Source organism: Anomaloglossus baeobatrachus, chromosome 8 (genome assembly GCF_048569485.1).
Source record: "Anomaloglossus baeobatrachus isolate aAnoBae1 chromosome 8, aAnoBae1.hap1, whole genome shotgun sequence".
Lineage (NCBI taxonomy): Eukaryota > Metazoa > Chordata > Amphibia > Anura > Aromobatidae > Anomaloglossus > Anomaloglossus baeobatrachus.
Genome location: NC_134360.1, coordinates 139,516,835 through 139,805,192, shown reverse-complemented (window position 1 = coordinate 139,805,192; position 288,358 = coordinate 139,516,835).

Here is a 288,358-nt window from a genome sequence, read left to right as displayed (position 1 = left end):
GGGGCCATTCAGTACGCTGACCGTGTGCATTGGGGCCACACCTGTGGACAGCAGGCGCATCAGCAGCAGCAGGGCTGTTAATGCCACTGGGCTGCACAAGCAGGACTTGAAGGACAGGAGCTGGTCTTAACCATTCTGCGTTACCAACTGTGGTGGCAGCCTGCATCGACGCCCTATCCCTGCCTACCTCTGGCCTAAAGCCGCAATGGGTTCAACACATGGAGGTGTGCTCTTTCGGAGCATAATAGAAGACTGCGCACCTCCTTGTTGGCTCAAGCCCGTTTTATAACCTGGGTCCGCCCGAAACCAGGGTGGACCACAATGCACCTCCTGGAGACAAAAGCAGAGTGACACGTCATGAGTGGCATAACTAGCGTCCTATTTGGAACCGCAACTTCAATAATGACCTCATGGCTGCCACGACAAAAAAAACCTCACCAGTCATCGTCTGATCATCAATAATGAGGTGACAAGTCATAGGGGCGGGCCTCTGCAAGCCATTTGGGAGTGGCCTGGCCACATCGTCTGGACACCTGATGCCCTGTGGTCTATATGGGCCCCCCCACATCAGGGGCAGGGCCAAAGAGTTCATTACCGGACCTAGTTTCTGATGCAGTAAGTGCCTGAGCATGGTCAGTTGCATGAAATAGAGTCTCTGAAAAAAGACTATCAGCTTTAGCATGGTGTCTCGGCACAAAACAGGACTTAGACCCGGCACGGAATGCAAGTACCTGTGCAAAGAGACTTTTCACACTAAGTGTGGGAGCATGCGCTGTATCCCGAAATGAAGACTTAGCCTCAGGAATGGCACAGTCAGGCTGAGCATACTCACTAGGCGAAACACTGTAGTTAGGCTGCAGCTGGGGTAAATTGGCGCACGCATGCGCTCTAGCTGCCTCTCCACACTTACACGTGGAGGAGAAATTGCTCTTTGGGTGTGGACTTGGAGATGCTGTCTATGAACAGAAGGAAAAACTAAAGGAAGCCTCCCTTTCTATCCCTCCGAATGATCAAATGCAGCAAAGATTTCTCTGAGTTTGCTATAAAATTAGCGTAGCAAAATGTGCATGAGGGTGTCATGCAGAGGTGCTGCAAATAGATTTGCAACAGTGGGGCACTAATGGAGTCCAACAGCCACTTCTTGTATGCCACTAAATGGCAGCATTTTTTGCTATCATTATAGCTTATTAAAAACAGAGCAGGAGGTGTCATGCAGAGGTGCTGCACATAGATTTGCACCAGTGGGGCACTAATGGAGTACAACAGCCACTTCTTGTATGCCACTGAGTTTACTCAATTTTTGGTATTCTAATGTCTTAGTAAGTAACAATGAGTTTGAGTGTGCAATGCAGGCAGACGTGCTGCAAATATCTTTGCACTAGTGGGACTATACAGAAGTCCAAAAGCCACGTTTAGGATGCCGCTAGATTCACTGAGTGTTTGCTAGTATAATGGCTTAGTAACTATGAGTTTGAGTGTGCAATGCAGGCAGACGTGCTGCAAATATCTTTGCACTAGTGGGACTATACAGAAGTCCAATAGCCACGTTTAGGATGCCACTAGGTTCACTGAGTGTTTGCTAGTATAATAGCTTAGTAACAATGAGTTTGAGTGTGCACTGCAGGCACAGGTGCTGCAAATATCTTTGCACTTGTGGGACGATACAGAAGTCCAACAGCCACGTTTAGGATGCCACTAGGTTCACTGAGTGTTTGCTAGTATAATGGCTTAGTAACTATGAGTTTGAGTGTGCAATGCAGGCAGACGTGCTGCAAATATCTTTGCACTAGTGGGACTATACAGAAATCCAATAGCCACGTTTAGGATGCCACTAGGTTCACTGAGTGTTTGCTAGTATAATAGCTTAGTAACAATGAGTTTGAGTGTGCAATGCAGAGGTGCTGCAAATATCTTTGCACTTGTGGGACGATCCAGAAGTCCAACAGCCATGTTTAGGATGCCACTAGGTTCACTGACTGTTTGCTAGTATAATGGCTTAGTAACTATGAGTTTGAGTGTGCAATGCAGGCAGATGTGCTGCAAATATCTTTGCACTAGTGGGACTATACAGAAGTCCAATAGCCATGTTAAGGATGCCACTAGGTTCACTGAGTGTTTGCTAGTATAATTGCTTAGTAAGAATGAGTTTGAGTGTGCAATGCAGGCAGACATGCTGCAAATATCTGTGCACTAGTGGGACTATACAGAAGTCCAATAGCCACGTTTAGGATGCCACTAGGTTCACTGAGTGTTTGATAGTATAATAGCTTAGTAACAATGAGTTTGAGTGTGCAATGCAGGCAGAGGTGCTGCAAATATCTTTGCACTTGTGGGACGATACAGAAGTCCAACAGCCATGTTTAGGATGCCACTAGGTTCATTGAGTGTTTGCTAGTATAATGGCTTAGTAACTATGAGTTTGAGTGTGCAATGCAGGCAGACGTGCTGCAAATATCTGTGCACTAGTGGGACTATACAGAAGTCCAATAGCCACGTTTAGGATGCCACTAGGTTCACTGAGTGTTTGCTAGTATAGTAGCTTAGTAACAATGAGTTTGAGTGTGCAATGCAGGCAAAGGTGCTGCAAATATCTTTGCACTTGTGGGACGATACAGAAGTCCAACAGCCATGTTTAGGATGCCACTAGGTACACTGAGTGTTTGCTAGTATAATGGCTTAGTTATAATGAGTTGGAGTGTGCAATGCAGGCAGACGTGCTGCAAATATCTTTGCACTACTGGGACTATACAGAAGTCCAATAGCCACGTTTAGGATGCCACTAGGTTCACTGAGTGTTTGCTAGTATAATGGCTTAGTAACAATGATTTTGAGTTTGCAATGCAGACAGACGTGCTGCAAATATCTGTGCACTAGTGGGACTATACAGAAGTCCAATAGCCACGTTTAGGATGCCACTAGGTTCACTGAGTGTTTGCTAGTATAGTAGCTTAGTAACAATGAGTTTGAGTGTGCAATGCAGGCAGAGGTGCTGCAAATATCTTTGCACTTGTGGGACGATACAGAAGTCCAACAGCCATGTTTAGGATGCCACTAGGTACACTGAGTGTTTGCTAGTATAATGGCTTAGTTATAATGAGTTGGAGTGTGCAATGCAGGCAGACGTGCTGCAAATATCTTTGCACTACTGGGACTATACAGAAGTCCAATAGCCACGTTTAGGATGCCACTAGGTTCACTGAGTGTTTGCTAGTATAATGGCTTAGTAACAATGATTTTGAGTTTGCAATGCAGACAGACGTGCTGCAAATATCTTTGCACTAGTGGGACTATACAGAAGTCCAACAGCCACGTATAGGATGCCACTAAGTTTCCTCAGTGTTTGCTAGTATAATGGCTTAGTAAAAATGAGTTTGAGTGTGCAATGCAGGCAGACGTGCTGCAAATATCTTTTCACTAGTGGGACTATACAGAAGTCCAATAGCCACGTTTAGGATGACACTAAGTTCACTCAGTGTTTGCTAGTGTCGCGGGCGGAGGAGGGGACGCCGCGCTCTCCCTTCTGCTCGGGTCCGGCGGGCACTGCGGCCTGCTGCTGCCACTGCTCGGTGGCTCGAGCGATGGGCCGGATCCCGGGGACTCGAGCGGCGCTCCTCGCCCGTGAGTGAAAAGGGGTTGTTGTTGGGTGTGGGGGTTGTTTATTGTCCGTGACGCCACCCACGGTTGTGGTGATTTGTTAGCACCACCGCTGCTCTGTATGGGGATCCCGGGAAGGATGGTATGGAGCAGCCAGTTGTTGTGTTGCCCCTCCGTGGGTAGGGGTTGGTGATCCCGGGGCCCAGTGATTAGGTGGGAGATGCAGGGCTTGGTGGGCGCAGGGACGCGGGGGCAGCGCTGTGCCTTGCGGCACTGTGGTACTCACTCAGCCTGAGACGATGACACAGTTCTCGGTAAAACACACGGCTGGAAAGACGGTTCCCACGGACGGCTGCATTTGCTTTCCCCAATAGGTGACGGTGACAGTCCCTCTGTCCTGCACCTAAGTTTACAATGGTTGCGATGGGTTCCCACCGGTAACCCGCTCCCCGGCTTCAAGCTGGACCGAAGGAGCCCTACTTTGCCCGCAGGCGCTGGCCCTGAGAAACTGGTGCCCTGGCGGTGGCGGTGTCTCTCCTCAATGGTTGGACTGTTGCCTTCAATCGGGACTTGGTTGTTTGGAGACAGACGTCCCCTTCACTGACGGATTTGGCAAATTTACGGCGACTCCTAGCCTTGCCGGGGTCCGAGAGGCCCCTGCCCTGGTGCTGACTATTCTTCGTATACTGCTCCAGACCGCCGGGCCACTACCCGTCCGCGGTCCTTCCAGCAACCTCCGAGCAGTCCCCCTCCGGACTGTCACTGCCGTTGCTGACCTTGCTGACACTGTCCAGGCACACAGCCGGACCAACTTCAGGCTTTCTTACTGAACTTTTACTCTTTTCTTCTGTTTCTCTACTACTTCACTTCCACTTCACTTAGCTCCTCTACCACTATCTTGCTTCCTCTCACTTCCACTTCCCTGACTTGACTGCCTGATTCTTCCCGCCTCCAGGGCTGTGTACTCCTCGGTGGGCGGAGCCAACCGCCTGGCCCACCCCCTGGTGTGAACATCAGCCCCTGGAGGAAGGAAACAAGGATTTCGGTAGCTTTGGTGTTCCTACTGGGGTGTAGGGTGTGGTGGTGTGATGACCTGTGACCCCTGGCTTGCCCAGGGCGTCACATTCCCCCTTAGCAAAATGCAGACCGTCCGCGGGCTGCCCGTCCAACACCGGTTTTATTTTCTGGAAAAAGGTAAAAAAAAGGTAAACATAACAATTTATGGCATCATCCCACAGCGGGAGGTTCATTGCTTAAACGTTACTAACGGTTTACGGTTACGGTTTCCGCTCTCTCCCACCCAAGCAACCTGGCCCTGATGCTGCCCCTAAAACCCAGGCAGCACCCCTTGACCCAAGTCCAGCACCAGTTACCCGAGCGGGATCTGTCCTTCCCATCCAGAGGGTAGCCACTGGTTCCTGTGGTGGCTGGGCCCCAGCCTGCTCTGCTGAGGGCCCTCCCTTTAACCTGCCTCTCCGGATGCGGCAACTTCGGAAACGGTAACGGTAAAACAACTTATTTACATGCCACTAACGTTTGTAGTTTCCCTGCAAGTTCATGGGCTTGTCCATGAGCAGTTCCTCATGCAAAACTTTTTAAACGGTCCCCACGGGGACAACGGTGCCGGCAACGGCCGGTTTTCACTCAATCACGGTTGTAGACAATCTGATGAAACTTCGGTTTTTATTTTCATTTCAAACTTTTCAAACTTTTAAAAATAAACACAGGTGGTCCCAACGGGGACTGGACAACGGTGCTCCGCTGCCCTACTCCGGACTTTCAGCTTCATCCGAGGGAGGGGGTGTAGGACTCACTCGGCTCTCCTGGCTGCCCCGCAGTTTGGCATCTAGGGCGAACCACCCCCTCTCTCCACAGTGCCGGGTATACTGCACTATGTCACCCGGCATCAGGTTACGGCCGGGGTGCTCCTCGGGCAGGTGGGCATTCACATCCCGCCGGGCTATAAACACTTCGGCCTCCAGGCCCGGTTCGTATATAAACCCATAGCCCCGGCGGACATCAAACCGCCTCACCTGTCCTTCATACAGGGGTCCCCGAACACGGAATGTTGCTTGCCGGAGGTTCTCCTTTTCTCTAATTGCTCGGGCCACCAGCTCCGCCTTTTTCCTCTCTCTCTCACCGATCTCCAGGCCCAGCGGTACCGGCTCCCTGTCCCAATACGGCGCTGCTGCGAGCTCCGGCGCACGGGTCGGGCCCCTCGGGACATTCTGGTTGTTGCCCACTGTCAGGGATCTGGGCGACAAGTCCCGCGGTGTCTTGGCCTTGGGCGCCACCTTGCAGCGACAACCCGGTGCTACCTCAGCCGAGGTGTGGGGGATGGGCACAGGGGCTTTCCGCAGCTGGGCCTCCGGCTTGGAGTGGGTCATCGGCTCCGGCTCGGGGACTTTCTCTGGAGACGCCTCCGGTGCGGTTTTCGGAGCCTTCCAAGGCAGCATCTCCGGTCGACTACGGGCTCCGGCTGCAGGTCGGCCCGCCTGGGCGGGCATGCTGGGTAGTGCTACCGGTTGCGGTGGTAGCTGGCCTAGTGGCGGGGTCACGGCCTCCGAGACGGGTGGCGAGGGAGGCAGCGGGGGGAGAAGGCTTGGACCGGGTCCCGCAGCCGCGATGACCGGCCCTTCCAGGGAATCGGGGCGTGGGTCACTCACCCTCCCTTCCTCCGCTTCCTCCTCGCGTCTCCGCACGGCTGCTATAACGTCCGCCATGTCGGTCTCCCACTCCTCCATGAGGAGTTGCATCTTAACCTGCAGCCGTTGGTAGAGCTGCGCGGTCCGGATCTCCACCCACGCCGCGGTTCCAGGCGCGGGGGCTATGGTGTTGCGGGACGGCATCCACATGCTGCTGGCGGCTTCTCCCAGGAACAAGATGTCCGCAGAGTCCTGGCGTCCCTGCTTTTATAGCTGCTCTCACATGCAGCCAGCCGCCATCGCGTCCCCCTTAGCTTCTTTCCGGCCCCTCCTCTCTTGGGGCGGAGTTTTGGCCTTCGCGCCTCCGCTGCTCGAGCGTCTTCTCGAGTGGGAACTTTTCGCACCAAAGATGGCGACTTCCGAAATTTTTCAGCCGGACACCTCCGGCGGTCACAAGGCGCACCTCTACCCAACGGCAGAGCGGTAAGATCCTGTTCGTGAAGCCAAGTTGTCGCGGGCGGAGGAGGGGACGCCGCGCTCTCCCTTCTGCTCGGGTCCGGCGGGCACTGCGGCCTGCTGCTGCCGCTGCTCGGTGGCTCGAGCGATGGGCCGGATCCCGGGGACTCGAGCGGCGCTCCTCGCCCGTGAGTGAAAAGGGGTTGTTGTTGGGTGTGGGGGTTGTTTATTGTCCGTGACGCCACCCACGGTTGTGGTGATTTGTTAGCACCACCGCTGCTCTGTATGGGGATCCCGGGAAGGATGGTATGGAGCAGCCAGTTGTTGTGTTGCCCCTCCGTGGGTAGGGGTTGGTGATCCCGGGGCCCAGTGATGAGGTGGGAGATGCAGGGCTTGGTGGGCGCAGGGACGCGGGGGCAGCGCTGTGCCTTGCAGCACTGTGGTACTCACTCAGCCTGAGACGATGACACAGTTCTCGGTAAAACACACGGCTGGAAAGACGGTTCCCACGGACGGCTGCACTTGCTTTCCCCAATAGGTGACGGTGACAGTCCCTCTGTCCTGCACCTAAGTTTACAATGGTTGCGATGGGTTCCCACCGGTAACCCGCTCCCCGGCTTCAAGCTGGACCGAAGGAGCCCTACTTTGCCCGCAGGCGCTGGCCCTGAGAAACTGGTGCCCTGGCGGTGGCGGTGTCTCTCCTCAATGGTTGGACTGTTGCCTTCAATCGGGACTTGGTTGTTTGGAGACAGACGTCCCCTTCACTGATGGATTTGGCAAATTTACGGCGACTCCTAGCCTTGCCGGGATCCGAGAGGCCCCTGTCCTGGTTCTGACTGTTCTTCGTATACTGCTCCAGACCGCCGGGCCACTACCCGTCCGCGGTCCTTCCAGCAACCTCCGAGCAGTCCCCCTCCGAACTGTCACTGCCGTTGCTGACCTTGCTGACACTGTCCAGGCACACAGCCGGACCAACTTCAGGCTTTCTTACTGAACTTTTACTCTTTTCTTCTGTTTCTCTACTACTTCACTTCCACTTCACTTAGCTCCTCTACCACTATCTTGCTTCCTCTCACTTCCACTTCCCTGACTTGACTGCCTGATTCTTCCCACCTCCAGGGCTGTGTACTCCTCGGTGGGCGGAGCCAACCGCCTGGCCCACCCCCTGGTGTGAACATCAGCCCCTGGAGGAAGGCAACAAGGATTTCGGTAGCTTTGGTGTTCCTACTGGGGTGTAGGGTGTGGTGGTGTGATGACCTGTGACCCCTGGCTTGCCCAGGGCGTCACACTAGTATAATGGCTTAGTTATAATGAGTTGGAGTGTGCAATGCAGGCAGACGTGCTGCAAATATCTTTGCACTAGTGGGACTATACAGAAGTCCAACAGCCACGTTTAGGATGCCACTATGTTTCCTCAGTGTTTGCTAGTATAATGGCTTAGTTATAATGAGTTGGAGTGTGCAATGCAGGCAGACGTGCTGCAAATATCTTTGCACTAGTGGGACTATACAGAAGTCCAATAGCCACGTTTAGGATGACACTAAGTTCACTCAGTGTTTGCTAGTATAATGGCTTAGTTATAATAAATTGGAGTGTGCAATGCAGGCAGACGTGCTGCAAATATCTGTGCACTACTGGGACTATACAGAAGTCCAATAGCCACGTTTAGGATGACACTAGGTACACTCAGTGTTTGCTTGTATAATGGCTTAGTTATAATAAGTTGGAGTGTGCAATGCAGGCAGACGTGCTGCAAATATCTTTGCACTAGTGGGACTATACAGAAGTCCAATAGCCACGTTTAGGATGACACTAAGTTCACTCAGTGTTTGCTAGTATAATGGCTTAGTTATAATGAGTTGGAGTGTGCAATGCAGGCAGACGTGCTGCAAATATCTGTGCACTACTGGGACTATACAGAAGTCCAATAGCCACGTTTAGGATGACACTAGGTACACTCAGTGTTTGCTAGTATAATGGCTTAGTTATAATGAGTTGGAGTGTGCAATGCAGGCAGACGTGCTGCAAATATATTTGCACTAGTGGGACTATACAGAAGTCCAATAGCCACGTTTAGGATGCCACTAGGTTCACTCAGTGTTTGCTAGTATAATGGCTTAGTTATAATGAGTTGGAGTGTGCAATGCAGGCAGACGTGCTGCAAATATCTTTGCACTAGTGGGACTATACAGAAGTCCAATAGCCACGTTTAGGATGACACTAAGTTCACTCAGTGTTTGCTAGTATAATGGCTTAGTTATAATGAGTTGGAGTGTGCAATGCAGGCAGACGTGCTGCAAATATCTGTGCACTACTGGGACTATACAGAAGTCCAATAGTCACGTTTAGGATGCCACTAAGTTCACTCAGTGTTTGCTAGTATAATGGCTTAGTTATAATGAGTTGGAGTGTGCAGAGGACAGGAGGGTACAGTGCCAGGGTTGTGGGTCTCTGGGTAGAGGAATGGAAGCCTGCCTTTCTATCCCTCCTAATGGGGAAATGCAGTGAGGAAGTCCCTGACTTTAGCTACACAGACGCTGTCATCTTGTGCAGCTGTTAAACTCTGTTTTCAGGACCTGTCACCTATGGCTCTGGCCCTGCCCGTATGAGCCCTTAAAAGGACTGATAGAAAGTGCTATCCCTAAGCTGTCCAGCGCTGTGTATGGAGCGCATACAGCAGTATCAGCGATAGGACTCAGGACGGAGCTGCGCCAGTGATGTCTGACACCAAGGACACAGAAGAGATAATGGCGTCCGGACGGGCAGATACTCGTTTTTATAATGCAGGGACATGTGACATGGACATCCTATCACACATGCCGTTGCTTCTCTGGCTAAAAGTCCACTTAGCTGTGTGTGTGTCTGGGATTGGCTGACATGCTGGCCCTCCCCACTACACGCGCGCTTAGGGAAGGAAGACAAGGAAAAAAAAAAAATGGCGATCGCCATTATCCAAACAGCAGTGATCTGAATGCGCTGTTCCCGCACACTATACACTGAAATTTCATAATAGTGTGAGTCACAGAGTGACTTACACTATTACAGCGGAAAGCCAGCTACGAATTAGCTGGGTCTTTTGCTGCTAGAACCGTTCTCGAACGTATCTAGAACTATCGAGCTTTTGCAAAAAAGCTCAAGTTCTAGTTCGATCTAGAACAGCCCCCAAAATCACTCGAGCCGCGAACTGGAGAACCACGAACCTAGAACCGCGCTCAACTCTAGTCACAACCCCTGAGTGCGCTTTAGAAATGGCGGCTACCGCAGCCCCACATGTGCTGAAATCAGTATCAAAGTAGAGAAACAGGGTGAATGCCATGCCGTTGGCAGAATAATCAAATGTTGATTGTATTAGTAATTTTCTTTTATTGAGGTCTACGCATTTCAGAGAGCTCAGGCTCCTTCATCACAACAATACAGAAAAAAAAATCAAGATTTTGGAGGAGACTGAGCTCCTTGAAACGTGAAGACCTAAATAAAAGAAAATTAATAATATAATCAACATTTGATCATTCTGGCAACAGCACGGCATACACCTCATTTCTTTACTTTGATACTAATAAGACAACATTGGGAGAGAGACAAACAAGAAGGAATAAAACAACAAATGGAACACTACAGCCTGCACAAGGACAACTTCATCTGGGAAATCTCATAGAAGTACTATAACTGGCACATGGGAGAGTAAGTAGTGAGCTTTAATAATGAAAGGGAATGGCCGCAAGGTGCAGCAACTGAGGTTAGAGCAATATGGAATCTCAGCAGGGCCAAAAAGGAACTCTTAACTAGAGTTGAGCGCGGTTCGTGGTTCGTGGTTCTCCAGTTCTAGGCTCGAGTGATTTTGGGGCCTGTTCTAGATCGAACTAGAACTCGAGCTTTTTGCAAAAGCTCGATAGTTCTAGAAACGTTCGAGAATGGTTCTAGCAGCAAAAAAACAGCTAATTCCTAGCTGGCTTTCCGCTGTAATAGTGTAAGTCACTCTGTGACTCACACTATTATGACATTTCAGTGTATAGTGTGCGTGAACAGCGCCTTCAGATCACTCCTGTTTGTATAATGGCGATCGCCATATTTTTTTTTTTTTCCTTGTCTTCCTTCCCTAAGCGTGCGCGTCTTGTGGGGCGGGCCAGCATGTCAGCCAATCCCAGACACACACACAGCTAATTGGACTTTTAGCCAGAGAAGCAACGGCATGTGTGATAGGATGTCCATGTCACATGTCCCTGCATTATAAAACCGGACATTTTCCTCCAGCACGCCATTATCTCTTCTGCGTCCTTGGTGTCAGACATCACTGGGGCAGCTCCGTGTGAGTCCTATCGCCGATATTGGATACGCTGGACAGCATAGGGATAGCACTATCTATCAGTCCTTTTAAGGGCTCGTACCGGCAGGGTCAGAGTTAAGGTGACAGGTCCTGAAAACAGCGACAGCGTCTGTGTAGCAAAGGTCAGGGATTTCGTCGCTGCATTTCCCCATTAGGAGGGAATAGAAAGGCAGGCTTCCATTCCTCTACCCAGACCCACAATCCTGGCACTGTACCCTCCTGTCCTCTGCACACTCCAACTCATTATAACTAAGCCATTATACTAGCAAACACTCAGTGTACCTAGTGGCATCTTAAACGTGGCTATTGGACTGTTGTCTAGTCACACTAGTGCAAAGACATTTGCAGCACCTCTACCTGCATTGCACACTCAAACTCTTTTTAACTAAGCCATTATACTAGCAAACAGTCAGTGTACCTAGTGGCATCCTAAACGTGGCTATTGGACTTTGCTATAGTCCCACTAGTGCAAAGACATTTGCAGCACCTCTACCTGCATTGCACACTCAAACTTTTTTTAACTAAGCCATTATACTAGCAAACAGTCAGTGTACCTAGTGGCATCCTAAACGTGGCTATTGTACTTTTGTCTAGTCACACTAGTGCAAAGATATTTGCAGCACCTCTACCTGCATTGCACACTCAAACTCTTTTTAACTAAGCCATTATACTAGCAAACAGTCAGTGTACCTAGTGGCATCCTAAACGTGGCTATTGTACTTTTGTCTAGTCACACTAGTGCAAAGATATTTGCAGCACCTCTACCTGCATTGCACACTCAAACTCTTTTTAACTAAGCCATTATACTAGCAAACAGTCAGTGTACTTAGTGGCATCCTAAACGTGGCTATTGTACTTTTGTCTAGTCACACTAGTGCAAAGACATTTGCAGCACCTCTACCTGCATTGCACACTCAAACTCTTTTTAACTAAGCCATTATACTAGCAAACAGTCAGTGTACCTAGTGGCATCCTAAACGTGGCTATTGGACTTTGCTATAGTCCCACTAGTGCAAAGACATTTGCAGCACCTCTACCTGCATTGCACACTCAAACACTTTTTAACTAAGCCATTATACTAGCAAACAGTCAGTGTACCTAGTGGCATCCTAAACGTGGCTATTGGACTTTGCTATAGTCCCACTAGTGCAAAGATATTTGCAGCACGTCTGCCTGCATTGCACACTCAAACTCATTGTTACTAATACATTATAATACCAAAAATTGAGTAAACTTAGTGTCATACAAGAAGTGGCTGTTGTACTCCATTAATGCCCCACTGGTGCAAATCTATGTGCAGCACCTCTGCAGGACACCCTCCTGCTCTATTTTTAATAAGCTATAATGATAGCAAAAAATACTGCCATTTAGTGGCATCATAGAACTGGATGTTGTATTTCATTATTGTCCCACTGGTGCCAAGCTATTTCTAGCACCTGTGCAGGACACCCTCCTGCTCTGTTTTTAATAAGCTATAATGATAGCAAAAAATACTGCCATTTAGTGGCATCATAGAACTGGATGTTGTATTTCATTATTGTCCCACTGGTGCCAAGCTATTTCTAGCACCTGTGCAGGACACCCTCCTGCTCTGTTTTTAATAAGCTGTAATGATAGCAAAAAATACTGCCATTTAGTGGCATCATAGAACTGGATGTTGTATTTCATTATTGTCCCACTGGTGCCAAGCGATTTCTAGCACCTGTGCAGGACACCCTCCTGCTCTGTTTTTAATAAGCTATAATGATAGCAAAAAATACTGCCATTTAGTGGCATCATAGAACTGGATGTTGTATTTCATTATTGTCCCACTGGTGCCAAGCGATTTCTAGCACCTGTGCAGGACACCCTCCTGCTCTGTTTTTAATAAGCTATAATGATAGCAAAAAATACTGCCATTTAGTGGCATCATAGAACTGGATGTTGTATTTCATTATTGTCCCACTGGTGCCAAGCTATTTCTAGCACCTGTGCAGGACACCCTCCTGCTCTGTTTTTAATAAGCTATAATGATAGCAAAAAATACTGCCATTTAGTGGCATCATAGAACTGGATGTTGTATTTCATTATTGTCCCACTGGTGCCAAGCGATTTCTAGCACCTGTGCAGGACACCCTCCTGCTCTGTTTTTAATAAGCTGTAATGATAGCAAAAAATACTGCCATTTAGTGGCATCATAGAACTGGATGTTGTATTTCATTATTGTCCCACTGGTGCCAAGCGATTTCTAGCACCTGTGCATGACACCCTCCTGCTCTGTTTTTAATAAGCTATAATGATAGCAAAAAATACTGCCATTTAGTGGCATCATAGAACTGGATGTTGTATTTCATTATTGTCCCACTGGTGCCAAGCGATTTCTAGCACCTGTGCAGGACACCCTCCTGCTCTGTTTTTAATAAGCTATAATGATAGCAAAAAATACTGCCATTTAGTGGCATCATAGAACTGGATGTTGTATTTCATTATTGTCCCACTGGTGCCAAGCGATTTCTAGCACCTGTGCAGGACACCCTCCTGCTCTGTTTTTAATAAGCTATAATGATAGCAAAAAATACTGCCATTTAGTGGCATCATAGAACTGGATGTTGTATTTCATTATTGTCCCACTGGTGCCAAGCTATTTCTAGCACCTGTGCAGGACACCCTCCTGCTCTGTTTTTAATAAGCTATAATGATAGCAAAAAATACTGCCATTTAGTGGCATCATAGAACTGGATGTTGTATTTCATTATTGTCCCACTGGTGCCAAGCTATTTCTAGCACCTGTGCAGGACACCCTCCTGCTCTGTTTTTAATAAGCTATAATGATAGCAAAAAATACTGCCATTTAGTGGCATCATAGAACTGGATGTTGTATTTCATTATTGTCCCACTGGTGCCAAGCGATTTCTAGCACCTGTGCAGGACACCCTCCTGCTCTGTTTTAATAAGCTGTAATGATAGCAAAAAATACTGCCATTTAGTGGCATCATAGAACTGGATGTTGTATTTCATTATTGTCCCACTGGTGCCAAGCTATTTCTAGCACCTGTGCAGGACACCCTCCTGCTCTGTTTTTAATAAGCTATAATGATAGCAAAAAATACTGCCATTTAGTGGCATCATAGAACTGGATGTTGTATTTCATTATTGTCCCACTGGTGCCAAGCTATTTCTAGCACCTGTGAAGGACACCCTCCTGCTCTGTTTTTAATAAGCTATAATGATAGCAAAAAATACTGCCATTTAGTGGCATCATAGAACTGGATGTTGTATTTCATTATTGTCCCACTAGTGCCAAGCGATTTCTAGCACCTGTGCAGGACACCCTCCTGCTCTGTTTTTAATAAGCTATAATGATAGCAAAAAATACTGCCATTTAGTGGCATCATAGAACTGGATGTTGTATTTCATTATTGTCCCACTGGTGCCAAGCGATTTCTAGCACCTGTGCAGGACACCCTCCTGCTCTGTTTTTAATAAGCTATAATGATAGCAAAAAATACTGCCATTTAGTGGCATCATAGAACTGGATGTTGTATTTCATTATTGTCCCACTGGTGCCAAGCTATTTCTAGCACCTGTGCAGGACACCCTCCTGCTCTGTTTTTAATAAGCTATAATGATAGCAAAAAATACTGCCATTTAGTGGCATCATAGAACTGGATGTTGTATTTCATTATTGTCCCACTGGTGCCAAGCTATTTCTAGCACCAGTGCAGGACACCCTCCTGCTCTGTTTTTAATAAGCTATAATGATAGCAAAAAATACTGCCATTTAGTGGCATCATAGAACTGGATGTTGTATTTCATTATTGTCCCACTGGTGCCAAGCTATTTCTAGCACCTGTGCAGGACACCCTCCTGCTCTGTTTTTAATAAGCTATAATGATAGCAAAAAATACTGCCATTTAGTGGCATCATAGAACTGGATGTTGTATTTCATTATTGTCCCTCTGGTGCCAAGCGATTTCTAGCACCTGTGCAGGACACCCTCCTGCTCTGTTTTTAATAAGCTATAATGATAGCAAAAAATACTGCCACTTAGTGGCATCATAGAACTGGATGTTGTATTTCATTATTGTCCCACTGGTGCCAAGCTATTTCTAGCACCTGTGCAGGACACCCTCCTGCTCTGTTTTTAATAAGCTATAATGATAGCAAAAAATACTGCCATTTAGTGGCATCATAGAACTGGATGTTGTATTTCATTATTGTCCCACTGGTGCCAAGCGATTTCTAGCACCTGTGCAGGACACCCTCCTGCTCTGTTTTTAATAAGCTATAATGATAGCAAAAAATACTGCCATTTAGTGGCATCATAGAACTGGATGTTGTATTTCATTATTGTCCCACTGGTGCCAAGCTATTTCTACCACCTGTGCAGGACACCCTCCTGCTCTGTTTTTAATAAGCTATAACGATAGCAAAAAATACTGCCATTTAGTGGCATCATAGAACTGGATGTTGTATTTCATTATTGTCCCACTGGTGCCAAGCGATTTCTAGCACCTGTGCAGGACACCCTCCTGCTCTGTTTTTAATAAGCTATAATGATAGCAAAAAATACTGCCATTTAGTGGCATCATAGAACTGGATGTTGTATTTCATTATTGTCCCACTGGTGCCAAGCTATTTCTAGCACCTGTGCAGGACATCCTCCTGCTCTGTTTTTAATAAGCTATAATGATAGCAAAAAATACTGCCATTTAGTGGCATCATAGAACTGGATGTTGTATTTCATTATTGTCCCACTGGTGCCAAGCTATTTCTAGCACCTGTGCAGGACACCCTCCTGCTCTGTTTTTAATAAGCTATAATGATAGCAAAAAATACTGCCATTTAGTGGCATCATAGAACTGGATGTTGTATTTCATTATTGTCCCACTGGTGCCAAGCGATTTCTAGCACCTGTGCAGGACACCCTCCTGCTCTGTTTTTAATAAGCTATAATGATAGCAAAAAATACTGCCATTTAGTGGCATCATAGAACTGGATGTTGTATTTCATTATTGTCCCACTGGTGCCAAGCTATTTCTACCACCTGTGCAGGACACCCTCCTGCTCTGTTTTTAATAAGCTATAATGATAGCAAAAAATACTGCCATTTAGTGGCATCATAGAACTGGATGTTGTATTTCATTATTGTTCCACTGGTGCCAAGCGATTTCTAGCACCTGTGCAGGACACCCTCCTGCTCTGTTTTTAATAAGCTATAATGATAGCAAAAAATACTGCCATTTAGTGGCATCATAGAACTGGATGTTGTATTTCATTATTGTTCCACTGGTGCCAAGCGATTTCTAGCACCTGTGCAGGACACCCTCCTGCTCTGTTTTTAATAAGCTATAATGATAGCAAAAAATACTGCCATTTAGTGGCATCATTGAACTGGATGTTGTATTTCATTATTGTCCCACTGGTGCCAAGCTATTTCTAGCACCTGTGCAGGACACCCTCCTGCTCTGTTTTTAATAAGCTATAATGATAGCAAAAAATACTGCCATTTAGTGGCATCATAGAACTGGATGTTGTATTTCATTATTGTCCCACTGGTGCCAAGCGATTTCTAGCACCTGTGCAGGACACCCTCCTGCTCTGTTTTTAATAAGCTATAATGATAGCAAAAAATACTGCCATTTAGTGGCATCATAGAACTGGATGTTGTATTTCATTATTGTCCCACTGGTGCCAAGCTATTTCTAGCACCTGTGCAGGACACCCTCCTGCTCTGTTTTTAATAAGCTATAATGATAGCAAAAAATACTGCCATTTAGTGGAATCATAGAACTGGATGTTGTATTTCATTATTGTCCCACTGGTGCCAAGCTATTTCTAGCACCTGTGCAGGACACCCTCCTGCTCTGTTTTTAATAAGCTAGAATGATAGCAAAAAATACTGCCATTTAGTGGCATCATAGAACTGGATGTTGTATTTCATTATTGTCCCACTGGTGCCAAGCTATTTCTAGCACCTGTGCAGGACACCCTCCTGCTCTGTTTTTAATAAGCTATAATGATAGCAAAAAATACTGCCATTTAGTGGCATTATAGAACTGGATGTTGTATTTCATTATTGTCCCACTGGTGCCAAGCGATTTCTAGCACCTGTGCAGGACACCCTCCTGCTCTGTTTTTAATAAGCTATAATGATAGCAAAAAATACTGCCATTTAGTGGCATCATAGAACTGGATGTTGTATTTCATTATTGTCCCACTGGTGCCAAGCGATTTCTAGCACCTGTGCAGGACACCCTCCTGCTCTGTTTTTAATAAGCTATAATGATAGCAAAAAATACTGCCATTTAGTGGCATCATAGAACTGGATGTTGTATTTCATTATTGTCCCACTGGTGCCAAGCTATTTCTAGCACCTGTGCAGGACACCCTCCTGCTCTGTTTTTAATAAGCTATAATGATAGCAAAAAATACTCCCATTTAGTGGCATCATAGAACTGGATGTTGTATTTCATTATTGTCCCACTGGTGCCAAGCGATTTCTAGCACCTGTGCAGGACACCCTCCTGCTCTGTTTTTAATAAGCTATAATGATAGCAAAAAATACTGCCATTTAGTGGCATCATAGAACTGGATGTTGTATTTCATTATTGTCCCACTGGTGCCAAGCTATTTCTAGCACCTGTGCAGGACACCCTCCTGCTCTGTTTTTAATAAGCTATAATGATAGCAAAAAATACTGCCATTTAGTGGCATCATAGAACTGGATGTTGTATTTCATTATTGTTCCACTGGTGCCAAGCGATTTCTAGCACCTGTGCAGGACACCCTCCTGCTCTGTTTTTAATAAGCTATAATGATAGCAAAAAATACTGCCATTTAGTGGCATCATAGAACTGGATGTTGTATTTCATTATTGTCCCACTGGTGCCAAGCTATTTCTAGCACCTGTGCAGGACACCCTCCTGCTCTGTTTTTAATAAGCTATAATGATAGCAAAAAATACTGCCATTTAGTGGCATCATAGAACTGGATGTTGTATTTCATTATTGTCCCACTGGTGCCAAGCGATTTCTAGCACCTGTGCAGGACACCCTCATGCAGATTTTGCTACGCTAATGTTATAGCAAACTCAGGGAATTCATTGCTGCATTTGATAATTCGGAGGGATATAAAGTGAGGCTTTCTTTAGCTTTTCCTTCTGTTCATAGACAGCATCTCCAAGTCCACACCCGAAGAGCAATTTCTCCTCCACGTTTAAGTGTGGAGAGGCAGCTAGTGCGCATGCGTGTGCCGATTTACCCCAGCTGCAGCCTAACTACAGTGTTTCGCCTAGTGAGTATGCTCAGCCTGACTGTGCCATTCCTGACGCTAAGTCTTCATTTCGGGATACAGCGCATGCTCCCACACTTAGTGTGAAAACCCTCTTTGCACAGGTACTTGCATTCCGTGCCGGGTCTAAGTCCTGTTTTGTGCCTAGACACCATGCTAAAGCTGATAGTCTTTTTTCAGAGACTCTATTTCATGCAACTGACCATGCTCAGGCACTTACTGCATCAGAGACTAGGTCCGGTAATGAACTCTTTGGCCCTGCCCCTGATGTGGGGGGGCCTATATAGACCACAGGGCATCATGTGTCCTGACGATGTGGCCAGGCCACTCCCAAATGGCTTGCAGAGGCCCGCCCCTATGACTTGTCACCTCATTATTGATGGTCAGACGATGACTGGTGAGGTGTTTGGGTCATGACAGCCATGAGGTCATCATTGAAGTTGCGGTTCCAAATAGGACGCTAGTTATGCCACTCATGACGTGTCACTCTGCTTTTGTCTCCAGGAGGTGCATTGTGGTCCACCCTGGTTTGGGGCGGACCCAGGTTATAGAAGGTGCTGGAGACAACAAGGAGGTGCGCAGTCTTCTATTATGCTCCGAAAGAGCACACCTCCATGTGTTGAACCCATTGTGGCTTTAGGCCAGAGGTAGGCAGGGATAGGGCGTTGATGCAGGCCGCCACCACAGTTGGTAACGCAGAACGGTTAAGACCAGCTCCTGTCCTACAAGTCCTGCTTGTGCAGCCCAGTGGCATTAACAGGCCTGCTGCTGCTGATGCGCCTGCTGTTCACAGGTGTGGCCCCAATGCACACGGTCAGCGTACTGAATGGCCCCTGTGATGTTAACAGGGAGTTCCTGGGCTGGGTGGGCGTGTGGACCCTGTTACGCTAACAGGGCTCCCAGTCTCAAGATCCGAGTGGCGTCTAACTTGGTTCAGGCTACTATTAGTTTCATAGCCACACAGCTCTGTATCCTCCACCGAACCTTCCAGTTGCCAACCTCTCCTTTTCCATCTGGGAGCACGGTGGACACTGACTGCTGATGGGGATATATACCTTTATCTTTCTTTTCTTATTAATTTTCGTTATATAGCGGTAACATAGTATATACCACCTTATCCAAATCTGCCAGTCCCACCGTAACAGATGGTGTTTCTTCATCAAATGTTACTTTTGCTTAACCACCAAACCCACGGACCAAAACTTTTTTCCCCTTTCCAACACACCTGTTCCCCTTTTCACCCACATCTGTCCTTTTTCAACTCATTTTGTATATGACCAAAAGTGCAACTCTGCAGGGACACCGTACTCAATGCCATCTCAGCACAACAGCCACCCCTCGGTCCCTCCGATGTGGACAAGTAAGACCATTTCCTCCTATCCATGACAAACCGTTGAGATTCGCTCTGTGCAGCAGTGGTGTTTAGTGGAAAAGCAGATCTAAGATTGCGTACCACATTCTGCAGATACTCCTGTATACGTGCGTCCATTTCTATGGCAGGAATTATTTCGCCAAATTTTGTCATGTACCGGGGATCTAACAGTGTGGCAACCCAGTAGTCAGGATTACTTTGAATTCGTACAATCCGAGGGTCATGTTGTAGGTAGTGCAGCAAGAAGGCGCTCATGTGTCTTGTGCATCCAGGAGGACCAAGTCCTTGGTGTGTTGGTGGCAGAGAGGTGAGAATCGTGCCTCCTTCCTCGGCCCTCTCCCCACAACCTCGCACAAACGAAATGTGAGCAAGCTCTCACTCATCTGCTGAGTCTTCCATGCCCATCGCCAGTTCGTCCTCCATTTCTTCATGGGCTCCTGCACCTTTCTCAACACTTTTTGCTGATACTATGCGCCCTTGTTAATCCCTCTCCCTCACCATGACTGCCGCATAGGTGCCGCTGACCATCTGGACCTCGTAGATCTTGTTATCCCTTCCGCATATGACTCCTCCTGTACTTCCTCCCCTTCCTCTTGTCCCAACACCTGACTCCGAATAATAATTACAGTGTGCTCCATCATGTAGATGACCAGAATTGTCACGCTGAGAATGACGTTGCCAGTGCTAAACATCTTCGTCGACATTTGTAAACTGTGTAGCAGGGTGCATAGGTCCTTGATCTGACACCACTCCAGCAGCGTGATCTGCACCACCTCTGGATCAAGTTATCCCAGGCTATATGTCATAACGTATTGCAGCAGGGTTCGGCGGTGCTGCCACAAACGCTGCAACATGTGCAGATTCAAATTCCTGCGTGTGGGCACATCGCATTTCAGGCGTTTAACCGCCAGACCTAAAGACTTCTGTAGCGACGAAAGTTGTTGAGCTGCTGTGTGCGCACGATGGAAGTGAGCACATAGCGAGCGTGCCCGCTGCACAAGGCCATGTAGGCCGTGATGGTGTTTTAAAAATTGCTGGAGAATTAGGTTCAACACGTGAGCCATACAAGGCACGTGTGTCACATTGCCCTGACGATGGCCCGCAGCCAGGTTTGCATCATTGCCGCACACGGCTGTTAAGTCACCAACGGAGTACGCTCCGTCAATTTGTACTCCGGTCGCCAGGTGACAACGTGTTCCTTTCATGCATAGTGCTGATGATGGGAGAGGAGTCGATGCCAGCGGCGCAGGTGGACGCAGGTTATGCTCACCCACTGGGCTGCATTACATTGACAGATGCAGAATCTCTGGCTGAATGTAGCTGGTGGGTATCTCACAGATGAAATACCATCATTCAGCTACAACCAATGGGAAGACACCACACCCTTTTTTATGCCCATCCTGTCTGCAGACCACTGCCAGACATAGCTCTGCTTTTACCCCCAGTTCAGTTTTATGATTTTGTGTGCTTGTTACCTGACTACTTTTCCTGCTTGCTGTTTATGTACCTTGTTGGCCGATACGCATTTCACCTCTGCTTGTTTTCTGATTAAGTCCTGGCCGTCCCATTCTGTTCCTGTTCCTCAATTAATGTTTTGACCCTGCCTGACTACTATTCTCTGGAACTGCAGCCTTCCACAGGTATTAATCACCTTGGGCCCTGTGTAATTCCTAATCCCTGTATAGGGGTTAAAGGGTTTCAGGGTTCATGGGGTCCTGCTTGGTGAGTGGCTTCCCTCTAGCCTATCATTTACAGCCCATCTGAGTGTGTGGATCAAGGAAGGCGTTACACCGTGCTCTCTGCAGAAGGCCATGTGGGCCAGGATAGTGCTTTAAAAATTGCTGGACAACCAGGTTCAACACGTGAACCACACAAGGCACGTGTGTCACATTGTCACAGCGACCCATGTTTGCATCATTGTCGCACCCGGCCTTCCCTGGCTGCTGGTTGAGTGGAGACAACCATTGATGAAACTCGGTCTCCAGAGCTAACCGTGCACAACTTCTCAGCGGTGTGACTCACATTTCCCATACATTTCAAAGTAAACCTTTGACCGCCTGATGGCATTGAGCTCTGCTGCCAGCATAGTAAGGAGGTGTGTGGTATTCCTTGTGCGCAGTTACAAGGAAGGGTGGCCTGACCACACAGGGTTTGCGCCAAGGTGGAGGACCCACACGAGGTTGAAGAGGCAGAAGCAGTGTATTAACTTCTACATACAGAAGAAGGATTGAAACAACTGGTGGGGACGGCAAGACTTGTACAGCAGACCCTTCTCCATCTCTCCCCACAGTAACCCATTGCACAGTCAGCGACATGTAACGCCCCTGTCCATGCTTACTGGGCCAATTATCTGTGGTGAAATGCACCCTGTCACACAGAGTTTCTCAAGGAATCAGTGATGTTTAGTGCGACATTCTGGTGTAGCGCGTGCACGCCTTTGTTGGAGAAGGAGTGGTGCCTGGGCATCGGCTCTTGGGGCACTGCGATGGGCATAAGGTCTCGTAAATCCTCGGTTAAAAAGGTTGGAAAGGCAGCATTTTGGTAGCCAACAGTTTCCAGATGCTGAAAGTCAACCTCTAAGCCATGTCATGCCCTTCTAAAAGCATGTAAAACATAGCGAGGGGACTCCAACCAAAGTCTCCCTCGTTGCCACTAACTGGGCCACACACACCCCACTTGACTGGCATGGTTTGACCCCCCTTTTGAATAAGAAACAGATGCTTTGCATGAAGCACTCTCAAAAATACGCGTGCCTTTCCTGTCCCCTGGCTGACCCAGGGGAAGAAAAGTCCTCTGAGAGCCATGACTTGTTCATCTTGGTTCTTTTAGAAACACAGCGAGGGGACTCCAACCACAGTCTCCCTCGTTGCCACTAACTGGGCCACACACACCCCACTTGACTGGCATGGGTTGACCCCCTTTTGAATAAGAAACAGATGCTTTGCATGAAGCACTCTCAAAAATACGCGTGCCTTTCCCATCCCCTGGCTGACCCAGGGGAAGAAAAGTCCTCTGAGAGCCATGACTTGTTCATCTTGGTTCTTTTAGAAACACAGCGAGGGGACTCCAACCACAGTCTCACTCGTTGCCACTAACTGGGCCACACACACCCCACTTGACTGGCATGGGTTGACCCCCCTTTTGAATAAGAAATAGATGCTTTGCATGAAGCACTCTCAAAAATACGCGTGCCTTTGCCGTCCCCTGGCTGACCCAGGGGAAGAAAAGTCCTCTGAGAGCCATGACTTGTTCATCTTGGTTCTTTTAGAAACACAGCGAGGGGACTCCAACCACAGTCTCCCTCATTGCCACTAACTGGGCCACACACACCCCACTTGACTGGCATGGGTTGACCCCCCTTTTGAATAAGAAACAGATGCTTTGCATGAAGCACTCTCAAAAATACGCGTGCCTTTCCCGTCCCCTGGCTGACCCAGGGGAAGAAAAGTCCTCTGAGAGCCATGACTTGTTCATCTTGGTTCTTTTAGAAACACAGCGAGGGGACTCCAACCACAGTCTCCCTCGTTGCCACTAACTGGGCCACACACACCCCACTTGACTGGCATGGGTTGACCCCCCTTTTGAATAAGAAACAGATGCTTTGCATGAAGCACTCTCAAAAATACGCGTGCCTTTCCCGTCCCCTGGCTGACCCAGGGGAAGAAAAGTCCTCTGAGAGCCATGACTTGTTCATCTTGGTTCTTTTAGAAACACAGCGAGGGGACTCCAACCACAGTCTCCCTCGTTTCCACTAATTGGGCCACACACACCCCACTTGACTGGCATCAGTTGACCCCCATTTTCAAGATGCAAAAGATGCTTTGCATGAAGCACTCTCAAAAATATGCGTGCCTTTCGCCTCCCCTGGCTGACCCAGGGGAAGAAAAGTCCTCTGAGAGCCATGTCCACATTGTCAGTGGACAGACGCGTGTGCTTATCTGCCAGCAGACCCCCAGCAGCACTGAAGACAGGTTCCGAGAGAACGCTGGCTGCAGGACACGACAAGATCCCCAAGGCGTACGTGGCGAGCTCAGGCAATTTATCCAGATTGGAAGCCTAAAATGAGCAGGGCTCAAGTTGCACAATAATGGAATCGATGTTTCCTTGCATATACTCATATATCTGTGTGTCCTCCTCTTTTTCCTTGTCCAGCTGTTTTGTTTTCGCATGAGTATATGTCCTTGTCACTTTCCCATGTGTTTGAGTTGTTTGTCACCTTTTGGACACCTTTGAGGGTGTTTTCTAGGTGTTTTTATGTGTTTGTGATTGCCTGCCATTGTTTCCTATGCAGTTCGAGTTCGGTTCGTCGAACGTTCGACGAGCCGAACTCGAACGGGACCTCCGTTCGACGAACCGACCTCAAGCCGAACCGTGACCGGTTCGCTCATCTCTACTTTTAACTCCTTCAACACCAAATGAAAATAAAACCACAGAACTCATGTTAAAGAGCATCTACAATCTACTAATCACCATGACCTTCTAATACCATATACCACAAAGGTCTCAGCTGGAAGCAACACACTTGTTACATATAGAGACTGCAACTAATTCTTTGTCTAGATCACCCCAAATGCCTGTGCTTGTGAGGATTGTTTGTATAATGCAAAATGATATCAAGTGCTTTCTATTTTGTTGTGGAAATTATTTCCAACTTTGGACCAATTAAACATAAAACTGTTTTACTGATATATAAAAAATAAAAGTGCAGAATATAAAACATCACAACGTGTCTCAAACACGTTCACCTTTACGATCCTGCATTAGGATCTTTATAATTTTCATTCACCCTAAAGGGAACCTGTCACATAGAAAAATGTTTTTAACCTGCTGATATAGGGATAACCTGCAGATTATTAGCATTCTAAACCTGCCCAGCGCTTCCACATTAAACCTTGCTGCGTTGCGATTTCAGTCATGGGACAGTGCCGGCATGAATTCAGTGACCCTGCATTAGAGAAAACTGTCACTGTAAGGGGCATGGTACAGCCGCTGCTTTTTATACATAAAGTGGTGACTGAGCCCGCACCGGTGCTGCCTCCATAGCTGAAACCAGAATGCTGCCAGAAGGATTAATGTTCATTACCTCCCGGCAGTGGTATTTTATGTGTAGGTACTGGGCAGGTTTAGAATGCTATTAATCTGCAGTAGAGATGAGCGAACCGGTCGCGGTTCAGCTCGAGGTCGGTTCCCCGAACCGAGGTCTGGTTCAAGTTTGGTTCGGTGAACCGGTTCGGCCAACCACTCGAACCTATAGGAAACAATAGGAGACAATCACAAACACATAAAAACACCTAGAAAACACCCTCAAAAGGTGTCCAAAAGGTGACAAACAACTCACAACACAACACAAACACATGGGAAAGTGACAAGGACAAATACTCATGCGAAAACAGAAGAGCTGGACAAGGAAAAAGAGGAGGAGACACAGATATAGGCATGGCGTGCCCTTCTAAAATGATGTAAAACACTGCAAGGTGACTCAAAGCGGAGTCTCCCTTTTTCCAAAAATTGGGCCACACAGACACCCCTTCAGTGGCAGCACTTGTGCCCCAGTTATACACTTCAGAGGTAGATTTGCATCAAGCACATTCAAAAATACGCCATCCTTAACCGTCCCCAGGATGGCACCGGGGTAGGTAGCAAAGTCTTTGCTGATCCCAAATCTATTCATCTTGAATCATTTTTAGAAACACTGCAAGCAAGGGTTACTCCAAGCGGAGTCTCCCTTTTTTTCCCAAAAATTGTGCTACACAGACACCCCTTCAGTGGCAGCACTTGTGCCCCAGTTGTACACTTCACAGTTAGATTTGCATCAAGCACATTCAAAAATACGCCATCCTTAACCGTCCCCAGGATGACACCGGGGTAGGTAGCAAAGTCTTTGCTGAACCATGACTTTTTCATCTTGGCTCATTTTTAAAAACACCGCAAGGGTTACTCCAAGTGGAGTCTCCCCTTTTTCCCAAAAATTGGGCCACACAGACACCCACCCCTTCAGTGGCAGCACTTGTGCCCCAGTTGTACACTTCACAGGTAGATTTTCATCAAGCACATTCAAAAATACGCCATCCTTAACTGTCCCCAGGATGGCACCGGGGTAGTTAGCAAAGTCTTTGCTGAACCATGACTTGTTCATCTTGGCTCCTTTTTAAAAACACAGCAAGAGTTACTCCAAGCGGAGTCTCCCTTTTTTCCAAAAATTGGGTCACACAGACACCCACCCCTTCAGTGGCAACACTTGTGCCCCAGTTGTACACTTCACAGATAGATTTGCATCAAGCAAATTCAAAATCTACAAGCCTTTACTCTCCCCAGGATGACACAGGGGTAGTAAATTCCTTGTGGATCCATGACTTGTTCACTTTGATAAACGTTAGTCTGTCCACATTGTCACTGGACAGACGCGTGCGCTTATTGTTACAAGAGGGACCCGGGGAAGCGTGCCAAGATGGGAAATGGACTGCTTTCGCCGGTCAAGGTCCACTGTGCGGTGTAAGGGACCGCCGCTATGGTGGGTGAAGAGTGAGCGGGTTGCTGCTAGCGATCGTCTGGAATGTCACAGACGATCTATGTACACCGATCTGCCCTAACCCCTGAGGGTTGTATGGCACAGATCTCACGGCTCGGTGTACCTGTTGCACGGGGAAGCACAGAGGTGCCCACGCACGTGTGCCAGTGGAAGTCACGAGAATATGGCACGAGGGTAGCACAGAGGTGCCCACGCACGTGTGCTTTCAATAACCAGGTGAGTCCAATGGAGACTTGAGGAGCTCACCTGGGACAGGAACACGGCCTGTTGACGGGGGTACTGCCGGAGCAGCAAGGCAGGAACACGGCCTGCAAACGAGGTACTGCCGGAGCAGCAAGGGCCAAGCCCACAAGAGACAGTAATGCCTGAGCAGTGGCGTGGCAGCACGCTGCCAGACATCCAAACATAGAAGGACGGTCGCGCGCCGCCATGATGGCAGGGGGAGCTTTTAAGGAGGTGCAGCTCCACCCGAGGGCGGGCGCGAGGCGGAGATGACGGACTTGACCCAATCAGGGTCCACGACGTCCCAGCCTGGCCAGTCAGGATTCACCACGTCACCAGCCTTGTCATCAAGCCGTGTGACGTCAGTGAGCGAATCAGGACCCACCACGCATTGCACATGCTCACCCTCCTGCCTCTGGGAAATAGAGGTGGGATCCTCGGTCTCACAATGTGCAGAGATAACGGGAATCTCACTGCTTCCCTGAGCAGTAAACCTCTGCACATTGCGCAGCCTCGCAGACCTTCGGGACCGCTGAGCAGGAGAGTCTGCGGCAGGCCAGGAATGGGAGACCGCTTCACTCCTTGTAACCGGAGAACCACTAGGTGTCACCCTTCTGCTGCCTCTCTGAGAAGGCATCTCCTGCACACTGCGCAGTCTGGCAGACCTTTGGCGCTGCTGAGCAGGAGTGCTCGTGGCAGGCAAGGAATGGGAGACTGCCTCAGTCCTTGCCTCAGGAGAGCCACGAGATGTAACACTTATCTGTCAGCACACACCCAGCAGCACTGAAGAACACGTTCAGAGACAACGCTGGCAGCTGGACACGACAAGATCTCCAAGGCGTCAGTGGAGAGCTCCGGCCATTTTTCAAGTTTGAAGCCCAAAATGAGCAAGGCTCCATTTGCAAAGTCATGGCATCGATGTTCATTTGGAGATACTCCTGTATCATCCTCTCCAGCCATTGACTATGTGTCAGACTTGTTGTCTCTGGTGGCCTTGCAAAGGATGGTCTAAAAAAATTATGAAAAGATTCAATAAAATTGCTGTTACCAGCACCAGATACAGTGCTGCTGGTACGGGTAGACTGTTGAAGATGACGAGACCGTCCCATATTTGTCAAGTTACAACTGGGAGATTCACTCCGTGCACCATGGGTGTTTGGTGGAAAAGCCGAGTTAAGATCGAGTAACAGCTTTTGCTGATACTCCTGCATACGTGCGTCCCTTTCTATGGCTGGAATTATGTCACAAAATTTGGACTTGTACCGGGGATCTAATAGTGTGGCAAGCCAGTACTCATCATCACTTCTAATTTTGACAATACGTGGGTCTTGTTGGAGGTAGTGCAGCAAGAAGGCGCTCATGTGTCTTGCGCAGCCATGCGGACCAAGTCCACGCTGTGTTTGTGGCATAGAGGTGCTAACCGTTCTTTCTTCCTCTGACATCTCCCCCCAACCTCTTTCAACTGAAATTTGATCAAGGTCTCCCTCATCCGCTGAGTCTTCCATGTCCATGGACAGTTCGTCCTCCATTTCTTAATGTTCTCCTGCACCTTCCTCAACATTTCGCCTGCTACCTGCCCTTGTTGATCCCTGTCCCCCATGGTCCCATGCCTGCCGCTTTGGTGATGATGAACGTCTGGACCTTGGTGATGTTGTTGTCTCTTGCGCATATGAATCCTCCTGTAGTTCCTCCCCTTCCTGTTGTCCCAGCCCCTGACTCCGAATAGTGTTTAGTGTGTGCTCCAGCATGTAAATGACTGGAATTGTCATGCTGATAATGGCATTGTCAGCGCTAAACATATTCGTCGGCATGTCGAAACTGTGCAGAAGGGTGCATAGGTCCTTGATCTGAGACCACTCCATCAGGGTCATCTGCCCCACCTCTGCATCTCGTTGGCCCAGGCAATACGTCATGACGTATTGCACCAGGACTCGGCGGTGCTGCCACAGTCGCTGTAACATGTGGAGAGTCGAATTCCAGCGTGTCGGCACATCGCATTTCAGGGGATGAACCGGCAGGCCGAAAGACTTCTAGAGCGATGCAAGTCGCTCGGCTGCGGCGGTTGAACGTCGGAAATGAGCAGACAGTTTTCGTGCCCCGTTCAGAAGGCCATCTAGGCCGGGATAGTGTGTTAAAAATTGCTGGACAACAAGGTTCAACACGTATGCCATACAAGGCACGTGTGTCACCTTGCCCAGGCGAAGGGCCGCACCCAGGTTTGCAGCATTGTCGCACACGGCCTTACCAGGCTGCAGGTTGAGTGGAGACAACCATTTACCAAACTCAGTCTCCAGAGCTGCCCACAACTCAGCCGCTGAGTGAATCTTTTTTCCAAGACATTTCAAGATAAAGACCGCCTGATGCCGTTGCGCTCGGCTGCCAGCATAGTAATGAGGGGTATGTGATTCCTTCTGCGCAGTTACAACGCTGGTGGCCTGACCAGGCAGGCTTGAGGTGGAGGTGGAGGACCCAGACGAGGTTGAGGGGGCAGAAGCAGTGGAGGAACTTGGACAGACAGAGGATTGACACACAAGTCGTGGGGACAGGAAGACTTGTGCAGCAGACCCTTCACCATCTATCACCATAGTTACCCAGTGCCCAGTCAGCGACATGTAACGTCCCTGTCCATGCTTACTGGTCCAAGTATCGGTGGTGAAATGCACCTGTTCACACACAGAGTTTCTCAAGAAGCGGTGATGTTGTGTGCGATATGCTGGTGTAGCGCAGGCACACCTTTCTTAGAGAAGTAGTGGTGACTGGGCATCTGGTACTGGGGCACAGCGACAGACATAAGGTCTCAAAAATCCTGTGTGTCCACCAGGAAGAAAGGCAGCATTTTGGTAGCCAAAAGCTTACAGAGGGATAAAGTCAACCTCTTAGCTTTGTCATGGGTCGCAGGAAATGACCTTTTATTTGTCCACATCTGAGGGACAGAGATCTGGCTGCAGTGTGTAGACGATGGGGAGTAGGGTGTCCCTGCAAAAATACAGGTTTGTGAGGAAAGTGCAGGCGTAGACATGATGTTGTCTTCATCCAACGTTGGTGCTATCGATGTTTGAGAGAGCTGTACACACACACTTGTTTCCCCTTCCAAACAAACTGACGACCTACCATGAGAACTGCCTGTTGCGGTTACAGTGGTTGAAGTTGTGCGTGGAGAACCAGGTGTGACAGCTGTCCCCACTGTCCTAGAAGAGGATGAGCATGCGGATGCACTGAAAGGGGCAGGCGGTGGATGGTCCGCTCTGCTAGGCCGCATTGCAGCACGGTGAGCTTCCCACTGGGAAATATGATATTTAGTCATGTGACGATTCATGGAAGAAGTTGTCAAACTGCTGAGGCTTTTGCCTCTACTAACAGATTCCCGACAAATTTTACAGATCACATGATTTGGGCGATCCTTTGCAAGGTCAAAAAAGGACCAGGCTAGGCAAGGCTTAGAGGGCATGCAACCTGCTGAGCCACCCCGACTAGTGCTCAGAGGCAGAGTGGTGGCTGAGGATGCAGTTGTAGACGTGCTACCAGTACTCCCCCTTTGTTAAGAAAGATGCAAGGTATCTTCGTCGTCAGTTGCATCCTCCTCCACCACCTCTGTTGACCTCCTCGAGTGCCTGACTGTGGGTTGACAGTAGGTGAGATAAAGAACTTCCTCATTAAGCGTTCTGTTTGCACTCCCCTCACCCTCAGACCGAGCCTCTTCCTGCCCTGAACGAATATTTAAGTTGTCATCCCAATCTGGTATCTGCGTCTCGTCGTCATCAGTATGTTCCTCATTGTCTATAACAACAGGTGTTACAGTTTGTGAATAAGAGTCAACATTATGCTCAGAAACTTGTTCCTCACGGCCTGAATCTGGGAGCTTGGGAGAAGACCTCTGATTCCTAGTCTATAGTGTGACTGAACAGCTCTGCAGACTCAGCCATCTCTGTTCGACCATACTGTGCAGTGCGGATGGAGACTTGAGAGCTGGGAGAAAGCAAGTGTGATTGGGATGACAACTCCGAGAACTGGTGTTTTTTGGATGCGGTAGTTGAGGTGGCGGAGAAGGCACTTGTTGGACCACTTGAGATCCATTCAAGCATTTTCTTTTTTTGGCCATCATCTACCTTTGTTCCAGTTGTATGTGTCCGTAAAAAAGGGAGCACATTGGATTGTCCACGGTAAGTAGTAGACATCTTACTTTTGCTGGAAGATGGCCTATCTTCAGCAGATGTTAATGGAGCTTTGCCACCTTCCCCACGGACAAACGCTTTTTTTCCTTTTCCAATACTCCTGTTCCCCTTTCCAGCATCTGTCATTTTGCCACTCATTTTGATTGTGACAAGATTGTGCACTTAAAATGTGATAGTAAAAATTGAGAGGTGGTGTAGATTGCAGCGGTGGTCTAACTTTATTGACAGCAGAATAAACATAAATAACTATCCCTGACAATGCAACCATGGCCCTTAAACTGGCAGCACAGTTTGCTATTATAATAGCTTAGCAAAAATGAGCTTGAGGGTGCAAGGCAGAGGTGCGTGAAATTGTTTGGCACCAGTGGGACACCAATGGAATCCAACAGCCACTTTTTGTATGCCACTAAGTTTCCTCAGTGTTTGCTATTATAATGGCTTAGTAACAATGAGCTTGAGGGTGCCATGCAGAGGTGCTTGAAATAGCTTGGCACCAGTGGGACACTAATGAAGTCCAACAGCCACTTTTTGGATGCCACTAAGTTTCCTCAGTGTTTGGTTTTATAATCGCTTAGTAACAATGAGCTTGAGGGTGCAATGCAGAGGTGCTGTAAATTGCTTGGCACCGGTGGGACACTAATCAAGTCCAACAGCCACTTTTTGGATGCCACTAAGTTTCCTCATTGTTTGCTATTATAATGGCTTAGTAACAATGAGCTTGAGGGTGCAATGCAGAGGTGCTGTAAATTGCTTGACACCAGTGGGACACTAATTAAGTCCAACAGTCACTTTTTGGATGCCACTAAGTTTCCTCAGTGTTTGCTATTATAATGGCTTAGTAACAATGAGCTTGAGGGTGCAATGCAGAGGTGCTGTAAATTGCTTGGCACCAGTGGGACACTAATGAAGTCCAACAGCCACTTTTTGGATGCCAATAATTTTCCTCAGTGTTTGCTATAATAATAGCTTAGTAAAAATGAGCTTGAGGGTGCAATGCAGAGGTGCTTGAAATAGCTTTGCACCAGTGGGACACTAATGAAGTCCAACAGCCACTTTTTGGATGCCACTACGTTTCCTCAGTGTTTGCTATTATAATGGCTTAGTAAAAATGTGTTTGAGGGTGCAATGCAGAGGTGCTTGAAATAGCTTGGCACCAGTGGGACACTAATGACGTCCAATAGCCACTTTTTGGATGCCACTAACTGGCAGCACTATTTTCAATTAAAATGGCTTTGCAAAAATGTGCAGGAGGGGAGAATGCAGAGGTGGTGGGACTTGCTTGGCACAAGTGCCACAATAATGGAGGACAGCAGCCACTCTTTGGATGGCACTAACTGGCAGCACTCTGCAATTAAAATGGCTTTGCTAAAAAGGGCATGAGGGTACAGTGGCCGGGTTGTGAGTCAGTGTAGAGGAAAGAAAGCCTCACTTTTTATCCCTCCTAATGGTGAAATGCAGCAAGGATGTCCCTGAGCTTAGCTGCACAGACACTGTTATCTGTAGCTGTTAAAAACTTTTTCCACTGACCTGACTGTCACCTATGGCTCTGAGCTTGCTGTAATTAGCCCTTAAAAGGGCTGAAAGAAACTTCTATCCCTATTCTGTATAGCGCTGTGTGTAGAGCGTACACAGCAGGATCGGCGGCAGGAGCTGTGTCTGCGGCGACTGTCACCCAGAAGCAGAAGGCAGATAATGGCGTCCAGACAAGCAGATGCCCGTTTTTATAATGCAGGGACATGTGACATGGACATCCTATGACCCATGCCCTTGCTTGTCTGGCAAAAAGTCCACTTAGCTGTGTGTGTGTCTGGGATTGGATGACATGCTGGCTCGCCCCACTACACACGCGCTTAGGGAAGGAAGAAAAGAAAAAAAAAAGAAAAAATGGCGATCGGCATTATCCCAGCAGCAGTGATCTGAACGCGCATTCCCCGCACATTATACACTGAAATTTCATAATAGTGTGATTCACAGAGTGACTTACACTATTACAGCAAAAAGCCAGCTAGTAATTAGCTTGGCTTTTTGCTGATAGAACCGTTCTCGAATGTAACTCGAGCTAACGAACCTTTAGCAAAATGCTCGAGTTCTAGTTCGATCTAGAACACCCCAAAATCACTCGAACCGCAAACTGGAGAACCTCGAACCACGAACTCTAATCTGCAGATTAACCATGAATAGCATTTTTCCACCTGACAGGTTCCCTTTAACCCCTTCACGACCGCGGGCAGTAAAATTACGTCCTATTTTAACGTGACTTAACGACCAGGGACGTAATTTTACTGCCTAAACTTCATTTGATTGCCGTGGCCATAGCAACGGCTTTCAAATGATGTCCCCTGCTGTTTTTTACAGCAGGGGACCTTTGCTTGACCCCAGGGGGGTGGCATCGCCACCCCCCATCGACGATCGTTGTGATTGGCTGTTCAAATCTGAACCGCCAACCACAACATTCGCACTGATTTCGGCAAAAATAATGCCCGAATTAGTGCGATACTATGAGATCCTGCTATGATCTATTGTAGCAGCTACAGCAGATCATAGGTGGATCTCAAACATGTTGCCCCCAGCCCCTGCAGCACTGATTGGAGCGATCGTGCTATGACGCGCAATCGCTCCAATCAGTGTGCAGTGGGGCGGTCTGATCTGCAGGTGACCGCCCTCCCCAGGCCTGTGCTGGTCTGGGGAGACTCCCCCAGCATGTCTGCAGCGTGGAGTGGCTGGTACTTGTGGTACCACGCCACCGCTGCCGCCGCTAATGTCACCGTCTTCTTTCCTGCTCCACGTGAGTATTGCACTCTTCTTCCAGCCCATGCGCGCTCCCGTTATGGCCCCTGCGCGCTCCCGTTATGGCCCCTGCGCGCTCCCGTTATGGCCCCTGTCCGTGCCCCCCCCCCCCGATCTGCCCCCCCACGCCCCGATCTGCCCCCCGACATCCCGATCTGCTCCCCCTGTGATCTGCCTGCCACCTCGTTCATCTCTATTCTGCTTCCTTCCTTCCTTCTTTCCTTGCTTCTCCGGTATCCCCCTCTGCTCTCCTGCCCCCCCCTCTGCTCTCCCCCTCCCCTCTGCTCTCCCCCTCCCCTCTCCCCTTGACGTCCTCTTACCTGCCTTCACCGGGTCGTCCGATTTCTTCACTGGCCCAATCACATCTGCCTCCATCTCTGGGTCCTTCTTCCTGGGTCTTCTGCTGATCTGTCCAACGTCATGCCTGCGGCTCCTGTATAGCTGTCTCTCACTTGCCTTCTGTACCTCCTGCTACTCCTCTGGGTACTGTGAGTATAACTTTTTTTTTTTCCCTGTATCCTGTCCATTTTTACACCTCATCTGTCCGTGCATCCCGCCGAGCACTGATCACGGATGCAGATAACGGATCTGCATCCGTGGTCTATTTTTGGCGTGACTTTTTTTTTTCTGTATACCCAACGCGTTTTGTATCGCATCTGTCCGTGCGTCCCGCCAATTGCTGATCAGGGATGCAGATAACGTATCTGCATCCCTGCTCAATTTTTGGCGTAACTTTTTTTCCGTATCCCCGACGCTTTTTGTATCTCATCTGTCCGTGCGTCCCGCCGAGCGCTGATCAGGGATGCAGATAACGGATCTGCATCCCTGCTCAATTTTTGGCGTGACTTTTTTTTTTTCCGTATCCCCAACGCGTTTTGTATCGCATCTGTCCATGCGTCCCGAGAATTGATGATCAGGGATGCAGATAACGTATCTGCATCCCTGCTCAATTTTTGGCGTGACTTTTTTTCCGTATCCCCGACGCTTTTTGTATCTCATCTGTCCGTGCGTCCCGCCGAGCGCTGATCAGGGATGCAGATAACGGATCTGCATCCCTGCTCAATTTTTGGCGTGACTTTTTTTCGTATCCCCGACGCTTTTTGTATCGCATCCGTCCGTGCGTCCCGCCAAGCGCTGATCAGGGATGCAGATAACGGATCTGCATCCCTGTTCAATTTTTGGCATGACTCTTTTCCATATCCCCGACGCTTTTTGTATCGCATCCATCTGTGCGTCTCGCCAAACGCTGATCAGGGATGCACATAACAAATCTGCATCCCTGCTCAATTTTTGGCGTGACTTTTTTCCATATCTGCGACGCTTTTTGTATCTCATCCGTCCGTGCGTCCCACCGAGCGCTGATCAGGGTTGCACATAACGGATCGGCATCCCTGCTCAATTTTTGGCGTGACCTTTTTTCCGTATCCGCGACGCTTTTTGTATCGCATCCGTCCATGCGTCCCGCCGAGCGCTGATCAGGGATGCACATAACAAATCTGCATCCCTGCTCAATTTTTGGCGTGACTTTTTCTTTTTTTCCGTATCACTGACGCTTTTTGTATCTCATCCGAATGTGCGTCCTGCAGCGGTCGATCAGTGCACCGCGTCTGTGCGTTTGAAAAGTCAAATGGCGTTCCTTCTCTTCTGAGCCCCACCATACGCCCAAACAATTTATTTCCACCACATATGAGGTATCTGCGTACTCAGGAAAAATTGCACAACACGTTTTATGGTGCAGTTTTTCCTGATACCGTTGTAAAAAAAAAAAAAAGCTACCTGGTTGATGCAAAAATTTTGTGGTAAAAAAAAAATAAAATTTCACGGTTCAATGTTATCAACTTCTGTGGAGCCCCTGGGGGTGCAAGGGGCTCACAAAACATCTAGATAATTTCCTTGAGGGGATGGGGTCACTTGTGAGTGAGCTCCACTGTTTAGGCACCATAGGGGGTCTCCAAACATGACATGGCGTCCGCTAATGATTCCAACCAATTTTGCTGTCAAATGGTACGCTTTCTCTTCTGAGCCCTGCCATTCGCCCAAACAATTACTTTCGTACTCAAGAGAAATTGCACAATACGTTTTATGGTACATTTTTTCCTGATACCCTTGTGAAAAAAAAAGCTACGTGGTTCAATTAACAGTTTTGTGGTGAAAAAAAAAATTGTATTCATGGCTCAACATTATCAACTTGTGTGGAGCCCCTTGAGGCTCGTTAAACATCTAGATAAATTCCTTGAGGGGTCTAGTTTCCAAAATGGGGTCACTTGTGGGGGAGCTCTATTGTTTAGGCACCTCAGGGGGGTCTCCAACTGCAACATTACGTCAGCTAATGATTCCAACCAATTTTGCTGTCAAATGGTGCTCTTTCTCTTCTGAGCCCCGCCATGCACCCAAACAATTACTTTCCACCACATATGAGGTATCGTCGTACTCAGGAAAAAATGCACTATAAATTTCATGGTGCATTTTTTACTGATACCCTTGTGAAAAAAAAGCTACCTAGTTGAAGCAACAGTTTACTGATAACAATTTTATTTTTTTCTTTTCACGGCTCAACGTTATAAACTTCTGTGAAGCCCCCAGGTGTTCAAAGTGCACACTAAACATCTAGAAAAATTATTTGAGGGCTCTAGTTTCCAAAATGCGGTCACTTTTGGGGGAGCTCCATTGTTTAGGTACCTCATGGGGTCTTCAAACCCGACATGGCGTCCGCTAATGAGTGCAGCTTATTTTGCACTCAAAAATTCAAATAGCGCTCTTTGCCTTCTGAGTCCTCCCGTGTGCCCAAACATTTGATTTCCACCACATATGAGGTATCTGCGTACTCAGGAGAAAATGCACAATACATTTTACGGTGCATTTTTTACTGATACCCTTGTGAAAAAAAACCTACCTAGTTGAAGCAACAGTTTTGTGGTTAAAAAATTTTTTTTTCTTTTCACGGCTCAACGTTGTAAACTTCTGTGAAGCCCCCAGGGGTTCAAAGTGCTCACCAAACATCTAGAAAAATTATTTGAGGGCTCTAGTTTCCAAAATGGGGTCACTTGTGGGGTAGATCCATTGTTTAGGCACCTCAGGGGGTCTTCAAACCCGACATGGCGTCCGCTAATGAGTGCAGCTAATTTTGCAGTCAAAAATTTAAATGGCGCTCCATGCCTTCCGAGCCCTGCCGTGTGCCCAAACATTTGATTTCCACCACATATGGGGTATCTGCGTACTCAGGAGAAAATGCACAATACATTTTATGGTGCATTTTTTCCTGATACCCTTGTGAAAAAAAAGCTACCTAGTTGAAGCAACAGTTTTGTGGTTAAAAAAAATGTTTTTTCTTTTCACGGCTCAACGTTATAAACTTCTGTGAAGCCCCCAGAGGTTCAAAGTGCTCACCAAACATCTAGAAAAATTATTTGAGGGCTCTAGTTTCCAAAATGGGGTCACTTGTGGGGTAGCTCAATTGTTTAGGCACCTCAGGGGGTCTTCAAACCCGACATGGCGTCTGCTAATGAGTGCAGCTAATTTTGTGTTCAAAAATTCAAATGGCGCTCCTTCCCTTTCGAACTCTGCCGTACGCCCAAACAATTGATTTTTACCACATATGGGGTATCAGCGTACTCAGGAGAAAATGCACAATAAATTTTATGGTGCACTTTCTCTTTTCTCCCTTGTGAAAATTTAAAATTTTATGGCTAAAGTAACATTTTTGTGTTAAAAAGTAAAATTTTCATTTTTTCCTTCCACATTGCTTTGGTTGCTGTGAAGCACCTAAAGGGTTAATAAACTTTTTGGATGTGGTTTTGAGCAGAGTGAGGGGTGCAGATTTTAGAATGGGGTCACTTTTGGGTATTTTCAGTCACCTCGGCCTCTCAAAGTCACCTCAAATGTGATGTGGTCCCTAAAAAAAATTCGTTTGTAAATTTTGTTGGAAAAATGAGAAATTGCTGATGAACTTTGACCCCTTCTAACTTTCTAACGGAAAAAAATTTTATTTCGAAAATTGCGCTGATGTAAAGTAGACATGTGGGAAATGTTATTTAGTAACTATTTTGTGTGACATATTTCTCAGATTTATAGGCATAAATTTTCAAAATTTGAAAATTGCGAAATTTTAAAATTTTTTGCAAAATTTCCTAAATTTTCACAAATAAACGCAAAAAATATCGGCCTAAATTTACCACTGACATAAAGTATAATATGTCACGAAAAAACAATCTCAGAATCGCCAGGATCCGTTGAAGCGTTCCAGAGTTATAACCTGTCAAAGTGACACTGGTCAGAATTGCAAAAAATGGCCCGGTCATTAGGATGTTTTAGTGGCCGGGGGTGAAGGGGTTAAGAAGATCCTAGTCTACTCAAGGATTGGAAATGTGTTCTTATTGAAGACACTAGGTACATTTTTATACCTTTTACTGCTATTTTTTATATACAATATCAATAAAATAGTTATATTTTCTCCAAATTTGGAAACAATGTCCACAATCAAAGAGATAGCACCTGATCGTCTCCTGCTTTCTACAAACACAGATATAAGACTAGGTGTAGTCTCTGTGTCTGAGGGTAAAAAGCTGCAAACTTTACAGGATGCATTCTTTACCATTTGCAACAGCTTTGAACAGGAGGTGCTCATGGCAGGAACCAAATTTGTTTTTTAAAAGGACATAGAGGGTTTTTAAGAAGAAAATAAAATCAATTCTTATGTCAATGTGTAAAAAGTTTCAAATTGTGATCCATTCAATTAACACTCGGGGTCAGTAGGGAAAAATTTGCTCTTTACCACTCCCATTCTTACATTTAACACTAGAAGTCCCAGAGAGGGGTCATTTAATATTTTTACCTTTGGAACCCAGAGACGGGTCGAATGACCTGAAGGATTTTAGCTAGCATCCTATAATCACCGTCTTTTGTTCTGTAATTAAGGCCATTACTGTCACACCACATGAGGTTTTTGTTTTCCATTGAGTTTAGCTATTTAGTGTCTAGTTAGTTCTATTCAGTTTATTGTATGTCATTTGAACCTCTTTCGGGACTTCACGGGGGAGCTCGAAATTTCGGGGACTTCTAGTGTTAATATGATAAATGTGTGTCTTTTCCCTGAACCATGTGAACAAAAAAATACGTCCCTCAGCAATGAACTGAATTGAGAAGAAAAATTCAATGCACAATGGAAAAAACATAGAAAATCTTTAGTATTAAATTAATATGCAGGTGCCCAAATATGCTGTGACCAATATTTAAATACACACTCCTCAGCAGTGAAATTGAAACACCAAGAAAGAAAGGTTTTGAAATGTTTTAAATCTTATCATATATAGTCATGTAAGTGATATGCAAATAGTAAAAAAATGGTAAGACTTAAGGCTACTTTACACACTGCGATATCGGTCCCGATATCGCTAGTGTGGGTACCCGCCCCCATCTGTTGCGCGACATGGGCAAATCGCTGCCCGTGCCGCACAACATCGTCCAGACCCGTCACACATACTTACCTGCCCGGCGACGTCGCTGTGACCGGCGAACCGCCTCCTTTCTAAGGGGGCGGTCCGTGCGGCGTCACAGCTGCGTCACTGAACTTCCGCCCAATAGCAGCGGAGGGGCGGAGATGAGCGGGACGTAACATCCCGCCCACCTCCTTCCTTCCGCATAGCGGCCGGGAGGCAGGTAAGGAGAGCTTCCTCGTTCCTGCGCCGTCACACGGAGCGATGTGTGCTGCCACAGGAACGAGGAACAACCTTGTTACTGCTGCAGTAACGATTTTTGAGAATGAACCCCCATGTCACCGATGAGCGATTTTGCACATATTTGCAATGATGCAAAATCGCTCATCGGTGTCACACGCAACGGCATTGCTAACGCGGCCGGATGTGCATCACCAACTCCGTGACCCCAACGAGTTCGCATTAGCGATGTCGTAGCGTGTAAAGCCCCCTTTAGGGTTACTTTGCACGTTGCGACATCGCTAGCATCGGCTAGCAATGCCGAGCGCGATAGTACCCGCCCCCGTCGCACATGCGATATGTGGGGATTGCTGCCGTAGCGAACATTATCGCTACGGCAGCTTCACACGCACATACCTGCTCGGCGACGTCGCTGTGACTGCCGAAAAATCCCTCCTTCAAGGGGGAGGTGCGTTCGGCGTCACAGCGACGTCACTGCGACGTCACTAAGCGGCCGGCCAATAAAAGCAGAGGGGCGGAGATGAGCAGGCATAACATCCCGCCCACCTTCTCCCTTCCGCATTGCCGTCAGGACGCAGGTAAGGAGATGTTTGTCGCTCCTGCGGGTTTACATGCAGCGATGTATGCTGCCGCAGGAGCGACAAACAACATCGTACCTGCGGTCGACCCGACATTATGAAAATGACCGATGTTACACAGATCACCGATTTTCGACGCTTTTGCGATCGTTTATCGGTGCATGTAGGATTTACACGTTGCGATGTTGTTACCGGCGCCGAATGTGCGTCACTAACGCCGTGACCCCAACGATATTTCGGATGCGATGTCGCAACATGTAAAGTACCCCTTAAGGCCCCGTCACATACAGAGATAAATCTTTGGCAGATCTGTGGTTGCAGTGAAATCATGGACATATTGTTCCATCTGCACACAGCCACAAACCTGGCACTGATTGTCCACACTTTCACTGCAACCACAGATCTGCAGCAGATTTATCTCTGTGTGTGACAGGGCCTTAAGTATTCAAAACACCTCAATTTATTCAGTATTGGGTATGTGTTCTATACACAGAAATACAAACACTTACATGCCTTACCATATGTTAGATTTTTTTCTGGCTGTCTGAGGAATGTTCTGTCACACTAAATTCACTTGGGTATGTGTACCGCCCCCGTGTCAGCAGCCGGGCTGCTCGGATCCGGATCCGCGGTGGCTCGAGGGGCGTCTGGACCCGGGGGTCTCGCGGCCACTCGAATAGAAAAAGGGGTTATTTACAGGGGAGAATGTGACGCACTGGCACACCAGGTAGTCACAGAAAGAGTTAATCCTTCTTGGTACCACCTGATCCCACATCAGTACAGTGATGCAGCCGCACCGTCTCCCCAGTGTAGCAACTGAAAAGAGCAGGAGGGGAGGAGTTGGGAGTCAGTCGTAGAAGGGAGTGAGAGGAAAGCAGACAGGGGTTGTAGCTCTTGGGTTGCTGGGGAAGTGAAGAAAATCGAAAGCCGAGTCCTAGGAGTTGAAGGGGAGAGTAGGTTCAGGGGAACCCGTGGTGGACCGGGGCCGGGTAGTGGCCCACTGGTAGTGTGCACGGGAACCCGGACTTGTGCAGAGAAAAGACTTCCCCCGTTCAAAACCGAGGAAGAAAAGGTGACTGTCAGCTGGAGTGCAGGAGAGAGAGGCCTCTGCTTCTTGTACCGGGTGTGGGATCCGAACACCCCCGCACCAAAGGCCTACGGACACCGGCAATTTCTGGTTAAATACTGGACTCTGAGTATTTCTTCCATCTGTGTTTACTGAACCTCCATATCAAAACAGCCTCATCCAGTACCACGACTTCCAACTGTAAGTGTCCTATTTCCTGCCTCCTAGAGACTGCTCCCTGCAACCCTTCACAATACCCTGGGCCTCGGGACTACACCTCCCCTACCCATGGAGGGGATCCCACCTTGCTGCCCCGCTCCATCAGCCCCGGTGTTACGGGGAGCTGTCTGATAATTACCTAAAGGAGTATCAGACAGTCAGGGTCCACCGTGCAAAGACTCTGCTGCAGACTATGGCAGAGTGCAATACCTCTGTTAACTCACAGAAGGATATAATAAGTAAGTAAAGCAATTCCTCCCTTACTTGGAGGGTGTGTGGAATGATCTCTGTTAATAATCACAGAGACAAAGGCAATGTGTGCAAAATGCCACCTACCTAGGTCCGCTCTTCTAGTGGTGCAAAAGAGACGAACAGCAGCGTAAGCTGCACAAAGCTCCTACCTCTGTTCGCTCCCCTAGTGTGCGAGGATACGAATAACTGCCAGACGCAGTATAAGGAACGTTACCCTAGCGGCAACGTCCACCTACGAGTCGAACCACAAGGCCCAGCCAGACCATGTGCCTCAGGCACCTGCCTATGTCCGCTCCCCTAAGAGGTAAGGATACGGACAGCAGCCGAAGCTGTAAGGTATAAGAACGCTACCCTGCCAGTAGCGCTCACCTAGCATAGACAGAGGAATGCCTAGAGGAACGCGCACAGAGCGTCTATACTTATGCATGAACCAAGAGGACTGAGCACCATGCGGTGTGTGTCAGGGTCTTATATAGATTCTGTGCCTCATCCAAGATGGAGGACACCAGAGCCAATCCGCTGCCAGAACGACAGGAGTGACGTCATGCTGGCCTATCACCGAGCAAGGCGTCACAAGCACATGACCAGCGACCAATCGGCATAGAAGGTGTCAGAGACATGTGACCTCGTGTCAGCGATGATGTCACCCGCACATGTGTAATGGCTCCAAGATAGGACTTAGTCTCCAGTGCTCGCACATGTGCAGTAGCAAGAAATCTGGACTTAGTCTCCAGCGCTCGCACATGTGCAGTAGCAAGAAATCTGGACTTAGTCTCCAGCGCTCGCACATGTGCAGTAGGAAGAAATCTGGACATAGTCTCCAGTGCTCGCAGCAACCGTAACACCCGGGCACCCCATCATCAGGCAGCGGCGGTGCCACCATCATCCCTCACTGCAACCCATGGGTGGCATTACAGACAATTTCCCTTGTAAATAAACCCCTTTTCACCCGTGGGCGACGGACGGCTGCTCGAGCCCCGGATCCGGCTGCCACTCGAGCCACAGCCACCGCCCGGATCTGAGTGCCTCAAGCGGCCCCCCAGTTGTGATTTGTCCCCCGCCCGCGACAAGTATTGTATGGAATAGTTCATGACGCCACCTGTGGTGTGTGGTAAGGTGGAGTACCACTGCTGCGGCTGGGAGTACCCGGTGGCGATGTAGCAGGCAGCCAAGTGTTTAACCCCTCCATGGGTAGGGAGAATGCCCCGGGACTCGGTGATGTTGATGGGGATGTGCCATTGGAAAGGTAAGGGTCACTTGCGTACTCACTCAGTCCAATAACGCTGACACCGACAACTATAGTAACCAAAGTTCTAGACACCGCTGCCGCTGACGGGGAGCATGCCTGGGTCCCTTTGCCGTTGGTGTTGCATGTTGATCTGTGACCTTTCCCTTGGCACCTCGTTTCTCTCTGGTTGGTGCCTGTAGCCTGAAACTAGTCGGGTCCCGCTTCCCAGTATGGTTAACTGGGGAAGCTTGCTCTCAGGGTTCACGCTTGGGATTTCTTGGACCGTATTTGTGGAAAGTCCTATCCCTCTCGTTGCGCTAGTACCCCGATTTTGGAGTGGGTGGAGAGCGGATCTTGAAGGCTCCATTCTCGACGGGTAAATTGTCAGGTTGCCTGAATCTACTCCCTGACCTAGGGTCCACATACCCGGTCGTGTCCTGGTCCCAGCCCGGTGATAGTACAAGGCCGCCGGCTGTCATCCATGACAATGCTGTGCCCCTTGTCACAATCCCCTGGGGGTCCAGATCCTACCAGGCCCAGACCAACGTCTGCTACCTAGTACTTCACGGAGCCCAGCTCCTGACCTCCTCTCACTTTCACTGACTGACTCCTGACACTCCTGACCCCCCCTTAACCAATCCCCACTCAGGCAGTCCACTGGTGTGTCTGGTGGGTGTGGTGCAGAGTGTTCCTAGGATTTTGATTAGCTGGTCTTTGGCAACACCGTTTGGTTAGGGACCCGTAACCAAGGAGGAGGTGGATATTGCACAGAAGGGCAGATTGCACAATACCCTGTGAAAACCTGATAGGCCAGGACGCCACACATGCAAGTCATCAAAACCCACTGTTGGCACCTGACTTGGCAGTTGCAAACTAATCACATCCCAGGTGCTTAAAAGGGGAAAGTCTGCAGATGCTGCAGACCATGGTAGCACTTTTAGGCCACACAGGCTGCTCAGAATAACACAAGCAACATGTAGCCTTATGTTATGTTAAAAAACAGCTTCAGGGACCTGATGGGAATATATATCACATTACTAGTCTCAATCACAGCCGAATGATGCTATCTCTTACAGTTGCGTTGTCAGCCTCAGTAAGGGTTCTGCGCAGTCCACAGCACCCCAGGGATAAAGTGACTAAAGAATAAACTTCACCTGAAAAAATGTTTTCCAGTGGATTAGTTGAAACAGATAAACAGTCTTTGTGCTCAAATAACATGGCTTTGGATGAGATGGAGGACATGTTTCAAATGCCTAATTGTGTTGATGGGGCACTGAAAGCACTAGTACAACTTGGAGCCAGGACAAATAAATCTTACGGTGGGAATCAGATGTTAGTGCAAGAAGTTTGGGTCATTTTCTATATAGAGACAACTGTGAGCACAGTCAGGGATAATTGTAATAATTCTGTGGTTGACAAAACATTGAAACTATATAAAGGTGCCTTGGAGGTGATGTCACTTGAGGCCGAGGGTGTTGACCTCGGCAAAACACAGCAGAAGTAAAGTGTAGCTAAATGATCCATTGAGGAAGAATGAAAACATTAACTAAATTAAAGAGATTGTCTCAAATTAAGAAATAAGTAAAATTTCAAAATAGCTGTATAAACAAGCAATTTTGTAATTTACCCCTAAAAATATTCTCCCTTCTCAAGAATGGAGAAATTTAAAATTTTTAGCATACAGTTCATTTCCTAAGTTTATGGCCACCCTGAAGAGTGACTGATTAGCCAAGCAAAGAGTGCATGGCTCAAGTAATCTCTATGCCTAAGGTCCACTTCACACGTCCGTGTCTCCAATATGTGCTAGGTCCGTGCCCGTATGTACCAGAGACACGGGCACACGTATACCCATTAAAATCAATGGGTATATGTGCACGCACGTGTTCTGCCAGTGGCCCGTGCCTCCGTGTGGAGCAGAAGTGTTCCGTGTGCTCCACACGGATGCATGTCCGTGTTTTTTCAGCAGCATGGGCCCGCACACGTACCACATGGATGTAGTGTGGATGCGGGTGCACGTGACACGCGCCGGAGAAACACACGTGTCATTGTAAAAAATAAAAAAACCACATACCACCATACCTGCAGTCTCTGCCGCGACTGTCCCCTGCATCCGTCCTCCAGTGAATTTGAACAACGCATCTTCTTCACTGGGGGTCGGAAGCAGCATCAGCGGGGCATGGCCTGTGCCGGACGCTGTCAGTCAGCACCACAGACAGCTCCGGAAGAAACAGGTAAGGCGGGGCATTCCGTTCTCCGTATGTTATTACGTATAACACACGGTGAACAGGAATGTGCCACAAACACGGCACACGGAGAGCAAAACACCCCTTTATCACGTATGTGAAAAAATGGATTGATTTTTTCACGAACGTGTGAAGGGGCCTGTTCCAGGCCGGCCGCAGATTCCAGACAGATAAAGAAGTGAAAACAGTGGACCATGGATTGCACCATGCCCTCCCCAACTCCCGGCAGCTACCGCTGCTGCCCGCTGCCCAATATAACCTTTATTTGCATCCAAATAATGCAGACAGGGGTGAAGACATTAGTGAAGGGGGGGCCTCTGGCTGTGTGAGAGCTCATCTTTATGTCGGGTGCTATGTGTGGGCTTATACTGTATATAGACGGCTGTGTGAGGGCTCATTCTGTATGTAGGGACTTAAAGTTTGTGAGGGCTCCTGCTGTATGTAGAGACTAGTGATGAGCGAGTACCAAAAAGCTCGGGTGCTGTCTGTGGATGGATACCATGTTTTGGTATAGGAGGTTTCCTTGACTGGAGACTGCCCTTCCCGTGGTTGTTCCTTCCCGGTGAAAGACCTGGCTAGTTTCCTGCCAGCGTTGAGACATGTGATGGTGTTTCCGCGGCAGTTCTGTTTTACATATTTTCCCAGGGGGCCTTGTTCTAGAATCACTGCGTTGAGAAACACGTGATGGTGTCTCCGTGGTGCTGGATGTTGATCTCCCTAAGGTCAATCATCCTTGCTTATGTAGTCGTTTACTAGGCATTGCTCCCACTAGCCAGTTTCCTACTCCACACTGATGAGGGGCAAATACCCCGAAACAGCTGTCTGTGGATGGATACCATGTTTTGGTATAGGCGGTTTCCTTGACTGGAGACTGCCCTTCCCGTGGTTGTTTCTTCCCGGTGAAAGACCTGGCTAGTTTCCTGCCAGCGTTGAGACATGTGATGGTGTTTCCGCGGCAGTCCTGTTTTGCATGTATTTTGCTGCAGACCAAGCAAAGCTCTGTAACACAGCTTACCAGGTAACTTATTGTCTCATCAAATACAAAGTCATGATAATTTGTCTGCAATCTTTGATGCATCCTTTAAATCTGAAACAGCTCACAGCACAATAAGGATGAATTAAGGACAATTTAATATACATGGAGAGACATCAAAACAAAGTCTGCACTTGTTAAACCAATGGATGATTCTGCTGGCTTCTGCTATTTACTGTAGGCAATGATGAGTAACCTCATTTTTTTGTTGGAAAATTAACTTAGCAGCTGCAGGGAAAAATAAATTAAAAAATCTGTGCTTTTAAAGTCTGCCTTGTGGCTGAATACATATCACACAATATCAAACCTTTATTTAAAACCTTCCTCAGCTAGTGTCTGCACATTACGCCTGCATTTTCATGCACTATAAAGGCACGTTATGGATGTAATGTGAGCCATTTATAAACTGAAAAACATTGCATTCTGTTTTCAGCTAATGTGTTAGACAATGGGAGGAATCTTGATTGCGAGATTTTTCTATTTTGTACCTAACACGAGCAATTCTCGATGCAACGTCGTAATGATCAGACTTGTCTTTTCTATGTCTATTATAAATTCCAGCAGGCACAAATGGCCATTGTTAGGCACGGTTTGTAAGTACACCTCAGTACGGAGCAAACCCAAATATATCTCACCTGTCATGTCCACTGTAGAGTGCCCACATAAAGATGCCATAGCGTTCAAAGACTGAGATTAAAAATACATAAGGTTACAGTCCATGACAATACTATTCACCTGTTGGAAAAACTTGTTGGATATTTTTCGGTGGTGGAAATATGCAACAGGTTTTTCAAGACAAATCCATTTCAGTATTTTTTTTTCCTGAAGAGGGTTTTTAAAGTGAACCTGTCAGGTGTAATATACAGTGAGAACCACGAGTAGTTCTGGGTGCATATTGCTAATCCCTGCCTAACCGTCCCTGTATACACTAGCATAGATAAAGAGATCTTTAGAAAAAGTATTTCTAAAGATCTTTTACTGTATGCTAATGAGCGTGGGGACTAGTCCCCTGGGCGTTAGTTCCCATGGCTAGACGGGTCTATTAGAATGAACGCCTCTGTGGGTTTGCTGACATGCTAATGAATATGCAGCATCACAGGATGATCTCACTCACCTCTCCGCCGCCATCATGTCCGACGCTGGATTTCGGCTCAGTGCGCATGACCCCGGAGTTTGGGTCATGCGGATTACTTCAGTTTGAAGTCAGGATGCGTACACCTGGCTTCATAGTGCGCATGACTCAAACTCCGGGGTCATGCGCACTGAGCCGAAATCCAGCGTCGGATGCTCTAGCAGCGGAGAGGTGAGTGAGATCATCCTGTGAAGCTGTGCATTCATTACCATGTCAGCATACCCACAGGAGTGTACTAACATGCTAATGGAGCCGACTGGCAAGAGGAACTAACACCCAGGGGACTAGTCCCCTCGCTCATTAGCATACAAAAAAAGATCTTTAGAAATACTTTTTCTATAGCTCTCTTTATTTATGCTAGTGTATACAGGGACGGTTAGACAAAGATAAGCAATATGCACCCAGAACTGCTCGTGGTTCTCACTGCATATTACACCTGACAGGTTCCCTTTAAGCTTTTTTTTCATAGTTACATAGTTACATACTTACATAGTTACTTAGATTGAAAAAAGACCTAGGTCCATCTAGTTCAACCTTCCTCCACCAGTTCTACATTTTGTCCCTAAGTCACTTATAACCAACAATGTTGTGTGTACTGAGGAAATCATCCAGCACTTTTTTAAAAGCCGTTATAGTATCTGCCATTACTACCTCTTGTGGTAGGGCATTCCACAGTCTGACTGCTCTAACTGTAAAGAACCCCTTCCTATTTAGCTGCCAGAATCGCTTTGCTTCCACTCTCAGGGAATGTCTCCTGGTCCTTAGTATTGTCTTTGGAAGGAATAAGTCATGTGCCAGTCCTTTATATTGACCACACATGTATTTACACATATAAATGAGATCTCCTCTGAGATGTCTTTTTTCTAAGCTAAACATATATAACTTTTTCAACATCTCATCATATGGAAGATCTTCCATTCCTTGTAGTAGTCTAGTTGCCCGCCTTTGAACTGTCTCTAACTTCTGAATGTCCTTTATAAAATGTGGAGCCCAAAACTGGATCCCATATTCTAGATGTGGCCTTACAAGTGATTTATAGAGGGGTAACAATATGTTGGGATCACGGGATCTAATTTCTCTTTTTATACACCCTAAAATCTTGTTTGCTTTAGCAGCTGCTGCCTGACATTGAATACTGCTGCTCAGCCTATTTGTAATGAGAATACCCAAGTCCTTCTCCTGTTCTGTAGTCCCGAGTTTACTTCCATTTAATATATACACAGTTATAGGATTACTCCGTCCTAGGTGCAATAATTTACATTTATCAGCATTAAATCTCATTTGCCAAGTATCTGCCCATTCTGACATCTTATCCAGATTGTTTTTTAATATTGTACTATCAAGGTCAGTTTTTAATATCCTACATAGTTTGGTGTCATCAGTAAAGACTGACACTTTGCTATCTATCCCACCCACTAGGTCATTAATAAAGAGATTAAAAAGAATCGGTCCTAGCACAGATCCCTGCGTCACCCCACTGCTTACTATAGCCCATTTAGAGAATGTACCATTTATGACTGCTCTTTATTTCCTTTCTTTTAGCCAATTCCTTACCCAGTTGCACATACTTTCCCCTAGTCCTTGCTTCTGGAGCTTTAGTATAAGGCTATTTTGTGGTACAGTATCAAATGCCTTTGCAAAATCCAAATAAATCACATCAGCTGCATTACCAATATCCAGATTTGCACTTACCCCTCATAGAACCCCAACAAGTTGGTTAGACACGACTTATCTTTCATGAATCCATGCTGTCTGTCAGTTATTATATTATTTTCTGCAATATATTTTTGCATGTCATGCCTTAAAATGCTCTCAAAAGCTTTGCATACTACTGATGTCAGGCTTACTGGATGGTAGTTGCCTGGATCCACCTTTTTACCTTTCTTAAATATCGATACCACATCAGCAATCCTCCAATCCTGAGGCACCAACCCTGTCACAAGCGAGTCTAAGAAGATGAGATACAGCGGTTTGTCGATTACTGAGCTCAATTCCCTCAATATTCGTGGATAAATGCCATCAGGCCTAAGGGATTTGTCAGTGTTTAATTTAGTCAGACGTAGGCGTACTTCTTCTTGTGCTAAATTAATTATATCAGGTGGTGAACTTTGATTTTTCACTTGTTGAATGATGCCTGGAACAGTCAGTTCCTTGGTGAACACGGATGAGAAGTGCCTGTTTAATATCTCAGTCTTTGTTTGTCCTCTATAACTAACTTGTTATTGTATTTTAAGGGACCGATACTATCCTTTGTTTTCCTTTTGGCATTAATGTATTTATAAAAGATTTTGGGATTTATTTTAATGTCCTTGGCGATTTTTATTTCAGTAGCTAATTTTGCTTGCTTGATTTCTTTTTTACATTTCTATTAATTTCTTTATACTTCTGAAATGCTATTTCTGTATTCTTAACCTCAAAGATTTTAAACGCCCTTTGGTTTTTTTTTTAATATACTTTTTACAGTCTTATTTATCCATAGTGGTTTCTTTTTATTCCTGGACATTTTATTACCAGAGGGTATAAGTTTTTTACAGGACTCTAGTAGTATATCTTTAAACTTACCCCATTTATGTTCAGTATCCCCAGTTACCATGATATTGTTCCAATCTACACATTTAAGCTCTTCCCTTGATTTGTTGAAATCAGCTTTCCTAAAATTCCAGGTTTTAGCATTCCCCTTTTAAATGTTCAATTGAATATTACGTTGAAGCTTACCATATTATGATCGCTATTGCCCAAGTCCCGGACCTGTAGATCTGAAATTGTATCTGGTCTATTTGACAGGATCAGATCTAGCAAATTCTCCCCTAGTCGGTTCATTTACCATCTGAGAGAGGAAATTGTCTTGAATAGTAGATAAGAACTTGCAGCTTTTAGCATAACCAGAAGATTCTTTCCTACTGAATGTCTAGATAGTTGAAATCCCCCATAATAGGCACCCGATTATTATTAGCTGCCTTTTCAATTTGTTTCAGCATTTCACCCTCTACTTGTTTAGGTATGTTAGGAAGCTTATAGCAAACTCCGATTAGCATTTTTTCCATTTTTCCCCTCCCCATGTACATTTACCCATGTTGATTCTACATTGTTTTAGTTCCCCCCAATGTCATCATACAACACAGGCTTTAGATTAGATTTGACAAATATACACACCCCACTACCTTTGTTGTCTTTCCTGTCCTTCCTAAATGTAATGTAACCCTCTACGTTTGTCACCCAGTCATGGCTTTCATCCAGCCAGGTTTCCGTAATGCCCACCATATTATAATCCATGGTTGACATAAGAGTCTGCAATTCATTCATTTTCTTTGCAAGACTTCTTGCATTTGCTAGTAGACATTTAATACTATTAACGCATTCCTTACTCCTAACCTTCCTATGTTCCTTGCATGTCCCAGCCCCCCTAATCCTTTATTGACCAGTAGCATCTCACTGTCTCTATCTCCTCTATCTATCTCCTTATTTGCTCCACTACCCTCCCTCCCCCCAGATCTTAGTTTAAAAGCTCCTCCATCCGTCTGACCATTTTCTCACCCAGCACAGCTGCACCCTCCCCATTGAGGTGCAGGTCGTCCTTACCATAGAGCCTGTAGCCGACTGAGAAGTCGGCCCAGTTCTCTATGAACCCGAACCCTTCCTTCCTGTACCAATTTTGAAGCCACGTATTTATGTCCCTAAGCTCCCGCTCTCTTTCTAGTGACGCTCGTGGCACCGGTAGTATTTCTGAAAACACCACCTTGGAAGTCCAGGACTTCAGCTTCTCTCCTAATTCCCTGTAATCATTTTTAAGGATCTTCCACCTGCCTCCAACTTTGTCATTAGTACCAATGTGCACACGACCACTGAGTTTTCCCCAGCCCCACCAAGCAATCTGTCTATCCGATCCACAATATGTCAAACCTGAGCACCCGGCAGACAACACACTGTTCGGCATTCACGGTCTCGGTGACAGATGACCCTGTCTGTCCGTCTAATTATAGAGTCCCCTACCACCAACATCTATCTGGGCTTTGCTGCACTCCTATTTCCCTCCTTCATATAGCAGTCATTTTCCTGGTTGCTAGGAGCCACATCCTGCTGTAGTGATCCTAGTCCTGGCCCTTCATTCCTAATATAAGCCAAACAGGCATATTTACTAGGTTATGCAAGATCAGGGCTAGGCTCCCTGATACTTTTCCCCCTACCTCTTCTTCTAACGGTTACCTAGCTACCTACCTCTGGGTCCTGACCTTCCCCACCCCCCCTTTCCTCCATAACACTGGCCCCAGCCAGAGAAAGCTCAGTGAGCTCTAAACTCCTCTCCAGGTTTGCAATGCTCCTGAGTGTTGCAAGCTGAATATTTAGATCAGTTACCTGCGCTTCCAAATATGTAACATGCTTGCATCAAGTGCAGACATATTAAACCTTGAACGGCTGCTCAAGGCATGCATACATCTGACAAGATTCACACCTGGTAGAATTTTCCAAGGAGTACCTATTAAATGTGGATAAACAGTACAGATAAAACAAGAAAAACAAAGAAAAAAACAATGGGAAACTTATATGGATAGCTTCAAACTATGCTCTTGTGTCAAACTATCAAGAATGAAACACTGCACTCTCAAGAGTAGAAAAAAGGAAAACTGAACAAGGTTCGTTCTTTGCAAAATTCGTGTAGTTTTATTTTTATTATTAATAACGTGACAGGGGAGGGACGTTTCGGCCCATTTATAGGCCTTTCTCACGCCTAGTCACTTCACACAGGAGATGGACTTTTTTTTAGGAGGTTCTGCAAGTGCAGGGATAAATATATGAGGAAATCCATCCAGAATATAATCGATTTGAGCTCACAGGGAACAATTTTTGTTTTGTAGGTATTGCACAGTTTAAAGGGGAACATACGTCGTTGGAGGTGAGTATAATAGCTAAGGAGATAATTCCTAATACGCTGCACCTTATATTTGTAGAAGGTGGAGGAGCTTGTTTGAAATATAGCATTAACTATAATATGGTGAGGAGAATTTCCATCTGTGAGTTGCTCATTAGTAGAGTTGAGCGCGGTTCGTGGTTCGTGGTTCTCCAGTTCTAGGCTCGAGTGATTTTGGGGCATGTTCTAGATCGAACTAGAACTCGAGCTTTTTGCAAAAGCTCGATAGTTCTAGAAACGTTCGAGAACGGTTCTAGCAGCCAAAAAACAGCTAAATCATAGCTTGGTTTCTGCTGTAATAGTGTAAGTCACTCTGTGAATCAAACTATTATCACATTTCAGTGTATAGTGTGCGTGAACAGCGCCTTCAGATCACTGCTGTTTCTATAATGGCGATCGCCATTTTTTTTTTTTTTTCTTGTCTTCCTTCCCTAAGCGCGCGCGTCTTGTGGGGCGGGCCAGCATGTCAGCCAATCACAGACACACACACAGCTAAGTGGACTTTGAGCCAGAGAAGCAACGGCATGTGTGATAGGATCTGCATGTCACATGTCCCTGCATTATAAAACCGGACATTTTCTTCACGGACGCCATTATCTGCCTTCTGCGTCTTTGGTGTCAGACATCACTGTCGCAGCTCCGTCTTGAGTCCTATCGCTGATACAGCTGTATGCGCTGCATACACAGCGTTAGACAGCATAGGGAGAGCACTTTATAGCAGTCCTTTTAAGGGCTCAAACCGGCAGGGTCAGAGTTAAGGTGACAGGTCCTGAAAACAGCGCCAGCGTCTGTGCAGCCAAGGTCAGGGATTTCCTCCCTGCATTTCACCATTAGGAGGGAATAGAAAGGCAGGCTTCCATTCCTCTACCCAGAGCACCACAATCCTGCCACTGTACCCTCTTGTCCTCTGCACACTCCAACTCATAACTAAGCCATTATACTAGCAAACACTCAGTGTACCTAGTGGCATCCTATCTGTGGCTATTGGACTTTGCTATAGTCCCACTAGTGCAAAGACATTTGCAGAGCACGTCTGCCTGCATTGCACACTACAACTAATTATAACTAAGCCATTATACTAGCAAACACTCAGTGTACCTAGTGGCATCCTATACGTGGCTATTGGACTTTGCTATAGTCCCACTAGTGCCAAGACATTTGCAAAGCGCATCTGCCTGCGTTGCACACTCCAACTAATTATAACTAAGCCATTATACTAGCAAACACTCAGTGTACCTAGTGGCATCCTATACGTGGCTATTGGACTTTGCTATAGTCCCACTAGTGCCAAGACATTTGCAGAGCGCATCTGCCTGCGTTGCACACTCCAACTAATTATAACTAAGCCATTATACTAGCAAACACTCAGTGTACCTAGTGGCATCCTATATGTGGCTATTGGACTTTGCTATAGTCCCACTAGTGCCAAGACATTTGCAGAGCGCATCTGCCTGCGTTGCAAACTCCAACTAATTATAACTAAGCCATTATACTAGCAAACACTCAGTGTACCTAGTGGCATCCTATACGTGGCTATTGGACTTTGCTATAGTCCCACTAGTGCCAAGACATTTGCAGAGCGCATCTGCCTGCGTTGCACACTCCAACTAATTATAACTAAGCCATTATACTAGCAAACACTCAGTGTACCTAGTGGCATCCTATACGTGGCTATTGGACTTTGCTATAGTCCCACTAGTGCCAAGACATTTGCAGAGCGCATCTGCCTGCGTTGCACACTCCAACTAATTATAACTAAGCCAATATACTAGCAAACACTTAGTGTACCTAGTGGCATCCTATACGTGGCTATTGGACTTTGCTTTAGTCCCACTAGTGCCAAGACATTTGCAGAACGCATCTGCCTGCGTTGCACACTCCAACTAATTATAACTAAGCCATTATACTAGCACACACTCAGTGTACCTAGTGGCATCCTATACGTGGCTATTGGACTTTGCTATAGTCCCACTAGTGCCAAGACATTTGCAGAGCGCATCTGCCTGCGTTGCACACTCCAACTAATTATAACTAAGCCATTATACTAGCACACACTCAGTGTACCTAGTGGCATCCTATACGTGGCTATTGGACTTTGCTATAGTCCCACTAGTGCCAAGACATTTGCAGAGCGCATCTGCCTGCGTTGCACACTCCAACTAATTATAACTAAGCCATTATACTAGCACACACTCAATGTACCTAGTGGCATCCTATACGTGGCTATTGGACTTTGCTATAGTCCCACTAGTGCCTAGACATTTGCAGAGCGCATCTGCCTGCGTTGCACACTCCAACTAATTATAACTAAGCCATTATACTAGCAAACACTTAGTGTACCTAGTGGCATCCTATACGTGGCTATTGGACTTTGCTATAGTCCCACTAGTGCCAAGTCATTTGCAGAGCGCATCTGCCTGCGTTGCACACTCCAACTAATTATAACTAAGCCATTATACTAGCACACACTCAGTGTACCTAGTGGCATCCTATACGTGGCTATTGGACTTTGCAATAGTCCCACTAGTGCCAAGACATTTGCAGAGCGCATCTGCCTGCGTTGCACACTCCAACTAATTATAACTAAGCCATTATACTAGCAAACACTTAGTGTACCTAGTGGCATCCTATACGTGGCTATTGGACTTTGCTATAGTCCCACTAGTGCCAAGACATTTGCAGAGTGCATCTGCCTGCGTTGCACACTCCAACTAATTATAACTAAGCCATTATACTAGCACACACTCAGTGTACCTAGTGGCATCCTATACGTGGCTATTGGACTTTGCTATAGTCCCACTAGTGCCAAGACATTTGCAGAGCGCATCTGCCTGCGTTGCACACTCCAACTAATTATAACTAAGCCATTATACTAGCACACACTCAGTGTACCTAGTGGCATCCTATACGTGGCTATTGGACTTTGCTATAGTCCCACTAGTGCCAAGACATTTGCAGAGCGCATCTGCCTGCGTTGCACACTCCAACTAATTATAACTAAGCCATTATACTAGCACACACTCAGTGTACCTAGTGGCATCCTATACGTGGCTATTGGACTTTGCTATAGTCCCACTAGTGCCAAGACATTTGCAGAGCGCATCTGCCTGCGTTGCACACTCCAACTAATTATAACTAAGCCATTATACTAGCAAACACTTAGTGTACCTAGTGGCATCCTATACGTGGCTATTGGACTTTGCTATAGTCCCACTAGTGCCAAGACATTTGCAGAGCGCATCTGCCTGCGTTGCACACTCCAACTAATTATAACTAAGCCATTATACTAGCACACACTCAGTGTACCTAGTGGCATCCTATACGTGGCTATTGGACTTTGCTATAGTCCCACTAGTGCCAAGACATTTGCAGAGCGCATCTGCCTGCGTTGCACACTCCAACTAATTATAACTAAGCCATTATACTAGCACACACTCAGTGTACCTAGTGGCATCCTATACGTGGCTATTGGACTTTGCTATAGTCCCACTAGTGCCAAGACATTTGCAGAGCGCATCTGCCTGCGTTGCACACTCCAACTAATTATAACTAAGCCATTATACTAGCACACACTCAGTGTACCTAGTGGCATCCTATACGTGGCTATTGGACTTTGCTATAGTCCCACTAGTGCCAAGACATTTGCAGAGCGCATCTGCCTGCGTTGCACACTCCAACTAATTATAACTAAGCCATTATACTAGCACACACTCAGTGTACCTAGTGGCATCCTATACGTGGCTATTGGACTTTGCTATAGTCCCACTAGTGCCAAGACATTTGCAGAGCGCATCTGCCTGCGTTGCACACTCCAACTAATTATAACTAAGCCATTATACTAGCACACACTCAATGTACCTAGTGGCATCCTATACGTGGCTATTGGACTTTGCTATAGTCCCACTAGTGCCTAGACATTTGCAGAGCGCATCTGCCTGCGTTGCACACTCCAACTAATTATAACTAAGCCATTATACTAGCAAACACTTAGTGTACCTAGTGGCATCCTATACGTGGCTATTGGACTTTGCTATAGTCCCACTAGTGCCAAGTCATTTGCAGAGCGCATCTGCCTGCGTTGCACACTCCAACTAATTATAACTAAGCCATTATACTAGCACACACTCAGTGTACCTAGTGGCATCCTATACGTGGCTATTGGACTTTGCTATAGTCCCACTAGTGCCAAGACATTTGCAGAGCGCATCTGCCTGCGTTGCACACTCCAACTAATTATAACTAAGCCATTATACTAGCAAACACTTAGTGTACCTAGTGGCATCCTATACGTGGCTATTGGACTTTGCTATAGTCCCACTAGTGCCAAGACATTTGCAGAGTGCATCTGCCTGCGTTGCACACTCCAACTAATTATAACTAAGCCATTATACTAGCACACACTCAGTGTACCTAGTGGCATCCTATACGTGGCTATTGGACTTTGCTATAGTCCCACTAGTGCCAAGACATTTGCAGAGCGCATCTGCCTGCGTTGCACACTCCAACTAATTATAACTAAGCCATTATACTAGCACACACTCAGTGTACCTAGTGGCATCCTATACGTGGCTATTGGACTTTGCTATAGTCCCACTAGTGCCAAGACATTTGCAGAGCGCATCTGCCTGCGTTGCACACTCCAACTAATTATAACTAAGCCATTATACTAGCACACACTCAGTGTACCTAGTGGCATCCTATACGTGGCTATTGGACTTTGCTATAGTCCCACTAGTGCCAAGACATTTGCAGAGCGCATCTGCCTGCGTTGCACACTCCAACTAATTATAACTAAGCCATTATACTAGCAAACACTTAGTGTACCTAGTGGCATCCTATACGTGGCTATTGGACTTTGCTATAGTCCCACTAGTGCCAAGACATTTGCAGAGCGCATCTGCCTGCGTTGCACACTCCAACTAATTATAACTAAGCCATTATACTAGCACACACTCAGTGTACCTAGTGGCATCCTATACGTGGCTATTGGACTTTGCTATAGTCCCACTAGTGCCAAGACATTTGCAGAGCGCATCTGCCTGCGTTGCACACTCCAACTAATTATAACTAAGCCATTATACTAGCACACACTCAGTGTACCTAGTGGCATCCTATACGTGGCTATTGGACTTTGCTATAGTCCCACTAGTGCCAAGACATTTGCAGAGCGCATCTGCCTGCGTTGCACACTCCAACTAATTATAACTAAGCCATTATACTAGCACACACTCAGTGTACCTAGTGGCATCCTATACGTGGCTATTGGACTTTGCTATAGTCCCACTAGTGCCAAGGCATTTGCAGAGCGCATCTGCCTGCGTTGCACACTCCAACTAATTATAATCAAGCCATTATACTAGCAAACACTTAGTGTACCTAGTGGCATCCTATACGTGGCTATTGGACTTTGCTATAGTCCCACTAGTGCCAAGACATTTGCAGAGCGCATCTGCCTGCGTTGCACACTCCAACTAATTATAACTAAGCCATTATACTAGCAAACACTCAGTGTACCTAGTGGCATCCTATACGTGGCTATTGGACTTTGCTTTAGTCCCACTAGTGCCAAGACATTTGCAGCACGTCTGCCTGCGTTGCACACTCCAACTAATTATAACTAAGTTACATTGTCAGGGATATTTATTCTTTATTATTCTGCTGTTAATAAAGCTAGACCACCACTGCAATCTTCACCACCTCTCAATTTTTACTACCACATTTTCAGTCCACAATCTTGTCGCAATCAACATGAGTGGCAAAATGACAGATGCTGGTGGAAAGGGGAAGAGGCGTGGTGGAAAAGGCAAAAAAGGTTTTGTCAGTGGGGAAGGTGGCAAAGCTCCATTATCATCTGCTGCAGATAGACCATCTACTAGCAAAAGTAAGATGTCTACTACTTATTGTGGACAATCCGATGTGCTCCCTTTTTTACGGACACGAACAAGAGGAACAAAGGTAGATGATGGGCAAAAAAGGAAAATGCTTGAATGGATCTCAAGTGGTCCAACAAGTGCCCTCTCAGCCACTTCAAGTACCGCATCCAAAAAACACCAGTCCTCTGAGTTGTCATCCCAATCACACTTAATTTCTCCCAGCTCTGAAGTCTCCATCAGCCCTGCACAGTATGGTGGAACTGAGATGGCTGAGTCTGCAGAGCTGTTCAGTCACACTATAGCCTGGGAATCAGAGGTCTGCTCCCAAGCTACAGTGAGTACAGAACAGGAAATGGTCTGCAGTGATGCCCAGAACCTTTGTGACTCTGATTCAGGCCGTGAGGACCAAGTTTCTGAGCATAATGTTGACCCTTTGTCACAAACTGTAACACCTGTGGTTATAGACAATGAGGAACATACTGATGAAGATGAGACGCAGATACCCGATTGGGATGACAACTTAAATATTCGGTCAGGGCAAGAAGAGGCTCGGTCTGAGGGGGAGGGGAGTGCAAACACAACAATTGATGATGACGTTCTAGATCCCACCTACTGTCAACCCCCAGTCAGGCACTCGAGGAGGTCAACAGAGGCGGTGGAGGAGGATGCAACCGACGACGAAGTTACCTTGCGCCTTCCTGGACAGAGTCGGAGCACTGGTAGCACGTCTACAACTGCATCCTCAGCCACCACTCTGCCTATGAGCATTATTCGGGGTGGATCAACAGGTCGCATGGCCTCTAAGCCTTGCCTAGCCTGGTCCTTTTTTCACATCGAAAAAGATCGCCCAACTCATGTGATATGTAACATTTGTCATGATTCTGTTAGTAGAGGTCAAAACCTCAGCAGTTTGACAACTTCTTCCATGAATCGTCACATGACTAAATATCATAAGTCCCGGTGGGAAGCTCACCGTGCTGCAATGCGGCCTAGCGGAGCGAACCATCCACCGCCCGCCCCTTCCAGTGCATCCGCGCGCTCTTCATCTTCTAGGACTGTGGGGACAGCTGTCACACCTGTTTTTCCACGCAAAACTTCCACCACTGTAACCGCAACAGGCAGTTTGCTTGTAAGGTCGTCAGTTGGTTTGGAAGGGGAAACAAGTGAGTGTGTACAGCTCTCTCAGACATCGATAGCACCAACGTTGGATGAAGGCAACATCATGTCTCCGCCTGCACTTTCCTCACAAACCTGCATTTTTCCAGGGACACCCTACTCAACACCGTCTACACACAGCAGCCAGATCTCTGTCCCTCAGATGTGGTCAAATAAAAGGCCACTTCCTCCGACCCATGACAAAGCTAAGAGGTTGACTCTATCCCTCTGTAAGCTGTTGGCTACCGAAATGCTGCCTTTCCGCCTAGTGGACACACAGGATTTTAGAGACCTTATGTCTGTCGCTGTGCCCCAGTACCAGATGCCTAGTCGCCACTACTTCTCTAAGAAAGGTGTGCCCGCGCTACACCAGCATGTCGCACACAACATCACCGCTTCCTTGAGAAACTCTGTGTGTGAACGGGTGCATTTCACCACCGATACTTGGACCAGTAAGCATGGACAGGGACGTTACATGTCGCTGACTGGGCACTGGGTAACTATGGTGATAGATGGTGAAGGGTCTGCTGCACAAGTCTTGCCGTCCCCACGACTTGTGTGTCAATCCTCTGTCTGTCCAAGTTCCGACACTGCTTCTGCATCCTCCACCTCATCTGGGTCCTCCACCTCCGCCCCAAGCCTGCCTGGTCAGGCCACCAGCGTTCTCACTGAAGGAATCACGCACCCCTCATTACTATGCTGGCAGCAGAGCGCAACGGCATCAGGCGGTCTTTAGCTTGACATGTCTTGGTAATAAGAGTCACACAGCTGAGGAGTTGTGGTCAGCTCTGCGGTCCGAGTTTAATAAATGGTTGTCTCCACTCAACCTGCAGCCTGGTAAGGCCGTGTGCGACAATGCTGCAAACCTGGGTGCGGCCCTTCGCCTGGGCAAGGTGACACACGTACCTTGTATGGCTCACGTGTTGAACCTTGTCGTGCAGCAATTTTTAACACACTATCCCGGCCTAGATGGCCTTCTGAACAGGGCACGAAAACTGTCTGCTCACTTCCGCCGTTCAAGCGCCGCAGCTGAGCGACTTGCATCGCTCCAGAAGTCTTTCTGCCTGCCGGTTCATCGCCTGAAATGCGATGTGGCGACACGCTGGAATTCAACTCTCCACATGTTACAGCGACTGTGGCAGCACCGCAGAGCCCTGGTGCAATACGTCATGACGTATAGCCTGGGCCAACGAGATGCAGAGGTGGGGCAGATCACCCTGATGGAGTGGTCTCAGATCAAGGACCTATGCACCCTTCTGCACAGTTTCGACATGGCGACGAATATGTTTAGCGCTGACAATGCCATTATCAGCATGACGATTCCAGTCATTTACATGCTGGAGCACACGCTAAACACTATTCGGAGTCAGGGGGTGGGACAACATGAAGGGGAGGAACTACAGGAGGATTCATATGCGCAAGGGACAACAACATCACCAAGGTCCAGACGTTCATCATCACCAACGCAGCAGGCATGGGACCAAGGGGGACAGGGATCGACAAGGGCGCATAGTAGCAGGCGAAATGTTGAGCAAGGTGCAGGAGAACATGAAGAAATGGAGGACGAACTGTCCATGGACATGGAAGACTCAGCGGATGAGGGAGACCTTGGTCAAATTTCAGTTGAAAGAGGTTGGGGTCAGATGTCAGAGGAAGAAAGAACGGGTAGCACCTCTATGCCACAAACACAGCGTGGACTTGGTCCGCATGGCTGCGCAAGACACATGAGTGCCTTTTTGTTGCACTACCTCCAACATGACAGTCGTATTGTCAAAATTAGAAGTGATGATGACTACTGGATTGCCACACTATTAGATCCCCGGTACAAGTCCAAATTTTGTGACATAATTCCAGCCATAGAAAGGGACGCACGTATGCAGGAGTATCAGCAGAAGCTGTTACTAGATCTTAGCTCGGCTTTTCCACCAAACAACCGTGCAGGTGCAGGGAGTGAATCTCCCAGTTGTAACTTGACAAACATGGGACGGTCTCGTCATCTTCAACAGTCTACCCGTACCAGTAGGACCGTATCTGGTGCCGGTAACAGCAATTTTATGGAATCTTTTCATAATTTTTTTAGACCCTCTTTTGCAAGGCCACCAGAGACAACAAGTCTGACACATAGTCAACGGCTGGAGAGGATGATACAGGAGTATCTCCAAATGAACATCGATGCCATGACTTTGCAAATGGAGCCTTGCTCCTTTTGGGCTTCAAACCTAGAAAAATGGCCAGAGCTCGCAACTTACGCCTTGGAGATTTTGTCGTGTCCAGCTGCCAGCGTTGTCTCTGAACGTGTATTCAGTGCTGCTGGGTGTGTGCTGACAGATAAGCGCACGCGTCTGTCCAGTGACAATGTGGACAGACTGACGTTCATCAAAATGAACAAGTCATGGATCCAGAAGGAATTTACTACCCCTGTGTCATCCTGGGGAGAGTAAATGCTTGTTGATTTGGAATGTGCTTGATGCAAATCAAAACATCCTGTTTGCAACTAGGGCACAAGTGCTGCCACTGAATGGGTGGGTGTGTGGGGCCCAATTTTTGGAAAAAAAGGGAGACTCCGCTTGGAGTAACCCTTGCTTACATTGTTTTTAAAAGAAGCCAAGATGAACAGAGCTGGGATCAGGAAAGACTTTGCTACCTACCCTGGTGTCATCCTGGGGACGGTTAATTATGGCGTATTTTTGAATGTGCTTGATGCAAATCTAGCTGTGAAGTGTAAAACTGGGGCACAACTGCTGCCACTGAATGGGTGGGTGTGTGGGGCCCAATTTTTGGAAAAAAAGGGAGACTCCGCTTGGAGTAACCCTTGCTTGCTGTGTTTTTAAAAGAAGCCAAGATGAACAGAGCTGGGATCAGGAAAGACTTTGCTACCTACCCCGGTGTCATCCTGGGGACGGATAAGAATGACGTATTTTTGAATGTGCTTGATGCAAATCTAGCTGTGAAGTGTACAACTGGGGCACAACTGCTGCCACTGAATGGGTGGGTGTGTGGGGCCCAATTTTTGGAAAAAAAGGGAGACTCCGCTTGGAGTAACCCTTGCTTGCTGTGTTTTTAAAAGAAGCCAAGATGAACAGAGCTGGGATCAGGAAAGACTTTGCTACCTACCCCGGTGTCATCCTGGGGACGGATAAGAATGACGTATTTTTGAATGTGCTTGATGCAAATCTAGCTGTGAAGTGTACAACTGGGGCACAAATGCTGCCACTGAATGGGTGGGTGTGTGGGGCCCAATTTTTGGAAAAAAAGGGAGACTCCGCTTGGAGTAACCCTTGCTTGCTGTGTTTTTAAAAGAAGCCAAGATGAACAGAGCTGGGATCAGGAAAGACTTTGCTACCTACCCCGGTGTCATCCTGGGGACGGATAAGAATGGCGTATTTTTGAATGTGCTTGATGCAAATGTAGCTGTGAAGTGTACAACTAGGGCACAACTGCTGCCACTGAAGGGGTGGGTGTGTGTGGGGCCCAATTTTTGGAAAAAAGGGAGACTCCGCTTGGAGTAACCCTTGCTTGATGTGTTTTTAAAAGAAGCCAAGATGAACAGAGCTGGGATCAGGAAAGACTTTGCTACCTACCCCGGTGTCATCCTGGGGACGGATAAGAATGGCGTATTTTTGAATGTGCTTGATGCAAATGTAGCTGTGAAGTGTACAACTAGGGCACAACTGCTGCCACTGAAGGGGTGGGTGTGTGTGGGGCCCAATTTTTGGAAAAAAGGGAGACTCCGCTTGGAGTAACCCTTGCTTACATTGTTTTTAAAAGAAGCCAAGATGAACAAGTCATGGGTCAGCAAAGACTTTGCTACCTACCCCGGTGTCATCCTGGGGATGGATAAGAATGGCGTATTTTTGAATGTGCTTGATGCAAATGTAGCTGTGAAGTGTACAACTAGGGCACAACTGCTGCCACTGAAGGGGTGGGTGTGTGTGGGGCCCAATTTTTGGAAAAAAGGGAGACTCCGCTTGGAGTAACCCTTGCTTGATGTGTTTTTAAAAGAAGCCAAGATGAACAGAGCTGGGATCAGGAAAGACTTTGCTACCTACCCCGGTGTCATCCTGGGGACGGATAAGAATGACGTATTTTTGAATGTGCTTGATGCAAATCTAGCTGTGAAGTGTACAACTGGGGCACAACTGCTGCCACTGAATGGGTGGGTGTGTGGGGCCCAATTTTTGGAAAAAAAGGGAGACTCCGCTTGGAGTAACCCTTGCTTGCTGTGTTTTTAAAAGAAGCCAAGATGAACAGAGCTGGGATCAGGAAAGACTTTGCTACCTACCCCGGTGTCATCCTGGGGACGGATAAGAATGGCGTATTTTTGAATGTGCTTGATGCAAATGTAGCTGTGAAGTGTACAACTAGGGCACAACTGCTGCCACTGAAGGGGTGGGTGTGTGTGGGGCCCAATTTTTGGAAAAAAGGGAGACTCCGCTTGGAGTAACCCTTGCTTACATTGTTTTTAAAAGAAGCCAAGATGAACAAGTCATGGGTCAGCAAAGACTTTGCTACCTACCCCGGTGTCATCCTGGGGATGGATAAGAATGGCGTATTTTTGAATGTGCTTGATGCAAATGTAGCTGTGAAGTGTACAACTAGGGCACAACTGCTGCCACTGAAGGGGTGGGTGTGTGTGGGGCCCAATTTTTGGAAAAAAGGGAGACTCCGCTTGGAGTAACCCTTGCTTGATGTGTTTTTAAAAGAAGCCAAGATGAACAGAGCTGGGATCAGGAAAGACTTTGCTACCTACCCCGGTGTCATCCTGGGGACGGATAAGAATGACGTATTTTTGAATGTGCTTGATGCAAATCTAGCTGTGAAGTGTACAACTAGGGCACAACTGCTGCCACTGAAGGGGTGGGTGTGTGTGGGGCCCAATTTTTGGAAAAAAGGGAGACTCCGCTTGGAGTAACCCTTGCTTACATTGTTTTTAAAAGAAGCCAAGATGAACAGAGCTGGGATCAGGAAAGACTTTGCTACCTACCCCGGTGTCATCCTGGGGACGGATAAGAATGGCGTATTTTTGAATGTGCTTGATGCAAATGTAGCTGTGAAGTGTACAACTAGGGCACAACTGCTGCCACTGAAGGGGTGGGTGTGTGTGGGGCCCAATTTTTGGAAAAAAGGGAGACTCCGCTTGGAGTAACCCTTGCTTACATTGTTTTTAAAAGAAGCCAAGATGAACAAGTCATGGGTCAGCAAAGACTTTGCTACCTACCCCGGTGTCATCCTGGGGATGGATAAGAATGGCGTATTTTTGAATGTGCTTGATGCAAATGTAGCTGTGAAGTGTACAACTAGGGCACAACTGCTGCCACTGAAGGGGTGGGTGTGTGTGGGGCCCAATTTTTGGAAAAAAGGGAGACTCCGCTTGGAGTAACCCTTGCTTGATGTGTTTTTAAAAGAAGCCAAGATGAACAGAGCTGGGATCAGGAAAGACTTTGCTACCTACCCCGGTGTCATCCTGGGGACGGATAAGAATGACGTATTTTTGAATGTGCTTGATGCAAATCTAGCTGTGAAGTGTACAACTGGGGCACAACTGCTGCCACTGAATGGGTGGGTGTGTGGGGCCCAACTTTTGGAAAAAAAGGGAGACTCCGCTTGGAGTAACCCTTGCTTGATGTGTTTTTAAAAGAAGCCAAGATGAACAGAGCTGGGATCAGGAAAGACTTTGCTACCTACCCCGGTGTCATCCTGGGGACGGATAAGAATGGCGTATTTTTGAATGTGCTTGATGCAAATGTAGCTGTGAAGTGTACAACTAGGGCACAACTGCTGCCACTGAAGGGGTGGGTGTGTGTGGGGCCCAATTTTTGGAAAAAAGGGAGACTCCGCTTGGAGTAACCCTTGATTGCTGTGTTTTTTATAAATGATCCAAGCTGCACAGAGCTGGGATCAGGAAAGACTTAGCTACCTACCCTGGTGTCATCCTGGGGACGGTTAATTATGGCGTATTTTTGAATGTGCTTGATGCAAATCTAGCTGTGAAGTGTGCAACTGGGGCACAAGTGCTACCACTGAAGGGGTGGGTGTGTGTGTGGCCCAATTTTTGGAAAAAAGGGAGACTCCGCTTGGAGTCACCTTGCGGTGTTTTACATGATTTTAGAAGGGCGTGCCATGCCTATATCTGTGTGTCCTCCTCTTTTTCCTTGTCCAGCTGTTTTGTTTTCGCATGAGTATATGTCCTTTTCACTTTCCAATGTGTTTGAGTTGTTTGTCACCTTTAGGACACCTTTGAGGGTGTTTTCTAGGTGTTTTTCTGTGTTTGTGATTGCCTGCCATTGTTTCCTATGCAGTTCGAGTTCGGTTCGTCGAACGTTCGACGAACCGAACTCGAACGGGAGGTCCGTTCGGCGAACCAACCTCGAGCCGAACCGCGACCGGTTCGCTCATCTCTACTCATTAGAGGTTTGTGTAGATTAGTGGACAAATTCCTCTTAAGCGGGCTTTACACGCTACGACATCGCTAATGCGGAGTCGTTGGGGTCACGGAATTCGTGACGCACATCCGGCCGCATTAGCGATGCCGTTGCGTGTGACATCGATAAGCGATTTTGCATCGTTGCAAAAACGTGCAAAATCGCTAATCGGCGACACGGGGGTCCATTCTCAAATCTCGTTACTGTAGCAGTAACGAGGTTGTCCCTCGTTCCTGCGGCAGCACACATCGCTGCATGTGACGCCGCAGGAACGAGGAAGCTCCCCTTACCTGCCTCCCGGCCGCTATGCGGAAGGAAGGAGGTGGGCGGGATGTTACGTCCCGCTCATCTCCGCCCCTCCGCTGCTATTGGGCGGCGGTTCAGTGACGTTTCAGTGACGTCGCTGTGACGCCGCACGGACCGCCCCCTTAGAAAGGAGGCGGTTCGCCGGTCACAGTGACGTCGCTGGACAGGTAAGTATGTGTGACGGCTGTGGGCGATGTTGTGCGGCACGGGCAGCGATATGCCCGTGTCGCGCAACAGATGAGGGCGGGTACCCACACTAGCGATATCAGGACCGATATCGCAGTGTGTAAAGTAGCCTTTACTCCCACCTTCCCAGGAGGTGGCTGTACCTGGTACAATTTTCCATGGAGTACCTATTAAATGTGGATAAACAGTACAGATAAAACTAGAAAAACAAAGAAAAAAAAAACAATGGGAAACTTATATGGATAACTTCAAACTATGCTCTTGTGTCAAACTATGATATTGTGCTTAAACTATGCACTTACCTGCACCCCTGCACTTCACTACTGGACCCCCGCAAACTCAGTGACCCTCGTTTGCTGGCTGGGATATGTAGTTCTACAAGAACTACCAGTAGTTTCCAGAAGATTCTAGAAACAGCTGTGACTGCTACTATTATAAAATCACAAGACAGGCCTTTTTTGTTTGTTTTTTTCAAAGTATCACAGACAAAACAGACACAAATCCCTGATGAAATTTGAACAATTACACAATTATCACAACTATGATATTGTGCTTAAACTATGCACTTACCTGCACCCACGCACTTTACTGGTCCATCGCAAGCTCAGTGACCCTCGCTTTCTGGCTGCGATATTTTCAATGTTGTGTTTTGCAGCATTTTGATATGACACTTCACTTTATTTCTACATGGCGATGTTTTAAAAAAATTGTAGGAAAGAAAAGCTCAAAAGAATTGTCGTATGAACGGCAAAGTGGATTTTTCATTAAATCAAATATGAAGAGAATTCAAAGATTAAGCATGCTCTTAGAAGGATTTTGGAACAAATCAGCTCGAAATTCCTAGAAAAAAAATGCCAAATGAACTTAGCATAAGGGCAGTTATACATGGCAGATGTATTACAGAAACTCAAATGATTGTGGTATTTTTGCAGATCAGATTGTGGGTCTCCACCATTTTCATTTTCAGAGTGCTCGGCAGCTGCTTAGAAGAACCCATGGCTGCTCTTTTTTGACACAAGGTTAAAGGAGGATGGGTTTTATAAAGCTGTGAAATTTGCTTCACATGACCTTTCCTAACATTTATAGTGAACAATCCATAACCCTAAAGGCCACTTTACATGCTGCGATCTCACTAGCAAAATCGCTAGCAAGCGTACCCGCCCCAGTCGTTTGTGCGTCACGGGCAAAACGCTGCGACGTCACACGGCAGTTGGCCAATAGAAGCGGAGGGGTGGAGAGCAGCCGAAGGAAAGACACGCTCACCTCGTTGCCAGAGGACGCAGGTAAGCTGTTGTTCATCGTTCCTGGGGTGTCACACTTAGCGATGTGTGCTGCCTCAGGAACGACAAACAACCTGCGTGCAAAAGCAGCAACGATAATCGGGAATAGAACGACCGGACAACAATCAACGATAAGGTGAGTATTTTTGATCGTTAGCGGTCGTTCGTACGTTTCACACGCAACGTCGTCGCTGACGAGGCCGGATTTGCGTCACGAATTCCGTGACCCCAACGACATCTTGTTAGCGATGTTGCTGAGTGTAAACTTCGCTTAAGAGGCTAATTAAGATCTGAAACCTTGTCCAAAGTTACCTGAGCACACAAATATCTAAGGATGCCCAAAGTTTTGCATAGGCCCATTTTCCTTTTTGTAATTTTTCAAATGTAAAAGATGAAAACTTTTTTTGTTTTGCCTAAAATACAATTGAAATTTGTCATCTTAAACTTTATGCCTTTTAGAGATCATTATATCTTCAACTTGCTTAACTGTTTAGAATAGCAGTAATTTTGACCAGGTGTTACGAATCGGCGCCACCATAGCCACAAGAAGCCCGCAGCGGGTCCAGTTGCGCCCAGGCGCCATCCGCCATTTTTGGCCGTGCCTTGGGTCGTTCAACTGGGTACTTCCTCCTCCACGTCTCAGTGTGGAGATGCGGCTAGTCCCGATTTATGCCTAGTGAGCATGCTCAGCCTGACTGTGCCATTCCTTAGGCTGAGTCCTCAGTTCAGGCTACTGAGCAGGCTCCTACACTTAGTGCGAAAAGCCTCTTTGCACAGGTACTTGGACATCGTGCAATGTCCTAAGTCCTGTGTTGTGCTTACTAAGCATGCTCGGGCAGATAGTCTGATTTCTGAGACTGTTGTTCAGGCTACGGAGCATAATCAGGCACTTAGTGCATCAGAGGCTAGGTCTGGTAAGGACTTCACTGGGCATGTCCGTGAGGTGACAGGCTCTGATTGGCCGACACACATCAGGTGTCCTGATGATGTGGCCACTCCGGACTGGCTCGCGGAGGCCTGCCCCTATGACATGGCACCTCACCATTGGTCGTCAGACGATGACTGGTGAGGTGTTTTGGGCGTGGCAGCCATGAGGTCATCAGTGACGTGGTGGTTCCGGATAGGCCGCTGGTGATGTCGCTGATGACGTAGCACTCCGCTATTGCACCCTGGAGGTGCCATTGTGGTCCACCCTGGGGTTGGGGCAGACCCAGGTTATAAAAGGGGCTGGAGACAGCATGGAGGTGCGCAGTCTTCTCATATGCTCAGAAAGAGCACACCTCCATGTTTGGAGCCTTATTGCGGCATAATCCTTTGGATTGGAAGCAGTAGTTAGGAATAAGGCATCTGGTGCCAGCCACATCAAGACACACGTGGCTGGGCACGATAGGGACAGGTGCCATGCTTCTATCCTACTGTCCAGTCCTGCTAGTGCAGCCCAGTGGAGTTAACTGGGCTGCGGCTGCTGTGCCACCTGTCCGGTTGTGCCCTCTACGCGCACGGACAACGTACCCCAGGACCTCTGTGGCGTTAACAGGGAGTTCCTGGGCTGGGTGTGTGGAACCTGTGACAACTTGGCCTGACGTATCCTTCACACATGTGGCCAGTCAAGAGGTGACCAGAAACGTTAATCGGGGGACCGCTCGGTCTGATGTGTCCTACACCTGTGGCCAACAGAGCGCTTTCACGGTGGTCTTCTGGCCAACGCTACCTGGTCGCTACATGGCCTGATGTGTTCCCTGCACAAGTGGTTGGTGTAGCGCCAGGTACACCGAAACGCTAACTGGGTTGTCATCCTGTATGTCGTTTCCCTACACACATGACTGGTTCCCAGGTCTCCTAGGTTATCTCAGAGCCACCCATCTCTGTATTCTCTGCCTAACCTTCGTGTTGCCAGCAGATCCTTTATCATCTGGAGCATTGTGGGCCCCGACTGGCGATTGGGATATTTACCACCTTATCCTGATCTGCCAGTCCTCCCATAATACCAAGGGTGCCCAAACATTTGCATACCTCTATTTATGACAGGGTTCAGAGGACTCAGATTTAAACCACCACTCCAGCAGTGCAATCACAAAAACACCTGAGTGGTGTTTTATCCCTATAGGTTTGTGATACAGACTTATTGATTAGTTCATCAGCAAATGATACAACTTTCCATTCCATCCATGTTATTTCCTTCACTTTAATGCTAGCATTGTAGCCTTTTATTAGACACAAATGGAAGGAAAAAGAACATTAAATGAATAATTTTAATAAGAGACAAAATATATCTTTCATCTGTAGTGTAAAGTGGCCTTTAAATAAGATGTATTCCCACAGGCTATGCAATTATGTAAACTGCTATACTTAATGTTTTTTATATCAAGACTAAATTGCAATGTTAAGTTTAAAATTTGAAAATAGTTCTATAATACAGATCTCTTGCTTGTCTAAGTATACCACATAGATATATCTCATAAATAGAGCTTATAAGGCAAAGGCAATATTGTTATCTCTTTTTACCCCTATGTGGATATGGATAAATTTAATTTTAAGCAGATGTGGAATTACATTATTGGGCCCATAAAGTAATTACTTTGACATTGTTGGATCTGTGCTGTCAAGTTCACAAAATTATAGTCCCTTTTCTGCAATATTCATAAAATTGTTTTGTTAAATATAGCTCAATGTAACATTGTAACAATTTCTAGGCTACTTGTCATATGAAAATCTTTATTCCATATTTATAATTGGCAAAATATGTATATTAAAAAATATCCCATGGGCAAATTACATTATGTAGGGTAGGGGAAGAGCTCAATATCTAATATATTTATGATAGACGCCCTAAATCGTACACTAAAGGCTTAAAACATAATCATGATTCAATGCGTAAACCATTACTAAGAGGGATGACACTGATCACTGGTAATAGGGCAAAGATAATAATGTAATAGCAAGTCATATATTAGCCCTCAAATAAAATCTGAAAATAAAAATTAGAATTAACTCATTAACAGATATTTTATGTTGTGTCCCAGAATTGTGTTCCAAAAACAATTGCAAATGCTTAACTTGCTGGGTAAAATGGAAATGTTTGCTGCTCCTTTGAGACAGTTCCTGCTTAGGTTTACTGCGTAAGTGAAAAAAGAATGAACTCATCCACTATATTTACACCAAGGTCTTGCCATGTCACTTACATGAAACAGATGGCTAGCTTGTAGCTCCTGTGACCTATGCAAAATCCGTACAATTTATAGTACTTCAGCCTTTGGGTCCCCTGAAGCAACTGAGCCCTGGAGCATTTGGATTCCCTATTGCATCACAACTGCACTGATAAATATTATATGAAGCTTCACTGACTTTAATGTAAATGACATACATAGAGGAGATCTGAATGCATATTTATCAGAAACAGAGGTGGGACAATAATACAATATTTTTGTATCTCCTTCAAAAATTGTATCCATACAGTGGTTTATGCTGTTGGAAATAGTTTTTGGAGATGATGCTAATAAATAAGTGTAAACGTGATGTCATTTTAATCCTAAAATTCTCTTAAACACTTTAAATGATTATTTCAGTTTTTTATTCAGAAAAAGGCTTATCTTGATGATGCGCCAAGCTGGCGTTAGATGCTGCAGATTCATTAAGAGGTGCATGCTTCTTAAGAAATAAGGAGTGTCTGAAAAGTATTGTGTACTTCTCTGTGTGTAACGCCGTTACTGGTGTCCCCACACTGTCTTACTCCCTCCCCATCTTGGCTGCTCAATGGTGGTTTTTGAGTCCTCTGTTCCTGCTGCTGGCTCGCAGTGCCTGTTCAAGCCACACTTATGTCCTGGGAATATGCTTGGGGTGGGCGTGCACATCTATTTTTAAAAGGCCAGTACACCCTAACCCAGCCTATGGCTGAAAGATACTACGTATTTAAGGCATCCTCCCCCTATGGGAGATGCCTGGGCAATGTGGTCTATCATAATTGATGCGTTGTCAGTTATCAGGTCACTTATCCTTGCTGCTCTATTGCTGTGTTGCTAGCATCAGTTTGTATTCCAGCACTTTGCACACCAGCTGTACCTGCTGTACTAGTCATTCTGCCATACATGCTTCACTTGCTGTTCCCTATCTGCCTGCTGTACTGGTAGTACCTTCTGCACCAGTCAGTATCTAATGTCCCGGCTTCACTTACTATATCAGCTAAATCCTCCATACCTACTGGTGCCTGCCCTCCCATCTGTATCAGCCGTCCTGGCTGCACCTGACCATCAGAGACTGTCTGTATCCCTTCCCCAACCCCTAGGGCCAGCTGTTGGATTACTGTGTCTCCCTGTGGAGCACATAGTTGCTACCGGCAGCTCAGTCCAACCTCGCCATCAGAGGCTCTGGTAAAAATCTACTGTACACGCAATTGCGCCGCTCATGTGAACTGATATTGCCCAGTGAGTTCGCTCCCACTCGCATTCACACGTATTACCCTGTGCACCTCACCACAATACTTGCTCCAGTCAGGAAGCATTTACTAGATTAGTGATGGCGAACCTATGGCACGCGTGCCAGACTAGGCACGCAGAGCCCTTTTTGCTGGCACGCGCGCTGTCGCCACATTCAGCCACTTTGCACAGTCGGTGTGATCGTGCTGTTGAAGCAGGAGACATCTCTCCTCCTTCTGACACGCCTCCTCTCCTGGGCCGCAGGCCTGTTGCCTAGGAGACGGAGGAGCGTCAGTAGGCGGCGCCGGCGTCTTGTGGCCGCGCGGGAACTGAACTGACTGAGGACACAGCGATGGAGCAGGTGCTGCAAGGTGAGTTTTTATTTTTTTTTTTTATTTTTAAGCTGTGTGCGGCTGTGCCAAGGTGTGGGGGACAGAGCCAGCACGGGGCACACATGGAGCGCACGGGGGAAACATGGGAGCATGGGGGAAACATGGAGCGTACGGGGCAAACATGGAACGCACGGGTCAGACATGGAGAGCACAGGGCAGACATGGAGAGCACGGGGGAAACATGGGAGCACGGGGGAAACATGGGAGCATGGGGGAAACATGGAGCATACGGGGCAAACATGGAATGCACGGGGCAGACATGGAGAGCACAGGGCAGACATGGAGAGCACGGGGGAAACATGGGAGCACGGGGGAAACATGGGAGCACGGGGGAAACAAACAGAGCACGGGGCAAACAAACAGAGTGTGGGGCAAGCAAACAGAGCGCAGGGCAAACAAACAGAGCGTAGGGCAAACAAATAGAGCACGGGCAAACAGAGCACGGGGCAAACAGAGCACAGGGCAAACAAACAGAGCACGGGGCAAACAAACAGAGCACGGGGCAAACAAACTGAGCACGGGGCAAACAGAACACGGGGCAAACAGAGCACGGGGCAAACAAACAGAGCACGGGAAAACAAACAGAGCACGGGGCAAGCAAACAGAGCGCGGGGCAAACAAACATAGCACGGGGCAAGCAAACAGAGCACGGGGCAAACAAACAGAACACGGGGCAAGCAAACAGAGCACGGGGCAAGCAAACAGAGCACGGGGCATACATGGCTGCAAGGATGGGGGAAAGATGGAGAGAAATGTGCAAAGATGGGGGAAACATTGCTGCAAGGATGGGGGTAAACATGGCTGCAAGGATGGGGGTAAACATGGCTGCAAGGATGGGGGGAAACATGACTGCAAGGATGGGGGAAACATGACTGCAAGGATGGGGGAAACATGGCTGCAAGGATGGTGGGAAACATGCCAGGATGAGGTACATTTAGCAGGAAGGGGAACATGCCAGTAAGGGGTACATTTACCAGGATGGGGGATATATTTACCAGGATGGGGGAAACATGAAAGGATGGGGGGAAATATGCCAGGATGGGGGTACATGAACCTGCCAGGATGAAGACAAATGCCAGGATGGGGAACATTTAGCAGGAAGGGTGATATTTATCAGGATGGGGTACATTTACCAGGAAAGGGGACATTTACCAGGAAAGGGGACAATTACCAGGATAAGGGAACATGCCTGGATGAGGTACATTTACCAGGATGGGGTCATTTAACAGCATGGGGGAACATGCCAGGATGGGATACATTTACAATGATGGGGTACATTTACCAGGATGGGGTACATTTAACAGGATGGGGTACATTTACCAGAGTAGAGGACATTTACCAGGAATGGGGTACATTTACCAGGATGGGGCCATGATGGGAACAAATATACCAGAATGTAGGAAAATATATCCGGATGGGGGACATGTTTACCAAGAAGTGGCCCAGGAAGGGGGACAGAACTACACAATGAAAGGGGAGGGGATCAACTCGTATATCTTTATGGGATTTCAGGATGTTCAGACTTTGAAATGTAGATGTGGATTACAGGGTGACATCTGATTGCATTCCAGGCTAAAATCTCTGTCTAATATGCTGCAATTTTTTCCAGAGGGATCAATCCAACTGCTGTGTCTGGAAAGGGCAGGGGCTCAGCTTCAATTTGTGGTAAGCATGTATGAGTGTGATGCCCCCTGCTGAAGAAAAGAGAAGACAGCAAAGGTAAGGTTACAATCAATTATTTACATAATAGGATTGGTTGGCACTTCAGAAAAAAATGGGTTTAGGGCTACAGTTTGGGCACTCGGCCTGTAAGAAGTTCGCCATGACTGTACTAGATGGTCACACAGCTGGCTCAGGTACTAGGACCCTCTGGAATCTCCATGTGTATTTTTTACTTTCTTCACTAAACAAATTTGCTAATATTTTATAATTTGAATTCACCATCAACAAATTCCTCTGAAAAATTCAATCTGGGATGCAATTCTAGGCAAATCTCACTGCAACAACGCCTCTATATACTTAGAAAAGATGTTCATAATATTCATAGGTCTCTATATGACTGTATTGAATCCTATTTTTCTCTTTAATGTGAACGCTCCCTTGGTTATCCCATGTGAACTCAGCATAGCTAGGAGTAAACGGATGCTAATCAATGGTAACCAACAGCCTATTTAACTATATAAACTTTTTATTCTACTTTGTGTGTTTTACAGCAAAACACAGATTTTTAAAGTCTGGACTGACCGCAAATTTTAGCACCCTGTTCACTAGAGGTAATGTCGGCTGCTCCACTGCTGGCCAACAGTTTAATACCTATCAGTTGAAAAAGGAAAACAAGCTGGCACTTCCAAGATGAAATTAAAATCTCTGTTTTTCTATTCATGAATTTGATTAAAAGATTACATACATGCTTCCATATAGACCCTTGACCCATTTCTGGCACTATATATGATTAACAAAATATTAACCAGAAGACTGGTGGCTCTTATGGAGACATAAGATTTAGTGGGTGCTTTCTTCCGCTGGCCTAGCTGTCTTCAGAAAAACCACACAGATTAGGGCTCATTGCACTGAACAATTGCATTCCTTCCCTGTGGCAGAACACGACTCAGACAACACAGGGTGAAGTAACCACACATTAGTAAGACTTTATTGGTTCACCAACAGGAAAAAACACATTGTACATTTTCAGAAAGAACACAAGATGATACAAGTGAGAGAATCCCACCCATCTGCTGGCTCGCCAGGGATTAGAATCTTCATGACTTCGGGGCTTCCAGGACCAACTATCCCAGCCGGCAGCATGTTTTTGGTGGGCACCCAGTGAGAGGAGAGAGCGGCAAGTTTAGGCAGCTGACCAAGCACAGCAGATATGTTCTCCAAGTGAATTTGTGGGCTCGGTATTGTGCAGTGAAGCAGTTCTGTAAACCTTCAGCTGGAACTTTAGCTCCTAAGCTGAGGTCATGGAGAGTAATCCTCTGGTGACATAAGCAAGGCCCTTTTATATTACTCAGTTCTCAATTCAGGGTATTGGGTCTTACAGGATTAGTGGAAAATGCCTGCTGTCCCATTGGTCAATAGTTCAATCCAACTGCATAATTTTGTTCGGAATGATTTAGTCAAAATGGATACAAGCATTGCATATAGTAGATATGAATAAATGCAGAGCAATTAAAAAAGTCATGTTATTAGCCTTAAATACAGAACAATTGAAAATGTCATAAAACCACCAAGGGGTAGGGGGAAATGTTGAGAAGAAGTTCTAAATCGTAAATCTTTCTGGATTTTTAGGTTATATACCAGAGTGCCACAAGGACTTAGTGTACGTCAATATTTAATTGCATAATATAATAATATGAATAAGGTGTTTATCATTTGAGGATTTTGTACTGCAGCTTTTTTTCTGGTTTTCTGTTTTTGTTCTATTTTAGCTATGTATATTTTTATTCTGCAGATTAACTCATATTCGAGGTATAATATAAATGCATTCTATCAAATCTACTATATGCAATTATTTAAAACATTTACACTGAACAGTTTATATTTGGCCTACTTACACCTGTTTGTCCTTAACTAATGAGTCAGCTTGTGAACCCCATGTGATTTGTGTGGCTGCCACTACTTTTATAGCCTGTAATTCTGAGATGTTGTTATATCCATGACTAAGACATTATTAGTGTCAAAACGCATTGGATATATTGTACAATAAATTAAATAAATAAATAAATAATTTGAAAAAAAACGACGTGTGGTCCCCCCAGTCGGGGTAATAAGGAATTAATGGCAGCAGCCCATGCCTGCCACTAAGTCCTAGCTTAGTGATGGCAGGCGTCTATGAGACACCCCCCTCATCACTAAACTGTAGTGAAAGTGAATAAACACAAACACCGAAAAATCCTTTATTTGAAATAAAACACAAAAAAAGCCCCCACTTTTCCACTTTATTAATCCCCTCCAGGTCCGACGTAATCCGCACGAGGTCCCACGATGCATCTTGCTCTGCTACATTTGACAATCACAGCGAGTGGCCTTAGAGCATGACCGCTCTCTGTGAGGGCCAGGCCACAAGTGAAGTGAGCCACGCGGGATCAGCAGTGACTTCAGCTGTCACCACACATCACCTGACTAAAGTAACCGCTGATCTTGCGCTCACTTCACCCGCGGCCTGATATCCGGTCACAAGTGGAGAACTTCAGCTGTATACTCACCTTTACTCACTTCACGCAGCATCGCTCGTCTTCCTGTCTATCCCAGCAGCAGCACTGCTGACCTGTCTGGAACTGTGCGCACAGCAATGACATCATAGCTGTGTGCACTGCTCTCCACACACATCAGCGGGCAAGCAGACAGGAGGTCATCGCGATGCTGCAGGGAATGGTGACCGGTGAGTATACTTATTTACTGCCCCCCGCGATGATGTTGATACCGGGGAGCAGTGAATATAGCCACACATGTTCACTCGAGGCTGTAGGAGCCAGGGATGATCACATGGGCCGGCTGTTTAGTATGTGCGCACTTCCTGCCCATCATCTCGCCCACCTCTCAGCGCCGGCTTCAGGGCTGAGAGATGATGGTTGTCGGGATGCAGTGCATATGAAATGAGGCTAATGAGTGGGCCCACATGATCATGCTAGACGCTGCTACAGCCTGCTCTTACCTCTGATAACCCGCTCCACCACCACCGCACCCTCCTTCCACGCAGCCATCGGACTAGAAGGCGCACCCCCCACTTTCCCCAAAAATTTTGGTTAAAAAAGTGCGTCTTATAGTCCAAAAAATATGGTATATTTTGCATGATTTTAGACTGTTTAATTACTAGTTGTAACACAATAATATTCTTGCAATTCTGAATGCTTTTCAATTGTGTTTTATTATTTCATTAATCAACTATTAAACATCTTATAAACTAGTGCGAATCTGGAAAAACTAAAGTCATGTTTTAAATCAGCACCATAAAATTACTATAAAACTGTTCAGACATCGTTGGCACCATAATCACTGTATACCAATGATAAATGATCTGTGTCACAATTAATAAATATATAAGTATTGCGTTCCTTTGTTTTGAGTGATACTGGTACTGTAAGTTGGTAGATTTTTTGGGCTCTTTTATGTATTTAGATGCTGTTTCTCTACTCACTTGATAATGGGCATGGACTATTGGAAAAAGGACAGCAAAATGTTTTCACATATTTTACAGGTGAAGACAAACAATAGTTGCAATCCATTATAGTCTGTTAGAAATGCTTCAAATTTGCATCAGCAAATAATAACCAAAAAAATCTTATCTTTTTTCATTTTTTTTTGTTCAAAGTTTGTACTTAACTGATGAAAAATGTTAAATTTATAGTTGATGTTCTATTTTCATGGACACAATATTGACAAAAGAGTCCTCAAATTGTTTACACCTAATCCATTACTCTGCTCTGAATGAATATTATTATTTACATTGCCTTTCAAGCAAGTAATATAATAAATCACATGTTCTAGACCTCATACTGTAATCAATATATGTTACGATTAGGTGATTTAAAAAAAACAAAGTAAAAAATGACAGGGTGATATATATTGCAAGGGATATTTAGTTAATATAAGTATATAAGTATGGATAAGGTGTCAGGAAGATTTATAAAAGATCATACAATGGTCAATTGATTTTTTCTTGTGTAATAAGTTTGTTTTACATGTTGTCATATATTAAGTTAATTTTCCATTAATTGAGCTCACAAAACTATCAATCAAAGAATAATATGGTGCATATCCTACAAAGATGCATAAAAATAAATCTTTCACCAGTTTGAGCATGTTAAACTGGCCACATCTTGTTATAGTGATTGCAGAGCAGAATAAAATGTTGTTTAGATTTTTTAATTTTTTATTACTGTTGCAGAGATATTAATTAACTTGTAAGGTTTAGGATATAATTTATGTTGTAGTTCATCTAAGTGTTAAAAGAGATTTGTCTCTGGGGACATGTACATCTTCCATTGTGTGATGTTGACCAATCAAAAGTAGGCATCGTCAAACAGGGAAGAAAAGAGCACACCCTCTTTTCATTCACTGATCTCTGGAGCTACTATGTAGATGCACAGCAGAGCTGAATTATGTGTCATTACAAACATTTACAGATATGATCTTATGGCAGTTAGTCTGGGGTAATGCAAGAAATGACAGCATGGTGAGATGAGCTGTGCTATATCTCTACACAATAGCTGCAGTGTTTTGTATCATAAGAAAAACTTCCAGCTCTTCACTCACAGCAGTCCCAGACTGGCCATCTGACAATTATTGCAAATGCCAGATGGTACGGTACCAGTAATGGGCTGCTCATTCTCAAAGAAGCATTCCACAAGACTTTCAAGTGATTTAGTATTTAGTTCTCTGCACTGACACTGTGCAGGGATTGACACCAGCAGTATGTCCAACCTCCACCTGCTTTCCCATGTGACTTTTTTTTCTTCCTATAGACCTTTGTCTCATGAAAGATGAAGGTACCACTAGCAGACACACTGATACCATCAGTCAGAATCACGTGTAGCTGCATATAGCAAGCCCAGCAAGAGCCAGCTGAGACTAGCAGCTTCCAAGGACTGAGGAACAAGCAGCACTTACTGCCTTTGCTTTCATCTGCTAGAAATACAGACTCCAAGCCCCTCTATCCAGACGGGTGAGGAGTAGGGTTTTTTCTTTCTTTGGGAATATTACAAATGTGAAGTAAAACAATCTTCCTCATGGCTGGTCCTGCACTTTTAAGATGTACTGCTCTCTTCTCACTAAACAGCTCTTTTTCACTGTTCTGTACTAATGGATGTTATCGGTACAAGACAACAGGGTTAAGCTTTTCACTGCCTCCTTACAGCTGACTGAGAAAACAATGTGTATTGGTAGGCTGTGAAAGCGTTAAACCTTGTAACCTGTGCAAATGGTTGTGATATTCAGCCATCATCTGCCTCTAATAGCCACTGGAGGAGAAAACTCTGTCCATGCATGTTAACCTGTTTAATGTCACTGTCAATCTTTCACAGCAGCAATTAATGCGCATGGGCAGGGTGTCACTCTGTTCTAACCCCTTATCGGCATTTATGGGACAGCAAGGGGCCTGCTTAGGACCCCAGTGTCTGTCATCATGGTACGCCTGTAAAAACCAGCTTATGGTTATCATCATGAAAGAATATTTCTGCTATATACAGCAGTACTGTGATATTGACGCTCCTTGCCTTCCGAGCACTGATGTGCGCCCAAACATTTGATTTCATCCACATATGAGGTATCTGTGTACTCAGGACAAAATGCACAATACATTTTATATTGCAATTTTTCCTGATACCCTTGTGAAAAAAAGCTACCTGGTTGAAATTACAATTTCGTGGTAATTTGTTTTTTTTATTATTTTCACGGCTCAAAGATACTAACTTTTGTGAAGCCTCCAGAGGTTCAAAGTGCTCACTAAACATCTAGATAAATTCCATGAGGGGTCTAGTTTCCAAAATGGGGTCACTTGTGGGGGAGCTCTATTGTTTAGGCACCTCAGGGGGTTTCCAAACGCAACATCGCATCCGCTAATTATTCCGGACAATTTTGCTTTCAAAAATTCAAATGATGCTCCTTCCCTTCCGAGCCTTGCCGTGCAACCAAACAATTGACTTCCCCCACATATGAGATATCGGTGTACCCAAGAGAAATAGCACAATTAATTTTATGGTGCAATTTTTTCCTGATACCCTTGTGAAAACGCTAAATTTTATGGCTAAAGTAAAATTTTTGTGTAAAAAGTAAAATTTTTATTTTTTCCTTTCACATTGCTAGGATTGCTGTGAAGCTCCCAAAGGGTTAATTAACTTCTTGGATGTAGTTTTGAGCAGTGTGAGGAGTGCAGATTTTAGAATGGGGTCACTTTTGGGTATTTTCTGTCACCTAGGCCTCTCAAAGTCACTCCAAATGTGATGTGGTACCTAAAAAAATTTTTTGGGGAAATTTTGCTGGAAAAATGAAAAATTGCTGATGAAATTTGAACCCTTCTAACTTCCTAATGAAAAAAAAAATGTTTTGAAAAATATGCTGGTGTAAAGTAGACATGTGGGAAATGTTGTTTAGTTACTATTTTGTGTGACATATTTCTCAGATTTATGGGCAAAAAATTTCAAATTTTGAAAATTGCAAAACTTTCAAAATTTTCGCAAAATTTCCAAAATTTTTGCAAAATTTCCAAAATTTTCACAAATAAACGCAAAACATATCAGCCTAAATTTACCACTGACATGAAGTACAATATGTCATGAAAAAATCATGTCAGAATCGCCAGCATCCTTTGAAGCGTTCCAGAGTTATAACCTGTCAAAGTGACACTGGTCAGAATTGCAAAAAATGGCCTGGTCTTTAATGTGAAAACAGGCTGGGGACTTAAGGGGTTAACATACACTTACTCACCACACTAAAATTTATCTTACAATATCACGACCCATTTTATTTTTAGTTTAATATGGATAAACATTTAGAATGCGAACCACTAATACACTTTATTTCCAAATACGGTGGAGCGCATTATCAACATGCTGCATTCACTGACCTCCACTTGCCGTCGGCAAATAGACACGCTGACACTCCGTGGCGTCTGTTACTATGACAACGCGGTTTGTTATGCGTCATTGCACTGAGCACTTTCATGACCTGACAAACTGCTGCTAAGTAATATTGGGAATTTGATCCAGTCCTACAGTATTATTCATAAATATGTAATGTTATTTTAAACAAATTTAAATAGAATTAATATTTTATCATGAAATTAACACCATTTCCTTTATTTTGGACCTATATTGGTTTATATTTTAAAGGTTTTTTGATATTCATGACTTGTTAATGGTGACTTTATACAGAATATTTTGATTATTTAGCTCTGCAGAAGTCTGAAACATTCATCATAGCCTTTATAATGGTGGCGGTCTGACCTGCCCCAATGAGAGTTTGGCTTCTCTGCTGTGTGGTGATAGTGCATTCTTCCTGCTACTACTTCCCGACTTGGGAATAGTTATCTTGGAATCCTGGGATTTCTAAGACAAGAGAACTCTGGATCTTTAATCTCTCCTGATGAGTAGGCAACTTGAAACCTGAAGGAAAACTCACTGTTTCTTCTAGAAGTTTCCATACTCAAAACGTGTCACTGAGTTCCCGGGCAAGTAACTGCTCCTTATAAAAAGGCTAATAGCATTCTCTCAGGCCACCACTGACCTTGAAGGTCCTGGTGGCCTAGGGACTAAAACCCTGCTGCCAATGTGCAGCTGGCCCTCCAGAGGTTTTAACAATTACCTCAGGACAAGACCGTCTCCATATTACACTCCTCACTTCACCTCACACTGACTTCAACTCCAACTGTCTGAATTTACCTCACACCTGAGCTCCTCTCCCTCTCTTTCTAGGGCTCACACTCAAGCTATATTATTATCTCAAGTGAACGGTCCCAGTAAGGAAGTGTGGGCAAATGTGTGTTTGTAGTGAACAACAGAAAAACTAAATCTCATTAAAACTGGCATTACATGTTATACAGATTGAAATACACATGTAGCTATTATTTGTGGCAACTCAGGTAAAGGGCGCTACATAGCTTTTATGAGGTATGGATTTCTTATGGACTCCATAGCTTAGGAGCTTGGTTGCAGATGTTTTTTTGTCATTTATACACATGCAGGATTTTTAACCTATCACACAATACATAATAAATATTTTTTCTTAGAAATATCTTGTTGCAGAAAACTGTAAGTGGCCGCTTTACCAAGATGGTTTTGTGATCCACGCTAAGGGCCAGAAATGACTTGCTACAGTCATAAGACAAGTCTCGGAAAGTCTTCCTAAAGTATCCAAAACCACTAAAATTAGGTTTAATTACTATTACTATTTCTGATTCGTGATACTTTTGACACTCTAGGAAGACTTTCTGAGATTTGTATGTGAAAGGCCCTGTGCGCACACTGCGTTTTTTGCCGCGGATTTGCCGTGGTTTTTGCTGAAGAATTGGTGCGTTTTTTGTTCATAAAGTTCATGCAGTCCTTCCCCAGCAAAGTTTATGAGAAATCCAAAATGCTGTGCGCACACTGCGTTTTTTTTTCCTACAGGTTTTGCTGCAGAATTTTCTACAGCAAAAAGAGGCAGCATGTCACTTCCAAAACCACACCAAAACTGCAATAAACTGCTGTAAAACTGCATGCGGATTTTCGGTGCGTTTTTTTGCCGCAGATGTGGAATTCTGCCAGAGGATGCGTACTTTGCTGAAGAAACACATCTACCTATTGTGCACAGGGCTTGACATTGTATTCTGTGCTAGTTTAAAGATTTTGATTTAGATTTACAAAAAACACGTGTAGGGCATTAACCAATGCTTTCACTCTATGATGCTGCAAAGACACTTGAATAACCTTATACAGCGTGTCCACCCATATCCTAGAACACAACACATGGGAAAGAGTGGGCACAACTACACCAAACATGTACTGGAAAATCCAGAATAATGGAATGAAGCAAGAGGAGTCCCTTGTTGCATGCAAAAAGTGTGAAAAAGTTTATTAATAACACAGAGAAATATTATTAAGAACACTTAAAACTGGGGAAGATCAAAGGGGTGATCCACCGATGAACAGTTTAGCACATCATCACTGAAACCTCATGGAATAATACAGATGGAATAAATCACATAGGCTCAAAAATAACAGTACCAGAGAACAGTATACAGCAATACATAGTCACCAAATGTAGGACTAACATAAATATGGTACAGATCAGAGAGAGCCAATACAATACAAGATGAGTAAATAATGAGAGAGGAAGTGTGGGTGCGCCTGCCCCACACGTTACGCCACCATGTGTGGCTTCATCAGGGGTCCATGACCTACTATGTTGATGCACTGGTCCTGAAGAAGAGGCGTATCCTCGAAACGCGTAGACCGATGGAATAAAAGAATACGTTTATAACATCAACGTGCTACATCTTCATTTTGGCTGATGCGCGGCATTAACCCCCTCTTCACTCTGATTTGTATGCACATCCTTGTGGGGCTGCAGCAGACGCCTTCATCCTATGCTCTATCAGTGGTTGTGACTATCTCACAACCTTTTCAGGTGAGTGTATTTTTCCTGATCTAGCTCACTGATCTGTTGGTATTACACTATCAGCGCTCCTTATTTTTCAGTTTACCCTATTGTAGCAGGCACACACACGTAAAACCACACGGAACATGTGTCCGTGTGCGTTTGTACGTGTGTGCATTTTTCAAAGCGCTGACATGTCAGTGTTTTCTCCCGCAGCACGGGTGTCACACGGTCCGCACCCGTACCACACGGGTGTAGTGTGGATGCGGTCCCGTGTGACACGCGCCGGAGAAAACACACGTGTCAGTGAAAAAAAAACCAAAACATTTACTCACCTTCTCCTGCCCTCCTGTCACCCCGCTGCTGCCTCTTGCTGCCGACCGCCGCTCATTATTCTCATTGAATATTCACTTCACAGCCTGGCAGCAGCAGCAGCAGGGAGACGAGAGGGCTGGAGACCGAGGATCAGCACCACGGACAGCAGGAAGGACCAGGTGAGTATGTTAATTACCAGTTCTACGTGTGCTATCGCGGATAGCACCCGTAGAACACACGTGTCCCGCACGTACTTACCTACACGCAACACGCAGGGGAAATACGTGTCTCTCGGCACGTGCGTGATTTTCACGTGAATGTGGCAGAGGCCTTATATAGTGCTAGTAATTCCACAGCACCTAACAGACATGATCATCACTGTCCCCATTGGGGTTCACAATCTGCAATCCATAACAGTAAGTCTTTGGATTGCGGGAGCAAACTGGAGAACCCAAGGTAACGTTACACAAACACAGGGAGAACATACAAACACCTTGCAGATGTTGTCCTTGGGAGGATTTGATTCCAGGACCCCAATGCTGCAAGTTTGCAGTGCTAACCACTGACCCACTCTGCTGCCCATTCTGCTAGGTCTGCAAAACGTTTCCAGAAGCTTCTAAGAATCCAAGTGTGTATATTTCTTTTGTATTGAAGTGAAATTGACTTTTAATGATAAAGTTTTTTAATAAATTATATACTTTTTAAAAAAAAAAATGAATGGGCATAAATATATTTGTAAGGGTTGTGATTACTTGTCTGTTCAGTAGGATAATTTTCTGCCATATATATCAATCCAAGTGTGAACTAAATCTAAGAAGTCAAGGATATTGCCTTATAATAATACAATACAAACTCTAAGTTTGACAACTTATTGTATAAACAATAAATAAATTTCAAACTGCAAACAGATATACATTAGGAAATAATTCTACAGGACTGAGCTAATTACTCATGCACAAGCAGTAATGATGGAGATCCAGGGACAATAATAGGTTTATACACTAAGTAAAAAAATGCATGCACCAAATCACCAATATAAAAAAATTAAATGTCTAGTTTCCTACCTAGATAGAATATAAACAACCTATACAGTATATGACCTCTAGTTGCAATCAATTATTGAGGTAATAAAGTCTAAAGGTAGAAAAAATGTATGCTAAAGTATTACAAAATTGTTAGTGAAGTCTGAGCACATGGTACAGAAAGTGTTAATTAAAATCATTACACAGAAGAACAGGGCAATGTGGTAAATTCTATGGTGCTATACAATAAATAGCATGATTGAAAATATTAAATGTCACATGGTCCAAATAGTAAGCTCACGATTCCATGGAGAGTATCAATTATTAATGCACTCTAAACAGGATTTGTCTTTTGCATGGGCTTAAACTATGGACATATATCATGGTACGTAAGGTAAATATTTCAGTCATTATACACATAACATAGTTATACAAAATCCCATGATGTCACTAAACCTATATAGAGCAATCCAGGTCCACAAATTTGTTTATTCAACAATATAGAAAGTTTATTAAATATTGTACATAATACATGCAGTTATTAAAATACTTTATACGTAGGCTACTGTAAGGAAAATTGAGGGAGATCAGTCGCACTGCTTAGGAGTGGCCTGTTGGAACTGTGGGCAACCATAGTCTGTCTCCATAAATATATATAACAGCATAACAATAGTTCTGTAAGCTATAGGACATACAATATATATATCTGATATATAAAGCAGCAGGTAATTATGAAGGTATACCACAAATGACAACGTAGCTTCTAAAGGCTACTAATCCACAGTAGCTAAGCTGATTAGACACTGTTGTCGCACTGCACAATAGTAAACACACAGTGGCAATAGTTATGAATAGCGTGCAGTGCAACAACTGAATATCACCCTACCCAGTCTCAGCCAATGGATACTAACAAGCAAAGTTAATCTTAAGTTGTACTATGAGTATTTACCTGCAGCCATAATACCAGCAGTCAAACAGTCCAAGAGGCCACTCCCACCTCGACGCGCGTTTCACCGCTTCCGGTTTTGTCACGAGGCATGGTGAAACAGAATATGCACCCTTATATATGCTACATATGTTCCGTCACAGCTGTTTAACTTAATGCCGGAAATGGAAGCACCGGGCGTCATGAGGTGCGCCCGGGGGGTGAGTCGCATAGTGAGTGCGTCACGCAGTCACATGACCACAAGTCCTATGGTCCGTAAATGCATGACGCTGGGCGTCCATGGAGACCGGAACTATGCTCCGCCTCCATGACATTCCCTCAGTCGGCGCATCACCCACAGGAACATGCACAGCCCATAGCCCCCGTGCGGCCCCCGGATGTAAAGATGTGCTGTAAGTTATATTGTGACATCCACTTTATTAAGGAACACATAATCAGTGGTTTATTACTTATAACATACCATCAACCTATAGAATCATAGTAACCATACCTATCATACCAAAACAATCCTCCATATATAAGTAACCGAATAAAAATCACAATTTCTTTCTATACACATAGATAAGACACAGTGCATATAAAGAGAAAAGTATGCATGGGGGGAGGTTTTTTTTGTTTTATGTCAAGAAAAACGCATCCATAGGTTGCACAAAGATCAACATACAAATGCAACCCATGTATACATATCATATACCAAATATGGGTCCGCCATATAGACCCCACCACATATCATTGCTGGGTATTACCAGTATAGAACACATATAGTTACATGACAGGCAAACATGGATAGCCGGCATGGTTGGCATTTCTACAAGAATATCCTTAAATAAATAAATAAATTGCCCTATATACATGTACATTAAGATACATTAGTCACATATCACAACCCATATCCCTCATTACAGGTGATGCATGCGATCGCGATTTCACAGACAATCACCTTCATGCGGTGTGAGGAAAAAACTGTGGAGGAAAAAAGCGCAAAATAGGGTCTTATCTGGTAGACAAGAGGATAAATGCGAGCATTTAAGCAGAAAGTGCATATGGTGGTCAGCCGCAGCCCCGATAAGAAAGTAGATCACAAGATGGATGAGGAAAACGCGTTTGATGCTGCGCTAAAAACCACAACTCCAGGAGGTTTGATGAAATCCTTTTCTTTATTTGCACGGGTCAACGCGTTTCGAAGGCATAGCCGCACTCTTCATCAGGACAAAACAAAGCAAAAAAGAACAGCATAACACATGTTGCTGCACACAGTGAGATATATAGTATTGAACAAGAGAGGTAGCCAGGCCAGCAGGAATGACGTCAGAAGACCAGTGACTAATCGCCACGTGGAGTTCTCAGAGCGGAGAAAAAAAAAAAAAAAAGGAGATGTAGCTGTGAAATGAGGAAAAGAAAAAAAGGGAGAGGGGAGAAGAGGGTGTAACCAGTTTTGGTTTCAAAGGTGCTGGAAAAGTATAAGCAAAATTGATAACATTAGATTAATAAAAATTGATCCTAAAACAAATTGTGAAAATATATATATACACATATATGTACATCTGCAAATAAAACTGTAAGCATATACGTATATAGAACTGCAAGGATATGAATTTATATAAATTTAAATTAATTTATAAAAAATATGTAAAAAGTGTACAGTGAACACATAAAAATATATAATATATCTATATGTTCATCCAAAAAAAGGGTGATAACTGTTGAATAAAGATGTCGTTTCTGAGAAATTTTATTTATTAGATTCATTAAAGTGAGCCGATAAAGTGTATTTGGTGCAGGACTGTTGTAATTAAACATGTATAAAGAACCCTATCTGGACCGAGGTGAAGAGAGTTCAAGCAAGACCGTGGGAAAAAAAGTTACTGAGCATGCGTGAGCTGACCCAGCTCATTACCACAGAAACCCGCTCGCAAAGGTAATGTGAGGACAGAGCGTGGGAAAAAGGAAAAGGCGCATGCGTAAAGAAAACAATAGTCAGAGTAAGGAGAAGGATTAAGAAATTAGCCTGCGAAGTCAGATAGAGGCTAAAAATGGGGGGGGGAAACTCTGCATCTAGTGGACTGTACGATACAAGTTGAGATATGTTCATATAATGGTAGGATATGTCCTGCAGAAATGTGGCTGACAATAGCAAAATAAGAACGGGGAACTATGAAGGTGGCAATGCACATCCCAAAATTAGAACAATGACATATATTGTCTGCATAAAAATATATCAATGTAAAATAAAAACAATTTCATCCTTAAAAAAGCACACTAAAAGATGGAAAAAAACGGGGAACGAAGACAAGGAAACAAAAAAACATACATAAAAACATACCCATGTGCACATACACATATATTATGTATTTGCATATACTCATACATGCAAGGACTGGTTTTGACACATGATAGTGAAAGATGGTAAAAACATTAGTGGGTTAGAATTTATAAGGTTCGGGAAATAAAAATATATGGATAATAAAAATATATATATATAAATATATAAAACAATGCATAAATATATGTAAATTAATGTTGGTTAAAATAATAACGAAAATTAATAAAAAAGGTCCGTAAGTTCATTGAGGCCATGGGGTTTCAAAGTATCGAGTTTATGTATCCAGAATGTTTCTTTTTTACTAAGTAGTTCCATTCTGTTGGGTGTATCTGGTGGAATTTGTTCAATGGGGGTAATTTTGAAGGACATTGCTTTATCATGAAACACGGCACAATGCCTTGACAGGCCATGCAACATGAACCCTATCTTGACATTATGCCTATGAGAATTTAACCTACAATGTAAAGGCTGACAAGTCCTCCCCACATATTGTTTGCCGCAAATACAATCTATCACATAAATAACATAATTGGACTGGCAGGATAAATGGTCCTTAATGGGAAAATTCTCAGTCCCTTCAAACGAACAAAAGGATGTCCTGTTATGACAGATGCTTCTGCAGCATAAGCAGTTTTTTGCATTACATCTGAAGGATCCCGATGGGAAAGTAACAATTTTCCCTTCCTGTACCTTTTTCAGTCTACTCGGTGCAATGATATTTTTTATGGTCGGGGCTCTCCTAAAGGTGATACCAGGATGGGTTGGCAAAACCTTTTTAAGGATGGGGTCATTCAGAAGTACCGTCCAGTGATTAAAGAGAATTTTTTTAATATTAAGGTTGTCGCTACTAAAGGTGGTAATAAAGTTAAAAGCGAAAGAACTCACTGGCTGATCTCTGGTATCTGGCATTTTACCCAATTGCAGGGATTTTTTGGAAGCGAGCAGATCATTTTGCTCAAGCAGTTTGGTGGTATTATAAGCTTTATTCAGCAGATAATTGGGATATTTCTTTTCAAGAAAACGGCTTCTCAAGATGTCTACTTGGGCTTTAAACTCTAACCCAGAGGTGCACTTTCTCCTTATCCTCTTATATTGGTTTACGGGTATATTCTGCAGCCATTTATTATAATGTTCACTGCCGTAATCAATATAACTGTTGGCATCAACTTGCTTAAAAAAAGTGTTTGTACATATTTTCTTGTCCTAGTGGTAAATGGTCAGATCCAAGAAATTAATCATATTCTCATCAATAGTAGGTGTAAACTCTAAACCCCATCCGTTGTTTTTCAAGGAGCTCAAAAATAGGTTGATATCACTGAGCTCCTTATCCCATATAAGGAACAGGTCATCTATAAATCTTTTATAGACGACTATGCCCTTAGTGAAATCACCATCCTGTATATGTAGGATTTCAAACAGCCCCATGAAAAGGTTTGCATAAGAGCAAGCTGCTTTAGACCCCATCGCTGTACCGAGCCGCTGATGGTACAACTGTTCAGAGAAAGTAAAATAATTATTTTTCAATATAAAACCCATGGCCTCTATGAGGAAATCTTTCTGTAAGGCAGGGAACCTATCATCTTTGAGAAAATATGCAAAACTAAAAAGCCCCAAATCATGGGCAATATTAGAGTATAGAGAGGCCACATCTATAGTGACAAATAGATAAGAACATTTCCAGGGTATGTCCCTAATGATGTCTATAAGGTGTGAGGAATCCCTAAGATGGCTACTGAGCTTCAAAACTTGCGGTTGCATTAACTGATTGACATATGCCTCTAAATTTGCTGTCAAAGAATTTATGCCCGAAATTATGGGGCGTCCTGGGGGATTACATTGATTTTTATGCAGTTTGGGTAGATGATAAAAAAATGCTATATTATGATTATTATTCTGCAGAAATTTTTTCTCAGATGAATCCAGTATATTTTTATCGATGGCCCTCTGTATCAGGTTTTTATATGCTGATACAGCATGCTCATAATCATCCCATTCAACTATGTGATAATAGGTGGGATCGGATAATATCCTTAGGGCTTCCTTGACATAGTCACCCCTGTCCTGGATGACTATGCCCCCCCCCCCTTTGTTGGCAGATCTAATTACAATGTCTTTATTTTCCTTCAGATTTTTTAGTGCTAGTCTCTCTCTCTTATTCAGATTGTGCTGTAACACTTTTTTTGTGTTCATGAGTTTTTTAAGGTCAGTCAGAACTAAATCACTGAAGGTTTTAATGTGATGCCCTTTACTGCCCGTGGGGTAAAACCTGGATTTGGGTTTTACACTGGCATGAAAAAATGGTAGATCTACCCGTGGGGTGGATACATCAGTATTGGAAGTTGGCAAAACGTTACTATTTAATAAAAATGTCTTTTCAATGTTAATTTTCTGATATAATTTTGCACATCTAAAAACACTTCAAAATCTTTCGATCTTTGTGAGGGACAAAAAGAAAGCCCCTTATGCAATACTGAGGTTTCCCATACATCCAGATGATAACTGGAGAGATTAAAAATATTACTAGTAGTTTCTGCAGGTTTTAGTTTTAATTTTAAATTAGCCTGATCTCTTTTTTGCTGGAGCCGGCGCCCTGCTCGGACTCCTCTAGTGTATTTTTTCGTTTTTTTGTTGTTACAGATTTTGGAATGAGGAAATCCGTTATTAGGCTCTCCTTGTTGGTTCTGGCCAGGGGTAAAAAAGGAACCAGTGGAGAGATTTTAAGGGTGTTATCTATGGTTACAATTTTATTGGTGGGGGGATTTTGAGATGAAAGGGCTGAAATGCTCTGTACGCCCGATATATCTGGCATCCCCGGGGATGGTGGTAAATCTTCATAAGTGGAGAGGTTTAGTAAATCAGTAAATTCATTAGTTTGAGTGTCAAAGGTATTCTCCTCTGACATAATAGCACATTGCAGATCAAAGAGATCTCTCTCCTTTCTGATCTTTTCACTGGTCTTCTGACATCATTCCTGCTGGCCTGGCTACCTCTCTTGTTCAATACTATATATCTCACTGTGTGCAGCAACATGTGTTATGCTGTTCTTTTTTGCTTTGTTTTGTCCTGATGAAGAGGGCGGCTATGCCTTCGAAACGCGTTGACCCGTGCAAATAAAGAAAACGATTTCATCAAACCTCCTGGAGTTGTGGTTTTTAGCGCAGCATCAAACCCGTTTTCCTCATCCATCTTATGATCTACTTTCTTATCGGGGCTGCGGCTGACCACCATATGCACTTTCTGCTTAAATGCTCGCAGAGGAGTTGTGCCTGTCACAACTGAAACAGGTGAGTACCTGCCTCCTCACATTTATCCTCTTGTCTACCAGATAAGACCCTATTTTGCGCTTTTTTCCTCCACAGTTTTTTCCTGATATCCATTCCTGTTTTTGGCTTGACCAAAAACCCATATTTGTGGAGCACAGCTGCAGAGGGTTATTACCAACTACATCCATTATCGGCATGGATTACTTTGACAGCCGCCTCTCTTCAAGGGAGAGACTCATCCAGTGGGGCAAGCAGAGGAGCCAAACTGTGAGACTGTCCCCACTTCATCCTTTACTGAAGAGGACTCCACCAGTATGAGGAAACTTTTTCCTCGTCTGGAGGACACTTTGAAAGAAGAGCTCCATTTTGGTCTCGATGCGAGATTTCTATCCATATACATGGAGGAGAGACTTTGTCCAAGAGGACTCAGGATACAACATGTCTCCCCGTTTCCACAGGATCCGGCCTTCACGACTGAATAGGACAATTTACTAATGGACTGTATGCAAGGTATGCTTTTCTGTTTACACAAAAAAAGGACTAGCATCGCTGCAGCATCCATAGACAAAATCACAACAATCCAAAAGGACTTAGTTGCTTTTATTCCACATCCTGATTATAAATTTTTAAATTCAGGTATAAATACCCGCCTGTCTCAAATGGAGCATGATATCATTATCAGGAAGTCCAAAAAGCTCCAGAGAGACCGGCAGGATTATACCACTAAAGCCTCTACACATACAGAGGCATCTTTTAACCCTTCTGATATTAATAAAGGTTCCGTCCCTAGGAGGTAAAGTTCCACAAATAGGAAAAATTATTTTAATAGTAAACATCGCAAACCTTCCAAATCGCACCCAACAAAGGGATCTGACCCCCACAAAACCATGGCGCCCCCCCTGCCTGTTGTCCAAAATCATACTGTTAATATTAAATCATACAAAAAAGTTCCAGACACGATTGATCAGTTGGCAGATGAAGTTTTTATACGTGCTACTGTTCCTCAGCTTGTTAATACGACCGCATCTTCCCTATCTATCACCAGCAATGCCAATAGCACCAGTGTTTCGCATGGTGACTCCTCTGTAAAAGATCTTAATGACACATGAGAACATTTGGCGAGGGTCAGATTACAAATTGAAAAGATCAGAAAGGAGAGAAATCTCTTTGATCTGCAATGTGCTAATATGTCAGATGAGAATACCTTTGACACTCAAACTAATGAAGGAGGTTTGATGAAATCCTTTTCTTTATTTGCACGGGTCAACGCGTTTCGAAGGCATAGCCGCCCTCTTCATCAGGACAAAACAAAGCAAAAAAGAACAGCATAACACATGTTGCTGCACACAGTGAGATATATAGTATTGAACAAGAGAAGTAGCCAGGCCAGCAGGAATGACGTCAGAAGACCAGTGAAAAGATCAGAAAAGAGAGAGAGCTCTTTGATCTGCAATGTGCTATTATGTCAGAGGAGAATACCTTTGACACTCAAACTAATGAATTTACTGATTTACTAAACCTCTCCACTTATGAAGATTTACCACCATCCCCGGGGATGCCAGATATATCGGGCGTACAGAGCATTCCAGCCCTTTCATCTCAAAATCCCCCCACCAATAAAATTGTAACCATAGATAACACCCTTAAAATCTCTCCACTGGTTCCTTTTTTACCCCTGGCCAGAACCAACAAGGAGAGCCTAATAACGGATTTCCTCATTCCAAAATCTGTAACAACAAAAAAACGAAAAAATACACTAGAGGAGTCCGAGCAGGGCGCCGGCTCCAGCAAAAAAGAGATCAGGCTAATTTAAAATTAAAACTAAAACCTGCAGAAACTACTAGTAATATTTTTAATCTCTCCAGTTATCATCTGGATGTATGGGAAACCTCAGTATTGCATAAGGGGCTTTCTTTTTGTCCCTCACAAAGATCGAAAGATTTTGAAGTGTTTTTAGATGTGCAAAATTATATCAGAAAATTAACATTGAAAAGACATTTTTTATTAAATAGTAACGTTTTGCCAACTTCCAATACTGATGTATCCACCCCACGGGTAGATCCCCCATTTTTTCATGCCAGTGTAAAACCCAAATCCAGGTTTTACCCCACGGGCAGTAAAGGGCATCACATTAAAACCTTCAGTGACTTAGTTCTGACTGACCTTAAAAAACTCATGAACACAAAAAAAGTGTTACAGCGTAATCTGAATAAGAGAGAGAGACTAGCACTAAAAAATCTGAAGGAAAATAAAGACATTGTAATTAGATCTGCCAACAAAGGGGGGGGGGCATAGTCATCCAGGACAGGGGTGACTATGTCAAGGAAGCCCTAAGGATTTTATCCGATCCCACCTATTATCACATAGTTGAATGGGATGATTATGAGCATGCTGTATCAGCATATAAAAACCTGATACAGAGGGCCATCGATAAAAATATACTGGATTCATCTGAGAAAAAATTTCTGCAGAATAATAATCATAATATAGCATTTTTTTATCATCTACCCAAACTGCATAAAAATCAATGTAATCCCCCAGGACGCCCCATAATTTCGGGCATAAATTCTTTGACAGCAAATTTAGCGGCATATGTCGATCAGTTAATGCAACCGCAAGTTTTGAAGCTCAGTAGCCATCTTAGGGATTCCTCACACCTTATAGACATCATTAGGGACATACCCTGGAAATGTTCTTATCTATTTGTCACTATAGATGTGGCCTCTCTATACTCTAATATTGCCCATGATTTGGGGCTTTTTAGTTTTGCATATTTTCTCAAAGATGATGATAGGTTCCCTGCTTTACAGAAAGATTTCCTCATAGAGGCCATGGGTTTTATATTGAAAAATAATTATTTTACTTTCTCTGAACAGTTGTACCATCAGCGGCTCGGTACAGCGACGGGGTCTAAAGCAGCTTGCTCTTATGCAAACCTTTTCATGGGGCTGTTTGAAATCCTACATATACAGGATGGTGATTTCACTAAGGGCATAGTCGTCTATAAAAGATTTATAGACGACCTGTTCCTTATATGGGATAAGGAGCTCAGTGATATCAACCTATTTTTGAGCTCCTTGAAAAACAACGGATGGGGTTTAGAGTTTACACCTACTATTGATGAGAATATGATTAATTTCTTGGATCTGACCATCTACCACCAGGACAAGAAAATATGTACAAACACTTTTTTTAAGCAGGTTGATGCCAACAGTTATATTGATTACGGCAGTGAACATTATAATAAATGGCTGTAGAATATACCCGTAAACCAATATAAGAGGATAAGGAGAAACTGCACCTCTGGGTTAGAGTTTAAAGCCCAAGTAGACATCTTGAGAAACCGTTTTCTTGAAAAGAAATATCCCAATTATCTGCTGAATAAAGCTTATAATACAACCAAACTGCTTGAGCAAAATGATCTGCTCGCTTCCAAAAAATCCCTGCAATTGGGTAAAATGCCAGATACCAGAGATCAGCCAGTGAGTTCTTTCGCTTTTAACTTTATTACCACCTTTAGTAGCGACAACCTTAATATTAAAAAAATTCTCTTTAATCACTGGACGGTACTTCTGAATGACCCCATCCTTAAAAAGGTTTTGCCAACCCATCCTGGTATCACCTTTAGGAGAGCCCCGACCATAAAAAATATCATTGCACCGAGTAGACTGAAAAAGGTACAGGAAGGGAAAATTGTTACTTTCCCATCGGGATCCTTCAGATGTAATGCAAAAAACTGCTTATGCTGCAGAAGCATCTGTCATAACAGGACATCCTTTTGTTCGTTTGAAGGGACTGAGAATTTTCCCATTAAGGAACATTTATCCTGCCAGTCCAATTATGTTATTTATGTGATAGATTGTATTTGCGGCAAAAAATATGTGGGGAGGACTTGTCAGCCTTTACATTGTAGGTTAAATTCTCATAGGCATAATGTCAAGATAGGGTTCATGTTGCATGGCCTGTCAAGGCATTGTGCCGTGTTTCATGATAAAGCAATGTCCTTCAAAATTACCCCCATTGAACAAATTCCACCAGATACACCCAACAGAATGGAACTACTTAGTAAAAAAGAAACATTCTGGATACATAAACTCGATACTTTGAAACCCCATGGCCTCAATGAACTTACGGACCTTTTTTATTAATTTTCGTTATTATTTTAACCAACATTAATTTACATATATTTATGCATTGTTTTATATATTTATATATATATATATATATATATATATTTTTATTATCCATATATTTTTATTTCCCGAACCTTATAAATTCTAACCCACTAATGTTTTTACCATCTTTCACTATCATGTGTCAAAACCAGTCCTTGCATGTATGAGTATATGCAAATACATAATATATGTGTATGTGCACATGGGTATGTTTTTATGTATGTTTTTTTGTTTCCTTGTCTTCGTTCCCCGTTTTTTTCCATCTTTTAGTGTGCTTTTTTAAGGATGAAATTGTTTTTATTTTACATTGATATATTTTTATGCAGACAATATATGTCATTGTTCTAATTTTGGGATGTGCATTGCCACCTTCATAGTTCCCCGTTCTTATTTTGCTATTGTCAGCCACATTTCTGCAGGACATATCCTACCATTATATGAACATATCTCAACTTGTATCCTACAGTCCACTAGATGCAGAGTTCCCCCCCCCCCCCCATTTTTAGCCTCTATCTGACTTCGCAGGCTAATTTCTTAATCCTTCTCCTTACTCTGACTATTTTTTTCTTTGCGCATGCGCCTTTTCCTTTTTCCCACGCTCTGTCCTCACATTACCTTTGCGAGCAGGTTTCTGTGGTAATGAGCTGGGTCAGCTCACGCATGCTCAGTAACTTTTTTCCCACGGTCTTGCTTGAACTCTCTTCACCTCGGTCCAGATAGGGTTCTTTATACATGTTTAATTACAACAGTCCTGCACCAAATACACTTTATCGGCTCACTTTAATGAATCTAATAAATAAAATTTCTCAGAAACGACATCTTTATTCAACAGTTATCACCCTTTTTTGGATGAACATATAGATATATTATATATTTTCATGTGTTCACTGTACACTTTTTACATATTTTTTATAAATTCATTTAAATTTATATAAATTCATATCCTTGCAGTTCTATATACGTATATGCTTATAGTTTTGTTTGCAGATGTACATATATGTGTATATATATTTTTTCACAATTTGTTTTAGGATCAATTTTTATTAATCTAATGTTATCAATTTTGCTTATACTTTTCCAGCACCTTTGAAACCAAAACTGGTTACACCCTCTTCTCCCCTCTCCCTTTTTTTCTTTTCCTCATTTCACAGCTACATCTCCTTTTTTTTTTTTTTTTTTTTTCTCCGCTCTGAGAACTCCACGTGGCGATAGTCACTGGTCTTCTGACGTCATTCCTGCTGGCCTGGCTACCTCTCTTGTTCATTACTATATATCTCACTGTGTGCAGCAACATGTGTTATGCTGTTCTTTTTTGCTTTGTTTTGTCCTGATGAAGAGGGCGGCTATGCCTTCGAAACGCGTTGACCTGTGCAAATAAAGAAAAGGATTTCAACAAACCTCCTGGAGTTGTGGTTTTTAGCGCAGCATCAAACCCATTTTCCTCATCCATCTTGTGATTTACCTTCATGCGGTGGGCAGATAGTGCGACACATACGCATCACTCTTGACATATATTTCTGGATACAAAATTCTAGATTATTTTAAAATCCAGCAACCCAATGACATTAAATAACTATGCTATAGACCCTGCCAACCATCCAATGTGCGTCCATACATGAACATCCCATAAACATAAACACCCTTCAGAAACAACAATAATCAATAGGGTGATGGCTCTAAACCAGTATCTCCCAGTTAATATTGATATAATGGCATACCCACATCTATTATCCTGACAGAAAATGTCCAAATAGAACATATATGTAATAGGTCAAACTCCTACAAATCTCTCCCATCATACATCTCTAAATTCGAAAATTTTCCCCCATAAATGTATGGATTACATCAGTACTGTAAGATCTTCCATTTCTTATCCATGTGTATAGTCGGGTTGGTCCAAAAGCTCTTCCGAGATCACAGGAATATAATAATACAAGATGTCACATCTATATCATAGCAGCTATACAAAAGGGTACAAAGAGAGAAAAAAGAGAGAGAAAAAGTATTAAAATATGATAAAGTACAAAAAATAATTAAAATTCGTGCTACATTGGTAAGAAAGGTTTGAAACTCAAGGCCTCATTCAAACCTTTAGGCATCAAGGTATCAAGAATCACCATCCATTTTGCCTCTTTTTTTAAGAGTTCTGTCTTGTAATCACCTCCTCTTGCTCCTAAACTCACATGATCTATACCCTTAACTCTAAATCCATGTGGATTGCACTTATGATGTATAGAGAAGTGTTGTGGTATAGTTTTTAGATCATTTACATCCTTAGAGCCTTTAGTATTAATGATATCTCGAACGTGCTCTAGGGTTCTCACCCGCAGTTGCCTAGTAGTCATCCCTATATATTTTTTTTTACAGGGACAACTGGCATAATACACTATCATCTCTGACCTGCAATTGATGTTATAAGTGACAGAAAAACCTTTTGTTCCTGCACTATTCCTAAATGTTGTACATCTATCAATATATTTGCATGCTGTACAATTTCCACATTGGAAGCATCCCCATTTAGGTCCTTTTTGACCAAAGTGGTTCTGCAGTGGTGGGACATAGTGGTTACGGGTAAGCAAGTCCTTAAGGTTTTTAGATCTACGCCATGTCATGGATGGGTGTATGGTTAGATGTTTGGCCAGATCACAATCGACCAATAGTATCTCCCAGTGTTTTTGGAAGATTTTCTTGATATCATACCATTTGTTGTTGAAATTTGTTACAAATCGTACTGGCTGTAGGTCGGTGTTCTTTTTATGTGTCAGTAACAGGCCTTCACGTTTACTGTTCACAGCTCTAGTGTATCCATGTCTGATGTTATGGGGTTTATAACCTCTCTCTCTAAGGTTCACACTCAATTGGCTAGCTTGAGCCTCAAAATCTTTGTCCCTTGTGCAAATCCTGCGCATGCGCAGAAATTGCCCAATGGGCACTGCCTTAATAGTTTGTGGATGATGAGAAGTAGATGCATGCAAAAGTGAATTTGTCGCTGTGCTTATGCGATAAACATCTGTAAGTAGTTAGCCGTCCTCACCTTTTCTGATCGAGATATCCAAGAATTCCACCCTCTCATAATCGTATTTTGATGTCAATCTAATGTTTAGATGGTTGTCATTAAGTTGCTGTAAAAATGCCTTCAGGGATTGCTCAGAGCCCTGCCATATAAACAGGACGTCATCTATGTATCTAAACCATGACACCACCGCATCAAAGCCCACCAATGATTGAACTACCTCCCGCTCCCACACCCCCAGGAATAGATTGGCATATGAAGGCGCACAAGTCGCCCCATTGCCACTCCCTGGAGCTGTAGGTAATAGCGGCCTTTAAATATGAAATAATTATGCCTTGATGCAAAGTTTAACAATTCCATAACAAAGTCAATCAGTTTTTTATCCATATTGGTCATTTGTAGGTAGGTCTTCGATGCAGTGGTGCCATGGTCATGCGCTATTGACGTGTATAGCGCCTCCACATCACATGTGACCAAGATCATATCTGATTCAAGTTGGATGTTGTGGAGGCGCCTAAGCACATCAGTTGAGTCCCTGATATTTGATGGCAGGGTTCCGATGCATCCCTGAAGGTAAAAGTCAACAAATCTACAGATTTTTTTCTTTAAGTCCGCCTATCCCCGACACAATGGGTCGTCCTGGGGGATCATCTCTGTTCTCATGAATCTTAGGTGTTACATAAAAGGTAGGAACCCTTGGATATCTCGTCAGAAGACCATCTCTCATTTTTCAGTGATGTTTCCCTTCCTAAATCCTGTCTCTATAATCCCATCCAATATTAATTTATATTGTGTTGTTGGATTCATACTCAATTTTTGATAACATGTTGAGACATTCAACTGTCGGAATACTTCACGGTCATACATATCTACAGGCCAAACTACAAGATTCCCCCCCTTATCGGCCGGTTTTATGACCACATCTTTCATATTTTTTAATTCTTTGATTGCCATCCTTTCTTTAAATGTTAAATTGTAATTTGTTATTTTTTCAGGGATGGTCGCTAGATCTTTTTTAACCAAGTTTACAAAAATGTCCACATTGGGACTAAGACCATAAGGGGGGAAAACCTGCGTTTGGCCATGTAGATACGTAGGAAAGCATGCCTGAGTAAAATCATCCACATCCTGCTGTTCATCCAATAATATTTGGAGATCAGATAGTGCTTGTTGTTCCCTAAAGGTAGGGAAGTTATCATCATCTTTTCAGGCAAAAAACTTTTTGTATCACAGCTTCCTAGCAAACAATACTAGATCTTTAATGAGTGTGAAATGGTCAAACTGTGCTGTAGGAGAAAAAGTAAGTACTTTCTCTAAGACATTAATTTGAACACTAGTTAGATTTTTTTCAGATAAATTTATTACCTTCAATTTGTCTTGTTTTTGTATTCCCATTTTTTCAGGTTTCTCAGAACTCTTCCTGACGAAGCCTTCTGGTAAAACGCGCGTCGAGGCCCCGCCCCCACGCCTGGTCTGCCTGATTTTCCCTGCTTTGGACATGACGCAAGGTAATATACCTTAGGCCGTTTTTGCTGCTTTCCATTGAGGGTATTATTTATGAGATCTTACAGATCTTGTTATTATCAGCTCCTTACTTCTCCCTCTGTGGTGGTTTTTGGGCTATTGTATTTTTGAACGTTCACTTCATATTTATATAATAGCTTGTTAGCAGGCTTTACTGCCATCTTGTGCCTAGTCCAGGTATCTTTGTGGGTTGTTTTCTGTGCAGGTGTTTTTCCATCTTCTCCTGCCACCACTGTGCACTCCTGTATCACCTTGTATTTAATAAATTTATTTTGTATTTAACTTGATATTTTCTGTGGTCCTTTTTTCATGTACCTCTTTCTTTACACTCCTCTACACCCTTATTGGGGTTACATTTTTTAAGTTTCATTGCTTTTGGACCGCTCCGTTTCTGGAAAGTTTTTTTAGGTTATGTGAATCTAATACCATTATGTTAATCACATTGAAGCCTACAGACTCAAGCGGAGAGAGAGCTTGTGTAATGGAATCAGTTTTGGGATTTCCAGATCCCTAACCTCCTGCGACGGCTCCTATATCCATATCTCCATAGTGGTCCGCCACCAAGGAAATCATCTTCACTACAGGGACATGCCAGTATTTAATGAGTCCAGCACAAATGTTGATGATCACCTGCAAAGTTTAGAGACCAAGATGCTGATGCACCAGGTGCCCACAGCTGATTTCACCAAATACCTGTGGACTAGTTTGACTAGCCAGGTCCAGGATACTGTGCGGTTGCTTGGGCCTCAGGACTACATGGACTATGGGACTACTAAAGACACCCTGTTAGCCTTTTTAACCATCACCCACAAGAGATATCAATATATCACACCAAGCTATGGACTTTGTCTCGCCAAGTGGACTCCTATGTAGAATTTGGAAAGCAACTCTGAAAAGACTGCAACCACTGTCTTGATGCTTGGCCTGCCCACTCCGCTGCTACCCTCCAGGATGGGATCATGCGCTAGCAATTTATGGATACCCTTGGGTCATCACACACAGCAACACATTACACTGTATATAGGAAATTTAAATTATGTGCAAATGTGGTCACAGGTAGTCTTATGATTATATAAATCGATAGTAACCTGTATGGTAATATAAATACTGCTAAGAATAAACACTACTTCACCAAATATGATATGATAAAATTATGTGCTAAAACAGCAAAAAAAGCAGTGTAATTTATATAGATCGATATACAAATATATACATATAATCTCCTATAAAGTAGCAGAAATAGTCCTAGTGGAATGCTAACCCTTATAAGTAAATGTACTGCAGTCAATGTGGGTTTCGCTTGATACTTTATCAAGGTAACAATGGATGAATGGACACAATTACTTTTTATACCCCATGCGGAAAATCAGATCACATTTAGTTTAGATATGTATAATGAGAACTGAAAGTGAAATTATCATAGAGAGCTTTGTTGATATTTGTTCATTTATGCATTTGAAGATCTTCAGCATGCTCTAAAATGCGCCGCAAAATACCACGAAGCATGGCCTTAATATTAGAGATAATAGATTCAATGCAAATTGAACATACGTGGCATTCTATGATATTCTCAGGTCAACCCAGATCCCAGACAAAGCCATAGTGATATGCTCTTCGGATGTGTTCTCTATGGATGGGAATATGTTTTATATGCAATATGACTTTACATATTAATACATATCTCCTGACTCTGTTTTCCCTTTTTCCTCTGTTAGCCAACATTTATAATTGGCTGCACTTAGGGATATTTATGCAATTTTTATTTTTTCATATTTGTCTGACATTGCTCATCTGTATATATGTCCTCATACACATGTTGTCTATTAATTAACATTGTTTTTGTTTGCACTTTTTATTATATACATCTCTGCCATATACATGTTGGCACCCTTGAAATTGCTCCAGAAAATAAAACTTCCAGAAAATTATTGTAATTACACATGTTTATTTCCTTTGTGTTTATTGGAACAACAGACAAAAAAATAAGAAAAATGCAAATTGGAAATAATTTCACACAAACCCAAATAAGGGCCAGACTAAACGTTTTGGACCATAGACGTATTATTTTTTTGCACATCCTTTAGAATACACTGAACATAAATATAAATGCAACACTTTTGTCTTTGCTTCCATTTTCATGAGCTGAACTCAAAGATCTAAGACTTTTTCTATGTATAGAAAAGGCTTTTTTTTTTTTTAAATATTGTTCACAAATTTGCCTAAATCTGTGTTAATGAACACTTCTACTTTTTGGAGGTAATCCATCCGCCTCACAGATGCTGTTTAGGCAGCATGATTAAAGGATTTTCTTTGGGCCGGCCACAATAAAGAGTCACTCTAAAATGTACAGTTTAATAGTATTGGAAGGGTCCAGGGGGGTCAGAAAACCAGTCAGGGTCTGGAACAACCATTATGTGCCTCACACAATGCAATACATCTCCTTCGCACAGAATTAATCAGTTTCTTGATTGCACCCTGTGCAGTGATGGTCCACTCCTCTTCAATGGTTGTGCAAGTTGCTGAATATTGGCTGGAACTTGAACATACTGTTGTATACGCCGATCCAGAGTATCCCACGCTCAATAGCTGACATGTCCAGTGAGCATGCTGACCATGTAAATACTGGGATGTTTTCAGCTTCCAGGAAGTGTCTCCAGATCCTTGCAACATGGGGCCTTGTATTATCATGCTGCATCAGGAGGTGATGGTCATGGATGAATGGCACAACAATGGGCCTAAGGACATCATTACGGTATCTCTGTGCATTCAAAATGGCATCAGTAAACTGCACCTGTGTTTGTTGTCCATAACATACACTTGCCCATATCATAACCTTACCACCTCCATGGGCCGCTTTATTTACAACATTGACATCAGCAAACTGCACAATGCATCTGTACAGTGAAAACCGTGATATATCCCTGAAAAAAACACCTCTCCAATATTTCAGATGCCATAGAATGTGAGCATTTGCCAACCCAAGTCGGTTACTACAACAAATTGCAGTCAGGGGGAGACCCTGATGAGGACAGCGAGCATGGAGATGAGCTTCACTGAGAAGGTTTCTGATACTTTGTGCAGAAGTTCTTTGTTTATGCAATTCGACTGTTGTAGCAGCTCCCCAGGTGATTTTGGACCACTCTGCTTATGCAAAATTCTTCATGTCTCATATATTTGAAGGGTGATTTCTCCCAACAACAATTTTAAGATCTTTCCCCATATGTTCAATTGGATTTGGAAACGGACTCATCGCTGGAACTTCAGATCTCTCCAGCGCTTTATTTACATCTATTTCTAGGTGCTTCTTGAAGTATGCTTGGGATCATTGTCCTGCTGTAAGAACCAGGACCTAGAACACAAACCCAGATTTCTGACAATGAGCACTACATTGACCCAAAAAACATTGGTAATCTTCAGATTTATGATGCCTTGCACACAGTCAAGGCACCCAGTGCCAGTGGCAGCAAAACAGTACCAAAACATCTTTAAAACTCCACCATATTTGACTGTAGGTTCAGAAGAAGCATTCCCAGAAGGGTTTTGGCCTACTCACGTACATATTGGCAAACTGCAGTCTAGCTTTCTAATGTCATCGTTTCACCAGGGGGATACTCCTGGGTCTCCTGCCATAACATTTCATTTCATTCAAATGTTTCAGAAATCATTCAACAAGGGAAAAATCAAAGTCCCCCAATATAACTAATTTAACATAAGAAGAAGTACATATGTGTCTGAGTAAATTAAACATTGACTAATCCCCAGGGCCAGATGGCATTCATTCATGGATATTGAGGGAAATGAGCTCTGTAATTGACACACTGCTGAACTTCATCTTCTCAGAGTCACTTGTAACAGGGTTGATTCCTCAGAATTGGAGGATTGCTAATGCGGTATCGATATTTAAGAAAGGTAAGAGGGTGGATTCAGGCAACTACCATCCATTAAGCCTGACATCAGTAATGTGCAAAGAGGGCCTTTTAAGAGATGACATGCAACAATATATTAGTAATAATTATTTAATAATATATTAACTTATAACCAGCATGGATTCATGAAAGATAAGTTGTGTCTAACTCTAACCAACATGTCAGGTTTTACTGAGGTGGTAAGTGCAAATCTGGATATTGGTAATGCAGCTGATGTGATTTATTTTAGCTTTGTAAAGGCATTTGATACTGTAGCACATAATAGCCTTATATTAAAGCTCCAGAAGCAAGGACTAGGGGAAACTATATGCAAATGAGTAAGGATTTGGCTAAAAGATAGGAAACAAAGAGTAGTCATAAATGGTTTATTCTCTAATTGGGCTATAGTCAGCAGTGGGGTGCCCCAAGGATCTGTGCTAGGACCAATTTTTAATTTCTTTATTAATGACATTGTGCATGAGACTGAGAGTAAAGTGTCAGTCTTTGCTGATGACACCAAACAATGTAAGATATTAAAAACGGACCTTGATAGTATAATATTAGAAAACAATCTGGATAAGATGTCAGAATGGGCAGATACTTGGCAAATGAGATTTAATGTTGATAAATGTAAAGTAATGCACCTAGGATGGAGTAATCCTATAACTACTGTAGCGGGGTGGGGGTCCCCCAGGACGACAAAGAGGCAGTGACCCAAAAAAGTCCAATCCAAACAGCTTTATTGTCATCGCTGAACAGGTAAATGTCCTCCGGGACACAGCCGGGTTACTCACAGTCCATACGGTTCCCCATCACACAGGCACTGCTTGCCGTAGGAGACGGTCTTACTATACCCCGTTTTCCTATTCCCGGGGGTCCACAGACCTGTGTTATAGTTCCACACAGGCCTGCACTCTCCTCAGCTTCCTGCTCTGCAGCTTACAAAGCAACTGTGCCCCACCCAGGCCTTTACAAAGACCTTTTAAATGAGAACTGTGGCCATGAGCCACCTGCATAACCCAGCCTGGAGGTTAGTGGACTGACCACTATGTAGGGCTCTAATATGTTTCTGTACGCATTCTGGTAGATACATACCGTCCGTCACATATGAATGGCCCCACTATCTCACACTATGTATACATTAAATGGAAGTAAACACCGGTCTACAGAACAGGAGAAGAACTTGAGTATTCTCATTACAAATAAGCTGAGCAGCAGCACTCAATGTCAAGCAGAAGCTGCTAAAGCAAACAAGATGTTAGGGTGTATAAAAAGATAGATTAGATCCCGTGATCCCAACGTATTGTTACCCCTTTATAAATCACTTGTAAGGCCACATCTGGAATATGGGATCCAGTTTTGGACTCCACATTTTAAAAAGGACATTCAGAAGTTACAGTTAGTTCAAAGGCGGCAACCAGATTATTACAAGGAAAGGAAGGCCTCCCATATGATGACAGGTTGGAAGAGGAGATCTCATTTATAAAAGCATGTGTGGTCAATACAACGAACTGGCAGATGACTTTTTCCTTTGAAAGAATATTAAGGATCAGGGGGCACTCATTACAAGTGGAAAAAGAGTGATTCCGGCAGCTAAATAAGAGAGGGTTCTTTACAGTTAGAGCAGTCAGACTGTGGAATACACTACCACAAGAGGTAGTAATGGCAGATGCTATAACAGATTTAAAAAAAAAAGGCTGGAGGACTTCCTCATTACATCCAACATTGTCAGTTATAAATTATTTAGTGATGAAATGTACAATTGGTAGAGAAAGGATGACCTAGATGGATCTAAGTCTTTTTTTAACCCATCTACAGTATGTAATGTTGACTGATAGTTTGTGCTGAAAGTGATGCACCCTGAGCCTGCAAGACAGCTTGAATTTCTTTGAATCTTGATTGGGGCTGCTTATTTACCATCTGGACTATCCTGCATTGCCACTTTTCATCCATTTTGTCTGCCATCCACGTCAAGGGAGATTAGCTACAGTGCCTTAGGCTGTAAACATCTTGATTATTTTGCGCACCATGGGCAAAAGAAAATCAAGATCTTTGGAGATGGACTTGTAACTTTGAGAATTTTGATATTTTTAAACAATTTTGGTTCAGAAGCCCTCAGACAGTTCTCTTCTACGCTTTCTTATCTCCATCCTTAGTGTGGCACACACAGACACACAATGCAAAGATTAAGTCAACCTCTTCCCTTATCATTTGGTTTGAAGTATGATTTTCATATTGCCCACACCTGTTACTTGCAACAGGAGCGTTTTAAGAAGTATCACATGTTTAAAACAAATTTGTTTACTCAAATTTTGGAAAGGTGCCAACAATTCTGTACAGACCATTTTTGAGGTTTTGTTTGAAATTATGTCCAATTTGCATTTGTTCTCTATTTTTTTGTATTGATCCAATACACACAAATGAAGTAAACATGTGCATGAAAAAACTTGTGCAAATGCAATAATATTCTGCGAGAATAATTTTCTGGAACAATTTCAAGAGTGTCAACTCTTTTGGCCATGACTGTATGCACATGGACTATTACTCATAACCTATTTTATGGCATTAGAGTTAAGTGAATTATAAATATGTTGATAATTATACTTATGTTTTACACAACCCGTGTATTGTCTACGCATTTTATTTTCATACCTAATTCCCATTTTTTCGTTTAATATTTCTTTATTATTTCAAAAGTTTTCATATAACAGAAGATAAGAAATGTATAAGGGTCTTTCATGTTACCCAATGTTACAGCATATGAAGATTATAAAATAACCTATGTCTTTAAGTCTCGTAAAACGTATGGTACTATGAAATGTATCGCAAATCATGTGGAAGGTAAAATCTGTATAACATCCCATAGAACATCTTAATTTTAACATGTAATAATCTTCTATCTTTATATTTATTCCGTGTAAAGTGTTAAAGGCAACTTCCTTCTGTATAGTCTGGTTCAATAGGTATGAAAACATGACCCTATGTATATCAATTAGGTGAGAAAGAGATATAGAGAGAGGGAGAGAAAGATAGGTAGAGAAAAAGGGAAGGAGGGGAAGACATGAGGAAATGGGGGGGAGGAGGAGAAGGTCTGTATTGTGATGCCGCCCAACTTCTGTGTCCGGGAGCCCATCCCGGCTTCTTGAATATTTATTGTGATAGAGCGCCTGTGAGTAACCAGGTTTGGAATTGCTGTGTTTCTCTATACTGAAGCCACGGGTACCAAACCTAATTCCCATTTTTTAACTATCTAGTCGCATGTCTCCATACTGATAATGTCGAGGGTCTCTTTTTTACTGTTGTGATTTTCTTTTATTTATGGTTCAATAAAGGATATTTTCTTCTATTTTTGTCTGCCATTTATGTCTCCATTTTTATTTTAAATTTGTTAATGCCTTAAAGACACACTACCTTGATGGCAATTGGTCTGTAGGCTTATAACTAGAGAAGCGACATGAAGTCCATGGTCACTCTGGAGGAGCTGCAGAGATCTACAGCTCAGGTGGGAGAATCTGTCCACAGGATAACTATGGGTGATATACACAAGAAATAGGGTGTGACACAATATCTTTCTCCAAACTCACCAAGTGTCAGGACTACTTCTGACACTGTGCACACAGCAGAGTCAGAAACTCCATATGATACTGCTTTTGAGTTGCACATACAGCCTCGGGCGTCGACCAGAGGTGTGCTCTTGTTAGTAATCAGGCTTGCAGGAGTTCATTTTTGCTAGCCTGTGGATTACTGCTTCAGTTGCATGTTGCAGGAGACCTATGACAGTCCCCATCACCCTTTTTAGGATTGTGGGTCCTGATCTCCTATGCCAATGACAGCTTTATGCAATCCTGGTAATTTGCTTTGATATCCAGTAGTTGATAAAGTTCTAAGTGCTGTTTGGCGTGTTGTTAAAATACTCTTGTCTGATTATTTCCTCCCTTCCTTTAGTTTCCTCCTGAGTATTTATTGTCTATACCTCTGTGAGTGATTGCTATGAGTTTGAATTTTGTTTTTTCCCCCTTTGTTTCTTTTTATTTGTGTGTCCTGGCCCTCTCCTGGGTGGAGTGGGGCCACTAGACCAGTTGTTCACGATTTAGGGCAGGGATCTCAAACACGTGGCCCGCGGACCACATGCTGCCCCTCAGGCTGCTTCGTGCGGCCCCCAGGCCCGTTCCCCTGTTCACTACCGCGGCCGGTGCAGGGGCCGCAGCCACTGTCTGCACTTTGTTAGATTAATGTTTTGGCGGTGCTGCGTTCTGAGTCAAGGACTCTGCGCTCTTGCACCGTAAAAACAATCATCTGACATAAATCACTGACAGTGGCTGCGGCCTCTGCACCGGTCGCGATAGTGAACAGGGGCACGGACCTGAGGGCCTCACAAAGCAGAGATGAGGCATCCGAGGGCACGCGGGACAGGTGAGAAGAATGGTGTGTGTGTGTGTGTGTGTGTGTGTGTGTGAAGGATGGCACATTAACCGCTTAGCGACCTATGACGTGTGTGTGTGTGTGTGTGTGTGTGTGAAGGACGACACATTAACCCCTTAGCAACCTATGACTTACTGGGTACGTCATGGCTCCCTGGTACTTAAGGACCCATGATGTACCCAGTATGTCATGGCGAGATTGTGGCCCCGGAGCCCCGTTGGCTGCAACCGCTTTGCATTGCAAATACCTTAGATTCGGGAAGGAGGGGACCTCAGGAGGGGTGGTGTCTCCTCCCCGGACCTATGGAGGCTGTGATTGGCTGAGCGGCGTTTGTCAGCCAATCACAGCCACTATAATGTTTCAGCCATTGAAAATAGCTGACACATTGAAATCCAGCCATATCAGTGCAGCTGTAGCACCGATCATTGGCTGGAGCAGGGTGACATCAGTTTCACCCGCCCCCAGCTCTGATTGGAGAGACTGGACTTGTCACCGATCTCTCCAATCACTGTGGATCTGGGGCCGGAGACCACCCCTCAGCTTCACTCCGGCGTCTGTGGAAGGCGAAGGGAGCGATCGGTAGGCTACTTTCACACATCAGTTTTTTGCAATCAGGCACAATCCGGTTTGTGCCTGATGCAACGGATCCATCACAGATTGTTTAAAAACTGATGCGACGGATCCGGAAAAAAAACGGATCCGTTTTTATTGTTTTTTTTATATATGTTGAGAGAGAGAGTGAGACCCCATCATCACCACACAACCGCGCGCACCATCACCACACACGCAGGCACTACCGCACGCATCATTACCGCACATACACCGGCACTCTTACACGCATCATCACTGCACATACACCGGCACTCCCGCACCCATCATCACCGCACATACACCGGCAATCCCGCAAATATCATCACTGCACATACACCGGCACTCCCACACGCATTATCACCGCACATACATCGGCACTCCCGCACGCATCATCACCGCACATACATCAGCACTCCTGCACGCATCATCACCGCACATACACCAACACTCTCACACGCATCATCACCGCACATACACCGGCACTCTCGCACGCACCATCACCGCACATACACCGACACTCCCACACGCACCATCACCGCACATACACCGGCACTCCCGCACCCATCATCACCGCACATACACCGGCAATCCCGCATGTATCATCACTGCACATACACCGGCACTCCCGCACGCATTATCACCGCACATACATCGGCACTCCCGCACGCATCATCACCGCACATACATCGGCACTCCTGCACGCATCATCACCGCACATACACCAACACTCTCACACGCATCATCACAGCACATATACCGGCACTCTCGCACGCACCATCACCGCACATACACCGACACTCCCACACGCACCATCACCGCACATACACCGGCACTCACGCATGCATCATCACAGCACATACACCGGCACTCACACATGCATCATCACCGCACATACACCGGCACTCCCGCACGCATCATCACCGCACATACACCGGCACTCCCACACGCATCATCACCGCACATACACCGGCACTACCGCACCCATCATCAACGCACGTACACCAGCACTCCCGCACCCATCATGACTGCACATACACCGGCACACCCGCACCCATCATCACCGCACATACACCGGCACTCCCGCACACATCATCATCGCACATACACCGGCACTCCCGCACCCATCATCACCGCACATACACCGGCACTCCCGCACGCATCATCACCGCACATATCCCGGCACTCCCGCACCCATCATCACCGCACATACACCGGCACTCCCGCACCTATCATCACCGCACATACACCGGCACTCCCGCTCCCATCATCACTGCACATACACCGCCACTCCCGCACGCATCATCACCGCACATACACCGGCACTCCCGCACACATCATCACCACACATACACCGGCACTCCCGCATGCACTATCACCGCACATACACCGGTACTCCCGCACGCATCATCACCGCACATACACCGGCACTCCCGCACGCATCATCACCGCACATTCACCGGCACTACCACACGCATCATCACCGCACATATAGCCACTCTCGCACGCACCATCACTGCACATGCAGGCACTACAGCCCCCATTATCACCGCACACACCCCGGCACTACCTCAGTGACGTCCCCGCTGACAGCGCAAATCCCTTCAGTTGCTGTGTGGAGCTCCCAGGTGTGGCGGTGTTCTACTGCCACTCCTGTCAGCTTTATGTAGCAGAGCTGAAATCGTTGTGGGACCTCTGTGGATTACCTCGGACCTGGGGGGGTATTTGGGGATTTTAATAAAATGGTGAAAGAAGGTGTTTTTTCGTCTTTTATTCCAAATAAAGTATTTTTTGGGTGTATGTGTTTATTTACTTTCACTTACAGGTTAATCATTGGGGGTGTCTCATATATGCCTGCCATGATAAACCCCTTATTACCCCGATCGCCACCGCACCAGGGCAATTTGGGATGATCCAGGTAGAGTCCTGGGACTGTCGCATCTAATGGATGTGGCAATTCCGGGCGGCTGCTGGCTGATATTGTTAGGCTGGGGGGCTCCCCATAACGTGGAGCTCCCCATCCTGAGAATACCAGCCTCCAGCCGTGTGGCTTTATCTTGGCTGGTATCAATATTGGGGGGGACCGCACGCCATTTTTTTTATTTATTTAGTTATTTTACTGCAAGATATAGACCCGCCCACCGGCGGCTGTGATTGGTTGCAGTGAGACAGCTGTCACTCAGCATGGGGGCATGTCTGACTTCAACCAATCATAGGCGCCGGTGGGCAGAGAAAGCAGTAGATACAAGATTGAATAATGGGCGTCCCGCATTTTCAAATCAGGAGAAGCCGCCAAAGCTTTGTGACAGCCGTGCAGCGCCGCGACGGTGATCGATGAGTCAGTGAGTGAGTGAGTGAGTGAGTCAGTGAGTGAGAGAGTTTGAGAGAGAGTGAGTGAGAGAGTGATTGATTTTCTGACAAGCAATGAATTTATATCACTTCTGGGCATGCTCACAAGTAAAATCAGGATCCGGTACATGCTTCCGGTGTTTGATGCATGCCACCGGATCCGGCGCGCATAGACTTTCACCATGCCGCACAGCGCCGCACCCGGCACTATGCAGTTTTTTGCCGCTGGCAAAAAACATTTCTCTCTGCATCCTGTGCGGCCTCCAGAGTGACGATTTGTGCCGCATCTGGCAAAAACCGGATCAAACGCAAGTACATGCGGCACAATCCGGCGCTAATAAAAGTCTATGAGGAAAAAACGCACCTGGCGCAAAAAAAAAAACGGATGTGTTTTTCCCGCAAATCGCCAGATTGTGCCGCAGAGCAAAAACCTGATGTGTGAAAGCAGCCTAAGTTATAGCGCCCCTGTCCCCTTTCAGCCGCCGCAACTGCCCTCCCCACCTATTACTACAGGATGGGGAAATTATTATAGAATAGGGACAAGGTGGGCACATGATTATAGAATAGGGACAAGATGGGCACATGACTACAGGATGGGGACAAGGTGGACACATGTCTATAGAATAGGGACAAGGTGGGTACATTACTAAAGGATGGGGACATTACAAGGATGGGCATAATACTATTGGATGGGGACATTACTATAGAATGGGGACAAGGCTGGGGAAATTACTAAAGGATGGGGACATTACAAGGATAGGCATAATACTATTGGATGGGGACATTACTATAGAATGGGGACAAAGCTGGGGACATTACTAAAGGATGGGGACTAGGATGGGGACAGTACTACTGGATAGGGACATTACTATAAGGGGACAAGGATGAGAAACATTACTATAGGATGAGGATAAGGCTGGGGACATTACTATAGGATGGGACAAGGATGGACACATTACTATAGGATGGGCACATTATGATAAGATGGGGACATTACTATAGGATGGGACAGTACTATAGGATGGGGACAAGGTTGGCACATTACTACTATAGGATAGGGACATTACTGTAGGATGGGCACATTACTATAGAATGGGACAACTATATGATGGGGACAGTACTACAGGATAGGGAGATTGCTGCAATGGGACAAAGATGGGAAACATTGCTATAAGATGGGGACAAGACTGGACACATTACTACAGGATGTGCACATTACGATAAGATGGGGACAAGGCTGGGGACATTACTATAGGATGGGGACAAGGATGAGCACATTACTGTAGGATGGGGACTAGGATGGGGCACAATACTACAAGGGGACAAGGATAGGCACATTACAACAAGATGGGGACAAGGCTGGGGACATTACTATCGGATGGAGACAAGGATGAGCACATTACTGTAGGATGGGGACTAGGATGGGGCACTATACTACAAGGGGGCAAGCATGGGCACATTACAACAAGATGGGGAACATTACTAAAAGATGTTGGCCAAAATTTCAATATAGTGATAATTGTAACACTATTAGTTACAAGAAAGGGATAAAATGTAAAAAAAAAAGGCATGACATTTTTTTTTACCATCAATTTTTATTTTTTTTTTATATTTAAACAAAGAATGTGCACCTTTATTATAATAAGCAAGTGAAAAATGTTCAAAATCAGTGATACAAAGGTGTGTAAAAAAATATATATGGTACAAATAAAAATGTCACTCTGTCCTGCAAAGAATGCGGGCCCCCAAATTATTTTTTTCCTCTGTGCGGCCCAGACACCCAGCCGAGTTTAAGACCCCTGATCTAGAGTAAAGCGGGCTTTACACGCTACGACATCGCTAATGCGGAGTCGTTGGGGTCACGGAATTCGTGACGCACATCCGGCCGCATTAGCGATGCCGTTGCGTGTGACATCGATTAGCGATTTTGCATCGTTGCAAAACAGTGAAAAATCGCTAATCGGCGACACGGGGGTCCATTCCCAATTATCGTTACTTCAGCAGTAACGAGGTTGTTCCTCGTTCCTGCGGCAGCACACATCGCTGCGTGTGACGCCGCAGGAGCGAGGAAGCTCTCCCTACCTGCCTTCCGGCCGCTATGCGGAAGGAAGGAGGTGGGCGGGATGTTACGTCCCGCTCATCTCCGCCCCTCCGCTGCGATTGGGCGGCGGTTCAGTGACGTTTCAGTGACGTCGCTGTGACGCCGCATGGACCGCCCCCTTAGAAAGGAGGCGGTTCGCCCGTCACAGCGACGTCGCCGGACAGGTAAGTATGTGTGATGGCTCTGGGCGATGTTGTGCGGCACGGGCAGCGATATGCCCATGTCGCGCAACAGATGGGGGCGGGTACCCACACTAGCGATATCGGGACCGATATCGCAGTGTGTAAAGTAGCCTTTAGGAAAGCAGCCCAAACAGCATCACCTTCAGACTTTTCTTTTGGATCAGAGTCAGCTAGGGCTCCCCTAGCCTGAGGGCCAAATAAGGCTCCCCTGTTACTAATGATTCCGTCACACTCTATGACATTTGTCCTTTTTGGAAAGTTTAGCAAGAAGAAAGACATTTTTAAAAGTAAGCTATAAGAAGTAGCATTTACAATTTTCACAATGCCATATGGGGACAAAGCTGGCATGTGAAAGAAGGTGCTCTGGTCCGATGAGATCAAACTAGAAAGTTTTGGCTTGATGCAAAACTCTATGTGTAGCGGAAAGCTAACACTGCATATCACCCTGAAATCACCATCTCTACCATCAAACATGGCGGTGGCAATATCATGCTGTGGGGCTGCTTTTCTTCAGCAGGATCACAGAAACTAGAAAGGGAGCTAAATACTAGGCAATCCTCGGGTAAACCCTGTTAAAAGCTGCAAAAGATTTAAGACTATCTTTGTATCAGCATTGGTTCTACACAGAAAATCTTGGTTGATTAGTGTGTTTTTTTCTACTATTTGTAGTTTTCTAGCACTTGCAGAAGTTTTTTCTTGAAAAAAATAAATATATAGAAAGTTGGATTACTTTTTTATTCTGAGTTTTAGAATCACTGTCCCTGTTGTTTCTGCAAATTATTTGATTTATACTGCAAACTGAATATATATCTCTGTAGTATTTTTGCATTTGCTTTCTATGCAGGGTCAGATTCTAATTATTCTGAATTGCTGTTACCGGATTCACATCACATATCATTGATAATGTATTCCAGAGATGGCGAATCCTCTGAACAATATTCATTACAGTGACAGTTTATCTGCATATGGTACAAGCTCCTAGCCACTTCTGACCTTTAAGGCACAGAATGATACATTCCACACCAGCAATAATTAAACAGAAAGACTGATTGTGGAGCGATGACTTTACTAAAGATTCTACTTTCCATTAAACTTCTGTACATCACATTTATATCACATATATTGCAATTCAAAATCAGTGGAACAAAATACTTAGTGTAACATGGTTCTCCATAGAGAATAATGTGTTTGGTGAATATATTTGTAAAATATAATGTATTAAAATTAATCTATCTTTTAACTATCCCTGAAAAGTTGTGTTTGTGCAAGGAATATTTTATCTACTGTTGCTTACAGGAAAAAGACGGTTTCTGCATGTTTTATGTTTCTATTAGTCGAGTTGATTTTGTAACATATAATATCAATTACATACTATTCCTGTTATTGTTTGCTGTTTGTTTGAAATACAAAGTAAGGGGTACTTTGCACGCTGCGACATCGCAAGCCGATGCTGCGATGCCGAGCGCGATAGTCCCCGCCCCCGTCGCAGCTGCGATATCCTTGTGATAGCTGCCGTAGCGAACATTATCGCTACGGCAGCTTCACATGGACTCACCTGTCCTGGGACGTCGCTCTGGCCGGCGACCCGCCTCCTTATTAAGGGGGTGGGTCGTACGGCGTCACTGTGACGTCACACGGCAGGCGGCCAATAGGTGCGGAGGGGCGGAGATGAGAGGGATGTAAACATCCCGCCCACCTCCTTCCTTCCCATCTCCTTCCGGCGATGACGCCGGTAGGAGATGCTCCTCGCTCCTGCGGCTTCACACACAGCGATGTGTGCTGCCGCAGGAACGAGGAACAACATCGGACCGTCGCGTCAGTGTAATTATGGATTACGCCGACGCTATACCGATGATACGATAACGGCGCTTTTGCGCTCGTTAATCGTATCATCTAGGCTTTACACACTACGATGTCGCCTGCGATGCCGGATGTGCGTCACTTTCATTTGACCCCACCGACATCGCACCTGCGATGTCGTAGTGTGCAAAGCCCGCCTAAGTGTAGGTAGCAACAAAAATAAAAACAATTAAAAATAAATATTGAAACATTAATTTAAGACAGTTCTTTATCTCTCAATAGTCATAAGATATTCAGGGATTAAGAAGTTACATTGGAATTAAGGAATATGACTTGAGCTGCAGCATAATTTGAGTATAAATGAAATTCATCCTATCAATAGTGATGAGCGAGTACTAAAAAGCTCGGGTGCTCGAAGCTCGGGCCGAGCCTCCCAAGATACTCGTGTACTCGGCCCGAGCAACGAGCCCAATGTTATCCTATGGGAGACCCGAGTATTTTTGTGAAATGACCTCCCGGCAGCATGGAGAAACCCTAAAAATGTCACAAAAGTCTCAGAAGAGTGCTCAAATGACATGGCAACAGCATGGGGAAGACCCCTTGAAGCATTTATCACTCAAAAGTCACAGCTGTGAACAATTTTGTCCGCGTTTTACGCCATTTTTACGGACTCACCAGAAAACCTTCCAAAATGACCCCAAAATGATTTTTCATGGCGGAAATGTTAAGGGCACATACCCAATAGTGAGATAGATCTGGTGTATGTTACTTTTTGAGATCAATACATGAAAGATTTTACGTGAAAACATTGTGTGGCACTCCGATGTCCCTGAGAAGAGACGTACATGAAGGCCTCTTGAGTCTAATGTGCCCATTTTGAGGAAGTGAGTCTTTGTAGTATTTTCCTTTGCCAGGGCAGTCCTAAATTGTGAGGTTCACCAATGCCCCTGCATACAGACGTGCATGAGGGCCTCAAAACATTAAGTGTCCATTGTCAGGAAGTGGGTGTATTATAGTATAGCCCTTAGGCAGGGCAGCCAAAAATTGGGAGGCTCCACATTGTCCCTGGGTAGAGACGTGCATGATGGCCTTTAAACCTGAAGTGCCCATTGTAAGGAAGTGGGTCTATTTCAGTATAGCCCTTTGCCAGGGCAGCCAAAAATTGGGAGGCTCCACATTGTCCCTGGGTAGAGACGTGCATGAGGGCCTCAAAACATTAAGTGTCCATTGTCAGGAAGTGGGTGTATTATAGTATAGCCCTTAGGCAGGGCAGCCAAAAATTGGGAGGCTCCACATTGTCCCTGGGTAGAGACGTGCATGATGGCCTTTAAACCTGAAGTGCCCATTGTAAGGAAGTGGGTCTATTTCAGTATAGCCCTTTGCCAGGGCAGCCAAAAATTGGGAGGCTCCACATTGTCCCTGGGTAGAGACGTGCATGAGGGCCTCAAAACATTAAGTGTCCATTGTCAGGAAGTGGGTGTATTATAGTATAGCCCTTAGGCAGGGCAGCCAAAAATTGGGAGGCTCCACATTGTCCCTGGGTAGAGACGTGCATGATGGCCTTTAAACCTGAAGTGCCCATTGTAAGGAAGTGGGTCTATTTCAGTATAGCCCTTTGCCAGGGCAGCCAAAAATTGGGAGGCTCCACATTGTCCCTGGGTAGAGACGTGCATGAGGGCCTCAAAACATTAAGTGTCCATTTTAAGGAAGTGGGTGTATTTCAGTATAGCCCTTAGGCAGGGCAGCCAAAAATTGGGAGGCTCCACGTTGTCCCTGGGTAGAGACGTGCATGAGGGCCTCAAAACATTGTTCCCATTGCAAAGGAGCGGGTCTCCTGTCGTTGTAATGTCCATTCTGCAAAGAATGGGCGAAAAAATTTACCACTGGGGGTATACCTGAAACAAAGACCTAACTATTGTAACGGTCATCATGATGGCGCATGAGGAGAAGGAGGAGCAGTCCAGCGATTATCCAAAGTCGAGAAGTGTACCCATGGGTGAGTGGAGGTACATGGCAAACTTTAAATTCCGCTCTCATTTGCTGGTGGTGTGGTGAAGTCTGGCCCAATCCAACCCTTGTTCATCTTTATCAGAGTCAGCCTGTCAGCATTTTCAGTTGACAGGCGGGTGCGTTTATCTGTAATGATTCCACCTGCGGCACTAAAAACACGCTCTGACAAAACGCTAGCAGCAGGGCAGGCCAGGACTTCCAAGGCGTAGAGAGCCAATTCATGCCACGTGTCCAGCTTGGATACCCAATAATTGTAAGGCACAGAGGAATGTCGGAGTACAGTTGTTCGATCTGCAAGGTACTCCTTCAGCATCTGGGCAAACTTAGGATTTCTTGTGGCACTACCCCGCACCTCAGGGGCTGTGGTACGTGAGGGGCTGAGAAAACTGTCCCACATCTTAAAGACTGTTCCCCTACCTCTGGCGGATTGGACTTGTGCCTCTCTCGGCTGTACGCCTCGGTTGTCCACTGATTCCTGACCTATGCCGCTAGCGTTTTGTGAGGGGAATGCTTTGCCTACTTCCGTGAGTATGGCCTTCCGAAACTGCTGCATTTTGGTTGACCTCTCATCCACGGGAATAAGAGACAAAAAGTTCTCCTTGTAGCGTGGGTCTAACAGTGTTACCAACCAGTAATGATTGTCGGCCAAGATGTTCTTAACGCGAGGGTCACGAGACAGGCAGCTTACCATAAAGTCAGCCATGTGCGCCAGACTCTTAACAGCCAGGACTTCAGTAGCCTGACCAACAAGATGACTGAACATGCTGTCCTCCTCCTCCTCCTCCTCCTCCTCCTCCTCATCTACCCTGTCCTCTGGCCAGCCACGCTGAATCGAGGATATGACTGGTGTGCATGTCATATCCTCAATTTGGCCGGAGAGTTGCTCCATGTCTTCATCCTCCTCCTCGTCATAGTCCTCCACTGCACGTTGTGATGAGACGAGGCTGGGCTGTGTGTTATCACCCACACCCACTACTGTTTCTTGCTGCAACTCATCGCGCTCCGCCTGCAATGCATCATGTTTGTTTTTCAAAAGGGACCGTTTTAGAAGGCAGAGTAGCGGTATGGTGACGCTAATAATGGCGTCATCACCACTCACCATCTTGGTGGAGTCCTCAAAGTTTTGGAGGATGGTACATAGGTCTGACATCCATCTCCACTCCTCAGGTGTTATGTGTGGAGTTTGACCCATTTCCCGACGGCTTAGGTGATGCAGGTACTCAACAACTGCCCTCTTCTGCTCACATATCCTGACCAACATGTGCAGAGTTGAATTCCAACGCGTGGGGACATCACACACCAGTCTGTGAGCCGGAAGATGCAAACGGCGCTGAAAGCCGGCAAGGCCGGCTGAAGCAGTAGGTGACTTTCGAAAATGTGCAGACAGGCGGCGAACTTTTACCAGCAGATCAGACAGCTCTGGGTATGACTTTATAAACCGCTGAACCACGAGGTTGAGCACATGGGCCACGCATGGAACATGTGTCAGCTGGCCTCGCCTCAAAGCCGCCACCAGGTTCCGGCCATTGTCACAAACGACCTTTCCTGGCTTTAGGTTCAGAGGTGTGAGCCAGTGATCTGCCTGCTGTTTCAGAGCTGTCCACAGCTCTTCTGCATTGTGGGGTTTGTCACCTATGCAGATTAGCTTCAGCACAGCCTGTTGCCGCTTCGCCGAGGCAGTGCTGCAGTGCTTCCAGCTTGTGACTGGTGTGGAGGGCACAGTGGATGAGGATGCGCAGGAGGAGGAGGAGGCTGAAGAGCATGACATTCCGGAGCTGTAGAGTGTGGGTGAAACACTGACTGAGGTAGGGCCTGCAAACCTTGGTGTGGGAAGGACGTGTTCCGTCCCTCGCTCAGACTGGGTCCCAGCTTCCACAATATTAACCCAGTGTGCCGTCAACGAGATGTAGCGGCCTTGCCCACAAGCACTTGTCCACGTGTCTGTGGTTAGGTGGACTTTGGGTGAAACAGCGTTGTTCAGGGCACGTGTGATGTTTTGTGACACGTGGTTATGCAACGCGGGGACGGCACACCGGGAGAAATAGTGGCGGCTGGGGACCGAGTAACGTGGGACAGCTGCCGCCATCAGGTCACGGAATGCTTCTGTCTCCACCAGCCTAAAAGGCAACATTTCCAGCGCAAGCAGTCGCGAAATGTTAGCATTTAGAACTGTGGCATGTGGGGTGTTGGCAGTGTATTTGCGCCTGCGTTCAAAGGTTTGCTGAATGGATAACTGAACGCTGCGCTGGGACAAGGACGTGCTTGATGATGGTGTTCTTTCTGCGTAGGCAACTGCAGGTGCAGGAGTGGAGGAGGCTTGTTCGCAGGCAGCATGGACAGAGGATTGGCTCGCATGCACAACCAGCGAAGACGTAGCAGTGACATCAGCAAGCACTGCTCCTCGACTCTGTTGTACTTCCCACAAAGTCGGGTGCTTGGCTGACATGTGCCTGATCATGCTGGTGGTGGTCAGGCTGCTAGTTTTGGTACCCCTGCTGATGCTGGCACGGCAGGTGTTGCAAATGGCCTTTTTTGAATCATCTGGATCCAACTTAAAAAACTGCCAGACTCGTGAAGACCTAACATTTGTACAGGCACCTTGTGTCGTCGTGTTGTTACGGGGAACGGTTGCCTGACTTCTGCCTGGGACCACCACCCTGCTTCTTACTGCCTGTTGTGATGCTACGCCTCCCTCCCCCTGTGCACTGCTGTCCTCGCTCTGCATATCCTCCTGCCAGGTTGGGTCAGTTACTGGATCATCCACCACGTCGTCTTCCTCTTCCGCACCCTGCTCCTCCTCCTGACTTGCTGACAATTGTGTCTCATCATCGTCCACCACTTGTTGAGACACGTTGCCAACTTCGTGAGAACGTGGCTGCTCAAATATTTGGCTATCTGTACAGACGATCTCCTCATGACCCACTTCAATATGAGCTGGCGAGAGGCCAGAATGTGTGAATGGAAACGTGAACAGCTCTTCCGAGTGTCCAAGTGTGGGATCATTAATGTCCGAGGAGGACGTGTACTCAGCCTGGTGGTAGGAAGGAGGATCAGGTTCAGAAATGTGCGGTGCAGTATCACGGCTACTGACACTTGACCGTGTGGAAGACAGAGTGTTTGTGGTGGTGCCAATCTGACTGGAAGCATTATCCGCTATCCAACTAACAACCTGTTGACACTGGTCTTGGTTCAAGAGCGGTGTACTGCTGCGGTCCCCAAGAATTTGGGACAGGACGTGCGAGCGACTAGATGTGGCCCTTTGTTGTGGCGAAATTAGAGCTTGCCCACGACCTCGGCCTCTGCCTGCACCACCATCACGTCCACTTCCTTGTTCCTTGCCAATGCCCTTGCGCATTTTGCAATGCTGTGCACTGCTGACGTGTATATTCACTACTTGTGCGTTATATCAAAGTTTCTGGAAATTGCACACCAGTGCACCTGTACGCTGCCACCAACAGGCACACACGTGCGGTTTTAAAAACCAAGCACGGACGCAATAATAACCTAACACAGGTTTTAGGAGCAAAAATTAAGAACTCTGACACTATCAGCCACTGCTGACTGACGTGTATTATACACTACACTTGTGCGTTATATAATAGTTTGGTAAACGCACACCAGTGCACCTGTACGCTGCCACCAACAGGCACACACGTGCGGTTTTAAAAACCAAGCACGGACGCAATAATAACCTAACACAGGTTTTAGGAGCAAAAATTAAGAACTCTGACACTATCAGCCACTGCTGACTGACGTGTATTATACACTACACTTGTGCGTTATATAATAGTTTGGTAAACGCACACCAGTGCACCTGTACGCTGCCACCAACAGGCACACACGTGCGGTTTTAAAAACCAAGCACGGACGCAATAATAACCTAACACAGGTTTTAGGAGCAAAAATTAAGAACTCTGACACTATCAGCCACTGCTGACTGACGTGTATTATACACTACACTTGTGCGTTATATAATAGTTTGGTAAACGCACACCAGTGCACCTGTACGCTGCCACCAACAGGCACACACGTGCGGTTTTAAAAACCAAGCACGGCCGCAATAATAACCTAACACAGGTTTTAGGAGCAAAAATTAAGAACTCTGACACTATCAGCCACTGCTGACTGACGTGTATTATACACTACACTTGTGCGTTATATAATAGTTTGGTAAACGCACACCAGTGCACCTGTACGCTGCCACCAACAGGCACACACGTGCGGTTTTAAAAACCAAGCACGGACGCAATAATAACCTAACACAGGTTTTAGGAGCAAAAATTAAGAACTCTGACACTATCAGCCACTGCTGACTGACGTGTATTATACACTACACTTGTGCGTTATATAATAGTTTGGTAAACGCACACCAGTGCACCTGTACGCTGCCACCAACAGGCACACACGTGCGGTTTTAAAAACCAAGCACGGACGCAATAATAACCTAACACAGGTTTTAGGAGCAAAAATTAAGAACTCTGACACTATCAGCCACTGCTGACTGACGTGTATTATACACTACACTTGTGCGTTATATAATAGTTTGGTAAACGCACACCAGTGCACCTGTACGCTGCCACCAACAGGCACACACGTGCGGTTTTAAAAACCAAGCACGGACGCAATAATAACCTAACACAGGTTTTAGGAGCAAAAATTAAGAACTCTGACACTATCAGCCACTGCTGACTGACGTGTATTATACACTACACTTGTGCGTTATATAATAGTTTGGTAAACGCACACCAGTGCACCTGTACGCTGCCACCAACAGGCACACACGTGCGGTTTTAAAAACCAAGCACGGACGCAATAATAACCTAACACAGGTTTTAGGAGCAAAAATTAAGAACTCTGACACTATCAGCCACTGCTGACTGACGTGTATTATACACTACACTTGTGCGTTATATAATAGTTTGGTAAACGCACACCAGTGCACCTGTACGCTGCCACCAACAGGCACACACGTGCGGTTTTAAAAACCAAGCACGGACGCAATAATAACCTACTAACAGGTTTTTTTGGGGAGCGACAATTACAGTACAGACAAGTCAGACACTATCTGGACTGTTTTACACTGTGTACACCAGCCCCAGATATGAAGGCTGGTATACGGTCACCACTACCCTGCCTGCCTGCCTGCCTGTATACTGCTACAATAGTCCTGACAAGGACTCTTTTGGTCACTAGCCTGTATTCAGACCTGGCTATACCCTGCCTGTATATAGCAACAATAGTCCTGAGAAGGACTCTGCTACTGTACTCCGACCTGGCTATACCCTGCCTGCCTGTATACAACTAGAATAGTCCTGAGAAGGACTTTTGGTCACACTGTTTGCAGCCCTGCAACTGAAAAAGCTATAAAGGGCCGCAAAGCTTTCCCTGAATCAGCGACACTCTCCCTACACTCACTGTCAGAATAGCTGTGAGCAGAGCACAGCGCGCCGGCCGATATAAAGGCTCGGTGACGCTGTGCAGGCCGGCCAATCACTGCAATTCCACAACTAACAGGGCTGTGGCATTGCAGTGGTCTGCCAGCCAATCCCTGCATGAGGGCTGGCTCTCAAAAGAGCGCCAACATGCAGAAATGAAGACCACGAGTAAAGCACGAGTATCGCGAGATTACTCGGTCCCCGCCGAGCAGCCCGAGTACAGTGATACTCGTGCGAGTACCGAGTAGTGACAAGCATGCTCGCTCATCACTACCTATCAAGCAATCCCAAATGCTTCAGTTTCCAAAGGCGTCTAATGGTCTGTTTGTGCTGTCATTATAATTAAGTTCTGATATGCTGTAACGCCAATTAGAATTATTTAGGGTAACTTTACGCTGACATCATCATTTTTTTAATTCAATAACTATTTTTACTCTTGGTTCTAATGGATTGAAAATGGGATTGATGCAATCTGATCCTTTTTAAATCAATTAAGCTTTTGACTTTTCTTTCCTATCTCACCTGCAAGTGAAGACTGAGGCGTCAAGATAGGAAGAAGTGAATGCAGAGTGATAGATTAAACCACTGTACAATGCTAATCACGCTATTACAGACAAAAGAGAATGGTTTGGTGGTAGTGAAATTTAATTCAGCTGACAATACAGTTTTTTGATTCTGCTTAGTATTCAAAAACATGTAATTAAATATACACTAATAGCACGAAATGCAGCTTTACTGATCACCAGTTAATTAAATTGCCCTTACCATGAGATGCTATTGCAAACTAATGTTTTCTTTTGATTATGTCTCTTCTTTCAGTATAGCAGTAAAATGTGTACAAGAAGATATCTGCATTTTTCCTGTAAAAACATGAACAAAAGTGCTGTCCTGTGGGTTTTCAACTGTGGATTCTTCTACAGGTGTACATATTAGAATAAGCGCTGATGCGCATTATTATTGCCACATATATACCCTGAGTAATGGCAGGGTCAAACTGCCCCTCTAGGAATTGTGGCAAATGAAGACTGATGTGGGAAGTATAATGAGGGCAATCTCCAGGAGACCCAAGCGAGATTATCCTCATTAGTGCACGGTTTCACTTGCGCATAGCTCCCTATGCGAGAACATCGGAAGCTAATGATCCACTGCTGCGAGTGTGAGACGAGGGTCATGCGACTGTGATGCAATCTTGCGATCAGAAGGAGGGGAGCACTTTCTCCCTCTTTCCCCCGGCCTGTCTCTGGGTACATTGCACTGCAGTCAGATGACATGTGAGTGCAATGCAATGTTTCCCATGCTCCCATAGACTTGTATAACCGTAGCATGCTGTGATACATTTATCAGGCCGATATGGCATGAGAAATCAATCGCAGATAAACACTACCCCATAATTTTGCACGGGTGAGAGTGCAGTCCGATGTTTTATCGGATTACACTCGTCCGTGCAAAACGCAAGTGGAACCATACCCTTATAATGTTTTATTTGTCACCATTGGTGGTACAGATCTCCCGCCAAGGAACTTTCCAGGAGCTCAGCTGCCGGCAGTACAGAATGGCAGTGTAGCTCCAGGGTAGCTCCTGTCGCCTATTTTCAACCCACAGGATGACGTCATCAATAAATAACTGTGTGATGTTGTCATCACTCCAGCATGTACAAGAAGAAGTGGAGAGAAGGCACAAGAAATTATATGTGGAATTAAGTAATAAAACTTTTCTTTTGAATAAAATGAGTGAAATAGGGGTGAGCGAGAGGATGGTATAATGAATAGAGGGTGGAAGGTGGGATAGAGGAAAAGGTAAAGAAATGAGATTGGCAAGTGACAGAGAAGTAATTATATTGAAAAAGGGTGTGGGGCATGAGAGAGGACATATTATAATGATTAGAGGGTGTGGGGCAGAAGAGAGGATATATTAGAATGATCAAATATTCTGGGGTGGCAGAGAGGTCAATATACTATAATGAATTAAAGGTTGGTAGGTGGTGGCATGTAAATATAACGAACGGAATAAGCATGCAGTTATAATGAATTGGGGGACTGGGAGGTACGCAGTGTTGGGGAATTGAAATCACAGTAGAATAACTGGTAATGAATTTGGGGAAAGAGCATAGCGGCTACATAATTTATATATTTCTGGGAGGGGAAAAGTGGCCAATTATAGTTAGTGAGCGGCACAGTGGTGGATCCATTTACGTTTGCATGGTGTATTGCATAAAAGGTAATTAGATATTATTGTTAGGTGCATATCTGTATTCTGTGGTGCAGTGTGGGGGGATTTGTTATTCAGGAGACCTTTATTCTCCAGGGGCGTGTGAAGAATAAAAAGGTTTTAATAAGTCAAGATGTCGTCGGTAAGTTACTGGAAGTCAATATTTATTCTATTTTGGGGTACTGTATAGAAGTACATTTACACGGACCAACTGGGGACAGTAGTAAACCAAATATCGGTAAACCATTATCTTTTGGCAATTGTTTACTGTGGTCTCTCTGTTTAAACAGCCTATTAAAGGAATGGTGTAAAATTAATTTTATTTTGATCCTAAGCTCTATTTCACCTCTTCACGACTGCTCCAATTTTAGTTTTTGAATTTTCTTTTTTTAATCCCCTTCTTCCCAGAACCATAATTTTTTTTATTTTTCTGTCTATTTGTGGCTTGTTTTTTTGTGGGATGAGATGTACTTTTAAATCATATCTTTTACCCTATTACCCTATAGTCTACTGTTAAAAAAAAGGGATTAAATTCCAAATTGGGAGAAATTGTGAAAAAACACAACTGACTTTTTTTTAAAGATTTTTTTTGTTTATATTTTGTGGGGAAAAAATAACTTCACATTATGATTGTTCTCATTAGTACAATTATGGTGATACCAAACATATCCAGTTTTTCATTATTTTAGTGGTGAAAAAAAAATCAAACATTTAAAAAAGAAAATAATTTTTTTGTTGATGGAGCCGTATGATTACTTTTTTTTGCAGGGTGAGATGATTTTTTGTTGATACTATTTTTGGATAGATATGAAATTTTGATGGCTTATTACAGCATTGTGATATTGCCATGACCAAAAAATGTAAATTTGGGGTTCTTGAATCATTTTGTTTACAGTGTTGACCAATCTTGTTAACCATCATTATATTTTGATAGATTGGACTTTTTTAAAGTGGTGATATCACATATGTGTATTATTTTTTTAAAATATTTGTATTTTGAATGGGGTAATTTGAACTTTTATGGGCTTTTTCTTTCATTTTTATTTTAAACATTTTACTGTTCTTATTAGTCCCCTTATGGGACTATAACCTGCGATCATCTGTTTGTTTGTGCTATATACAGCAATGCCACAGCGTTGCCACATAGAGTAAAAATCAGAGTCTCCTTTGACACCCCAATCACAAGAAGGCTCATACTATGTATGGGGAGCTACGTGAGGGCTCATACTGTATCTTGGGAGCTATGTGGAGGCTCACACTGTATATAGAGCGATATGTGAAGACTAATACTTCATATAGGGGCAATGTGGGGGTTCATGTTGTTAATGTGATGCCCCAGGGCTGTGGGGCACTCAGTCCCGGGCGCGTGGTGCGTAGGGGGGAATAGTCATGGTCGCAACCGATGCCTGGTTCCGTGACCCTTGGGGTCATTCCGATAAAAGGGGGGTGAAAAATGGGAAAAATAAAATAAAAGAGTTTTTAACTACGCCACTTGCGGTGTGCGGCCAAGTTATTGAAGCCGCCGCTACAGGGTCTTGCTGGGGCTGGTGGAGTAATGCAGCCTAGGTGTTTTGGGCCCTCCGCAAGCAGGGCTAGGCCCCAGCAGAATCTGATGGGGATTATAGTAGGGGACAGTTAGTGTATGCGTACGAAGGCGAGAAGGAAACAGTCCACACTGATATTGCAGTTTCAACTTGCCTTTTACTTTTGGCTTGGTACCTGGACCTGCTGGTGTCAGTTTCAGGTGTTCCCGTTCCCCTTGTTCTCCATGCCAGCTGTGACCTGGGGTAGCTGTCCTCTGTGCACACTCGTTTATACTGGGTTCCCTTGGCTTAGAGCTTCTGGGGGAACCCCTCCGTTTCAGTCTTGGTTGCAGGCAGTCAGGACTATTTAATGGGTGAACCTTTGTCCCTTGTCCCAGGTCCCCTCTTTGCTGCTGATGCTTCTGACTCTTTGGTTGGGGAGGGCCCCTGGAGATCCCCTCATCTGGCAGATTTAACGGTTGACCATAAAGTTTCCCGCTGTCCTAGAGTCTGAACCCCGCCGTGTGCTGAGTCCTGTGAGCCTAGGTTCCAGACTTCCACAGGTGCCCCGCGGTTCCTGGAGTATTACACTTCCATAGGTAACTCACAGTTCCTGGAGTCCCGGTTCCTTACTCCACAGTCCTTTTCTCCTTTACAGCGTCCCGTTCTTACTTTAGGTGGTTACACGTGTCCTTCTTTACTTCACTCCTCACTCTCTCGTTCCTCACTCCTTCACTTCCAACTCTCAACTCCTACTTCTCTACTCCCAATTCTCTTCTGACCACTTCCTCCCGACAACTTCTCAACTGACCACTGGCCCCTCCCCTTGCTGGGTCTCTCCCTACAGATTGGGTAGCAATTAGCCAATAAGTGCCCATCCCTTTAACCTGTTGGCAGTCTCCCAGTCTGGAATTGGGGTTATGTGGGTGGCCTGAGGGTGCTTGTGTGTTGACTGACATGGATATTCCGGGGTTTGGGTTTCCACAGGTTACATTTTGTGGCACGAGATACCTCAGGGGTGCTACATTGACACGGGCTATTTTAGGACTCAAACTGAGTACAGTGGCTTTATGAGGGCTCATACTGTATCTAGGGAGCTATTCAGTGGCTCATACTGTACATAGGGGGGATATTTTAGAGCTCATACTGTTTTATAGGGGGCTATATTGGGGCTTATACTGTATATAAGGAGCTATGTGGTGTCTCATCCTGTATATAGAGACTATGTGGGGGCTCATACGGTATATAAAGGATTATGTAAGGTCTTATATTATATACAGAGGGGCTATGTGGGAGCTAATGCTGTATATAGGGACACAATGTGAGGGCTTATACTGTACATGTGGGGATATTTGAAAGTTTGCTGTATATCTAGATAGCTATGTGAGAGCTCACATTAAGTATAGGGAGCTATGCAAGGGCTCATGCTGTATATAGGGGGCTATGTGAGGACTCATAATGTATCTAGGAAGTAAAAAGAGGGTGGATGTACAGTATCTAGCAGCAAACAAAACGTCCATGGGTGCATAAAATCATTAAAAATTTAATTTTAAATAATTATTAAACATGCAAAATCCATGGAAAAAAGTGCTTCAGTTATTACACACTTCTAACCTGGAAGGTTCTTAATCATAACATTGTCACAGGAAAATAATTCTGAAAAACATACACTCACAAGAATAAATTTTCCTTCTTTTTAAAGATTTATTTTATTTTTCATATTTTTATACATCCATACGAAAATGAAAATAAGTCTTTAAAAAAAATATTCTTGTGAATGCCAGTTCAGAATTATTGAAATTTGGGTTTGTCAACCTATCACTTGTGCACCATGACAAAGGAGTGCCTGCCTGGACTTCAGGAATACAGATAGTCACACGAAAAAGGATTAAAGATTAAGTAGCCGAAAAAGAGAAAATGACAAAAAACTAAACAAAAAATTAGTAAAGCAATTATTCAGTAGCTGTAATGTCAGAGAAATGCACATAAACAACAAACTAATAAAGATACATTAAATCTGTTCTAATGTTCATAACATACGGAGATCTTATCTGAAAATCCATAACGCTTCTTAATAGTGCAAAAGATGTCCTTTGTTTTCACCTCGTTTTGATGGCACAATTTTTTCCATCTCATCTACTTTGAAACTTTTCAAATATCCTTACGTGTAGTGACATTCTATATATCATAAATAAGTCCTGAAAGTCTGTGTTTTAAAGCACGGGTGGTGAACCCTACATATTGGATGTTACACTTAGTGCAAGTAATAATTGTTCATTTCATGTTAAACAGTTTGGCATAAGCAGAAGACATAACTGTTTTTGAATTACACATAAAAAAAAAGGGCATAAACCACACGGTCTTTGACCGCATTTAAATGATACAATTACAGATAGCCAATTCCTGTGTGAATTGGGTTCTGTTTTAGTAGTATGTTTATTGGTGTCATCAGATGGTGTAATAAGGGTACCAATACTGATGCATTTCCTGGATACAAAACTGAGTCCAGGTTTAAGAATGTTTTTTGATGATATCAACAATCTGATTAAATTGATTTCTGTAGTTCATTAGTGGAAATTGCTGTAGTTAATTAGTGGAAAAGGCACATTTATGGCCCCTTTCACACATCAATTTTTTGCCATCAGTCACAATCCGTCGACTTTTGATAAAAAACGGATCCAGCGCTGGATTCATTTTTTTCTCATTGACATGTATTAGCGACGGATTGTGACGGATGGCCTCACGTTTCATCCATTGTTTGATGGATCGGTCGAAAAAAGTTTGTCTGTGGGATGGAGGTGACGTCCACAGTAACGTTTTTTGTGTATGTCGAAAAAATGGACAGCGACGGATCCGTTGTCATCCGTCGTTTGGTTGAATGGAAGTCTATGGGTGGTGGATCCATCGTAATCCATTAAATGACAGAATGCAGCCACAGATCCGTGTTTTGTAACTGAGCATGCTCAGATAGGGTGTAAATTCACTGCTGGTCAGAAAATAGATCTCTCTCTCTCTCTTTTCAATAGCAAATAACCTTTGGCCTGAAAAATAAATAGTACAACTGATCTGTTTATTACAGGGATCCGTTGCATGAGTTTTTCCACAATCTGCAACGGATCCATCGCATCCATGACAAAATGGCTTGTGACTGATGTACAAAAACTGATGAGTGAAAGGGGCCTAACGTTTTTTGTGTGTGTAAAAAAAAACGGACAGTGACGGATCATCCGTTGTCATCTCTCAAATGAGGGATCTGTCAATGGTTTCCGTTTTTTATAACCGAGCATGCCCAGATGTGATGTAAATTCATTTCTGGTCAGACAAAAGTCTCTCTCTCTCTCTTTATAAATATATATATATCCATAAATAAGAGGGATCTGTTTTTTTAAGGGATCCGTCGCATCAGTTTTTGCACAATCTGCAACAGATCTGTCAGATCCGTCACAAAACGGATTGTGACTGATGGCAAAAAACTGATGTGTGAAAAGGGCCTATAATGGCTCTCATACTTGTTGTTATCTCTGAGATAATCACTTGAGGATTTTTGTTCCACAACAAATTTTGCTTGTTCAAGTATAGAAGCAGGATAACCACAGGTACTAAACCATTGCTTAATAACTCTACATTCTTGTGCATAAGCAATGTTGCTGGAGCAGCACCTTTTGTCTCGGATGAACTCCCCCAGTGATAAATTTTGGATGGTATGTTGGGGTGATTACTAGTGGTGTGAAGACTAGAGATGAGCGAACTCGAGGTTTGGTGTTCATTTTTTGGTCAAACACCAACTTTTCTGTAAAAAAAAAACCTCCAGAGTTCAAGCGCTTTCTCTATGAACTGTACATTCAGTGCTCTGACTAGTGCAAGCCGCATGCAGTGTTTGAACAGCACGCACTGGGGGTAAAAATGCGTCAGATGTAGTGTGCAACCACCCAATAAAAAAACAGAAAATTACATTTTTTTATCAAGAGATGCAGATTTGGTGTATATACACCAAATTCCTGCTCCATTATTGCATCTCTCGGAAAAATAAAAACACATGAAAGCACAATGCGGTTTTGATGCATTTTTTTGCCAGGAGATGCAGATTTAATGCTGAAATTTATAAACCAAATTTCTACACCAAATTTGCATTTCTTGGCAGAAAACTGCATCGAAATGGCATCAAAACTGGAGTTGAGCGCGGTTCGCGGCTCGAGGTTCTCCAGTTCGCGGCTCGAGTGATTTTGGGGGCTGTTCTAGATTGAACTAGAACTCGAGCTTTTTGCTAAAGCTCGATAGTTCTAGATACGTTCGAGAACGGTTCTAGCAGCAAAAAGCAGGGCTTTTTACAGCTACAGTGTGCAGGAGCCATCGCTGGCAGCCTGCCAGAAGCTGGAAACCAAGATAAACATCGGGTATCCAAGCAAAGCGCTTTGGTTAGTAACCCGATGTTTATCCTAGTTACGTGCAGGAAGCCCACACTTCCCCGCTCAGCTCACTCCGCCCCCTCCTGCACGCGGCATGTTCACACACACACACACACACACTCACACTCACCTGTCCCCAGCCAAGCAGTCCACGACACTGACGTCCTCAGCGCCACCCACTTCGCACTCCGCCGCCAGCACACATGGCTCCGCCCACCTGCACTCTGCACACATGGTCCCGCTCAGCTTACCTGCGGTGATGAAGTCCCGACCTCAGCGCTGTCACTGTCCTCCATGGCCGCCGCTTGTCACATCACCTTCTCTTGCTTCCGACCAGAGACTGACTAGCGGTGACATCACGGGCCTCTCGCGATACTTGGTGTGAAGGCAGCGGTCATTGAACTCAGTGACAGGTGCTGTCAGCAGTGCAGGAGATCAGCGCAGGTAATGTACCTCGCTGACAGCAGCACTTGTCATCCCCTGCAGTGACCTGGGCTGACCCATTGATGTTAGCTCAGGTCACTGCACTGCTCTCCCAGCCAATGGGGAACATCCTGCTCTTCATTGACTGGGACAGTGTGGATCGTCATGGCAACCCCTTGGATTACACCAGACCTGGATTTGTTTTTCTTTCTAATAAATTGGTTAAAGAGGGAATGTATTGGGGAGTGTTTTTTCAAATAAAAATGTGTTTGTCATCTATTTTTTTTTATTACTGACTGGGTTGGTGATGTCGGGTATCTGATAGACGCCTGACCTCACCAACCCCAGGGCTTGATGCCAGGTGACATTACACATCTGGTATTAACCCCATATATGACCCCGTTTGCCACCGCACCAGGGCACGGGATGAGCTGGGGCAAAGCACCAGGATTGGCACATCTAATGGATGCTCCACTTATGGGGCGGCTGCGGCCTGCTATTTTTAGGCTGGGAAGCGTCCAATAACCATGGACCTCCCTAGTCTGAGAATATCAGACCCCAGCTGTCTGCTTTACCTTGGCTGGTGATCCACTTTTGGGGGGACCCCTACGTGTTTTTTTTTTAATTATTTATTTAATTTAAAATAACAGCGTGGGGTGCCCTCAGTTTTGGATTACCAGCCAAGGTGAGGCTGCCAGCTGTGGTCTGCAGGCTGCAGCCGTCTGCTTTACCCTAGCTGGCTACAAAAATAGGGGGAACCCTACATCATTTTTTTTTTCATTTTTTTGGCTAAATACAAAGCTAAGCACCCCTTAGTGCCACATGAAAGGCACCAAAGGGTGCAAAATTACAAAATGCAGGAGAGTGGGACATTATGTGTCTTTCTGCCATTATAATGACAGAAAAGACTGATATGAAGTGCACAAGCACAAGAAAATCACCAGAGCGCTCTACGCAGTGAAAAGCAGTAGAAAATGGCACTAGAGTGAACATGTGACCGCCTCATGTAGGATCAAGCTATGGATCCTGGGTAAATATATGTATTTTCCCTCCTTCAGTTTTTTGCAGTACACAAAAAAACGGAAGGCACACGGATGACAACCAGATGACATACGGACCGTCTACGGAACGGAAACGGATGCCACACGGATGCACCCGTGAAAAAAAACGGACTGTTTTTTGCAGACCGCAAAAATGGATCGGTCGTGTTAATGTAGCCTTATTCTGATCTGACGTTTATAAACAGCAGGCAGAAATAAGTGAATAACGCCCCCCAGTGTCAGAAAATCTCCGGGGTTTCAGGGCCAGCTGAGACCCTGGAGATCATGATTCAGGACTGTTTTTCCGGTCCCCGCTCACGTGATCACAGGTATACACCGTACACCGATGATCCCGTTACAGTAAATGACAGTGACGGTAAAAAATTATTTATCTCCCATCTGGCATGAACAAACATGATAAATCTCCTCCCCGGTCCCCTCCGGTCCCCCGGTGTCGCCAAAGTGCCCCCCCTGATGCCCTCCCAGAAATCCAAGATGGCCGCGCACACGGCAGCGCGCCGGCCGCATTCACCCTACTCCTCTGATTTCTGTCGCATGTGCCATGACACATGCGACAGAAAACTCCTCCCCAGGCCCTGCCAGGTCACCCCCTATAACCCCACCGGTGTTCCCCGGTGTCCCACGGTACCTGTGCAGCGTTGATCCCCCCACGGCCCTCTCCTTCACAATAGACGCTGCCGCATGCACAGAGCGGCTGTCAGCTCAGCTTCCTGTGTTCAGACACAGTGAGTGGTGGTTATGCATCTGTAAGCTAAATGGGCGGCACGGTGGCTCAGTGGTTAGCACTGCAGTCTTGCAGCGCTGAGGTCCTGGGTTCAATTCTCACCAAGGACACCATCTGCAAGGAGTTTGAATGTTCTCCCCGTGTTTGCGTGGGTTTCCTGCGGGTACTCCGGTTTCCTCCCACACTCCAAAGACATACAGCCCTATGGAATTAATAACGCTATATAAATGAATAAATTATTATTATTACTGCAATGCCCTGCTCATGAGGTAAGGAACATAATTGATTAGGAGAGCTATATACTACATTTCCAAATGGAGGGATTTGCTTTTATAGTTTCCCTGCTGAACGACTACCAAACATGAGAGTCCGTTATACGCCACAAGAAAACACATCTAAATAGCGAGCTCTGTTGTTAAGTATTCATTCAGCTGGATAACTGGACTTAAAGGGGTATTCCATCTCCAAGATCCTATCCCCAATATATAGTAGGTGGGATAGCAATAATATCAGCAAATACCAATATTTGGAAATGTAGAATAGTTCTCCTGATTAGGCATGCCCTTACCTCATGAGCAGGGCATTGCAGCTTTGGTAGCAACCATTACGACATGGACTCTGCTGCTGTGGACCCGGGGAGAGTGAGTGCAGATTCATTGCACCCACACTCCTCACATGAAGGGTCTGCACTCCTAGAAAATGGGGGATAGGTTCCCTGAGTGTCTCCCCCTCATATTCTAGAGGGTCCAGAATCGTCGTGGGACCCCTTTATTTTTTTTCTTACAATAAATTGGTGAAAGAGGAAATGTTTTGGGGACTGTTTTTTCAAATAAATTTCTTTTGTCGATTTTTTTTTTTTGTTAGTACTGACAGTTTATGATGTTGGGTATCTAATAGACGCCATGACATCACAAACTGCTGGGCTTGATCTCAGGTGACTTTACAGCTAGTATCAACCCGATTTCTTACCCCGTTTGCCACTGCACCAGGGCACGGGATGAGCTGGGGTGAAGCGCCAGGATTGGCGCATCTAGTGGATGTGCCACGTCTGGGGTGCCCGCGGCCTGCTATTTTTAGGCTGCGAAGGCCCAATAACTATGGACCTTCCCACCTTGAGAATACCAGACCACAGCTGTCTGCTTTACCTTGGCTGGTGATCCAATTTGGGGGGGACCCTACTTTTTTTGTGTAATTATTAATATTTATAAAATAATTATAAAAATAGAGCCTGGGGGGACCTCCACATTGGATCCCCAACCACGGTAAAGCTGCCAGCTGTGGTTTTCAGGCTACAGCCGTCTGCTTTACCCTAGATGGCTATCAAAAATGGGGGGACCCAACGTCATTTTTTTTTTAACTATTTTTTAAATAGAAAAAATTAATGGGCTTCCCTGTATTTTGATTGCCAACCAAGGTAACGGCAGGCAGATGGGGGTGGCAACCCATAGCTGTCTGCTTTATCTGCGCTGAGAATCAAAAATACCGCGGAGCGCTATGTCATTTTTTTTAAAGATTTATTTTTACAGCATTGTGATGTCCAGCAATCAAAATACAGGGATGCCCATTTTGTTTTTAGTTATTTAAATAAATAATTAAAAAAAATATATATGGGCTCCCGCTGCATTTTTTGTATTGCTAGCTAAGGGTAATCCAAGCAGCTACTGGCTGCTAACCCCCACTGCTTGGTGTTACCTTCGCTGGCAATGGAAAATCCAGGGAAGCATTTTTTATTTTTTTTGCCAAAAAACTACAAAAAAATGACGTGAGCTTCGCCATATTTTTGTATGCTAGCCAGGTATAGCAGGCAGGTGCTGGAAGAGTTGGATACAGCGCCAGAAGATGGCGCTTCTATGAAAGTGCCATTTTCTGAGGCGGCTGCAGACTGCAATTCGCAGCAGTGGGGCCCAGAAAGCTCAGGCCAACCTGTGCTGCGGATTGCAATCCCCAGCTGCCTAGTTGTACCTGGCTGGACACAAAAATGGGGCAAAGCCTACGTCATTTGTTTTCTAATTATTTCATGAAATTCATGAAATAATAAAAAAAGGGCTTCCCTTTAATTTTGGTTCCCAGCCGGGTACAAATAGGCAACTGGGGGTTGGGGGCAGCCGTACCTGCCTGCTGTACCTGGCTAGCATACAAAAATATGGCGAAGCCCACATACTTTTTTCAGGGGGCAAAAAACTTCTGCATACAGTCCTGTATGGAATATGCTGAGCCTTGTAGTTCTGCAGCTGCTTTCTGTCTGGAGAAGAACAGACAGCAGCTGCAGAACTACAAGGCTCAGCATACTCCATCCAGGACTGTATGCAGAAGTTTTTTGCCCACCAAAAAATGACGTGGGCTTCGCCATAATTTTGTATGCTAGCCAGGTACAGCAGGCAGCCACGGGCTGCCTCCAACCCCCAGTTGCCTATTTGTACCCGGCTAGGAACCAAAAATATAGGGAAGCCCGTTTTTTTTAATTATTTCACTTATTTCATGAAATAATTAAAAAACAAATGACGTGGGCTTCGCCCCATTTTTGTGTCCAGCCAGGTACAACTAGGCAGCTGGGGATTGGAATCCGCAGCACAGGTTAGCCCGAGGTTTCTGGGCGCCTCTGCTGCGAATTGCAGTCCGCAGCCGCCCCAGAAAATGGAGCTTTCATAGAAGCGCCATCATCTGGCGTTGTATCCAACTCTTCCAACAGCCCTGAAGCCGGTTGGCTTGTTGGGTAATAATGAGTTAATACTAGCTTTGTTTTACTAGCTAGTATTAAGCCAGAGATTCTTAATGTCAGGCACGTTTGACCCGGCCATTAAGAAACTCCAATAAAGGGTTAAAAAAAGACACCACACAGAGAAAAAATACTTTAATAGAAATAAATACACAGACACATTAGAGACTCCATCTTTATTACCCACTGTCAGCCCTCCACGATCCATGGTCTTCTGTCTTTCTCGTTCAACAAATGCAGCTCTGCTCCATCACTGCTGCATGGGGGAAGACGCTGCTTCCCGTGCAGCCTTCACTCCGTTAAGGCTGCACGGGAAGCAGCGTGCAGCCTTCACTCCGTGAGAGATCAGTGCTGCTGGCTGTTAGCGGTAACAGCGGTAACGCTGACAGACACGTTACCATAGCAATGGTGCTCCGTCATGTGATTCCCGGAGCCGCGGTTAGCGGTGACGTCACCGCTAACTGTGTTGCTATGGCAACGGTGATCTCCGTTAATGACCGGCTGTGTCAGCCGCTCCCTAACGGAACGGGGAGTCGACCGTGTGCTAGAGCATGTCGCCGGTACACGGCGATACACAATTGTGGACCGTGTACTGGAGAGTGCAATGACAGGACCTAGGACAGGACATGACGTCAAAGCCATGTGACCAGTCTGTAGCCAATGAGATAATAGCCACGTGACTGGTCACATAGCTATTTTTATGTCACGATAGGTCCTGCATCACTGCTGGCAGTGCTGGTCACCAGGAGGATTCAGCGATCATCGGATGGAATAGCGGCAGGAGACAGAGTGCAGGAGGGATTGTGGGGACCGGTAAGTGTTATGGCAATGTTTATTAACTGTATGTGTACATTTATAATGCGTTTTTATGTGTTTGTGATTGCCTCCCATTATATCCTATTGGTTCGAGTTCAGTTCGTCGAACGTTCGCCGAACTGAACTCGAACGAGACCTCCGTTCGGCGAACCGAACTCGAGCCGAACCACGGCCGGTTCGCTCATCTCTAATCAAAACCGATTTTTTTTGTATGGTTTTCTGTCAGGAGATTCAGATTTGGTAGTGGATTTATACACAAAATTCCTACACCAAATCTGCATCCACTGACAAAAAACTTAATCAAAACAACATCAAAACCACATTGCATTTTGATGCTTTTTTTGCCTGGAAATGCAGTATTGGTGCAGGAATTTGGTGTATAAACTCCGGTACCAAATCTGCATCTATTTTCAAAAAAACTGTAATTTTTTGCCAGGAGATGCAGGTCTCATTTAACTCAATGAGTTCCCCCAAGGTCATTCAACTCATTCACTGAGTTGAATGAGTTCACCTGAGGTCAGTTTACCTGCGGTCACAGGTGGGTACCGTAAGAATTTCCATCTGTGACTGCAGGTAAACTCAGTAATGTCACCGCTCACATCTGCTGGTCAGTCAGTGTTTACCTGAAGCTGCAGAGGGTGGTCATGTTTTCTAATGTGCATGAGCACTGTGACTTCAGTATGTAGCATAGCCAGAACCATCATAGGATGTCGTGGTGTGGATTACATTTGACCTGGGTGTTTTGGGAGTTAATAAATTGGAGAAAGAGGGTGTTTTTTTTAATAAAGGATTTTTCTCTGTGATGTTTTATTTCTTTTGATTTACAGGATTAGTAATAGGGGTGTCTTCAAGACCGCTACTCATTATTAATCCAGAGTTTAATGGGAGCTGTGATTTTTGACAAATCACAAGTGTCATTAATGCCTTATATTACCCCAGCTGTCATTAACCTCTTATATTACCCCAATTACCACCGCACCAGGGCATTCAAGATGAGCTGGTTAAAGCATTGGAATTGTTGCATCTAGTAGATGTTTTAATTCCAGGGCAACTGTGGTCTATTTTTAGGCTGGGGGGGCCAACAACCACGAGTCTCCCCAGGCTGAGAATGTCCTCCCAAGCTGTCGGCCTTATCTTGGCTGAGTATTAAAATTGGGGGGTACGACACGTTCATTTTTTTAAATTATATTTTTTAAATAATTAAAAAAACAGCTGCATGGGATTCCTCATATTTTGATATACAGCCAAGATAATGTAGTGCCCCTGAGCCATCAGGAGCTACAGGGAACTGCTTCCTGTTAAAGATGCAGAGCCTGCCCCCAGGGACCCAGAAGAACAGTGCTTGTAACACCAAAACATTCATTACAATCCCTGTTTTTCTCCCCCCTCAAAACTGGTGACGGGCTAGGGTTGGACCCAATGGATGGCCACCTAGGGGTGGAAAAGATCCAGTCCACTAGACGACAACCAGAGAGGAGGGGCCAGACAGTCAGTAAGGGGACGTGAAAGGAAATGGACGTAACGGTACTGATGGGAGAGTGTAGCAGTGACCTGTCAGGCTCAGGCGTGTGGTTGCCGAGGGAGTACGGCAGAATACTCTCAGAACTAAAGCACCAATGGAGTGCAGAGCCCTAGGTCAGGAAAACGCTGCAGGCAGACCTGATAAAATCTGCACGGTGAAGGGGACCATCCAGGACCTCCCCGACCTTAGACTTCGGGGCACAGCAGTGACGGGACAACGTGATGGGAGAACCTGGGACCGGAACAGAGAACCAACCCAACAGGGTTCAAACTGCCTGCCGTACAGGCTGAGACTGAAAGACAACCAGGTGGGGACCCCAAGAGGCTTCAATTCACGGGGACCCACCAACCAGAGACAGGTGGAGGGAAGAAAGCCACCAGATCACCACACCAGAACTGAAACTAAAAGGACCAGTGGTGTGGATCAGCCTCCATTGGGTTGCCAGCAACAACTCTGTGAGTAAAGAACTAGTTACACTGCAATCCCTTGTATGGCCAACCAACAAATACCATCATTTACCCCCTGAGGCCCAGCCGTACTTGCAGAGGGCCACAACATCCAGGCTGCTATTAACATCAGCCCCAGCAGTGAGAGACTGTGCAATGGCGGCTCCATCCATATAGCCCCTACCTGCAAGTGGGATCACGACAAAACTTTATTAATAATCCCTGTAAATATTCCCCTTTTAAAAGCGACTCCACTAGGGTCACGGAAGTGGTCACCGGCCATCACACCTGTGACACTTCTCAGAGAAACCAGGCCTGGGATCGAGTACCCCATAGCCCTGAGGTGGGACAGGCTTTTCTTGGCGTCACAAACAGGATTGAACTAGACCCATTAACACCGGGTGACAGGTGGTTCATTTACATGGTATTCCTGAGAATATTGTGTCAGACACAGGAGTTCAGTTTGTGTCCACATTTTGTTCTACATTAGGAATTTGACTGTATTTTTTTTCTGCGTTTCATCCTCAGACCAATGGTCAGACTGAGAGAGCAAACCAGACCTTGGAAACCTATTTGAGGTGTTTTGTATATGCGGATATGGATGACTGGGTTTTGTTTTGCCATTGGCAGAGTTTGCTCTCAATAATAGGGCTAGCTCTGCTACTTGTTTCCGTTTTTCTACAATTTTGGGTTTTATCCCAGGTTTTCTATAGGGCAGATTGAGGCTTCGGCCTGTCCGGCTGTTGATGCTGTGATGGAGAGAATGCAGCAGATTTGGGGTCAAGTAGTGTACATATTGTTTCAGTCCCAGGAGATTGCCCAAAGGTTTGCCAACCAGATCTGTTGGACCCCAGTTTAAAGTGGGGGACCTGGTTAGGTTGTCCTCCAAAAATATTCCTAGGAGTTTTTCTCCTATATTTAAGCCAAGATTTATTGGGCCTTATAGGATTTTGCGGATCATTAATCCTGTTTCTTTTCTTTTGGCTCTTCCTGAGTCTTTTAAAATTCACAATGATTTTCATAAGTCTTTGTTAAAGAAACATGTGAAACCAGCAGTTCCCATGGCGGCACCTCCTAGTCCTGTGTTGGTAGAAGGAGATCTAGAGTATGAAGTAGAGAAAATTTTGGATTCCTGTCTTAATAGACGTAAGCTTCAGTACCTTGATAAGTGGAAGGGTTATGGTCAGGAGGACAATTCTTGGGGTTTTGCTTCTTCATGCTGATAGATTGGTTCATGCCTTCCATCATGCTCACCCTGACAGACCCGGTGGCTCTGGTGAGGGTTTGGTGACCCCTACTCAAGGGGGGGGTACTGTTGTAAATGTCATCCGAGTGAGTGCTGGCTTGGAGCTGCCTCTGGTGGCCAGGAATGGTAATGAAGCTGAGTCTGAATCTGTGACTCAAACAGGTGTTGGTATTAATTGGGAATCCAAGACATCCTATTGCTGACCAGACTGGTGTGTATACGAGAGCAGTTTCTGCTTAGCTGCTGTCGTTCATAAATGTTTCTTCTGCCTCTGAAGATGGCTTGGAGTTTGTTCTTCAGTTTTCACTATTTATCCTGCGCCAGAATTCACTCCAGATAAGTCTGCTGGTTTTCTTTGCCAAATTGCTGCTTTTGCACCTACGGGTGTTTGTGTTTGTGTTTCCATTATGTTCTGTGTTTGTTTTCTTGTATGTAAGGATCTGGCTCTCTGCTATTTTTGAGAGGGCAGTTCCTTCAGCAAAAAAGAGAGTTTCTCCTTGTTCTGATTTTGATTATTTTCACTTTTGAATTCCATTTGTTCTGTGAATTTGTTTTTTACCATTTTTTCTGCAGTTCTGTTTATAGTGTCTGGCACAAAAGTACCTGATTTAGTAAGAAAAAGGCCGTGTGGTCTTAGGGCTTTTTCTATCAGGAGTTTGGTATTTTTTGGAGGGTTTTTTTGCTGCCCGCAATCAGTTTTCTTTCCTATCCTATTGTATCTAGTAAGTCGGGCCTCACCTTTGCTAATCTATATTTTCTATCTGTGTATTGTGTTTTCTTACATCACTGTCGTTACATGTTGGGGGCTATTCCTTTGGGAACTGCTCTGAGGCAAGTAAGGTTTCCTCATTTCTATCTTTGAGGTGTAGCAAGTTTCTCCGTCAGTGAGAAAATGTCTAGGTGGGTTAGGAACATCCCACTGATACTTCTAGTGTTGTCTGATAGATAGGGGATTGCGGTCCGCTTAGTTTCCAACTACTCTTGTGGTTTTTTGTTTTTTCCTGATTGATGGGATTTTTTGTGATCATCCATGGTTACCAGTTCATAACAGAACAGGATAAATGTAAACTGAGGCAAAATGTTCTGTACCCCAAATTGCCACCAAATATCATTTAACTCAACCCACAAAACCACAAGTCTCCACTCAGGTCCATCATCTGTTAACAGAAATATAGGGAGCTTCCATATTAGCAGTAGCTCAAAGGTCCTAAAAAAAGTTTTATCTCCCCCAAAAAAGAAAACTAGCAAAACTGCACTTCAAAATCCAAACGACACCCTCCCTCCTGAGCCCTACAATGTGCCTATACTACAGTCATGGCCAAAAGTTTTGAGAATGCTACAAATATTAATTTTTACAAAGTCTACTGCTTAAGTTTTTCTAATGGCAATTTGCATATACTCCAGAATGTTATAAAGAGTGATCAGCTTAACAGCAATTACTTGCAAAGTCAATATTGGCTAAGAAAATGAACTTTAACCCCCAAAGCACATTTCAACATCATTGCATTCCTGCCTTAAAAGGAGCAGCTAACATTGTTTTAGTGATTGTTCCATTAACACAGGTGTGGGTGTTGATGAGGACAGGGCTAGCGATCAATCAGTCATGATTAAGTAAGAAGTAAGAATGACACCACTGGACACTTTAAAAGGAGGCTGGTGCTTGGTATCATTGTTTCTCTTCAGTTAACCATGGTTATCTCTAAAGAAACACATGCAGCCATCATTGCTCTGCACAAAAATGGCCTAACAGGGAAGAGTATCGCAGCTACAAAGATTGCACCTCAGTCAACAATCTATCGCATCATCAAGAACTTCAAGGAGAGAGCTTCCATTGTTGCCAAAAAGGCTCCAGGGCGCCCAAGAAGGACCAGTAAACGCCAGGACCATATCTTAAAACTGTTTTAGCTACAGGATCGGACTACCAGCAGTGCCGAGCTAGCTCAGCAATGGCAGCAGGCTGGTGTGAGTGATTCTGCACGCACTGTGAGGCGGAGACTGCTTGAGCAAGGCCTGGTTTCAAGGAGGGCAGCAAAGAAGCCACTTCTTTCCAGAAAAAACATCAGTGGACTGCTGAGGACTGGGCTAAAGTCATTTTCTCAGATGAATCCCCTTTTCGATTGCTTGGGACATCTGGAAAACAGCTTATTAGGAGAAGAAGAGGTGAGCGCTACCACCAGTCTTGTCTCATGCCAACTGTTAAGCATCCTGAAACGATTCATTTGTGGGGTTGCTTCTCAGCCAAGGGAATCGGCTCACTCACAGTCTTGCCTAAAAACACAGCCATGAATAAAGAATGGTACCAGAATGTCCTCCAAGAGCAACTTCTCCCAACGTCCAAGAGCAGTTTGGCGCCCAACAATGCCTTTTCCAGCATGATGGAGCACCTTGTAATAAAGCAAAGGTGATCACTAAATGGCTCATGGAACAAAACATAGAGATTTTGGGTCCATGGACTGGAAACTCTCCAGATCTTAATCCCATTGAGAACTTGTGGGCAATCATCAAGAGACAGTGGACAAACAAAAACCAACAAATTCTGGCAAAATGCAAGCATTGCTTATGCAAGAATGGATAGCTATCAGTCAGGATTTCGTCCAGAAGTTGATTGAGAGCATGCCAGGGAGAATTGCAGAGGTCCTGAAGAAGAAGGGTCAACACTGCAAATATTGACTTGCTGCATTAACTCATTCTAACTGTCAATATAACCTTTTGGTACTCATAATATGATTGCAATTATATTTCTGTATGTGATGTAAACATCAAACAAACACAATTAAAAACCAGAGGGCAACAGATCATGTGAAAATATAATTTTGGTGTCATTCTCAAAACTTTTGGCCATGACTGTACAGTTAATGTCCACTTGTTTGACCTACGTTTACCGAGCTTGAAATGGGCTTCGTTGCAGTTTTTAATTCTGCAATGTTAATTGTGTACCTGCCGCGGGTGAGTTTTAATGAGCATCACATGCTTGAAACAAAGTTGTTTAACCGCAATTTTAGAAAGGTGCCAAGAATTTTGACCTGTCCATTTTGGGATTTTTTTTAAATTATGTCCATATTTTCTTTATTTTCTCTGTTTTTTGGTGTTGTTTCAATATGCAATAAATTTAATAACCATGATTTTAACAAAGCATGCATAATTGGAATAATTATCTGAGAGAAATACTTCATGTTCTGGAACATTTTCAAGGGTTCCAACACTTTTGGCCAAGACTGGATAAGTTGCCATAGTTTGGTGGGGACTGCTCAGTCTGCAAAAATACATGCAAATGTGAAAAATTTTAAAAACTATAATGTCTACGAGTATCTTTGAATAATGTCTATAAATCATGTATGTGAAAACTGACGTCTGAATGAAGCCTTCTTCATACATGCTCACTTTAGATGATCATAATTATTATTGCAGAACTTAAAGTATGTAAAGAATTTAGATTTTTCGATCCACAATTCGCTCTATAAATTGTGGTTTGATGGTCTGGTATTTTGAAATTAGTGATGTACAATTTTGGGAGATGAAGTAAGGTTTAGGCTTGAGTAACATTAGCGTATGGCATCCGATGCAATAGCAATGGATGCAATATGCTAATGACCCTCTGCTCAGGCTCTGCAGCGAGCGTGAGCTGAGTGTCATGTGACTGATCCGATCTTGTGATCGGGTCACAGCTGTGAAGGAGAGGGAGGGCGCTGCGGAAGAGAGGGAGGGATTAATGTCCCTATCTCCTCCATTGTTCTCTCGCACCCATACCCTTGAATGGGTGCGAATGATACGGCTCTTGCAGACAATCGCAGCATGCTGCGATTTTTTCCTCAGTCCGATTAGGGCTGAGGAAAAACACAAAGATCTGACTTGCAGTATTGTCTTACATGGGGCCGAGTGCAATTTTCTTACCTTGCACTCGTGCGAGTCATATGGAAGTGTGACTCTGCTCTTAAGCTACTGCTACACAAATGATACCACTGTGTTTATATTGTAGCCCAATACATCAGTTAGGAGCCATTAATGCCCCCACAACTCTGGGAACTGCTACAAAAAAAGAAAAAAAGATAGTAAGATGGATGCACTTATTATGTGAGTCTATTATTGGGATCTTGACATGATGGTAACTATACAATAAATACCAGATACATACATTATGGCAATGTTTGGGCTGTGATTGATTTGTTCTTTTTCCTTTATATTTCTTCATTTAAAAAATTATTAAAATTCTGAAAGATCAATTCACATAAATATATTATTATTATTAAAATTGTTTATTCAGTATCATCTGTAGCTTCAATTAAAAAACAGTATCTTTATCTTACATCATGCACATATAAATATTGTACTTTAGGTCATCAAAAAATGAAGTCACTGCAGAAACTTGTCTGATCAATTTCTAAAAATATATGTGTGAAGAAATTATATAACAATTGCGCATTTTGACTTTCATGAAAGGGTTAACTTTTCATTTTCCACCTAAAATAAGGAAAGTCCTTTCATGTGATGGCTATTCTCTTGGCTGACAATCTAATGACTGGTACAAAGTGAAAGACAATTCAATAACTAGAAAGGTGAACTGTTTATGAGACACCAACTGAACGAAGGATGGTTTTCTCAGATGATTTTATGTAATTCACTGAGATCAAATACACAGGGGGAATTTTCTAAAACTTTCAAAAAGAAAAACTGTCTTTGTTGCCCATAGCAACCAATCACGGCTTAGCTTTCAGCTCAAATGTTTCTATTGAAAAGTAAAAGTGGTGGTAAGATTGGATTCAATAAGCAACAAAGAGGTTTCTTTCAACTTTCACTGTGCCAACAGTATAGTTGTGTATATTAGATGGGGATTATGTTCAAAATCACATTTTGGGATTATTAAAAATATATATTTTTAGAAATATTTATTATTTAAACATTAGTTATACTATAAATATTATTTTTTTCTTGCATCTTAAGGGTATGTGAAAACAATGACTTTCAGACCCCTGCTTACCCACCGAGTTTTTAATATATTAGAAGCTGAGGGTTTTTTCCTGAAACCTCTTTTTTGGCATTGTTGCAGTCATTTTTTGAAGGGGCAAATCATTTTTGTTATGTTTATCGTATTTTCCAATTTATAAGACGCACCCCAAATTCAGAGCAAAAAAAGGTGAAAAAAATGGGGTCCCATGTGGTCCACTACTGCCCCCTCCGTGTCTTACCAGAGGGGGCAGTAGTTGTGGTGGGGGAGTCACAGGAGGCAGGGGCGGTGGGTGCCTCAGAATCTGTAGGCTGTGCTGATGCTGCAGTGGAGGCTGGGGCTGTGATAGCCGCTGCGGCAACGGCAGCTGCGTACAGTGAGGGCTTCAAATAAATGGTGCCCGGAGTCAGCGCAGATTGATCTCTAGGCTAAATGGCAAGCTGAGACCTCATCTAGACAAGCGCCACCTTCGGGCGCCATTTTTCTGAAGACCGCTGAAAGGAGATCAATGGGCCGGAGGTGGCACCTGAGCAGATGAGAGCTTGAGCCGAGAACTCCATCCCTCTCCAGCACCCCAGTAAGGTCCATTAAGATTATATGCCGAAATTTTTGGGAGGAAAAGTGCGTCTTATAATCTGAGAAATATGGTATGTATCAAATAGTGTGTGACTACCAAGCAGAAGCTGCCTGAAGAATGATCGAGTGACTTACTTTAAATGCTTTGCTTCTTTGGAAAAAGTGGTTACTAGTGATGAGCGAGTACTAAAAAGCTCGGGTGCTCGAAGCTCGGGCCGAGCCTCCCAAGATACTCGTGTACTCGGCCCGAGCAACGAGCCCAATGTTATCCTATGGGAGACCCGAGTATTTTTGTGAAATGACCCCCCCGGCAGCATGGAGAAACCCTAAAAATGTCACAAAAGTCTCAGAAGAGTGCTCAAATGACATGGCAACAGCATGGGGAAGACCCCTTGAAGCATTTATCACTGAAAAGTCACAGCTGTGAACAATTTTGTCCGCGTTTTACGCCATTTTTACGGACTCACCAGAAAACCTTCCAAAATGACCCCAAAATGATTTTTCATGGCGGAAATGTTAAGGGCACATACCCAATAGTGAGATAGAGCTGGTGTATGTTACTTTTTGAGATTAATACATGAAAGATTTTATGTGAAAACATTGTGTGGCACTCCGATGTCCCTGAGAAGAGACGTACATGAAGGCCTCTTGAGTCTAATGTGCCCATTTTGAGGAAGTGAGTCTTTGTAGTATTTTCCTTTGCCAGGGCAGTCCAAAATTGTGAGGTTCACCAATGCCCCTGCATACAGACGTGCATGAGGGCCTGTAAACCTGAAGTGCCCATTGGAAGGAAGTGGGTCTATTGTAGTATAGCCCTTTGGCAGGGCAGCCAAAAATTGGGAGGCTCCACGTTGTCCCTGGATAGAGACGTGCATGAAGGCCTGTAAACCTGAAGTGCCCATTGGAAGGAAGTGGGTCTATTGTAGTATAGCCCTTAGGCAGGGCAGCCAAAAATTGGGAGGCTCCACGTTGTCCCTGGATGGAGACGTGCATGAGGGCCTGTAAACCTGAAGTGCCCATTGTAAGGAAGTGGGTCTATTGTAGTATAGCCCTTAGGCAGGGCAGCCAAAAATTGGGAGGCTCCACGTTGTCCCTGGATAGAGACGTGCATGAGGGCCTGTAAACCTGAAGTGCCCATTGGAAGGAAGTGGGTCTATTGTAGTATAGCCCTTAGGCAGGGCAGCCAAAAATTGGGAGGCTCCACGTTGTCCCTGGATAGAGACGTGCATGAGGGCCTGTAAACCTGAAGTGCCCATTGTAAGGAAGTGGGTCTATTGTAGTATAGCCCTTAGGCAGGGCAGCCAAAAATTGGGAGGCTCCACGTTGTCCCTGGATAGAGACGTGCATGAGGGCCTGTAAACCTGAAGTGCCCATTGGAAGGAAGTGGGTCTATTGTAGTATAGCCCTTAGGCAGGGCAGCCAAAAATTGGGAGGCTCCACGTTGTCCCTGGATAGAGACGTGCATGAGGGCCTGTAAACCTGAAGTGCCCATTGGAAGGAAGTGGGTCTATTGTAGTATAGCCCTTAGGCAGGGCAGCCAAAAATTGGGAGGCTCCACGTTGTCCCTGGGTAGAGACGTGCATGAGGGCCTCAAAACATTAAGTGTCCATTGTCAGGAAGTGGGTGTATTATAGTATAGCCCTTAGGCAGGGCAGCCAAAAATTGGGAGGCTCCACGTTGTCCCTGGGTAGAGACGTGCATGAGGGCCTCAAAACATTAAGTGTCCATTGTCAGGAAGTGGGTGTATTATAGTATAGCCCTTAGGCAGGGCAGCCAAAAATTGGGAGGCTCCACGTTGTCCCTGGGTAGAGACGTGCATGAGGGCCTCAAAACATTAAGTGTCCATTGTCAGGAAGTGGGTGTATTATAGTATAGCCCTTAGGCAGGGCAGCCAAAAATTGGGAGGCTCCACGTTGTCCCTGGGTAGAGACGTGCATGAGGGCCTCAAAACATTAAGTGTCCATTGTCAGGAAGTGGGTGTATTATAGTATAGCCCTTAGGCAGGGCAGCCAAAAATTGGGAGGCTCCACGTTGTCCCTGGGTAGAGACGTGCATGAGGGCCTCAAAACATTAAGTGTCCATTGTCAGGAAGTGGGTGTATTATAGTATAGCCCTTAGGCAGGGCAGCCAAAAATTGGGAGGCTCCACGTTGTCCCTGGGTAGAGACGTGCATGAGGGCCTCAAAACATTAAGTGTCCATTGTCAGGAAGTGGGTGTATTATAGTATAGCCCTTAGGCAGGGCAGCCAAAAATTGGGAGGCTCCACGTTGTCCCTGGGTAGAGACGTGCATGAGGGCCTCAAAACATTAAGTGTCCATTGTCAGGAAGTGGGTGTATTATAGTATAGCCCTTAGGCAGGGCAGCCAAAAATTGGGAGGCTCCACGTTGTCCCTGGGTAGAGACGTGCATGAGGGCCTCAAAACATTAAGTGTCCATTGTCAGGAAGTGGGTGTATTATAGTATAGCCCTTAGGCAGGGCAGCCAAAAATTGGGAGGCTCCACGTTGTCCCTGGGTAGAGACGTGCATGAGGGCCTCAAAACATTAAGTGTCCATTGTCAGGAAGTGGGTGTATTATAGTATAGCCCTTAGGCAGGGCAGCCAAAAATTGGGAGGCTCCACGTTGTCCCTGGGTAGAGACGTGCATGAGGGCCTCAAAACATTGTTCCCATTGCAAAGGAGCGGGTCTCCTGTCGTTGTAATGTCCATTCTGCAAAGAATGGGCGAAAAAATTTACCACTGGGGGTATACCTGAAACAAAGGCCTAAGTATTGCAATTTGTAACGGTCATCATGGTGGCGCATGAGGAGAAGGAGGAGCAGTCCAGTGATTATCCAAAGTCCAGAAGTGTGTACCCATGGGTGAGTGGAGGTACATGGCAAACTTTAAATTCCGCTCTCATTTGCTGGTGGTGTGGTGAAGTCTGGCCCAATCCAACCCTTGTTCATCTTGATCAGAGTCAGCCTGTCAGCATTTTCAGTTGACAGGCGGGTGCGTTTATCTGTAATGATTCGACCTGCGGCACTAAAAACACGCTCTGACAAAACGCTAGCGGCAGGGCAGGCCAGGACTTCCAAGGCGTAGAGAGCCAATTCATGCCACGTGTCCAGCTTGGATACCCAATAATTGTAAGGCACAGAGGAATGTCGGAGTACAGTTGTTCGATATGCAAGGTACTCCTTCAGCATCTGGGCAAACTTAGGATTTCTTGTGGCACTACCCCGCACCTCAGGGGCTGTGGTACGTGAGGGGCTGAGAAAACTGTCCCACATCTTAAAGACTGTTCCCCTACCTCTGGCGGATTGGACTTGTGCCTCTCTCGGCTGTACGCCTCGGTTGTCCACTGATTCCTGACCTATGCCGCTAGCGTTTTGTGAGGGGAATGCTTTGCCTACTTCCGTGACTATGGCCTTCCGGAACTGCTGCATTTTGGTTGACCTCTCCTCCACGGGAATAAGAGACAAAAAGTTCTCCTTGTGACGTGGGTCTAACAGTGTTACCAACCAGTAATGATTGTCGGCCAAGATGTTCTTAACGCGAGGGTCACGAGACAGGCAGCTTACCATAAAGTCAGCCATGTGCGCCAGACTCTTAACAGCCAGGACTTCAGTAGCCTGACCAACAAGATGACTGAACATGCTGTCCTCCTCCTCCTCCTCCTCCTCCTCCTCATCTACCCTGTCCTCTGGCCAGCCACGCTGAACCGAGGATATGACTGGTGTGCATGTCATATCCTCAATTTGGCCGGAGAGTTGCTCCATGTCTTCATCCTCCTCCTCGTCATAGTCCTCCACTGCACGTTGTGATGAGACGAGGCTGGGCTGTGTGTTATCATCACCCACACCCACTACTGTTTCTTGCTGCAACTCATCGCGCTCCGCCTGCAATGCATCATGTTTGTTTTTCAGCAGAGACCGTTTTAGAAGGCAGAGTAGCGGTATGGTGACGCTAATAATGGCGTCATCACCACTCACCATCTTGGTGGAGTCCTCAAAGTTTTGGAGGATGGTACATAGGTCTGACATCCATCTCCACTCCTCAGGTGTTATGTGTGGAATTTGAACCATTTCCCGACGGCTTAGGTGATGCAGGTACTCAACAACTGCCCTCTTCTGCTCACATATCCTGACCAACATGTGCAGAGTTGAATTCCAACGCGTGGGGACATCACACACCAGTCTGTGAGCCGGAAGATGCAAACTGCGCTGAAAGCCGGCAAGGCCGGCTGAAGCAGTAGGTGACTTTCGAAAATGTGCAGACAGGCGGCGAACTTTTACCAGCAGATCAGACAGCTCTGGGTATGACTTTAGAAACCGCTGAACCACGAGGTTGAGCACATGGGCCACGCATGGAACATGTGTCAGCTGGCCTCGCCTCAAAGCCGCCACCAGGTTCCGGCCATTGTCACACACGACCTTTCCTGGCTTTAGGTTTTAGGTTCAGAGGTGTGAGCCAGTGATCTGCCTGCTGTTTCAGAGCTGTCCACAGCTCTTCTGCATTGTGGGGTTTGTCACCTATGCAGATTAGCTTCAGCACAGCCTGTTGCCGCTTCGCCGAGGCAGTGCTGCAGTGCTTCCAGCTTGTGACTGGTGTGGAGGGTACAGTGGATGAGGATGCGCAGGAGGAGGAGGAGGCTGAAGAGCATGACATTCCGGAGCTGTAGAGTGTGGGTGAAACACTGACTGAGGTAGGGCCTGCAAACCTTGGTGTGGGAAGGACGTGTTCCGTCCCTCGCTCAGACTGGGTCCCAGCTTCCACAATATTAACCCAGTGTGCCGTCAACGAGATGTAGCGGCCTTGCCCACAAGCACTTGTCCACGTGTCTGTGGTTAGGTGGACCTTGGGTGAAACAGCGTTGTTCAGGGCACGTGTGATGTTTTGTGACACGTGGTTATGCAACGCGGGGACGGCACACCGGGAGAAATAGTGGCGGCTGGGGACCGAGTAACGTGGGACAGCTGCCGCCATCAGGTCACGGAATGCTTCTGTCTCCACCAGCCTAAAAGGCAACATTTCCAGCGCAAGCAGTCGCGAAATGTTAGCATTTAGAACTGTGGCATGTGGGGTGTTGGCAGTGTATTTGCGCCTGCGTTCAAAGGTTTGCTGAATGGATAACTGAACGCTGCGCTGGGACAAGGACGTGCTTGATGATGGTGTTCTTTCTGCGTAGGCAACTGCAGGTGCAGGAGTGGAGGAGGCTTGTTCGCAGGCAGCATGGACAGGGGATTGGCTCGCATGCACAACCAGCGAAGACGTAGCAGTGACATCAGCAAGCACTGCTCCTCGACTCTGTTGTACTTCCCACAAAGTCGGGTGCTTGGCTGACATGTGCCTGATCATGCTGGTGGTGGTCAGGCTGCTAGTTTTGGTACCCCTGCTGATGCTGGCACGGCAGGTGTTGCAAATGGCCTTTTTTGAATCATCTGGATCCAACTTAAAAAACTGCCAGACTCGGGAAGACCTAACATTTGTACAGGCACCTTGTGTCGTCGTGTTGTTCCGGGGAACGGTTGCCTGACTTCTGCCTGGGGCCACCACCCTGCTTCTTACTGCCTGTTGTGATGCTATGCCTCCCTCCCCCTGTGCACTGCTGTCCTCGCTCTGCATATCCTCCTGCCAGGTTGGGTCAGTTACTGGATCATCCACCACGTCGTCTTCCTCTTCCGCACCCTGCTCCTCCTCCTGACTTCCTGACAATTGTGTCTCATCATCGTCCACCACTTGTTGAGACACGTTGCCAACTTCGTGAGAACGTGGCTGCTCAAATATTTGGCCATCTGTACAGACGATCTCCTCATGACCCACTTCAATATGAGCTGGCGAGAGGCCAGAATGTGTGAATGGAAACGTGAACAGCTCTTCCGAGTGTCCAAGTGTGGGATCATTAATGTCCGAGGAGGACGTGTACTCAGCCTGGTGGTAGGAAGGAGGATCAGGTTCAGAAATGTGCGGTGCAGTATCACGGCTACTGACACTTGACCGTGTGGAAGACAGAGTGTTTGTGGTGGTGCCAATCTGACTGGAAGCATTATCTGCTATCCAACTAACAACCTGTTGACACTGGTCTTGGTTCAAGAGCGGTGTACTGCTGCGGTCCCCAAGAATTTGGGACAGGACGTGTGAGCGACTAGATGTGGCCCTTTGTTGTGGCGAAATTAGAGCTTGCCCACGACCTCGGCCTCTGCCTGCACCACCATCACGTCCACTTCCTTGTTCCTTGCCAATGCCCTTGCGCATTTTGCAATGCTGTGCTGACGTGTATATTCACTACTTGTGCGTTATATCAAAGTTTGTGGAAATTGCACACAAGTGCACCTGTACGCTGCCACCGACAGGCACACACGTGCGGTTTTAAAAACCAAGCACGGACGCAATAAGAACCTAACAGGTTTTTTTGGGGAGCGACAATTACAGACAAGTCAGACACTATCTGGACTGTTTTAGACTGTGTACACCAGCCCCAGATATGATGAAGGCTGGTATACGGTCACCACTAGGAATGGCTATATATACCCTGCCTGCCTGCCTGCCTGTATACTTGTACAATAGTCCTGACAAGGACTCTTCTGGTCACTAGCCTGTATTCAGACCTGGCTATACCCTGCCTGTATATAGCAACAATAGTCCTGAGAAGGACTCTGCTACTGTACTCCGACCTGGCTATACCCTGCCTGCCTGTATACAACTAGAATAGTCCTGAGAAGGACTTTTGGTCACACTGTTTGCAGCCCTGCAACTGAAAAAGCTATAAAGGGCCGCCAAGCTTTCCCTGAATCAGCGACACTCTCCCTGCACTCACTGTCTGGATAGCTGTGAGCAGAGCACAGCGCGCCGGCCGGTATAAAGGCTCGGTCACGCTGTGCAGGCCGGCCAATCACTGCAATTTCACAACTAACAGGGCTGTGGCATTGCAGTGGTCTGCCAGCCAATCCCTGCATGAGGGCTGGCTCTCAAAAGAGCGCCAACATGCAGGGATGAAGACCACGAGTACAGCACGAGTATCGCGAGATTACTCGGTCCCCGCCGAGCAGCCCGAGTACAGCGATACTCGTGCGAGTACCGAGTAGTTACAAGCATGCTCGCTCATCACTAGTGGTTACAAGTAGCTCTAAAGACTGAACATTTAAACCGCAAACCATTTTTACATTGCAGTGCATATGTTCATTATTTAAATAATTTATTAAAAGCTTTTTCAAGTGTGGTTATGTAGTGTATAATCCTGAAAAAGATGTCTGAACATTATAATATTTATACGTCTGAAGAGTCATTTAGACGTCCATGATTTTTCAAGTACAGTACTTAAAAAACTGATATTTCACTGTTTAGGATTTAATTTTCATACATGATATTTACACATGAAAAAATAAATAATTACATTTCAAAGCCTCCCCTATTTATTAATCTTTTAATCACAGACAGCACACTGATGTCATCCACTGCTGTGTGTGATTTTCACGGACCCACAGACGTCTATGGGTAATTTTCAATTGTGACACTGATTAAAAATAAACATCTTCATGATTTTTTTTTTTACAAACACATGGTCCATATTCAAACGTTCGCCTATTGCATAATATGGCTATGTGTGCAATGCTGAGTATTTGGTGGGGAGAAATTTCTGCACCAAATCTGCATCTCCTGGCAGGAACAAAACACAGTTTGTGCACATAACGTAAAGCTAGTATGCTCATAGGAATCACACACAATGATTGCAGGCGCACTTTGATGACTGTCTGCTTGGATGATATACAAACAAAAGAATACAGGAGCATCTTTAAGCGCTGAGATATATGTATATATTGAAAACATAAAATTGAACTGCATTACTGCTATATAGGATATACTTCTAAAAATGAAGGCACTTACCACATAAATAGGCCAATTCATTAGAGTCTTAAGGGTGCTTTACACGCTGCAACATCGCTAACGATATATCGTCGGGGTCACAGTGTTTGTGTCGCACATCCGGCGTCGTTAGCGACATCGCAAGGTGTGACAGCTAGGAGCGACGATCAACGATCACAAAAACGTCAAAAACTGTTGATCGTTGACACGTCGCTCCTTTTCATAATATCGTTGGTGGTGCATTCCGCTCGTTGTTCCTCGTTCCTGCGGCATCACACATCGCTGTGTGTGACCCCATGGGAACGACAAACATTTCCTTACCTGCGTCCACCGGCAATGAGGGAGGATGGAGGTGGGCAGGATATTCTGCCCGCTCATCTCTGCCCCTCCGTTTCTATTGGACGGTTGCCGTGTGACGTCGCTGTGATGCCGCACAAACCGCCCCCTTAGAAAGGAGGCGGTTCGCCGGTCACAGTGATGTCGCAGGGAAGGAAAGTCCATGTGACGGGTGTAAGCGATGTTGTGCGCCACAGGCAGCGATTTGCCCGTGTCGCACAACCGACGTGGGTGGGTACGCTCGATCGATACTGATATCGCAGCGTGTAAAGTGCCCTTTAAGGTTATGTTTCTTTGATACGATCCTAAACCTAATATTTATCATAAAGGCCTCTACTAGGCTAAAAGCTTACAAATGTAAACGGCAGGTAGGATGATGCATTAACTAAAAACAGCCTTAGGTTGAGGTCACAAAAGCATTGATTCTCTCATGAGAAAAACCTTTTAAGCATTTTGGCTATACTTTGGCTATAACTTTATTTACCACATTCACCCATTGTTTCTTCTGCTTTTACTGTTCATTTACTACACCTATACAATTTTCAGTTCAGTTATTTTAATTTACCTGTTAATAAAATTCAAATTTTGACCATATCTTGGTTGTTTTTCCTTCTTTTTCTTGTAGTATTTGGATGTAGCAGAGCCAGGATCATTTGGGGATGTTGTGCGGATTGCATTGCACAACATCCCCAGCAATACCAGATTTATATTTATTTTCAGGTTTGGCTACAATCACATTAAAAAACGCTTTTTTTTTTTACAAAATAAAGTTTTTTGCATCACCATATTTTGAAAGCTATAGTTTTTATTTTTCTGTTAATAGAGTCATGTGAGGAATTCTTTCTTGCGGGATCAGATAGAGTTTTTATTAACACCATTTTGGGCTATATAATATTTTTTGATCACTTTCTATTCTGCTTTTTGTATGGCAGTATCAAGAAGAAAAGCAATTCAGCGTTTGTTGGGTATCTTTTTTTACACTGTTCACCGTTACCGTGTCAGGTCAGTACGATTACATCAATTCCCCATCTACATTTAAAAAAAAAATGGTTTGCCGGTTTTATACCATAAAATCAATTTTATAGAAAACAAATAGTTATTTTCATTGCTGTATTCTGAGAGCTATAGCTTTTTATTTTTTCAACTGACGGAGCTGTTTGGTAGCTTGTTTTTTGCAGGACAAGATAACATTGTCAGTGACACCATTTTTATTTACATCTGCCTTCTTGATTAAATATTTTTCCACTTTTTTGTGAGCTGTATGATGAAAAAACATAGTTTTTGCAACTTTGTTATTTTTACAGTGTTCACTGAGAGGGTTAAATATCATAACAATTTTATAGATCTGGTTCATCCAGACGAGTCAATACCAAATATGTGTACTTTTTTTTTACATAGATATACATGTTTCACAGTTTTTTGTTCTTTATTTTAAGATTTTTTTAATATTTGTACAATTTTTAAAACCTTTTTTTAGCTTTTCACTTAGTCCCTATATTGGATGGCAAGTTTTTACTGTTCTGATTGCTGGCATGATTTTAGAGGCTTTCTATAGCTGAGTAATCACGAGATCATCATGACGACCTCTGGTCACCATTGCAAATATGCAGCCCTCACGATGACTTGGCAGGGTCATAAATCAGATAGGAGAGGGAGTACACCCACTCTCCAAGCCCCTTAAATGCTGCAATCGACATTGATTTTGGCATTTAGAGACTTACACATCCCCAAACGGTATGACAACCATCCCTGGCTGTGATAGCCTGAGCTTGGCTGGCATGTAATCCGAGCTCCTGGTGGTGATCATGTGGGCACAGCCCCAGTGCTCATTTGATCTCCAGGATGTACCAGTATGTCCAAGGTAAGGAAGTCCCCGCCAAATAGGATGTACTGATATATCTACAGTTGTGAAAGGGTTAATGCTGGAACCGCAGATGCTATAGCAATATAACACACTGACCCTTCTCCAGCTGAAACTATCACTACACTATTTCTGAGTACAGTACGCTGAGCATGGCATCACTGGGTCTTATGTAATAGCAGCCGCCAATCACAGTAATACCAGTAGCCTACATGGTAGAGTGTCAGTCAGCCATGAAAAATGAGAGGCAGAGACTCGAGCATGGCAACTGAGTACCAGGATACTCGCTCAAGTACTGAGCAGTCATCACTAGTGGACACTAATTGCCCTTTATTATTGCCAGACCACTAATATTGTGATTTATGCAATATGCTAGTGGGTGACACAAATAGAGGAAAGAAATATTAACTTTCTTAATCATCACAACAGGTTTATTAGAGGACCAAGGTAAACAATAATGTGAGAGATAGGTGCAGAAGCACACCAATTGAATTTTAAATATTATACTAACCTTTACTATATATTTACTATATAAGAGACAGACAGAGTCAGACAGGGAAAGAGACAGACAGACAGAGACAGAAATAAAGCGAAAGAGACAGACAGACAGACAGACAGGGAAAGAGACAAACAGAGACAGTCAGACACAGAGGCAGACAGGGAAAGAGACAGACAGGGAAAGAGACAGACAGACAGAGACAGACAGACAGGGAAAGAGACAGACAGAGACAGACATAAAGGGAAATAGAGACAGAGACAGACAGACAGGGAAAGAGGCAAACAGAAGCAGTAAGAAACAGAGGCAGACCGTGAAAGAAACAGACAGACAGACAGAAGCAGACAGGGAAAGAGATACAGAGACAGACAGAAAGAGGCAAATAGGGAAAGAGACAAACAGAGAGGGAAAGATACAGACAGACAGAGAAAGAGGCTGACAGGAAAAGAGACAGACAGAAAGGGAAAGTGACATACAGACAGAGACAGACAGAGACGGACAGAGGGAAAGAAACAGACAGACACAAACAGATAGGGAAATAGACAGACAGAGGCAGACAGGGAAAGAGACAGATAGAAAAAAATGAATAATACAGCTCTTCAAAGTGAGGTAGTTTATATATAAAAAAATAGAACAATTTACATACAGTACAGACCAAACGTTTGGACACACCTTCTCATCTCTAGAACAACTATTAAGGGGAGACTTTGTGCGGCAGGCCTTCATGATAAAATAGCTGCTAGGAAACCACTGCTAAGGACAGGCAACAAGCATAAGAGACTTGTTTTGGCTAAAGAAAACAAGGAATGGACAATAGACCAGTGGAAATCTGTGCTTTGGTCTGATGAGTCCAAATTTGAGATCTTTGGATCCAACCACCGTGTCTTTGTAGAAAAGGTGAACGGATGGACTCTACATGCCTGGTTCCCACCGTGACGCTGCCAATACAGCTCAAACCATTTTACAGTGGAGCCACACTGTTGCAGCACATAGACATGAACAAACCTCTCAAAATCCAGTTCGCCGTGAGTAACCAAACAGTGGTACATTTGTCGAACCTTTATCGAACTGAACTTTGAAGCTTTATCGAACTTTTCTGAACCTCATTGGATTCAATGGGAAGCCAAACGTAAGGCAGAGAAAATACCTTTAGTGGGGCTGAAAAGCTTCCAAAAAAGCAAAAATACGTTTTACATTCCAGCACTACTGTTTTGGCATAGCTATTAGCTTCCTAGACTATTGACATAGGAAATAGAGAGGTGGATGAGAGACAGGTGTAAAGCTGGTGCTCTCATACCCCTGCCAGTACAGACAAGACACAACTTTGAGACCTATCTAGTAGTCTCGACATTGAAAATCCTTTCAGGCAGAAAGGAGCACAGTAGGATCAATTGCCCCCTTCCCTTTAGTGTCTTTGTACAGCAGGGAGGTATGGTCCATGCAACATACAGCCTGTGGTCCAAAATTTAAATTTTAAAAATTAAGACATGTCTAAGTGGCAGGTGTAGGCCTGTTGCTCCCATAATCCTGACACTACCCACGAGACCCCTCTTGGAGTCTCAACATTTAAAAACCTTTCAGGCAGACACCTCTGCTAGTACAGTCAAGAGACAAATGTGAGACCTATCTTGTAGTCTCAACATTAAAAAGCCTTTCAGGCAGACTGCAGTACAGTAGCATCAATTGCCCTATCCCCATACTGTCTTTGCACAGCAGGGAGGTACAGTCCATGCAACACACATACTTTGGCCTGGCATTTCAATTTTAAAAAGTGAGCACAACATCGACCGTGCCTTCTGCAGCAGTGCAGCAGGACATAATAATGTCCTAGAAATTTCTGTACAACCAGGCAGCATGTTGCCCAGGCATAGTGCTGCCACCATATTTGCACTGTATTTGCATATAGGTTTCCCTGGCTCCAGGTTCACTGATCAAACTGGGCCCGGATAGTGGTCCACAATTCTGCAGCTGTGTGATTGCATTTTACAAGGCAAATTCATTTAAGCACTGCCTGATTGTGCTGACTTACACACAGGATGTGGCCTGGCATTTTCATTTTAAAAAATCAAGAGATACATGAATGACAGATGAAGATCTCTTGCTCTGAGAACCCTGGCACTCTACACACAAAGGACAGTTTGGAGACCCTACTTAGAGTCTCCACATTTCCAAAAATTAAGGTCAGGCAAGAGGAAAAGGCTGCATGGGTGACTTTTAAATTAGTGTTAACTAATTTTTCTGGGAAACTCAAGAGCTAAAAACAATAAGGAGTTTGTGGAAACTCTCTTTCAAACATATTGGGATCTTGGCTGCAACATGTCTTTAAAGATTCATTTCTTGCATTTGCATCTAGACTGTTTTCAACTAAAATGCAGAGCAGTGAGTAAAAAGCATGGTTAGGGATTAAATCAAGATATGGATCAAGCTGTTGGGAAAAAATGATAAGGTAAATGAAATCCATCAATGCTTTCAGATTACTGTTGGATAATTCTGGTGCAGGAGTACAAGAGACAAGAAAAAAGAGTTGTCACTCATTGAGGATGAAATTTTGTGGTACAATAATTGTAACTGCTTTGTCACTTCACAATACTGATAAACCATGTTTTAATTATTTGAATTGTTGCTAACTTTCCTCTAAATAAAATCAGAAAATTAGCAAAACAAAATATTCTGCATCTTTATATTTGCAAAATAATATTGTTTCAAAGTACTGAAACTTTATGCATTAATTATATGAAGCAGTAAAATGAAACCTCTTTGATATCATAGAAATAAAAGCCAACTAAAAGTTTTCATTGTAAGATTTTAATTCGGGAGGTTAAAATCATTAAGAAATGTCTCCTTTCATACCTGAACAGGACAACGTTTTAACATATGTAGAACAGGGTTACACACAGGTGGACTCAATTTACCAATTAGGTGATTTATTGAAGCAATTGGTCACTTAGGATTTTATTTACGGTATTGTATTTCTGCCAAGTACAAATGCTTGTCAAAATTTTCACATTTATATTTTTAAAATATTTAGAAAACCAAGAATCATTTTCTTTTCATTTCACAAACACTTGCTACTTTGTGTTGGTATATCAAATAATATGCCAATAAAATGTGATTAAGTTTGTGGGTGTAACATGAATAAATGTGGAAATGTTCACAGGGTATGATTACATTTCAAGACACTGTATGTACCAGCATCAATAAAAAGATGCAGCAAGGTGGGCATAGTGGTTTTGAATATAGTGTATATACTAAGTAAATAAATGATTTAATAAATATTAACAGGTAATAATTACAATGTTGCAGGCAATGTTGGTGATTATGAGTTTGAACTATTTGCATGTACCCTTTTATGTTGAATAAAACTAAAGAATAACAAAGAAAATAAAAAACACTAAAGACACCAGCAAAGTAAAATATTTATCATCTATCAGTAGTTTTATTCTGAATATTCATACAAAAAAATATTAATACAATTGTAACAACTTTTCTTCGAAATTACAGTATATATATAAATAAAATAGATTGGTGAATCTTAAAAAATATCCAGTTATAGGCGCATCAGTTTCAGTTAAACCTTAAATAATTTATATGAAAGACAATGATATAAAAGATATTATAACCAGGAGTTATATTAAATCACAAAAGAATATACTTTGCCTGAGAGATTTTCATCTTTGTCAATGGTGGAAAGCGTGTAAGAAAGTCAAAATCAAAGAAGGTCAGACTATATTATATATTTTTTTTTTAAAATGAAAATAGACTCTTTTAAAATTTGAGAGTACTTATGTCTGACACAAAGAGAGTCTTCTACACACTGAAATGCCCATGTGAGTACCAGCATGTGGGCAGAAAAGAAAACCGTAGTGCGCGAGCACACTATCTATAGAAACACAATAAAAATCCAGCTGGTACTATTTTCATGCCATAGAACAAGTTAAATTGAAACTGAACGGTAAGAAAAAAAGTAGTCAAAGGAAAAGATACATAGGTTACAAACACTACCACTCTGGAAAGTTTAATATAGATATTGAGCTAAAAAGGTATTTCCATGTCATACAGTCATAACATCTATTTAATCCATATAGTAGATGAAAATTCCAAAAATGAGAGCAACATCTACAGTATAGCAAGAATTTGCTCCCCTCACGAGCTGATTCCAGTGGAAGGTGTTTGAATCTCCTAAATAAATAAGAATAATGGCCACCTTCTATTCCCTGCAGGAAAGATGGGGTCCTGTACCAAATGTGAGTTACCCTTTAAGACTTTTTTAATAGATTTTCTTTTTGCTAAAAAGTTATATTTTCTACAGCAGTTTAATTCTTCTCAGAATAATATCTATGTAAAGTAAAGACCAAAAGTTTGGACACACCTTCTCTTTCAAAGAGTTTTCTTTATTTTCATGACTCTGAAAATGGTAGATTCACATTGAAGGCATCAAAACTATGAATTAACACATGTGGAATGAAATAATTAACAAAAAAGTGTGAAACAACTGAAAATATGTCTTATATTCTAGGTTCTTCAAAGTAGCCACCTTTTGCTTTGATTACTGCTTTGCAAACTCTTGGTATTCTCTTGACCTTTTGGTCTGTACTGTACATTAAATGTGTAAATCTCATAGACAAACAATACTTTAATTCTAAATGGGATAATTCATTTTAAAATGGGATAGTATAGATAAATGCAGTATAAAACTGGAGAGTCAAATCCCTGGGTTGGGCCACATAATTGTTGTGCTGAATGCATAGAAGTTTTGATGTGCCTGTATTAACTTTAAATACTAGAAACATAATAAATTAAAGATGATCAAATTGATTCAATACAAATCAGATTCATGTTACATTCTGAAATTTGTATGTGCACTTTGATATAAACAAATTGCCTAAATAATGACAATTTACATATTCTGGAAGATTGCATCAACCATAAAAGCTTCACATGATTTCATACGCGTCCATCATTGCTTCATCATAAAGACAATTTTTGGAACATTTTTTATTTAAAAAAACATCAAACATCATTCTGTGCACTGTTATTAAATAGGGTGTTAAATACTTCAAGGTTACCATCTACATCTATGGTCAGGTCATTTTGACATTACTAAGCCTGAAAGATTATCTATATACATAATCAGCAGTTATGGATCCACCTATTCCGGCATGCACCACAGCACAGTTGTGCAGCCACAGTTTGAACGATGCTCCGGCTTCCAGGTTCCGGTCGCGGTTCGGCTCGAGCTTGGTTTGCCGAACGGAGGTCGAGTTTGGTTCGGCGAATCGGTTCGGCGATCCACTCAAACCCATAGGAAACAATGGGAGGCAATCACAAACATATAAAAACACATTATAAATGTACACATACAGTTAATAAACATTACCATAACACTTACCGGTCCCCGGGATGCGTCCTGCACTCTGTCTCCTGCCGCTATTCCTCCCGATAATCGCTGCATCCTCCCCGTAACCATCAGTGATGACAGGACCTACATGACGTCATCAAAATAGCATGTGACCAGTCACGTGTCTGTTATCTCATTGGCTACAGACTGGTCACATGGCTAGATGTCATGTCCTGTCCTAGGTCCTGTCAGTGCATCTCTCCTGTACGTGGTGATCGTTTGTGTATCTCCGTGTACTGGCGAGATGCTCTGGCACACGATCGAATTCACGGTCTGCTTCCCCGTTCCCTTATTCACCGGCTGCTACAGCCGGTTAATAACGGAGATCACCGTTGCAATAGCAATGCGCCTGTCAATGGTGACGTCACCGCTATTCAGCACAGAGCCTCTGATCACTCAGGCTGCGCGGGAAGCAGCGTCCTTTTTTACATGCACCACTGCTGATGTAGCAGAGCTGAATGTGTTGAAGGAGAAAGAAGACAGAAGACCATGGACCGTGAAGGGATGCGAGGGAATAATACACATGGAGTCTCTAATGTGTCTGTGTATTTATTTCTATTAAAGTATTTTAAATGTGTGATGTCTTTTTTTAACCCTTTATTGGAGATTCTTAATGACCGGGTCAAACTTGCCTGACATTAAGAATCTCTGGCTTAATACTAGCTAGTAATACAAAGCCAGTATTAACTCATGATGATTACCCAGCAAGCCACCCGGCTCCAGGGCTGTTGGAAGAGTTGAATACAGCACCAGATGATGGCGCTTCTATGAAAGCGAAATTTTCTTGGGCGGCTGCGGATTGCAATTCGCAGCAGAGGAGCCCAGAAACCTCGGGCTAACCTGTTCTGCGGATTCCAATCTCCAGCTACCTAGTTGTACCTGGCTGGACACAAAACAAAAGCGAAGCCTATGTCATTTGTTTTTTAATTATTTCATGAAATTCATGAAATAATTAAAAAAAGGGCTTCCCTATATTTTAAGTTCTCAGCCGAGTACAAACAGGCAGCTGGGGGTTGGGGGCAGCCCGTAGCTGCCTGCTGTACCTGGCTAGCATACAAAAATATGGCGAAGCTCACGTCATTTTTTTTTTATTTTTTTAGCAAAAAAAAGTAAAAAATGCTTCCCTGGATTTTCCATTGCCAGTGAAGGTGAAGTGAAACACCAAGCAGTGGGGGTTAGCAGCCAGTTGCTGCTTGGATTACCCATAGCTAGCAATACAAAAAATGCAGCGGGAGCCCATATATATTTTTTTTTAATTATTTATTTAAATAACTAAAAAAAAAGGGTTTTCCTGTATTTTGATTGCCTGACATCACAGTGCTGTAAAAGTAAATCATTAAAAAAAGACGTAGTACCCCGCGGTATTTTTGATTCTCAGCGCAGATAAAGCAGACAGCTACGGGTTGCCACCCCCATCTGCCTGGCGTTACCTTAGCTGGCAATCAAAATACAGGGAAGCCCCTTAATTTTTTTTATTTAAAAAAATAGTTAAAAAAAAAATGACGTGGGGTCCCCCCATTTTTGATAGCGAGCTAGGGTAAAGCTGACAGCTGTAGCCTGAAAACCACAGCTAGCAGCTTTACCGTGGTTGGTGATCCAATGTGGAGGTCACCCCAGGCTCTTTTTTATAATTATTTTATAAATAATAATAATTACAAAAAAAGTAGGGTCCCCCCCAAATTGGATCACCAGCCAAGGTAAAGCGGACAGCTGTGGTCTGGTATTCTCAGAGTGGTAAGGTCCATAGTTATTGGCCCTTCACAGCCTACAAATAGCAGGCCGCAGGCGCCCCAGAAGTGGTGCATCCACTAGATGCGCCAATCCTGGCGCTTCACCCCAGCTCATCCTGTGCCCTAGTGCAGTGGCAAACGGGGCAATAAATGGAATTGATACTAGCTGTAAGGTCACCTGACATCAAGCCCAGCAGTTTGTGATGTCATGGCGTCTGTCACATACCCGACATCACAAGCTGTCAGTACTAACAAAAAAATAGACAAAAAAAAATGTATTTCTAAAAACACTCCCCAAAACATTCCCTCTTTCACCAATTTATTGTAAGGAAAAAAAAGGGGGTCCCACGATGACTCTGGACCGTCTAGAATATGGGGGGACACGCTCAGGGAACGTATCCCCCATTTTCTAGGAGTGCAGACCCTCAATGTGAGGAGTGTGGGTGCAATGAATCTGCACCCACTCTCCCTGGATCCACAGCAGCAGAGTCCATGTTGTAACTGTTGCTACCAAAGCTGCAATGCCCTGCTCATGAGGTAAGGACATGCCTAATCAGGAGAACTATTCTACATTTCCAAATATTAGTATTTGCTGATATTACTGCTATTCCACCTACTATATATTGGGGATAGGATCTTGGAGATGGAATACCCATTTAAGTCCAGTTATCAAGCTGAATAAATACTAAACAACAGCGCTCGCTATTTAGACATGTTTTCTTGTGGCGTATAACGGACTCTCATGTTTGGTAGTCATTCAGCAGGGCAACAGAAATAGCACATACCTCCATTTGGAAATGTAGTATAGCTCTCCTGATCAACTATGTTCTTTACCTCATGAGCAGGGCATTGCAGTAATAACAATAATAATAATCATTTATTCATTTATATAGCGCTATTAATTCCATAGCGCTTTACATACATTGGGAACACTGTCCCCATTGAGGCTCACAATCTAAAATCCCTATCTGTATGTCTTTTGAGTGTGGGAGGAAACCGGAGAACCTGGAGGAAACCCACGCAAACACAAGGAGAACATACAAACTCCTTGCAGATGGTGTCCTTGGTGGGAATTGAACCCAGGACCTCAGCGCTGCAAGACTCCAGTGCTAACCACTGAGCCACCGTGCTGCCCATTTAGGTTACAGATGCATAACCACCACTCACTGCGTCTGAACACAGGAAGCTGAGCTGAAAGCCGCTCTATTGTGAAGGAGAGGGCCGCGGGGATCAACGCTGCACAGGTACCGTGGGACACCGGGGAACTTCGGTGGGGTTATAGGGGGTGACCTGGCAGGGCCTGGGGAGGAGTTTTCTGTCACATGTGTCATGGCACATGCGACAGAAATCAGAGGAGTGAGGTGAATGCGGCCGGCGCGCTGCTGTGCTTGTAGCCATCTTGGATTTCCGGGATGGGGTCAGGGGGGGCACTTTGGCGACACCGGGGGACCGGAGGGGACTGGGGAGGAGATTTATCATGTTTGTTCATGCCAGATGGGAGATAAATAATTTTTTACCGACGCTGTCATTTACTGTAACGTGATCATCGGTATACGGTGTATACCGGTGATCACGTGAGCGGGGACTGGAAAAACCGGCCTAAATCATGATCTCCAGGGTCTCAGCTACCCCCTGAAACCCCGGAGATTTTCTGACGCTGGGTGGCGCTATTCACTTATTTCTGCCTGCTGTTTATAAACAGCTGACCAGAATAACGCTTCATTCACACGACCAAACCGTTTTTGCGGTCCGCAAAAAAAGGTTCATTTTTTTAAGCGTGCATCCGTGTGGCATCCGTTTTTGTTCTGTATACGGTCCGTAAGTCATCTGTGTGCCTTCCATTTGTTTGCGTATTGCAAAAAAACTGAAGGAGGGAAAATACATAAATTTAAACAGGATCTGTGACGCCCTGGAGCCCCAGGGGTCACAGGTAGAGTTGAGCACGGTTCGCGGTTCGAGGTTCTCCAGTTTGCGGCTCGAGTGATTTTGGGGGCTGTTCTAGATCGAACTAGAACTCGAGCTTTTTGCTAAAGCTCGATAGTTCTAGATACATTCGAGAACGGTTCTAGCAGTAAAAAGACAAGCTAATTACTAGCTGGCTTTTCGCTGTAATAGTGTAAGTCACTCTGTGACTCACACTATTATGAAATTTCAGCGTATAGTGTGTGGGAACAGCGCATTCAGATCACTGCTGTTTGTATAATGGCGATCGCCATTTTTTTTTTTTCCTTGTCTTCCTTCCCTAAGCGCGCGCGTGTAGTGGGTCGGGCCAGCATGTCAGCCAATCCCAGACACACACACAGCTAAGTGGACTTTTAGCCAGAGAAGCAACGGCATGTGTGATAGGATGTCCATGTCACATGTCCCTGCATTATAAAAACGAGTATCTGCCCGTCCGGACGCCATTATCTCTTCTGCGTCTGGGTAGCAGTCACTGCCGGCGTAGCTCCTGTCTCCGATACTGCTGTGTACGCTCTATACACAGCGCTATACAGAATAGGGATAGAAGTTTCTTTCAGCCCTTCTAAGGGCTAATACCGGCAGGGTCAGAGCCATAGGTGACAGTCAGGGCAGTGAAAACAGATTTTAACAGCTACACAAGATGACAGCGTCTGTGTAGCTAAGGTCAGGGATTTCCTCGTTGCATTTCCCCATTAGGAGGGATAGTAAGGGAGGCTTCCTTTCCTGTACCCAGACCCACAACCCTGCCACTGTACCCTCCTGCCCTTTGCACACTCAAACTCATTGTTACTAAGCCATTTTACTAGCAAACACTGAGTAAACTTAGTGGCATCCTAAACGTGGCTGTTGGACTTCTGTATTGTCCCACTAGTGCAAAGATATTTGCAGCACGTCTGCCTGCATTGCACACTCAAACTCATTGTTACTAAGCCATTATACTAGCAAACACTGAGTAAACTTAGTGGCATCCTAAAAGTGGCTGTTGTACTCCATTAGTGCCCCACTGGTGCAAATCTATGTGCAGCACCTCTGCATGACACCCTCCTGCTCTGTTTTTAATAAGCTATAATGATAGCAAAAAATGCTGCCATTTAGTGGCATACAAGAACTAGCTGTTGTACTCCATTAGTGTCCCACTGGTGCAAATCTATGTGCAGCACCTCTGCATGACACCCTCATGCACATTTTGCTATGCTAATTTTATAGCAAACTCAGGGAATTCCTTGCTGCAGTTGATCATTCAGAGGGATAGAAAGTGAGGCTTCCTTTACTGTCCTGGTACCCACAGAACACGGCCACTGTACCCACCTGTCCACTTTTGCCACGCTATTTAATTTGCCCAAAGAGCTGACTCTTTTTCTGCCTTCCTAAAATTGTCTGTAATACTAAGTTAGTGTTCATTTGCTGACAAGCAAGGTACAACACATGCGCATTCTACACTCCTTTCCATTTCTGGAATGCAATTATTAACTGCAGGTAGTCCAGCCAATCTGTGACGAAGGTGCAGGTGTGGATATAATGTAGCCTGCATCCAATGTTGGTTTTCTCGATGTGTGACAGCTCAACAATACCATCTGTTTCCACTTCCAAAACAAGTGATGACCTGCCAATCACACTTCCTGTTGCGTGTAAAGGGGTGGAAATTCAGTGTGAAAAACCATGTGAGACTGCTGTCCCCACAGTCACAGAGGATGAAGAGCACGCAGATGCACTTGATGGGGCAGGCGGTGGTTGCACAGGCACGCTAGGCCGCATTGTAGCACAGTGAAATTCACATTGCGACTTATGCTTCATTTTAAGCCGTGTACAGGGTGGGCTCCCCAGTATGCAGCAAAACCAGGCAACAGGAAAAGGACTCTAGTCAGTTGGGTTGATAAATGATTGTTTAACTTTACCAAAACAAACAATAAGAACCATGCATACAATTTAAATAATTGAACAATCTATTCTGTTGCCTACTACCTGCTAATCCCTCTGCGTAGCAGTAATTGTGTGTTTGTGCGTGTGTGTGTGTGTATGTGCGAACACGACTTACCAGTGGCGCATCACAAGAGTTTCCCAGTTATCTACCTAAATATAGACAAAACACATGACCCCCCCTGAATACCCTTGTTAGCTGAAGCCTCACAGATAAGGCAGATGATAACAGTGTGAATGCAAACCACACAGCTGTGCAACACAGTCATGTAAATCTTGGAAATCAACAGTCAATGCAAACATGTGTCGCTGTCCCTCTATGATTTAAACTGTACGTGACAATTTGACAGTTTAGAGGCAGCAAGTCTTATTGTCTATAAATTGTCGGCCTACCCAAAACAGATATGTGTTTTGATAATAAAACAAAGTGTTGCGTGCCCGCATTATTGTCTGGGCACAGCCTACCGTACCCAGGTACTGTGATGTCCAGTTGCCAGAAATACAGACTTTACGCTCCTCTCACGGTAAGCAGTATAGACAGCACCGTAAGAATGTTGGTCTGTGGCACAGGATGCTGCTCACTGGCGTTACGGTACTCCTCACCAAACTCCAAAATGACTCCCCTCACAATTGAACAAAGTGTTTCCGCGGTGGCTCCTTGCTGTAACACACACCTTTAGCTTTTCCTTCTGTTCATAGACAGCATCTCCAAGTCCACACCCGAAGAGCAATTTCTCCTCCACATCTAAGTGTGGAGAGGCAGCTAGTGCGCATGCGTGTGCCGATTTACCCCAGCCGCAGCCTAACTACAGTGTTTAACCTAGTGAGTATGCTCAGCCTGATTGTGCCATTGCTGAGGCTAAGTCTTCATTTCGGGATACAGCGCATGCTCCCACACTTAGTGCGAAAAGCTTCTTTGCACAGGTACTTGCATTCCGTGCCAGGTCTAAGTCCTGTTTTGTGCCTAGACACCATGCTAAAGCTGATAGTCTTTTTTCAGAGACTGTATTTCATGTTTCATACTGAGCATGTTCAGGCACTTACTGCATCAGAGACTAGGTCCGGTAATGAATTCTTTGGCCCTGCCCCTGATGTGGGGGGCCCATATAGACCACAGGGCATCAGGTGTCCTGACGATGTGGCCAGGCCACTCCCAAATGGCTTGCAGAGGCCCGCCCCTATGACTTGTCACCTCATTATTGATGGTCAGACGATGACTGGTGAGGTGTTTGTGTCGTGGCAGCCATGAGGTCATTATTGAAGTTGCGGTTCCAAATAGGACGCTAGTTATGCCACTCATGACGTGTCACTCTGCTTTTGTCTCCAGGAGGTGCATTGTGGTCCACCCTGGTTTGGGGCGGACCCAGGTTATAAAACGGGCTGGAGCCAACAAGGAGGTGCGCAGTCTTCTATTATGCTCCGAAAGAGCACACCTCCATGTGTTGAACCCATTGCGGCTTTAGGCCAGAGGAAGGCAGGGATAGGGCGTCGATGCAGGCCGCCACCACAGTTGGTAACGCAGAATGGTTAAGACCAGCTCCTGTCCTACCAGTCCTGCTTGTGCAGCCCAGTGGCATTAACAGGCCTGCTGCTGCTGATGCGCCTGCTGTCCACAGGTGTGGCCCCAATGCACACGGTCAGCGTACTGAATGGCCCCTGTGATGTTAACAGGGAGTTCCTGGGCTGAGTGGGCGTGTGGACCCTGTGACGGTAACAGGGCTCCCAGTGTCCAGATCCGAGTGGCGTCTAACTCGGTTCAGGCTACTGTTAGTTTCATAGCCACACAGCTCTGTATCCTCCACCTAACCTTCCAGTTGCCAACCTCTCCTTTTCCATCTGGGAGCACAGTGGACACTGACTGCTGATGGGGATATATACCTTTCTCTTTCTTTTCTTATTAATTTTCGTTATATAGCGGTAACATAGTATATACCACCTTATCCAAATCTGCCAGTCCCACCGTAACAGATGGTGTTTCTTCATCAAATGTTACTTTTGCTTAACCACCAAACCCACGGACAAAAACTTTTTCCCCTTTCCAACACACCTGTTCCCCTTTCCACCAGCATCTGTCCTTTTTCAACTCATTTTGTATATGACCAAAAGTGCAACTCTGCAGGGACACCGTACTCAATGCCATCTCAGCACAGCAGCCAGCCCTCGGTCCCTCAGATGTGGACAAGTAAAAGACCATTTCCTCCTATCCATGACAAAGCGTTGAGATTCACTCTGTGCAGCACTGGTGTTTAGTGGAAAAGCAGATCTAAGATTGCGTACCACCTTCTGCAGATACTCCTGTATACGTGCGTCCCTGTCTATGGCAGGAATTATTTAGCCAAATTTTGTCTTGTACCGGGGATCTCACAGTGTGGCAAAGTAGTTAGCATTACTTCGAATTCGTACAATCCGAGGGTCATGTTGTAGGTAGGGCAGCAAGAAGGCGCTCATGTGTCTTGTGCATCCAGGAGGACCAAGTCCTTGGTGTGTTTGTGGCAGAGAGGTGAGAATCGTGCCTCCTTCCTCTGCCCTCTCCCCCCAACCTCGCACAACCGAAATGTGAGCAAGCTCTCACTCATCTGCTGAGTCTTCCATGCCCATCGCCAGTTCGTCCTCCATTTCTTCATGGGCTCCTGCACCTTCCTCAACACTTTTTGCTGATACTATGCGCCCTTGTTAATCCCTCTCCCCCACCATGACTGCCGCCTAGATGCCGCTAACCATCTGGACCTCGTAGATCTTGTTATCCCTTCCGCATATGACTCCTCCTGTACTTCCGCACATCGCATTTCAGGCGTTTAACCACCAGACCTAAAGACTTCTGGAGCGACGAAAGTTGTTGAGCTGCTGTGTGCGAACGATGGAAGTGAGCACATAGCGAGCGTGCCCGCTGCACAAGGCCATGTAGGCCGGGATGGTGTTTTAAAAATTGCTGGAGAATTAGATTCAACACGTGAGCCACACAAGGCACGTGTGTCACATTGTCACGGCGAAGGGCCGCACCCATGTTTGCATCATTGTCACACCCGGCCTTCACTGTCTGCTGGTTGAGTGGAGACAACCATTGATGAAACTTGGTCTCCAGAGCTAACCGTCCACAACTGCTCAGCGGTGTGACTCACATTTCCCCTACATTTCAAAGTAAACATTTGACCGCCTGATGGCCTTGAGCTCTGCTGCCAGCATAGTAAGGAGGTGTGTGGGATTCCTTGGGCGCAGTTACAAGGAAGGGTGGCCTGATCACAAAGGGCTTGGGCTGAGGTGCAGGAACAACACGAGGTTGATGAGGCAGAAGCAGTGAGGAACTTGTACATACAGAGCAAGGATTAAAGCACACAACTCGTGAGGACGGAAAGACTTGAACAGCAGACCCTTCTCCATCTCTCACCATAGTTACCCAGTGCCCAGTCAGCAACATGTAACTCCCCTGTCCATGCTTACTGGTCCAAGTATCTGTGGTGAAATTCACCCTGTCACACACAGAGTTTCTCGAGGAATCGGTGATGTTGTGTGCGACCTGCTGTGGTAGCGCGGGCACGCCTTTCTTGGAGAAGGAGTGGCGAATGGCCATCGGCTCCTGGGGCACTGCAATGGGCATAAGGTCTCGAAAATCCTCGGTTTCAAAAGGGTGTAAAAGCAGCCTTTCTGTAGCCAACAAGTTGCAGATGCAGAAACCCAACCTCTTAGGCATGTCATGCCCTTCGAAAAGCATGTAAAACACAGCGAGGGGACTCCAACCACGGTCTCCCTCGTTGCCACTAATTGGGCCACACACACCCCACTTGACTGGCATCAGTTGACCCCATTTTCAAGATGAAAAAGATGCTTTGCATGAAGCACTCTCAAAAATACGCGTGCCTTTCACCTCCCCTGGCTGAGCCAGGGGAAGAAAAGTCCTCTGAGAGCCATGACTTGTTCATCTTGGTTCTTTTTTCAAAAGCGAGGGGACTCCAACCACAATCTCCCTCGTTTCCACTAATTGGGCCACACACACCCCACTTGACTGCCATCAGTTGACCCCATTTTCAAGATGAAAAAGATGCTTTGCATGAAGCACTCTCAAAAATACGCGTGCCTTTCACCTCCCCTGGCTGAGCCAGGGGAAGAAAAGTCCTCTGAGAGCCATGACTTGTTCATCTTGGTGAACGTTAGTCTGTCCACATTGTCAGTGGACAGATGCGTGTGCTTAGCTGTCAGCACACCCCCAGCAGCACTGAGGACACGTTCCGAGAAAACGCTAGCTGTGGGACACAACAAGATCTCCAAGGCGTACGTGGTGAGCTCAGGCAATTTATCCAGATTGGAAGCCTAAAATGAGCAGGGCTCAAGTTGCACAGTAATGGCATCGACGTTCCCTTGCATATACACATATCTGTGTCTCCTCCTCTTTTTCCTTGTCCAGCTCTTTTGTTTTCGCATGAGTATATGTCCTTGTCACTTTCCCATGTGTTTGTGTTGTGTTGTGAGTTGTTTGTCACCTTTTGGACACCTTTGAGGGTGTTTTCTAGGTGTTTTTATGTGTTTGTGATTGCCTGCCATTGTTTCCTATGCGGTTCGAGTTCGGTTCGTCGAATGTTCGCCGAACTGAACTCGAACGAGACCTCCGTTCGACGAACCGAACTCGAGCCGAACCACGGCCGGTTCGCTCATCTCTAGTCACAGGTAACAACACACAACACCACACACACCCCTACCCCAGTGGGGCACCAGCAGCCAACAAGTCCTGACCGACTCCCTCAGGTCTAGCAAGGCACACCAGGTGGGCGGAACCAGGCGGATAGGCACGCCCTCCGAGCAGTCTGCTGGTCTGAGGCAGGGAAAGGACAAGTGAGTTGAGTGGGGAGAAGAGTAGTGAGAGGAGTAAAAGTGGCGAGCTTAGAGTCAGGGGCCTAGGACGGAGCCTAGGACCCTTTGGAACGGTCAGGCAGGCAGACGGTGGTGGCCGTTTGCAGGAGTCCGGTCAGGGACTGAACTGCGGAACCGTAGGGATTGAAAAGAGGGTGGTTACCCTTCGGACCCGAACCGGGGAGCTAACAAGTCAACCGGAGCACCAGGCAGTGTACTCAGACCCCGTTCTAGCCCAGAAGCAACCGGGCTCAGACAAATCTACTGATTGCGGTCTGGACCTCAGGGGTTCATTCCCACCCAAAGTCCTGATAGACGGCAACAGCCCACCGATTCCGGATAAGAGCCACCACCAAGGGCTAGAGATCCAAAGGGCCAGGGCCAGCGTCTGCGGGCAAAAGGGCTCCTCCAGTACCCAAAAGCCGGGGAGCGGACTACCATTGCTGAAGCATAGGAGTCACTATAGCAAATTTAAAGGTGCAGGAGAAAGGCGACATCACCAACCTCACTGGGGACACACGCAGCCGGCTGCTGGCACCGATCTACACCGAACTTTGTTTACTATTGACTCTGTGTGGTTTTATCGTGAGTACACCAGTGTCATCAGGCACCGCGTCGCAAGTGAGCCACTGCGTCTTGCAACCCCCCCGCTTTTGCCACCTGGCCCCGGGACCAACAAACCCCTTACCCACAGAGGGGTCAACACCTAGCTGCAACACACCACCGATCCCGGACGAGCCCCCGCACCCTCACCGCAGCGGTGGTGCCCATCACCTCACCACGACCATGGGTGGCGTCACGAACTGTTACCGGTCACCGCGGCTCCGGCTGTGAAACCGGTCCACCCCAAACCAAACAGCCAAACCCTCCCCTTTCCAGAGTGACGTGGCCCCCGGTCCGGAGGCGCTCAAAACACCGACAATTCGAACCCGGATCCGAGCGGCCCGGCGGAGAGCAGCCGAGCCCCCAGGACGGTACAGATCCATAGCTTCAACCTACATGAGGAAGTCACATGTTCCCTCCAGTGCCATTTTCTACTGCTTTTCACAGTGTAGAGCGCTCTGGTGATTTTCTTTTTCTTGTGCACTTCATATCAGTCTTTTCTGTCATTACAATGGCAGAAAGACACAATGTCCCACTCTCCTGCATTTTGTCATTTTGCACCCTTTGGTGCCTATCATGTGGCACTAAGGGGTGCTTAGCCTTGTATTTAGCAAAAAAAATGAAAACAAATGATGTGGGGTTCCCCCTATTTTTGTAGCCAGCTAGCGTAAAGCAGACGGCTGCAGCCTGCAGACCACAGCTGGCAGCTTCACCTTGGCTGGTAATCCAAAACTGAGGGCACCCCACACTGTTATTTTAAATTAAATAAATAATTAAAAAAAAAAACGCGTGGGGGTCCCCCCAAAATTGGAACACCAGCCAAGGTAAAGCGAACAGCGGGGGTCTGATATTCTCAGACTAGGGAGGTCCATGGTTATTGGACTCTCCCCAGCCTAAAAATAGCAGGCCACAGCCGCCCCAGAAGTGGCGCATCCATTAGATGGATCCCGCTCATCCCATGCCCTGGTGCGGTGGCAAACGGGGTAATATATGGGGTTAATACCAGATGTGTAATGTCACCTGGCATCAAGCCCTGGGTTTTGTGATGTCACGCGTCTATCAGATACCCGACATCACCAACCCAGTCAGTAATAAAAAAAAATAGACGACAAACCCATTTTTATTTGAAAAAACACTGCCTCTTTCACCAATTTATTAGAAAAAAAAACAAATCCAGGTCTGCTGTAATCCAAGGGGTTCCCATGATGATCCAGACTGTCCCAGTCAATGAAGAACAGAATGTTCCCCATTGGCTGGGAGAGCAATGCAGTGACCCGAGCTACCATCAATGGGTCAGCCCAGGTCACTGCAGGGCATGACAAGTGCTGCTGTCACAAGCGAGGTACATTATCTGCGGTGACGATCTCCTGCACTGCTGATAGCACCTGTCACTGACTTAAATGACCTTCACAGTCAAGTATCACAGGAGCCTGTGATGTCACCGCTAGTGACAGTCTCTGGTTGGCAGCGAAAGATGTGACAAGCGGCGTCCATGGAGGACAGTGACAGTGCTGAGGTCGGGATGGCCGGATTTCATCACCACAGGTAAGCCGAGCGGGGCCATGTGTGCGGAGTGCGAGGTGGGCGGAGCCGAACGAGGCAATGTGTGCGGAGTGCCAGGTGGGCGTAGCCAAGCGGGGTAATGTGTGCAGAGTGCCGGGTGGGCGGAGCCAAGCGGGATAATGTGTGCAGAGTCCCAGGTGGGTGGAGCCAAGCGGGGTAATGTGTGCATAGTGCCAGGTGGGCAGAGCCAAGCGGGGTAATGTGTGCAGAGTCCCAGGTGGGTGGAGCCAAGCGGGGTATTGTGTGCATAGTTCTAGGCGGGTGAAGCCAAGCGGGGTAATGTGTGCAGAGTGCCAGGTGGGCGAAGACAAGCGGGGTAATGTGTGCAGAGTCCCAGGTGGCTGAAGCCAAGCAAGGTAATGTGTGCAGAGTGCCAGGTGGGCACAGCCAAGCGGAGCCATGTCGGAGTGCCAGGTGGGCGAAGCCAAGCGGGGTAATGTGTGCAGAGTCCCAGGTGGGTGGAGCCAAGCGGTTAATGTGTGCAGAGTCCCAGGTGGGTGAAGCCAATCAGGGTAATGTGTGCAGAGTGCCAGGTGGGCGGAGTTATGCGGGGCCATGTGTGTGGAGTGCCAGGTGGGCGGAGCCAAGCGGGGTAATGTGTGCAGAGTCTCAGGTGGGTGGAGCCAAGCGGGGTAATGTGTGTAGAGTGCCTGGTGGGCGGAGCCAAGCAAGGCCATGTGTGCAGAATGAAAGGTGGGCGGAGCCAAGCGGGGTAATGTGTGCAGAGTCGTAGGTGGTTGTAGACAAGCGGGGTAATTTGTGCAGAGTGCCAGTCGGGTGGAGCCAAGCGGGGCCATGTGTGTGGAGTGCCAGGTGGGCAAAGCCAAGCAGGGTAATGTGTGCGGAGTGCAGGTGGGTGTAGCCAAGCTGGGTAATGTGTGCGGAGTGCAGGTGGGTGTAGCCAAGCTGGGTAATGTGTGCAGAGTGTCAGGTGGGTGGAGCCAAGCGGGGTAATGTGTGCAGAGTGCCAGGTGGGCAGAGTTAAGCGGGGCCATGTGTGCGGAGTGCAAGGGGGGCGGAGCCAAGCGGGGTAATGTGTACAGAGTACCAGGTGGGTGGAGCCAAGCGGGGTAATATGTACAGAGTACCAGGTGGGCAGAGCCAAGCGGGGCCATGTGTGCGGAGTGCCAGATGGGGGGGCCACGCGGGGCCATGTGTGCAGAGTCCCAGGTGAATGGAGCCAAGCGGGGTAGTGTGTGCAAAGTGCCAGGTGGGCGGAGCCAAGTGGGTTAATGTGAGCAGAGTGCCAGGTGGGCGAAGCCAAGCGGGGCCATGTGTGCAGAGTGCCAGGTGGGCAGAGCCAAGCGGGGCCATGTGTGCGGAGTGCCATGTGGGCAGAGCCAAGCAAGGTAATGTGTGCAGAGTCCCAGGTGGGTGGAGCCAAGCGGGGTAATGTGTGCAGAGTGCCAGGTGGGCGAAGCCAAGCGGGGCCATGTGTGCAGAGTGCCAGGTGGGCAGAGCCAAGCTGGGTAATGTGTGCAGAGTGCCAGGTGGGCAGAGCCAAGGGGGGCCATGTGTGTGGAGTGCCAGGTGGGCGGAGCCAAGCAGGGAAATGTGTGCAGAGTCCCAGGTGAATGGAGCCAAGCAGGGTAATGTGTGCAGAGTGCCAGGTGGGCGGAGCCAAGCGGGGACATGTGTGCTGATTGCCAGGTGGGCAGAGCCAAGTGGGGTAATGTGTGCAGAGTCCCAGGTGGGTGGAGCCAAGCAGGGTAATGTCTGCAGAGTGCCAGGTGGGCGGAGCCAAGCGGGGCCATGTGTGCGGGCGGCGGAGTGCGAACTGGGTGGAGCCTAGCAGGGCTATGTGTGCGGGCAGCGGAGTGTGAAGTGGGTGGAGACTAGCGGGGTCATGTGCGCTGAGGACGTCAGTGCCGGGGACTGCATGGCTGGGGACAGGTGAGTGTGAGTGTGTGTGTGTATGTGTGTGTGTACAAGCCGAGTGCAGGAGGGGGCGGAGCCCAGCGGGGAAGTGTCGGCTCCCTGCACACATAACCAGGATAAATATCAGGTTACTAAACAAAGCGCTTTGCTTGGATACCCGATATTTATCTTGGTTACCAGCTTACCGCAGGCTGCCAGCGATGGCTCCCTGCACACTGTAGCTGTAAAAAGCCCTGCTTTTGCTGATAGAACCGTTCTCGAATGCAACTCGAGCTGCCGAACTTTTACCAAAAAGCTCGAGTTCGAGTTCTAACTACAAAACCCCCCAAAATCACTCGAACCGCGAACTGGAGAACCACGAACCACGAACCGCGCTCAACTCTAGTCCTCACTGCACACACACACACACACACATTGCAGACACACATGGATACAACGAGCACGTACAGACACATAGCGCACATGCATGTATACACTGAACACAGACACACACACTGCTGTATACTCACCTGTCTGGGGCCGCCGCTTCTGCTGTCAGCGCTTCATTGCAGTTGAATGCTTTGTGGTGCTGTAAAGCATTCAACTGCAGTGAAGGCATATCCTCCTGCAGCGACCGCTCAATACACCGGACAATATCATGGAGGGGTCTGTGTGCTGCAGCGTGGGCACGAAGGACAGGTGGGACACAGAATAATAGGGGACAGAAGGGAACCAGCAGGAGCACATTACTAAACAATGTGCTCATTACTGCAGGGGACATTACTGCAGGGGACATCAGCCCCCCCCACCAGACCTGTATGCCCCCAGCCCCGCCACCATATCTGTATGCCCCCAGCACCTTCATCAGATCTGTATGCCCCAGCCACTTCATCAGATCTGTATTCTTCCAACCAACTACCAGACCTGTAGGCCTCCAGCCCCCCCCACTAGATCTGTATGCCTCCAGCACCCCCACCAGATCTGTATGCCCCCCGCCTCCCCACCAGATCTGTATGCCCCCAGCCCCCCCACCAAATCTATATGCCCCCAGCCCCCCAACCAGATCTGTTTTCCCCCAGCCCCCCACCAGATCTGTATGCCCCCAGTCCCCTCACCAGATCTGTATGCCTCCAGCCCCCCCCACCAGATCTGTATGCCCCCAGCTCATCTCACCACTGCTCCTGTAAGCACCACTAAGCATAGACAGATGTTTATTTCACCACACTCTCAATGCGATAGCATAGGGTCTATTTCTTGTAGTTTATAATAGTACGTTTGTGCTTGTGCTTCACGATGTATTTCATTCATCCGTGTTACATCCATGTGACAAGTATCGGGAAAAAATGCATAATACTAAAATTAATGTTTTAAGACATGCAAACCTAGAAAAATAGATGATAGATGAATGATAGATAAATTGATAAATCAATAGATAGATAGATAGATAATAGATAGATACATAGCTTGTACAGACGCACACCCATTACTAAGGCCAGGGCTTGATGCCAGCTGTCCTTTCACTGCTGACATCAATCCCATAAACCATCACCCCTATTGCCATTGCACCAGGGCAATCGGGAAGAGTATATAACTGATGTGCCACTTCTGGGGCAGCTGTGGGTTTCTATTTGTAGACTAGGAAGGGCTAAATAACCATGGGTTTTCCCACCCTATTAATACCAGCTCCCAGCTGTCTGCTGTACCTTGACTGGATATGAAAAATGTGGGGCACCCCATGCCTTTTTTTATTATTTATTTAAATAACTAAAAAAAAAACCCAGTGTGAGATCCCCTCTCTTTTTCATAGCTAGCCAAGGTAAAACTGACAGCTGAGGATTGCAGCCCACAGCTGCTGCTTTACGAGTGCTGGTTATGAAAAATAGGGAGGTCCCAGGTCCTATTTTTTTTCTTTCATTATTTAACAATTCAGTTAATAGCTGCAAAAGACATCTATCTATTTATCTATTTATCTATCTATGTATCTATCTATCTATCTAACCAGCAATTATATCTATCTATCTATCTATCTATCATATATACATATATATATATATATATATATATATATATATATATATATATATATATATATATTATATATATATATATATATATATATATATACACAGTGCCTACAAGTAGTATTCAACCCCCTGCAGATTTAGCAGGTTTACACATTCGGAATTAACTTGGCATTGTGACATTTGGACTGTAGATCAGCCTGGAAGTGAGAAATGCACTGCAGCAAAAAAGAATGTTATTTCTTTTTTTATTTTTTTTTAAAATTGTGAAAAGTTTATTCAGAGGGTCATTTATTATTCAACCCCTCAAACCACAAGAATTCTGTTTGGTTCCCCTAAAGTATTAAGAAGTATTTCAGGCACAAAGAACAATGAGCTTCACATGTTTGAATTATCTCTTTTTCCAGCCTTTTCTGACTAATTAAGACCCTCCCCAAACTTGTGAACAGCACTCATACTTGGTCAACATGGGAAAGACAAAGGAGCATTCCAAGGCCATCAGAGACAAGATCGTGGAGGGTCACAAGGCTGGCAAGGGGTACAAAACCCTTTCCAAGGAGTTGGGCCTACCTGTCTCCACTGTTGGGACCAAGTGGAAGGCTTATGGAACTACTGTTAGCCTTCCACGGCCTGGACAGCCTTAGAAAGTTTCCACCCGTGCCGAGGCCAGGCTTGTCCGAAGAGTCAAGGCTATCCCAAGGACAACAAGGAAGGAGCTCTGGGAAGATCTCATGGCAGTGGGGACATTGGTTTCAGTCAATACCATAAGTAACGTACTCCACCGCAATGGTCTCCATTCCAGACGAGCCCATAAGGTACCTTTACTTTCAAAGCATCATGTCAAGGCTCGTCTTCAGTTTGCTCATAATCACTTGGAGGACTCTGAGACAGACTTGTTCCAGGTTCTCTGGTCTGATGACACCAAGATCGAGATCTTTGGTGCCAACCACACACGGGACGTTTGGAGACTGGATGACACTGCATACGACCCCAAGAATACCATCCCTACAGTCAAGCATGGTGGTGGCAGCATCATGCTGTGGGGCTGTTTCTCAGCCAAGGGGCCTGGCCATCTGGTCCGAATCCATTGGAAGATGAATAGCACGGCCTACCTGGAGATTTTGGCCAAGAACCTCCGCTCCTCCATCAAGGATCTTAAGATGGGTCATCATTTCATCTTCCAACAAGACAACGACCCAAAGCACACAGCCAAGAAAACCAAGGCCTGGTTCAAGAGGGAAAAAATCAAGGTGTTGCAGTGGCCTAGTCAGTCTCCTGACCTTAACCCAATTGAAAACTTGTGGAAGGAGGTCAAGATTAAAGTCCACATGAGACACCCAAAGAACCTAGATAACTTGGAGAAAATCTGCATGGAGGAGTGGGCCAAGATAACTCCAGAGACCTGTGCCGGCCTGATCAGGTCTTATAAAAGACGATTATTAGCTGTAATTGCAAACAAGGGTTATTCCACAAAATATTAAACCTAGAGGTTGAATAATAATTGACCCACACTTTTATGTTGAAAATTTATTAAAACTTAACTGAGCAACATAACTTGTTGGTTTGTAAGATTTATGCATCTGTTAATAAATCCTGCTCTTGTTTGAAGTTTGCAGGCTCTAACTTATTTGCATCTTATCAAACCTGCTAAATCTGCAGTGGGTTGAATACTACTCGTAGGCGCTGTATATATATAGGTATAAATATATATATATATATATATATATATATATATATTCATTTCCGTATCATCCGTTTTTTCCCATATGTTTTATAGGGATGTCACAGGCTAGCATCCATATGATGGCCAAATTTTATCAGTGCTGTCGGAAAAAACAGAGTTACCCCCGTGTGGATCACACGGACATGCAGGTGGTACCCACAGACACATGGTCCATGTGAAAACACAGAGGTGTGACGATCCCCATTGACTCTAATTAGTCTGCTTGCGATACATGTCTCCGGTACATGTAAAAACGGACATCACATGTTCCAAATATAAAGATGTATGAAAGGGGTCTTAAGAAGCTTGAAAAGAGTTGGATATAACCCTGGGATTCCTTAGGATGTTACACATACCTTTTTGGTGTAATTGAACATTTTGCAGTATAGCAATAACTGAAGAATTGATTAGCTGCTTTCTTATTTCATAATTTCTTATTAAACATATGCTGAAATTTAATTTTATTTCATGGGGTTGCTAAATATTTTCCTTATTTTGAGAGTGGATTTTTTCTTGCTATGGGTAACCTGAATCAATGGAACCACATATTCCAGCATAAACCACATATAGAGATATTTGCATTACTGTATGCCTAATACTGGATGTTAAGGAGAGGAACACTGAAGAGAATTCATGCCTTGTCATGATTTATAATGTGTATACTGTATTATTATCATACAAAAATGATTAGTTATCTAATGTACCTGCTCCATTCTTACAAGGAGTGTGTAAAATGACTGCACTTAGATTTCTTTTAGTACTTACTTTCATTTTTTACTTAATGAGGGTCTGACTAATTTACCAGTGTGAAATAGTTTCTTCAAGCCAATGTTCAGTTATGTTTGATGTAACATATAGTTACATTGTGGTAGCAAGATATGTACTTTATAATGATAATACAAAACTATGTGGGTCAGCAAACTGTGATGAAAATGACAGCTTGACATTGACGATGAACAAAATAGTCTTCTTTATTTCCCACCAAAAAAGGAACTTGCTGTGATATAATGATTATTCTCTTGGCTGGAAAAGTAATGTTCAGAGAAAGCTGAAGGGCAATTGAATAACTGATATATGTATAACAAAAGCAAAATGGCAAAAAGAATAAAATAGAAAGTATTTGCTGACATTATTTATGTAATGACTTGGCTCTGCCCTTAAAACATTCATATAATTGAAATTCATGCTTTTTCTCAAAAGATTCATTGTACATAGACAGAAGAGAAGTTTAACTGAACTTTGAAATATTCAAAGTTAAAATTATACTTACATGTCCTACATTAGAGCTATAATTTTACTTTAAGAAAGAGGTGTTTATTCCAAGACTTTAGCTTAGGCTTTGTTCATATTAGTGTGAGTTATTTCCATTATTCTCTTACATCATAGATGAGAAATAATAATGATAACATCAGTGCAGCAACCCTGCCATTAAGGATTTCAGCGGTACCGATGCAGAGCCGAAATAGAGCCTAATTTTAGAAACTTTGCCTTCCACTGAAGAAAACCAAATGAGTAAACATTTATGAAATTAGTTTAGAATGTATGATATAATAAAAGTATACCTTTGTTTAATTTTTTTAACTATGGTTTGTTTTTGTTATCCATTTGCAACATATGATGAAACACAGAAGTAAAGATATTACATGAAGCCGGAATATGATACAGGAGCAGCAGAACCCGGGAGTAGGGTAAAAAAAAGGTTCATGCTAAAACAGGAAAAGGATCAAAAATACCTCCTCTTCTCTTGTCCCTAGAAAAAAAAGAAGACTCAGATTCCTATGTGTGTCAAGTTTGGCATTATGCCAGGTCAACTGATGACTTGAGTGAAGCACAAAATGGAACAAAGAAGGATATTTGTGTTTAAAAACGGAGGGATCTTGATCCAGTAAATCGGGGGTTGAAGATTCTTTGCCAGGAACATTTCTGTTTAGATGGGTTCATTTGCTTGTATTTAGTATAGATTTCAAACAGAGCTGTGGAGAAAAAAAACGCAAATAGGGTCTTCTTATCTGATAGACAGGTGGGTATCAAAGGTAAGACAGGTACTCACCTATTGAAGTTGTGACAGGCACAACTCCTTTGCAGGCATATAGCAAATTAATGCATAAGGTGGTCAGCCGCAGCCCCGAAGGTGCAATAGAAATCACAGAGTAGGTAGAGAAGTCGGGCTAAATGCTGCGCTAAAAACCACAAATCCAGGAGATGAGGTAAATTCTTTCCTTTATTTTCACAGGTCAACGCGTTTCAAAGGCATATCCGCCTTCTTCATCAGGACAAAGAAAGAACAGCATAACACTTGTTGCTGACAGGCAATACATATATAACACTGGAAGGAGTAGCCCCGTTGGCAAGATGACGTCAGCAGTCCAGTGACTAATCGCCACGTGGAGCAGGCAGAAAGAAGTGAAAAAAAGAGAGGAAAAAAAAAAATGTGTGGGGTGTAACCGGTTAAAGACTGCTAAAACCCTTCAAAGCACATAAAGGGTATATAACCATAATGTTAATTTGTGACTGTGAAGTGAAAAAGGTGTGCATTAAAATGGTATGAAAAACAATGGTATTTCAGTGGACATGAGAGGCGAAGGAGATATATTTAATAAAACATTATAAAACAATGAGTGTGTCCTCTAAAGTGCATTTATATTCAAAGAAAGGTGCCAGATGAAAAAAATGAAAAAATAGGCTCCTATATATTGGAGGCAGGGCTGCCATGCTGAGCCATGTGAATAGAAAATCACCACGCAGGTAAAAGTAGAGCAAGTACAGTGCCGTGGGGGAAAAATGTGCAATGCGCATGCGCGAGTAAACTCCGCTGTTCAGAGAAACCCGCTGACAGAGGTGAGCTGAGTTCAGAGCGTGGAAAAAAGATTATAGCGCATGCATGTGAAGACTGTCAGAGAAAGTTTAAAACCAAATGTACAGTGTCATGGGATGAAGTAAGGGCTAACAAAAAATGAGGAATCTAGTGATGGAAATGTAGAAAAGGGTTTTAAGAAGCGGGTATGCATTATCTAATCAAAAGAAGAAAAAATTGTGATAGTCAGAGAAACAGGATAACTCGTATATCTGTACATCTGATAGAGGAAAAAGGTGGATGCCTACAAGTTTATAGATAAAACAGTTGTGCTTGCTCAAACACAACTGTTTTATCTATAAACTTGTAGGCATCCACCTTTTTCACTTTACAGTCACAAATTAACATTATGGTTATATACCCTTTATGTGCTTTGAAAGGTTTTATCAGTCTTTAACCGGTTACACCCCACATATTTTTTTTTCTCTCTTTTTTTCACTTCTTTCTGCCTGCTCCACGTGGCGATTAGTCACTGGACTGCTGACGTCATCTTGCCAACGGGGCTACTCCTTCCAGTGTTATATATGTATTGCCTGTCAGCAACAAGTGTTATGCTGTTCTTTCTTTGTCCTGATGAAGAAGGCGGATATGCCTTTAAAACGCGTTGACCTGTGAAAATAAAGGAAAGGATTTACTACATCTCCTGGATTTGGGGTTTTTAGCGCAGCATTTAGTCCGACTTCTCTATCTACTCTGTGATATTTAGTATAGATTAGCAGATGTTGGGCTTGGATGAAGGAGTGGAATGAGCTTTGATATTGTGGCAAATCTGTCAGTGTATGGTTCTACATGCTAGGTTTCTGGCAGGTGTATAGGTCTTGATCAGAGGATGTTTAAAAAAATAGTTTTATGACTGTTATATTTGTGGCTTAATAACCTGTTAGAGTTATATTTGGATGTTTTTGAGTTTGCCTTAGTTTCACAGGGACATGGCATATTAAAATTTTGTATAGTAATAATTTGTTTGAGCAGGTGCCAGGTAGAGGCAGACATCTCAGTTTTGGTGCCTCTGGCCAAAACCTGTAATACTCTAAACTGGTTTTGTGAATGTATTTTCTTATGTTACTGTTATATTTTTGATATAAGTTTTAGAATGTATTAAAATTTGAATTTCAAAGCTTCATAGAAATTTTCAATTTTTGGCAACTTGATTTATTGTAAAACGCAGGTACTGCTAAATCTTGAATGCACTATAAACATTTGTAACAATTTAGGGTCTCAGTAATATTTCAGTTAAACCTTGTTGAAGCGCTTTAACACAACTGCTGACTTAGAAAGTCTAAGAGATCACAGCATGTCTGGTTATGAGTAAACAGATAGCAACTGGTGGTAATCTATAAATCTATACAACTCAAGCAGTTATATCCAGTTTACTAATCTAGTGCCTTTATAAATCAGAGTTCTACCACACTTCATACAATGCTTTAGAAAGGGAATGGTTCCCCAAAATGTAGCGCAGGTCAGAGTGTGGTTGTTAACCAATTAATTGTAAATGCTACACGTTACTTCGTAATCCAAATAGACTATTTTCTGCCAATGGGACTTGCTTTAATTATATGGTAAATTTATCAGATCATTCTATTTGAATTTAAAAAATTTGTAATGTCAAGAATGCAGATTTTTTGTAATTCCCTACTGTCAAATTCAGCAAAATGAAGTCAGCTGGCCACCATTTTGCTAAATCATAGGGAGGGCTGCTGTGCCGTAAGTGCTTAAGTTGTATGACTTGTGTTAGTAAATACAATTGCCATTTTTCTGGGTATTTTTGTTTGTTTTTTTGTCCCTTTCAGTGATTGTACTTTTAATTTTAGTGTAGAGACTCGCAACATAATGAGGAACCTTATTGTGGGTTGCGAGCTTGCGCATTTTGGCAAAATATCAAACTCAAGCAATTTATATATACTTACTGCCCTTTTTTTAATTTATTGCAGCGTAACCTATCTATGTTGGCCTTGTAAACTAGGGTAACTATCCCTATAGGGTGCACTTAGTGCTGAAAAATCCACCTGATCTAATTCTATGGGCCTCACTAATAGACTGTAAGCCAAACACTTTGCAATACATCTTTGTCACTATCGACCCACACAAGCCTTATCCATGTACATTTCTAATATTAGGCAACTACCCTCTCCATGAATTATTTGTGTTAGTAGTTGTTTCATCACTATTTTGCACATTTTTTGCCTTCTCCTTTTTCAATATGCGCAGCTGCATCCAGTAAGTGCATTAGTTGTGTGATCCGTGTTGGTGAATTAGCCTGATGTTTTTTCTTTTTATTTTATGTGTCCTTCTGCTGTTTTTTTAAATCATAGAGGGCCTGCAAAAAGTAAAAAAAAAGACTAATTCCTCACAAGACACCTCTGCTGCTCATGCTTTTCCTTAGTAACAAGAAAATACACTTCTGAATGAAGAAATTGTATATGAATTATGATATTGCTGCTGAATAGCCGGCAATATATACTCTGTCATTACAGGAATTAGCCATTAATATTGTAAATTAGATTCTGTGGAACTCAATCCCTTGAAGAAAAGATTTTTTTATCAAGACAATGGCTTAAAATCAAAATGTCATTAGATGTAATCTACTCATTGATCAGGATAAATCTGTCTCTTAACCTACCACATATTTGTTCCATATTGAATACAGGGATTAAAAGTATGGAAACATTTCTAGATCCTTTTATGTTGCCAGTGCTGGGCAGATGCTAAATCCTGTGCAATTCAACTGAGGAACTTTATCAAAATAAAAAAATCATCACATTTTTATACAAAAAAATCAGAATTTGCTAAATAAATTTGAATAAACAGAATACTTTTTTTGCTTAGTAAATGTGTCACGTTTTTATCCCTGTTGTTTTGAGACTATTGACAGCCTTAGGACTGAAGCCTCCCATCTCCATCTAGACTCCTCATTTAAATGAAGTTTCCATTCCTTTGACGCCTCATGAGTTAATTTCAGTTTTTGTTGCCAGAAGCTCACAGCAGTGCAGGTTAGCTGTAGCTGCTCTGAGCCCATGCCCATTTAGGTTTAAATAGTGGAGCGTTCCCAGCAGTCCTTGCTGTTGTTAGCCTTCATTCTACTCTGGCTATCCTGGTGGAAGGAGCTGCTGAGGAATTGTCCTGCGCCCATCCATCTGCTTCTTTGGAGTATGTCTCTTGCTTTGAAGTTTGGTATTTGTATCCTTCTGTTTATCCCCCTGTCTGTCTTTCCTTCCCCTCTGTGTTTATTAGTGCAGTGGTGGGACTAGTGTCTCCCACCGGCCATTTCCCTAGCTTCCTAAAGCTTCCTAGCTTGGGGTGTTTGCAGGGATTAGGTATCCGGCTCAGCGATGGGTTGAAACACGCCATATAGGGCCTCCAGCAAGCTCAGGTTACAGATTGAGGTAAGTTCAGAAGTTGTCGCCACATCCTTCTCCCTAGCCATAGGGCCCACCATGGTTAAAGTGTTCCCGGTGTACCCCCTTTGTTTGTGGTGTTTTTGTAGAGTGTCAGATGCCGTCGGTTTGAACATGTGTGTCACGTGGTACATACAGACATCTCCTACTCCGGGCGTGAGAAAATGTAAAACATTTTTTTCTATGGGCCTTAAACTGCACAGACGCTCAATCATGTGTGGGGTTCTAATATAGTTGATCACCCCAAAAAAACAAATTTTTGTTAAAAATGAAGAAGCTGAGAGGAAAACAAAATTAGAGTTATAGAAGCCCAAGAATTTTGTTTACAAAACATTCTTGACCATTTCTGCGCAGAGGTCCTACATGTGGAATTCACTTGAGATGATTTGCATCAAATAAATTAATTTTACCAGAAATAAAGGAGAAACTGAGACAAAAAGATTAGGGATGAGCGAATGTATTTGCCACTATTCGTTATCCGACGGCTAATATGGTATTCTCTCTGATACTTTAATTTTCATTTCTGGACTTCCTGGTGCCTTTTTCCAGCCAATGGACACATCTGATGTTGCTTCCCCTCACAGTAATGCTGCAGCCATCTTGGTTGTGGTCTTACTGGGATTGGCTTAGCCGCACAGCGTCATAGGGGCTATATAAGGCTGCCACCATTTTGTGCATGTATTCATTTCAGAGGTGCCAGTGTAGATAGACTGTACTGTGTGCGGGAGAGCAGTTCTACAGCCAACTAATAATAGTCCTTCTAAGGGCTAAAGATATTTTGCATTAGCTGCTAGCGGCTGTGTAAATCGTAGAACCAGGTATAGGGACAGTGCAGTGCGTTGTTTGATATAGCGTTCCTGCTGCAAAATTCAAAATAGTCTTTTTAAAGGCTGGAGATAGTGTGCATTAGGTGCTAGCAGGTGAAGAAATTACAGAAATAGCTATAGGGTCAGTGGTAGTGCATTGCTTTTTTCGGTGAGATCCGTTCCTGTTTTAAACCGCCAAAAAAAATAAAATCCTCTTATTAGTGCTGCATACGGTCTGTTACTGCAGTGTGTAATAAAGGAAGAGCTTCTTCACAGACAGGGAGAGATTTAAAGCTGTCTTGACATCTGCTACTAATAATCAACAATCCCAGCACTGCTACATCCCTTGTGTGTGCTCTACTAGGAATAGGTATTACAACTTCCTAAAAAAATGTCCCAAAAGTGACAAAACAATTGATTCAGGTGTAGTGTAGTGCCTGTCAGCCACCATCTCAATCCATACCAGCACAGTTGCGTCCTTTTGTTGGCTTCACAGCATATATAAACTCCATAGTAACCTACTGCTTAAAAAAATAGTGTAAGTTTAAAAAATAATAAAAAAAAAATTGCTGTCACAGCCTGCAGTTCTGCTTGAAGCCAAATACCATAAAAAATATTTAGAATCCCGGTGGTGGCTTCATATCTTACAGAACTTAGATAATGGCCTGCTTCAACTAATACACAGTGTCAGTGTTCCAAAATTTTAATTAATACTTGGTGTCAGTGGCTCTACTTCTGGCTGAAGGCCAATACCTTACTAGCAGCAACCTAGCATACTGGTGGCGGCTTCATATCTTACAGAACTTACCGTATTTTTCGGACCATAAGACGTGTGTGGAGCCGTCTCCCTGCAGCACGCGATGTCTTCCTGTCTGTGCCGGTCAGCTGATCTGTGCTGATCAGCTGATCAGCACAGACAGGAAGACATCGCGATGCAGCAGGGGAACGGCTCAACACACACAGGTCAGTGGTAGAGATGAGCGAACTGGTCCCGGTTCGGCTCGAGGTCGGTTCGCCGAACGGAGCTCCCGTTCGAGTTCGGTTCGTCGAACGTTCGACGAACCGAACTCGAACCAATAGGCTATAATGGGAGGCAATAACAAACACATAAAAATGCATGATAAATGTACACAAACAGTTAATAAACATTGCCATAACACTTACCGGTCCCCGCGATCCCTTCTGCACTCTGTCTCCTGCCGCTATTCCATCCGATGATCACTGAATCCTCCCGGCGACCGGCACTGCCAGCAAAGATGCAGGACCTATCGTGACGTCAAAATAGCCATGTGACCAGTCACGTGGCTATTATCTCATTGGCTACAGACTGGTCACATGACTATGACGCGTCATGTAGGACCTGCGAGTGCATCTCTCCGGTACACGGTGCACATATGTGTATCGCCGTGTACCGGCGACATGCTCTAGCACACGGTCGACTCCCCGTTCCGTTAGGGACCGGCTGACACAGCCGGTCATTAACGGAGATCACCGTTGCCATAGCAACGCAGTTAGCGGTGACGTCACCGCTAACCGCGGCTCCGAGAACACCATTGCTATGGTAACGCGTCTGTCAGCGTTACCGCTGTTACCGCTGTCAGCCAGCACTGATCACTCACGGAGTGAAGGCTGCACGATTGTAGTGAGCATTGTAGTGAGGATGAGGTTCCCCAGCCCCAAGTGATGAGCTGGTGAACCTCATACTTCCTCACTACAATCGTCACTACTACTACACTAGAAAGAAGACAGAAGAGCAGGATCGTGGAGGGCTGACAGGGGGTAATAAAGATGGAGTCTCTAATGTGTCTGTGTATTTATTTCTATTAAAGTATTTTTTCTCTGTGTGGTGTTTTTGTTAACCCTTTATTGGAGATTCTTAATGGCCGGGTCAAACGTGCCTGACATTAAGAATCTCTGGCTTAATACTGGCTAGTAAAACAAAGCCAGTATTAACTCATGATTACCCAACAAGCCACCCGGCTCCAGGGCTGTTGGAAGAGTTGGATACAGCGCCAGATGATGGCGCTTCTATGAGAGCGCCATTTTCTGGGACGGCTGCGGACTGAAATCCGCAGCAGAGGCGCCCAGAAACCTCGGGCTAACCTGTGCTGCGGATTCCAATCCCCAGCTGCCTAGTTGTACCCGGCTGGACACAAAAATGGGGCGAAGCCCACGTCATTTGTTTTTTAATTATTTCATGAAATAAGTGAAATAATTAAAAAAAAACGGGTTTCCCTATATTTTTGGTTCCCAGCCGGGTACAAATAGGCAACTGGGGGTTGGAGGCAGCCCGTGGCTGCCTGCTGTACCTGGCTAGCATACAAAAATATGGCGAAGCCCACGTCATTTTTTTTCGTGGGCAAAAAAAATCTGCATACAGTCCTGGATGGAGTATGCTGAGCCTTGTAGTTCTGCAGCTGCTGTCTGCTCTTCTCCAGACAGACAGCAGCTGCAGAACTACAAGGCTCAGCATACTCCATCCAGGACTGTATGCAGAAGTTTTTAGCCCCCTTAAAAAATTATGTGGGCTTCGCCATATTTTTGTATGCTAGCCAGGTACAGCAGGCAGGTATGGCTGCCCCCAACCCCAAGTTGCCTATTTGTACCCGGCTGGGAACCAAAAATAAAGGGAAGCCCTTTTTTTATTATTTCATGAATTTCACAACTAGGCAGCTGGGGATTGGAATCCGCAGCACAGGTTGGCCTGAGCTTTCTGGGCCCCACTGCTGCGAATTGCAGTCTGCAGCCGCCTCAGAAAATGGCATTTTCATAGAAGCGCCATCTTCTGGCGCTGTATCCAACTCTTCCAGCACCTGCCTGCTATACCTGGCTAGCATACAAAAATATGGCGAAGCTCACGTCCTTTTTTTGTAGTTTTTTGGCAAAAAAAATAAAAAATGCTTCCCTGGATTTTCCATTGCCAGTGAAGGTAACATCAAGCAGTGGGGGTTAGCAGCCAGTAGCTGCTTGGATTACCCTTAGCTAGCAATACAAAAAATGCAGCAGGAGCCCATATATATTTTTTTTAATTATTTCTTTAAATAACTAAAAACAAAATGGGCTTCCCTGTATTTTGATTGCTGGACATCACAGTGCTGTAAAAATAAATCTTTAAAAAAATGACGTAGCGCTCCGCGGTATTTTTGATTCTCAGCGCAGATAAAGCAGACAGCTACGGGTTGCCACCCCCATCTGCCTGCCGTTACCTTCGTTGGCAATCAAAATACAGGGAAGCCCATTAATTTTTTCTATTTAAAAAATAGTTAAAAAAAAAATGACGTTGGGTCCCCCCATTTTTGATAGCCAGCTAGGGTAAAGCAGACGGCTGTAGCCTGAAAACCACAGCTTGCAGCTTTACCGTGGTTGGGGATCCAATGTGGAGGTCCCCTCAGGCTCTTTTTTATAATTATTTTATAAATATTAATAATTACACAATAAAAGTAGGGTCCCCCCCAAATTGGATCACCAGCCAAGGTAAAGCGGACAGCTGTGGTCTGGTATTCTCAGGGTGGGAAGGTCCATAGTTATTGGGCCTTCACAGCCTAAAAATAGCAGGCCGCAGGCACCCCAGACGTGGCGCATCCACTAGATGCGCCAATCCTGGCGCTTCACCCCAGCTCATCCCGTGCCCTGGTGCAGTGGCAAACGGGGTAATAAATCGGGTTGATACTAGCTGTAAAGTCACCTGAGATCAAGCCCAGCAGTTTGTGATGTCATGGCGTCTATTAGATACCCAACATCATAAACTGTCAGTACTAACAAAAACAAAAAATCGACAAAAGAAATTTATTTGAAAAAACAGTCCCCAAAACATTTCCTCTTTCACCAATTTATTGTAAGAAAAAAAATAAAGGGGTCCCACGACGACTCTGGACCGTTTAGCATATGGGGGGAGACACTCAGGGAACGTATCCCCCATTTTCTAGGAGTGCGGACCCTTCATGTGAGGAGTGTGGGTGCAATGAATCTGCACTCACTCTTCTCGGGTCCACAGCAGCAGAGTCCATGTCGTAATGGTTGCTACCAAAGCTGCAATGCCCTGCTCATGAGGTAAGGGCATGCCTAATCAGGAGAACTACTGTAGAGGAAGCTCTGCTCACTGGTATATAGGTGCTCAGAGGTAATAATAGATAAAATTAGTGAGTAACCTCGGCACTCTAAATCTCCCAGACTAAGTCAGTAAGTCACAACGGATAGTAATGCAAAATCACTCTTTATTGGTCCGTATTAAGAAAAACATTTTTTTTCATAAGCATATATCTTTTTGTCCAAAACAAGTTACAAATGACGTTTCGGCCTGAGCCTTCGTCAGATTGGACTTATCTGCATGTATTCATGAAAAATGACAATAATCAGTATCACATAAGAGTGAGAGAACAATAACATAAACTCGAACAATGTAGAGGTACAATTGGGATGCAGCAAAAAAATTGCAACACAGCAAGAAATGAAACACATGATACAAATGTCATAATACAGTACAAGGACAATATAGTAATGACAAATATGGGGTCAGAGTAGGCTTAGACAGCTCTGGTACGAAGGAGATGTCAATCATAAAGTAACATGTGCAGTAGGTGTAGAGCTACAGTATGCATGGCAGAGCTAATGGGTAGACCGACCATAGAAAAAGTGTAGAAAAAGTGGAGAAAAAATGTAGAAAAGTGGAGAAAAAATGTAGAAAAAGTGGAGAAAAAGTGGAGAATAAGTGGAGAATAAGTGGAGAAAAAATGGAGAAAAAATGGAGAAAAAAATGGAAAAAAAATGTAGAAAAAGTGGAGAAAAAAATGTAGAAAAAGTGGAGAAAAAGTGGAGAAAAAGTGGAGAATAAGCGGAGAATAAGTGGAGAAAAAATGGAGAAAAAATGGAGAAAAACTGGAGAAAAAATGGAGAAAAAGTGGAGAGAAAGTGGAGAAAAAGTGGAGAAACAGTGGAGAAAAAGTGGAGAAAAAATGGAGAAAAAAATGGAGAAAAAGAGGAGAATAAGTGGAGAATAAGTGGAGAATAAGTGGAGAATAAGTGGAGAAAAAATGGAAAAAAAAAAGGAGAAAAAGTGGAGAAAAAGTGGAGAAAAAATGTAGAAAAAGTGGATAAAAAGTGGAGAATAAGTGGAGAAAAAAATGTAGAAAAAGTGGAGAAAAAGAGGAGAATAAGTGGAGAAAAAATGGAGAAAAAGTGGAGAAAAAATGTAGAAAAAGTGGAGAATAAGTGGAGAAAAAGTGGAGAAAAAGTGGAGAAAAAATAAAGAAAAAGTGGAGAAAAAGTGGAGAAAAAGTGGAGAATAAGTGGAGAAAAAATGGAGAAAAAAACGGAGAAAAAAATGGAGAAAAAGTGGAGAAAAAGTGGAGAAAAAATGGAGAAAAAGTGGAGAAAAAGTGGAGAAAAAGTGGAGAAAAAGTGGAGAATAAGTGGAGAAAAAATGGAGAAAAAAATGGAGAAAAAGTGGAGAAAAAGTGGAGAATAAGTGGAGAAAAAATGGAGAACAAAATGGAGAAAAAGTGGAGAAAAAGTGGAGAATAAGTGGAGAATAAATGGAGAAAAAAATGGAGAAAAAGTGGAGAAAAAGTGGAGAAAAAGTGGAGAAAAAGTGGAGAAAAGGTGGAGAAAAAGTGGAGAAAAAATGGAGAAAAAGTGGAGAAAAAGTGAAGAAAAAGTGGAGAAAAAGTGGAGAATAAGTGGAGACAAAATGGAGAAAAAAATGGAGAAAAAGTGGAGAAAAAGTGGAGAAAAAGTGGAGAAAAAGTGAAGAAAAAGTGGAGAAAAAGTGGAGAAAAAGTGGAGAAAAAGTGGAGAAAAAAATGGAGAAAAAGTGGGGAAAAAGTGGAGAAAAAATGGAGAAAAAGTGGAGAATAAGTGGAGAATAAGTGGAGAAAAAAATGGAGAAAAAGTGGAGAAAAAGTGGAGAAAAAGTGGAGAAAAATTGGAGAATAAGTGGAGAAAAAATGGAGAAAAAAATGGAGAAAAAGTGGAGAAAAAGTGGAGAAAAATTGGAGAAAAAAATGGAGAAAAAGTGGAGAAAAAGTGGAGAAAAAAATGGAGAAAAAGTGGAGAAAAAGTGGAGAATAAGTGGAGAATAAATGGAGAAAAAAATGGAGAAAAAGTGGAGAAAAAGTGGAGAAAAAGTGGATAAAAAGTGGAGAATAAGTGGAGAAAAAAATGTAGAAAAAGTGGAGAAAAAGAGGAGAATAAGTGGAGAAAAAATGGAGAAAAAGTGGAGAAAAAGTGGAGAAAAAATGTAGAAAAAGTGGAGAATAAGTGGAGAAAAAATGGAGAAAAAAATGGAGAAAAAAATGGAGAAAAAATGTAGAAAAAGTGGAGAAAAAGTGGAGAAAAAGTGGAGAAAAAGTGGAGAAAAAATGGAGAAAAAAATGGAGAAAAAGTGGAGAAAAAGTGGAGAAAAAATGGAGAAAAAGTGGAGAAAAAGTGGAGAAAAAGTGGAGAATAAGTGGAGAAAAAATGGAGAAAAAAACGGCGAAAAAAAAGGAGAAAAAGTGGAGAAAAAGTGGAGAAAAAATGGAGAAAAAGTGGAGAAAAAGTGGAGAAAAAGTGGAGAATAAGTGGAGAAAAAATGGAGAAAAAAATGGAGAAAGAGTGGAGAAAAAGTGGAGAATAAGTGGAGAAAAAATGGAGAACAAAATGGAGAAAAAGTGGAGAAAAAGTGGAGAATAAGTGGAGAAAAAATGGAGAAAAAAATGGAGAAAAAGTGGAGAATAAGTGGAGAAAAAATGGAGAAAAAAATGGAGAAAAAGTGGAGAAAAAATGGATAAAAAGTGGAGAAAAAGTGAAGAAAAAGTGGAGAAAAAGTGGAGAATAAGTGGAGACAAAATGGAGAAAAAAATGGAGAAAAAGTGGAGAAAAAGTGGAGAAAAAGTGGAGAAAAAGTGAAGAAAAAGTGGAGAAAAAGTGGAGAAAAAGTGGAGAAAAAGTGGAGAAAAAAATGGAGAAAAAGTGGAGAATAAGTGGAGAATAAATGGAGAAAAAAATGGAGAAAAAGTGGAGAAAAAGTGGAGAAAAGGTGGAGAAAAAGTGGAGAAAAAATGGATAAAAAGTGGAGAAAAAGTGAAGAAAAAGTGGAGAAAAAGTGGAGAAAAAATTGAGAAAAAATGGAGAAAAAGTGGAGAAAAAGTGGAGAAAAAAATGGAGAAAAAGTGGAGAAAAAGTGGAGAAAAAAATGGAGAAAAAGTGGAGAAAAATTGGAGAAAAAATGGAGAAAAAAATGGAGAAAAAGTGGAGAAAAAGTGGAGAAAAAGTGGAGAAAAGGTGGAGAATAAGTGGAGAAAAAATGGAGAAAAAAATGGAGAAAGAGTGGAGAAAAAGTGGAGAAAAAGTGGAGAAAAAATGGATAAAAAGTGGAGAAAAAGTGAAGAAAAAGTGGAGAAAAAGTGGAGAATAAGTGGAGAAAAAATGGGGAAGAAAATGGAGAAAAAGTGGAGAAAAAGTGGAGAAAAAGTGGAGAAAAAATGGATAAAAAGTGGAGAAAAAGTGGAGAAAAAATGGAGAAAAAGTGGAGAAAAAGTGGAGTAAAAGTGGAGAAAAAATGGAGAAAAAGTGGAGAAAAAGTGAAGAAAAAGTGGAGAAAAAGTGGAGAATAAGTGGAGAAAAAAATGGAGAAAAAATGGAGAAAAAATGGAGAAAAAAATGGAGAAAAAGTGGAGAAAAAATGGAGAAAAAGTGGAGAAAAAGTGGAGCACCCTTTGGTGCCTTTCATGTGGCACTAAGGGGTGCTTAGCTTTGTATTTAGCCAAAAAAATGAAAAAAAAATGACGTAGGATTCCCCCTAGTTTTGTAGCCAGCTAGGGTAAAGCAGACGGCTGCAGCCTGCAGACCACAGCTGGCAACCTCACCGTGGCTGGTAATCCAAAACTGAGGGCACCCCACGCTGTTATTTTAAATTAAATAAATAATTTTTAAAAAAAACACGTAGGGGTCCCCCCAAAATTGGATCCCCAGCCAAGGTAAAGCAGACAGCTGGGGCCTGATATTCTCAGACTAGGGAGGTCCATGGTTATTGGACTCTCCCCAGCCTAAAAATAGCAGGCCGCAGCCGCCCCAGAAGTGGCGCATCCATTAGATGCGCCAATCCTGGTGCTTCGCCCCAGCTCATCCCGCGCCCTGGTGCGGTGCCAAACGGGGTAATATATGGGGTTAATACCAGATGTGTAAGTCACCTGGCATCAAGCCCTGGGGTTGGTGAGGTCAGGCGTCTATCAGATACCCGACATCACCAACCCAGTCAGTAATAAAAAAAAATAGACGACAAACACATTTTTATTTGAAAAAACACTCCCCAAAACATTCCCTCTTTAACCAATTTATTAGAATGAAAAACAAATCCAGGTCTGGTGTAATCCAAGGGGTTGCCATGATGATCCACACTGTCCCAGTCAATGAAGAGCAGGATGTTCCCCATTGGCTGGGAGAGCAATGCAGTGACCTGAGCTAACATCAATGGGTCAGCCCAGGTCACTGCAGGGGATGACAAGTGCTGCTGTCAGCGAGGTACATTACCTGCGCTGATCTCCAGCACTGCCGACAGCCCCTGTCACTGAGCTCAATGACCGGCGCCTTCACACCAAGTATCGCGAGAGGCCCGTGACGTCACCGCTAGTCAGTCTCGGGTCGGAAGCGAGAGGTGATGTGACAAGCGGCGGCCATGGAGGACAGTGACAGCGCTGAGGTCGGGATGGTGGGACTTTATCACCGCAGGTAAGCCGAGCGGGACCATGTGTGTGTGTGTGTATGTGTGTGTGTGAGTGTGTGTGTGTGTGTGTGTGTGCACATGCCGCGGGCAGGAGGGGGCGGAGTGAGCTGAACGGGGAAGTGTGGGCTTCCTGCACGTAACTAGGATAAACATCGGGTTACTAACCAAAGCGCTTTGGTTGGATACCCGATGTTTATCTTGGTTACCAGCTTCTGGCAGGCTGCCAGCGATGGCTCCTGCACACTGTAGCTGTAAAAAGCCCTGCTTTTTGCTGCTAGAACCGTTCTCGAACGGATCTAGAACTATCGAGCTTTTGCAAAAAGCTCGAGTTCTAGTTCGATCTCGAACAGCCCCCAAAATCACTCGAGCTTAGAACTGGAGAACCTCGAACCGCGAACCGCGCTCAACTCTAGTAAGTGGCGCAGAGAGGAAGATGATCGGTGCTGCAGGGAGTGAGGAAAATGTGAGTATAAACGTTTATTTTTTTCTCTGTGCTATAGGATACAGTCCATATACCAGGATGGTATATGAGCACGATGGGGGCATATAGCAGAATGGGAGTATATGAGCAGGATGGATGGGGGGTATATTAACAGGATGGGAGTATATGAGCAGGATGGATGGGGGGTATATGAACAGGATGGGGGGTATATGAACAGGATGGGGGTATATGAACAGGATGGGGGTATATGAACAGGATGGGAGTATATGAGCAGGATGGATGGGGGAATATGAGCAGGATGGATGGGGGGTATACCAATAGGATGGGGGTATATCAATAGGATCGGGATATATGAACAAGATGGGGTATATGAACAGGATGGGAGTATATGAGCAGGATGGGGGAATATGAGAAGGATGCTGGTATATGAGCAGGATAGGGGTATATGAGCAGGATGGGGGTTTATAGCAGGATCATATACAAGGCAGGAGGATCATTACCAGGATGGGGTACCTTAGTAGAGAATTTGGGGACATTACCCCCATAACAGTGTCAGCAGCAGATCCTCGCCCCATATCAGTATGTCATGACCACATTTTTTGCTTAAAGTTTTATTTTCCCATTTTCCTCCTCTAAAACCAGGGTGCGTCTTATAGTCCAGTGCGTCTTATAGTCCGAAAAATACTGTACATTGTGTCCTGCTCTTACTAAAACACAGTGTCAATGTTACTACATTTTTAATTAATACTTGGTGTTAGTGGCTATACTTCTGCCTGAAGCCAAATACCTTCACAGCACCAAACTAGCATCCTGGTGGTGGTGTCTTCCTATCTTATAGAAACTACAGCCAAGCACACGACTAGGTGGTTGAAAGCTCTAGGTGAAAAACACAATTTCCAGACTCAAAACACTGCCACTTCCCCTGGGCTGCCTGCTTCCCAAACTGATGTCCAAGAAGGTGGCGTTGATGCCTCCTTCTCCCAACCTGACGTTGGCTAAACTCAATCATCAATGACCACATCCGCTTCGATGTCCTAGCGTTCCATTCAGTTGTCCATACCACAGACATTCGAAAAGAAGCGAAAATATCCTGTTACACACCCAAGGGCAACAACCATAACTGCACATATTGCACGGTTGATAGTCCTTGAGATGTTGCCATATCGGCTTGAGGGAACAGAGGCTTTCCGTGACCTTTTGGTGGTGTTAGAACACTGGTAAATAGAAAAATTTCCAGCGTCTCCAGAAGATAAAATAGCAATTCCTTTATTCATGTAAAAATCTTCTTAGAACACTGGTACTCTGTGCCTAGCCGCCACTATTTTTCTCGTTGTGCCGTCCCCACGCTCCACAATCAAGTGTCTATAAACATCAAACGGTCTCTCACCAACGCCATAACAGGGAAGGTCCACTTAACGACAGACACGTTGACAAGCGGAAGTGGAAAGGGATGCTACATCTCACAGACAGCACATTGGGTGAACCTGGTGGCAGCTGGTACAGAGTCTGAGTCGGCAACATCCCACATAGATCCCTGGGATACCAGACCTACTTACCAAAATACGACGTATTAGCCCCCATTTCCGCAAGTCATCTCCCTCTTTTGATGGCCTGGCAGTGCTGCAGCAGCACTTAAGGCCCTGTGACACACACAGATAAATCTGCGGCAGATCTGTGGCTGCAGTGAAATTGTGGACAATCAGTGGCAGGTTTGTGGCTGTGTACAAATGGAACAATATGTCCATGATTTCACTGCAACCACAGATCTGCCAAAGATTTATCTGTGTGTGTGACAGGGCCTTTACACTTGCCTCATCACAGACTAATATGTGACCTCCCTATGAGATGTAATTCAACCTATCATATGTTGGCCAGGATCCATGAGCAGCAGAGGGCAGTATCCCAATTCCAGCTGGAACATGCCTGTCAGACGCAGCTGCCAGACATAAGTACTGCAGATTGGGTGGTGATTGCAGACATTTGTCAGGTCTTGGAGAATTTTGATTACTGTACCAACATTGTGAGCAGTGATGATGCTCTTATCAGCATTACCATTCCACTGATTTGTTTATTGAAATGCTCTCTGGATGTTCTGACTGACCAAAGTGTTAATGCACCTCAGATGTCTGTGGATCCAGACTTCACAATGGTTGCTCGTAATCCACACAACCACGGCCAACAGGCTCAGCAGCATGAGAATAAGGATGAGGAGGATGATGAAGAACAACAATGCTTTGAAGTTGGTAGCCAAGGGATTGACAACCCAAGCTTCAGGGCTGTCCAGCATGGATGGCCTGAGAAGGAGCAGGAGGAGGAGAGAGAGACTGAGGAGGAGAGGAGGCTTAGGGAGACAGAATGTATTCTTAGCAGTGACACACAAAGGTTTCCAATTCGGAGTCTGGGACACATGGCACAGTTCATGTCACATACTGCCTTTTTCATGACTGTTGGCTAGTCCACATTTTGGCAGACAACAAATACGGATTATGTACCTTCCTTGACCCACGCTACAAAGACAAATCCGCTTTGCTAAATTGTGGAGGCAAATAAGGATTGTACTACAGAAACATTCAAGAGGGCTGTTGTGGAGCAGTTGATGAAACGATTACCCTCAGATCATGCTGGCATCAGAGATAGCGTGTCATCTCACGCAACAAGATTACAAGAGAGGGCTACGCATAAAAGGAGCAACACATGCGGGGGACTAATGTGCCAAAACTGGTCCATTTTCCACAAACCGTCAACTTCCAATCAGATACCGGTTGGGGGAACTATGACAAGGAGGGAACAGTTAAGTAAGATGGTGAGGGACTATGTAGGTGACAGTATCAGTGTGCTTTCAGAGTCTACAGTTCCCTTTAACTATTGGGTTTCCAAGCTCAACACTTGGCCAGACCTCGCCTTATATGCTTTGGAAGTGCTAGCTTGCCCTGCTGTGAGTGTGTTGTCTGAGCATGTTTTCAGCTCAGCGGGGTCAATAATAACAGATACTCGCACACGATTATCCACGGAAAGTGCAGACAGTTTGACAATGATCAAAATGAACCATAGATGGATTGCCCCAGAGTATCTTAGGCCACCTGTTAACAAGACCCAATAATAAGTGTAACCCCAAAATGTGTATTTCTTGTGTACTTCAAATAAGTTCCATTATTTCTCATTCAAGACTATTTTGTCTTCTATCATCTAATGAGACCACATGACTAATCTAACTTATGCTGCTGTGATGTAATTATTTGGCCCAATTACCCAGGGCAATATTTTTCAAGACTTTGCACATTATGCACTGGCACAACAACTGTCGAGGCTACACTGTCTAAAACAATTGGTCAGGCAGTTTCTATTTGTGTTCTTTATTATGCTGTGCTCCACGGTGTGTTATACATGGCCCCTTGCGGAATTAGAATTTTTTTAGCTCTTTGGCATGTTATGTCCTGTTTAGAGATGAGCGAACCGGTCGCGGTTCGGCTCGAGGTCGGTTCGCCGAACGGGGGTCCCGTTCGAGTTCGGTTCGTCGAACGTTCGACGAACCGAACTAGAACCAATAGGCTATAATGGGAGGCAATCACAAACACATAAAAATGCATGATAAATGTACACAAACAGTTAATAAACATTGCCATAACACTTACCGGTCCCCGCGATCCCACCTGCACTCTGTCTCCTGCCGCTATTCCATCCGATGATCGCTGAATCCTCCCGGTGACCGGCACTGCCAGCAGAGAAGCAGGACCTATCGTGACATCAAAATAGCCATGTGACCAGTCACGTGGCTATTATCTCATTGGCTACAGACTGGTCACATGACTATGACACGTCATGTAGGACCTGCGAGTGCATCTCTCCGGTACACGGTGCACATTTGTGTATCGCCGTGTACCGGCGAAATGCTCTAGCACACGGTCGACTCCCCGTTCCGTTAGGGACAGGCTGACACAGCCGGTCATTAACGGAGATCACCGTTGCCATAGCAACGCAGTTAGCGGTGACGTCACCGCTAACCGTGGCTCCGGGAGCACCGTTGCTATGGTAACGCGTCTGTCAGCGTTACCGCTGTTACCGCTAGCAGCACTGATCACTCACGGAGTGAAGGCTGCACGCTGCTTCCCGATTGTAGTGAGGATTGTAGTGAGGATGAGGTGCCCCAGCCCATTACTTGATGGGCTGGTGCACCTCATCCTCACTACAATCGTCACTACTACTACACTAGTGAGGATTGTAGTGAGGATGAGGTGCCCCAGCCCATTAAGTGATGGGCTGGTGCACCTCATCCTCACTACAATCGTCACTACTACTACACTAGTGAGGATTGTAGTGAGGATGAGGTGCCCCAGCCCATCAAGTAATGGGCTGGGACACCTCATCCTCACTACAATCCTCACTACAATCCTGAAGTGCAGTTTCTTCAAATTCATTTAAAGGCACTTAGAACGCTGAAATTGCTGCTTATAATTTAAGCCTCTATTAAAAACCTCTTATCAGAACTGGTTTATTGGGGACTTATTGGGCTGACAGGGGGTAATAAAGATGGAGTCTCTAATGTGTCTGTGTATTTATTTCTATTAAAGTATTTTTTCTCTGTGTGGTGTCTTTTTTTTAACCCTTTATTGGAGATTCTTAATGGCCGGGTCAAACGTGCCTGACATTAAGAATCTCTGGCTTAATACTGGCTAGTAAAACAAAGCCAGTATTAACTCATGATTACCCAACAAGCCACCCGGCTCCAGGGCTGTTGGAAGAGTTGGATACAGCGCCAGATGATGGCGCTTCTATGAGAGCGCCATTTTCTGGGACGGCTGCGGACTGAAATTCGCAGCAGAGGCGCCCAGAAACCTCAGGCTAACCTGTGCTGCGGATTCCAATCCCCAGCTGCCTAGTTGTACCCGGCTGGACACAAAAATGGGGCGAAGCCCACGTCATTTGTTTTTTAATTATTTCATGAAATAAGTGAAATAATTAAAAAAAAAAGGGCTTCCCTATATTTTTGGTTCCCAGCCGGGTACAAATAGGCAACTGGGGGTTGGAGGCAGCCCGTGGCTGCATGCTGTACCTGGCTAGCATACAAAAATATGGCGAAGCCCACGTCATTTTTTGGTGGGCAAAAAACTTCTGGATGGAGTATGCTGAGCCCTGTAGTTCTGCAGCTGCTGTTTGCTCTTCTTCATACAGACAGACAGCAGCTGCAGAACTACAAGGCTCAGCATACTCAGCATACTCCATCCAGGACTGTATGCAGAAGTTTTTTGCTGAAAAAATTATGTGGGCTTCGCCATATTTTTGTATGCTAGCCAGGTACAGCAGGCAGGTACGGCTGCCCCCAACCCCCAGTTGCCTATTTGTACCCAGCTGGGAACCAAAAATAAAGGGAAGCCCTTTTTTTATTATTTCATGAATTTCATGAAATAATTAGAAAACAAATGACGTAGGCTTCGCTCCATTTTTGTGTCCAGCCAGGTACATCTAGGCAGCTGGGGATTGGAATACGCAGCACAGGTTGGCCTGAGCTTTCTGGGCCCCACTGCTGCGAATTGCAGTCTGCAGCCGCCTCAGAAAATGGCACTTTCATAGAAGCGCCATCTTCTGGCGCTGTATCCAACTCTTCCAGCACCTGCCTGCTATACCTGGCTAGCATACAAAAATATGGCGAAGCTCACGTCCTTTTTTTTGTAGATTTTTGGCCAAAAAATTAAAAAATACTTCCCTGGGTTTTCCATTGCCAGTGAAGGTAACACCAAGCAGTGGGGGTTAGCAGCCAGTAGCTGCTTGGATTACCCTTAGCTAGCAATACAAAAAATGCAGCGGGAGCCCATATATATTTTTTTTAATTATTTATTTAAATAACTAAAAACAAAATGGGCTTCCCTGTATTTTGATTGCTGGACATCACAGTGCTGTAAAAAGAAATCTTTAAAAAAAATGACATAGCGCTCCGCGGTATTTTTGATTCTCAGCGCAGATAAAGCAGACAGCTATGGGTTGCCACCCCCATCTGCCTGTCGTTACCTTGGTTGGCAATCAAAATACAGGGAAGCCCATTAATTTTTTCTATTTAAAAAATAGTTAAAAAACAAATGACGTTGGGTCCCCCCATTTTTGATAGCCAGCTAGGGTAAAGCAGACGGCTGTAGCCTGAAAACCACAGCTGGCAGCTTTACCGTGGTTGGGGATCCAATGTGGAGGTCCCCCCAGGCTCTTTTTTTATAATTATTTTATAAATATTAATAATTACACAAAAAAAGTAGGGTCCCCTCCAAATTGGATCACCAGCCAAGGTAAAGCGGACAGCTGTGGTCTGGTATTCTCAGGGTGGGAAGGTCCATAGTTATTCGGCCTTCACAGCCTAAAAATAGCAGGCCGCAGGCACCCCAGACGTGGCGCATCCACTAGATGCGCCAATCCTGGCGCTTCACCCCAGCTCATCCCGTGCCCTGGTGCAGTGGCAAACGGGGTAATAAATCGGGTTGATACTAGCTGTAAAGTCACCTGAGATCAAGCCCAGCAGTTTGTGATGTCATGGCGTCTATTAGATACCCAACATCATAAACTGTCAGTACTAACAAAAACAAAAAATCGACAAAAGAAATTTATTTGAAAAAACAGTCCCCAAAACATTTCCTCTTTCACCAATTTATTGTAAGAAAAAAAATAAAGGGGTCCCACGACGACTCTGGACCGTCTAGAATATGGGGGGGAGACACTCAGGGAACGTATCCCCCATTTTCTAGGAGTGCGGACCCTTCATGTGAGGAGTGTGGGTGCAATGATTCTGCACTCACTCTCCCCGGGTCCACAGCAGCAGAGTCCATGTCGTAATGGTTGCTACCAAAGCTGCAATGCCCTGCTCATGAGGTAAGGGCATGCCTAATCAGGAGAACTACTGTAGAGGAAGCTCTGCTCACTGGTATATAGGTGCTCAGAGGTAATAATAGATAAAATTAGTGGGTAACCTCGGCACTCTAAATCTCCCAGACTAAGTCAGTAAGTCACAACGGATAGTAATGCAAAATCACTCTTTATTGGTCCGTATTAAGAAAAAAAAATTTTTCATAAGCATATATGTTTTTGTCCAAAACAAGTTACAAATGACGTTTCGGCCTGAGCCTTCGACAGATTGGACTTATCTGCATGTAATCATGAAAAATGACAATAATCAGTATCACATAAGAGTGAGAGAACAATAACATAAACTCGAACAATGTAGAGGTACAATTGGGATGCAGCAAAAAAATTGCAACACAGCAAGAAATGAAACACATGATACAAATGTCATAATACAGTACAAGGACAATATAGTAATGACAAATATGGGGTCAGAGTAGGCTTAGACAGCTCTGGTACGAAAGAGATGTCAATCATAAAGTAACATGTGCAGTAGGTGTAGAGCTACACTATGTATGGCAGAGCTAATGGGTAGACCGACCATAGAAAAAGAACGGAGAAAAAGTGGAGAAAAAGTGGAGAAAAAGTGGAGAAAAAATGGAGAAAAAGTGGAAAAAAAATGTAGAAAAAGTGGAGAAAAAGTGGAGAAAAAATAGAGTAAAAAGTGGAGAAAAAGTGGAGAAAAAGTGGAGAAAAAATGTAGAAAAAGTGGAGAAAAAATGGAGAAAAAGTGGAGAAAAAGTGGAGAGAAAGTGGAGAAAAAATGTACAAAAAGTGGAGAAAAAATGTAGAAAAAGTGGAGAAAAAGTGGAGAAAAAGTGGAGAAAAAATGTAGAAAAAGTGGAGAAAAAGTGGAGAAAAAGTGGAGAAAAATAGGACAAAAAGTGGAGAAAAAGTGGAGAAAAAGTGGAGAAAAAAATGTAGAAAAAGTGGAGAAAAAATGGAGAAGAAGTGGAGAAAAAAATGGAGAATAAGTGGATTAAAAGTGGATAAAAAGTGGAGAAAAAGTGGAGAAAAAATGTAGAAAAAGTGGAGAAAAAGTGGAGAAAAAATGGAGAAAAAGTGGAGAAAAAGTGGAGAAAAAGTGGAGAAAAAATGGAGAAAAAGTGGAGAAAAAGTGGAGAAAAAGTGGAGAAAAAGTGGAGAAAAGTGGAGAAAAAAATGGAGAAAAAGTGGAGAAAAAGTGGAGAAAAAATGTAGAAAAAGTGGAGAAAAAATGGAGAAAAAGTGGAGAAAAAGTGGAGAAAAGTGGAGAAAAAGTGGAGAAGAAATGGAGAAAAAGTGGAGAAAAAGTGGAGAAAAAATGTAGAAAAAATAGAGAAAAAGTGGAGAAAAAATTGAGAAAAAGTGGAGAAAAAGTGGAGAAAAGTGGAGAAAAAATGTACAAAAAGTGGAGAAAAAATGTAGAAAAAGTGGAGAAAAAGTGGAGAAAAAGTGGAGAAAAAATGTAGAAAAAGTGGAGAAAAAGTGGAGAAAAAGTGTAGAAAAAGTGGAGAAAAAATGGAGAAAAAGTGGAGAAAAAGTGGAGAAAAGTGGAGAAAAAGTGGAGAAGAAATGGAGAAAAACTGGAGAAAAAGTGGAGAAAAAGTGGAGAAAAAGTGGAGAAAAAATGTAGAAAAAGTGGAGAAAAAGTGGAGAAAAAGTGGAGAAAAAGTGGAGAAAAATAGGACAAAAAGTGGAGAAAAAGTGGAGAAAAAGTGGAGAAAAAAATGTAGAAAAAGTGGAGAAAAAATGGAGAAGAAGTGGAGAAAAAAATAGAGAAAAAGTGGATAAAAAGTGGATAAAAAGTGGAGAAAAAGTGGAGAAAAAATGTAGAAAAAGTGGAGAAAAAGTGGAGAAAAAATGGAGAAAAAGTGGAGAAAAAGTGGAGAAAAAGTGGAGAAAAAATGGAGAAAAAGTGGAGAAAAAGTGGAGAAAAAGTGGAGAAAAAGTGGAGAAAAGTGGAGAAAAAAATGGAGAAAAAGTGGAGAAAAAGTGGAGAAAAAATGTAGAAAAAGTGGAGAAAAAATGGAGAAAAAGTGGAGAAAAAGTGGAGAAAAGTGGAGAAAAAGTGGAGAAGAAATGGAGAAAAAGTGGAGAAAAAGTGGAGAAAAAATGTAGAAAAAATAGAGAAAAAGTGGAGAAAAAATTGAGAAAAAGTGGAGAAAAAGTGGAGAAAAGTGGAGAAAAAATGGAGAAAAAGTGGAGAAAAAGTGGAGAAAAAGTGGAGAAAAAATGTAGAAAAAGTGGAGAAAAATGTAGAAAAAGTGGAGAAAAAGTGGAGAAAAAGTGGAGAAAGAGTGGAGAAAAAATGGAGAAAAAGTGGAGAAAAAGTGGAGAAAAAATGTAGAAAAAGTGGAGAAAAAATAGAGAAAAAGTGGAGAAAAAATTGAGAAAAAGTGGAGAAAAAGTGGAGAAAAGTGGAGAAAAAATGGAGAAAAAGTGTAGAAAAACTGGAGAAAAATGTAGAAAAAGTGGAGAAAAAGTGGAGAAAAAGTGGAGAAAAATAGGAGAAAAAGTGGAGAAAAAGTGGAGAGAAAGTGGAGAAAAAGTGTAGAAAAAATAGAGAAAAAGTAGAGAAAAAGTGGAGAAAAAGTGGAGAAAAAGTGGAGAAAAAATGTAGAAAAAGTGGAGAAAAAGTGGAGAAAAAATGGAGAAAAAGTGGAGAAAAAATGTAGAAAAAGTGGAGAAAAAGTGGAGAAAAAGTGGAGAAAAAGTGGAGAAAAAATGTAGAAAAAGTGGAGAAAAAGTGGAGAAAAAGTGGAGAAAAAGTGGAGAAAAATAGGACAAAAAGTGGAGAAAAAGTGGAGAAAAAGTGGAGAAAAAAATGTAGAAAAAGTGGAGAAAAAGTGGAGAAAAAATGGAGAAGAAGTGGAGAAAAAAATGGAGAAAAAGTGGAGAAAAAGTGGAGAAAAAGTGGAGAAAAAATGTAGAAAAAGTGGAGAAAAAGTGGAGAAAAAGTGGAGAAAAAATGGAGAAAAAGTGGAGAAAAAGTGGAGAAAAAGTGGAGAAACAGTGGAGAAATAATGGAGAAAAAGTGGAGAAAAAGTGGAGAAAAAGTGGAGAAAAAATGTAGAAAAAGTGGAGAAAAAATAGAGAAAAAGTGGAGAAAAAATTGAGAAAAAGTGGAGAAAAAGTGGAGAAAAGTGGAGAAAAAATGGAGAAAAAGTGGAGAAAAAGTGGAGAAAAAATGTAGAAAAAGTGGAGAAAAAATGGAGAAAAAGTGGAGAAAAAGTGGAGAAAAGTGGAGAAAAAGTGGAGAAGAAATGGAGAAAAAGTGGAGAAAAAGTGGAGAAAAAATGTAGAAAAAATAGAGAAAAAGTGGAGAAAAAATTGAGAAAAAGTGGAGAAAAAGTGGAGAAAAGTGGAGAAAAAATGGAGAAAAAGTGGAGAAAAAGTGGAGAAAAAATGTAGAAAAAGTGGAGAAAAATGTAGAAAAAGTGGAGAAAAAGTGGAGAAAAAGTGGAGAAAAAGTGGAGAAAGAGTGGAGAAAAAATGGAGAAAAAGTGGAGAAAAAGTGGAGAAAAAATGTAGAAAAAGTGGAGAAAAAATGTAGAAAAAGTGGAGAAAAAATTGAGAAAAAGTGGAGAAAAAGTGGAGAAAAGTGGAGAAAAAATGGAGAAAAAGTGTAGAAAAACTGGAGAAAAAATGTAGAAAAAGTGGAGAAAAAGTGGAGAAAAAGTGGAGAAAAATAGGAGAAAAAGTGGAGAAAAAGTGGAGAGAAAGTGGAGAAAAAGTGGAGAAAAAGTGGAGAAAAAATAGAGAAAAAGTAGAGAAAAAGTGGAGAAAAAGTGGAGAAAAAGTGAAGAAAAAATGTAGAAAAAGTGGAGAAAAAGTGGAGAAAAAGTGGAGAAGAAGTGGAGAAGTGGAGAAGAAGTGGAGAAGAAGTGGAGAAGTGTTTGTTCATGCCAGATGGGAGATAAATGATTTTTTACCGGCGCTGTCATTTACTGTAACGTGATCATCGGTGTACGGTGTATACCTGTGATCACGTGAGCGGGGACCGGAAAAACTGTCCTGAATCATGATCTCCAGGGTCTCAGCTAGCCCTGAAACCCCGGAGATTTTCTGACGCCGTGGGGCGTTATTCACTTATTTCTGCCTGCTGTTTATAAACGGCAGATCAGAATAAGGCTACATTAACACGACCGATCCATTTTTGTGGTCTGCAAAAAACAGTCCGTTTTTTTTCACGGGTGCATCCGTGTGGCATCCGTTTCTGTTCCGTAGACGGTCCGTATGTCATCTGTTTGTCATCCGTGTGCCTTCCGTTTTTTTTGTGTACTGCAAAAAAACTGAATGAGTTTAAATGCATAAATTTACCCAGGATCCATAGCTTCATCCTACATGAGGCGGTCACATGTTCACTCCAGTGCCATTTTCTACTGCTTTTCACAGCATAGAGTGCTCTGGTGATTTTCTTATGCTTGTGCACTTCATATCAGTCTTTTCTGTCATTATAATGGTAGAAAGACACATAATGTCCCACTCTCCTGCATTTTCTAACTTTGCACCCTTTGGTGCCTTTCATGTGGCACTAAGGGGTGCTTAGCTTTGTATTTAGCCAAAAAAATGAAAAAAAAAATGACGTAGGGTTCCCCCTATTTTTGTAGCCAGCTAGGGTAAAGCAGACGGCTGCAGCCTGCAGACCACAGCTGGCAACCTCACCTTGGCTGGTAATCCAAAACTGAGGGCACCCCACGCTGTTATTTTAAATTAAATAAATAATTTAAAAAAAAAACACGTAAGGGTCCCCCCAAAATTGGATCACCAGCCAAGGTAAAGCAGACAGCTGGGGTCTGATATTCTCAGACTAAGGAGGTCCATGGTTATTGGACTCTCCCCAGCCTAAAAATAGCAGGCCGCAGCCGCCCCAGAAGTGGCGCATCCATTAGATGCGCCAATCCTGGTGCTTCGCCCCAGCTCATCCCGCACCCTAATGCGGTGGCAAACGGGGTAATATATGGGGTTAATACCAGATGTGTAATGTCACCTGGCATCAAGCCCTGGGGTTGGTGAGGTCAGGCGTCTATCAGATACCCAACATCACCAACCCAGTCAGTAATAAAAAAAAATAGACGACAAACACATTTTTATTTGAAAAAACACTCCCCAAAACATTCCCTCTTTAACCAATTTATTAGAAAGAAAAACAAATCCAGGTCTGGTGTAATCCAAGGGGTTGCCATGACGATCCACACTGTCCCAGTCAATGAAAAGCAGGATGTTCCCCATTGGCTGGGAGAGCAGTGCAGTGACCTGAGCTAACATCAATGGGTCAACCCAGGTCACTGCAGGGGATGACAAGTGCTGCTGTCAGCGAGGTACATTACCTGCGCTGATCTCCAGCACACTGACAGCCCCTGTCACTGAGTTCAATGACCGGCGCCTTCACACCAAGTATCGCGAGAGGCCCGTGACGTCACCGCTAGTCAGTCTCGGGTCGAAAGCGAGAGAAGGTGATGTGACAAGCGGCGGCCATGGAGGACAGTGACAGCGCTGAGGTCGGGATGGCGGGACTTCATCACCGCAGGTAAGCCGAGCGGGACCATGTGTATGTGTTTGTGTGTGTATGTGTGTGTGTGTGTGTGTGTATGTGTACATGCCGCGGGCAGGAGGGGGCGGAGCGAGCTGAGCGGGGAAGTGTGGGCTTCCTGCACGTAACTAGGATAAACATCGGGTTACTAACCAAAGCGCTTTGCTTGGATACCCGTTGTTTATCTTGGTTACCAGCTTCTGGCAGGCTGCCAGCGATGGCTCCTGCACACTGTAGCTGTAAAAAGCCCTGCTTTTTGCTGCTAGAACCGTTCTCGATCGTATCTAGAACTATTGAGCTTTTGCAAAAAGCTCGAGTTCTAGTTCGATCTCGAACAGCCCCAAAATCACTCGAGCCTGGAACTGGAGAACCTCGAACCGCGAACCGCGCTCAACTCTAGCCCTGTTGCTTATCCTACCAATTTTAACAAAAAAGCTATTGGGAGAACCTTCTGATGCTTTGCTACCTGGTGTCTAAACCATTACACCCTAGGGGAACTGAATGTATTAAACTCCTTGGCATGTTATGCTCTGTTGCAAATCCTACCAATTTTTTAAAAAAAGCTGTTGGGAGTAGCTTTTGATGCTTTGCTACATGGTGTCTGAACCATTACACCCTAGGGGGAACTAAATGTATTAAACTCCTTGGCATGTTATGCCCTGTTGCTTTTCCTACCAATTTTTTTTTTTTTTTTTTTTTTTTTTTTTTTAAAAAAAAGCTGTTGTGAGCTATTGGGATTATCTTCTGGTGCTGTGCTACATGGTGTTTGAACTATTTACCCCTGGGGAAACTGAATTTTTTTAAATCTTCTGTTAGCTAGTGGAATAAAGCCTGAGTTCCAGAGGGAAACAACTGCCACTTCCACAGTACTGCATGCTTCACAAACTGCAGTTTAGGAAGCAGGCGATGATGCCTCCTGCTCCCAACCTGCTTTTGGTCAGATGCAATCATCATCAACAACATCAACTTCGATGTCACTGCGTAGCATTCATTTGTCCATAAAACATACATTACTGAATCATTTGAATACATTTTCAATAGAGGGCCACTTTAGCCGGTGGTGTTGGTGGTGGAGGAGGAGGAGGAGGAGGGCAAGGCCAACACCCAAATGGCCACATTGGCAATAGCACTGTAAAGTGTTATGGAGTACGTATTCCAACTTTGACACTAATGATATAGGGGAAACAGAAAACTACAAATGACTGCCACCCATCCCCAATTTATGGTACAGGGCCCTCCTGAGAGCCCTAAGAAGTCTTAGATTTGAGGACAGCCAGTGGCTCTCCCTACATTTGAGTAGAGGGCCACTGGAGCCGGTAGTGCTGGTGGAGGAGGAGGAGGGTAAGGTCAACATCCCAAAGGGCACATTGTAGCTGCCCTTTTATAGTGCTGTCAAATATGTCCCAAAAAAGTAGGTGTGAGACAGACACCAATATAATGTATAAGTTACAGCCCTTTGTAATCGAAAAAGAAGGAAAAATGTAAAAAACGAAACGTGTGAACATATGCTAAAGTGTTTTTTTTTTGAGGTCGGGGATTGATTTGACGTTTTATTACAGTGATTAGGCACTAGAAACTGTTTCTTAGCAATTTCCCCTCTTTTACTTTGGTTTGAGAGCTGTTTTGGCGACTACGTAAACATCGCGTGCTGCTCTGAAAACATTATTCCAAGACAAAAGAAATACAATCAGGCACCTTCTACAGGCTGTGCCCATACTGTTTCCGCCTTTTCCCATCGATTTCAGTCTTTTCCTCAGTCATCACAGGTTACCGTTGGGTCCAACGTAAAATTATTCTGTTTTCCCATAGACTTACATTGGAGGTAGAATATTCGCGAATAGTCAAATAGCGGTGACGTATTCGCTGGATATTCGGTGAAGCAATTACTAGGGTATTCAATCATCCCTAATACTTACCCTTCAAGGTGAGAGATTTCATTTAGCCCCAGACCAAGTAAGATTGATAGTCATCTAGTGATTCTTCCCTTTTCTAATCATTGCAATAGTTGTTGCCTCTCACCAAGCTGCTTGCCTATTGCCCTGTAGCCCATTGCAGCCTTGTGTAGGTCTACAATTTTGTACCTTGTGTCGACAGGTTGAGCTGTGACTGATTGAGTATGTGGACAGCTGTCTTTTATACAGGTAACAATTACATATATAAAATACAAATTAATTTAAAAAAAATCATACAATGTGATTTTCTGGATTTTTTTATTCTGTTTGTCATAGCTGAAGTGTATCTATGATAAAAATTACAGACCTTTCTATTCTTTTTAGTGGGAAAACTTGCAAAATTGGCAGTGAATCAAATACTTATTTTCTACACTATATGTCTATACTGTATATTTATATTACATGTCCTCTCTTGCTGGCTGATTTGCCATTTTTTTACTGTCCTAACCATCTCCTTTTACTTGATTTTTACCCAATAAAGTTGTCATACTATTTTTTTTTTCATTTTGGACTTTTTCCCTTTTTAGTTGTTTGTTTATTTTTTAAGATGTATAGAGATGTCTTCACTCAAGAAAGTATAGAGATGGCTTAATTCATTAATAATGTCAGTTAAATATGTTTCATTAATGATATGTATATAGGGTAATATGTTCAAATGCTTATATAGGCTGTCACATGAGAAACCTATGAAGACTACAGAAAGGCATTGAGAGTCTCCTACCAATTCAAATCAGTGACACATGTCACCTCACTGCTACCGTTCACTCCTGGTGTCCTTAAATCCCTACAGGAATAAGCAATTGAGTGTGAGATGCAGGAAGCTCAGCTGACTGAGGAAAGGCCGTGGATAAAGGGTGGTAAGTTTTCTCTGCCACAAACTCTCTTCTCAGTGATAGCCCAGGTAACCCATAGACTAACACACCTGTCAAAGATAGTTCTGTGCACATGTACTTTGGTGACAACGGTATGGGTGGATACGGGGTTCAGTATCCAGGTGGCCAGATACACCCAGGCTTGTAAGACGTATGCCTAATACAATGTGGAAAAACTGCAAAGATCCTGTAGAAACACCCTTCGTCCACCTTACCCATTCCAGAGATTGCAGGGAAAATATATATATAATATATATATATATATATATATATATATATATACATATATATATGTATATATATATATATATATATATATATATATATATATATATTATATATATATATATTTTCCCTGCAATATATCTTAAGTAGTTTTGTGTACGATTATGCTTGCTGTGTAACTATCTTTACAGGATTGATCTGGAGCATACCCAGTGGAGAAAACCATGTTACTGCTGAAAAATTTATTACGGAGGTGGCAAGTAAAAATGGTGTTCTTGAAGTGATGCAAGTGCATATTTTAAAAAGGTGGTCATTTTAAGAAATCTCCAGGTTGGGACTGATATACTGAAATAGCAAAAAAAAGGAGAGATGGGTATAGCAGCTTGATACAAAAAGGACTCATTGTGGGAGAAGCACTCCTTGAATCAGCCAATTAGTTCAAGGGTTGAGTGGGTAACATTCAGGGATGACACACTAACTTGTTTGCAATTAGTATTGTTTGTTTGTTGCCAGAAAAGTGCACTCATGTATGTTTCTTTCCCTACCAGACCCTAACTTCTTAGAAGGTACCTATACACTGGTCCCTGGAGACTGCTCGCTGTTCCATCTAACTGAAAACAGAACATCTGGCCAAGGTTTGAGATAGAGGCGGCAGATGAACCTCAAAGAAAAGTGTTTAAAGCCTGCAAACCAATGAAAGCAAGTGACTGTCATCAGTTGTAAGCTGTATACATAAAGCAAAAGCAAACTGGCCTGTGGCCGCTATCTGGAATACACCAATACAACAGGGGCTATGTATGATGTTCAGCACACCAGATTGCCTAAAAAAAGATTCCAATCTCAAGAAAAAAATGGGACTTCCAGTAGCCTGCCTGGCTCAGCTGGTTTAACCCTGCCAACCGGCTCAAAGGAATGGGAAAATGACTGGTGAGTATTGTGTACCTGTTGCAAAGATATTGCTGGAATTAATTTGTATCCTTTTTCTTGTTAGAATAAATACGTTTGTGGCTTGACTCTGGTTGGCTTTTCAAATTTAGAGCCAAGCATGTTAGGATTTAGATTGTTGTTATGTCTACTTCTTGTGTGCACCAAAAAACTTATCTCAAAGGTAACCAAGGATATGACCATTTGAAGGCCTAGTCCAACTGTCCCTCCTTCCTGAAAGAAGACCCCCCCAGTGTTTGAAGGATGAATAGAGAACTTAGTTTCTAGAAAGGGGGTCCCACAGTTGCACCCCAAAAGTTTAAGTGGTGCCCACTAGGGAGATAGCTATATTCTGTGCATGGCAATAGAGTCAGAGCCACTGGTTCTGCTAATTCCTGTAGGCTGGCCTGGGCCTGTGTTGGGGGGCACCTCTGGATGGTTCTCACATGAGCTTAGTAATAGAGAATGCGTGTGGTTGAATGAGAAATAAACCATGAGTGTATGCATTAGCTACAGTGGCAATTAACTCAGTCTGGGGACGGATAGTTGTATTTCCTGATTTCAGTGGCCTATCCACACACCTCTGGTAAGCACCAGCTGACATGGGGGTCCACAGGGCTAAGCAGATATAAATTAGAGACACTTGGAGTACACAAAAATGATCAAAGGAATAGATGTATGTTTAGAAATTCAAACAAAACTAGGAAAATGTTAAGGAAATCATCAGATTAGGTGTTTGAATTTGATACAATTCAATGATGTTGTCATATTACAATATGTATAAACACATTACCTTATACATAGCACATCTAAAATGGTGCTTGATACACTAAGAAAAATAACACGACTTTGCAACTTTACCATTTACATAAAATATTAGAAAGCCCCTAACACGTATGCCAAAATAAGATAATGACCATAAGGGACATACACATTGCCATGTACATCGCCTTGGCAGCCATTTACGCCATCCCAGTGGGCTATAAGCATTCCGGTGGCTTTTGTAAAAAAAAAACAAAAGACCGGTGGTAATCAGCGGGGAAAACAGCAAATACTGATTACATGCTGTAAAAATGGCAGGAGACTCACCGAGTGCCTGATGGAAATGTGCTCTGTCTGGATGGCTGACTGGCTGTTTGTGATGCAGAACGTGTGATCATGTAAGCAGGGAGGGGGAGGGGTAGAGGCCTATCACGTGGACCCATGTCCTCACAGACCCACTGACCCTGGCAACAAGGACTCCCACCTTGTGGCCCCATTGTCATTATGATTTAAAATGAAAAACACAGTAGTTTGACAATAAATGGCTTCACCCAACTAGAGTTGAGCGCGGTTCGTGGTTCGCGGTTCTCCAGTTCGCAGTTCGAGTGATTTTGGGGGGTGTTCTAGATCGAACTAGAACTCGAGCTTTTTGCTAAAAGTTCGGCAGCTCGAGTTACTTTTGAGAACGGTTCTATCAGCAAAAGCGTGGCTTTTTACAGCTACAGTGTGCACGGAGCCATCGCTGGCAGCATGCGGTAAGCTGGTAACCAAGATAAATATCGGGTATCCAAGCAAAGTGCTATGGTTAGTAACCCGATATTTACCCTGGTTACGTGTGCAGGGAGCTGACACTTCCCCACTCGGCTCCGCCTCCTCCTGCACTCGGCATGTACACACACACACACTCACACTCACCTGTCCCCAGCCATGCAGTCCCTGGCACTGACGTCTTCAGCGCCACATGACCCCGCTAGGCTCCACCCACTTTGCACTCCAGCGCCCGCACACATGGCCCCACTAGGCTCCACCTACTTCGCACTCTGCCGCCCGCACACATGGCCCCACTAGGCTCCACCTACTTCGCACTCTGCCACCCGCACACATGGACCGGCTAGGCTCCACCCACTTCGCACTCCGCCGCCCCCACACATGGCCCTGCTAGGCTCCACCCACTTCGCACTCCACCGCCCGCACACATGGCCCTGCTTGGCTCCACCTACCTGGCACTCCGCACACATTTCCCCCCTTGGATCCACCCACCTGGCAATCCACACACAGTACCCTGCTTGGCTCCACCCACCTGGCACTCCGCACACATTACCCGCTTGGCTCCACCCACCTGGCACTCCGCACACATTACCCTGCTTGGCTCCACCCACCTGGACTCTGCACACATTACCCCACTTGGCTCCACCCACCTGGCACTCTGCACATATTACCCCGCTTGGCTCCACCCACCTGGCACTCCACACACATTACCCCGCTTGGCTCCATCCACCTGGCACTCCACAAACATTACCCCGCTTGGCTCCACCCACTTTACACTCTGCACACATAACCCCGCTTGGCTCCACCCACCTGGCACTGCCCACATTACCCCGCTTGTCTCCACCCACCTGGCATTCCGCACACATTACCCTGCTTGCCTACACCCACCGGGCACTCCGCACACATTACCCCGCTTGGCTCCACCCACCTGGCACTCCGCACACATTACCCCGCTTAGCACCACCCACATTGCACTCTGCACACATTACCCTGCTTGGCTCCACCCACCTGGCACGCCGCATACATTACCCTGCTTGGCTCCACCCACCTGGCACTCTGCACACATTGCCCAGCTTAGCTCTACCCACCTCGCACTCGGCACACATTACCCCGCTTGACTCCACCCACCTGGCACTCTGCACACATTAACCCGCTTGGCTCCACCCACCTGGCACTCCGCACACATTACCCCGCTTGGCTCCACCCACCTGGCACTCTGCACACATTAACCCGCTTGGCTCCACCCACCTGGCACTCCGCACATATTACCCCGCTTGGCTCCACCCACCTGGCACTCTGCACACATTACCCAGCTTAGCTCCACCCACCTCACACTCGACACACATTACCCGGATTGACTCCACCCACCTGGCACTCTGCCCACATTAACCCGCTTGGCTCCACCCACCTGGAACTCTGCACACATTACCCCGCTTAGCTCCACCCACCTCGCACTCCACACACATGGCCCTGCTCGGCTTACCTGCGGTGATGAAGTCCCGCCCTCCCGACCTCAGCGCTGTCACTGTCCTCAATACTTGGCTGTGAAGGCGGCGGTCATTGAAGTCAGTGACAGGTGCTGTCAGCAGTGAGGGAGATCGTCACCGCAGGTAATGTACCTCGCTCCTGACAGCAGCGCTCGTCATGCCCTGCAGTGACCTGGGCGGACCTATTGATGTTAGCTCAGGTCACTGCATTGCTCTCCCAGCCAATGGGGAACATTTTGTTCTTCATTGACTGGGACAGTGACTATGGTATGGATCGTCATGGGAACCCCTTGGATTACAGCAGACCTTGATTTGTTTTTCTTTCTAATAAATTGGTAAAAGATGGAATGCTTTGGGGGGTGTTTTTTCAAATATAAAATGTGTTTGTCGTCTATTTTTTTTTTATTACTGACTGGGTTGGTGATGTTGGGTATCAGATAGACGCCTAACCTCACGAACCCCAGGGCTTGATGCCAGGTGACATTACACATCTGGTATTAACACCATATATTACCCCGTTTGCCACCGCACTAGGGCACGGGATGAGCTGGGGCGATGCACCAGGATTTGCGCATCTAATGGATGCACCACTTCTGGGGTGGCTGCAGCCTGCTATTTTTAGGCTGGGGAGAGTCCAATAACCATGGACCTCCCTAGTCTGAGAATGTCAGACCCCAGCTGTCCGCTTTACCTTGGCTGGTAATCCAATTTTGGGGAGACCCCCCGTGTTTTTTTTTTAATTATTTATTTAATTTAAAACAACAGCGTGGGATGCCCTCAGTTTTGGATTACCAGCCAAGGTGAAGCTGCAAGCTGTGGTCTGCAGGCTGCAGCCGTCTGCTTCACCCTAGCTGGCTACAAAAATAGGGGGAACCCCACATCATTTTTTTTTTAAATGTATTAGCTTTTTTTGCTAAATAGAAGGCTAAGCACCCCTTAGTGCCACATGAAAGGCACCAAAGGGTGCAAAATTACAAAATGCAGGAGAGTGGGACATTATGTGTCTTTCTGCCATTATAATGACAGAAAAGACTGATATGAAGTGTACAAGCACAGGAAAATCACCAGAGCGCTCTACGCTGTGAAAAGCAGTAGAAAATGGCACTAGAGTGAACATGTGACCGCCTCATGTAGGTTGAAGCTATGGATCCTGGGTAAATTTATGTATTTTCCCTCCTTCAGTTTTTTTGCAGTACACAAAAAAACGTAAGGTGCACTAATGACAAACGGATGACATACGGACCATATACTGAACGGAAACGGATGCCACATGGATGCACCCGTGAAAAAAAAGGACCTTTTTTTGCGGACCGCAAAAACGGATCGGTCGTGTGAATGTAGCCTTATTCTGATCTGCCATTTATAAACAGCAGGCAGAAATAAGTGAATAGCGCTCCCCAGCGTCAGAAAATCTCCGGGGTTTCAGGGGGTAGCTGAGACCCTGGAGATCATGATTCAGGCTGGTTTTTCTGATACCCGCTCACATGATCACCGGTATACACTGTATACCGATGATCACATTACAGTAAATGACAGCGCCGGTAAAAAATTATTTATCTCCCATCTGGCATGAACAAACATGTCAGATGGAAGATAAATCTCCTCCCTGGTCCCCTGCTGTCGCCAAAGTGCCCACCCGACCCCCTCCCAGAAATCCAAAATGGCCACGCACACAGCAGCGCGCCGGTCGCATTCACTCTACTCCTCCGATTTCTGTTGCATGTGCCATGACACATGCGACAGAAAACTGCTCCCCAGGCCCTGCCAGGTCACCCCCTATAACCCCACCGGTGTTCCCCGGTGTCCCACGGTACCTGTGCAGCGTTGATCCCCCGCGGCCACTACTTCACAATAGACCCTGCTGCATGCACAGAGCGGCTGTCAGCTCAGCTTCCTGTGTTCAGAAACAGTGAGTGGTGGTAACCATGAATCTGTAAGCTACTGCAATGCCCTGCTCATGAGGTAAGGAATATAGTTGATCAGGAGAGCTATACTACATTTTTCAAATTGAGGTATATGATTTTATAGTTGCCCTGCTGAACGACTACCAAACATGTGAGTACGTTATACACCACAAGTAAACACATCTAAATAGCGAGCTCTGTTGTTTAGTATTCATTCAGCTGAATAACTGGACTTAAAGGGGTATTCCATCTCCAAGATCCTATCCCCAATATATAGTAGGTGGAATAGCAATAATATCAGCAAATACCAATATTTGGAAATGTAGAATAGTTCTCCTGATTAGGCATGCCCTTACCTCATGAGCAGGGCGTTGCAGCTTTGGTAGCATCGGTTACAACATGGACTCTGCTGCTGTGGACCCGGGGAGAGTGGGGGCCGATTCATTGCACCCACACTCCTCACATGGAGGGTCTGCACTCCCAGAAAATGGGAGATACGTTCCCTGATCGTGTACCCCCATATTCTAGACGGTCCAGAGTCATCGTGGGACCCCCATACTTTTTTCCCTACAATAAATTGGTAAAAGAGGGAATGTTTTGGGGAGTGTTTTTTAAAATACATTTTTTTTTGTCTATTTTTTTTGTTAGTACTGACAGCTTGTGATGTCGGGTATTTGATAGACCCCATGACATCACAAACTGCTGGGCTTGATGTCAGGTGACCTTACAGCTAGTATCAACCTCATTTATTACACCATTTGCCACCGCACCAGGGCACGGGATTAGCTGGGGTGAAGCGCCAGGATTGGCGCATCTAGTGGATGCACCACTTCTGGGGTGCCTGCGGCCTGCTATTTTTAGGCTGTGAAGTGCAAATAACTATGGACCTTCCCACCCTGAGAATACTAGACCACGGCTGTCCGCTTTACCTTGGCTGGTGATCCAATTTGGGCGGACCCTACTATTTTTGTAATTATTATTAATTCTAAAATAATTATAAAAAAAGAGCCTGGGATGACCTCCACATTGAATCCCCAACCACGGTAAAGCTGCCAGCTGTGGTTTTCAGGCTACAGCCTTCTGCTTTACCCTAGCTGGCTATCAAAAATGAAGGGACCCAACGTCATTTTTTTTAACTATTTTTTTAAATAAAAAAAATTAATGGGCTTCCCTGTATTTTGATTGCCAGCCAAGGTAACGCCAGGCAGATGGCAACCCATAGCTGTCTGCTTTATCTGCGCTGAGAATCAAAAATACCGCGGGGCGCTATGTCATTTTTTTTAAAGATTTTTTTTTACAGCACTGTGATGTCCAGCAATCAAAATACAGGGAAGCCCTTTTTGTTTTTAGTTATTTAAATAAATAGTTAAAAAAAATATATATGGGCTCCCGCTGCATTTTTTGTATTGCTAGATAAGGGTAATCCAAGCAGCAACTGGCTGCTAACTGCCACTGCTTGGTGTTACCTTCACTGGCAATGGAAAATCCAGGGAAGCATTTTTTATTTTTTTTGCCAAAAAACTACAAAAAAAATGATGTGAGCTTCGCCATATTTTTGTATGCTAGCCAGGTACAGCAGACAGGTACGGGCTGCCCCCAACCCACAGCTGCCTATTTGTACCCGGCTGGGAACTACAAATATAGGGAAGCCCTTTTTTTAATTATTTCATGAATTTCATGAAATAAAAAAAAAAACAACATGGGCTTCACCCCATTTTTGTGTCCAGCTGGGTACAACTAAGCAGCTGGGGATTTGATTCTGCAACACAGATTAGCCTGAGGTTTCTGGGCCCCTCTGCTGCGAATTGCAATCCGCAGCCGCTCCAGAAATTGGCGCTTTGATTGAAGCGCCATCATCTGGCGCTGTATCCAACTCTTCCAGCAGCCCTGAAGCCGGGTGGCTTGCTGGGGAATCATGAGTTAATACCAGCTTTGTTTTACTAGCTAGTATTAAGTCAGAGATTCTTAATGTCAGGCAAGTTTGACCCAGCCATTAAGAATCTCCAATAAACGGTTAAAAAAAAGACCCCACACAGAGAAAAAATACTTGAATAGAAATAAATACACAGATACACTTAGAGACTCCATGTTTATTACTCCCTCTTATCCCTCCACGGTCCATGGTCTTCTGTCTTTCTCCTTCAGCCCATGCAGCTCTGCTACATCAGACAGCGCTGCATAAGGGAGGAAGGACGCTGCTGCTTCCCGTGGAGTCTTCACTCCGTGAGTGATCAGTGCTGCTGGCTGTTAGCGGTAACGTTACCGCTGACAGACGGGTTGCCATAGCAACGGTGCTCCAATCATGTGATTCCCGGTGCCGCTGTTAGCGGTGATGTCACCGCTAACATGCGCGTTGCTATGGCAACGGTGATCTCCGTTATTTACCGGCTGTGTCAGCCGGTCCTTAACGGAACGAGGAAGCAGAATGGGGAGTTGACCGTGTGCCAGAGCATCTAGCCGATACACGGCGATACACAAACGTGCACCATGTACCGGAGAGTGCAATGAGAGGACCTAGGACAGGACATGACGTCAAAGCCATGTGACCAGTCTGTAGCCAATGAGATAATAGACACGTGACTGGTCACATGGCTATTTTGACGTCACGATAGGTCCTGCATTACTGCTGGTTACCGAGAGGACGCAGCGATTACCGATGTAAAAGCGGTGGGAGACAAAATGCAGGACGCATCGCGTGGACCGGTAAGTGTTATGGCAATGTTTATTAACTGTATGTGTACATTTATAATGTGTTCTTATGTGTTTGTGATTGCCTCCCTATGTTTCCTACGGGGTTCGAGTGGTTCGCCAAACCGAACTCGAACGCGAGTTTTGTTCGGCGAACCAAGCTCGAGCCGAACCGGGACCGGTTCGCTCATCTCTACACCCAACCACTAACCATGAGTGGAAAAAAAGATTTTGTGTTATCATTTTTATTCTCTGAAAAATGGCCAAGAAAGTAAAAAATCTACTGGGGTTTGTAAAGTTTTGAGCACAACTGTATTTTGATGGTAAAAACACTGATAAAACTCTGATCCAGAACACTAATTTAGTTCTGTTTTTTGGAAAAATCACTGACTGCTAAATGTGGCTTTAGGGTGAGATTATAACACTCTCTATTAGAAGACTATCTGCCTTTTTTTCTGAGTTCTTCTGATCTTATTTATGGCGACAGACCACACCAAGGTTAAATGTTCTGAAAAACAAAGATTCTATAGGAACCCAACCAGGCAAACTGAGCTATGGTGGCTCAGTGGTTAGCACTGCAGCCTTGCAGCACTGGAGTCCTGGGTTCAAATCCCACCAAGGACGCCACCTGCAAGGAGTTTGTATGTTCTCTCCGTGTTTGCGTCAATTTCCTCCGGGTACTCCGGTTTCCTCCCATACTACAAAGACATACAGATAGGGACTCTAGATCGTGAGCCCCAATGGGGACAGTGTTCCTGATGTATGTAAAGCGCTGTGGAATTAATAGTGCTATATAAATGAATAAAATTATTATTATTATTACTTATCCCTTTGGCAAAGTTTTATTTTTCCTTTTTGCTTTGTCCATTGCATCAGAGTGTGAACATGGTTCCAGGGTCACACAATAGTACTTAGTTTCTTCTATTTCACAAACTAAGTACGAAGCTGGACACCATTCCCCACAGCAGGATCACCTTTTCTCTTGGACAGTACCCAAGTGAAGAATAATTTTTAAACCAGGACCATTCTCCTCTGTTTTTATTTAGTAAGAGATGGTTCCTCAGTTGAGCTGTAACTATCAAGTATTTGTGCTTCTTTTTGAATCAATAAAGAACGTTTATTTGGACCACTTTTCTTGGGATTTCATGGTCATAAAGAAAAACCATAGACACCACTTTGCATCTCTTTTCCTGTGAAAAAGTCATGCGCCATAATGTTGAATGAGAAGTTTTGGCTCATGATCTGTGCTCCAGTTCAAAGTGATCTATAGAGTTGAAGTCAGGTTATTGAAAAAAAGCAGTATGTATTCCATTTGATAACATTATTTTGTTATCCACCAAATTCAGATTTGTCCATACGACTGCCAGATGGAAAATGTGACTCATCAGTCCATAAAGCACATTCCTGGGGTTTCAGTGTATGGTAGCAGCATGCTTTGTAAGGCTTCAGTTGACTTATCTCATTGCATATGGTGATCTTCAGCTTATCTTAAGTTGCTTGACCACTGAAACACATGCACAGTCAAGTTCAGCTATTTAGCCCATTATATGAATTGGTATTGTGCACCCATCCATGACTGAGCTTTTGTTACTCCTGAATGGTTCTACTTTAATACAGATAAAATATATCTTTGTAACGTGTTTGGTTCTACTTTACAAATATGTAGTTGAAGTTAACTGGAGCAGATCTAGCATCAGCAGAAGGAAAATATATAATACAAACCGCACGCAACCTCAGATCCTCACAAGATCTCCTTCTCTACTCCTCTCTTATCTTCCCTTCCCACAATCGCATACAAGAATTCTCCCGAGCCTCCCCCATACTCTGGAACGCTCTACCCCAGCATATCAGACTCTCGCCTACTGTGGAAAGCTTCAAAAGGACCCTGAAGACCCACCTCTTCTGAGAAGCCTACAACCTACAATAATCCTCATACCAGTACATTCTTGCCAACCAGCTCTACCCTCACCTATTCTCACCCATCCCCTGTAGACTGTAAGCCCTCATGGACAGGGTCCTCTCTCCTCCTATACCAGTCTGTGCCTTGTATTGTCCATGATTGTTTTACTTGATTTTATGTATACCCTTTTCACTTGTAAAGGGCCATGGAATAAATGGTGCTATAATAATAAATAATAATAATCTAACTTAGATTTCATTGAGACCTCCATGTTCCATGTGTATATTTCACGGATAGAACATAAAAAAGAACAGTTCACATTACCGCATTTTTAGTTGCTGAAAATAAGGTCACAAATGTGAGGAAGGGACTCGAAACACATGAGGCAAATATCGAAATACTTGATGATTTACGAATATCCTGAATACCTTAATATTCGTGCAAGTAATGAATAGTGCCTAATATATTTGCTAATCACTAAATATTACCTAAAATGAGTGGTCGAAAGCAATCTATTCATATACAATATTGTCATCAGTGCTTAAGTATGGATGTTATAATAATGTGCTATATAAATTAAATAAACTAGCTGTAATGCATGCACATTTATGTATAAAGGGGCACAGGGTTTGAAATACCAATCAGTAATAAATAACAAGTTCAATTAGCAATGATCATTAGTGCATGGATGTGCTAAATAAACTATGGGATTAACTATGCTACTTGTTATGGATGATAAAAACAAGGTGAAAACCCTTTGACATTTGAAATCCTTTGAGCTAGTGCCAAATAATCATACTGAAGACATTATGCAGCTTATGCACAGTGTAAAATAAAACTAGAATTCAAGCATGCTCTTCATCATATCTAAACTATTTCTACAGTGCATTATTGAAGAACAAGCTTGAACCAAAATACAGATTTTTTTATTATATTTTAAAATGGCAAATATAACTTTAAAGTCTTATTACTAGATATGAGCAAATTGATTTTGCTTATAAATTTAACAGAAATATTGTAATCTAATAAATCACTGTTTCTAAGGGTCAGAAAAGGGTTAAAAACAATAAACTATTTTACTCAGTAGAGTTGTGGGGGAATCAATTTGAAGAGCCTGATCTGTTGGCCACATCAGTAATCTGTGATCACTGGACATTAGCAATCACAACCGCCTACTATTTCCCGACATCCAAGTATCTTGTTTTGTTTAGCTGGCTTGAAAATATGTCATGATTGAGGCTAGACATGTAGGAAAGAGGCAAGCTAATCAAATGAAGAGCCAAAGACGGGATTTAGTACTTTTTCAGGTCTCTAGGTCAGTCATATGGCCGATAAATCCATTCCTACAAATCAATGTGCACCAACTCTTATACTCAACTTTACTTTACCTCTCCCTATACCTGTCTTGCAACTGAAATTCCGAATAATTCAAATGACCCAAATTCTCATGAAACATTAAATTCTTTATTATTTTATTTAGACAAACACACAAGAAAAATATTAAAAAGATGGATAATGATATAAAAATATCCTGGGTTCAACAAGTGTTAATTTTTCTTTTTTTTAAATATTGTACATGATAAATTCACAGGTTCGTCACACAATTTTTTTGAACAAATTTTTTGTACATATGTTTTTGTGAAGTTGGTCTCTTGCAAAAGTATTCAACCCCTAATCCGCCCGCATCAAGGTCAACTATAGTATATAATTTGTGATCTATAGGAAAGTGCTAGTGCATTAGCATACAGCTAAAAAAGAATAAACAATTTGAGAGACCAAAGATACATGAGATGAATGAGAGGTTGAATAGTTTTGTTTAGGGGTGGAAATAATCTGCTTATTCCAATGAATCTATGCAGAGTTATTGTCTCTAAGGCAAGCCATAAAAACTGCATCAGAAAAAAATTCTCTATAAACACGTTGTCACATGAATTGCTGAAAACAAATGCCCAATATACCTATGTATCTACTATATGTTAAGAGTTAACAGAGCAAAGTGCAATCTGCCATATGATTAACAGGAATAATATCACATCAGCATATTACCAGGCAGGCCACATAACATCATGAATACTGATGTGTTTAGAGCAATACTTCTCAAGCAGGTATATTAAGGGTTAACAGAGCAAGATTTAATCTTGTTGCAGGAGTTAGATTACACCAGTGTGTTACTAGACAAGCAGCATAACATTAAGCCATAGACACTGGTGTGGTCACAGCAATACTTATCAAGCAGGTGCAAGGATCAAATCAACACTGTGTCAAACAGGTCATACAGAGCAGTGATGAACCAAAGCATAAATATTAGTCTTACATAAGCAACCCAAGATCCCCCTTAACGATTGTTTCGTCTCTTCCTCAGAAGGGGTGAAGTCTGGAAAGGCACACAGTCTATTTAACCCCTTCACGACCATGGACGGATTTTTCCATCATGGATCGTGTCCCGGTAAGCCCCGCCCCCTGCCGCGGGCAGGCGGCGTGGATCGGCACACATATCAGCTGTTTTCAACAGCTGACATGTGTGCCTACATGTTCCGAGTGGAATCGCATTCCACCCGGAACATTAACCCCTTTGATCTCGCTGCCAAAGTCTGGCAGCGAGATCTATATGCGCGCGGCCATGTTTTCTACTTACCGCCGCCCCCTCCGGACGTCACGTGAGTGATCACGTGACATTCGGTGGTTGCCATCGTAGCACAGGGTCATGTGATGACGCCTGGTGCTACGAAGTTTCACTTTCATTCTTCCTTGGCACGGAGCAGAGGAAAAAAGAAAGTGACTATTTCTGCTGTTTACAGCAGTATAGCTGTGATCAGCAGATAGCGATCAGCAATCGGATTGCTGATCGCTATAGCCCCCTAGGGGGACTAGTAAAATAAAATAAAAAAAGTAAAAAAAAGTTTTAAAAAATTAAAAAAAAACAAAAAACCTAAAAGTTCAAATCACCCCCCTTTCCCCCCATTGAAAATTAAAGGGTTAAAAAATAAATAAATATACACATATTTGGTATCGCCGCGTTCAGAAATGCCTGCTCTATCAAAATATAAAATCAATTAATCTGATTGGTAAACGGCGTAGTGGCAAAAAAATTCCAAACGCCAAAATTATGTTTTTTGGTCGCCGCAAGTTTTACGCAAAATGCAATAACAGGCGATCAAAACGTAGCATCTGCGCAAAAATGCTACCATTAGAAACATCAGCTCGAGACGCAAAAAATAAGCTGTCACTGAGCCATAGATCTTAAAAAATAAGAACGCTACGTGTTTCAGAAAATGGCGCAAAACGTGCACCACTTTTATTGGACAAACTTGTGAATTTTTTTTAACCCCTTAGATACAAGTAAACCTATACATGTTTGGTGTCTACAAACTCGCACCAACCTCAGGTATCATACCCATACATCAGTTTTACCATATAGTGAACACCGTGAATAAAACATCCCAAAAACTATTGTGCCATCACACTTTTTTTGCAATTTTTCCACACTTGGAATTTTTTGCTGCTTTCCAGTACACCATATGGTAAAACTTATGATTTTATTTAAAAGTACAACTTGTCCCGCAAAAAACAAGCCCTCATATGGCAAGATTGAGAGAAAAATAAAAAAGTTACGGCTCTCGGAAGAAGAGGAGCAAAAAACAAAAACGCAAAAACGGAAAGTGCCCCGGGGCTGAAGGGGTTAAGTAACAGCTGTCCAATGACACGCTGATTACTGATAGCAGCGGCTGTGTAGCGCTTATCATGGAAAGCAGGAGAGTTCAAAGCACCTGGGTCAGCGTCTTGCAGCCATGGAAATGCCCTCTGGTAAACCAGGGAGCGCGTCCATGAAGCACGTAAGGACACCTCACCATGGAAACCAGACAACGCTGCTGTCAGGGAGGCGCAGGCGCTCTGAGGATTTTTCCATACTTAGAGGTTAACTATAGGAATACCAGTTATATCAGTGAATCTGAATAGATCCATGGTATGAAGTAAATTTCTATGGATTAATGCAATGCAGCCCACATGAAACGGACTCTATTTATATAAAGATTTAATAGTGACATGTAATAAAGTGATTTATATAAATTAAATACAATAAAGTCTAACTGAAACAGACTTATCCATGGATCTAGACTATATATGTGTATATAAAGAAATGTGACAGTGATAAAGAAAAAGTGACGGTGCAAAAGGTGCAAGGTGAGCAAAAAAGTGTAGTGAATAGGACAATTAGTGAATAAATATTATACTTATGCAAATTCATTCAATTTCTAAAAGACAAAATTTAATTGGACATGGACAAACACAGAAAAAATGTGCAAAGTATGCAAAATTTACAAATACATGTGAAAAAATGTATATAAAAAAAGTGTATAAAAATATATATTTTTTTTAATATATAAAAAAATATATCTATGGGCTGACCCTAAAGACAAGAGACCACCTACACAGCGACATTGCACATACATTACATAAAATTATCCAAGATGGGAGAATAGGGATGAGGGGAGGAATGGAGGGGGAAGAAAAAAAAAAATTGATGTATTTGGTTTCCATTGATTTCAATTTTCAAGAATCCAGAACGCGCTTGATTTTAGTCTCTCTCCATTAATTTCCTTTATACAATATCCAACTGTAAACACTACAATTCAAAACAAATAAAAGATTAAAAACAATTTAAAAACACAAACTACTACAAGCATCAAATTTATTTTAAAACACAAAGTTTTGCAAAACCAAGAAATGGGGGGCTAGATATTGGTTCTATATTCGACAAGAAAGGAGCAAAACTCAGAACTTCATTGAGACCCTTTGGACGTACCGTGTCTAATTTCCAAATCCAAAAAGCCTCCCGTTGTGCCAATAATTTCTTTAAATTTCCTCCTCTTAGGTTGAGAACAATCCGATCAATTCCCATCGCCTTTAGTAATGTGGCATCGCATTGTTGTTTTGCTTTGAAGTGACAAGGTATTGGTTTCAGCTCTGTACCTTCATCCATCTTGGAAGCATTCAAAATATCGAGAACATGTTCTCTAATCCGTACCTTCAGCTTCCTGGATGTAAGTCCAATATAAATTAGATTGCATGGACAGGTTGCAAAATATACAACACCTTCGGTGTTGCATGTAATGTGTTGAGTAATGCGGAATTCTCTTTCTCCATTACTTGAGTGGAAGACATCTGTTCTTTTCATGTTAGGACATGCCAGACACTGTCCGCAAGGATAAAAGCCCCATTTGGGTCCTCTAGTGCAAAAGGGGTTCTGGTTCTCCTTTCCCTGATAGTAACTGTGGACCAACAGGTCTTTAAGATTTTTGGCTCGTCTGAATGTAATTGATGGATCATCAGGAACACACGTTCTCAATACTTCATCTTGGCTTAATAACGGCCAGAATCTCTTCATTACCTCTTTTATTTGCCACCAATTCTCATTATACTGTGTGATGAACCTCACTGGTTGTATCAGATTACTTTTTTTCTTCACTTTCAATAAGTCTGACCTCTTGGCCTGTGAGGCTCTCTGAAAGCTCTTCCTAATTGTTCGTCTGCTATAACCTCTCTCTCGGAATCTTGTGAAGAGTTCCCGTGACTGTTGAATGAATGATTCATCTTCTGAACAGTTTCTACGGAGTCTTAAAAATTGACCATATGGAATATTTTCCTTTAGTGAACGAGAATGAGCTGAAGAGAATTGGAGCAATGAGTTTACCGCAGTATCCTTGCGAAAGTTCATGGTCTGAATACAACCATCTTTATCTTTATAGATTTGTAGGTCCAGAAATTCAATTTTCTCCTGACTCACCTTGCTGGTCAATCTGATATTTCGATCATTCTGATTGAGAGAGCAAATAAATTGGTCCAGGTCTCTTTTGTCTCCCTGCCAAATCAAAAACATGTCATCAATGAATCTTGCCCACATCAATATTTTGTCAGAATTTGCAAAGGTATCACTGAGAAGGGACTCCCTTTCCTACAGCCCCAGGAACAGGTTTGCATAGGAGAGCGCAAAGGCCGCTCCCATGGCTGTCCCCTGGAGCTGTAGGAAAAAGGACTCCCCAAATAAAAAGAAATTATGGGTCAGTGCATATTCCAATAGTGTAAGCAAGAATTCATTCAAATTACTGTCCAGGTTTCCCATGGATAAATAATATTGGACCGCCCGAATTCCATCATGATGTTTAATAGATGTGTATAATTAGTCTTCTTCTGGTTCTGGCTCTTTGATGCTGCAGATGACTATCTCCATTCAGATATGTGGGGTACAACACGTGTCATCCAGCATGTAGAGACTTGTCAGTGGCAGCATTGAAACTGAGCTAGCAAAAAGTGCAGACCAGAAGAACATAGAAGAAGGCTGAGATAAAAAAAACAAAAACACGTACTTTTTGTCATGATCCAGGCCAGCATTTCCCTGCTGTGGTTACACCCAGCTCTGACCTGGTCATGTAAGGAGTTAATTTCCCTTGCCTCGTTCTAAATCCCAGGACGCTATATATTGCCTCTCTACCTATGGCTCAGTGCCAGTGATATTTCTGCCTTGAAGTATGTATACTGGCTCTGGTGAGTGTTCCTGATCTGTTCTGCCTCCCTGCTACTGTGTCCTGACTTATACCCTCCCCCGTTCGTCTGCTTGTCCTGGTCCCTGACTTCCCGCTCTTGTCTGTTGTTTGTGTTTCCTTATCCATACCTGATCCTCCCTTTGCAGTGACTTGACTTTCCTGGCTAGACCCTGACTGTTTGACTACTCCATTGCACCCTGGTGGCTTGCCTGCTAACTGTCTGCTGAAGTTACTCTGCTGTACATCAGCTGCCTTTTCGTTAGTGTTTCTTTGTCTCTCCTCACTACTCTCCTGCCACTTAGGGGTAATATGCTGTACTACGTCTTACTAGCCTTTGTACAGCGTGATACTTTTCATTTGTACCAGGGAGAGGTACCTGTGCTAAACAAGGTTCCTTATCAGTATGTACAGTGCTGGTCAAAAGTTTTGGCACCCCTGCAATTCTGTCAGATAATACTCAGTTTCTTCTTGAAAATGATTGCAATCACAAATTCTTTGGTATTATTATCTTCATTTAATTTGTCTTCAATAAAAAAAAAAAAAAATCATAAAGCCAAATTGGATATAATTGGAATTCCACACCAAACATAAAAAAGGGGGTGGACAAAAGTATTGGCACTGTTTGAAAAATCATGTGATGCTTCTTTAATTTGTGTAATTAACAGCACCTGTAACTTACCTGTGTCACCTAACAGGTGTTGGCAATAACTAAATCACACTTGCAGCCAGTTGACATGGATTAAAGTTGACTCAACCTCTGTCCTGTGTCCTTGTGTGTACCACATTGAGCATGGAGAAAAGAAAGAAGACCAAAGAACTGTCTGAGGACTTGAGAATCAAAATTGTGAGGAAGCATGAGCAATCTCAAGGCTACAAGTCCATCTCCAAGGACCTGAAAGTTCCTGTGTCTACGATGTGCAGTGTCATTAACAAGTTTAAAGCACATGGCACTGTGGCTAACCTCCCTCGATGTAGAAGGAAAAGAAAAATTGACGAGAGATTTCAACGCAAGATTGTGCGGATGGTGGATAAAGAACCTCGACTAACATCCAAACAAGTTCAAGCTGCCCTGCAGTCCGAGGGTACAACAGTGTCAACCCGTACAATCCGTCGGCGTCTAAATGAAAAGGAACTGTATGGTACGATACCCAGGAAGATCCCACTTCTTACCCCGAGACATAAAAAAGCCAGGCTGGAGTTTGCCAAAACTTACCTGTGAAAGCCTAAAACGTTTTGGAAGAATGTTCTCTGGTCAGATGAGATAAAAGTAGAGCTTTTTGGGAAAAGCCATCAACAGAGTTTACAGGAAAAAAAAAGAGGCATTCAAAGAAAAGAGCACGGTCCCTACAATCAAACATGGTGGAGGTTCCCTGATGTTTTGGGGTTGCTTTGCTGCCTCTGGCACTGGACTGCTTGACCTTGTGCATGGCATTATGAAGTCTGAAGACTACCAACAAATTTTGCAGCATAATGTAGGGCCCAGTGTGAGAAAGCTGAGTCTCCCTCAGAGGTCATGGCTCTTCCAGCAGGACAATGACCCAAAACACACTTCAAAAAGCATTAGAAAATGGTTTGATAGAAAGCACTGGAGACTACTAAAGTGGCCAGCAATGAGTCCAGACCTGAATCCCATAGAACCCCTGTGGAGAGATCTCAAAATGGCAGTTTGGAGAAGGCACCCTTCAAATGTCAGGGACCTGGAGAAGTTTGCCAAAGAAAAATGGTCTAAAATTCCAGCAAAGCATTGTAAGAAACTCATTGATGGTTACCGGAAGCGATTGTGCAACCAAGTATTAGGCTAAGGGTGCCAATACCTTTGTCTGGCCCATTTTTGGAGTTTTGCGTGCAATGATCAATGATTTGATTTTTGTTTCATTTTCTTTTGTGTTTTTTCATTGCAAAATAAATGAAGATAATAATACCAAAGAATTTGTGATTGCAATCATTTTCAATAAGAAGCTGAGTATTATCTGACAGAATTGCAGGGGTGCCAATACTTTTGGCCAGCACTGTATATACAGTCCCTGACAAAAGTTCTGTCGCTTATCCATGTTAGCTAAACAAAAGCTTATAACCTGACTTTAAATTCATCCATTGGTTTCATAAATTACTCTTTTGAAAGCTGAAACCCTCCCAAATTTGATTTAGGTTCTGAAAATAAAGTTGCTAAACCAATGGATGAATTTAAAGTCAGGTTATAAGCTTTTATTTACATAACATGTCTAAGCGACAGAACGTCTGTCAGGGACTGTAGAGTGTGGGAGGAAACCGGAGAAAACAAAGTAAACTAATACTAACACAGGTAGAACTTAGGTGGTTTAGTGGTTAGCGTGGTTGCTTTGCAGTACTAGGTTAAAATTCCAACAAGAACAAAATCTGCAAGGTGTGTATATTTTCTCAGCTTGTTTGCTTGGATTTCCTCTACATGCCAAAAACACACTGATAGGGTGTCCCCAATTGGGACAGTGATGATGATGATGTCTATGAAGTGTTGAGGAATTAATGGTGCCGTTTATTTGACTTGCCAAAATAGCTAAAAAATAAACTTTCCAACTGGTCGAAGATTTTGCCCTTGGTGGATGGAATTAAAAAAAGAGGATGATGTATTATGATTAGAGGTGAGTGAACCTATTTGATAAAGGTTCATAAATTTTAAATTTGATATGAGCCTGAGCTTGTTTATTCAGGCTCAGTAACCCCAAGCACTTTGTCCAAAAATCGGTAATGTTCGGTTTTGTGCGATAACTGACTGTGTTTTTTTTTAAATAACATGTTATGTTTTTGGATAGGATTGTGGTGCTGTATGATGAATGGGGACATGTGTTTAAACCCCCTCACAACCTGCCGATTTTTCACTTTCCGTTTTTTTTTTGCCATTCTTCTTCCGAGAGACGTAACTTTTTTATTTTTCGGTCAATATGGTCATGTGAGGGCTAATTTTTTGTGGACTGAGCTGTACTTTTAAATAAAACCATACATTTTACTATATAGAGTACTGGAAAATGGCAAAAAAATTCCAAATGTGGAAAAATTGCAAAAAAAAGTGCGATAGCACTATTGTTTTGGAGATATTTTATTCACTGTGTTCACTATATAGTAAAAATGATGTGTTGGTGTGATGCCTCAGGTCAGTGCGAGTTTGTAGACACCAAACATGTATAGGTTTACTTCTATATAAGGGGTTAAAAAAATCGGAAGTTTGTCCGAAAAAAGTGGCGCACCTTTTACGCCATATTCCGTGACCCATAGCGTTTTCATTTTTCGGGATCTATGGCTCAGTGCTGGCTTATTTTTTGCGCCTCAAGCTGATGTTTTTAACGGTACCATTTTTGAGCAGATGCTACGTTTTGATCGCCTGTTATTGCATTTTGCGCAAAACTTGTGTCGACCAAAAAGTGTAATTTTGGCGTTTGGAATTTTTTTGTTGCTATGCCGTTTACTGATCAGATTAATTGATTTTATATTTTGATAGATCTGGCATTTCTGAACTCGGCGATACCAAATGTGTGTATATTTTTTATTTTTTTTAACCTTTTAATTTTCAATGGTGCAAAAGGGAGGTGATTTGAACTTTTAGGTTTTTTGTTTTTTTTTTATTTTTTAAAACTTTTTTTAACTTTTTTTATTTTACTAGTTCCGATCGCTCTGCCATATCTGCTGATCACAGCTATATAGCTGTAAACAGCAGATATGCTAATTTTCTGCCTCACTCAGCTCCGGGCCGAGGGAAACCGAAAATAATTCATGTGAGCTACAGGAGTCATCACATGACCCTGTGCTACCATGACAAGCACCAGAAGCCACTTGATCACGTCACGTTACTTCCGGTATCGGCAGGTAAGTAAATGCTGATGCCGTTATAATGGCGCTGTCAAATATTGACAGCGCCATTTAAGTGGTTAAACAGCACGAGCAGATAATGATTCTGCTCATGCCTAGCAGGCACACATCTCAGCTGTGAAAATCAGCTGAAATTTGCGCTGATCGCGGCAAGCTGCCGGCAGCAGACTGCGGGCAGTAACATTATGACCACTAGGATGTAATATTACTGCCCACGGTTGTTAAGGGGTTAATGAATGAAAGAGGTGGGGGCTCGGGAGAAATCAGACGTGTGAGGCGCCATTTTTTTTCTTAACTTTATTTGTGGACATTCCTGCAACCAATCACAGTGCAGTAAACATCTACAAGGTTGAAACACAAGGGCTTGTGTCATTAGCTGCCTAAGTCACATGTCCTTCTACATATAAAATGCGGACATGTGGCGTCAGCGTCATTTTGTGAATCTGATATGATAGGGGAGGTGCAGCCACTGGTGCTGGAAGACAAATAGCTTAGCTAGGGGTTTCATGATACGTAGTTAAGATAGATAGCAGAACGATAATGTAGAATAGGGACGTCCAGTGTAGAGAAAGGTCTGTGCCCCAAATCTGCATTTCATGATACAACTAGGGATAAGTACTTTTCAGTGCCTGGTAAAGAGTTACCAGTGAACTATCTAATTAGCTACTGCTACTTATTACAGTCTGCTCCCAATTAATCAGTCAATCACATTTCTAGGTATTGTTAGTAGTGCCTGCTGTCAATTTGCTAGTCAACTAGGTAAAAAGGTCTTATCAGTTTTCATAACCTGCTCAAAAATACGCATTCAATGACATTTCTAGGTATTGTTAGTTAGTAGTGCCTGCTGTCAATTTGCTAGTGAAGAAGTCACTGTATATCAATAGGAGTTAATTTGGTACCAGACCAGTTCACAGAAAAAGACAAAAAAGCTCATAAAATCACTTCCTTTATTCTAATTGATAAAATAGAGAGACTGCCCTCACACGAGGGACAGAGTGATAGTACAAAATGGCCAAATATTAAATTGTAAAGTGCATATAAAAGACAAGGACCCAAATAGGCAAGCCTGACTTGATATATCCTCTATCTGATATGTATGAGAGGGGATTAATCTTCCAGTTTAAGCAAGAATAGAAAATCCAGCGCATCCAGGTATGGGTAAAGTCATTAAAATTCACTGTTTATTGTTCCAGTAAAACATTTTTTTCAAGGTCACAAATGTTCACATCCATGAATAAGACAGTATAACTACAAGTTATGTCCAAACGCGTTGGATTACTCGATCTGTAACTCTGTGGAACATCTGTGACCTTGAAAAAATGTTTTAATGGAACAATAAACAGTGAGTTTTAATGAATTTTCCCATACCTGGATCCGCTGGATTTTGTATTCTTGCTTAAGCTGTGAGCTTTCTGCACCTGAGGAGTTCCGTGCTGAACATGTATATGGGAGGTGAGCTGAAAACTTCTTTTCTTTATAAAGGGATTAATCTTCAGTCAGGATCAAAAATGGTCCTATAGGGAAATAGAAGTCTCAAGGTAATATTATCACCATCCACTATAAGAATTGGGTTGACTGGGTTGGCATTCCTTCCCCATTACATTTATGGGATCAATTTAAGATGGTGAATGTTATTTGCCTTTGCTATTTCATCTTTTGCAATAGTCTATTTCCTTAGGTTGCAATACGGGATATTTTGACACTGGCTGTTCCTAGGACAACAACTGGTTCTTGGTAGTCATTACGGTGTATTTAAGGGATAATTGGATTTCTTTTTCTTTCAAAAACAGTGTGTGGAGACATAAATGCATTAATCTGTGTATTTCCACAACATATGTCCGCACTATATATCCATAACAATAATAAGCACACTAAGAGAAATGTAAATGCAGTGCAAACGCGCAAACATAAAAAGTGCATCTAATTCAATACATACAAAAATCCACAAAGCTCAAATAAATGATAACAAAAAAGTCCATGAGCAATTTACTGTATAATAGTGGATCAACCCATCCAGTATGCATTCAAATCAATAGACAAAATATTGGGCAAAAATCTTCAGTACCATCAGGTAATACATTAGCAGTAGAGATGAGCCACCCCCCTAGAGTTCGAGTTCAGTTCGGTTGGTCGAACGGAGGCTCCGTTTGACGAACGTTCGACTAAAGGGGGCTTTACACGGTAGCGATATCGCTAGCAATTTCTAGCGATAGCGACCGTGTAAGTACCCGCCCCGTCGCGCATGCGATTGTGATCGCTGCCATAGCGAACATTATTGCTACGCAGCGTCACACATACTTACCTGGTTGGCGGCGTCGCTGTGACTGCCGAACAATCCCTCCTTAAAGGGGGAGGGACGTTCGGCATCACAGCGACGTCACCGCAACGTCACTAAGCGGCCGGCCAATCAAAGCAGAGGGGCGGAGATGAGCAGGACGTAACATCCCGCCCACCTCCTTCCTTCCTCATTGTGGCCGGCGGCAGGTAAGGAGACGTTCCTCGCTCATGCGGTGTCACACATAGCGATGTGTGCTGCCGCATGAGCGATGAATCACAACGCTAAACATCCCTTACCGATTTTTGACTTTGGGACGACCTCTCCATGGTGAACGATTTGCTCCATTTTTGAGGTCGCCTAAGGTCGCTGGTATTACACGCTGCGATATCGTTAATGACGCCGGATGTGCGTCACTAACAACTTGACCGCGGCGACCAAACATTAACGATATCGTAGCGTGTAAAGCCCCCTTAACCGTTTGACGAACCACTCAAATCCCATTGAAAACAATGGGAGGATACCCCTTTAAGTCCAGTTATCCTGCTGAATGAACACTAAACAACAAAGCTCGCTATTTAGACATGTTTTCTTGTGGCGTATAATGGACTCTCATGTTTGGTAGTTGTTCAGCAAGGAAACTATAAAATCAAATACCTCCATTTGGAAATGTAGTATAGCTCTCTTGATCAACTATGTTCCTTACCTCATGAGCAGGGCATTGCAGTAGCTTACAGATGCATGGTTACCACCACTCACTGTGTCTGAACACCGTAAGCTGAGCTGACAGCCGCTCTGTGCATGCGGCAGCGTCTATTGTGAAGGAGGGGGCCGCGGGGGATCAACGCTGCACAGGTACCATGGGACACCGAGGAACACCGGTGAGGTTATAGGGGGTGACCTAGCAGGGCCTGGGGAGCAGTTTTCTGTCGCATGTGTCATGGCACATGCAACAGAAATCAGAGGAGTAGGGTGAATGCGGCCGGCGCGCTGCCGTGCGCGCGGCCATCTTGGAATTCCGGGAGGGGCACTTTGGTGACACCAGGGGAACGGAGGGGACCGGGGAGGGGATTTATCTCACATCTGACATGTTTGTTCATGCCAGATGGGAGATAAATAATTTTTTACCGGTGCTGTCATTTACTGTAACGTGATCATCGGTATACGGTGTATACCAGTGATCACGTGAGCGGGGAGCGGAAAAACTGGCCTGAATCATGATTTCCAGGGTCTCAGCTACCCCCTGAAATCCCGGAGATTTTCTGACGCTGGGGGGCGCTATTCACTTATTTCTGCCTGTTGTTTATAAACAGCAGATCAGAATAAGGCTACATTCACACGACTGATCCGTTTTTGCGATCCGCAAAAAACGGTCCGTTTTTTTCACGGATGCATCCATATGGCATCTGTTTCTGTTCTGTATACGTATACGTCCGTATGTCATCCGTTTGTCATTCGTGTGACTTCCGTTTTTTTGTGTACTGCAAAAAAACTGAAGGAGGGAAAATACATACATTTTCCCAGGATCCATAGCTTCAACCTACATGAGGCGGTCACATGTTCACTCCAGTGTCATTTTCTACTGCTTTTCACAGCATAGAGAGCTCTGGTGATTTTCTTGTGCTTGTACACTTCATATCAGTCTTTTCTGTCATTATAATGGCAGAAAGACACATAATGTCCCACTCTCCTGCATTATTTAATTTTGCACCCTTTGGTGCCTTTCATGTGGCACTAAGCGGTGCTTAGCCTTGTATTTTGCCTAAAAAATAAATAGATTAAAAAAAATGACGTGGGGTTCCCCCTATTTTTGATAGCCAACTAGGGTAAAGCAGATGGCTGCAGCCTAGAGACCACAGCTGGAAGCTTCACCTTGGCTGGTAATCCAAAACTGAGGGCACCCCACGCTGTTATTTTAAATTAAATAAATAATTAAAAAAAAACAAACACGTGGGGGGTCCCCCCAAATTTGGATCACCAGCCAAGGTAAAGCAGACAGCTGGGGTCTGATATTCTCAGACTAGGGTGGTCCATGGTTATTGGACTCTCCCCAGACTAAAAATAGCAGGCCACACCCGCCCCATAAGTGGCGCATCTATTAGATGCGCCAATCCTGGTGCTTCGCTCCAGCTCATCCCGTTGCCCTGGTGCGGTGGCAAACGGGGTAATATATGGGGTTAATACTAGATGTGTAATGTCACCTGGCATCAAGCCCTGGGGTTCGTGATGGCAGGCGTCTATCAGATACCTGACATCACCAACCCAGGCAGTAATAAAAAAAAATAGACGACAAACACATTTTTATTTTGAAAAACACTCCCCAAAACATTCCCTTTTTCACCAATTTATTAGAAAGAAAAACAAATCCAGGTCTGCTGTAATCCAAAGGGGTCCCATGACAATCCATACCATAGTCAATGTCCCAGTCAATGAAGAACAGAATGTTCCATATTGGCTGGGAGAGCAATGCAGTGACCTGAGCTAACATTAATAGGTCAGCCCAGGTCACTGCAAGGCATGACAAGTGCTGCTGTCAAGAGGATACCAGGTACATTACCTGCGGTGATCTCTGCACTCCTGATAGCAGAGCTGTCACTGAGTTCATTGACCGCCGCCTTCACAACCAAGTATCATGGGTGCCTGTGACGTCACTGATAGTGACAGTCTCAGGTCGGCAGTGAGAGGAGATGTGGCAATGGTGGTCATGGAGGACAGTGACAGCGCTGACGTCGGGAGGGCAGGACTTCATCACCGCAGGTAAGGAACTTCACTGTGTGGCAGCTGCGGACACTGTACAGTGCTGGCAGCTGCGGACACTGCACTGTTTGCAGCTGTGGACACCATACAGTGCGGGCATATACTGACACAACAATGTGGGCAGCTGCGGACACCGTACAGTGCGGGCAGTTGCGGACACTGATGAGTGGGCACCTGCGGACGCCGTACAGTGCGGGCAGTTGCAGACACTGCAGTGTGGGCAGCTGCGGACACCATACGGTGTGACTCTTCCCGAATTGCCCTGGTGCGGTGGCAATTGGGGTAGTAAGGAGTTAATGGCAGCAGCCCATAGCTGTCTTAAGTCCTAGGTTATTCATGGCAGCCATCTCTATAACTTCCATGTTTAACCTGTTATTAAAATTAAATAAACACACACATTCAAAAAATCTTTTATTTAGAATAACTAAAACAAACAAACACCCTCGTTCACCAATTTAATAAAACCAAAATACCCATCCAGGACGACCGTAATCCATGAATGTCCCACGACGCTCTCAGCTCTGCTACATGATGGTGACAGGAGCGGCCACACACAATGACCGCTCTCTATCACCTCCAAGCAGCAACTGAAGTGAGCCGCTTGATCACCGATGACGTCAGTCAGGTTACTCGCAGCCACTACTGGATCCTCCAACTGTGACAGCGAGTCACCCACGTAACTAAAGTGAGCTGCGTGATCAGCGAAGAAGTCACAGGTGAGTTGTGGTGTCGGGTGGGTGACTCCAGCTAGTCGCGGGTAACCTGAGTGACGGCAGCGCAAATGTCACCGCTAACTTCAGTTACTCAGGGGATTAGCGGATACTGGGGATTCCATCATGGTTTACCGCTAATGAGGACGCCACACACAGACAGAGCCGTGGTATGACCATGAAGTCGGGTGAGGTTCACCCGAGTTCAATCTCATTGCTCGTCTCTGTCTGTGTCGGCTGTCAGCGGGTATGTAGCAACAACATTTTACACCACACACAGATCAACACATACGGACACTACACGGACATGACACGTACGCATACACGAACATTCCACATGCACACACGGCAAGCATACGCCATCAAACGGATATCACATGTACCGAAGAAACGCCCATAAAAAACGGAACATGGACCCAAAAAACGGAACGTGAGACACGTACATTTTGTATGCGGAAGTGTGTTTTAGGCCTACAGGCTTCATTTGAAATTCTCACTGTGTGTTTATGAACTTTATTGTTTTTCCTCTGCACTTGTTTGCTACTTACAGTGAGTTACAATACAAACTTTATCACCTATAAACCGGGTTCAGTGGTGTCTTTGCTCCAAGCAAAGGATTCCTGAGTTATCCCTTATAATTATTACAGTACCCTCACATAGGATGGATCAGCAGGCAAATTTCATCCAGTTATATCACAGCTCATAGAACATCCAAACAAGGTACCGTAAATAAATCTAAAGAAAACCCTCATCAAACGTAATGTTAAGGGTTATTATAAATAGTCCAGTTGATATGTAGTCTTCATTAATATTGCAATAAATAAATAAACAAAATTAAACAAACATATAAATCATTAAAAAATGAATGGAAATAATGATTAAATATTGCAGTGTAAATTTAAACATAGACTGAGTGTTTAGCAGAATCTATACTACATACCGACAGATGAATGTTGCTTGAATGAAGGAAAACCATTGTAATCTAGAATTAACAATTAGATGCAGGAAACTTGACAGACCTACTCACAGATTTTGGATTGAAAAGCAGATCCATTATCACTATTACCAAGTACATAGTAAATACTGTCGTCCTGTAAGTTACTAAATAATGGCACATAAAATAAAATAAAATGAATCCCCCCCCCAAAACATGAATAAATAAAATAAAAAAAACCTGCAAAGCAAAAACCTAAAATTTTGCAGACATGGAAAATCTTAATAAAGAAGGAACAAACAGAGAACGAGGTAAAAAAGGTCTTGGCACTTTCCATTGCCTGCTGAAAATTACGCAGTCAATCACATTTGTAGGTATTGTTAGTTAGCACTGCCTGCTGTCACTTTGGTAGTGAAGTAGCTAAAAGGGTCTTGGCACTCTTCAGTGTCTGCTCAAAATTATGCAGTGAATCACATTTGGAGTTATTGGTACTTTTCAGTGCTTTCACAATATTGCCAACTCAGGCAAGAAATAAATAATTTATCTTTTGTTTTAGGTGTCTGACAGGTGTGGCCACAGGGTTGCGAAATATATGTTTGAAAAATGAAGGGTACATCAACCATGAGTGGTAAATCACAACAAAGTTGTGGTGGATAGGAGAATAATAGGCAGTGAGTTGTTGTAGGTATACATGTGGGAAGTTCTGTTAGTCAAAGCGCTAGTGAGAAATCACCGGATTCTCCTATCCCAAGAGAAAGGAGAACAACTTCTATTAAAAGACAGTCTACTCCACTAGAATTCTTTGGCAGCCACACATCATTTTAACGTCCAAATCAGGCTGATAAACAGCATGTGCTCGAGTGGATGGCAACCGCTGCATCAAGTGGCCCTCCTCCTCTTCCTGCACCTCAACATCATAAACAGTTCATTCCTCAGAGGAGCCACCCCATTACACTTGTTTCTCCCTGCGTCATATATCTCCAACCAGCAAACTTACTATGGGGAACCACACATGTGCCAGTCTGCAGAGCTGTTCACACATTGTATCCTATATGCATCAGAGATCTGCTCCAAAGATTCCCAGACCCAAGAGGAGGAAACCATCTGCACCGATGCTCAAAATCTTTGTCAGTTGGATCTTAGCCTGAGTGAATTAGGGACCAAGCAGGATCCCAACCCTCATCAACTGACATCCTCTGGGGATGAAGGTGATGATGATGAGACTCCGATACCTGACGCGCATGTATGGTGCCCCTGAGGCTTCCGTCGCCACAGAGGTACTGCACCTCAGCCAGAGGTGTGGTATCCCATCCTGGGTAGTAAGAGGGTCATCTACCAATTCACAGACAAAATCTGCACACACCAATTATTAGGTCACACACTGGGTCAGGGTTTAAGGCAGGTACTCCATTAATGCTGAGAAGCAGCGACCAGTATATCTGGTTATGGAGCCTTAAGTCCCATTCACTGTCCTGGAGGGGTGGAGCCTGGCAAAGAGAGTGTGGGAGGAGTCAGTGGGGTAGTGAGGAGAACTAGTCAGAACCAGTTGAGGACGAGAGAGTGCTAGACAGTGAGAAAAGTGACAGTTGACAGGAGTCCAGTCAGAAGGAGTAGGAGACAGTAGTTCAAGGTGAAGACCCTGGGGGTCATGCTAGACCCAGGTGACACCGAGAGAAGGGGTTCCAGAGTGCCACGAATGTGTGAGAGGCCTCCATAGGCTTGTTCAACCAAAAACACCGGGGTGGAGGAATCTGGCTGCAATAACTGGGATGATCCACAGGCAAAAGGAAGAGACACATTTATTTCAGCAATCCGACAGCCCGGGTGATTGCTGTAGGCACCCAAGGCCACAACCTGCCACCCATCCTCTGCAAGGGAGGCTTCAAAAGGAGCACGGTCAGCCACCCTTTAGTCAGGGCTCGGTAGCGGAGGCGCAGGACAGTCCAGTGAAGGTCATCACTAAAGAGACGGCCAGGAAAGGCCCATTGAGGGGTGCACCGGTACTGACCCTTGACTTGTTTGAGATCAGCGGAGGTCCACAACAGTGAATCCTGGCACACCACGGGGAAACCGGTCAGCTGCAGTTTTGGAACAAACTGTGAGTAAACATCTTGACTGCAAAGCCTCATGTCGTCTGCTTCTTCCTTCCCCCATCCCTTTCCATCATACACCTTCCTAACTGTTGCCCCAGGGTACCGCTCCACCTGTGGGGAGCAAGATCACCTCAGCTGCGCCATCACCAACTGCCCCGGGGAACCCACAGTGCAGCGGCGGCCCACATAGCCACAAAAACCACAGGTGGCATCATGAACTTCATCTTATTTAAAAATACAACTCCCATCATCATCCTCCATTTATTATTGAGACACTGCCAGGGCCACGGAGTCAGGCACTGCCACCGCTGACATCCCAGGACTAGTCCAGCCCAGTTCTGAGTATCCCTAAAGCCCTGGGGTGGGCAAGTCACCCTCGTACTGTTATGTGTTATCAAGTCAGGAAGAGGAGGAGTGGGACAACATAGAGCATGATGATAAAGTTGTACATCCTACTTGGTCTGAACCCAGAGGCATGCAGCTGTGTAGCTCAGCAGATAAGGAAGAGGAGGAAGCCAAGGAGATTATGTTGACAATTCCCATACAACCACGTAATGATGCAACCATGAGAAGCACTGCATCCTCAACCACAAGTGTGGCTGTGGCCAGCAGTGGTTGTGGGTCTGCAGTTTGTAGGAAGGGTTGCCTAGTCTGGGCATTTTTTTGTGATAGCAAAGGATGACCCAACTTTCATTATCTGCCAACGTTGTAAATAATGAGTCAATAGAGGCAAAATTAAAATAATTTGAGTCCTACATGCATGAACCTGTCCATGCAACATGCCTTACTGGTGGAATCTTACTGCACTAAAATGCGTACTATTTGCCTACGAAGCCACCGGCCACAAAATCAACCACATCTGCTGCTTTACCCTCTTCCTGCATAACCGTCAAAACTACTCTCCCACAGAGTGAGAGTCCATCAGCTGTTACGGAGGTGACCATGCCTGGTGTTTTTTACCCATGTGAGATACAGAGGCCACATCCTGTGTGTTGCATGGACCATACCTCCCTTTCATGCAAACACACTATGAGGAAATGGGGGGGCAATTGATGCAACTATCGTGTGGTCTACCTACAATAGTTTTCAATATCAAGACTCTAATATGGGTCTCCAAATTGCGCCTTATCTGTAGTGCCAGGGTTCTGTGACCAAGAGCCCTATGCCTACCACTCATGCATGTCTTGATTTTGTAAAATTAAAATGCCAGCAGTGCACACATCATGTGTGTTGCATGATACAGTATTTCACAGTTGTGCAAACAAACTTTGGAGAAATGGGGTTGGGGAGAACTTATACCGCTGTCCTGCTGTCTGCATGAAAGTTTTTTAAATATAAAGACTCTAATATGGGTTTCCAAATTGTGTCTTGTCTGTAGTGCCAGTTTTCGGTGAGAAGAGGTCTATTCCTGTCTGTCATCTTGCTGTCTTTGGTGAAGGTAGAAATGTTTGCCCAGGCCTTGCTACAGGGCAAGGGCCAAGCATCCATGTTACTTTGTTGGACTATTTGTAGTCTGTGCCAATTTTTGCCACTTTTTCCTGTTGCCTGACCTCAATTTTTTGAAATGTGGAGGCTCCAAGTAGAGTCTCCAAATTGTCTTTTGTCTGCAGTGTCAGGGTTTGGGAGCAAGAAGCCTACACCTGTCACTCATGCATTTCTTGAGTTTTTTAAAATTAAAATGCCAGCCCACATCCTGTGTGTTGCATGGACCATACTTCCCTGGTGTGCAAGCACACTATAAGGAAATGGGGGGGTGTTAAATTGATCCTGCTGTCTGCCTGCAGTGATTTTAAATATCAAGACTCCAATATGGGTCTCTAAGGGCGGCTTTGCACGTTGCAACATCGCACGTGCGATGTCGGTGGAGTCAAATCAAAAGTGACGCACATCCAGCGTCACTTTCGACATTGTAGTGTGTAAATCCTAGATGATACGATTAACAAGCACAAAAGCATCGTTATCGTATCATTGGTGTATTCTCTGACATTTCCATAATGCCTGTGCCGCGACAGGTACGATGTTGTTCCTCGTTCCTGCGGCAGCACACATCGCTGTGTGTGAAGCTACAGGAGCGAGGAACATCTCCTTACCTGCCGCCGGCGGCTATACGGAACGAAGAAGGTGGGCGGGATGTTAACATCCTGCTCATCTCCGCCCCTCCGCTTTGATTGGCCGCCTGCCATGTGACATCGCTCTGACGTTGTACGACCCGCCCCCTTAGGAAGGAGGCGGGACGCTGGCCAGAGCGACATCGCAGGACAGGTGAGTGCATGTGAAGCTGGCATAGCGATAATGTTCGCTACGCCAGGAATCACAAGATATCGCTGCTGTGACGGGGGTGGAGACTATTGCGTGCGACATCGCAGCATCGGGCAAAGCCCGCCTAAGTTGTGTCTTATCTGTTGTGCCAGGATTCTGTGAGCAAGAGGCCTATGCCTGTCACTCATGCATCTCTTGATTTTTTAAATTATAATGCCAGCCCAAATTCTGTGTATAAGTAAAGACAATTAGGCAGTGCTTATATTAACATGCATTGGATAATGCAGTCACACAGCTGCAGAGTTGTGGACAACTATCAAGGACCAGTTTTATTAATGGTTGTCTCCACTGAATTTGGAGACAGGAAAGGCATTGCGTGATAATTATGCAAACCTGGTGGTGGCACTATGCCTGGGCAGCATCACACATGTACTGCAAAGCTGTACACAAATTTCTAGGGCACTATTCCGGCCTGGATGGGCTACTGCAGAAGACACGGTCATTGTGTGTTCCCTTTTTAAAATTAAAATGCCTGCCCACATCCTTTGTGTTTCATGGACCATACGTCCCTGCTGTGCAAACACACTATAGGGAAATGGGGCGGAATTGATGCCACTGTCCTGGTGTCTGCCTGAATGGTTATTAAATAAGATGAGAGAGGCCTGGTAGACATCATAGGTAGACCACAACTATGAGAGACAAAATGAGAAAACAAATCCAGAAAATCACCTTGTTTGATTTGGCAAGATTTTTTGGGGAAATTAGGGTGGAAAATATGTATTTGATCAATAACAAAAGTTCATCTTAATATTTTGTTATATATCCTTTGTTGGCAATGACAGAGGGCAAACATTTTCATAAGGTTAGAACTAGAGTTGAGCGATGTTCGAGGTTCGCCAATTTCATGTTCGAGTGATTTTGGGGGTGCTCGAGCTCGAACGCGAGCTTTATGCTAAAGCTCGATTGTTCGAGTTACTTTCGAGAACAGTTCGATCAGCAAAAAGCCTAGCTAGATATTAGCTGGCTTTTCACTGTAATAGTGTGAGTCACTCTGTGATTCACACTATTATCTAATTTCAGCGTATAGTGTGCGGGGGCGGCGTGTTTAGATCAGTGTTGCTGGGATAATGGCGATCGCCATTTTTTTTTCCCTTAGCGCGCGTGCAGTGGGGCGGGCCAGCATGTCAGCCAATCCAAGACACACACACAGCTAAGTGGTCTTTTTTGCCAGACAAGCAAGGGCATGTGTCATAGGCTGTCCATGTCACATGTCCTTGCATTATAAATACGGGCATTTTCCCTCACGGTGCCATTGTCTGCTTTCTGCGTGTAGGTGACAGTCACTGCTCACGCAGCTCCTGGCGCTGCTCCGGCTGTGTACGCTATACACACAGCACTCTACAGATTAGGGACAGAAGTTTATTGCAGCCCTTTTCAGGGCTCTTTTTCTCGGGCTCAGAGCCATAGGTGACAGTCAGGTCTGTGGAAACGCTGTATCCAGCTTCAGATAACAGCGTCTGTGTACCTAAGCTCAGGGAATTACTTGCTGCTTTTCACCATTAGGAGTGATAGAAAGTGAAGCTTCCTTTCATGTCCACTGACCCAGAGAACCCGGCCACTGTACCCACCTGCCCACTTTTGCCACACTATTTTTATAGCAAACAGTACTGGACATAAGTGGCATCCAAAAGTGGCTGCTATACTAATTTTGCATCCCACTGGTGACAAGCATTTTCCAGCACCTCTGCATTAAACCCTGATGCACATTTTGCTACGCTATTTTTTATAGCAAACAGTGCTGGAAATAAGTGGAATCCAAAAAGTGGCTGCTATACTAATTTTGTGTCCCACCGGTGCCAACCATTTTCCAGCACCTCTGCATTAAACCCTGATGCACATTTTGCTACGCTATTTTTATAGCAAACAGTGCTGGACATAAGTGGCATCCAAAAAGTGTCTGCTATAGTAATTTTGTGTCCCACTGGTGCGAAGCATTTTCCAGCACCTCTGCATTAAACCCTGATGCACATTTTGCTACTCTATTTTAATAGCAAACAGTGCTGGACATAAGTGGCATCAAAAAAGTGGCTGCTATACTAATTTTGTGTCCCACCGGTGCCAAGCATTTTCCAGCACCTCTGCATTGAACATTGATGCACATTTTGCTACGCTATATTTAAAGCAAACAGTGCTGCCAGTTTTAGGGCCATAGTTGCATTGTCAGGGATAGTCAGTGTTGGTTCTTCAGTTGACAATAAAGTTAGACCACCTCTGCATTCTACACCACCTCTCAATTTTTGCTACCACATTTTAAGTGACTAATCTTGTCGCTAACAAAATGAGTGGCAAAAGGACAGATGCTGGTGGAAAGGGGAACAAGCGTGTTGGAAAAGGAAAAAACGTTTGTGTCCATGGGGAAGGTGGCAAAGCTACATTAAAATCTGCTAAAGATAAGCCTTTTTCCAGCAAAAGTAAGATGTCTACTACTTTCCGTGGACAATCTGATGTGCTCCCTTTTTTACGGACCCGATCAACTGTATGAAAGGTAGATGATGCACAAAAAAAGAACATGCTTGAATGGATCTCAAGTGCTCCAACAAGTGCCCTCTCCTCCACGTCAACTACCACATCAATAAAAAACAGTCCTCTGAGTTGTCATCCCAATCACAATTGCTTTCTCCCAGCTATCAAGTCTCCACCCGCCCTGCACAGTATGGTGTACCAGAGATGGCTGAGTCTGCAGAGCTGTTCAGTCACACTATAGCCTGTGAATCAGAGGTCTGCTCCCAAGCTAAAGTGAGTACAGACCAGGAAATGGTCTGCAGTGATGCCCAGAACCTTTGAGACTCAGATTCTGGCCCTGATGACCAACTTTCTGAGCATAATGTACACCCTCATTCCCACACTGTAACACCTGTTGGTGGAGACAATGAGGAAAATACTGATGACGATGATACGCAGATACCAGATTAGGATGACAACATAAAAATTCGGTCAGGGCAGGAAGAGGCTAGGTCTGAGGGTGAGGGAAGTGCAAACACAACGCTTGATGATGAAGGTCTAGATCCCACTTACTGTCAACTCACAGTCAGGCACTTGAGGAGGTCAACAGAGGCGGTGGAGGAGGATGCAACTGACTAGGAAGTTACCTTGCGCCTTCCTGAACAGAGTCGGAGTGCTGGTAGCACGTCTACAACTGCATCCTCAGCCACCACTCTGCCTCTGAGCACAAGTCGGGGTGGCTCTGCAGGTCACATGTCCTCTAAGCCATGCCTAGCCTGGTCCTTTTTTAACTTTGCAAAGGATCTCCCAAATCATGTGATCTGTAAAATTTGTCGGGAATCTATAAGTAGAGGCAAAAAACTCACCAGTTTGACAACTTCTTCCATGAATCGTCACATGAATACCAAGCATAATTGCCAGTGGGAAGATCACTGTGCTGCAATGCGGCCTAGCGTAGCGGGCCAACCACCGCCTGCCCCTTCCAGTGCATCCGCGCGCTCTTCATCTTCTATTACTGTGGGGACAGCTGTCACACCTGGTTTTCCATGCACACCTTCCAAAACTGTAACCGCAATAGGCAGTTTGCTTGTTAGGTCGTCAGTTGGTTTGGAAGGGGAAACACGTGCGTGTGTACAGCTCTCTCAGACATCGATAGCACCAACGTTGGATGAAGGCAACATCTTGTCTACGCCTGCACTTTCCTCACAAACCTGCATTTTTCCAGGGACACACTACTCACCACCGTCTACACAGAGCAGCCAGATCTCTGTCCCCCAGATGTGGACAAATAAAAGGCCATTTCCTCCGACCCGTGACAAAGCTAAGAGGTTGACTTTATCCCTCTGTAAGCTGTTGGCTACCGAAATGCTGCCTTTCCGCCTAGTGGATACACAGGATTTTCGAGACCTTATGTCCGTCGCAGTGCCCCAGTACCAGATGCCCAGTCACCACTACTTCTCCAAGAAAGGTGTGCCTGCGCTACACCAGCATGTCGCACACAACATCACCGCTTCCTTGAGAAACTCTGTGTGTGAATGGGTGCATTTCACCACCAATACTTGGACCAGTAAGCATGGACAGGGGCTTTACATGTCGCTGACTGAGCACTGGGTAACTATGGTGATAGATGGAGAAGGGTCTGCTGCACAAGTCTTGCCGTCCCCACGACTTGTGCGTCAATCCTCTGTATGTATAAGTTCCTCCAACACTTCTGCCTCCTCAACCTCGTCTGGGTCCTCCACCTCCGCCCAAAGCCTGCCTGGTCAGGCCACCAGCGTTGTAACTGCGCACAAGGAATCATTCACACCTCCTTATTAGAGTTGAGCGCGGTTCGAGGTTCTCCAGTTCTAGGCTCGAGTGATTTTGGGGCCTGTTCTAGATCGAACTAGAACTCGAGCTTTTTGCAAAAGCTCGATAGTTCTAGAAACGTTCGAGAACGGTTCTAGCAGAAAAAAAACAGCTAATTCCTAGCTGGCTTTCCGCTGTAATAGTGTAAGTCACTCTGTGACTCACACTATTATGACATTTCAGTGTATAGTGTGCGTGAACAGCGCCTTCAGATCACTCCTGTTTGTATAATGGCCATTTTTTTTTTTTCCTTGTCTTCCTTCCCTAAGCGCGCGCGTCTTGTGGGGCGGGCCAGCATGTCAGCCAATCCCAGACACACACACAGCTAAGTGGACTTTTAGCCAGAGAAGCAATGGCATGTGTGATAGGATGTCCATGTCACATGTCCCTGCATTATAAAACCGGACATTTTCCTCCAGGACACCATTATCTGCCTTCTGCGTCCTTGGTGTCAGACATCACTGGCGCAGCTCCGTCCTGAGTCCTATCGCTGATACAGCTGTATGCGCTCCATACACAGCGCTGGACAGCATAGGGATAGCACTTTCCATCAGTCCTTTTAAGGGCTCGTACCAGCAGGCTCAGAGCCATAGGTGACAGGTCCTGAAAACAGAGCCAGCGTCTGTGTAGCTAAGGTCAGGGATTTCGTCGCTGCATTTCCCCATTAGGAGGGAATAGAAAGGCAGGCTTCCATTCCTCTACCCAGAGCCCCACAATCCTGGCACTGTACCCTCCTGTCCTCTGCACACTCCAACTCATTATAACTAAGCCATTATGCTAGCAAACACTCAGTGTACCTAGTGGCATCCTAAACGTGGCTATTGGACTTTGCTATAGTCCCACTAGTGCAAAGATATTTGCAGCACCTCTGCCTGCATTGCACACTCCAACTCATTATAACTAAGCCATTATACTAGCAAACACTCAGTGTACCTAGTGGCATCCTAAACGTGGCTATTGGACTTTTGTCTAGTCACACTAGTGCAAAGACATTTGCAGCACCTCTACCTGCATTGCACACTCCAACTCATTATAACTAAGCCATTATACTAGCAAACACTCAGTGTACCTAGTGGCATCCTAAACGTGGCTATTGGACTTTGCTATAGTCCCACTAGTGCAAAGATATTTGCAGCACCTCTGCCTGCATTGCACACTCCAACTCATTATAACTAAGCCATTATACTAGCAAACACTCAGTGTACCCAGTGGCATCCTAAACGTGGCTATTGGACTTTTGTCTAGTCACACTAGTGCAAAGACATTTGCAGCACCTCTGCCTGCATTGCACACTCCAACTCATTATAACTAAGCCATTATACTAGCAAACACTCAGTGTACCTAGTGGCATCCTAAACGTGGCTATTGGACTTTTGTCTAGTCACACTAGTGCAAAGACATTTGCAGCACCTCTACCTGCATTGCACACTCCAACTCATTATAACTAAGCCATTATACTAGCAAACACTCAGTGTACCTAGTGGCATCCTAAACGTGGCTATTGGACTTTGCTATAGTCCCACTAGTGCAAAGATATTTGCAGCACCTCTGCCTGCATTGCACACTCCAACTCATTATAACTAAGCCATTATACTAGCAAACACTCAGTGTACCTAGTGGCATCCTAAACGTGGCTATTGGACTTTTGTCTAGTCACACTAGTGCAAAGACATTTGCAGCACCTCTACCTGCATTGCAAACTCCAACTCATTATAACTAAGCCATTATACTAGCAAACACTCAGTGTACCTAGTGGCATCCTAAACGTGGCTATTGGACTTTGCTATAGTCACACTAGTGCAAAGATATTTGCAGCACCTCTGCCTGCATTGCACACTCCAACTCATTATAACTAAGCCATTATACTAGCAAACACTCAGTGTACCTAGTGGCATCCTAAACGTGGCTATTGGACTTTTGTCTAGTCACACTAGTGCAAAGACATTTGCAGCACCTCTATCTGCATTGCACACTCCAACTCATTATAACTAAGCCATTATACTAGCAAACACTCAGTGTACCTAGTGGCATCCTAAACGTGGCTATTGGACTTTTGTCTAGTCACACTAGTGCAAAGACATTTGCAGCACCTCTGCCTGCATTGCACACTCCAACTCATTATAACTAAGCCATTATACTAGCAATTGATGCTGCCAGTTTAAGGGCCGTAGTTGCATTGTCAGGGATATTTATTCTTTATTATTCTGCTGTTAATAAAGCTAGACCACCGCTGCAATCTACACCACCTCTCAATTTTTACTACCACATTTTAAGTGCACAATCTTGTCACAATCAACATGAGTGGCAAAATGACAGATGCTGGTGGAAAGGGGAAGAGGCGTGGTGGAAAAGGAAAAAATGGGTTTGTCCGTGGGGAAGGTGGCAAAGCTCCATTATCATCTGCTGAAGAGAGACCATCTACCAGCAAAAGTAAGATGTCTACTACTTACCGTGGACAATCCGATGTGCTCCCTTTTTTACGGACACGAACAACAGGAACAAAGGTAGATGATGGCCAAAAAAGGAAAATGCTTGAATGGATCTCAAGTGGTCCAACAAGTGCCCTCTCAGCCACTTCAAGTACCGCATCCAAAAAACACCAGTCCTCTGAGTTGAAAATCCCAATCAAACTTGCTTTCTCCCAGCTCTGAAGTCTCCATCAGCCCTGCACAGTATGGTGGAACTGAGATGGCTGAGTCTGCAGAGCTGTTCAGTCACACTATAGCCTGGGAATCAGAGGTCTGCTCCCAAGCTACAGTGAGTACAGAACAGGAAATGGTCTGCAGTGATGCCTAGAACCTTTGTGACTCTGATTCAGGCCGTGAGGACCAAGTTTCTGAGCATAATGTTGACCCTTTGTCACAAACTGTAACACCTGTGGTTATAGACAATGAGGAACATACTGATGAAGATGAGACGCAGATACCTGATTGGGATGACAACTTAAATATTCGGTCAGGGCAAGAAGAGGCTCGGTCTGAGGGGGAGGGGAGTGCAAACACAACAATTGATGAGGAAGTTCTAGATCCCACCTACTGTCAACCCACAGTCAGGCACTCGAGGAGGTCAACAGAGGTGGTGGAGGAGGATGCAACTGATGACGAAGTTACCTTGCGCCTTCCTGGACACAGTCGGAGTACTGGTAGCACGTCTACAACTGCATCCTCAGCCACCACTCTGCCTCTGAGCATTATTCGGGGTGGATCAACAGGTCGCATGGCCTCTAAGCCTTGCCTAGCCTGGTCCTTTTTTGACATAGAAAAAGATCGCCCAAATTATCTGATCTGTAAAATTTGTCATGGTTCTCTTAGTAGAGGTCAAAACCTCAGCAGTTTGACAACTTCTTCCATGAATCGTCACATGAATAAATATCATATGTCCCGGTGGGAAGCTCACCGTGCTGCAATGCCGCCTAGCGGAGCGAACCATCCACCGCCTGCCCCTTCCAGTGCATCCGCGCGCTCGTCATCTTCTAGGACTGTGGGGACAGCTGTCACACCTGTTTTTCCACCCACAACTTCCACCACTGTAACCGCAACAGGCAGTTTGCTTGGTAGGTCGTCAGTTGGTTTGGAAGGGGAAACAAGTGAGTTTGTACAACTCTCTCAGACATCGATAGCACCAACGTTGGATGAAGGCAACATCATGTCTCCGCCTGCACTTTCCTCACAAACCTGCATTTTTCCAGGGACACCCTACTCAACACCGTCTACACAGAGCAGCCAGATCTCTGTCCCTCAGATGTGGTCAAATAAAAGGCCACTTCCTGCGACCCATGACAAAGCTAAGAGGTTGACTCTATCCCTCTGTAAGCTGTTGGCTACCGAAATGCTGCCTTTCCGCCTAGTGGACACACAGGATTTTAGAGACCTTATGTCTGTCGCTGTGCCCCAGTACCAGATGCCTAGTCGCCACTACTTCTCTAAGAAAGGTGTGCCCGCGCTACACCAGCATGTCGCACACAACATCACCGCTTCCTTGAGAAACTCTGTGTGTGAACGGGTGCATTTCACCACCGATACTTGGACCAGTAAGCATGGACAGGGACGTTACATGTCGCTGACTGGGCACTGGGTAACTATGGTGATAGATGGTGAAGGGTCTGCTGCACAAGTCTTGCCGTCCCCACGACTTGTGTGTCAATCCTCTGTCTGTCCAAGTTCCGCCACTGCTTCTGCATCCTCCACCTCATCTGGCTCCTCCACCTCCGCCCCAAGCCTGCCTGGTCAGGCCACCAGCGTTCTCACTGCGCAGAAGGAATCACGCACCCCTCATTACTGTGCTGGCAGCAGAGCGCAACGGCATCAGGCGGTCTTTAGCTTGACATGTCTTGGGAATAAGAGTCACACAGCTGAGGAGTTGTGGTCAGCTCTGCGGTCCGAGTTTAATAAATGGTTGTCTCCACTCAACCTGCAGCCTGGTAAGGCCGTGTGCGACAATGCTGCAAACCTGGGTGCGGCCCTTCGCCTGGGCAAGGTGACACACGTACCTTGTATGGCTCACGTGTTGAACCTTTTCGTCCAGCAATTTTTAACACACTATCCCGGCCTAGATGGCCTTCTGAACAGGGCACGAAAACTGTCTGCTCACTTCCGCCGTTCAAGCGCCGCAGCTGAGCGACTTGCATCGCTCCAGAAGTCTTTCGGCCTGCCGGTTCATCGCCTGAAATGCGATGTGGCGACACGCTGCAATTCAACTCTCCACATGTTACAGCGACTGTGGCAGCACCGCCGAGCCCTGGTGCAATACGTCATGACGTATAGCCTGGGCCAACGAGATGCAGAGGTGGGTCAGATCACCCTGATGGAGTGGTCTCAGATCAAGGACCTATGCACCCTTCTGCACAGTTTCGACATGGCGACGAATATGTTTAGCGCTGATAATGCCATTATCAGCATGACGATTCCAGTCATTTACATGCTGGAGCACCCGCTAAACACTATTCGGAGTCAGGGGGTGGGACAACAGGAAGGGGGTGAACTACAGGAGGATTCATATGCGCAAGACACAACAACATCACCAAGGACCAGACGTTCATCATCACCAAGGCGCCAGGCATGGGACCATGGGGGACAGGGATCAACAAGGGCGCATAGTAGCAGGCTAAATGTTGAGGAAGGTGCAGGAGAACATGAAGAAATGGAGGACGAACTGTCCATGGACATGGAAGACTCAGCAGATGAGGGAGACCTTGGTCAAATTTCAGTTGAAAGAGGTTGGGGGGAGATGTCAGAGGAAGAAAGAACGGTTAGCACCTCTATGCCACAAACACAGCGTGGACTTGGTCCGCATGGCTGCGCAAGACACATGAGTGCCTTCTTGTTGCACTACCTCCAACATGATCCTCGTATTGTCAAAATTAGAAGTGATGATGACTACTGGCTTGCCACACTATTAGATCCCCGGTACAAGTCCAAATTTTGTGACATAATTCCAGCCATAGAAAGGGACGCACGTATGCAGAAGCTGTTACTCGATCTTAGCTCGGCTTTTCCACCAAACAACCGTGCAGGTGCAGGGAGTGATTCTCCCAGTTGTAACTTGCCAAACATGGGACGGTCTCGTCATCTTCAACAGTCTACCCGTACCAGTAGGACCGTATCTGGTGCTGGTAACAGCAATTTTATGGAATCTGTTCATAATTTTTTTAGACCCTCTTTTGCAAGGCCACCAGAGACAACAAGTCTGACACATAGTCAACGGCTGGATAGGATGATACAGGAGTATCTCCAAATGAACATCGATGCCATGACTTTGCAAATGGAGCCTTGCTCCTTTTGGGCTTCAAATCTAGAAAAATGGCCAGAGCTCTCCAGTTACGCCTTGGAGATTTTGTCGTGTCCAGCTGCCAACGTTGTCTCTGAACGTGTCTTCAGTGCTGCTGGGTGTGTGCTGACAGATAAGCGCACGCGTCTGTCCAGTGACAATGTGGACAGACTGACGTTCATCAAAATGAACAAGTCATGGATCCAGAAGGAATTTACTACCCCTGTGTCATCCTGGGGAGAGTAAATGCTTGTGGATTTGGAATCTGCTTGATGCAAATCAAAACATCCTGTTTGCAACTAGGGCACAACTGCTGCCACTGAAGGGGTGGGTGTGTGTGGGGCCCAATTTTTGGAAAAAAGGGAGACTCCGCTTGGAGTAACCCTTGCTTGCTGTGTTTTTTAAAAGGAGCCAAGATGAACAGAGCTGGGATCAGGAAAGACTTTGCTACCTACCCTGGTGTCATCCTGGGGACGGTTAATTATGGCGTATTTTTGAATGTGCTTGATGCAAATCTAGCTGTGAAGTGTACAACTGGGGCACAACTGCTGCCACTGAAGGGGTGGGTGTGTGTGGGGCCCAATTTTTGGAAAAAAGGGAGACTCCGCTTGGAGTAACCCTTGCTTGCTGTGTTTTTTAAAAGGAGCCAAGATGAACAGAGCTGGGATCAGGAAAGACTTTGCTACCTACCCTGGTGTCATCCTGGGGACGGTTAATTATGGCGTATTTTTGAATGTGCTTGATGCAAATCTAGCTGTGAAGTGTACAACTGGGGCACAACTGCTGCCACTTAAGGGGTGGGTGTGTGTGGGGCCCAATTTTTGGAAAAAAGGGAGACTCCGCTTGGAGTAACCCTTGCTTGCTGTGTTTTTTAAAGGGAGCCAAGATGAACAGAGCTGGGATCAGGAAACACTTTGCTACCTACCCTGGTGTCATCCTGGGGATGGTTAATTATGGCGTATTTTTGAATGTGCTTGATGCAAATCTAGCTGTGAAGTGTACAACTGGGGCACAACTGCTGCCACTGAAGGGGTGGGTGTGTGTGGGGCCCAATTTTTGGAAAAAAGGGAGACTCCGCTTGATGTAACCCTTGCTTGCTGTGTTTTTTAAAAGGAGCCAAGATGAACAGAGCTGGGATCAGGAAAGACTTTGCTACCTACCCTGGTGTCATCCTGGGGACGGTTAATTATGGCGTATTTTTGAATGTGCTTGATGCAAATCTAGCTGTGAAGTGTACAACTGGGGCACAACTGCTGCCACTGAAGGGGTGGGTGTGTGTGGGGCCCAATTTTTGGAAAAAAGGGAGACTCCGCTTGGAGTAACCCTTGCTTGCTGTGTTTTTAAAAGGAGCCAAGATGAACAGAGCTGGGATTAGGAAAGACTTTGCTACCTACCCTGGTGTCATCCTGGGGACGGTTAATTATGGTGTATTTTTGAATGTGCTTGATGCAAACCTAGCTGTGAATTGTACAACTGGGGCACAACTGCTGCCACTGAATGGGTGGGTGTGTGTGTGGCCCAATTTTTGGAAAAAAGGAAGACTCCGCTTGGAGTCACCTTGCGGTGTTTTACATGATTTTAGAAGGGCGTGCCATGCCTATATCTGTGTCTCCTCCTCTTTTTCCTTGTCCTGCTCTTTTGTTTTCACATGAGTATATGTCCTTGTCACTTTCTCATATGTTTGTGTTGTGTTGTGAGTTGTTTGTCACCTTTTGGACACCTTTGAGGGTGTTTTCTATGTGTTTTTATGTGTTTGTGAATGCCTGCCATTGTTTCCTATGCGGTTCGAGTTCGGTTCGTCGAACGTTCGACAAACCGAACTCGAACGGGACCTCCGTTCGGCGAACCGACCTCGAGCCGAACCGGGACAGGTTCGCTCATCTCTACTCCTTACTATGCTGGCAGCAGAGCGCAACAGTATCAGGCGGTCTTTAGCTTAAAATGTCTTGGAAATACGAGTCACAAAGCGGCTGAGTTGTGGTCAGCTCTGCTGTCCGAGTTTCATATATGGTTGTCTCCACTCAACCTGCAGCCAGGTAAGGCCGTGTGCGACAATGCTGTAAAATTGGGTGCAGCCCTTCGCCTGGGCAAGGTGACACACGTGCCTTGTATGGCTCACATGTTGAACCTTGTTGTCTAGCAATTTTTAACACACTATCTCGGCCTAGATGGCCTTCTGCACAGGGCACGAAAACTGGCTGCTCACTTCCGTCGTTCAACTGACGCAGCTTAGCGACTTGCATCACTCCAGAAGTCTTTCAGCCTGCGGGTTCATCGCCTGAAATGCGATGTGCCGACTCGCTGGAATTCGACTCTCCACATGTTACAGCGACTGTGGAAGCACCGCCGAGCACTGGTGCAATACGTCATGACGTATAGCCTGGGCCAACGAGATGCAGAGGTGGGGCAGATCACCCTGATGGAGTGGTCTCAGATCAAGAACCTATGCACCCTTCTGAACAGTTTCGACATGGCGACGAGTATGTTTAGCGCTGGCAATGCCATTATCAGCATGACAATTCCAGTCATTTTCTTGCTGGAGCAAACGCTAAACACTATTCGGAGTCAGGGGGTGGTTCAACAGGAAGGGGAGGAAGTACATGAGGATTCATAAGCGCAAAGTATAACAAGATTACCAAGGTCCAGACGTTCATCATCACCAAGGTGGCAGGCATGGGACGGTGGGGGAGAGGGATTAACAAGGGCGCATGGTAGCAGGCAAAATGCTGAGGAACGTGCAGGAGAACATGAAGAAATGGAGAACAAACTGTCCATGGACATGGAAAACTCAGCAGATGAGGGAGACCTTGGTCACATTTCAGTTGAAAGAGGTTGGGGGGAGATGCCAGAGGAAGAAAGAACGGTTAGCACCTCTATGCCACAAACACAGTGAGGACTTGGTCCACATGGATGTGCAAGACACATGAGTGCCTTCTTGCTGCACTACCTCCAACATGACCCTCGGATTGTCAAAATTAGAAGTGATGATGACTTCTGGGTTGCCACACTATTAGATCCCCGGTACAAGTCCAAATTTTGTGAAATAATTCCAGCCATAGAAAGGGACGCACGTATGCAGGAATATCAGCAGAAGCTGATACTCAATCTTAGCTCGGCTTTTCCACCAAACCCCAGTGATGCACGGAGTGAATCTCACAGTTGTAACTTGACAAACATGGGACGGTCTCATCATCAACAGTCTAACTGTACCAGCAGCGCCGTATCTGGTGCTGGTAACAGCAATTTCATTGAATCGTTTCATCATTTTTTTAGACCATCCTTTGCAAGGCCAACAGAGACAAGAAGTCTGACACATAGTCAACGGCTGCAGAGGATGATACAGGAGTATCTCCAAATGAACATCGATGCCATGACTTTGCAACTGGAGCCTTGCTCATTTTGGGCTTCAAATCTTGAAAAGTGGCCTGAGCTCGCCACTTACGCCTTGGAGATCTTGTTGTGTCCAGCTGCCAGCATTGTGTCAGAACGTGTCTTCAGTGCTGCTGGGTTTGTGCTGACAGATAAGCGCACGCGTCTGTCCAGTGACAATGTGGACAGACAAACGTTCATCAAAATGAACAAGTCATGGATCCGCAAGGACTTTAATACCCCTGTGTCATCCTGGGGAGAGTCAATGCTTATGGATTTGGAATGTGCTTGATGCAAATGTACCTGTCAAGTTTGCAACTGGGGCACAAGTGCTGCCACTAAAGGGGTGTCTGTGTGGCCCAATTTTGGGAAAAAAGGGAGACTCCGCTTGGAGTAACCCTTGCTGTGTTTTTAAAAATGAGCCAAGATGAACAGATCTGGGATCAGAAAAGACTTTGCTACCTTCCCCGGTGTCATCCTGGGGATTGTTAAGGCTGGCGTATTTTGGAATGTGCTTGATGCTAATCAACACATACAATTTGCAACTGGGGCACAAGTTCTGCCACTGAAGTGGTGTCTGTGGGGCCCAATTTTTGGAAAAAAGGGAGAGTCTGCTTGGAGTCCCCTTGCTGTATTTTACATGATTTTAACAGGTCATGCCATGCCTATATCTGTGTCTCCTCTTTTTCCTCATCCAGCTGTTTAGATTTCACATGGGTAATTGTCCTTGTCACTTTCCCATGTGTTTGTGTTGTCTTGGGAGTTGTTTTGCACCTTTTGGGCAACTTTGAGGGTGTTTTCCAGGTGTTTTTAGGTGTTTGTTATTGCCTCCCATTGTTTTCAATGGGGTTTGAGAGGTTCGTCAAATGGCTCGTCGAACGGGGAACCGTTCGACGAACCAAACCGGAATTGAACTCCAGGGGGGTGGCTCATCACTAGTTAGCACACACTGTTGGTGGTATATTGGCCCATTCCTCCATGCAGATCTCCTCTAGAGCAGTGATGTTTTTGGTCTGTCGCTGGGCAATACGGACTTTCAACTCCCTCTAAAGGTTTTCAATGGGGTTGAGATTGGAAGACTGGCTAGGCCACTCCAGGACCTTCATATGTTTCTTACGAAGTCACTCCTTCGTTGCCCTGGTGGTGTGCTTGGGATTATTATCATGCTGAAAGACCCAGCCACATTTCATCTTCAATGCCCTTGTTGATGGAAGAAGGTTTGCATTCAAAATCTCATGATACATGGCCCTATTCATTCTTTCATGTACATGGATCAGTAGTCCTAGTCCCTTTGCAGAGAAACAGCCCCAAAGCATAACATTGCTACCCCCATGCTTCACAGTAGGTATGGTGTTATTTGGATGCAACTCAGCATTCCGTCTCCTCCAAACATGACGAGTTGTGTTTCTACCAAACAGTTCTACTTTGGTTTCATCAGACCATATGACATTCTCCAAAACTCTTCTGGATAATCCAAATGCTCTCTAACCAACTTTAGATGGGTCCGGACTGGCTTAAGCAGAGGAGCACGTATGGCACTAAAGGATCTGAGTCCCAGGCGGAGTAATGTGTTGCTGATGGTAACCTTTTATGATGGTCCCAGCTCTATACAGGTCATTCCCTAGGTCCCCCCGTGTGCATCTGAGATTTTTGCTCACCGTTCTTGTGATCATTTTGACTCCACGGAGTGAGATCTTGCGTGGAGCCCCAGATTGAGGAAGATTATCAGTGGTCTTGTATGTCTTCCATTTTCTTATTATTGCTCCCACAGTTGATTGCATCACACCAAGCTGCTTGCTTATTGCAGATTCAGTCTTCTCAGCCTGGTGAAGGGCTACAATTTTGTTTCTGTGTCCTTCCACAGCTCTATGGTCTTCACCATAGTGGAGTTTGGAGTGTGACTGTTTGAGATTGTTAACAGATATCTTTTATACTGATAACAAGTTCAAACAGGTGCCATTACTACAGGTAATGAGTGGAGGACAGAAGAGCCTCTTAAAGAAGAAGTTACAGGTCTGTGAGAACTAGAGTTGAGCGCGGTTCTCCAGTTCGCGGTTCGAGTGATTTTGGGAGGTGTTCTAGATCGAACTGGAACTCGAGCTTTTTGCTAAAGTTCGATAGTTCTAGTTATGTTCGAGAACGGTTCTAGCAGCAAAAAGCAGGGCTTTTCACAGCTACAGTGTGCAGGGAGCCATCGCTGGCAGCCTGCCAGAAGCTGGTAACCAAGATAAACATCGGGTATTCAAGCAAAGCGCTTTGGTTAGTAACCCGATATTTATCCTAGTTATGTGTGCAGGAAGCCGACACTTCCCCGCTCAGCTCGCTCCGCCCCCTCCTGCACACGGCATGTACACATACATACACACACACACGCCCACACTCACACTCACCTGTCCCCAGCCATGCAGTCCAAGACACTGACGTCCTCAGCGCCACATGACCCCGCTAGGCTCCACCCACTTTGCACGCCGTCGCCAGCACATATGGCTCCGCCCAACTGGCACTCTGCACACATGGTCCCACTAGGCTCCGCCCACCTGACACTCTGCACACATGGTCCGCTAGGCTCCGCCCACCTGGCACTCTGCACACATTACCCCGCTAGGCTCCGCCCACCTGGCACTCTGCACACATTACCCCGCTAGGCTCCGCCCACCTGGCACTCTGCACACATTACCCTGCTAGGCTCCGCCCACCTGGCACTCTGTACACATGGTCCCGCTAGGCTCCGCCCAACTGGCACTCTGCACACATTACCTCGCTAGGCTCCGCCCACCTGACACTCTCCACACATGGCACTGCTAGGCTCCGCCTACCTGGCACTCTGCACACATTACCCCGCTAGGCTCCGCCCACCTGGCACTCTGCACACATTACCCCGCTAGGCTCCGCCCACCTGGCACTCTGCACACATGGTCCCGCTCGGCTTACCTGCGGTGATGAAGTCCCGACCTCAGCGCTGTCACTGTCCTCCATGGCCGCCGCTTGTCACATCACCTTCTCTCGCTTTTGACCCGAGACTGACTAGCGGTGACGTCACGGGCCTCTCGCGATACTTGGCTGTGAAGGTCATTGAACTCAGTGACAGGTGCTGTCAGCAGTGCAGGAAATCAGCGCAGGTAATGTACCTCGCTGACAGCAGCACTTGTCATCCCCTGCAGTGACCTGGGCTGACCCATTGATGTTAGCTCAGGTCACTGCACTGCTCTCCCAGCCAATGGGGAACATCCTGCTCTTCATTGACTGGGACAGTGTGGATCGTCATCGGATCATTTTTTCAAATAAAAATGTGTTTGTCGTCTATTTTTTTTTATTACTGACTGGGTTGGTGATGTCGGGTATCTGATAGACGCCTGACCTCACCAACCCCAGGGCTTGGTGCCAGGTGACATTAGACATCTGGTATTAACCCCATATATTACCCCGTTTGCCACCGCACCAGGGCACGGGATGAGCTGGGGCGAAGCACCAGGATTGGCGCATCTAATGGATGCGCCACTTCTGGGGCGGCTGCGGCCTGCTATTTTTAGGCTGGGGAGAGTCCAATAACCATGGACCTCCCTAGTCTGAGAATATCAGACCCCAGCTGTCTGCTTTACCTTGGCTGGTGATCCAATTTTGGGGGGACCCCTACGTGTTTTTTTTTTTTAATTATTTATTTAATTTAAAATAACAGCGTGGGGTACCTCAGTTCTGGATTACCAGCCAAGGTGAAGCTGCCAGCTGTGGTCTGCAGGCTGCAGCCATCTGCTTTACCCTAGATGGCTACAAAAATAGGGGGAACCCTACGTCATTTTTTTTTTTTCATTTTTTTGGCTAAATACAAAGCTAAGCACCCCTTAGTGCCACATGAAAGGCACCAAAGGGTGCAAAATTACAAAATACAGGAGAGTGGGACATTATGTGTCTTTCTGCCATTATAATGACAGAAAAGACTGATATGAAGTGTACAAGCACTGTAAAATCACCAGAGCGCTCTACGCTGTGAAAAGCAGTAGAAAATGGCACTGGAGTGAACATGTGACTGCCTCATGTAGATTGAAGCTATGGATCCTGGGTAAATTTATGTATTTTCCCTCCTTCAGTTTTTTTGCAGTACACAAAAAAAACAGAAGGCACACGGATGACAAACAGATGACATATGGACCGTCTACAGAACGGAAACGGATGCCACACGGATGCACCCGTGAAAAAAACGGACCGTTTTTTGCAGACCGCAAAAATGGATCGGTCGTGTTAATGTAGCCTTATTCTGATCTGCTGTTTATAAACAGCAGGCAGAAATAAGTGAATAACGCCCCCCAGCGTCAGAAAATCTCCAGAGTTTCAGGCATAGCTGAGACCCTGGAGATCCTGATTCAGGACGGTTTTTCCGGTCCCCGCTCACGTGATCACAGGTATACACCATATACCGATGATCACGTTACAGTAAATGACAGTGTCGGTAAAAAATTATTTATCTCCCAACTGGCATGAACAGACATGACAAATCTCCTACCTGGTCCCCTCCGGTCCTCCGGTGTCACCAAAGTGCCCCCCCTGATGCCCTCCCAGAAAACCAAGATGGCCGCGCGCACAGCAGCGCGCCGGCCGCATTCACCCTACTCCTCTGATTTCTGTCGCATGTGCCATGACACATGTGACAGAAAACTCCTCCCCAGGCCCTGCCAGGTCACCCCCTATAACCCCACCGGTGTTTCCCGGTGTCCCACGGTACCTGTGCAGCGTTGATCCCCCGCGGCCCTCTTCTTCACAATAGACGCTGCCGCATGCACAGAGCAACAGTCAGCTCAAATTCCTGTGTTCAGACACAGTGAGTGGTGGTTATGCATCTGTAAGCTAAATGGGCGGCACGGTGGCTCAGTGGTTAGCACTGCAGTCTTGCAGCGCTGAAGTCCTGAGTTCAATTCCCACCAGGACACCATCTGCAAAGAGTTTGTATGTTCTCCCCGTGTTTGTGTGGGTTTCCTCCCACACTCCTAAGACATACAGATAGGGAATTTAGATTGTGAGCCCCAATGGGGACAGTGTTACCAATGTAAGCAAAGCGCTATGGAGTTAATAGCGCTAAATAAATGAATACATTATTATTATTATTACTGCAATGCCCTGCTCATGAGGTAAGGAACATAGTTGATCAGGAGAGCTATATACTACATTTCCAAATGGAGGCATTTGAATTTATAGTTGCCCTGCTGAACGACTACCAAACATGAGAATCCGTTATACGCCACAAGAAAACACATCTAAGTAGCGAGCTCTGTTGTTTAGTATTCATTCAGCTGGATAACTGGACTTAAAGGGGTATTCCATCTCCAAGATCCTATCCCCAATATATAGTAGGTGGAATAGCAATAATATCAGCAAATACCAATATTTGGAAATGTAGAATAGTTCTCCTGATTAGGCATGCCCTTACCTCATGAGCAGGGCATTGCAGCTTTGGTAGCAACCGTTACGACATGGACTCTGCTGCTGTGGACCCGGGGAGACTGGGTGCAGATTCATTGCACCCACACTCCTCACATGGAGGGTCTGCACTCCTAGAAAATGGGGGATACGTTCCCGTTTTTTCCTTACAATAAATTTGTGAAAGAGATAATGTTTTGGGGAGTTTTCTTTCAAATACATTTTTTTGTCGATTTTTTTTGTTAGTACTGACAGTTTGTGATGTCGGGTATCTGATAGACACCATGACATCACAAACTGCTGGGCTTGATGTCAGGTGACTTTACAACTAGTATCAACCCCATTTATTACCCCGTTTGCCACTGCACCAGGGCACGGGATGAGTTGTGGTGAAGCGCCAGGATTGGCGCATCTAGTGGATTCGCCACGTCTGGGGTGCCTGTGGCCTGCTATTTTTAGGCTGTGAAGGCCCAATAACTATGGACCTTCCCACCCTGAGAATACCAGACCACAGCTGTCCGCTTTACCTTGGCTGGTGATCCAATTTGGGGGGGACCCTACTTTTTTTTTTTTAATTATTATTATTTATAAAATAATTATAAAAAAAGAGCCTGGGGTGACCTCCACATTGGATCCCCAACCACGGTAAAGCTGCCAGCTGTGGTTTTCAGGCTACAGCCGTCTGCTTTACCCTAGCTGGCTATCAAAAATGGGGGGACCCAACATCATTTTTTTTTTAACTATTTTTTAGATAAAAAAAATTAATGGGCTTCCCTGTATTTTGATTACCAGCCAAGGTAACGCCAGGCAGATGGGGGTGGCAACCCATAGCTGTCTGCTTTATCTGCACTGAGAATCAAAAATACCGCGGAGCGCTACGTCATTTTTTTTAAAGATTTATTTTTACAGCACTGTCATGTCAGGCAATCAAAATACAGGGAAGCCCTTTTTGTTTTTAGTTATTTAAATACATAATTAAAAAAAATATATATGGTCTCCCGCTGCATTTTTTGTATTGCTAGCAAAGGGTAATCAAAGCAGCTACTGGCTGCTAACCCCCACTGCTTGGTGTTACCTTCATTGGCAATGGAAAATCCAGGGAAGCATTTTTTATTTTTTTTGCCAAAAAACTACAAAAAAAATGACGTGCGCTTCGCCATATTTTTGTATGCTAGCCAGGTACAGCAGGCAGGTACGGGCTGCCCGTAACCCCTAGCTGCCTATTTGTACCCGGCTGGGAACTAAAAATATAGGGAAGCCCTTTTTTTAATTAATTCATGAATTTTATGAAATAATTAAAAACAAAACGATGTAGGCTTCGCCCCACTTTTGTGTCCAGCCGGGTACAACTAGGCAGCTTGGGATTGGAATCCACAGCACAGGTTAGCCCGAGGTTTCTGGGCCCCTCTGCTGCAAATTGCAGTCCGGAGCCGCCCTAGAAAATGGCGCTCTCATAGAAGCGCCATCATCTGGCGCTGTATCCAACTCTTCCAACAGTAGGTAATCATGAGTTAATACTGGTTTTGTTTTACTAGCCAGTATTAAGCCAGAGATTCTTAATGTCAGGCACGTTTGACCCGGCCATTAAGAATCTCCAATAAAGGGTTAAAAAAAAACACCACACAGAGAAAAAATACTTTAATAGAAATAAATACACAGACACATTAGAGACTCCATCTTTATTACCCCTTGTCAGCCCTCCATGATCCTGCTCTTCTGTCTTCTTTCCCCTTCAACACATACAGCTCTGTCTGCTCCATCAGACAGCACAGCTGCATGGGGGAAGACGCTGTGCTCCGTGTAGAAATCACTCTGTGAGAGTGACTACAGGCTCCCGGCTGTAAGCGGTGGCATGGGTTGCCATAGCAACGCTGCTCCGATCACGTGATTCCGGTGCTGCTGCATGCTGGTAGCGTGACGTCCCCGTCACCGCTACCAAGTGCATTGCTATGGCAACGGTGATCTCCGTGATTGACAGGCTGTCAGCTGGTCAGGAGCCGGCTTCTGCGGACGCTGGTAACTACGGTAAACATCAGGTAACCCAGAAGTCCTTTCCTTGGTTACCCGATGTTTACCGTAGTTACCAGCGTCTGCCGCTCGCACGCTGCCAGTGCCAGCCCCCTGCACACATAGCCAGACTACACATCGGGTTAAATTAACCCGATGTGTACTCTGGCTAGGAGTGCAGGGAGCCAGCGCTAAGCGGTGTGCGCTGGTAACCAAGGTAAATATCAGGTTGGTTACCCGATATTTACCTTAGTTACCAAGCGCAGCATCGCTTCCATGCGTGCTGCTGGCTGGGGCTGTTGTCACTGGTTGCTGGTGAGATCTGCCTGTGTGACAGCTCACCAGCAACCCGTGTAGCGACGCTCCAGCGATCCCTGCCAGGTCAGGTTGCTAGTGGGATCGCTGTAGCGTCGCTTAGTGTGACGGTACCTTAAGGGAACGGGGAAACAGAGCGGGGAGTCGAGCTAAAGCATGTCGCCGGTACACGGCGATACACAAACATGCAGCGTGTAACAGAGAGATGCAATGACAGGTCCTACGTGACGCGTCATAGTCATGTGACCAGTCTGTAGCCAATGAGATAACAGGCACGTAACTGGTCACATGGCTATTTTTCACGTCACGATAGGTCCTGCATCACTGCTGGCAGTGCTGGTTACCGGGAGGATTCAGCGATCATCGGATGGAATAGCGGCAGGAGACAGAGTGCAGGAGGGATTGCGGGGACCGGTAAGTGTTATGGCAATGTTTATTAACTGTATGTATACATTTATAATGTGTTTTTATGTGTTTGTGATTGCCTCCTATTGTTTCCTATGCGGTTCGAGTGGTTCGCCGAACCGGTTCGCCGAACCGAACTCGAACGAGACCTCTGTTCGGCGAACCGAACTCGAGCCGAACCACGGCCAGTTTGCTCATCTCTAGTGAGAACCAGAAATCTTGCGTGTTTTTAAATGACTAAATACTAATGCGGGCGTCACACGAGACAATCTATCATGTGATATGTCATCGGGGTTACGTTTTTCATGACGCACATCCAGCATCGTTTACACGTCGTCCCGTGTCACATCTACAAGCGACGCAGAGCATTCGCAAATCATGTATCATTGACACGTCGCTCATTTAAAAAAGTCGATTATTTTTTTTTGCGCTAGTTGTTCATTATACCCGGGGCAGCACACATCGCTCCATGTGACACCCCGGAAACAATGAACACAGCTTACCTGAGTCCCGCGGCCCCCGCCGGCTATGCGGAAGGAAGGAGGTGGGCGGGATGTTTACTTCCCGCTCATCTCCGCCCCTCCGCTTCTATTGGCCGGCCGCTGTGTGACGTCGCTGTGATGCCGAATGTCCCACCCCCTTCAGGAAGTGGATGTTCGCCGCCCACAGCGACATCGCTCAGCGGGTAAGTACGTGTGACAAGCGGTTTAATGACTTTGTGCGCCACGGGCAACTAATTGCCCGTGATGCACAAACGATGGGGGCGGGTACGATCGCTCGTGCGATCGCACGATAGATCGTATCATGTGACGCCCGCATTACTTTCCATCATAATTTGCAAAAAAAAAATCTTACCAAATTAGACAAGGTGATTTTCTGGATTTGTTTTCACATTTTGTCTCTTGTAGATGTGGTCTACTTATGATGTCAATTACAGGCCTCTCTCCTTTTTTTTTTTAAGTGGGAGAACTTGCACAATTGGTGGCTGACTAAATACTTTTTTTTTTCCACTACATAGTGAGTGATAACATTGTGCAAGAAATGGAGGAAAGAGGAGTACAAAAATAATTAAGTGACATACATCACCCAACTTTGCCTACCAGTACCAACCTCTGTTTGCTGACTCAGTGTATTTTACACAGAGTTGTAGACCTGAAATTCCAAACAATATGGTCTAACCTGACATGAAAGATGGAAGGAAAGTAAAAAAAGAGCTGGCAAAGCAAGACCTTTTGTTCCTTACCATGATTGTTCCTTTCATATTTCTTACTGTTCAAAGTCAGGTGTGTATTAATTATATTCCAATATTTTTACTCTGATATTTGGTATGTCTGAATTGTAATATTCTATGTATTAGCTGGTAAAAGAGTTACAATACCTAAAGTAATATGAGTATGTGAAAAGGAATAGAATAATGTGAATGCAGATACAGTGGGGAAAAAAAGTATTTAGTCAGCCAACAATTGTGCAATTTCTCCCACTTAAAAAGATGAGATGCCTGAAATTGACATCAAAGATAGACCACAACTATGAGAGACAAAATGAGAAAACAAATCCAGAAAATCACCTTGTCTGATTTGGCAAGATTTTTTTTGCAAATTATGGTGGAAAATAAGTAGAGTTGAGCGATATTCGAAACTCGAGGTTTGCCAATTTCATGTTCGAGTGATTTTGGGGGGTGTTAAAGCTCAAGCTCGAACTCGAGCTTTTTGCTAAAAGCTCGACAGTTCGAGTTACGTTCGAGAATGGTTCGATCAACAAAAAGCCTAGCTAGTTAATAGCTGGCTTTTCACTTTAATAGTGTGAGTCACTGTGAATCACGCTATTACCAAATTTCAGCGTATAGTGTGCATGGGGGAGGCGGAGTTTAGATCTGTGCTGCTGCTGAGTGCTGAGAATACCGATCGCCATTTTTTTTTCCCCTAACCGTGCGTGCAGTGGGGCAGGCCAGGATGTCTGCAAATCACAGGGACACACATAGGTAAGTGGATTTTTGCCAGACAAGCAAGGGCATGTGTCATAGGCTGTGCATGTCATATGTCTTTGCTCTATAAGATCCGGCCATTTTCCCCGTCGCTGCCATTATCTGTCTTCTGCATGTGGGTGACAGTCACCGCTCCCGCTGCTGCTGCTGTGTGCGCTATAGAGATACAGTGCAATCTACGCAGTGCTTTAGGAATAGGGACTACTGGTTATTCACCCTTTTCAGGGCTGATTTACAGGCGTTCATAGCCATAGCTGCTAGGCAGGTCCGTGCAAGCACTGTGTAGGGCTTTAGATAACAGCATCTGCCTACCTCAGTTGAGAAAATTCCTTGCTGCATTTTTTCATTAGCAGGGATAGAAATTGAGGCTTCATTTGCTGTCCACTGACCCACAGCACCCCCCAGCATTCTACCCACCTGCCCAGTTTTGCCACGCTATTTCATTTGCCCAAAGAGCTGACAATTTTTTTGCCATCCTAAAAGTGTCTGGAATACTAACTTAGTGTTCCTTTGCTGTCCACTGACCCACAGGACCCCCCAGCATTCTACACACCTGCCCAGTTTTGCCACGCTATTTTATTTGCCCAATGAGCTGACACTTTTTGTGCCATCCTAAAAGTGTCTGGAATACTAACTTTGTGTTCCTTTGCTGTCCACTGACCCACAGCACCCCCCAGCATTCTACACACCTGCCCAGTTTTGCCACGCTATTTTATTTGCCCAATGAGCTGACACTTTTTGTGCCATCCTAAAAGTGTCTGGAATACTAACTTAGTGTTCCTTTGCTGTCCACTGACCCACAGCAACCCCCCAGCATTCTACCCACCTGCCCAGTTTTGCCACGCTATTTTATTTGCCCAAAGAGCTGACACTTTTTGTGCCATCCTAAAAGTGTCTGGAATACTAACTTATTGTTCCTTTGCTGTCCACTGACCCACAGCACCCCCCAGCATTCTACCCACCTGCCCAGTTTTGCCACGCTATTTTATTTGCCCAATGAGCTGACACTTTTTGTGCCATCCTAAAAGTGTCTGGAATACTAACTTAGTGTTCCTTTGCTGTCCACTGACCCACAGCACCCCCCAGCATTCTACCCACCTGCCCAGTTTTGCCACGCTATTTCATTTGCCCAAAGAGCTGACACTTTTTGTGCCATCCTAAAAGTGTCTGGAATACTAACTTAGTGTTCCTTTGCTGTCCACTATAGAGTTCAGCGATGTACGAGGTTCAAGGTTCGCCAATTTCATGTTCAAGTGATTTTGGGGGCTGCTCGAGATCCAACTCGAACGCGAGCTTTTTGCTAAAAGCTAGATAGCTCGAGTTACATTCAATAATGGTTCGATCAGCAAAAAGCCTAGCTAGTTACTAGCTGGCTTTTTACTGTAATAGTGTGAGTCACAGTGATTCATGCTATTATCAAATTTCAGAGTATAGTGTGCGGGGGGATGTGGTTTAGATCTGTGGTGCTGAGAGAATGCCGATCACCATTTTTTTTTTCCTAAGCGCGCGTGCAGTGGGGCGGGCAAGGATGTCAGCCAATCACAGACACACACACAGCTAAGTGGATTTTTGCCAGACAATCAAGGGCATTTGTCATAGGCTGTGAATGTCACATGTCATTGCCTTATAAAATACGGCCATTTTCCCTGTCGCCGCCATTATCTGCCTTCGGCGTGTGGGTGACAGTCACCGCTCACGCTGTTGCCGCCGATCCTGCTGTGTGTGCTATAGACATAGTGCAAGCTACACAGCGCTGTAGGGATTAGGAACTGCTGGTTATTTCAGCTCTTTTCAGGGCTGATTTCCAGGCGTTCATAGCCATAGCTGCTAGGTAGGTCCGTGAAAACGCTATGTACAGCTTTAGATAACATCGTCTGTGTACCTGAGCTCAGGGAATTCCTTGCTGCATTTCATCATTAGGAGGGATAGAAACTGAGGCTTCCTTTCCTATCCTGGTACCCACAGAACCCGGGCACTGTACCCACCTGTCCAGTTTTGCCACGCTAATTTATTTGCCCAAAGAGCTGACACTTTTTCTACCATCCTAAAAGTGTCTGCAATACTAAGTTAGTGTTCCTTTCCTGTCCACTGACCCACAGAACCCGGGCACTGTACCCACCTGCAAACTTTTGCCGTGCTGTTTTATTTGCCCAAAGAGCTGACACTTTTTCTGCCATCCTAAAAGTGTCTGGAATACTAAGTTAGTGTTCCTTTCCTGTCCACTGACCCAGAGAACCCGGGCACTATACCCACCTGCACACTTTTGCCATGCTATTTTATTTGAAAACTGTGCTGCCACTGTTAAGCCCGCTTTACACGCTTCAATATATCTCACAATCCGTCGTTGGGGTCAAGTTGTAAGTGACGCACATCCGGCATCGTTTGTGAGGTATCTGCGTGTGACATCTACGTGCGATCAGGATTGAACGCAAAACCGTTGATCGCAAACACATCGTATCTTTGTCTAGAATTGAACGTTTTATTGTACGAACCTAGTCAATTGAAACGTGTGACATCCCTCATACGATTTTGGTGTCTGAGGCTATGTGCGCAGGTGTGCGCTCTGCACCGCAGCTTAAAAAAGGTCCGCTTCAGAGCGCAGCTGAAAAGCTGCGTTCTGAAGCGCCTCACAATGTCTGTCATTCACTAATCTCTGTCAGTCGGTCACTATCTCTGTCTCTTTCTCTCTGTCCATGTCAGTCTATCCCTCTTACCCCCTCTCTCATAGTCACTGATCCCCGATCACCGGCGCGGCGCTGCACGGCATTCACACTACTCCGGCAGCTTTTACTATTTTGAAAAAGCCAGCCACCCATTATACAATCTCGTATTCCCTGCTTTCCCCGCCCACCGGCGCCTATGATTGGTTGCAGTGAGACACGCCCCCACGCTGAGTGTGTCTCACTGCACCCAATCACAGCAGCCGGTGGGTGTGTCTATACTGTGCAGGGAAATAAATAATTAAATAATTTAAAAAAACGGCGTGCGGTCCCCCCCAATTTTAAAACCAGCCAGATAAAGCTATACGGCTGAAGGCTGGTATTCTCAGGATGGGGAGCTCCACGTTATGGGGATCCCTCCAGCCTAACAATATCAGCCAACAGCCACCCAGAATTCCTGCATACATTAGATGCGACAGTTCTGGGACTGTACCCGGCTCTTCCCGATTTGCCCTGGTGCGTTGGCAAATCGGGGTAATAAGGAGTTATTGGCAGCCCATAGCTGCCAATAACTCCTAGGTTAATCATGTCAGGCGTCTCCCCGAGATACCTTCCATGATTAATCTGTAAGTGACAGTAAATAAACACAGATACCTGAAAAAATCCTTTATTAGAAATAAAAAACACAAACTTATACCCTCGTACACCACTTTAATAAGCCCAAAAAAGCCCTCCATGTCCGGCGTAATCCACGGACCTCCAGCGTCGCTTCCTGCTCTGCTGCATAGAGGTGACCGGAGCTGCTGAAGACACCACCGCTCCTGTCACCTCCACAGAGCAACTGAAGACAGCCGCGCAATCAGCTGAGCTGTCACTGAGGTTACCCGCTGTCACTGGATACAGTGACAGCGGGTAACCTCAGTGACAGCTCAGCTGATCGCGCGGCTGTCTTCAGTTGCTGCGTGGAGGTTAGAGTTGAGCGCGGTTCGTGGTTCGTGGTTCTCCAGTTCTAGGCTCGAGTGATTTTGGGGCCTGTTCTAGATCGAACTAGAACTCGAGCTTTTTGCAAAAGCTCGATAGTTCTAGAAACGTTCGAGAACGGTTCTAGCAGCAAAAAACCAGCTAAATCATAGCTTGGTTTCTGCTGTAATAGTGTAAGTCACTCTGTGAATCACACTATTATGACATTTCAGTGTATAGTGTGCGTGAACAGCGCCTTCAGATCACTGCTGTTTCTATAATGGCGATCGCCATTTTTTTTTTTTTTCTCTTGTCTTCCTTCCCTAAGCGCGCGCGTCTTGTGGGGCGGGCCAGCATGTCAGCCAATCCCAGACACACACACAGCTAAGTGGACTTTAAGCCAGAGAAGCAACGGCATGTGTGATAGGATGTCCATGTCACATGTCCCTGCATTATAAAACCGGACATTTTCTTCCAGGACGCCATTATCTGCCTTCTGCGTCTTTGGTGTCAGACATCACTGTCGCAGCTCCGTCCTCCTGAGTCCTATCGCCGATACAGCTGTATGCGCTGCATACACAGCGTTAGACAGCTTAGGGAGAGCACTTTATAGCAGTCCTTTTAAGGGCTCAAACCGGCAGGGTCAGAGTTAAGGTGACAGGTCCTGAAAACAGCGCCAGCGTCTGTGTAGCCAAGGTCAGGGATTTCCTCCCTGCATTTCCCTATTAGGAGGGATAGAAAGGCAGGCTTCCATTCCTCTACCCAGAGCCCCAAAATCCTGGCACTGTACCCTCGTGTCCTCTGCATACTCCAACTCATTATAACTAAGCCATTATACTAGCAAACACTCAGTGTACCTAGTGGCATCCTATCTGTGGCTATTGGACTTTGCTATAGTCCCACTAGTGCAAAGACATTTGCAGAGCGCATCTGCCTGCGTTGCACACTCCAACTCATTATAACTAAGCCATTATACCAGCAAACACTCAGTGTACCTAGTGGCATCCTATACGTGGCTATTGGACTTTGCTATAGTCCCACTAGTGCAAAGACATTTGCAGAGCGCATCTGCCTGCGTTGCACACTCCAACTCATTATAACTAAGCCATTATACTAGCAAACACTCAGTGTACCTAGTGGCATCCTATCTGTGGCTATTGGACTTTGCTATAGTCCCACTAGTGCAAAGACATTTGCAGAGCGCATCTGCCTGCGTTGCACACTCCAACTCATTATAACTAAGCCATTATACTAGCAAACACTCAGTGTACCTAGTGGCATCCTATACGTGGCTATTGGACTTTGCTATAGTCCCACTAGTGCAAAGACATTTGCAGAGCGCATCTGCCTGCATTGCACACTCCAACTCATTATAACTAAGCCATTATACTAGCAAACACTCAGTGTACCTAGTGGCATCCTATCTGTGGCTATTGGACTTTGCTATAGTCCCACTAGTGCAAAGACATTTGCAGAGCGCATCTGCCTGCGTTGCACACGCCAACTCATTATAACTAAGCCATTATACTAGCAAACACTCAGTGTACCTAGTGGCATCCTATCTGTGGCTATTGGACTTTGCTATAGTCCCACTAGTGCAAAGACATTTGCAGAGCGCATCTGCCTGCGTTGCACACTCCAACTCATTATAACTAAGCCATTATACTAGCAAACACTCAGTGTACCTAGTGGCATCCTATCTGTGGCTATTGGACTTTGCTATAGTCCCACTAGTGCAAAGACATTTGCAGAGCGCATCTGCCTGCGTTGCACACTCCAACTCATTATAACTAAGCCATTATACTAGCAAACACTCAGTGTACCTAGTGGCATCCTATACGTGGCTATTGGACTTTGCTATAGTCCCACTAGTGCAAAGACATTTGCAGAGCGCATCTGCCTGCGTTGCACACTCCAACTCATTATAACTAAGCCATTATACTAGCAAACACTCAGTGTACCTAGTGGCATCCTATACGTGGCTATTGGACTTTGCTATAGTCCCACTAGTGCAAAGACATTTGCAGAGCGCATCTGCCTGCGTTGCACACTCCAACTCATTATAACTAAGCCATTATACTAGCAAACACTCAGTGTACCTAGTGGCATCCTATCTGTGGCTATTGGACTTTGCTATAGTCCCACTAGTGCAAAGACATTTGCAGAGCGCATCTGCCTGCGTTGCACACTCCAACTCATTATAACTAAGCCATTATACTAGCAAACACTCAGTGTACCTAGTGGCATCCTATACGTGGCTATTGGACTTTGCTATAGTCCCACTAGTGCAAAGACATTTGCAGAGCGCATCTGCCTGCGTTGCACACTCCAACTCATTATAACTAAGCCATTATACTAGCAAACACTCAGTGTACCTAGTGGCATCCTATCTGTGGCTATTGGACTTTGCTATAGTCCCACTAGTGCAAAGACATTTGCAGAGCGCATCTGCCTGCGTTGCACACTCCAACTCATTATAACTAAGCCATTATACCAGCAAACACTCAGTGTACCTAGTGGCATCCTATACGTGGCTATTGGACTTTGCTATAGTCCCACTAGTGCAAAGACATTTGCAGAGCGCATCTGCCTGCGTTGCACACTCCAACTCATTATAACTAAGCCATTATACTAGCAAACACTCAGTGTACCTAGTGGCATCCTATACGTGGCTATTGGACTTTGCTATAGTCCCACTAGTGCAAAGACATTTGCAGAGCGCATCTGCCTGCGTTGCACACTCCAACTCATTATAACTAAGCCATTATACTAGCAAACACTCAGTGTACCTTGTGGCATCCTATACGTGGCTATTGGACTTTGCTATAGTCCCACTAGTGCAAAGACATTTGCAGAGCGCATCTGCCTGCATTGCACACTCCAACTCATTATAACTAAGCCATTATACTAGCAAACACTCAGTGTACCTAGTGGCATCCTATCTGTGGCTATTGGACTTTGCTATAGTCCCACTAGTGCAAAGACATTTGCAGAGCGCATCTGCCTGCGTTGCACACTCCAACTCATTATAACTAAGCCATTATACTAGCAAACACTCAGTGTACCTAGTGGCATCCTATCTGTGGCTATTGGACTTTGCTATAGTCCCACTAGTGCAAAGACATTTGCAGAGCGCATCTGCCTGCGTTGCACACTCCAACTCATTATAACTAAGCCATTATACTAGCAAACACTCAGTGTACCTAGTGGCATCCTATCTGTGGCTATTGGACTTTGCTATAGTCCCACTAGTGCAAAGACATTTGCAGAGCGCATCTGCCTGCGTTGCACACTCCAACTCATTATAACTAAGCCATTATACTAGCAAACACTCAGTGTACCTAGTGGCATCCTATCTGTGGCTATTGGACTTTGCTATAGTCCCACTAGTGCAAAGACATTTGCAGAGCGCATCTGCCTGCGTTGCACACTCCAACTCATTATAACTAAGCCATTAGACTAGCAATTTTTGCTGCCAGTTTAAGGCCTGTAGTTGCATTGTCAGGGATATTTATTCTTTATTATTCTGCTGTTAATAAAGGTAGACCACCACTGCAATCTACACCACCTCTCAATTTTTACTACCACATTTTCAGTCCACAATCTTGTCGCAATCAACATGAGTGGCAAAATGACAGATGCTGGTGGAAAGGGGAAGAGGCGTGGTGGAAAAGGCAAAAAAGGTTTTGTCAGTGGGGAAGGTGGCAAAGCTCCATTATCATCTGCTGAAGATAGACCCTCTACCAGCAAAAGTAAGATGTCTACTACTTACCATGGACAATCCGATGTGCTCCCTTTTTTACGGACACGAACAACAGGAAGAAAGGTAGATGATGGGCAAAAAAGGAAAATGCTTGAATGGATCTCAAGTGGTCCAACAAGTGCCCTCTCAGCCACTTCAAGTACCGCATCCAAAAAACACCAGTCCTCTGAGTTGTCATCCCAATCACACTTGATTTCTCCCAGCTCTGAAGTCTCCATCAGCCCTGCACAGTATGGTGGAACAGAGATGGCTGAGTCTGCAGAGCTTTTCAGTCACACTATAGCCTGGGAATCAGAGGTCTGCTCCCAAGCTACAGTGAGTACAGAACAGGAAATGGTCTGCAGTGATGCCCAGAACCTTTGTGACTCGGATTCAGGCCGTGAGGAACAAGTTTCTGAGCATAATGTTGACCCTTTGTCACAAACTGTAACACCTGTGGTTATAGACAATGAGGAACATTCTGATGAAGATGAGACGCAGATACCCGATTGGGATGACAACTTAAATATTCGGTCAGGGCAAGAAGAGGCTCGGTCAGAGGGGGAGGGAAGTGCAAACACAACAATTGATGATGAAGTTCTAGATCCCACCTACTGTCAACCCCCAGTCAGGCACTCAAGGAGGTCAACAGAGGCGGTGGAGGAGGATGCAACCGACGACGAAGTTACCTTGCGCCTTCCTGGACAGAGTCGGAGCACTGGTAGCACGTCTACAACTGCATCCTCAGCCACCACTCTGCCTCTGAGCATTATTCGGGGTGGATCAACAGGTCGCATGGCCTCTAAGCCTTGCCTAGCCTGGTCCTTTTTTGACATAGAAAAAGATCGCCCAAATTATGTGATATATAAAATTTGTCATGGTTCTCTTAGTAGAGGTCAAAACCTCAGCAGTTTGACAACTTCTTCCATGAATCGTCACATGAATAAATATCATATGGCCCGGTGGGAAGCTCACCGTGCTGCAATGCGGCCTAGCGGAGCAAACCATCCACCGCCTGCCCCTTCCAGTGCATCCGCGCGCTCGTCATCTTCTAGGACTGTTGGGACAGCTGTCACACCTGTTTTTCCACCCACAACTTCCACCACTGTAACCGCAACAGGCAGTTTGCTTGGTAGGTCGTCAGTTGTTTTGGAAGGGGAAACAAGTGAGTGTGTACAGCTCTCTCAGACATCGATAGCACCAACTTTGGATGAAGGCAACATCATGTCTCCGCCTGCACTTTCCTCACAAAGCTGCATTTTTCCAGGGACACCCTACTCAACACCGTCTACACAGAGCAGCCAGATCTCTGTCCCTCAGATGTGGTCAAATAAAAGGCCACTTCCTGCGACCCATGACAAAGCGAAGAGGTTGACTCTATCCCTCTGTAAGCTGTTGGCTACCGAAATGCTGCCTTTCCGCCTAGTGGACACACAGGATTTTAGAGACCTTATGTCTGTCGCTGTGCCCCAGTACCAGATGCCTAGTCGCCACTACTTCTCTAAGAAAGGTATGCCCGCGCTACACCAGCATGTCGCACAAAACATCACCGCTTCCTTGAGAAACTCTGTGTGTGAACGGGTGCATTTCACCACCGATACTTGGACCAGTAAGCATGGACAGGGACGTTACATGTCGCTGACTGGGCACTGGGTAACTATGGTGATAGATGGTGAAGGGTCTGCTGCACAAGTCTTGCCGTCCCCACGACTTGTGTGTCAATCCTCTGTCTGTCCAAGTTCCGCCACTGCTTCTGCATCCTCCACCTCATCTGGGTCCTCCACCTCCGCCCCAAGCCTGCCTGGTCAGGCCACCAGCGTTCTCACTGCGCAGAAGTAATCACGCACACCTCATTACTATGCTGGCAGCAGAGCGCAACGGCATCAGGCGGTCTTTAGCTTGACATGTCTTGGGAATAAGAGTCACACAGCTGAGGAGTTGTGGTCAGCTCTGCGTTCCGAGTTTAATAAATGGTTGTCTCCACTCAACCTTCAGCCTGGTAAGGCCGTGTGCGACAATGCTGCCAACCTGGGTGCGGCCCTTCACCTGGGCAAGGTGACACACGTACCTTGTATGGCTCACGTGTTGAACCTTGTCGTCCAGCAATTTTTAACACACTATCCCGGCCTAGATGGCCTTCTGAACAGGGCACGAAAACTGTCTGCTCACTTCCGCCGTTCAAGCGCCGCAGCAGAGCGACTTGCATCGCTAAAGAAGTCTTTCGGCCTGCCGGTTCATCGCCTGAAATGCGATGTGGCGACACGCTGGAATTCAACTCTCCACATGTTACAGCGACTGTGGCAGCACCGCAGAGCCCTGGTGCAATACGTCATGACGTATAGCCTGGGCCAACGAGATGCAGAGGTGGGGCAGATCACCCTGATGGAGTGGTCTCAGATCAAGGACCTATGCACCCTTCTGCACAGTTTCGACATGGCGACGAATATGTTTATCGCTGACAATGCCATTATCAGCATGACGATTCCAGTCATTTACATGCTGGAGCACACGCTAAACACTATTCGGAGTCAGGGGGTGGGACAACATGAACTACAGGGGGATTCATATGCGCAAGGGACAACAACATCACCAAGGTCCAGACTTTCATCATCACCAACGCAGCAGGCATGGGACCATGGGGGACAGGGATCGACAAGGGCGCATAGTAGCAGGCGAAATGTTGAGCAAGGTGCAGGAGAACATGAAGAAATGGAGGACGAACTGTCCATGGACATGGAAGACTCAGCGGATGAGGGAGACCTTGGTCAAATTTCAGTTGAAAGAGGTTGGGGGGAGATGTCAGAGGAAGAAAGAACGGTTAGCACCTCTATGCCACAAACACAGCGTGGACTTGGTCCGCATGGCTGCGCAAGACACATGAGTGCCTTTTTGTTGCACTACCTCCAACATGACAGTCGTATTGTCAAAATTAGAAGTGATGATGACTACTGGATTGCCACACTATTAGATCCCCGGTACAAGTCCAAATTTTGTGACATAATTCCAGCCATAGAAAGGGACGCACGTATGCAGGAGTATCAGCAGAAGCTGTTACTCGATCTTAGCTCGGCTTTTCCACCAAACAACCGTGCAGGTGCAGGGAGGGAATCTCCCAGTTGTAACTTGACAAACATGGGACGGTCTCGTCATCTTCAACAGTCTACCCGTACCAGTAGGACCGTATCTGGTGCTGGTAACAGCAATTTTATGGAATCTTTTCATAATTTTTTTAGACCCTCTTTTGCAAGGCCACCAGAGACAACAAGTCTGACACATAGTCAACGGCTGGAGAGGATGATACAGGAGTATCTCCAAATGAACATCGATGCCATGACTGTGCAACTGGAGCCTTGCTCCTTTTGGGCTTCAAACCTAGAAAAATGGCCAGAGCTCGCAACTTACGCCTTGGAGATTTTGTCGTGTCCAGCTGCCAGCGTTGTCTCTGAACGTGTCTTCAGTGCTGCTGGGTGTGTGCTGACAGATAAGCGCACGCGTCTGTCCAGTGACAATGTGGACAGACTGACGTTCATCAAAATGAACAAGTCATGGATCCAGAAGGAATTTACAACCCCTGTGTCATCCTGGGGAGAGCAAATGCTTGTGGATTTGGAATGTGCTTGATGCAAATCTAGCTGTGAAGTGTACAACTAGGGCACAAGTGCTGCCACTGAATGGGTGGGTGTGTGTGGGGCACAATTTTTGGAAAAAAAGGGAGACTCTGCTTGGAGTAACCCTTGCTTACATTGTTTTTAAAAGAAGCCAAGATGAACAAGTCATGGGTCAGCAAAGACTTTATCTACCTACCCCGGTGTCATGCTGGGTGCGGTTAATTATGGCATATTTTTGAATGTGCTTGATGCAAATCAAAACATCCTGTTTGCAACTAGGGCCCAAGTGCTGCCACTGATGGGGTGGGTGTCTGTGTGGCCCAATTTTTGGAAAAAAGGGAGACTCCGCTTGGAGTAACCCTTGCTTGCTGTGTTTTTAAAAGAAGCCAAGATGAACAGAGCTGGGATCAGGAAAGACTTTGCTACCTACCCCGGTGTCATCCTGGGGACGGTTAATTATGGCGTATTTTTGAATGTGCTTGATGCAAATCAAAACATCCTGTTTGCAACTAGGGCCCAAGTGCTGCCACTGATGGGGTGGGTGTCTGTGTGGCCCAATTTTTGGAAAAAAGGGAGTCTCCGCTTGGAGTAACCCTTGCTTGCTGTGTTTTTAAAAGAAGCCAAGATGAACAGAGCTGGGATCAGGAAAGACTTTGCTACCTACCCCGGTGTCATCCTGGGGACGGTTAATTATGGCGTATTTTTGAATGTGCTTGATGCAAATCAAAACATCCTGTTTGCAACTAGGGCCCAAGTGCTGCCACTGATGGGGTGGGTGTCTGTGTGGCCCAATTTTTGGAAAAAAGGGAGACTCCGCTTGGAGTAACCCTTGCTTGCTGTGTTTTTAAAAGAAGCCAAGATGAACATAGCTGGGATCAGGAAAGACTTTGCTACCTACCCCGGTGTCATCCTGGGGACGGATAAGAATGGCGTATTTTTGAATGTGCTTGATGCAAATGTAGCTGTGAAGTGTACAACTGGGGCACAACTGCTGCCACTGAAGGGGTGGGTGTGTGTGGGGCCCAATTTTTGGAAAAAAAGGAGACTCCGCTTGGAGTAACCCTTGCTTACATTGTTTTTAAAAGAAGCCAAGATGAACAAGTCATGGGTCAGCAAAGACTTTATCTACCTACCCCGGTGTCATGCTGGGTACGGTTAATTATGGCATATTTTTGAATGTGCTTGATGCAAATCAAAACATCCTGTTTGCAACTAGGGCCCAAGTGCTGCCACTGATGGGGTGGGTGTCTGTGTGGCCCAATTTTTGGAAAAAAGGGAGACTCCGCTTGGAGTAACCCTTGCTTGCTGTGTTTTTAAAAGAAGCCAAGATGAACAGAGCTGGGATCAGGAAAGACTTTGCTACCTACCCCGGTGTCATCCTGGGGACGGTTAATTATGGCGTATTTTTGAATGTGCTTGATGCAAATGTAGCTGTGAAGTGTACAACTGGGGCACAACTGCTGCCACTGAAGGGGTGGGTGTGTGTGGGGCCCAATTTTTGGAAAAAAAGGAGACTCCGCTTGGAGTAACCCTTGCTTACATTGTTTTTAAAAGAAGCCAAGATGAACAGAGCTGGGATCAGGAAAGACTTTGCTACCTACCCCGGTGTCATCCTGGGGACGGTTAATTATGGCGTATTTTTGAATGTGCTTGATGCAAATCAAAACATCCTGTTTGCAACTAGGGCCCAAGTGCTGCCACTGATGGGGTGGGGGTCTGTGTGGCCCAATTTTTGGAAAAAAGGGAGACTCCGCTTGGAGTAACCCTTGCTTGCTGTGTTTTTAAAAGAAGCCAAGATGAACAGAGCTGGGATCAGGAAAGACTTTGCTACCTACCCCGGTGTCATCCTGGGGACGGATAAGAATGGCATATTTTTGAAAGTGCTTGATGCAAATCAAAACATCCTGTTTGCAACCAGGGCCCAAGTGCTGCCACTGATGGGGTGGGTGTCTGTGTTGCCCAATTTTTGCAAAAAAGGGAGACTCCGCTTGGAGTAACCCTTGCTTGCTGTGTTTTTAAAAGAAGCCAAGATGAACAGAGCTGGGATCAGGAAAGACTTTGCTACCTACCCCGGTGTCATCCTGGGGACGGATAAGAATGGCGTATTTTTTAATGTGCTTGATGCAAATGTACCTGTGAAGTGTACAACTGGGGCACAACTGCTGCCACTGAAGGGGTGGGTGTGTGTGGGGCCCAATTTTTGGAAAAAAAGGAGACTCCGCTTGGAGTAACCCTTGCTTACATTGTTTTTAAAAGAAGCCAAGATGAACAGAGCTGGGATCAGGAAAGACTTTGCTACCTACCCCGGTGTCATCCTGGGGACGGTTAATTATGGCGTATTTTAGAATGTGCTTGATGCAAATGTAGCTGTGAAGTGTACAACTGGGGCACAACTGCTGCCACTGAAGGGGTGGGTGTGTGTGGGGCCCAATTTTTGGAAAAAAAGGAGACTCCGCTTGGAGTAACCCTTGCTTACATTGTTTTTAAAAGAAGCCAAGATGAACAGAGCTGGGATCAGGAAAGACTTTGCTACCTACCCCGGTGTCATCCTGGGGACGGTTAATTATGGCGTATTTTTGAATGTGCTTGATGCAAATCAAAACATCCTGTTTGCAACTAGGGCCCAAGTGCTGCCACTGATGGGGTGGGTGTCTGTGTGGCCCAATTTTTGGAAAAAAGGGAGACTCCGCTTGGAGTAACCCTTGCTTGCTGTGTTTTTAAAAGAAGCCAAGATGAACAGAGCTGGGATCAGGAAAGACTTTGCTACCTACCCCGGTGTCATCCTGGGGACGGTTAATTATGGCGTATTTTTGAATGTGCTTGATGCAAATGTAGCTGTGAAGTGTACAACTGGGGCACAACTGCTGCCACTGAAGGGGTGGGTGTGTGTGGGGCCCAATTTTTGGAAAAAAAGGAGACTCCGCTTGGAGTAACCCTTGCTTACATTGTTTTTAAAAGAAGCCAAGATGAACAGAGCTGGGATCAGGAAAGACTTTGCTACCTACCCCGGTGTCATCCTGGGGACGGTTAATTATGGCGTATTTTTGAATGTGCTTGATGCAAATCAAAACATCCTGTTTGCAACTAGGGCCCAAGTGCTGCCACTGATGGGGTGGGTGTCTGTGTTGCCCAATTTTTGCAAAAAAGGGAGACTCCGCTTGGAGTAACCCTTGCTTGCTGTGTTTTTAAAAGAAGCCAAGATGAACAGAGCTGGGATCAGGAAAGACTTTGCTACCTACCCCGGTGTCATCCTGGGGACGGATAAGAATGGCGTATTTTTTAATGTGCTTGATGCAAATGTACCTGTGAAGTGTACAACTGGGGCACAACTGCTGCCACTGAAGGGGTGGGTGTGTGTGGGGCCCAATTTTTGGAAAAAAAGGAGACTCCGCTTGGAGTAACCCTTGCTTACATTGTTTTTAAAAGAAGCCAAGATGAACAGAGCTGGGATCAGGAAAGACTTTGCTACCTACCCCGGTGTCATCCTGGGGACGGTTAATTATGGCGTATTTTTGAATGTGCTTGATGCAAATGTAGCTGTGAAGTGTACAACTGGGGCACAACTGCTGCCACTGAAGGGGTGGGTGTGTGTGGGGCCCAATTTTTGGAAAAAAAGGAGACTCCGCTTGGAGTAACCCTTGCTTACATTGTTTTTAAAAGAAGCCAAGATGAACAGAGCTGGGATCAGGAAAGACTTTGCTACCTACCCCGGTGTCATCCTGGGGACGGTTAATTATGGCGTATTTTTGAATGTGCTTGATGCAAATCAAAACATCCTGTTTGCAACTAGGGCCCAAGTGCTGCCACTGATGGGGTGGGTGTCTGTGTGGCCCAATTTTTGGAAAAAAGGGAGACTCCGCTTGGAGTAACCCTTGCTTGCTGTGTTTTTAAAAGAAGCCAAGATGAACAGAGCTGGGATCAGGAAAGACTTTGCTACCTACCCCGGTGTCATCCTGGGGACGGTTAATTATGGCGTATTTTTGAATGTGCTTGATGCAAATGTAGCTGTGAAGTGTACAACTGGGGCACAACTGCTGCCACTGAAGGGGTGGGTGTGTGTGGGGCCCAATTTTTGGAAAAAAAGGAGACTCCGCTTGGAGTAACCCTTGCTTACATTGTTTTTAAAAGAAGCCAAGATGAACAGAGCTGGGATCAGGAAAGACTTTGCTACCTACCCCGGTGTCATCCTGGGGACGGTTAATTATGGCGTATTTTTGAATGTGCTTGATGCAAATCAAAACATCCTGTTTGCAACTAGGGCCCAAGTGCTGCCACTGATGGGGTGGGTGTCTGTGTGGCCCAATTTTTGGAAAAAAGGGAGACTCCGCTTGGAGTAACCCTTGCTTGCTGTGTTTTTAAAAGAAGCCAAGATGAACAGAGCTGGGATCAGGAAAGACTTTGCTACCTACCCCGGTGTCATCCTGGGGACGGTTAATTATGGCGTATTTTTGAATGTGCTTGATGCAAATGTAGCTGTGAAGTGTACAACTGGGGCACAACTGCTGCCACTGAAGGGGTGGGTGTGTGTGGGGCCCAATTTTTGGAAAAAAAGGAGACTCCGCTTGGAGTAACCCTTGCTTACATTGTTTTTAAAAGAAGCCAAGATGAACAGAGCTGGGATCAGGAAAGACTTTGCTACCTACCCCGGTGTCATCCTGGGGACGGTTAATTATGGCGTATTTTTGAATGTGCTTGATGCAAATCAAAACATCCTGTTTGCAACTAGGGCCCAAGTGCTGCCACTGATGGGGTGGGTGTCTGTGTTGCCCAATTTTTGCAAAAAAGGGAGACTCCGCTTGGAGTAACCCTTGCTTGCTGTGTTTTTAAAAGAAGCCAAGATGAACAGAGCTGGGATCAGGAAAGACTTTGCTACCTACCCCGGTGTCATCCTGGGGACGGATAAGAATGGCGTATTTTTTAATGTGCTTGATGCAAATGTACCTGTGAAGTGTACAACTGGGGCACAACTGCTGCCACTGAAGGGGTGGGTGTGTGTGGGGCCCAATTTTTGGAAAAAAAGGAGACTCCGCTTGGAGTAACCCTTGCTTACATTGTTTTTAAAAGAAGCCAAGATGAACAGAGCTGGGATCAGGAAAGACTTTGCTACCTACCCCGGTGTCATCCTGGGGACGGTTAATTATGGCGTATTTTTGAATGTGCTTGATGCAAATGTAGCTGTGAAGTGTACAACTGGGGCACAACTGCTGCCACTGAAGGGGTGGGTGTGTGTGGGGCCCAATTTTTGGAAAAAAAGGAGACTCCGCTTGGAGTAACCCTTGCTTACATTGTTTTTAAAAGAAGCCAAGATGAACAGAGCTGGGATCAGGAAAGACTTTGCTACCTACCCCGGTGTCATCCTGGGGACGGTTAATTATGGCGTATTTTTGAATGTGCTTGATGCAAATCAAAACATCCTGTTTGCAACTAGGGCCCAAGTGCTGCCACTGATGGGGTGGGTGTCTGTGTGGCCCAATTTTTGGAAAAAAGGGAGACTCCGCTTGGAGTAACCCTTGCTTGCTGTGTTTTTAAAAGAAGCCAAGATGAACAGAGCTGGGATCAGGAAAGACTTTGCTACCTACCCCGGTGTCATCCTGGGGACGGTTAATTATGGCGTATTTTTGAATGTGCTTGATGCAAATGTAGCTGTGAAGTGTACAACTGGGGCACAACTGCTGCCACTGAAGGGGTGGGTGTGTGTGGGGCCCAATTTTTGGAAAAAAAGGAGACTCCGCTTGGAGTAACCCTTGCTTACATTGTTTTTAAAAGAAGCCAAGATGAACAGAGCTGGGATCAGGAAAGACTTTGCTACCTACCCCGGTGTCATCCTGGGGACGGTTAATTATGGCGTATTTTTGAATGTGCTTGATGCAAATCAAAACATCCTGTTTGCAACTAGGGCCCAAGTGCTGCCACTGATGGGGTGGGTGTCTGTGTGGCCCAATTTTTGGAAAAAAGGGAGACTCCGCTTGGAGTAACCCTTGCTTGCTGTGTTTTTAAAAGAAGCCAAGATGAACAGAGCTGGGATCAGGAAAGACTTTGCTACCTACCCCGGTGTCATCCTGGGGACGGTTAATTATGGCGTATTTTTGAATGTGCTTGATGCAAATGTAGCTGTGAAGTGTACAACTGGGGCACAACTGCTGCCACTGAAGGGGTGGATGTGTGTGGGGCCCAATTTTTGGAAAAAAAGGAGACTCCACTTGGAGTAACCCTTGCTTACATTGTTTTTAAAAGAAGCCAAGATGAACAGAGCTGGGATCAGGAAAGACTTTGCTACCTACCCCGGTGTCATCCTGGGGACGGTTAATTATGGCGTATTTTTGAATGTGCTTGATGCAAATGTAGCTGTGAAGTGTACAACTGGGGCACAACTGCTGCCACTGAAGGGATGGGTGTGTGTGGGGCCCAATTTTTGGAAAAAAAGGAGACTCCGCTTGGAGTAACCCTTGCTTACATTGTTTTTAAAAGAAGCCAAGATGAACAGAGCTGGGATCAGGAAAGACTTTGCTACCTACCCCGGTGTCATCCTGGGGACAGTTAATTATGGCGTATTTTTGAATTTGCTTGATGCAAATCTAGCTGTGAAGTGTACAACTGGGGCACAACTGCTGCCACTGAAGGGGTGGGTGTGTGTGGGGCCCAATTTTTGGAAAAAAAGGAGACTCCGCTTGGAGTAACCCTTGCTTACATTGTTTTTAAAAGAAGCCAAGATGAACAGAGCTGGGATCAGGAAAGACTTTGCTACCTACCCCGGTGTCATCCTGGGGACGGATAAGAATGGCGTATTTTTGAATGTGCTTGATGCAAATCAAAACATCCTGTTTGCAACTAGGGCCCAAGTGCTGCCACTGATGGGGTGGGTGTCTGTGTGGCCCAATTTTTGGAAAAAAGGGAGACTCCGCTTGGAATCACCTTGCGGTGTTTTACATGACTTTAGAAGGGCGTGCCATGCCTATATCTGTGTGTCCTCCTCTTTTTCCTTGTCCAGCTGTTTTGTTTTCGCATGAGTATATGTCCTTGTCACTTTCCCATGTGTTTGAGTTGTTTTTCACCTTTTGGACACCTTTGAGGGTGTTTTCTAGGTGTTTTTCTGTGTTTGTGATTGCCTGCCATTGTTTCCTATTGGCTCGAGTTCGGTTCGTCGAACGTTCGACGAGCCGAACTCGAACGGGACCTCCGTTCGGCGAACCGACCTCGAGCCGAACCGGGACCGGTTCGCTCATCTCTAGTGGAGGTGACAGAAGTGGCGGTGTCTTCAGCAGCTCCGGTCACCTCCATGCAGCAGAGCTGGAAGCGACGCTGGAGGTCCGTGGATTACGCCGGACATGGAGGACTTTTTCGGGCTTATTAAAGTGGTGAACCAGGGTATATGTTTCTGTTTTTTATTTCTAATAAAGTATTTTTTTGGGTGTGTGTGTTTATTTACTGTCACTTACAGATTAATCATGGAAGGTATCTCGGGGAGACGCCTGACATGATTAATCTAGGAGTTATTGGCAGCTAAGGGCTGCCAATAACTCCTTATTACCCCGATTTGCCAACGCACCAGGGCAAATCTGGAAGAGCCGGGTACAGTCCCAGAACTATCGCATCTAATGTATGCGGCAATTCTGGGCGGCTGTTGGCTGATATTGTTAGGCTGGGAGGCTCCTCATAACGTAGAGCTCCCCATCCTGAGAATACCAGCCTTCAGCCGTATGGCTTTATCTGGCTGGTTTTAAAATTGGGGGGGGACCGCACACCGTTTTTTTTAATTATTTAATTATTTATTTCACTGCACAGTAAAGACACGCCCACCGGCTGCTGTGATTGGGTGCAGTGAGACACCTGTCACTCAGCGTGGTGGTGTGTCTCACTGCAACCAATCATAGGCGCCGGTGGGCGGGGAAAGCAGGGAATACGAGATTGTTTAATGAGCGGCCGGCTTTTTCAAAATAGTAAAAGCCGCCGGAGCAGTGTGAATGCCGTGCAGCGCCGCGCCGGGGATCAGGGATCAGTGAGTATATGAGAGAGGGCTGCTCAATTCAGTTACTCAGGAGTTTAGCGGTCAACGATGAGTCCTTCACTGGTGACGGCTAATCAGGACGCGACACAGACAGAGCCGCAGCATGACCATGAAGTCGGGTTAAGTTAACCCGAGTTCATTCTGATCGTGCGGCTCTTTCTGTGTCTGCTGTCATCTGCCATTAAGCTCTGCTACATGGCTGTCTGTGTCTGCTGTTTGCGGCCATGTAGCAGAGCTGAATGGCAGATGACATAGTAAAAACGCATCTCTACACATTACACACGCTTGGCAAGTCAATAAATAAAAAAAAAAGGGTGCCCAATGCATACGTCACAGAAGACATGATCTAAAGGATCGCACACAAAATTGATCAAGTTAACATAGACTACTAACGCTCGTGTGACAGCAAATGAATGACCTACGTGCAATCTCTTAAGATCCCGTATGCAACCTGGGCGTGTCACATCGCAAATGTAATTGTACAACTAATTTCAACGTGTAAAGCAGGCTTTAGGGGCATACAAAAATTGTCTGTGATAGTCATTGTTGGTTCTTCAGCTGTCTATAAAGCTAGACCACCTCTGCATTGTACACACCTGTCCATTTTTGATACGCAATTCTAATTGCAAACTGTGCTGCCACTGTTATGGGCATACAAAAATTGTCTGTGATAGTCAGTATTGGTTCTTCAGCTGTCTATAAAGCTAGACCATCTCTGCATTGTACACACCTGTCCATTTTTGATACGCAATTCTAATTGCAAACTGTGTTGCCACTGTTAGGGGCATACAAAAATTGTCTGTGATAGTGTTGGTTCTTCAGCTGTTAATAAAGCTAGAACACCTCTGCAATCTCCACCACCTCTCAATTTTTGCATCCTCATCTTAAGTGGCCAATCTTCTCACTAACAAAATGAGTGGCAAAAGGACAGATGCTGGTGGAAAGGGGAACAGGCGTGTTGGAAAAGGAAAAATAGTTTGTGTCCGTGGGGAAGGTGGGAAAGGTACATTAACATCTGCTGAAGATAGACCATCTTCCAGCAAAAGTAAGATGTCTACTACTTTCCGTGGACAATACGATGTGCTCCCATTTTTACGGACGCGAACAACTGTAACAAAGGTAGATGATGCACAAAAACAGAACATGCTTGAATGGATCTTAACTGCTCCAACAAGTGCCCTCTCCTGCACCTGAACTTCAACATCCAAAAAACAAGAGTCCTCTGAGTTGTCATCCCAATTACACTTGCTTTCTCCCAACTACCAAGTCTCCACCCGCCCTGCACAGTATGGTGTAACAGAGATGGCTGAGTCTGCAGAGCTGTTCAGTCACACTATAGCCTGTGAATCAGAGGTCTTCTCCAAAGCTACAGTGAGTACAGACCAGGAAATGGTCTGCAGTGATGCCCAGAAGCTTTGTGACTCAGATTCTGGCCCTGATGACCAAGTTTCTGAGCATAATGTACACCCTCATCCACCTGTTGGTGGAGACAATGAGGAACATACTGATGACGATGAGACGCAGATACCTGATTGGGATGACAACTTAACTATTCAGTCAGGGCAGGACGAGGTTAGGTCTGAGGGCGAGGGGAGTGCAAACACAATGCTTGATGATGAAGTTCTAGATCCCACTTACTGTCAACCCACAGACAGGCACTCGAGGAGGTCACCAGAGGCGGTGGAGGAGGATGCAACTGACGACGAAGTTACCTTGCGCCTTCCTGGACAGAGTCGGAGTACTGGAAGCACGTCTACAACTGCATCCTCAGCCACAACTCTGCCTCTGAGCACAAATCGGGGTGGCTCTGCAGGTCGCATGGCCTCTAAGCCTTGCCTAGACTGGTCCTTTTTTGACCTTGCAAAGGATCTCCCAAAATATGTGATCTGTAAAATTTGTCGGCAATTTATAAATAGAGGCCAAAAACTCACCAGTTTGACAACTTCTTCCATGAATCGTCACATGAATAACAAGCTTAAGTCCCAGTGGGAAGCTCACCGTGCTGCAATACAGCCTAGCAGAGCAAGCCAAACACCGTCTGCCCCTTCAAGTTCCTCCACGCACTATTCATCTTCTATGACTGTGGGGACAGCTGTCACTACTGGTTTTCCACGCAGACCTTCCACCCCTTTAACTGCAACAGGCAGTTTGCTTGGTAGGTCGTCAGTTGTTTTCGAAGGGGAAACACGTGCTGGTGTTCAGCTCTCTCAGACATTGAGAGTACCAACTTTGGATGAAGGCAACATCATGTCTCCGCCTGCACTTTCCACACAGACCTGCATTTTTCCAGGGACACCCTACTCACCACCATCTCCAAACAGCAGCCAGATCTCTGTCCCTCAGATGTGGACAAATAAAAAGCCATTTCCTCCGAGCCATGACAAAGCTAAGAGGTTGACTTTATCCCTCTGTAAGCTCTTGGCTACCGAAATGCTGCCTTTCCGCCTGGTGGACAGAGAGGATTTTTGAGACCTTATGTCCATCACAGTGCCCCAGTACCAGATGCCCACTCGCCACTACTTCTCCAAGAAAGGTGTGCCTGCGCTACACCAGCATGTCGCACACAACATCACCGCTTCCTTGAGAAACTCTGTGTGTGACCGGGTGCATTTCACCACCGAGATTTGGACCAGTAAGCATGGACAGGGGCGTTACATGTCGCTGACTGGGCACTGGGTAACTATGGTGAGAGATGGAGAAGGGTCTGCTGCACAAGTCTTGCCGTCCCCACGACTTGTGCGTCAATCCTCTGTATGTAGAGGTTCCTCCACTGCTTCTGCCTCCTCAACCTCGTCTGGGTCCTCCACCTCCAATGTCTTGGAAATAAGAGTCACACAGCTGAGGAGTTGTGATCAGCTCTTGTGAGCGACTTTAGTAAATGTTTGTCTCCACTCAACCTGCAGCCAGGGAAGTCCTTATCCGACAATGCTGCAAACCTGAGTGCGGCCCCTCACCGGGGCAAGGTGACACACGTGCCTTGTATGGCTCACGTGTTGAACCTTGTTGTCCAGCAATTTTTAACCCACTAGATGAGCTTCTGCACAGGGTACGGTCACTCTCGGCTCACTCCGCCGTTCAACCGCCGCAGCTGACTGACTTGCATCGCTCCCGAAGTCTTTCGGCCTGCCAGTTCATCGCCTGGAATGCGATGTGCCGACACGCTGGAATTCGACTCTCCACTTGTTGCAGCGACTGTGGCAGCACCACCGAGCCCTGGTGCAATTCGTTATGACGTATAGGCTTGGCCAACGAGATGCAGAGGTGGGGCAAATCACACTGCTGGAGTGGTCTCAGATCAAGGACCTATGCACCCTTCCGCACAGTTTCGACATGGCGACGAATATGTTTAGCGCTGA